This window comes from Mesocricetus auratus, unplaced genomic scaffold (genome assembly GCF_017639785.1).
Source record: "Mesocricetus auratus isolate SY011 unplaced genomic scaffold, BCM_Maur_2.0 Super-Scaffold_100691, whole genome shotgun sequence".
Classification (NCBI taxonomy): domain Eukaryota; kingdom Metazoa; phylum Chordata; class Mammalia; order Rodentia; family Cricetidae; genus Mesocricetus; species Mesocricetus auratus.
In genome coordinates, this window is record NW_024429267.1 from 37,837,707 (window position 1) to 38,126,064 (window position 288,358).

Below are 288,358 nucleotides of genomic sequence, written 5' to 3' on the forward strand. Positions count from 1 at the left end.
AGAAACAAAAAGTTAGCTCCCACTTCAAGAATCTGAACAGATTTTGAAGTTCCATTGGGACCGAGCAAGGGCAACTGGATCAGGAACCCCTCAAGGGCAGAACAAAAACTCCATTGAGGATAGCAAGACTCCCAAGGCTCTTAGTTAAAACAAGAACAAAAACCCAGCCCCAATCCAGTTTAATGCTACATTTATATGATCATTCCTCCCCCATCTGATTAACCTAGGGAAAGCAGTGCTTGATAAATTACATGAAATGTTTGCAAACAGTAAAACAATAAGTACATAATAAGGTAACTATAAAGAGTGCTGGTTCATATGCAGGTCAGTAACAAAACATGGTCTTCATGTATGTAAGATACAGTGTTGTGTAACGGTCTCCATCCTGCAGGGGAACTCCTTAATCAGTGAGGTAATTAACTAAAACCAGCTTCAAAAACTTCCTGAATCTGACCAGATTCACTAGGCCCCTTCCAACCAGAGAGGGCAGAGCCAGCTACAAAGAAGACTCTCAGACCAACGGAGCTGCAAATGAAGACTCTGAGGCCAGACCAGCTGCCTGGAAGAAGTAGAAAAATGCCAACTTGCCTGGAAGAGGTTTAGACATAAGGTTGGACAAGGCATTCCTCTTCTTGATTGTGATGTGTTCCCTGGGCAGGTTCCTGCCACGTGGGACAATCATAAACACACAGTACATCTCTGTGGGCAGCTTCCTCCAAGGTCAACTCACAGCGCATCATTCCTATGAAAAGTTCTGGAGAAATTTTTAAAGTATAGCACCTCTGCATCCTTTCCATTGAATTCTAACTTCATGGAAATTCAATGGACTTCATCATCTAATGGGTATGGCCATATCGTCTCCAACCAGGCATAGAGCCCAGCCTAGGGCTTACAAGCAGAAGGCCAACATCTTTGTTCTGTCTTGGCCATACTACCTCAGCCTTAAAGGTTGTCCCCTCTATGTCTATGGTTCACTTGCTTGGAATTCTCTTTCTCCTTGGATAAGAAATATCTTATTCTTAATTATTCTGTACATTAAGATACCTTTGTCCAAGTTGTTGTATGGTTTCTGTATCTTGAGTAAACCCAAATTCATCATGGATATACCAATTTCTACTTTTACCAGTTATGTAAGAGACCCTGATCCAGGATGGAATATCTCAGTGGTTAGTTTAATGTACTAGCCAACAAAGGAAACATCATTATAGCTGAGCAGACAATTAAAGGCGGGTTGAAATGGATAGGCACAACTGGCTTTAAAAATATATCTAATAGGATCTTACTCTAGGTAATAAGTACAAATACCTCCTGACTCAGTACAATAGGATTTACTCTAGGTAATAACTACAAATACCTCCTGACTCAGTACTTCCACTCACAGGTCTCGATCTAAGGAAGTACAGAAACATGTTCACCAGGAGACACACACAGGAATATTGAATCTGCCTTGTACCTGTTAGCCTCAACCTAGATATAACCCCAATGTTTCTGAAGGCAATAATGAATTCTTTAAAAATGTGGTTAATTCAGAGAGTGGGATACTATATCACATAAAGAACAAAGCATTGAGACACAAATAATATAAATGGAAGTTGCACAGATGGCCCTGAGATGCAAGGGTCATCACGCATGAAGCCCAATGAAAATTAAAAATAAGGAACTAGAGGGGTGGCTTGGAAGTCAAAGTGTGTGTAGCTCCTGCAGAGGACACAGGTTCAATTCCCAGCACTACATCCACCTCAAACCATCTAAAAATCAAGCTGCAGGGAATCTGATGCCCTCGTCTGGCTTCCATAGGCACCTGCACCCATAATACAAGAACTACTGTTCATCACAAGTATTGAGCATAACAAAAACCGCGATAGCAAGCACTGAGGATAACAAGTACTGTTCATCACAAGTACTGCAGATAACATTCCTGAGGATAACAAGTACTGTTCATCACAAGTACTGCAGATAACATTCCTGAGGATAACAGGTACTGCAGATAACAAGTACTGAAGATAACAAGCTCCATGGATAATAAGCTCTGCAGATAACTAGCATCGCTGATAACGAGTACTGTCCATAACAAGTACTGAGGATAACAAGTACTACAGATTACGAGTACTATGGATAACATAACTGCAGATAACAAGTACCGTGGATAACAAGCATGGCAGATAACAAAAACTGTGAATACTAAGTACTGCTCATCACGAGTACTGTGGATAACATTACTGAGTATAACAAGTACTGAAGATAACTCTTCGTCACAAGTGTAGCAAGTGTCATTCCTGAGGATAACAAGTACTGCAGATAACTAGTACTGCTCATAACAAATACCATGGATAACAAGCATCATGGATAACAAGTACCGTGGATACCCAGTACTTTCATAACAAGCACCATGGATAACAAGGACTGCGGCTAATAACTATTGTGGATAAAAAGTACTGTTCATAACAAGTATCGCAGATAACAAGCACGGTGGATAGCAAAACACTGCAAATAACAAGCACTGTGGGTGAAAAGTGATGCAGAGAGCAAGCATACTGATGGTAACTAATAGTGAGGATAACAAGCACTGCAGATAACAGGCACTCACTGCGGACAAGTACAGCGGATAGCATGCAATGAGGAGAACAAGCAATGCGGAGAACAAGTACGGCGGATAGCATGCAATGCGGATAACTGATGATGTGGATAGCGAGCAATGTGGGTAACAAGTGCTGCAGATAACAAGCAGTGTGGATAACATGCAGTATGGACAGCTAACAATGCAGATGACAACAATGGGGATAACATGCAACACGGATAACAAGCACCGCCCATAACAAGCACCGCCCATAATAAGCACCGTGGACAGCAAGCACTGCAGAAAACAAGTACTGCAGATAACATTCCTATGGATAACAAGGCTGCGGATAACTAGTACTGTTCATCACAAACACCGTGGATAGCAAGAGCCGTGAATGACAAGTGCTGCAGATAACATTTACTGTGGCTGTGGGTGTGGGTGTGTGTGTGTACCTGCTACCCAGTCACATGAAATAAAATAAAGTCATTTAAAAAATAATAAATAAAACTAACTGATATTGCTAACACTTGGGACAGCAGGTCCGGTTTGGACAGCAGAGTGATAGAGACCCAAGTGGGAATTCATGTCAGAAATGGAGTACATCTTGATCTGAGCAGTGATCACACCTGTGCATATAAATCTACAAGCACACTGTGCTGTGCGTTAATGATTAATGGACTTTACACACATCAGTGTGTGTTACACTTTTAAAACTCTAAACATCCCCACTAATGATTAGTACATGGAGAAAACTGTGCATAGATCTGATTAAGGAGACAGACTGAAATGTACAAATGGATCAAAAAATATAAAATGTAAAATGATAACTAAAATCAAGATTGGATTAGGTAGCATAATAGCAGATTGAATACAGTTGTGCAGGGATTTATGATCTAGACGACCAATCAGAGGATGACATTAGGCTAAAGCACACACCACACACAGAGAAAAAGAAGTCCAAATGACCACAGCACAGAAGTTACTCAGGGCATGCTAAAATATCTAACAGTCAAATCACTGGAATCCTGGAACGAGGGACAGGGAGGAAGGACAGAGAGTATCTGTTGGCATAGGGAGGGATACAGGGTGAGGATTTTTCTAAATTTTATGAAAGAGTCAATCCACAGATTCAAGGAGCTTGGCATCCTCAAACACTAAGTGCAAAGAAAATCACAAATACAACCTAAAAGTCTAGAGAGTCCATGTCGCGCTAGTCAGAGTGGCAGTCATCACGGACACCGAAGACAAAGTGCTGGTGAAGACAGGGAAATACCGGTGCCTGTAGCCACTGCTGACAGGAGTGTCAACCACTGTGGAAATCAGTGTGGGGGCTCCTCCAAAACTCATAGAACTCCCAATGGCACAGCCGTACCACTCCTGGCCATACTCCCAGAGGACTCTGCACAGGCCCAGAGAGTCTTGAACATCCATGTGCACTGCGATGCTTGCACATGAAATGGACCCAGCCCAGATGCCTATCCACACGCCGATGGGTAATGAAAAGCTGGCACATTTGCACAACGGAGGAGTTGTATCCGACTGTTGAGAAAATTGAAATTTGCAGGAAAATGGATGGATCTGGAAAATAATATGTGAGATGGCCCAGTCTCAAAGGGATAAAATTTGCATGGTCTCTTTCATATGCAGATCCTAACCCTTGATGTCCGCATGTGTGTAAATGAGGAGTCATCGAAGGGGACATGCGCTGAGGTACTAGAAAGGAAATCATGAGGGGGGGAGGTGTTGATAAAGCGGGGACGGGGGGGGGGGGGAGCATAAAGTCACACAGGACATGTAAGCAGATAGGTGCTCCTGGGGGTAGAAGAGCACAAAGGACAAGGGGGCGGGGCGGGGGTATGATGGGGAACAGCATGGGACAAGCTGAAAAAAGCCAAAATGAAAACCTAGTTTTCTGTAAGCTAATGGGAAAAATTTTAAACCTGTTTTCCAAAACTAAAGCAAAACCCCACATGCATGTATATTGTAGTTAAACCACCAAAATATAAAAGATGCAGATAAATGATGAAAGCAATGAACAAGAGAGAACAAACTGCAAAACCGACAGCCAGATTGCTCAGGGACTGTGGGGCCTCCACAGTGCATGTGCATACATGGTATGTGAGTGTGTGCGTGTGTGTGTGCGTGTGCGCGCGCGCACGCGTGTTTGTGTGTGTGCGCGCATGCAAAAGTTAAGTCAGAATTTTCAGCTGATGATCAAACAGGAGTAAGGAAAGCTAGAAAATGGAGTGATTTATTTAGGTGTGAAAAGGAAAAAGACTCAACTTTGAATTCTGTAGTTACTGATCATATCCTCCAATGATGAACTGAAATGAAGTTTCAAATGAGCTTAAACTGAGGATATTCATCACCCACAGGCAGTGAAAGAAACAGAGTTTTGCCGGGCATTGGTGGTGCACACCTTTAATCCCAGCACTCGGGAGGCAGAGGCAGGCGGATCTCTGTGAGGTCGAGGCCAGCCTGGTCTACAAGAGCTAGTTCCAGGTCAGCCTCTAAAGCAATACAGAGAAACCTTGTCTTGAAAAACAAAAACAAACAAACAAACAAAAAAGAAATAGAGGTTCTAGACACAAAGAAATGGTTCCAGGCAGAAATGTGGACATGGAGGAGAAAGTGAGAGGCACCTAAAAAGGTCAATTTAAAAGCAAAACCGACAGGCGCATAGGCATGTTAGGGGGACCCAAGAACAGAGGGACGTAGCAGAGTTTTCAAAGGCCTTGAATTTCTCAGAGACCTCAAACCATGAAGCATGAAGGCAATTGAAAAGAGAGTCTCCACAAATGGGTAGCAGCACCTCATGGCATGTACCCTTCCTCCAGTGAGAAAGGGAACAGGACAAGTCTGCAGCCTGGAGCATCATTAGACAGAGGTGCTTCAAATACCAGAGGCATGTTCCACATGGTACGCTGGCTGGGAAACACAGAAAGCAATGGCGGGACTCCATCATACATGCACCAGAAAAACCCAAAGCCACTACACTGACACAGCCACATGCCAGTGAAGGTGTGGACAACAGGAGCTGCCATTGATTCCAGCATGGGATGCAAAATGCAACATCCACTTTGGAAGACAATTTTTATAATCTATAATTAATTGTATAACAATTTATAATTACTTCTAAAGGTGAATTTATAAATACTTATAAAATCTTACCAGCAATTGAATTCCTGATATTTGCTTGGAGGAGATCAAAGTTATATCTACCCAAGACTTTTACACTTAGATGCTTTGGGCAGCTTTATTTCTAATTCAAAACTTGGAAGTGGCCAGCTATCCTTCCCTAGGTGAGTGAATAAATGTACTTTGCTGCATTCAGATGATGGTATGGCAATCAGTACTAAAAGATATGTTAATGAGCCTTTTACGTGATACAACTTAGGATGTTTGTTACTGAGTGAAACAAGAATACCTACCTCGGGGGTGGAGAGATGGCTTAGCAGTTAGGAACATGGGCTGCTCTTCCAGGACACCGGTTATATTCACAGCACTCACATGGAAGCTCATAACTGTCTGTAACTCCAGTTCCTAGAGATCTGACGCCCTCTTCTGGCTTCCATGGGCACCGGGTTTGCATGTGGTGCACATACGTACATGCTGGCAAAACGCTCATAAAGCAAAAATAAGTATTTTTTTTAAAGAATGCCTCCTGGATGAATCCATTTCTATGGCATTCTTGAAAGGTAAAGCCACAAAGATAATGAAGAGATCAACGGTTGTCAGGGGCTGGCTGGGAGGTGGTAAGTAGAACACAGAGGAGATTTCTAGGGTAGGGAAAGTATTCTGTGTGATGCAAGAATGGCTGATAAATTGTCATTATACATTTGCCAAAATGCAGGGAGTTTTCAACACCAAGAATGAGCTATGCTGCAGACATGTCCAATCTGTGGTCTGCAGGCCACATGTGGTCAAATGAGAGCTTTGAAATGCAGCCCAATACAAAAATCATAAACTTACTTAAAAGCACTGAGCTAGATTTTGGTAATTCCATTGCACAGTTCTTATGTATGAGCTTTGTAGATGATGACATGTCACAATGACAAACAGTTATACACACCTGATATGTCACTGTGATGCATCGATATAAGTCTTCAGTTATAACAAACATAAGACACTGTTGGAGAATGCTGATAATGGGGCAACTATGCATATGTGTGGACAAGGAGGAAGACAGACAAAGCCCCTGTAGCAGCCATGTGGGAGAGCTGACAACCTGACGCAGCTGCAGAAGCCAGAATAGGGACATGGTAAGTATCAGAAGTACCGAATGCCTCTCCACCATGCACTGGCATTCAGCAAGTTCAACATGGATGCAAGTTAACTCCAATAATGGGGTCCACATTAGGAGGAAGCCCAGAATAACTGAAACGCAACTGGCCAAAGCTTAATTCTGACACCAGATGGAATGAATGTTTCAAATAAAAATCAGCCGTGTGGCATTGTTTGAGGGATTTTGGTGCTCACTACTGCAGAGCATGGGAAAGGAAGGAAAGGCAAGTGCTTGCCATAGAGGGCCAGGAAGCTCCTGAAGAGATGGTCACACCAGCATGTTTAGATCTTTAAAGCTTAACTAGAGAAAGTTAGAAATGAACCCTGGCCCGGCAGTGGTGGCGCACGCCTTTAATCCCAGCACTTGGGAGGCAGAGGCAGGCAGATCTCTGTGAGTTTGAGGCTGGGCTGGACCGATAGCCTCCAAAACAACACAGAGAAACCCTGTCCTGATATAGGTTGGAGAGAGAGAGAGAGAGAGAGAGAGAGAGAGAGAGAGAGAGAGAGAGAGAGAGAGAGAGAGAGAGAGAGATGCCAGATATGATCTATGGGGTTTCCTGGCTATTAAAGTCAGGGGAGCGCGTAAATAGTGTGCACACTTCACTGGACCTGCTCCATGTTGTATGAGAAAGAGCTTTAAACCTGTTCCTTGTCCAGGGGATTCCATTTGACACAGCAGCATTGGCTCCACTTTAAGTGCAAACACAGAGGTAGGATGGGTGTAGACTCCATCCCCGCCAGACACCATCCATGAGCCCCATGGCTTATTCCTGTTGGCACATGGTCCCACTTATAAACTTAAAACCATTTCAAAAAAACAGGTCTGTGAACTTGCCAGACACACCAGCCATAGCCTGAGCATACATGTGAGCTGGGGACCTAGCCCTGAGAAGTGCTTCCCATGCCAGGTAGGGGGTGTGTGTGAGGCTCAGTCACAGGCTGGAATGTTGGTTTCACTGCATGAGTTGGAAGAACAAAGTTTTGCAATTTCATTATTTTTTGGTTTGTTTGATTTTTAAAAAATATTTCATTCATTTTATTTTATGTATATGAGTGTTTGCTTCTGTGTATGTGTGTGCACCATGTCAGTAGTGCCTTGTGCTCTCAGAGAACAGAACTCCATCTGGAACTGGGGCTCCAAGAGGTTGTGAGCCACCATGTGGGTGCTGGGAACGGAACCCAGTCCTCTCAAGAGCAACAAGTGCTCTTAACCACTGAGCCATCTACCCAACCCCAACATTCATTCATCTCTCTATCTGTCTGTCTGTCTGTCTGTCTGTCTGTCTGTCTATCTATCTATCTATCATCTATCTATCTATCTATCTATCTATCTATCTATCTATCAATCTATCTATCTATTTGTGACAGCATCTTATGTCTCCCAGGCTGGTCTTGAACTCAGCTATGTTGCTAAGAACCACCTTGAATTTTTTTTTTTTTTTGGTTTTTCGAGACAGGGTTTCTCTGTGGCTTTGGAGGCTGTCCTGGAACTCGCTTGGTAGTCCAGGCTGGTCTCGAACTCACAGAGATCCGCCTGCCTCTGCCTCCCGACCTTGAACTTTTGACCCTCCACCTCCTGAATGATGGCAGGATATTGGTACTGCTTCCTGTGCCTTTCTTGTTGATGGCTATGTTGTAGGCAGATGCAAACTGGATCCCGAATGCCTTGTTTCCTTTCTGTGACTCACAGAATTTCTCAGAAGGTAGCATACAGTGGATGCAGTGAAAGTCTGGAGCTCTGGTTCCCTGGGAATTTGCTGGAATAGATGCTGTGGACATGATCAGGAGAACGGGCATGGGCCCAGAGTAGGTGGCTCTAGGAGAATGGGCTACTGTCTGTAAACATCAGTGTTGTGCCTGGTGGAAGGGGTGAGGGGCAGCTAATTTTCTGGATGACAAATATGGTGTCTTTTGACATTAAACTGGTCATCATTTCCCAAACCTTGGGAGTTGGGTAAAGAGGAGCATGAATCATTTGAGAAACATACATTTACTCAGAATCTGACATTTTCAGTAATTTACATTTGATGAAAATGATAACATTGAAATTAAGCAATACTTTCAAAAGCATCTGATGGCTTTCTTCACTGAGAAATAAAATCCTTAATGAGCAGTTCCTGGTAGCTGATGAGAGACTAAGCTAGGGTGAAGGCTATTGCCTGCCACATGAGCAATGTCCGGACCTCTAGATACGAATCAGTCTAAATGATATTCTAAATGTGGCATGTAATATTCAAAAATGCACTCAAGTCTTTGAGATAAATATTAATCAAGTTTGGAGATCCCAGAGGGCCATTTAGCATAACACACTCAACTCGGGGTAACTTGTGGAAGCTTGTGGGGGAAGGGGAAGTCCGAGGCTGTGAATTGACAGCTCTGCCTCAGTGGTTTGTCAGGCCACCTAGTTGGGAAAGGAGCTGTAAGAAGAATCTAGAAGGTCATGCTATCTCTGGAGTGGCCAAGAATTATGAAGTCGGTGCCAAACACGATGGCTCCTGCCTGTGGCCCCAGATATTTGGGAAGATAAGCCAGGAGTTTGAAGTCAGCCTGGGTACATAGTTTGATCTCATCCCAAACAAAACATTGTGGTCTGTGATTTTTACCCTCTTTGCAAACTAATAGTTAACCCCCCATAATTTCATAGGTGCTGGCAGAAGATGTGAAGTTTCTACATCAGAGACAGGAGAATTTATTATTCAAAACAAAAACAGTACCAAGGTTGCTGAACCTTGGTTCCTCACAGCCCTGGGGTGTGTCTCAGGATAGGAACTCTGGTTTCAATAAACCATTGCTCCTCCATGGAGAGTAAATGTGCCTCTGCAGAGAACAGCATATCTCTACCTTCCAAGGTTACAAGCAAACCTTTGCTTTTACTCTGGAAGAACACCATCTTTCAAGGCTATGAGACATTCCTGAAATGACAGTCAGGAATGCAGGCATCCAGCACTTCTCTTTGTACAACATGTCAGACACGAGAAGTTGTTGGGAAAATGTCTGCCAGTGGGTTGGAAGGACAGATCTTTGCCACTTCTCAAGAAGCTAGGACAGTAGGCTACACAGGGCTCATTAGTTCTGGTCCCGATGGCAACCTGAAGCTCTGTGATAGAATACACACCAAGAAGTCCCACCAGGACTCAGCAGTTTGACGGTAATGCTAACTGACTTCTTAGCTCGAAAAAATACAGCACAATGGATATAGGTTGCCAGGCTCAGAAAGACATTTTAAAACTCTCTTGTTGACAGCCTTTAATCCCAGCACTGGGGAGGCAGAGGCAGACAGATCTCTGAGTTCAAGGTCAGCCTGGTCTACGGAGTGAAACACTGTGTGATAGTTTGAATGCAATTCCCACGCCCATAAATTCCTAGAGAGTGGCACTATTAGGAGGTGTGGCTTTGTTGGAGCAGGTATGGCCTTATTAGAGGAAGTGTGTCACTGTGGGGATGGGCTTTGAGGTCTTCTATGCTCAAGCTACACTCAGTATAGACACAGTTCACTTCCTGTTGCCTGCGGATCAAGATGTAGGACTCTCAGCTCCCTTTCCAGCACCATGTCTGCCTGCATGCCACCATGTTTCCATGCCATGGTGATAATGAACTAAACCTCTGAAACTGTAAGTCACCCAAATTAAATGTTTTTCCTTTATAAAAGTTGCTGTGGTCGTGGTGTCTCTTCACAGCAACTGAAACCCTAACTAAGATATCCTACCTCAAATAACAATGACAACAAAAGTCATCCCAGCAATCAACAATGAAATACTGTATATGGACACCACTAATTAAAATAAGGACCTTATTAATAGCAGTAAGGAGACATGAAATGGGAGCAAGATAGGATGGGGGGCATTAGGGAGAGCTGGAGGGAGGTAATGGTGGATATATATGATCAAAATATGTTGTAGAAAATGTATGAAATTGTCAAAGAATAAACAAAACTATTACCTAAAACAACTAGCAATAAAAGTGAGTTTAGCAAGCTCTCAGAATAGTATCAGTATGGGAAACAAGCAGGTGTATATCCATGTTCTGGTAGCAGATAACTGAAAGTGAAGTTAATAAATAAAATGTTTCATGGCTGGAAAGATGACTCATTGGCTGAGAGTGCTTGCTGCTCTTCTGAGGATTTGAATTCAGTACCCAGCTCCAGATCCAGGGATAATCTAACTCTTCTGGCCCCACAGACACTCTTGCAATGCCCTCCAATAATTAAATAATTAAAATCAAATCTTTTTTAAAGGAATAGAATGATTCAATAATAATGGGAGGAGCACAAAACACAAATGACTTTTGATTTTTCAACAACTGGAAAATATTGATGAAATAAAAGAACAACAGATGTCTGATGACTTAACTTGGTCTAGATGCCCAAGACCCTGGGTTCTATCCCCAACTCTGAGAAGAAGAAATAAAGAGATGACCCTGTTTGCAGATAGGGTAACTCAATATCAATAAAATGCCAGTTCTCCCCAAGATAATCTTTAGAGTCAGCACAATCCTACTCAAATTTAACAGAAATTTACAAAAAAAATATTGACAGGCTGACTGTGAAGTTTGTATAAAATTCAAAGTAGTTAAAAATAACCAAAGGGATGTTGCAAAGGAAAACAACATGTATGAAAATGCTATAATTAAACATACTGCTTTGTATACTAAGTTAAAAGATAAAATAAAGTTGAATGACTCTGATTGTGTGGTTTTAAGATAATCTTGTTATCTAATGACCAGTAATAGCAAAAAGAGAGAGAGAAAGAGAGCCCTAGTATAATCAGTTGACTTATTTTTTAAGACAGGGTCTCACTCTATAGCCGGCCTGAGACTTGCTATGTAGACCAGACTGATAGAGGTCTGATAGAGATCCACTGCCTCTGCCTCCTCCTGAGTGTTAGGGATTAAAGGTGTGTACCGCCATGCCTGGCCTGGCCAGCTGATTTTTTTTTACAAAAGAGAAAGCAATTCAGTTGAAATAAAAGTAACTCTTCTGGACATCTCCTGCTCACACAGCCAGAAATATATGTGGGAAGATGAGCCTTGACCCTTCCCTCACATCCCAGGCAAAAATGAGTTTGAAACAAAGTATAGTGCACCAAGACTGGAATAAATGCACAGTCATGCAGAAGAATTAAATTATGAGTACAAGCAACAACTGGGATATGGCCAGGGGAATTTCAAACTCCAAGGGCATAAGACCAGAGGAGCAAGCTGGTCCCCAAAGATTACATATATGTATGATATTGTTTACATAATTTTATATAACGTTTTCTAATGACAAAAGTTTAGATACAGAGGAGAGAATAGCAGTTGCTGGAGGTTGAGGGTAGGACTGAAGAGACCCAGAATGGAAGGTGGGCGTGGCTAAGGGTAGAGCTGGGGAGACACCCAAGACGAAGGTAGGTGTGGCTATAAACAGCAAGAAGACAGTGCTCATTTGTTCAGAATGCTGAATGCCAGTGAATACACCAACTTGTGCAAGTGATAAGATGCTTTATCAAACACACACACACACACAACCACACGAGGACAGCAACTAGCACTGGGGCCATCTGAGATGAGTGAATTGTGCCACCATCACTAACTTGTTTGTGATACTGTACTAAAATTTTTTTAAATATTAGCATTGAGAGAAACTGGACAGAGCACACAAAGGATTTCTCTGTGCTATTTGCTACAACTGTAGTAAGAAACAATTATCAGAGTAAAACCTTCAACTAAAGCCTGAAATGAAGTTGCGAAGAATCCTGTGCACTTAGAATGGCGGCTCCTTGGTAGGTTCAGCCAGCCTGAGCAACCGTGGAAGACTGGGAGGACAGGGAAACGTAAGCCTAAACGTAGAGGCAACTTGTCCCTCCAGCTATGTGTGTGTGTGTGTGTGTGTGTGTATGTGTGTGTGTGTGTGTGTGTGTGTCTGAGTGTATGGATATGCCCCACATGTGTACAGGAGCTATGACAAGAAGAGGCTATGGGATCCCCTAAAAGTAGAGTTACAGGCAATTGGGAACAACCATATGAGTGCCAGAACTGAACTCAGGTCCTCTGCGAGAACAGTAAGGGTTCTGAAACCCTGAGTCATCCCTCCAGTCTTTAGAGGCCGTTAGGAGTAACTTTGTAATACCTATTTTCATTACATTTTTCTTTCTTTCTTTTTTCTTTTTTTCTTTTTTGGTTTTACTAGACAGGGTTTCTCTGTATTGTTATGGAGGCTGTCGGTCCAGCCTGGCCTCGAACTCACAGAGATCCGCCTGTCTCTGCCTCCCGAGTGCTGGGATTAAAGGCATGCGCCACCACTGCCCGGCTTACATTTTTCTTATAATTCCAATAATTAGCGCTTTTTTTTAACTCCTAGAAAGCAATACTAGCAACAGCTTCATGACCTGTGGGTAGGCACAGGAACATTGTTGTGGGATGTTTGACTGCACTGTGAAACCTGAGACTGTGTTAAAACCAACCTTGGAGCAGTGGGCACAGCCAGCCACTCGTTACAGGAAGTAGCCATAGAGAGAGAGAGTACAGAGAAGCCAGGAAGCCAAATACAGAGATACACAAGGAGGAGTAGGGGGAGGGGGGACTTGGAAACTCAAGGTCTTTTTTGGTTTGGGATAGGTGGAGAGAAGCTCTCTTGCTGGGTCTCTGGCCAAAAAGGAAGGTCAGCTGGTTGCTTTTCAGTCTCTCTGGGCTAGCAGGTTTTCACGCCAACATCTGACTCCTGGGTCTTTATTTGTAAATAAAATGACAGAGACTTAGTTAAAAACCACATTTGGGGGTTCAGAGGTTAAGGGCACTTGCTGTTCTTCCAAAGGTCCTGAGTTCAATTCCTAGCAACCACGTGGTGGCTCACAACCATCTGTAATGAGATCTGGTGCCCTCTTCTGGCCTGCAGGCATTCATGAAGGCAGAGCACTATGCATAATTAATAAATAAATCTTTTTTTAAAAAACCCACACATTTGGTGGCAGCAGCTGAGTGCCAGCAGGACCAGAAATCCCATCAGGCCACAGCCTGAGTGGTAGAACTCTGACTGTAGGGCCGTGAGCCTGCAGAAGGTAGTTTAAATATCATCAGTAGATTCAGGTGCAGCTGCTAAGCAAAAGGGTAAACAGCAGAATACGGCATACAATTTTAGTAAATTGAAGTTCATCAAGCTATGGTGGTCCATACCTATAATCCAAGCACCATGGAGAATCACAAATTAAGGCCAGCCTAGGTGAAATAATGAAAGAAAAGAGTGCCACCCACCTCTTCCAATTTGGCTGAGGGGTGGTCACTGTGGTCTTTACCTGGAACTGATACCCATTACCGTTCCACACTGTGAAAGAGGACATGACTCCACAGCCACGCAACACTGGTGTTAGTGTCCAGAGACGCCAAAAGGCATCATCTTTCTCTACAACATTTCTGGATGGCAAGAATTATATTTCTCATTAGAAATGAGAAGCATAGGCTTGGGGTGGAGAGCAGATGTGGAATTCAGTTTTCAGTTCTGTTTTTGCGGTTCTATTTCCTTATCGTTTAAGATGGGAAACTGGAAGATGACACACGGCCCAATTTAGCAGATGATTCGTCCTTCGTTCCACACAGTTCCAGCAGCTCCAGGTCTGGCGGATGAAGATGCGCCTGCTCATTTGGGTCTCATAAGGGTTCCTTTGAGCAAGTCACCACCTTGTGGCGAAGAACGTCACTTGCAGGAGAGAGCTAATCTTTCAGACCAAAACATCCCACATTTTTGCATTAAAACAAAGCAAAATAATAAGCTCATTCCTTAGCGTAAGTCTAATTAAAAAGTATGTTTTCCAGGGTTTTGCTCACTCACTAATATTATCAAATATAAAAAGACCAAGTTCCAGGACTAGAGAGATAGTTTGGTGGTTAAGAGGGCCTGCTCTTCAGAGGACCCAGGGTTTGGATTCAACTCCAGCATCCACATGATGGGTTAAAACCATCTGTAACTCCAGTTCTAGAAGATCTGGTGATATGACACCCTCTTCTAACCTCCTGGGCACCAGACACAGACGCATTTGCAGGCAAAACACTTATACATATAAAAATAAATACCTCTCTCCCCAGTCCTTTAAATAACGGCATAAAAAATAGGGTAGCCCACGGTGATGTATTTAGGGGGGAAATGGTGGTTCAAGCAGTACACTTAAATTCTTATTTTTAGATTTATTTGTTTTATTTTATGCGTGTCTTTTCCCTGGAACATGCAAGTGCCCCCGCGTGTGGTGCCGGGAGAACGAGGAAGTCAGAAGCAGCTTAGGATCTCCTGAAACTAGAGCTACAGGCAGTTGTGAGCCACCTTGTGGGTGCTGGAAATCGAACCTGGGACCTTTGGGAGACCAATACCGGCTCTTAATGTCTGAGTCACCTCTTCAGGCACACTACGCCATCTTTTTTTGTAATGATATAAATCAGACTTTTGATATGCTTGGATTAATACCCACAATTTGAACCTGTTGGGGATATGTAAACTTGACTTCCATAGTTAACTTTGAATTCACAATTATTTGCAGACTTAAAGATGACTCTCATATTCCTGAAAAGCCATCTCCGGCGTGGCACTCCCTCAAGGATGTTATGGATGGATGCAAAACTGTACAACTCTTGGCAGGAGAGTAAGATGGAGGCGGGAGTCAGCCCGCACAGAGCACAGAAGGGTGGGATCTTTACCTTAGTGCCTCTAGAACCTGACATTCCCTCCAGCCAATGAGAGCTCGCCACTGGTAGCCGTGGGCTGGGTGCTGGGTTGCTAAGACAACCATTGCCAAGACGCTGAGAGTCAAGTTGGAGACTTCTTCGCCTTGTCCAGCCCCGGTATCTGGTATGTACACTGTTTGCAGTAGCTCATTGGGGACTTGTAGGGACAACGGGACCCTCTTCATCGACTCTAATTCTTCAGTGGACACTGTAATGTGACAAACCGCTGGTGCTGCCTGCGGATGCCCTTGGGCTCCTGAGTGAAGAGGCTTTGTAGACAACCCCCTCCCCACAGCCTGGCCATCCCCTGGGCCCCCCGGGAGGAGGAAGGGAAAAGCGAGGGAGGGCCAGAGTACGTCTGTCTGTGTCTCTGTGCATTTTGCATCAGTACATTGATTTATTGGCTCTTTAAAAGAGGCTCTAGGCTTGTTCGTTTGGCAGAGGTTGGAACAGAGTTTGTTTTCTTTGCAGAGCCATGGGTAGCAAGAAGAAGGAAATGGCCCTGCAGGTAAGCCTCTAGGGGTTCTGGCTCCCAGCACTTGGCGGGAGAGGGTGGTGTGGGTATGGGGTGCAGTATAAAGATGACTTTCTACTTGCTAGCAGTATGCTGCCGTGTTCTGGAGCCCGAGTGTCCTACCCTTCTTTTTTAAAGCAGAAATAAATATCTGGAGCACCTAGTACGCAACCTTACATATAAATATATACCCAACCAAGGCAGAAACTCTTAATGGGGCTTTGCAACCATAAGATGCAAATGGGCATTCACGTAAAACCACAAATCTGAGAGAAGATGAAACAGCCTAATCCCCAAGCTTATTTTCTGTTGAATAATAATTGCAGAAATGCACAGTGTACATATCTAGATAGACAGACAGACAGACAGATAAGATAGATATTCCTTGGATCTGGGCAAGCATCTGCGATGACCAGTTTCCCTGCACTGTTTTTGTTCAAACAGAAAGGCTTGAGATGTGTTGTGTGATGAGCATTTGCTTTGTAGACTTTCTTCATTTGCACACAGGACAAGTCAGCTCTCTGCTCCTCCTTTCCTTCTCTGCCCTGCCTCATTGTTTTTGAGACAGGGGTCCTTTATTTAGTTCACCTGTGAAGTGAGGCTGTGTAAATATTCCAAAGAGTCATGAGGCCTTGACATCCTAGGACTGGGGTCTTCTGAGAGTCTCAGTCCCTGTTATTGCTGTGTAAACCATTTCCTCAACCTCTTTGAGTCCTGTAGAGAAGCAGGGCAGGTAACACATAAACTGCCAAGTTATGGTGATGAGACTCCAGATGGTTCCAGGCCATCCTGCATGCACTCACAACAGCCCATGTGCTTCTTAGTTCACCTTTGAATGACCTTTATCCCCTGCGTGGGTGGGGGGAAATAACATTTTTTTTTGGTTTTTCGAGACAGGGTTTCTCTGTATTGTTTTGGAGGCTGTCCTGGAACTCACTCAGTAGACCAGGCTGGCCTTGAACTCACAGAGATCCACCTGCCTCTGCCTCCCGAGTGCTGGGATTAAAGGCGTGCGCCACCAACGCCCGGCTGGGAAATAACATTTGTTAGTGGTGTTTTATACTATTCCTCAGAGTTAAGCATGACCCAGTACTCAAAGTACTTCCATCTGCTGAGGGAGGGAGAAGAGGAGGAAGGGAGAGGAAAGGGAGGGAGGGAGGAGAGAGAGAGAGAGAGAGAGAGAGAGAGAGAGAGAGAGAGAGAGAGAGAGAGAGAGAGAGAGAGAGAGAGAGAGAGAGAGAGAGAAAGGGAGAGGGAGATCTTTCTCCACCTACTCGCTGAATGCATTGTCCAAGAGCCCTAAACAATCCAGGAACCCTGTCTTCTCTTGGTCTTCAAGGTTCTTATTGTGGCTGATACTGAAATCACATGATATCAAGGAATAATCTGGTCAAAAGATGCCAGCCAGTCTGTTCATTCTCTCCAAATGCAGGCCATGGGGAACTTCAAGTATTTTCCATGTTCATATATCCTACACCTAGCGATAAAACAGTTCATCTGGTCCTAGGGCTGGTATGGCTCACTCCATGAAGAGGACCAAGAGGTAGAGAGGTGCCCATGACATCAGTTAAATCTCTGGGTGGTGACAGGGCTCTTTTGTCCTTCCTGTCAACTTGCTTCAGGGCGGTAGCTATGGGGCCAACTCTCACTTAAGGACTCAAGAGATCAAAACACACACACACACACACACACACACACACACGGGGGGGGAGCTTCCTTGAAAATAGAGACCTGTTTTCTATATACATTATATAGTTTCCTGTCATAACTGGTGGATAATACATCCTAGCACAGATCTTTATTTTTTTTATCAGCAACAAGTTGTACAGGGCTGGAGAGATGGCTCAGTGGTTAAGAGCACTAGTTACTCTTCCAGAAGACCTGGGTTCAATTCTAAGCTCCCAAATAATGGCTCACAGCCTTATGAGGAGATCCTCAGCTTCTGGCCCCCTCAGGCACCAGGCATGCAAGAGATACACAGACATATATGCAAGCAAAACACCCATACACATAAAATAAATACATCTTCAAAAAACTTTTTAAAAGAACAAGTTGTAATTTCCATGTGTATAGTGTCAAAGTAGTGCCCTGCCGTTTCTCTTTGCTGTGACAAAGTACTGGACAGAAGCAGCTCAAGAGAGAAGTTTATTTGGGCTCACTGTACAGGGGATAGTCCACCATGGCAGAGAAGAATGGCGACTAGTGGCTCCATCCTCCGCACTGAGAGCTCGAAACATGGCTAGTTACATCTGGATGTGGGTGCTGAGCTACAGAACCCTTAATGCTTATTTAGACTGGCTTTGCCCCAGGTTGTAAAGGCTCCAGAACCTGCTACAATGCCACCACTGGCTTGAGACCAAGAGTTCAAACACAGAAGCCTATGGAGAGGCATCTCACTGTGAAACTGTAACACTCCCTGTAGAAACATGTTAACTAGAAGGAACAGGAGAATCATTGTCTAAGGAGGAGCCTGGCTGACCTCCATGAGTGACCAGTGAGTGTGTTCTCCAATGGGCAGGTAGAAACTACATATCACCTGAATGGCCATGAGGGCAAATCTCTACAGTTTCTCTAACACTCCAAACGAATCCAGGGATACCCCACAAGAGAATAACAGGCACAGGACACCAAGGGTCAGCCACAGAGTAACTGGCAAGTAGTCCCCAAAGAGTCAAGTGATGGGAATCAAACAGGTGCGTGTGTGTGTGTGTGTGTGTGTGTGTGTGTGTGTGTGTGTGTAGGGCAGTGCAGGTGTGCATGTGTGCATGCCATGCACACACCTATACCGGTGCCTGTGTCTGCCAGAGGTTGATGTCAGGTCTTTCTCAGTTGCTTCTCTACCTTATGAAATAGGGTCTGTCCCTGAACCTGGACCTCCCCATTTCAGCTACAAAACTGGCCAATGAGCACCCGGGATCTTCCTGTCTCTATTTGCAGAAGCACACCACCATTCCCCACTTTTTATATAGGTGCTAAGGACCCAAATTTATGTCTTCATATTTGTGCAGTGAGCATTTTACTGAACCATCTCCCCAACTCCCCCATCAGGGGTGATGATGGGATGTCAGATTGACAGTTTATTTTCAGGTAATCAAAAAGTACTCCCAAATATTCTTCATAACAAATGTACTTAAAAAAGATTTATTTATGGGTGCTCTGTCTGTATGTGGTTTGCTAGGAATTGAACACAGGACCTGTGGAAGAGCAGTGGTGCTTTTAAGTGCTGAGCCATCTCTCCAGTCCCTGTACTGGACTTTCAAGTACATGTTATTTTTATATGATTTTGAATATGTTTTAAAATAAAGATATTTTGTGTATATTAGAACAGAGTGGCGATGGATGATATTCATTCCATCTTGTGTTTCATATCTAACATATACCAGAACTCTTTATAAATATGGAAAATGTGGGTGGATGACAACAAACTAATAACTTGTGATACTGAGTGAACATAAACTACAAAGGGAAACTGGAATGTGGGACTTCTTGTGTGCAGATTAACAACATAAGGCAACCCTATGACGCCTGGATAAATAGCATGTAACATTTCTTAATGTCTGAAAATAGCACACACTGATTTTAGATCAATTTTTTTCCTGGAGTGTACGGGGAGAAGAAAGAAGGAAAGAAAGAAAGATTTCCAAGAGGAGACAGTTAGGACTGCATTTGAAAACAATGAAGAGAGAGAGCTGTAACAGGCTGTAGAGGAAAGTTTCTGTCCCACCTAGTCCTGCAGCCATTTAGTTCCAAATAAACAAAGAGAGGAATATATTAATTATAAACTGTTTGACCTATGGCTCAGGCTTCTTATTGGCTAGCTCTCTCTTAATCATTAACCCATTTCTATCAATCTCTGTACCTCCACATGGTCTTGCCTGGCTTCATGCTCCAGGAGCGTCCCTCCTTCTGGCTTTATGTCCCAGGTGTGACCCTCATTCTTTCCTCCTCCCATTCTTCCCCTTCTTCTTCCAAGCCTAGATTTCTCCTCCTATTTATTCTCTCTCCCTGCCTCTTCTTTCTCCTGACTAGCTGTTGGCCATTCAGCTCTTTATTAGACCAATCAGGTGCCTTAGGCAGGCAAGGTGAAACAGATGCAACACATCTCTACATAATTAAACACATATCCTAACATTGTTAAACAAATACAGCACAAACAAAAGTAAAACACCTTTACACAGTTAAAGTAATATTCTACATCGTAAGTGAACGTAAACATAACACATCTTTGCCTAGTAAAAATAATATTCTCCAGCAGAGAAGAATGGAGAGAAGGAAGTGACTTCCTACCTATGCCCTTACTGATGCTGCTTTTGATCCTTCTGGCTGCAGGTCAACATCAACACCCAAGAGCTTTGGGAGGAAATGCTCGGCTCCAAAGGACTGACTGGTGATTCAAAATAAACCCATGTCCCCTGATCCATTCTCTTCAAAATCATTCCAATAATGCATGTGAAGAAGGGATTACAATGAGTGTTACTTTCTTTTAAGCCTGTGACTCAATCCCCAGTACCATATAAACCAGGCACAGTGGCACACATCTGTAATCATAGCATTTGGGAGTTGGATGCAGAATGATCAGAGTTCAAAGTTCATGGCAAATCTGAGGCTAGCTTGGGCTACCTGTGACTCTTGTTTCAAAATGTACAAACAGAAAAAGAACCAGGCAATTTCTTTATGTCTGCATGCACAGTAGCCCTGCCTTATCTACGGTTTCACTCTCCTCTGGTTCAGTTACCTGCATCCTACCACGGTCCCATGGAACATTCCAAAACTATAAGTTCATAATTTTAAAATTGCAAACCATTCTGAGAAGTGCTGTAATTTCATGCCCTCCCACCTGGGACACCAGCCAATCTTTTGTCCAGTGTATCCACATTGTATATACCACCAGTTCATTGTTCTCTTAGAAGCTAGTTATCAAACTGTCTCCATCCTGAAGTGCTTGCATTAGCTTTGGTTCTATCCAGCTTCTGTTCTCCATGGTGTCTTGGAACGTACCTCCTGAGGATAAGGGCTACTGTTATATTTCATTTAGTTGGACACCAGTAAATTCAGTTCCGTGAATGAGTAAGTACTGTCAGGTAACAGGGCTCTATTGGTTTAGAGCCAATCACAGAAAATTTTAATGACTTGTGGCACAAAAGAAGAATGTTCTGGGAGGAAAAATGGGGGTTTTCTGGAACTCCCAGGGATGGAGAAAGAATGAAATATCACAGAGAACTGGAAACAGGCAGGTACTGTACAACCATTGTCAACACCTATGTTCTTTGAATCATCACCCATTGTTGGTTTACCTGTGCAATAGTAGGTTAAACACTTAACACCCTCCAGTGTCTGCAGGTCAGGGTTAAATGCAATCCCACTGGGTGTCTCTGGCCCCAGAGGCTTTCCCAGAGGTCAGTTTGTGTCACAAGTGGAGTTCAGCTTTGGAGTGGACTTGCTTCCAAGCTCTTTCTATGGCTGTTGGTGGACCAGGCTCACTCAGTGGGTATCAGCAGGGTTCACGTCCTCACTGGTTGCTGGTCAGTGGTGATTTCTTGCCACCAGTTTCTGCACAAGGCTACTCACATCATGGTAACTTGCTCCCTCCAGAGCTGGGGCAGTGATGGGACACAGTTGCAACTTGGCTTTTTGTCAATTTAATCTTGTGCTTATAAGAAACCTGCCATGAAGCCCAGCCCACTCCCAAGGTTTGGGGCTGACATAATGGTGTGTGTACCAGGCTAGAGTCTTTGAAGTGCCCACCCTCTGCTATCTCTTCTCTAGGTATTCATTCCTCTTCTCTAGGTATCTCTGCATTCTGTTATTCTCAGCTCTATACTCCTCTATCTGCTTATCTCCATGACCATTCAGCACTCAAGAACGTGCCCTCTGGGCTGGAGAGATGGCTCAGAGGTGAAGAGCACTGACTGCTCTTCCAGAGGTCCTGAGTTCAATTCTCAGCAACCACACAGTGGCCAGTGGCTTACAACCATCTACAATTCAATCTAGTGCCCTCTTCTGGTAAGTAGGCATGTAATAAATAAATAAATAAATCTTAAAAAAAAAAAAAGAACGTGCCCTCTCTCAAAAATCCCATGTCTTCCCAGCCCTTTCCTTTACTGTTTCCTGAGGTGTCCTGAACTGAGACATCTATCTGAGAATGTCATGGGATTTCACAATCATAGTTCTTGTTCCAAGGCCCAGCTGAAAAGTTCCTGCCTCTGTGAAATCTTTCCTGATCTCCACTTTCCTCCTCCTGGGACTCTCCCAGGGCTCTGTCAAGTTCCCCACCATATTTCCAGTTTGGCATAGCCTGTCTGTCACCCCAAACTCTAATGCAACACTATTAGCTTTTTCATTTGGCATCTGTGGCAGATTTGTCCAAGCCCAGAGCCAAATGGATATTATTAAATAATGTTAGTCCCATTGATCCAGTGTGTGTGGGTGTGAGTGTTGGCACACTCTCCAGTTGGGGAGATTATGAAGCCTTTTTGATGGTGCCAAGACTTAACTGTTGTACCCATGTGTCTGGTCTGAGCAGTTGAATATAATCTTTTATATTTCCTGAGCACTGACTATGCCAGGCCTACTCTTAGTAGTTTGATGGTGGAAAGCTCCTGTAAGACCTTCTCTTACTGGGCAGGTTAGAGAAACGAATGCACACACACACACACACACACACACACACACACACACACACACACACCGGTGGGGCAATGGGTGAGAGAGAATTGATCTTTCTGGCATCAGTAGAAACTTGTTTCCAAAGCTATCCATAAGTCTCATCTGCTTTGGCCCTTTCTCGTCCGCCTTCAAATTCACACAGAATTAGGAGCCTCCCAAGTGTCCTCTGCTTTGCTTCCTGTCTGTCAGAATGAAATAAATCGTTATGCTCTTCCTCTCCAGCATTCCCACCCTCTCCCCCCTGCACTCATGTGACCACCCAGTCAGTCTTTGTCCTCACCACCCCTCCCAGAGCCAAGGAAGAGAGAGGATGAGGAGCTGGTGGAAGGTATCAGAGAGACAGAAGCTGGCAGACGCTGGCCTCGGAGGCATCAGTACAGACACCATTCCTTTTCCTTTGGGGCTTGAACTTGCCTTCCTCAGCAGAACTGTTTACAGCATCCTCAGTCTTCAGAGACATTTTCTTTATTTCATCCAAGTGCAGTTTTGCCTGTGGTGTGTTGGAATCTAAACATCTGTCTTGTTCTCAAAGTTATGAAGGTCTTGTTCTCAAAAGAGCTCCGAACCTGACTCTTAGAATAGATGCCAAAGAGGCTCAAGTCCCCCTTCCTCAAGTCATCCTGATGTCTTTTTGATCTCTTGTCCCAAGTTTTCTAATAGGTAATGGGAAACCATGTTTCCTATCAGTGAATAAGAGTCAACAGGATGCTGCCTGGTTACTTGCTACTTTTGGAGTAGTTTGCAGTCCCTTCAGGTATTCACTGAGTAACATTCTGGTCCATGCCTGATTTCCTCTGCCCCAAGGTAAAGGGATAACCTTAAAACATGTTTCTTCTTCTATCTATACTCATTCCATCTCTTCCTCCCCACTCCTTTTTTTAAAGATAGGATTGCATGTAAAACAAACTCACTTGGAGTTAAGGATGGTCTTGAACATCTCATCTTCCTGCCTCCAACTCCCAACTGTTGCCACCGTACGAAGCTACTTCAGAAATATTTCAGATCCAGAATGGCATGTTGGAATGAGGGATGGTTCTGGTTTATGCTCAGTTCTAATCTCTAGGTTGCAGGGAGTGGAGGTGTGAGAGCAGACCGTCTGCAAGGACATGGCTGTCTGCTGAACATTGTCACTCCTTGGCTCCTACAGTTGTGGACGTCTACCAGGGCTGGTGTGGCCCCTGCAAACCTGTGCTTAGCCTCTTCCAGAAGATGAGAATCGAGGTTGGTTTGGACCGTCTCCATTTTGCTCTGGTAAGATTCCTTCTTAGCAAAAAGTCACACAACAGTGTAAACAAATTAAACATGGAAGAAACACAGGGCAAGATCTCCAAGCTGCCCTTTTCAAATAGAAAGGCACCAATTGTCACAGTATCGTGTGTCACCAATCTCACCGCCAAGCTGTACGCTGGGAAGGAACACATGTCACTCAGATGCATCTGCATATCCATCTTAGCTAGTGAGCACTGCTGGCCAAAATGTCACTTTCAGAGCCCAGTGTTTCAAGACTTCTATCCTCTCTGATAAAGGGGATCTTTTAGCAAATGTTTGCTCAAAGTACAAAATTGGGAATCTCATAGAGGTGTGAAAGAGACACTGCTGACATACTGCACACCAAGGTCCACAGACACTAAAGACAACAGGGCTTACCTACTAATCCATCAGGAGGCCAGACTCCAAGGACCACAGAAAGTGACAGGATGCCTATGACTTTTACTCCTGTCATTGCCAGTCATGACCATAGGAGGATGTCAGATGGTGGGGTACACTGAACCAGTCCAGTAGCTCAGTGGTGAGCCAGAGAAGCTCATCTCCTTCCCTCTTGGCTCTTCAAGATAATGCCACTGGCATAACTGTCACCAGTATGTTGACAAGACAGCAGCTGGGTTTCATTCAGGAGGTCAATCACGAGGACATGAGTTGCTGTGACCTTTCACTGGCTGCACCTAGGGTACCTGATGACAGCTTGCTTCCTTCAGGCAGAGGCTGACTGTCTTGATGTTCTGGAAAAATACCGAGGGAAGTGCGAGCCAACCTTTCTGTTCTACGCGGTAAGTATCTTTGCAGAAGTAGAATGGCTACAGGGCTTCTTTTATTGTTTTATTAATGATTAAAGCTTGGGAGTCAGATATTAGGGTATAAACATGATAGGTCCACAGAGTAATAGAGATCAGCTGCCCTCCTCTCCACCTTCCTAGATCAAAACGACCGGGGAATCTTTGCAAGCTCCCCCTTATTCCTCTTTGTGTCTCTTTATCTTCCTCTGGGTTGGCCAGAAAACTCTATGGTTTATTCTGGCCAGCTGATTGTGGACTCTGCCCACTGAATCAAGGTTTAACTTTATTGGCGGTCTCTGATAGACAACACAAGCAATCCCACAACCGTTTCTTGACTACAACTCTGGTGTTCAGTTTGATACATCAGTCCTCTGGAGACACCATGAAGCCTCAGCCATGCTAAGGGGTGATGCTGTCCCTGCCACACCCTCTAGATTGATTCACTAAGTCTACTAAAAAATGGGCATGCACAGGTGTGTTCATTCCTGCCCGGGGGCCCTGTGCTGCCAGAGATGAAAGACCAAGTTCCATGATGGCCACTGGTAGCTGGACAGCCTTCCTAAGTGAATGCGTATGACAAAAGACACACATCCTGGAACGCACATAGTCAGACTTGGACACACTAGATTTTGCAGAGCATAGTTTTGAGATTTCTCTTCTTGGCCTAGGGAAACTTTCAGGGGAAATGAACGTAGTATAGAGAAGCTGTGTGTTTGCCTTGATAACCACAGTGTGAGATGAAAGAGAGGGAGCCTCCTGGGAACCAATAGTTCTATGGTGACAAATGACTTGGATGGCTTCATATGTGCCATTCATGGCCAGCTCCATGCCCCTTAGAGTCTACTGTTGCATCCCTGACTTCCCAAGTTGTGGCCACCTGCCAGACTCAGGAGGCAGCTGGTGGATAGGTTGATACAGCATCAGCCCCGCCCTCTCATGGTAGTCAGGGAAACCAGGGTCTGCTCTCCCAGGTCTCCTGATAGCCAGCCCGGGTTACTCAGTTCAGCTCAGCTCTTAGCCTCAGCGCCTTGAGTGCCACATATTAGAAACTTAATTTAATTTTGTATTACATTGTGTGTGTGTGTGTGTGCACATGCTACAGCAGTCACGTGAAGGTCAGATGACAGCTGGTTCTCTCCTTCCACCACGTGGGTCCTGGACATTGAACTCTGATCATCATCTTTGACAGGAAACATCTTTACCTGCTGAGCCATCTTGCCAGCCCCACGTTAGAAACTTAGGCTAAAATGTCCCTTGATCTTGTCCTTTGGTAGTGAGACCCAGTTTATGTAGGGCTTGTGGGGAAAAAGAAACTTTTAGTGGGAAGGAGATGGTCACACCCACTCAGCCACTCTGGCTATCGGCGCTGTCACAGAACGCAGTCCTTACCAAAGTTATGTGATTGCTTGGACCAACGGTGGTTAAAGCATAAATCACAATCACCTGTGGGGGATTCAGGCCACAGTCTCCAACCCATGGTGGCCCATGAGGGGGATGGAGAGAAATAGAAGCAGGGCCATTCTCTAGGAGCTGCTCCTCGGACCCATTTCTCAGTTATATACATGGAGAAACTGAAAGGGAAAACTCAGGTCCACCCTCGGTGTGACCACTACAAAGTCCTCCCAGTACTGGGAACTGACTCTTCTGCTTCCACGCTGACAAGCTTCAAACACGAAGTCCTCTGTGGTTTTATCCTGGTTGTGTGTTTGGAGTGACCACTCCGCTGCACTTTCACTGAGGCAGACAGATCTTATGTCTCTCTCAAGTTAATGAGTGTAGTCTTTGCCTCAGTCTGAGTGCTCGGTATAGTAAGTACTCAATAAATATCTGTCAGTAAGCCACATATAAGTCACATTTAGTCTCACACCTCTCTGCGAATTGTTACTAACTGCCAGTTTCCCTGAAGGAAGCTTTAACAAGATGAGTGTCAGGGAGAAAAGGCCAGTGTCAGGGAGACGTGGTGATCAGAGAGAAATCTTTTAAGAACTAAGGGCCAAATTGAGGGCCTTATGGTGGGCTGGACTCCAGGAAGGGGCAACAGGAGTGAGGGAGGAGGACGTGGGCCTGGGGTTGGTGAACCTTGACCTTTGGCTTAGCCTTAGACGTCCCTGTCTCCTGCAATCCATGACCGGCTGTGAAGAGGATTTCATGTGGTCCGTCACACATTCCAGGGAGGAGAATTGGTGGCCACGGTGAAGGGAGCCAACGCCCCACTGCTTCGGAAGACCATCTTACACCAGCTGGAGGTGGAGAAGAAGGCTCTGGCTGAAGGCAGGGAACGGAGCGTGGTAAGTGGAAGTCACGTGTCCTCCTGGCAGGCTCACAGATATGCTCCCATAGAGCTCCTCCCCAGTGGGGAAGCCTCTGTGTCCTCCACTGGACCCGTTCTTCACCCAGGCGGTGAGAGAATGCACATTCTGAAGTCCCTTTCTTTCCAGAGCCCCTGGAACTTCTTTCATCCGTTTCCCTTTCACTCACAACTTAAACTCAGTCATGACTTCAAGGAGGGAGACAAGTTTGCAAAACTGAGTAGTGACTTAGCCCATAGCAATCGATTTTTAAATGGAAAAGTTCATTTTGACTCACAGCTTAGGCTTCAGTCCACAGACAGCTGGGTCTGTTGATTTTGAGTCAGTGCTGAGGCAGCATTTGGTGAAGGCTGTTCATCTCAGGGAGACTGGAGAGAATAACTTCCTCCCCAAATCTCCTTCAAGTACACTCCCCTAGTGACATTTATGACTCCACCTCTTCGAGTCCTACCATCTTGCCAAACTAAGGACCATGAGTTTAATGCATGGGTTTTTGGGGAACACCCAAACTACAACAGATAGATAGGAGGATCTTCTCCCACCCTCATGGTAAAGTCTCTCCTAGTGACCCACACACTCAAATCCCTAAAGGTTTTTAGCTGTGAGCACACACAGGTCATTTCCTGAATTTAGAAATGTAGCTGCCATTACTATGAGAGACAGGATCAGCCTAAACTATTTCCATAACAATACAGAATGTACCATCTTCACAGTCAATCGGCAATCTTTAAAACATCCGTACACCATAGGTATGTGGAGGTGCTTCCAGGCACTTCGTGCATCTGCCAAGAACATACTGTTGGGTGGTGTTCACTGTTCAAGCCTTCATACTAAGTTCCAAAGAGCACAGTCCCCTCTCTAGAATTCATAGACTCGGGTCATACTTCCACGTCTCTAAAGATCCCAGCCTTGTTTCCCTAAGAAGGAAGACCACACACTCACCTTTTTCACAAGCTGCCTCTGGGAAAATGGTCTGTGCCTTTATTTCTCTGCACTGGGTGGCACACCCCTTGTATTTGAACACCAACTGCCCATTCTTTACCTTAGTCTCTACTTGTGCTTGGTTAAGAGGCAGACTCAAGACCAGCAAGGATTTCCCCCACCATCCAGCTACTAGAAAGGCCCCCGTTGCCCATAATTTTCATTGGCTAACTCCTTTCTACTCATGACTGATTTGTCCTAGGTTACTGATGAGGTTCTTTCTGGTGCAGCCAAGTGCCCTCCCCACGAAAAGGATGATGGTGAAGAAGGGGACATAGGTGAGTGCAGAGACAATGAGCAAGGTGCATTCTGATTTGACGCACACCTTAAACAAGTGAGTCACCAGGCTGCTGGGACATCTCAGTTCTAGGAAACTGGCCATGAGTATTCTGTCTTCAGCACTTGGCTTCAACCAACCGGGATCTCCCTTCTGCCCTCTGGTAGCATCAGGAGTACATTTGGCAGCTGTCAGATGATACTCAAATATGACTTCGATGGCAGTCATTAGACTCAGGAAATGATCCTTCTAGAAACTTTAGTAATAACAGAAGAGAGCAATGAGTTCTGATTTGGAGAGTTCAAGTGTCACTTTCTGCCTCTTTGGGAAACACAGGAGCCCCCCCTCCATGGCCTTGCTTCCTCTGCTCACATCCCCGCCCTTTCTCTCCCTCATTCTCTAGCCATCACCACGGGTTTCATAGGCACTGTGCCTCTTCCGGAGCCTTCCTAGGAGAAGAATACCCTGGCTGTGTGTGAGGACCAGTGTCAGACAGGCTGCTGCTAGGAAGGTGCCTTGTGTTAGCAACTAAGATGCCAGGGAACCCGGACAGGATGCCAGTGAACTAGACTGGATGCCAAGAACCCGGGGCAGGGGGCAGCTGGCGGGAGGAAGCTTTAAAACTCTCATCACATAATACTCATGTTTTTTTCTCCTGGGTGCTCAGTAAGGACTGTTGGATTGGAGTCTGACAAGGCAGGAAGCATGCCTTAGGAAAGCCAGGAAACCACGGAGAAGACAGTCTGTGAATTGACTCCCATAGGAAATATTCTTTCTGTATTGTTGCCTCTTCCCTCCTCTGTCATATCCTCTGCAGCCTCTTTGACCCAGAAAACCACATGGAACTCTCTCTCTCCCTTAGGCTAGGATCTGTGAACCTTGTCCTCGTCTCGGAGCCACTCCTCACCTTCACTCCTGCCGACGTGGTGTGGTCTGCCTCTGAAACCACTGCTCCTGAAAGGGCACCCCTGAGAGGCACAGGGGCAGTCTGTTGCCACAGGCCACCACAGCCTCTTCCTGCAGAGAAGGAAGGATGATACTCATGGTGTTGGTGTTGGTGTGCCCTCCTTCTCAATGCCCCCACTCTGTGTGTGTGTTTATCTGGAGAGGGGACCTAGGCCTTCATGCATGCTAGACCAGTCTCTCTGAGCTACAGCTCACGTCCCCACCCTCTGGCTTCTGAGATAACATCTTTGTATTTCTCTGACCTCTTTTCCTGGGCTTCCCCTTTGGTCTGAAGCTGGGCCTCATCTCTTCTTTCTCTACACTTCAGTGATCTCATGAGCCCACCAATTCATCACAGAACCAATCGTAACAGTACTCTAATGTCAAGTGTTCATAGTCTATCAGAAATGGTAGCCATAGAAACATTAGCAGGTGGTTGCTTAGGGTGACACACACTGTGCAAGGCAGCCTTTCTGTCGCCATATGAAATACCTGGGAATAATCACCTTATATAGGCAAGATGTCTATGTTGGTTCAGAGTTTTGGAGTTTCAGCCTATAATCAGTTGGTCCTGATGCTTTGGGGCCCAGGGTAAGCAGCACAGGGTGGGAGCATTGGTAGAGCAGGTATCCCACCACGAGGAAGCAAACAAGAGGGCAAGCAGCTGGAGCACCACAACCTCTGCAAGAGCAGAAGCCTTGTGCCTGGTCCCAGCTTTCAAAGGTTCACCCACCTCCCAACAGGGCCACAGGCTGCGGACCATGTGACTGGTCCCAGCTTTCAAAGGTTCACCCACCTCCCAACAGGGGCACAGGCTGCAGACCAAACCTTTAGCATCCGGGCCCAAAGAAGACATTTGTCCAATGGATGGCATATACTTATTTAGTAAGGCTTTCCAGATATTCCCAGTAGAAACTCTCCTTAGATGCAGCTGATTTTGTTTTGTTGTGGCACAACAGATATAAAAGTTGAGAAACAGGAACTAGAGAGTGGGAAATGTTGATTTGGGAGAGAATGCTGATAACTTACCAAGGCCAAGTTCAATGTAACTAGGAACCCTATAGAGATGGGGTCCGGGGATGGACAAAGCTTTCCCTGAAGTTCCCCACAGCTTGGACCTAAGAGGCCTCTGATCATCAGGGTTGATCCCCAGCACAGCCAAATTAAAGCTACAACCAAAACAAAATTAAAAAGCTCAAGCTGCTCTATCTGACCTTCTCATGGGTAACTTGAAGTAAGGCAGGGAGGTTTGAAGCTACAGTTTACTAGTGTGTGCTCAAGTTGAGAAGTACAAAGTTCGTGCAGGGCTTGGGACAACCATTTCTGCCACTTGGCAAGAAAGGCAAAAAGCAGAGGGGGCTGGAGGAAGGCTGGGTGGTTAAGAGCATTGGCTTCTCTTCCAGAAGACTCAGCTGCGATTCCCAGCACTCACGTGGCAGTTAACAACTGTCTGGAAGTCCAGTCCCAGTGGACCCAATGCCGTCTTCTGGCCTCCATGGGTACGATGCCCACGGTGCACAGGCAGACATATAGGCAAAACATCCGTACACATAAAATAATTTATTTTGCAGAAGCAAAGGAGTCAGGAGAGTGAGAAGAGAGCAAGGCGGACAGCAGTTAAAGCTGAGACCCATAAGAGGGGGTGAGGAAGTCATAAGGGTGTCACCTTTAGTCTTCTGTGTTCCCTGCTCCGGGCAACTCATTCCGTCATCCCAAGTTTCTGTCCCTGAACAGTCTTTTGAAAATGGTCACCCCTATGTGCCCCCAGACCAGAGTTCAGAGAGTCAGTCTCTGTCCCTCTCAGGCTGGGGTTCCTGGCTGTGGTCTAGTGTCAGATTGGTGCCATTTGCCACAGTCTAGGTACAGCCTAGAGGCCAGAGGTTGGAAGCTGGTACTTGGTGTGATGGTGCCAGTACCGAAGCAACACTGTTCCTACAAATGACCTCCTGAGAGCCTCAAGCATCTGACAGTGCCACCCTTGGCTCATTTCAGTGTCATCGGAGAAGACCTGTACATTAGCCATCATTAAGCCAGATGCAGTGGCCCACGGAAAGGCCGATGAGATCATCATGAAGGTAGGAGATACAAGACTTACATGTTCTCAGGTCCCCCTGCAGTGGATACACAGAGATGGGGGTGGTGGCATCTGTGCTGTATTGGGGGAACAGGGGCTTCTGATGAGTTATAACTCAAACTTTATCCCAGGTTGGGACGATATTAGATTATTAGATCTGGGAGCAGGTGCTGGGGTGGGGCTAAGGACCTGCAAGGTTTCTAATATTGCCCAACTTTATATTTTAAATCTTTCCATTAGGATCACTGTAAATGTGGGCTTTAGTCACATTTGCAGAACACACACCTGTATGTACACACGTGTGTGTGTGTGTGTGTGTGTGTGTGTGTGTATGTGTGTGTGTATTCTGCAGATCCAGGAAGCAGGATTTGACATTTTGTCAAACGAAGAGAGAACCCTGACAGAAGCTGAAATGCAAGTGTTCTATCAACACAGAGCCGGGGAGGTCAGCTCATCTGCTCCTATTGGTCCATATAACTCTCATTTCCCCTCCTCCAAACCATGCTGATAGGTTGACAGGAGTTAGGAGGAGCAATATGAAGAGCAAGAATATGAACGGCAAGTAGGTGGGTAATGAATTATACTTGGAATTATTAGAGCCTATACAGCTCAAGTATTATGCCTGCAAGAAAAACAGTTCAACTGTAAGTAATGGAATAAAGACTTTTATTAGGAGGGTGCTCCATAACTCTCAGAATTCATGAAAGAACATGAAAAAGTTCAATAAGAGAACTTGGAGAGAAGAGAAGCCAAGAAAGTTCTAGGGCCCACAGGAACCAAGGCAGTAGGCAAATCACTCATGACATCACCAACTGCCACTTTAGTCTACATGCTTTTTCTGCTTGCTTCTGCTTATGAGTTGCCTACTTGGGGAGTGTGGCAGACCACTCTTAGGTCCAGCACCACTTCCTAAGTCAGAGATGTGATGGTTGCTAAGGATCATGGCTGTGAAATGAGGAACAAATGAAAGGACAGAGAGATCTTCCCCAAAGGAAACCCAGGATACTGTCAGAGAAGGAGAAACGGGAGGGGAATCCCGTGTACACTGTGCCCTTGGAGATCCAACACCCATATAGTACATATCTGTAGCATCAGTTCTAATAGGTCTTAATGAAAACCCAGAGTCAGACATTGGGGAAAATGCTGAGAGATCAGAGAGATGAGGGAAGAGCGATGAGGGAGCAAAACCACAGCCACCTTACCTACTCAACTTCCCAGCCGAAATGAGACTGAGCTCTGTCTCCTGCACTATCACTTCTTCTCTTGGCCCAGTCATATCACTTCCTGTCTGTCTGTACAGACCTCCAGACCTCTATGGTTAACTAGTGACTAGATCCACCCTCTGACCTTCAGACATGCTTTATTTGTTAAAAGTACAAACAAGATATCAACCACACATATCCATATATACATAATGTTTTTAGCATGCACCTACCCACCTGGTTCACCTTGCTGGGGTGAGGCTGGTGACCACCATCACAGTAGGCAGACATGGCTGTGTGTCCATGAGTATACAAGGCTGTTTATAACTCCCTTTCAGGCTGTGGGTAGTTTGGGTTCACTGGCTTCTTCAGCTATCAGTAACCCCTGCCCTAGGTCACTGTTTCTCTTCCCTGTGCCTAGGAGGCATTTGAGAAGCTAGTCCGTCATATGTGCAGTGGACCCAGCCACCTCCTGATCCTCACCAAGACCGAGGGCACCGAGGATGTAGTCACTGCTTGGCGAGCCTTCCTGGGGCCTTGTGACCCCAATGTGGCCAGGAAGGAGCACCCTGAAAGGTGACACCAGCTGTAGTTCCTTCATCCACCTCAAGTTGACACTTCATTTAGTGTTTGGTTTGGAATTGTGGGTGACACTGTCAGCTCTCTGGTGGCCAGGAAGTCCCCTTCTATACATATGGGAAGTCTTGGACATCTTCCTACCCTGATTGAGTTTCCCGGTCTTTGCTGATTATTCCCACCCCCTCACAGTCACTGACCTCAGGGACCCAGACAAGCCTGCCAAGTCAAAGGTTCGTTCAGCATGGCCTGTACTGTAGACTTGACTCCCACAGCCCACTGGAGTAAGCTTCCTGTTCAGCACACCTACCAGGACCTGTATAGCCTGCTCTCTGACTCAGTGAGCAACTTAGCCTGGAGTCATAGTGCCAAATCCATGGGTCCTGGCCTTTGAGGTGACAGACACATGGACAGACAACAGGAAAGAACTTAGCTAAAAGCTAAAGCCCTTGAGCTGTACCTTGCAGATATAAGGGACAAGAGCATCTAACTGAGGCTAAGTAAAGCAGCCAAGGGCTTGGACCTCAGGTCACCACTTAATGGGTCAAGTCCCTCCTTGGCTTCAGTTCCCTAGACTGCAAAGTGGGGATAACCAAGATCAGTGTTCAGAGGCGTTTAGAGCTGTGCTCAGCACATAGGTCCTACCTAGCTAGCACTACCAACGATAAAGTTCTTATCAAAATTAGTCATTGGGGACCTTGTGGTGAAATGGGAGCACGTCACATCTGACTCCTAAATTAGTTATGAAGAACTGTATGACACACCACATGGTGCTGGCCCTAGGCAGTGAGCCAACACAGTGGGAATTATCTCCCCCTGGGCAGAGGCGAAATGCAGCTAGATCCTGTGTGTAATGTCCCTGGCCAGCAGTTGCTGGCATGGCTGCTCTTCTTGGATTCTCTACAAAGAGCAAGCACCCTCAAGCTGACTGGTAGCTGGTGGTCCTGCTCCAGACAGCAAAGCATTTCTTTTCAAGTGAAGTAATTGTTTCTTTTCCATTGTACCAATGCTCCCAGTCTCCGGGCTCAGTATGGCACAGAAATGCCCTTTAATGCTGTTCATGGAAGCCGGGACAGAGAAGATGCCAACAGAGAGCTGGCCCTGCTCTTCCCCAGCTTCAAGCTTTCCAGAAAAGACATGGAAGCCCCACAGGGTAAGTTGTCAAGGCAGATTTCTTTATTAAATCTGAGGTGAAAGCCATTTACAATTATGCATGTGTGAGACTGACAGTTTGCCTCCTAATTAGCAAATAAAATTCTGTTCTGAAACCCAGGTCACGGTGTAAATGGTGTCAGCATTAAATCACTCAGTTTATTCATTGAGCATTAGGGCACTTTCTAAATACCACACTGGGCTTTCTGCTTATTGTGGTATTTAGTTCCATTGTAAAGACACTTTGTCTTTCTGCAAACCATGAGGAAAATCTCTTTAAACAAAATTTAAAATCTATTTTTATAATTTCACATATGCATGCTTTGCATACTTATCACTTTCATCTCCCACTGGCTTACTCCTCCCCTACCTGGGTTGTTACCAGGCACTGGTCCCGTCCTCTTGGAGAGGATCCTGAATCCATGCAGATGGCACTTGGCTATCCTACCAACACCGTGTATCTTCTGCCCATCCCACACTCTCATCTCCCTAGTCTCCAAGGCCACCTTCCCTGCCTAAACGTTTCCATCCACTGTCTTCTTAATTATGTTCTACTATATGCCTTTCCTTAATTCTTACCTCACATCACCTTGCTTCCTTGATTGCACAGTCCATGTGATACGAATCATACTGAGGAGTTGATACTATGATTCTTGTGTGAGTGAGCATGTGACATTTGTCCATTTGGGTCTGGGTTACCTTACTTAACATATTTTCCTCCATTTCTCTGCAAATTTCATTTTTCTTTATAGCTGAGTAATATCCTACTGTGATTGTACAAACCTTGATTATTTATCAATTACTTCTATATTTTAGCCCTGTGAATAGGGCAGCAGTGAACAAAGGCCATTATCCCTGTCATAGGGCATAGAGTCCTTTGGACATGTGCTTAGAGTGGTATATATATTTGAGAACCTTTAGGCATGTGCTCAAGAATAGTATATGTATTTGTAACCCCGGCCCCGTCCTAGAACTCGCTCTGTAGACTAGGCTGGCCTCAAACTCACAGAGATCTGCCTGCCTCTGCCTCCAGAGTGCTAGGATTAAAGGCATGTGCCACCAATGCCCGGCATTAAAAGTAGTTTTAATCTGCATTTTTTAATGGCTGAAGTTGCTCAACACCTTGAAAGTGTTTTAATCATAGGTAAAATTTTAATAACGTTCTCAAACTTACTTCAAAGCCCTACCCCCTTCCCTGGCAGGCTTGCTGAGAAGCCAATGCTGCAATAGAAGGGTTCCTTCTGGAGCTGCCTACGGCCTTGGACCCCTCAGCCAACATTACAGTGGGTGATGAAGGCTCAGTATCTTTCCCTCCATGGGATGCACTCACAAGGCCTGGGAAAGACAGGCCAGGCCAGGCCATCATCTTCTCCAGATCCGGGTGGGAAACCGGAATCTAGGTGTGCAGAATTGGGTTCGGGTAGCACTGAGGCTACAATGAGGGGTAGGAAATGAAGAGTCTAGGAAAAACCAAAGGATGTAAAGGTTAGTTTCTTAAGAGGAGGCAAGCCGGTGCTTTAATTACAGCACTCTGGAGACAGAGGCAGGTAGATCTGAGTTCGAGGCCAGCCTGGTCTACACAGTTCCAGAACAGCCTCCAAAGCAACAGAGAAATCCTGTCTTGAAAATCAACAATAAAACAAAACAAAAAAACCAAAACCACCACCATCTCCACCAAAACAACCAAACAACAAAAACAAAACACCAAACAGATAAAACAAATCATCAATCAGGAAAGAGCTTCACAGAGATCTAAAGTATGCATCACCTGTGTGTTTGGATTTTGTTTACCTCATGCTTACGATCTCAATGGCTAAAGCTCATCATGTCAGCATGGGTGAGGTGGGAGCTGAGGAATACACTCCATTTAGCGATTCAGGAGACCCTGGGGAGTGTGGCTCTGTGGGAATCAGAGACCCAAGTATACACAGCCAAGCACCAGTGGACGGTCCTGCCAGAGACAGCTTCCTTCAGACCCATGATGCGTTGTCATCCATTGGAGAGCATGGCTGGAGGCAAGAAAGTGTAACTCGGGCCAACGTGGGGTACGTGGAAGTGAACTGGCTGGAAACAACTGCGTAGGGGTCCTGGGTTGTCCTGGACCTGACATGGTGGCCTTGGCTCATACAGCAAGGGTGATAATTCTGGAAGGATCTAAGTCCAGATCACACTTGGCTCCTGTGAAGCAGCCTCACTGAGAGGTGCAGGCACTGTCACTGGCCCAGCACTTTCCCATTACAGGTTCTGGAGGCAAATCCCAGCCCCACTATTCATCAGCTAAGCAGCTCTGGAAAGTTACTTACCTGTCCTGGGTCCATGCCTTCATGTGTGAAATGGAGACAGTGACAGGCCCATTAAAACCCCAAACTAATAATTACAAATCAGCATCTTCCTCACAGATCTGTTGTGAAGATGAAAGGAGACAGGATGTAAAGGCCTAGCCTGTGACGGACCTACCTCAACTGTTCATTTAAAATTCTGTATTCATCTCTCCTAACACACTCATTAGGACCCCCTTGGCTATCTGTCCTGTTGACACATTCCAGATGTGTCCTTTTTGGGGGGGGGTGGGGGTGGGGGTGGCAGGAGTCCAGGGCTACGGCTGTTTCAGCAGTCTTACAGAACCATGTCACTGCCCTCCCCCCAGGTCCTGAGTCTCAAAGGGTGGTGAGCCCCATGGAGGCCCTTTGCATCTGAGTGTATCTGAGGACGGGGACACTACTGTCTGCTGCCAGGATCAAGGCCACAAGAGGAGTCATCAATATGCTCATGTCTGCACAGAAGGACCTCCAGAGGTTGATTTCAGAGAACCAGTGTTCTTGGTTCAGCCCTATGTTGTAGACAATGGAAATAACTATATAGACTTCCCTGCCTTACTAAACAGTCTACTGAACATACCCTGCCCTCCAGTCACCTCACAGGACACTGAATCTCCCCAACAGTAAATCTACTGCTTTGAGCCTAGCTTGGCACCTTAAAGAGATGTATTTTGTGTGGGGTTGTATGTGTTATGTGTGGGCGTGGGCACAGGTCAGATGACAACTTAAGAAAGTCGATTATCTCCTTCTACTATGTGGGTCCTGGGTATCTAAAGGCCATCAGGCATGGCAGCAGGTACTTTACTTGCTGGGCCATCCACCTCAGCAGCTCCAACTTTGTAACTTGATTAGAAATTAACTCGCTAGGTATGACACTGCCACATACTGCCACAGGACAGTTATGAACAGGCTTCGGTACAGCCCATGTTACCTACTCAAGTCACAGGGGCAGGCACTAACCCCACAGTTCATGGCACACCAAGACATGCTCCTAAAACAGTGCTGTTGCATGTGGGGCCGAGGCTAATTTAACACTTTCCTATTTCTTTGGCTTCTGACTGGGCTAAAGTTCAGTTTTAGGAGCCAATCACATGCTCCCGTGGGGCCAGTCAGCCTCGGTTTTCACTGAGTTGCTGCCTCAGCTGCCCTTTCTTTCTCTGAGGGATGCAAGATTTTAGGAAGAAGTATCTTAGGACCCTGTGATGTTACCACAAACATGGCCACCCGTGACCACCTTGTTCATGCATTATTTGTTCACTGGCAGAGCCCAGGCTCTCACTGCTCGGAGAGGCTTTGCTCTTCCACCATGAGGAAAATGCCAGCACTTTCTTTTGCTCGTCTTCTCTAGAGAAGTTCACTCCTGTCAAGGCGGGCTCTGAGCAGGCCGTTTGCTCTCAGAAGCCTGTTCTTCACCGGAGGTACCATCTTCTGTCTACCTAACCTAAGCACTCTGGTGAGCACTGTGCTGGCTTGGAGAAGGATGGGCCGAGCTGCCAGAAGGTAGGAAGGAAGATATGAGATGTGCTGTGGGGCCTACTATTTAGAGTTCATGACCTTAAGTCACCTTTGGTGTGTACCCCATAATACTCCTCAGGATCTGTCCTGGGCTTCCTCATAACGTGGTGCTCATCAGTTGTTAGAATTCACTATTCCAAACTCTGGCACACAGAGCACAGTGGGGCCACGCTCTCTTTGTGTATGGGCTCGAGAGGCCTGCCACGCCACAGCTTCCACACAACAGGCATCAGTTACAGCCCCAACGTACCTGCAGGAGGGTGTGCACTGACAGCTACCTCATCTCCCCAGAGTCAGGATGCCAGGCAGCTTATCTCTGGCAAGAGGTGAGTCGGAGCAATCAAGGCCTCCAAAAGCAGGGAGAGAGGGAAGAGTGGGTAAGGAACCAGGCCTGAGTGTGAGATGTTTGTGCGGAGGCCTTCCTCGGAGGCGGCTGGGAGGATGAAGCTGGACACTGGGAGCACCGTGCAGTACGGGGACACACTCCTTCACTGTTCTGACCTTGAGGATGCTGTGTACACTGCACTGCATGGCTTCTAAGAATCCACAAGATTCATGGCATAAAGGGTGGAGTTTGGGAAGCGGATCCCTTAAGTGGCTGTTAAGGTCAGTCCACTCTCAGGGGACACCACTCTTGGTAGGGACCCTTGGCCTAGCACCCAGACAGGAATCAGCCAAGGGCAGATTTTGGATGTGTGTTAGGGCTTTTGGATCTCTCAGTTCCTCCGTTCGAGTGCCTGAAATGAGGAGTCAAAGGGGTGGCTCCACTCTAAGGGCTGGCTGTGGCCTGGCAACACCAGGAGGAGGATCCTGGAGCCGCAGAGACAGAGTGGGTGGTTCTGCTATCCACGCCATGGCCCTTACAGTCCTCTCAGCTCTCCTCAAGGATAGGTCCTGAAGAAAAACTTGACTCATGGGGTAAACGAATGAGTCTCTGTTCAGTGATCAGAGAAGGAAAGGTAAGGTAAGATCTACCCCAGTCAGTAGGTGTTGGGACCCCTTCTACCAAGACCTAGAGAGACAATGTCCCCTTTCTTAGGCTTTGCTCGTTTTCCCTAGGGAAGTTACAAAAAAGGGGGCCACCTGGTCTTTCACCTACAGTCACTTTGGGTACCCCAGAGAGTCACAGCACCAAAATTCTCTTCCCTTGACGCCTACCTCATTGTCCTCATGCTCTGGGGCAGGTGACCCTGGATTTCTATTTCCAATGAGGCCTTGAACTGGGAATGGTGGTAAGACAGCACAGTATGGAAGTGAGGAACACCTGTGTGTCCCTGCAGAGGGACAGAAGCTGGTCATTTGTCAAACTCTCTCTGACTTCAGTCGGTAGTGGCAATGGCAACACGAGGGCTGGGTGAAGGGGAAGACACAACATAGCATGTTGGGGTGTGGGCCTTGGTGGCTGGAATGGGCCCCCATAAAGGGTCTGTAGGCTTTCTAGGGTCAGACAGAGAAGCCCTGAGACTACTGCAGATGAGCCATAACTGGCTTGAGGTAGTGACCTTCATTCTACAATGCACAACGACCTCACAGCCCCTCATTGACCACGAATCACAGCCTCTAACAGCCAGTCCACATTTTCTTCTGCCATTTCCTTATGCTCCAGTCATTTGGAAAACAGACTCCTTTTAAGAAGTTGCCATGATTTTTCTTGGCTTTTATTAGCATGTGTTAAAATCATATTATCCAAACACTACCAGAAGAACACATATTGTTCTGAATAAAGTGCTTAAGGGAAAAAATGCAACTTATTAAACTGGACATTCTTTTCTAGTTCATAAATTTTGGGTTACAATCAGGGCACAAAAGGAGAAACAGAATGCAGTATTAGAGCAAGAAGCTTCAGTAAGAACTTGGGTGCAGACATAAGACCATGTCCCATTCTCCCCACTTCCTTGCTGACCAAACACTGCACCTGCATAAAGCAGCAAACAGCTTTGTTTTAATAAATACATTTCCCTTCATTCAAATCAGAAAAGTTAATTATAGTAAAGCACTTTTTATGTGACCATTGCTTATACCCATAGCCAAGATTTATCCACAGGGTTCAAGGCATCTTCAGCCCTCTCATGCTATTTGGGTTCAAGATTGTCTCAGCAACATGTTATTGGTTTTTTAAAAATATTTACTGGTACTTTCCAAAACTGACGCTGTAGCATTCATTTTGTGTTACAAATGCTACCCAAGGGTACAGTCTCAGCACCAGAAGTGGCAATGAGCGGGCCCTCATAAGGCTTCATTCCCAGTAAACCCGGTTTCCTTTCAGTGAGTCTTCTCACATTAGCACTCTAGACACCTGCACAAAACCCAAGTTCTGTTGTGACAGCTTTCAAATCAGTGATGTTCCGAAAAACAACTTGGAAATCTCTGTATTTGCATCTTGGGTGGTCATATGGAGAACAGAAAACATTGCATTAAATACATTTAGAAACATTCATTTGCAATCAACCATATTTAAGTCTCCCAAGGAAGGTGCAGGCTGGTGACAGAGCAGCTCACAGGTGAGCAGCTCTATCAGGAGTGGCTGTGGGAGGGTGTGGACCCCTGGCAGCTGCACACACTCACTGCAAGCTTCTGGACCACAGACCTCACATCCTGCCTGCCATGTTGCTGATCTCCTTCTAGTAAAAGGAAAGGAAGGCTTGTTCTACTGCTGTTGAGTTCACCTTGAAGGGACCAGAAGTTAGAGCAGATGCCAAGAAATAAGAAATAATAAAAAAAGAAAAGAGAAAAAGAAATCTTCAGCCATCCTGGGGAGATCCCGTTCCCTTCTCTCAATATTTAATATTTTAGCTTTATTCAGGAAAAGAATTCCCATCTCATTCTAGGAAAGCACAACAACCAGGTATCCCAGCTGCCATGTGGCCTTCCCTGGGATGGTCAAGAAGAAGCTTTCTAGAAGATAGAAGGAGGCTGCTTCTATCTTGCTGCTTCTTTCTAGGATGCGTTTGCAGAACAAGCTGGTCTCACAGTGATATAACGCTGCTGCAGGAAGCACAAGGTGATCTGGCTGGTTTCTAGGAAGGGGCCACCTGACCTCCAGGTCTGTTTCTAAGCCCTGCCAGATATTGCTACACTAACGGCAGGATTGAGGGAAGTTGGGAGGCTCTTGGTCCCCAGTCCTGTCGAAGACAGCCCACCTGGTCCTCCCTAGGCTTCCACTATCAGTAGTTCTATCTCCCTTTGATGGCTCAAAAACCTAGGGACTCTGTTGCCTCACTTTGCTCCATTTCACCGTCCTTCTGACGTGGAAGCCTGTGAACTTACTGAGTTAGGCTGAAAAAGCAAAACAACAAACAAAGGCTTTGTACCTGCTAATATTGACGGCAGTAAGAGGCTAGCTTACTATCTGCACAGCACCATGTACAGCGCCTGTTATTCAGGCTGACTGTAGCCAACTTTTTCTTTGTCTTTTTTTTTCTTTTTTTTTTTATAAAGAAAATCTATGTAAGTTGAGGTTCAGAAATGCATATATTTTTTACTTACAAATATTCATCTGACCAAAATTCAACATAACTTTTATGGAACACTAAACAATTGTTTTGTTTTTAAAATAACATTTCATTCAAACTGTATATAATTCAGTAAAGTTTTTTATACAGCAAGCAATGCTTAAACCCTGGAAAATCTGTAGAAAAGAGATTTTCACACAAAATAAGAAAAGAAAAATCTGAGGTATCCCTCACCCACACAGCCATTCATTTTAACTCTCATGCATGTACACTCATGTTCACGTGTACACACACACACACACACACACACACACACACACACACATACACACACACACACACACCATTCTTGCTCACAAAGTGGCTGCAGCATAGGCAAAAAATTGTAGGTCTAAAAGAAAATGATTGATTGTTCTAATAAAGAGTCCAGGTAGCTCAGAAATAAAACAAAACAAAACACAATAATCCTCTGAGGAAATTACTACTTCAAAAAAAACGCTCTCAAGATGAATTTGAGATCTAAGCCTACTAAACTGCTTTGCAAAACAGCTCCCTGCAGTCCAAGGTGACGTGTGCAAATAGAAGGAGTCAAATGAGGCTAGCTCCTGTACTTCCTTAAACAAAGGTGTGGGGTGCTTGCAGGTGCCCGGGGTTCTCCCATCATGCCAGGTACTGCTGCAACGCCGTCTTTGCCCTGAAATCACAAAGTTCCCGTTAGCCACCATCTCACAACTGTAACCGAGGGGAAACCCTTTGTGGCTAGTGGTAGTTGGGAGGGAGCTGGGCTGGGTCCAGCTGAGCTCTACCTTACAGGACAGACATCTATCATCACCAGACATTTCCCCACTAGGGCTCTCTTGGGCAGTTCTATGGTGTTCCTACAGCTGTGATGGGTCTGGAATTCTGATTTGTTCTTACTGCCATGTAAGTTTTATGTAGCAGTGCCTAGGACTAGGGGAGGACACTGGTAAGCTAACACGGGCCAAAAGCCTGTCAGGTGAAGCTGCCTCCTGGCTCCAATGCCTCAGAACTATGAAGGTTAAGGTTTGGCAGACTATAAAGAAGATACAAGCGTGAGGTTAAGAAGTGTGTCTTTAGAAATGGTCTCCCTGCCTAGTTTAAGGAAAGAAAAGGTTAAAACTGGAAGTTGCTATTAGCTGATCAAAGTGGTACTAATAGACCAATGATAAACTCGACTTAATCACAGCTGCTACTGTAAAGTCAAAGGTATAGTCTTATGTGTTTTTATTTGCTTTTCTATGTGTGTGTGGCAGAGTCACTCTCTCTGGAGTCTGGTCTGGCCTAGAAATCACTATGTACCCTGTTTTGGCCTTGAACTGGCAATGATCCTCCTGTACATGTCCCCCGGTGCTGAGATTACACATAGTTTTTGAAGTAGAGCCCAAGAATCTCCTTGTTTAGTTGACAGACTTTACTATGCAGTGTCATCATGCACACACAAGGGTCTTAACTGAAATCCTGTACTAGTCTTCAAACCCTGAATTCTGACCATGTGATAGCATGCATCGATAGTAGCACTAGAGAGGTGGAGGCGGGAGAAGGATCATGAGTTCTAGGCCAGTCTGGGATACAGGGTGAGGCACTGACCGCTCCCTCAAATACCAAGGGAACCTGCTGGTTCAATTGTTAGATTCTTGGGGGCTCCAGAGGGTATACTCATTGTGTTTATACTATTTGTTATCTAAGGAGTCTTTGAGATGGGTGATTTTAGAATTTTAGAGGACAGACAGGCTGGGTAGATCATTCCTTGTTTTGTTTTGTTTTCCTTCCCCAAGGCAGGCTCTTGCCATGTAAACCAGCTCCCACACTGCAGCTGAGGCTGGCCTCAAACTCACCATCCTCTTCTCAGTTTCCAGGGTGCTGAGGTCACAGGTGAGCACCCCCAACCCCAGATAGCTATTTTTCTTTTAATAGGGGTTTGTGTATGCAAAGTGGAAACCCAAAACTTCTATGCCACACAAATTTGGAGAAACAGCACCTGATTGGCCTAAAGCAATAATACAGGCCAGAACCCAAACCTATTCCAGTTCATGTTGATGAGTCCTTTCTTTGAGTTCTAGATCTCTCAAAGACAATTTTAAGTAGGTTTTCTCTTCTAAACAAATCTGAACAAAACTTCCAATTTGCAGCCTGACTCTCAGCCAGAAGAGGTGGGCTGGCAAAGCCCACTAATTAAGACAGCAGCCCTAAAGGGAAGGCAGAGACTCCAGCCTGCAGCTGACCTCACTTGCCTTTGGTCCTATGCTCATCTGATCAGCACTTGGGGCTACAAATTACTTATTTATCTTCCCTACCTATGGGACAACAAGCTTCAGGGAGGCAGAAGTCCAGCCTGTATGCTTTGGGAGTTTAGAATCACTAGACAAACTGATAACTAAGACAGCATGAGAGCTCTACAGGTCCTATGGGAGCAGAGAAGGTGTTGGCATGGTCACTGAGAAGGCATGGCTTCTTAGACATGGGGAGTTTTGAAGGAAGAACAGCCGCCACTGAGCACTTCCCCTTGCTTTCCTACACGCCTGCATATCTGCCTATCCCACTAGCTGTCCCTTCTGCTGTCTTGCTGGAGTTTTCATATCTGGCATAAGTGTTGGCAAGTCCTGGATCTCTGTTCTTAGCACTTATCATCTTGTCTTACTCACTCCTTCAGTGACTCTTGCCAGCTCCATGTTTGAACACCATTTGAATATACACCAGTCACATTTTCCTGAGTCCTTGGATATCAAACAGACACCTTAAAGTCAGCACATCCAAACAAGAATTCAAGTCTGTCTATCCACCTAATTGCCCACATCCACATCATCTTGGTAAACATACCACCCTCTGCCCCACTGTTGAGAACAAAGCTGGGCACCTTCCTTTGCTCTTGTTCTAAGACTCCATAGCAAGTCCTGCAGACTTGCTCCTGTCTCCTTCCTTCAAAACTCTTGGGCTGAAGAGATGGCTCAGAGGTTAAGAGCACTGACTGCTCTTCCAGGGGGTCCTGAGTTCAATTCCCAGCAACCACATGATGGCTCACAACCATCTACAATTCAATCTGGTGCCCTCTTCTGGCATGTAGGTAGAACACTGTATATGTAATAAATAAATAAATCTTAAAAAAAAAAACTCTCCAGCAATTTCCTTTCAGAACCCTGCATAAAAAGACCCAAGTCCTTATTACTAAGGGTGGTTCCTATGAGCCTCACAAAGAGCCTAGTAAGCTCTTTGAGATCTGGCCCCTTCCCCTATGATTATGCCCCTTCATTATTTCCCCTACCTCTATTGTTCTTCTTGAATATCTATCCTCCAGCATATGAAATTCACCCCTGTATACACCTCAGGGCCTTGGAACTAGCTGGGCTCCCTACCTGGAATATTTTCCCTCTAAATTCTGTACAGCACTCTCATTTCAAACAGGCCTATGATGAGCCACCACACCCTCAGACAGACCTTTCCTGACTATACCATAAGAAAGGCATGTTCTTTATTCTTTATGGTACCTGCCTTCACCTGATATGTGTCTATTTAGTGTCTGGCTTTTATACTAGGATCTAAGTTGCACACAAGTTATGCGCCTTTTTTGATCAATACCTAAAACAATGAAGTCAGTAGAATACAGAGTGGTTAATTAAAAAAAAAAACACTGAACAATGGAGACATGAAGGAGAGACAACTAGGGTGGCAAATCACATGGCAAAGAATGTGTAACGCCTGAAGATATGACAGACACTGTAAGCAAGCAGGTATGGCTACATTATGGGGTGGGCATGAGATAGGTATGGATGTGAAAGGCAGAGCCAGACATGAAGACATGAGGGCTTCTGAGCTATCTCAACATGTAGAGGGTAAAAGAGCAGATGTTCCCAGCTGTTACTCTCAGAAGTGGGCAGGAACATAAAGGCTGTTGTACGAGTATAGGAAAAGTGCCTCTTGGTGGGTGGCAGGGACAGGAATAGGAAAAGCGTCTCTTGGTTAGCTGGATCTCTGTCTACACCTCTTGCCCCTCCCAGGAGTGGTGAGCTCCCTGAGACAGAGGCTCCTGTTGCAACGGCACAAGGCAGAGCTCAGTGAAGCTCTGAGCCAATGAGTGTTTTACCGTTGGTCTCTGTGCTTCCCTAAAAAGCCACATGCTTTTCTATTTTAATAGTCAAGGGACTATAAGAGAGTAACCTCTGGACTCTCTTCAGATAACCACCAAGATGGCTCCAAATCATTTTCATTCAGAATAAGATGACTGTTTACATCTCAAATATCACAGCTGGGTAAAGGTGCTGGCTGATAACCATGATGGCAGGAGTTTGACCTCCATCTCTACACCCACATGATAGAAGAAGAGACCCAAGCCAGTTGTCCTTTGAGCTCCACACATGCACCCACCCATACACACACACATATATAGAATAAATAAATGTAAAAAAATTAATGTCACTGCTGGCTTAGGTAAAAATGAAGTATGACAATCTAAAACATCTTAAAAGGCTGGCCGAGGATTACTAAAACAGCCCAACCCTTTCACAACAGAACAGCGGATGGCACAGAGCAAGAGCCCTTAATCAATACTCACTTGTCACAAAGGTTGGAGTCTGGCGACTGACTCAGTTTGTGTAGAATATCTACAATGCCCATGTCTCGTAACTTATCCTGGCGTTCCTGGGAACCTAAAAGATTGAAACTACTAGGTTACTGGGGACATGACGCAGGGCATTGCTCTCCTCTACAATGCCCATGTCTCGCAGCTTATCCTGGCGTTCCTGGGAACCTAAAAGATTGAAACTACTAGGTTACTGGGGACATGATGCAGGGCATTGCTCTCCTCTAGCTTTACCAGAGTCACTCACTCCAACTCTTCTGGCCCTACCATCCCCCATGTAGCTGGATTCCTTCATGCCAGAACTTCCTCACAGCCTCCTACCTGGATTCTCTGTCCCTTGGGGCCCTCCTCCCCCAACTTCCTTTAAGTCCACCCTGGGTTCTGCTGATAAGTTAATTCTTGCATGGACTTCAGAGTCAGACATTCTTCCCCTGGCACAAGACCCTGTGTCACTAGGAATCAGCTTTTAAGGACAAACCAACAGTCTCTGGCAGACCACACTTTTCCTCTTCTGTTTTTCACTCACTCCTTGCTGCCTCTGTGATAGTACACATGGCATTTCTAATCTCATACTGCTCTGCTCTGTCTTCCAATTGGACTACTAGCCTGAAGCCTGGCTTTGACATCCTGGGTCACAAACAACCGTTGGTATCAAGGCCTGTGTGTTAAATGCGGTTTTGCTTTCTTCCACTTTGTTCTGTAATGTTCTGAATGCAAAGTACTTGAAGCTCCCTGGAGTTTCTTCCCCACTAAACGGCCTAATGACTCATGCATGCACCACTCTCTCTACACCCAGTGGCCCAGCCTTTCTAAGGGACAGGCTCCAGAACTAGGTGTTCCCAGATGATTTTAATGTAGCCAACCTCGAGCTGAGACCCAGTGCTCTCTCTACAATCTGACTGCTGCCTTGGTTACATAAAGAGAAACCCAGGAAGCCTGAAGAACCATCCACTCCTAGAGCCTGCCTGGTGTAAAAACAGAATATTCAGCTTAGGTGAGACCCTTTCACCCAAGAAGACTCATTATCATCTGGTCCCCGCACCACCTCACATGTGGCCCCTTGCCATCATGTTATCTGGATAGTTTCTAAATGTGCATCCTCAGCTCAGAATGAAAGGCCCACCCTGTGACCACCTTCTCGAAAGACAACTCCATGTCCTCTTCATCAGTTCTCGTAAAGGTAGGGACTGGTGCTTCCTTCTTATCCTTACCCCTGTAATCTATACCAGGATGGTTTGAAGTATGGGGGTGGGGGAATCACAATGTAGCATCTGGCTGACTTAGGTTAATACTATTGATTCTTACAGCAAGATGTCTTTGTAATATTAGGAACCAGTTAGTTCAAGTGTGTGGGTTTCTGCTTTCCCTATGTAAATATTCCCTTCCAAAGTTTTCTTTGGGATAAACCTCACCAATACCTTACCTTCCTCTTCATTCCATATGAGGTTTGATATACAAAACATAGCAGCAAGCTGCAGTTTGACATGTGAATGACCCTAGTGATGTAGAAAAGGAATAAAAGTCAAAATGGGGTAATTTCACTGCACATCATTTTTCTTGTGACATACCACAGGTAATTCCAAGAGTCTAGACTTCTAAACCAGAAGTCACAAACCTGAAGAGCTATAAAGGTAACTTTAAAGAGGGTAAAGGCCATGCTAAAAGCAATAGGAAATGATGGGAAATCTGGCCAATTGAAGGGTGCAAGCTTGCCAAGAGACAAAATTTTAAAAATCATCCAGTGGCCAAACAAAACAGCTCTGAGGTCATGGATGAGAAGTTTGCACTTAGTTGCATGTACCCAGAAACAAAGGTACCTAACAGCTCTACACTGTTGAATAGCCTTTGCTCTCTTAGTCACTGACAGTGATGAAATGGGCACCTAGCCCGTCTATACTCTCAACTAGCCTGTGTTTTCAGTCCTTGGCAGCAACGAACTGGGCACCTAACAGGTGTATGCTCTCAGTCACTGGCAGTGATGAATTGGATGTAGACTTCATATTGGCTCTTCAGTTACTATCTTGCTCAAGCAACCCAATAGTTCCTCTGGGACAGGAAACAAAGCTATGGTCAGGAGGTTCATGAACAATCAGATTTATAAATCACATTTTATACATAGTTTAATCTCCTGATATAACTTGCTGAAAATAAGAGTGATAGAATACATTTGGCTTCTGGAATAATAAAATTACTCTTATTTTTATAAGAGTATCTCAAAGAACTAGATCAAATTCAATGATGACTGAGGAGCTTCATGTTCTAACACATGATTCTTACCCATTTTCCAATATTTGCTATAAGTGCAACCTCTTCTGTTAAGTCGGATTGTTTATCCCTATAGAATGGTTTCTTCTAAATGAAAGACGACTCAATAAATAGTAAAGAACCTTTAGATTATTTCCCTGCTTGTCTATTATTATTATTACTTATTTTTATTTTTTTTTATTTTTTGTGAGCCTAGCCTTTAACGGCTGAGCCATTTCTCCAGCCCACCTGCTTGTCTATTTTAAAGGTCTTAAATAAGGGCTGTAGAGATGGCTCAGCAGAGCAGTGACTGCTCTTCCAGAGGACCCAGGTTTGATTCCCAGCACTCACGTGGCAGCTCACAACTGACTATATCTCCAGCTCCATGGGATCCAATGCCCTCTTCTGACCTCAGAGGGCACTAGGTACACAGGTGGTGCACACGCACACACACACACGCCCCTGAGGGACACAGGACCGAGAACCAAGAGGTCAAGTCTTCAGTAAGGGGGAGGGGAGGGCAGACAACCAGGGTGGAAGCTGGGTGGTAGTGCTAACCGTACCCACAGCACATTTCTAGGAATTGTGCTTGCTTTTCCTACTTCAGGATACAAACTCTTTGAATCTGGTACATTGTAGTGAGCATGCTTCTGCAATTTGTTTCAAACAACAATGCTATAGCCCTTGTCTTCTAATTCTGTAGTAAGAGGGACTAAGGCTTACCATATAATATTTGATTTTCTGCAGGATATCATCATTGGTCATAATAAGTTCTTTTGCTGTTGTCCCATCTGCTATGTTGGCTAGGATGCACAGTGTCTGGAAAAGAACAAAGCCAAAATCAAGAAAGTTCCCTTAGGGGGCTACAGAGATAGAATACGTGCTGCTTTTGCAGAGGAACCAAGTCTGGTTCCCGACATCTACATGGTGGCTCACAACCACCCATAACTCCAGTTCCAGGGGGATCTGATGCCCTCTTCTGACCTCTGTGGGCACCAGAAACGTAAATATTATATAAGCATGCATACAGGCAAGACACTCATACATATAGAATAAAATACAATCTAAAAATAAAGTCCCCAGCAGATCATGGGAAATTTCTCATCTGAAGGCACACAGCTTCTCACGAGTTCTAGCTTCTGATTCTTATCTTCTGTCATTGCTGCCAGCCACGGTAATCATAACCAAGAAAACTCTATCTTACTCGAACAAGAACTGAAACACTTCAGTGGTTTCTTGCTGGACTTTAAGTCACAGTCATGTAAAGACTGCTGCATCTCCACATTAAAAGTTACCTTTCCTTAAAAATGTGGTTCCTATCTATGGCCCAGCAGCAGCCAGGGTCTTAGTTTATATCCATGGCTCCTGTTACTAGCAAGGGCTGTGCAATGCCAGGTGTCTAAACAGACATCTGAAACCATGTTGGTATCTGAGAGCCTTATTGCTGCCAGGGTCATATTGACCTAGGTGGTTTGTGCTGCCAGAGACCATGGTGACATCTTGGCCCAAGCTGCTGCCGAGGGCCATGCCTGAGCCCATGTTCTTGCTGCAGGGGTCTGTGATGATGCTCATGCCACAGGGGGTCATAGGAACCATGTGTGTTGAAATCCAACCATATGTGTGGCATGGGCCTAGGAGAGGTGGCTCTGCCCCTTAATCAAAGGTGGTCCCAGTGGCCCAGACCCACCAGCTCAGCTACCACCCAGACCCACAACCTGGGCCTTGGGTTGGTAGACCTAATATCTACCTCACCTATGACATGCTGGAGGAATGTGTAGAGGGACTGGTCCTACAGTATGATAACTGCAGGATCCCCATGACTAAGGATAACAGCAGGGTATCTTCGAGGAGTTTTGGTGATGGTCTAGTGATGATGGTGTGCCAGAGGCCTTGAACAAGATCAGTGATTCATTTCAGTGAACACTTTGTGGGTGGGGCCGATTTGACAAAAAGGTATACTGCATGATATCGCAGCACCCAGTGCTACTAGGATGAATGAAGAGGTGTTGAAAAGACGGAGGAGCGAGGTGAGTTATTTCATTTTGTTCTTAATTGATTTTTTTAGAGGAGTTTCTCTTGGAGGGGATGCTACAAGGGTGAAGTTCCCAAAGAAGCAATAAAGAATTATGATATATTTATTTTTTTTAAAAAGTTCCTGGGTGGGGGTAGGTGAATTAGATGTGAACTAGCATACAAAGAGCCTGGTTAAACCTGGCACCATCAAACTCCTACTTCTAAGATAATAAATTTCAAAAATCATTTCTTAGAGAAGTTTCTGTATCCATCCCCATCTTCGTCAAAGATGCAGCCTCTTTGGGGGACGCTTCCTGGGAGCTGCAACTTTCCTCCCTTTTTTTTTATTTTATGGCTTGTTTTTTTTTAATTTTTATTTATTATGTATATAGTATTGTGTCTACATGTACCCCTGCAGGTCAGAAGAGAGGACCAGATCTCTTTACGGATGGTTGTGAGCCATCATGTGGTTGCTGGGAATTGAACTCAGGACCTCTGGAAGAGCAGACAGTGCTTTTAACCTCTGAGCCATCTCTCCAGCCCCCTTTCCTTCCTTCTTGAGGCCTGCATTTGCAACTTGCTCCCAAGCTTCTGACTGAACCTGGCTAGAAGCTACACTGGCCATTGCAATTAGGACATGTTGATGTATTTTTGAGGGAGAGAAAAGGAAGCAATATGTGTAAAGGCGCTTGGTCTAAGCTGGCCCGATGAAGAGACTAGAGAGAGCCTAGGCTAGTTGATGGGGCAGTGCATCTTGTCAACTGGAGTTTCTGCTCAGTAGAAAAGACTGTTCTTAAAGATGCTCCATTCTGTGTCAGGATTAAGGTAAAAGGACCTTGGCAATGAAATCAAGACAACATCAGATGGAAGCCACCACGGGCCCATCTCGTAGAGCATCCAGGTGGGGTAGGAATAAGACACACACCCTGACTTTGACAATGTTATATAAACAATTGTATTTCACGGAAGCAAAAGGGAACCAAGAAAACAAAGGTTGTTGGGTAGAATATATGCCAAGAGCAGCCCAGAAATCAAAGCCAGGTGTGAGAACTGAGGGTGGGATACAGACTCAGCTTCTTTCAATCTACACCTTTTCTGCTGTAAGACTTAAGTAAACTAAGCCAAGGAAGAAACTATCTTCTTATTCAGGTCCAAGACCTCAAATGTCCTTAGGGATCTGTGGCTTTATTTCACTCTGCTTAACACATGGCTGTAACTAGATTACCAGTGAGTAAGACCTGAAGTGTAAAGCACTTTTTTTTACAATAGGTGCAAAAAAACTAACTGAAAACAATCCAGTGTCTATTCATTGATAAGTATTCAACAGACCATGTAAAACTTTTCTTAATAAGGAGGAACTGACAGAAACCTACACTTTTCATAGTCAATGGTGAAAGGCAATGCTTTCTTCAAATACTGGGAACAAGGCAAATATGTTCACTCTTACCAGTTCCTATATATCCATTATACTGGGCATTTTAGCTAAACAACAATGCATGCTAAACTGTTTTCATTTACTGACAAAATTCTGAGTAATTCACAAAAAGGCTTAAGAGTGGGCAATGAAAAATCAATGTTCAAAAATTGTCCATATAAATAACAATGAGCATTTTTATTTTACTGGAAACCACATTTTTAAAAAAAAAATGCCATTCAAAATTGCATCAAACATGTAACATGGGCTGAAGAACTGGCTTAGTGGTTAAGAATACTGCCAGTTTTTCCAGAGGACCCAGATTCAATTCTCAGCACCCACATGGCAGCTCACAACTGTCTGTAACTCCAGTTCTAGGTTATTCAAGGCATACATATACATGCAAATAAAAGATACATGCACATAAAATTTAGAGATCTAAAAGTCATATAGCATACACTAAGGTAAATGTAGACTAAACAGGTTCGAGGATGCATACCAAAACCTGTCAAATGTTGCTACGAAGGGACTGGCTGTCTTTTATAAACTGCTGTATGAACAGACTGCCCGGCATGCTGGTTTCTGAACCTAGCCTCTTTCACATGCACAATGCACCTACGATCCATTCATGCTGTGGAATGTAAGCCTGCCCATTGCATTACCCCCCTCCTCACTTGCTACTCAGCATTTCATAGTTTCCTCATTCCTCACTTGAGTGCCATTTAGTTTGTTTCCAGTTTTTGGTGACTATGGATAAAAATTACTATAGACATTGACAGGAGGTTTGTGAAAATAGGTTTTCACTTTATTATGAACTAATACCAGGGATCTGTGTGGTAATACAACCAGACATCTGTTCTGTGGGTTCCACATTTACAGACAGAAAAATTCTAGGGGAAAAGACTGTGTTTGTAGTGAGTATATATACATTTCCTTGTTATTATTCCTTAAACAGTACCCTACTATTCTAGGGGAAAAGACCGTATTTGTAGTGAGTATATATACATTTTCTTGTCATTATTTCTTAAACAATACACTACTATGATTATTTACACAGCACTTACATTTTTACAAAAGAAATAACTCAGATTATTTAAAGTATACAGAAGGATGTGTGTAGTTACATACAAGTGCCATGGTCCATTCATTTTATTCATGGGACAGGAGAATGAAGGCTTTGGTATCCACATGCAGAGGAGGGGACCAATCATCCGCAGACACAGAGGATGACTGTACACTTTAACCTTGTAAGGAAAATGCCATTTTTTTTAATTATTTATTTTTATTTTATGTGCATTGGTGTTTTTCCTGAATGTCTGTGTTGAGGGTGTCAGATCTTGGAATTACAGACAGTTACGAGCTGCCATGTGGGTGCTGAGAATTGAACCCAGGTCCTCTGGAAGAGCAGTTAGTTCTTTTAACCACTGAGCCATCTCTCCTGCCCCCTCTCACTGTATTCTTGCTAGCAATTGTATAAATGCTTCTTTAAAAATGTTTGCCCCTCTAGCTGGTGGAAAACCTGTCTGGAAAAACCAAAAAAAAAAAAAAAAAAAAAGGAAAAGGGGGTTGGTGGGACAAAAGATACCCCACAATAAATATCACTACAGATCCTGTAGAATGGCAGGCATTTAAAAAGCATTTATGCTACATTACTTGTGTGAGGGGTTCGTGCTTGTAAGGGCAGAGGGCAACTGGTAGGAATCAGCTCTCTCCTTCTGCCATGTGGTGTGCTGGCTTGAAGGCAAGTACTTCTTTTACCTGCTGAGTCACCTCACCAGCCCTAGAGTGGAAAACTTTTTTTTTCCTTTGGATCCTGTTCTGGAATTCACTTTGTAGACCAGGCTGGTCTAAGACTCACAGAGATCCGCCTGCCTCTGCCTCCCGAGTGCTGGGATTAAAGGCATGCCCCACCAATGCCCGGCTTCCTTTCTCTATGTAGCCTTGGGGACTGTCCTAGAACTCTCTCTGTAGACCAAGCTGGGCTTCCGCCTGCCTCTGCCCCGAGTGCTGGGATTAAAGGTGGGCGCCTCCACCACCCAGCCCTGGTTGGTTTCTTTTTATTCCAAAAGCTTCTTGTATCTTCTGGACACAAGTCAATATGTTCAATGTGCTCACAGTTACTTCCCTCAGGTGGGGTGTCTTACTGTTTCATGCTATTAACAGTACACTCTATAGAGTGGAAGTTTCACAGACAGATGAAGATCAATGTACCTTTCCTAGATGCTAATTTAATGGTCATATCTTAAAATTTTCAATTTTTTCTACTGTATTTTAAAAGTTTTATAATTTTACTTTTTACATTTGGTTTACGAATACATTTTTATTTGCCAGTGAATCACCTCAGTAGCTCTGCCAGTTATCATGCACATGTGGGTTTATTTCTAAACTCCCAACTGGGTCTATCTGTCACCTGATGGTATACTGTCTCAAGTACTGTATTTTATAATTTCTTAGTCAGTAACATAGATCTTCTACTTTTTTTTCCTTAGCTATTCTAGTTCCTTTTACTTTCCAGAGATTTTAAAAACTAAAAGACTTTGTTAATTTATAACTATATTAATAATTTATTTGGGGATCATGACTGGCATTATGTTGTCTGTAAACTAATTTAGGGAGAGCCAACATGTTTTCTTAACTCCTAGTTACTTAGTTCCACTGTTAACAGTCTTATAACTTTTAGTAAACAGACCCTTATGAGATTTAAATCTAAGTACTTATTTTTTCAAACTACTTCTAATGCTACTTTTTAGCATAATTACAAACTATTCATTGCTTATTTATGAAAATAATTCTCCTATACTGTTACCTTGCTTAATTTATAGACTTGTTTTTTAAATGAGCCCTTGTCATTTTCTATACAATCCTTCATGTCTGGAGGACAGTTCTGTTTCATCTTTCAAATCTGTGTACCTTACTTTTTTTGCTTGCCATATTCCAGTGCCCTGTGGATTAGGAGTGATATGACTGGACAAACTTGGTCCATTCTTCCCAACCAAAGGGCAACAAGAAGTATATTCACCACCTTGACTGCAGTGGTAGCATGGTGGTTTGAAAGAAAATGGTCCCTATAGGCATTGGCACTATTAGGAGGTGTGGCTTTGTTGGAACAGATATGGCCTTGTTGGAGGAAGTGTGTTACTGTGGGAATGGGCTTTGAGATGGTCTATGCTCAAGCTATACCAGTGACACAGTTTACTTCCTGTTGTCTGCAGAGTAAGATGTAAAACTCTCCGCTCTTTCTCCAGTACCATGTCTGCCTGAACGCCTCCATATCCCACCATGACGACACTGTTCTTCTGAAACTGTACGCCACCCCAATTGAATATTTTCCTTTATAAGAGTTTCCATGCTCATGGTATCTTTTCACAGCAATAGAAACCCTAAGACAAGTAGCTTCATGGATAAATGCACCTGTGAAAACTTACATATACTGCAAATGCATGCAGCTTAATGTATGGCCCAATTTAAAAAAAAAACTTATTAGACGCTTTTGAGAAGGACTGAACTTCCAGCTAACAACTAGGCAGTTTAAATCTCCTATTCACACCCACTTCTGGGTCACCTCCAAATCAGTGAAAAAGTCCATATCTACACCTGTGCCCTGTGAAAACACACTGTTGTTGGTCTTTTGCCCACATCTAAATCTTGCATGGCCTTTCTTGCCTTGCTTCTTTTCCGACAGAATTCTACCCAGATGAGCTGTCTCCACAGACAGAATACATCTGTATGCTTCCCAAGAACAAGTTTCTTTTGAATAGCATGTTTCTTCATTCTTGTATCCCAGTGATGGCTTTCATTTCAACTATTTCCAGTGATGCTTAGATTATACCTTTCAGTGCTAAATGACTGTTCATCTAAAGTTTACTTCTTTTAAATAACCTAAGATATTTGTCTTAAAATGACTTAGTCAACTCTTTTTTGTTGTTGTTATTAAATCCAGGCCCAGCTCTCAAGTCCTAAGTTCTCTGATGTCCAGGATTATTCTAAGTCAGGATCACAAAGGGTAAGTTAAATCTCCATAATGATCCAGGACAAATTTCTCTCTCTCTCTCTCTCTCTCTCTCTCTCTCTCTCTCTCTCTCTCTCTCTCTCTCTCTCTCTCTCTCTCTCTCTCTCTCTCTCTCTCTCTCTCTCTCTCTCTCTCTCTCTCTCTCTCTCTCTCTCTCTCTCTCTCTCTCTCTCTCTCTCTCTCTCTCTCTCTCTCTCTCTCTCTCTCTCTCTCTCTCTCTCTCTCTCTCTCTCTCTCTCTCTCTCTCTCTCTCTCTCTCTGTCTCTCTCTCTCATACATAATAGTGTGTGTGTGTGTTCATGTGTACACACACAAACGGCTCAATAAATTCTAAACACTAATGGAGCCATGAAGCCAAACAACTATGCCAGGAAAGTAATCACCAGCAGAGCTTCAGAGTCTGTGCTACCATCTTGGAAGGTCATTTTTATTTTTGTGTAAAATAAAATATACACAACTTCTATGATAATTCTAGAAAATACAGAAAGTGACTCCCAACTGATTCCATGATAATGTAGCTGCTGTACTTTTAGACCTTCCCAAAATATGTCTCATAGAAAATCAAGGTTTGAAATGGTAACCAAAAGTAGAAGATGCCAAAGAGTAAAGAAACCAAAACTGTCTTGAGGATAAAGAATTATCTAACTGGAGTTGCAGGAACTTGAGTTGGAGTATAGTGATAGAGAAGGGTTATCTCCAGTTAATCCTGGTGAAAGCATGAAGTCCAGCATGCTAAAAGAAGGCTGTTCCTACAGAGACAGGGTCAGTGCATATGGTATGTGACACAAAGGAGAAAACTACAGACTCTGTCATGTTTTTCTCTATTCCAGGGAAAGAAGTCACTGGAAGAGCTGAAGGAGTGCTAGAGGACCCTTTGGAAGGAGCTGAAGGGGTGACAGAGGACACTGCAGACATATTACATGAGACTACAGATCGGCCTTTGTACTTACAGTCATAAGGCTCTCCATAGCACATACCTGCTCTTTAACTTCAATGCTATGTTCCCCTTCCAGTATCAGAGTGACAGCTTGCATAATCTGCTTTCCGTGAGTACTCATTATTTTATCTATATGCTGGAAAGCAATGGGAAATCCACAATTACCATCTGGAAAACAAAGAAAGAGACCACAGGAGGCCTCTTTTTCTTTCATTTTAGTTTTAGCTTATTGAAAGAGGATCTCATGCAGCTGACCAAGACCATGAATTCTTGATACACCACCCAAGTGCTGGGATTACAGGCCATGGGCCATTATAGCTGACTTACAGAACGTTGCTCAAAGATACATGATACACAACTGCTTCAAGCAGGAGCAACACAGCTTCCAGACCAGACTTCAAAGACCAGTGTTTATTGTGTTTTGAAGCCACTCCGCTCCCTTTCCCTCTATGTGTGTATTATAAAGAGAACTAAAACCACTGAGGACAAGAAGCACAAAATGGACGGGGAGCCAGAGACATGGGAAATATGATGCAGGTCACTGACATGGGCTTAGGGTACAAATGTGGTGAGGATAACTGAAAAAACAAGTAAGGCAGAGAAGGGGCCATCATGTTCTTTATCTACCCAAGAACCACTGATGGTGGTGGTCAGGGAACGTAAGAGCTCAGCCTTGCTCTTTCACATACCCATTTCTCTCTGCAATGACCTCAATATGTAAGCAGGGGGATGGATAGTGTCTGTGTAATGATACTGAGAGGAATTTTCAAAAAAGAAAACACAGGCCTCAGAGACAATGATCTGGACAGATGAGAAGATCCACTCTGGTCAGCAAACCAGACAAGAATAGAGTGACAAGTCAAGGCAGGCATACACCCAGCACAAGGGAGGGAGACCCAACATGCAAGAGGTGGTGGCAGGTAGGGGACTATACAGCCCAGCAGTTGCCAGTGCATCCGCGCAAGTGATAGGCCCACATGTGAACTTGTTTCTCTGGGATGAAGAACATTTTACTCACTCGCAGATGCTGAGCAATGGAGAATCCTATGGACCGTTACTTACAGGCCGAGTGGAGAGGAGATTCCTAAGAAGTCCTAATGTCTTCATCAGCACATTCAAATCGGAATCTGATAACAACCGGAAGAGCTGTTCAGTACTCAAGCTTCGTAAAATATCTGCTTTTATTTTTTGTTCAGCCTGAAATGCCATATTCTGAAAGGATTAAAGACATTACAACAATCATGTCTATGGTCACTGTATTAAATTTTATTTTAATAGAACTTTGATCATTTCAAAATACAGACAGAAGTTGTATTAGTCATACTATTTTTCTGATTCCTTTTATTCACCTGTAGAAAGCACTAACAATAACTCTTAGATATACTTCTGTAAGAGGAATATAATCACTTACTGACAGGCATTTGGACAAAAACAAACCCCCTTATTACCTTTGAAAATATTTTTATGTATTGTATGCTAGGTGCTAGGATGACATGCCCTATCACACAGGAAACTCTCAGTAGGCCGGAAGTATGCCCTGACTCAAATGGCCAGGGGCTACTTTGTTTCTACTTATTTTCTATTTCATATAATAGATTAGCCCAGCTTATTTTAAGCTCTCTGTCTAAAGAAAAAATAATAGCAAATGACCAGTAATAATTTATAAGCAAACATTTGCTATAAAAATCTCTTATAAATTGGTGGATTTGTGTGTGTGTTTACCAGGGCAATTTTAGTCAGTAAAATTTTGTTATTGCCCTCTAGTCAATAACAATTTTAATCAAATAACTAAGACCTATCAGAGAACAAGGTTACCAATGATTCAGGGCAATACAAGAGTCAAAGTGCACTTGCTAGCCATCAGAGACCCAGGCCAAGGTAATCTCAGCATTGTTTCATGAACAGAGGTCATAGAAGCTGGTGATATGGAGACTGATTAGAATAAGACAGTTCTAGTTTATTTGGATTGTAGAATGAGATGATTAGTTTGGTGTCTAGCAACAAACTTGGGCATGTCAGGGAACTCACAACTCAAGCCTCACAGACTAAGTGAAAGATCCAAGGAATAGTCACATACATATAGACACTCAGGTTTCTGAGTGAGCTTTCCTACTGGAGTGTTCCTGAGAGTGAAAGGTAAACAGCTAGGAACTGGGAACTAACGCTGGGAGAGCAGTCCTAAAAAGGAGGTAAGGTAGAAAGATGGTAGTAGAAACTTAAAATAAAAAAAGACCTGAAGTGTTTTAAGAAGAGCTACAAATTGTACTAAGAAGAAAAATCACTAAGAAAAGATGGAGTTTAGTGTTTTATTAGACGATTGTTTATGTCAATAACTCAGCAGATATACAGTGGAGCAAGGAGCCAAGCTGAGGCTTGGGCACCATGGGAGCTTGTTTCCAACCTCTTCCCACCAGTAAGGTAGGTCCACGGCAAGAGAAGCTAAAGAGCGAGCACAGGGCAGCAGAAGGGCCCAGCAGGAGGTAAAGACACAGACTCACATGTGGAAGGAGAGAGCTGACCTCCCTACAGGCTGGACTCACATGTGGAAGGAGAGAGCTGACCTCCCTACAGGCTGGACTCACATGTGAAAGGAGAGAACTGACCTCCCTACAAGCTGGACTCTCACCTCTGGCATGTGGACACACTCCCCTACTAAACAAATGTAATAACGTATTGTTTTTAAAACAGCAATTACAAATATAAAGCATCTAGCTTTGGTCTTATACACAGCAATTAAATTGCAAATACCATAAGTATATATTTTTTAAAAATCCATGTAGGTTTGCTCCTTTTCAAAATTTAATAAACTTTAATAGTCTTGAGAAAAATGGCTCTGACCTCACAATTTTAGAAGCTATTATTATATTTACTAGAAAATGTCCAATTACTAAGTATTTATGTGCCAGTTATATTATTTTGGTAAGGTAACTATTCTACAAAATATGCTACCTGCATGGGTGATGCTTACATTAGCTCAATTCAGCTACTTCAGAATGTCTATCTGAGGATGAAATTTTGTGTGTCACTTGGAACAGCAATCATTCTATGCCTTGCTTTACTATCTGTAAAGAATGAGAAGAATTTCCCTATACATGTGAAATAAGCAGCTCCTATGACAAGTAGTGTATTCAGAAGAACACAGACTTCTTTTCCCAAATGATGGATTGATACATGACCAGACAACTCCTTTACAGCTGAACCTGAAAGATGAATACAGAATCTTTTAGGTCATAGGTCATTAGAAAACTGGACTATGTTAGCCAGTTTTTTTGTTTTGCTTTGGTTTTTTGAGACAGGGTTTTTAAAAGAAAAATTCCAGCTAAGCAGTGGAGTGGCACACACCTTTAATCCCAGCACTCAGGAGGCAGTGTCAGGCAGATCTCTGTGAGTTTGATGCCAGCCTGGGCTAGAGTGAGTCCTAGGACAGCCAGGACTACACAGAGAAGCCCTGTCTCAAAAAAAAAAAAACAAGAGGAAGGAAACAAAGAAAGAAAGAACGGAGGGAGGAAGGAAGGAAGGAAGGAAGGAAGGAAGGAAGGAAGAAAGGAAGGAAGGTTGGTTCCAGAATAAATGCCATAGTCAAAACTTTGGTAATAACTATTTTTCTTATAAATTGTGACATTAAAAGGGGGAAACATACCATTAAAGCCCAAATCCCATTCACTCTTAGAGCAGGGTTTTCACTCTGTGTCAATCCACAAAGCAGCTCTACAGCTCCTGATTCTAAAATTGGCTGATTGGAAAAGGAGCAAAGAGAATGATAAATAAATAACAATGAAAAACAGAGTCCATGTCAATACGCAAACTACAGCATCTGCCCCACCACTCACTATATAATCTCTTCTCCAAGTCGCCAATTCTAAGCAGGAATGAATGCACCCCTAAAAGTTAAAGTTATCTTGAGGAAGACAAGGTGTGTCTGTCTGTCTGTGTCTGTCCTCCTCCCCCCACCCCCCGCCCCCGCGCTCTCTCTCCCACGCGTGCACACACACATCCATTTCACAGACTCTTATAACCCTTCTGTCTACTTCCCTACTCTTGTTCTCTTCACTCCAAACACACTGCAGAACTCCTGTTTTGGGCCTATTCTCTACACTAATTGCCCATGACGTGTGCACAGCACAACTGTGCTTTTAAAGGCACACCACAGCTCATGCCCAGAATAACCTAACTACCGAATATGTTAGAATACCAAGATGAAAATGGGTTTCTAGAGAGTTCTTAAAAACCCAAACTTTACAGGATTAAGATTTACCATTAATGAATAACGAAAGGCCAGATGCCAAGTGGTTACTAAAAGGATCTTAAGGAATTTAGCTGTAGAGACCCAGGAAAGGGTGCTGCCTTTCAAAATGACATCTTTGAAGACTACATATTGAAGTTCTAGTATTTCAAACATTTGCCATGGGCACTCTATCATATTTTTCATTCTATGCACTCACTCTACATTAATTTTATTTTACCATTTGAAAAGAATACAGTCTTAATGCCTTTAACCCTCAATACTTCAATGTGTTTCCTGAGAACAAAGAGATTCTTAGACCATCACAATATACTACTAAATGTAGAAGAGTTAACACCAAATTAAAACAATACTTTTACCAACATATACTCTCTATCTAATTCTGCCAACTGGCCCAACAATATTTCAGTAGCTCCTTTGAGTTCATCCACCACATTTCCTCACTGGACCTAACACACGCTGCTCTACATAGGTGGAGTTACTCTGATGGTAACTCAAGTGGAATTTGGTCAGCACTCCACAGCAGGCAGAGGACAGGAAGTTCAGTCAGCCTGTCTTGATTTCTGTTCCTACAGTGTAAGAATATCAGTGACCAGCTCTGATTTCCACCTTGTCAATGTTGCCGTCCTAAGTCCAGTCAAGGCCTGCAGATGTTTCAATACAGAAAATAAATTTATAAACTACCAGAGGCCTAGCAAAAAATAAACCTCATTTCAGGACTGGAACAACCCCCCCCCCCCACACACACACACGATGGAGACTGAATCCATTTTCTGTACATATGGTTAACCATACTCTACAAGCTCCAGACCAGAGATACCGTAACAGCAAAACTGTGTAAGGTTCACCTATCCTTTACTAAGTTTACTTTTCTTTATTAAAAACAAAATGTCATGAGCTTAAAAAACTTTAAAAATTGTATAAGGGGACTCTCAAAACCTCAGAGAACACTGCATAACTAGGAGGTGCCTAAGAGACTGCACCCATTCTTGAAGGTCTACTGTCAGTTAATGGCTGCTGGGGAAGAAAGATGTCATGTTCTTTGTGAAGCAACCACAGTCAACCCACTTCCATGCATGCTCATGTAAGCAACCCTAATCAAACAAAGCGGTTCACACACAGAAGCATGGGAAGACATGAGAGATTCACTGGGAAAGAAGGGATTCACTAGAAGGAGGAGGTGATAGGAAGTACAGTGAAAACCACTAAATTCATCATACAAGTAGAAAACTGTCAAGAACAGAAATAAATAGAAAAAAGTCCCTACACTTGTTCTTCCCCAAACAATGACCACTGAATATTACTTTCTGATGCAAGGAGTTATTTTCTTGAAATGACTTACAATCCCCATTTTCAAAGGCAAAGTTGTTCTTCAATTTATTCTTTAGCAAATACTGTTTGAAAATAGTCTGTTATTTATATTTTTATAATTATTTTACTTGCAATTTCAATATAGACTAACTACATTCTGTGATATCTCTTAGTTATTTATTATAGACAAGTTGGCCTCAAATTCAGGGGCTTGTGGAATACTCTTGCCTCAGCCTCTTAAGTAGCTGAGATGACAGGTGAATGTTACTGGGGTGGCTTTGGACATTGTAACATCTATGAAGTAAGATGAACATGACAGGTAGGATGAACAAAGCAATGGGAAGTGATTCCAATACTGAAATAATAAGTGATTTGTCTCCTTTTCTTCCAAAACCAACAGTCAGAAGCAGTTCTTAAACCCAATCCACAATTTCAACACCAACTATTATTTTTTAAAAAGAAGAAAAGCTGGGTAGTGGTGGCACATACTTTTAATCCCAGTACCTAGGAGGCAGAGGCAGGTAGATCTCTGTGAGTTCAAGGCCAGTGTAGTCTACAAAGCGAGTTCCAGGACAGCCAGGGCTACACAGAGAAACCCTGTCTTGGAAAAGCCAAATAAATTTTTTAAAAAAAGCAAAAACAAAAAACAGCAATTGACTAAAGTTTACCAGATAAAAAAGATTAATACTAACCTCTTTACTTGGAGAAAATTCAAGAAGAAGGTTACATAACATGGAAGATGCTACTACTAGGATTTCATCGGGTGCATTTTGTAAAACCTATAAAATAAAAACAGCGATGTCATTAACTTTGAAAAGCTGAAAGTGAAGGTCACAGATGAATAAGTAAAACCCTAAACAATTATCTTCATTTTGACTTCTCATCCTGGACAGTGTATGTTGAAAAAAGTACTGCAATTCAGAAGCTGACTTTTACTGTTGAGTAAACAGAATTTTAGTAATAAAACAGGACTGGGGGGTATAGAGCAGTTGGCAGAGTGCTTGTCTAGCATGCATGAGGCCCTGGGTTTGACCCCAGAACAACAAAAATTATATCCATCCATACGAGTTTCATCCAAGAAGAAAAAATTCAAACACAAAATTTTTTATTAAAATCAAATGGCTATTCTCTTGTGCTTTGCTACCCAACAGATTACGATATATGGAAAAGCAAGTAAAAAATTACTATCTACATAAACAGCTTCTCAACTATAAGAAATGAAAGTGAGCCTGAGTACCTGCATCTAACATTATATCGTAAATGTGCTACTAAGGCATGATTTGAGAGTTGAAGCCACATATAGCCACAAGTACAAACTCCCGTAGGCTGCTCATCAAACATTTGGTAAAGTGAATAGAGATCACCTTACTCTATCCCTGATGTGTATGAGAGACAAATTTTGAGCTGAGAAACCAGGAAAAAGGGCTCCAGACACAAAACAAGCTATTTTGGGAAACAGAAAATAGTTAAAAGGTCTTGAGTGAATAGTAAATAAATTATGATCAAGCTATAATTAAAAACAAACTAACCCCCCCAAAAAAACTCTGAAAATAAAGAGTAGGAACTATAAAAGAAAACATTAACTGAGGAGAGCCTTCAAAAATCTAAGAATGTCAAATTTGGCCTCACTGGTTTTAGATTAAGAGATTACAAATCTGAAACAGACTTTTGTTGACCTGAACCGGTCCACCTCCCCCCCTTTTGCCCCCCCACCCCCCACCCTGAGGTAGCTGGTACCTTCCCAGTGTGGAAAGGCATTAAGGTTGTAGTTACAGTAGAAAAATAACCATTCTGAGACGAGGGCTCTCAATGAGTCTCAGAAAACAAAAATACAGCAGGAAATGAATAAGTCATGTTCAGAGGGGTGCCATTTGTACAGTAGGGGAAATGCAGAGAAAGAAACTCAGAGAATAGTGTCAGTGACTAGAAGAGAAACAAGTGCAATTTCGCCTGAGAAGGAAGGCCTACAGCAAAGGAGAAACTGAAGGAATATTTTGTTCTGATAAGCCTCACAAGGCCGTGTCATGACATCCTCCTAGAAACCTAAACACAAAACATGCCCAATGCTGTCATGCCTTCCAGTGAAGTAGATCTACAGTTCATACTGTTTCTCTTTTCTTTCTTTCTGTTTTGGTTTTCTGAGACAGGGTTTCACTGTGTAGCCCTGGCTATCCTGTAACTCACTCTGTAGACCAGACTGGCCTTGAACTCACACCACCTGCCTCTGCCTCCTGAATGCTGGAATTAAAAGTGTGAGCTACCACCACCTGGCTCATACTGTTTCTTAAACAACAACTGTCATCTTATTTCAAGATTCAAAGAATAAATCATATACTCTGCCATGAGATCAACTTTCCCATAAGAACCACTCAGCATGCTAATTCCCAAGGTCTACAACACTGGTCAAATCCATCTTTAAAAGTAGACAACAAAAACATCAAAAAAAAAAAAAACAAAAAAACAAGGTCTCACTATATAATCCAACTGCCTTCACCTCATGATTTTCCTCTGTCTCTACTTTCCAGTTACTAAAATATCAGACATTAACCACCTATCTCCACCTGGTTATCTGTAGACATCAATTTGTCTCATAGCACTCCATCCTTCTATGATAGTCATGAAGGTACCCTTGCTATTGCCTACACCTTTCATACATAGCAATTCTGCTCATAGAAAGAAATCCTTACGTTCTTTTTACCTTTAAAGTATAATTCACAATTATTCCTCTTGACATTACTCTTATTTCTGGCACACTAATGTGCCCACTGTAAACTGAAGTTTAAGCAAGAGTAATAGATGGCTATTGCAAGGCCGATGTGCCTGGAGGCTTCGTTTAATAAGTACTCAAAAACAAACAACAACAACAAAATCAAAATAAATTTTAAAGTTCTAATGAAATGAATACAGTCACTTAAGACATTAAAAAAATTATCAGAGACAAAGTTGACATGAAACACTGCCCTGAGAAATGCATTTTCTAATTTGTAGCTGCTCAGAACATCTGACTTAAGATAAACACCAACATGTTCTATTCAAGAATCAGATGTTATCCTAGACCAGAATACTGCTGGCCAGTTCAGCTCACAGGCTCTGTGCCAACTGCTGTGACTTTCTCACCTTCATTAAAGGTTTCCACACCGCATGATCCTGGAAACTGGTTCGAAGCTGCTGTACAGATCTGGATAAACTGTGCAAACATCTATAAAGAATGATCAAAATTAGCTTCCCAAGAAGCCAAAACTCACATTCCAAATCAATTGCTTGGCTTTTCACTAATATGAACGTACACTTCAAGCATGGCTATCGATACTATGTCAACTACAGCAAGACACCTTTCAGGCGTTGGAGGTTCTGTTAGGTAACAGTGCACTGCATGGCTTCACCTGAGCAGATGTTCCAGAACATCTGCATCCTGTGCTTAGTGAAGGACCGGAAAGGAAACGGGCTAAATACACAGCAAGGGATTTTTATTCAGACCATGTAAAGCTCATACCTGACAGCAGCTAACCGCACCTTGACACTAGACTCAGACAAGCCAGTCACAATCCGGTCCATCATATTTTCAGTCTCAATGATCTGGAGAAAAAGGTTAATGCTGCATAAATAACAACATGAAGGTGACAAACTTCACTGCTTGTAAATGCAAGTATGTTAATGTCCATTAAGAGTTTAATGTTTTCAGTAAAAAATTTTACCTCTCAACAATCACCTTGCAGTAGGACAGGCAGCTCACTAAGGACAAGCTGGGATGAATGACAGCCATAATTATGTTTCTTTATTTTTAAAGATATTTAAAACAAGATTTAAGTGGCATATGTACTACAGAGGTGTGCATAAACAATCTGGGGTGAGGCATCTCCCTGTATGAATGAAAAAGAATCATAGTCCACACGGTCCTCATCAAGTGAGTGTAATCTATAGGTTCTGACACAGTCATTCTGCGGCTCCTCCACCTTACAAGTGAAATTAAACTGAGTGAAATATTTACACATTACCCTTGCTATCCTTCACTACAGCATCAGACCCTGATATATGACACCACAACAACTATTAAGCTTTGCTTCTTATGGTTAAAAGATACCCTGAAACCCGTCCTCAGTAAGCCATGTACTGATAAAAGAATAGTGTGCAGAGGAAATGTTAAGCTTGCATGAGCCTACAGAAAAACAGACTTTTGTAGTACAATCACAAAAATATTAACATCGTCATCCTGCTAAACATTTTCTAATCTCTGGATATCTGACACTTTCATTATCTCTTCTGCAAGCGCTATTATGAACACTGTCACTGACATACTAGGAAGTTGTGGATCCTAAATAACACAAGAGCTACCTGACTACAGAGTCCATGTATTTAGCAACACCTGTAATACTGCACTGGCTAACAGTCCTGAACATGAATGATCCACCCTCGAATACCTGGAATACCTAGCACAGACCAAGGCACTGAGGGAGCTGTTGAAAGTCCTTATGTCCAGGACACATCAGTTAAGCGTGATTCTTCCATAGAGAGGAACCTGTGTTTTTTAAAAAGTGAGTTCACTGTGCAACCTAAGCTGAAGCCTAAGACCACCAACCTAGAGTAGCACAGGGTTCAGAAGACAGACTGCAGAACAGGAGAGAATTCTCAGCATGTTCAGGGTCGAGAAACAGAAGTCATTTCCAATTACCAGTAACCAGTAATGAGACCTCTGCTATCAAGAACAGAGAACCTGGAGAGATGACTCAGTGGTTAAAAGCACTGCTCTACCATGGGACTCGGGTTTGATTCCCAGTATTCACATAGCAGTTCATAACCTTCTGTAACTCCAGTCTAAGGAATTCAATGCTCTCTTCTGGCCTCCACAGGCACTACACAAAAGTGGTACAAACAGACATACAGGCAAAACATACACACATTAAGAGGAGGAGGGTTGGAGGGAAACCTTGGGCAGGTGAGAAGGCTCAGTGGCTAACATTATGTGCCACTGAGTCTAAGGATTTGAGATTAAGCACCTGGATTCACATGGTGGAAGAACTAGCTTCTGAAAGCTGTCCTCTCACTTACAAACATACACATTAACACATTTGCACACACACATACATACACATAACACACATGCACACATATATATACATTACAAACATAACACGTACATGCACATGAAGCAAGAGCCAGAATAAAGAACCACACTTTAGCCATAGTTGAGGAAAACAGATTTTCATATAGTGTTTTTAGTGTCTAAATAACCCAAGGATATATATAGTATAAGAGTATATATATGTTCCTTTTGCCAGACCAACCCTAATCATATCCTTACCTTTCATGAGCATCCATGTTCTGCCCCATTATCACTTCTAACCGCCCATATCATATACGTTCTTTCTCACACTAGCTTCTCTCTTTAACTCTCATATAATTTTTCCCCATGTGGATGCCTGCCTGCTTCTCAACAGGCACAATCCCACCTGTCAGACTTTCACCATAGGTTCCCACAGCCCTGTACTCACCTGCAAGAGATCCCCATGTTCCTTGTGGTACCCATCTCCCCCTTCAAATCTTCTAGCTCCATCATACCACCAGCTCACTGCACTCACCCTCACCTCTACTTTACAGGGACTTTGCTTTTTCTCTGGGACATCAGTTAACAGCCCACTCTTTTTTCTTTTTTTTTTTTTCTTTTTGAGATGGGGGTCTGTCTATGTTGCCCTAGTTGAGTCTCTAACTCAAACACAGGAACCCAAGTGATCCTGTCACCCCAGGCTCCTGAGTGATGGGGACCACAAGCCTATGCCAGGCTTGAACTCACACTTCTTATTGGAACCTCTCCATACTCTCCTTTTTTTTCTTTACCTTTGTTATGCTGAATACATCAAGTTGGGTACATGACCCCTAGAGCACTTCCCCATTTCCTTCTTGTATCTTTACAGTGACTTCATCAGAGGCTGTGTGTGTACAGGAGAATGAGACACAGGGTTACTTTCTAAAAACCAAAAAAACACTATCAGGACTCACCTCAGGTGCTTAGGAAGCCTAGTCATAGGCAAGACTTATGAACAATGTTTACTGGCCACATTTAGCCAAAGAAGTAAACCTACCAAGTGACGGGATAGTGTAGCAATCATACAAACATCTAGTAAAAACTATCTCCATATAGCAACAGGTCATAAATACCTGAGTGCAGCCAGCAAGATGGTTCAGCAGGTGAAGATGCTTTCCACCAAGCCTGGCAACCTGAGTTTGATTCCTGGAAGGCACATGCTGGAAAGAACTGACTCCCACAAATTTTCTTCTGAACCCCAAACATACACCATGGCACCCGTGCACACAGATAGCATTTGTGTACATACTCAAATACATGTAAAATAAACAAATGTCTGGAACTGCCTAGCCTTATGAAAGATCCTAACTCCATATAAGAGATGAGCAAGAGAATTCTACATGCTTAGTATGGCCCCACAGCAAGGCTATGACATCCATCACAAAGTTATTGAGGTCAACAATTACACAGCCCAGGGAGATGGAACAGAGTGTTGATCATATAAAATGACTGGAGAGTCAACCTAGTGAGGGAAGATGTAAAATACAATGTAATGCAGTGAATCTGTGATATAACCTTAGGCAGTCACTTTGCCTCTCTAGGTCTTCAGTAAAATGAGAAGACAGCAATCATCCCATGACATCAGCAGGCAAACAACAATCTGTTTCCCTGGACAAGACCATTAGATTGCTCATAAGCACTATGGAAAGCAAGATAAACAGGAAAAAAGGCAAGGACTAACTAGGCCTAGTGAAACACATATCAAAACCAGGAAGGGCAAATAATCCAGATCCTACATGCATTCCTGCACTCATTTATTCAGCAAACATGAATGTCTAGTCATGAGCATGGTTTACAACTCACGGGAATAATAGAGATGAAGAGATTCCTTCCACCAAACTTGGTGCTGAATAACAACTACATGTGTGCTATGGAGTTTGTGTCTACAGCCGCAAAGGCATCTAAAGAAATGACGGGATCATGGGCTTAAGTGAAGTAGAATGAAAGAAACATAAATAAAGGGAAGGTAGGAAAGACAACCATTCCAAAGAATGGAGTTCCTACTATTAACTGGAGAATGACCATTAATGACCTTTCTAGAAAACAACCGAGCTCAAGAGAGGATGGTGAAGAGGTGCTAGTGCCCACCACTCTAACAGTGGAATGTAACCTCACAGTTAACTTCCTAAGGGTTTTGTTTTTTTGTTTTTGTTTTTGGTTTTTTTTTTTTTGTGGTTAAGGCTATCTTGAGATACTTTCCATCTGGGTACAAACTGACCTTTCCTGGCCATCTGTAGGTATAGACTTATAAATGAAGTTGCTATAAAGCATATTTCAGTAAACTTGTCAGGATTCTAGGAAGCTCAAAACTTGAGGATTTGATTCATAAGAGCGTTAACAAAATACAAAATCAGAATAAGAACATATGATTACAGTTCAAAAGCACATCCAGGGAGTTTGTGTGAATGAGCAACATGATTTAATCAAAGTTTTACAGTCTAAGCACTGAAGCTATTGTTTACAGGGATGGGGGGGTTCTGTCACAGTGAGAATATCATTACCAAATCAGGATAAAAATGAGCTTATAAGGCTTTAAGGAACACTTTAGAAATACAGACAACAAATTTTCAGGTTAACAGGGAAGGATCAAGGTCCACTGACTCATGACAGTCTAATGGAGTACCACATTGCTTTATAAATCTGGGGTTGGAAAAGCAAGTGTAATAAACCATTTTCTCTATGATACCTCTTAATGACCCCAGTACCATGTCGCAAAACATTGAAAGGGACCAAGTCATAGCACCCAGAATAGAATCTTAGGTCCTTTGAGGATGTAAGAGTAATGCCAAGTAGTAGTTGTTCTAACTGACTCATGGATCTTGTTGGAGATTCTATAAATGAGACACTATCCTCTGTTACAGATCCCACACACAAATACCAGAAGGGGTACTAGTAATAGGCTGTCTTTCTAGTGGAGGAAGCTATTCCTTTTCTTCTAGGGACTGGAACTGTAAATGTAACTACACAATTAAATCCCTGCATCCGAAACTGATGAAGGTTTACGTCAATGAACTAAGTGTTGTGCTGGTATCTGCAGTCAATATCTGCATGCTGCTGCATTTGTATTATTGCAATTCTCCCAGGAATGGACATGGATCTAGTAGAATAGGATGAGAGATCCTGTCACCAGGTCAAAAGACCTCTGAGCATGGGGAAGAGATGGTGAAAGTACAGAGCCTATGTAATACAAGATGGCTCACTGTACATACGCCAATGTCAACAGCCCAAAGATACCCTTTAGATACAAGAGACACTCTCAGTCCTTCATCAATAAACTCCAGTAGACCCATATTGCAGTTAAGGCCCAGATATAAGCCATCTTTTCCTGAGAGTTTATCAAGAGCAGGAAGGACCAGAAATGTATTATTAAAAAAGCAAGCAAAGCAAAACACCTGGATTCAATTATTCTTTCTTGACAAGACAGGATGAAACATTCTTTAAGTACAAGAAAAAAACTTAATTTTGAACTTTAAACTACACTTAAAACAAGTCAAGCAACTGTACCAAAAGTAAACCTCCTATCTCTGAGGTTTTAGTGAACTTTGCAAGCAATTTAGGTTTGGGGCCAAAGGGGCAAATGGCAAAATGGTCATTATCTTAACATCAATCCAGTCACTTTACCATTTAATTCCAAATGAGCTTGTGAGAAAGGTTCCCAGAAGTTTTATTAAGTATAGTGACACAGTTCTAAAGAAGACAGAGCTGACCATAGCAGTAAAGAACTAGGGTTACACTTTGACAATCAGAAGAGGCAGTCTCCTAATCTACGAAGATAAATGACTGCATCCGGGAAGTCTAGTTAAGGCAAGAGAAAGCAGCGAGCCAGGCAAGTAAGTAACTCAAGTACATTAGGAAGGACCTGTCTATCGCAGAGGATAGGCCTGGTGGGTGTAGACTGCACTGTTTCAGCCTATTCAGTGTTGTAATAGACAGCAATGGACACTGACTTAAGCTCTAACCCCCACCTAGATGAGAACTGTGAATGTAAGATCTCATATTAGCCAATGAAAAGGCTGATTTTGATTTTCATAATGGTGCAGAAAATAGAGAAGTGTTAAGCAACAGAGAAAGATATCAACATTGACCTCTGGCTTCCACACGAGCAAGCACAGACTTGTGCACCTGCACACATACAAATATACTAACACACACACACACACACACACACACACACACACACACACACACACACACCTTTAATATATTCTATTCTTTGAAGAAATGTGGGATATCTCTTTCAGCTCAACTTTTCCTTACTCCCAAACAACAAAAAATAGTACAAACATTATTTCAGAAGTTACGGTGTATTAAAAAAAAGCCCACATCTATGAAAAGTATCACTACATAAATTCAAATTTTAAGTTCAATCATTACCTTACATCAGCATAGAATCAAAGCAGCCACCAAATTACACTTTAGTTTAACAATTAAATAGAAACACTATACATCACCATTTAGTTAGCAATAAACATTCCTCCACCTCCTTGTTTATTATCCCAGGGATGTGAACTGTGCACTGTCCCAGGAACTGTACAACATAAGACATTTACTCTATATATATGTGCAGTCACATACCTCACAGTCTTTATTAAGGCCCAGACATACACAATTTACTAAGCAAACACAAGCCTAATGTCTGTAATAGGCCAGGCACTGTCTTAATATAGCTTACATTATAGTGATGAACAATGCTATTCAAGATCAAAGGATCTAACATGTTACCTCAAGTTTAAATCTATTCCATAAGGAATCTGTCCACAAAGTAAAATTCTGAAATAGTACCTCTAGCTGGGGATGTAGTTCAGTGGTGGAGTGGCTTGCCTAGCATGTACATGCTGGGTTTGATCCCAGCACCTCAAAAGAATAAAAATAAACAAATTATTTAAAAGAAAAAAACACAGCCTGAAATAGTATCTGAATATTTCCTCTCTAGGATAGTTTACAACATAATCACATTTAGATGGTACCTCTAGAAATACATTTAAGTAAAAGCAAAAGAAACAGACATGAAGATTTCCCACTGTATAGGCCCCAAACTCCTGAAACAACAGATTTCTGTGTGCACAAATAAAAAAGTGGGAAAGCTTTCTTCATAAGAGGACCTTTGCAAACTCCTTTGTACAAGCTGATCCTAATTACAACATATTGTGGTCTGTGCTATGTGGCCTGCAATATATGATCCTCCTGCCCCTGCCTCCCAAGCACTGATTAGCTTGTACACTATGTCTTGCTACCGTTATTCTTATTCTGTGTGTATTAATTATTCACAGCAAAACTGGTTTCCAGTGTAAACAAGGCTTTCCATACACATACGAAACCCTGGGATAACTATATTATAGCAATTTATTCTTATCTGTTTTAAACTTACAAGGTATAAACCAATCTTTGCTTCATTTCTGGCTACATAGGTGGTATAACATGAATGACAAACACACAAATGAAGATGTATCTCATTATCTCCTGAGTACCAAACAGAGAAAATTGTGTATTCTCCACCTGGTGCCCTGCTGTCTGCTAGCATACACTCTGTAATTACATACCAAGCTCCCCATGTTAGATGAATCTCACATTCTTCTTACCCTTTACATCATCCTTTGGCTCTACTAGAGTTTTGCAACTTGACATAAACAATGAACTGCTGAGGAACAGAGATGTTGGCTTCAGAGAGAAGAGGGCAGTACTTAGATTCTGAATTGATTTACTAGCTGACACCTTGGTTAAACTGTTTACTTCCAGGCCTGGAACAGTTACCTCACAGGGTGGTATGAGGTTTAAGAGAGAAAGAGGGGCTGGAGAGATGGCTCAGAAATTAAGAGTACTGGTTGTGCTTCCAGAGGTCCTGAGTTCAATTCCCAGCAACCACACGGTAGCTCACAACTATCTATAATGAGATCTTGTGCCCTCTTCTGTCAAAAAGGCATATATGCAGGCAGAACACTGTATATATAATAAATAAAATCTTTAAAAAAAAGAAAGAGAGATAACATACTCAAGTTTACCAGTGTCCAGCACATACTGAGTTCTCAATCAATAGCTGTTCTAGTCACATGGAATTAAGCTTCAAAGTACAGTATATCTGGATTATTTGAATTGTATGATTTTCGAATCTCCAACATTCTTTGTTTGCTTACTTTTCTCTTAGACACATCTTATTCAATGTTCCCAAGCAATCCACAGACTCCAATAACCGTTTATATAGTAGTAAAAGCCACAGTTTGGATCCCTTTTGCCCAAGGTCCCCATATGCCATCACCATTCAAATAAGAGAATTGATTTCTAGGGAATCTCTAATGACAATGTCACACTGTTAGTGCTTAATAACAGTTTGTACAGGAAGGCAGACTACATCTCACTCTTCTGGTTTTGTGGGTACCATTTCCTTTTACAGAACAAAGACAAAAAGTAAGAATAGTTTCCACCAAATCTGTTTCTGGTGTTTTTTGTTTGTTTTGTTTTTAAAGCTATGCAGTGTTAGCACAGAGTGCTAAGTTCTTTGCACAAAGGCCAGACAGTAAGTAAATCTTTAACGGGAGGGGCTTGTGCTCCTGTCTCAGCTGTTCAACACGCCCTGGGAGTTCCAGACAAGTGAGCATGGCTGCATTGGGACAGGGCCTCAGGGTACAGGTCTGAACTGAATTTACTCTTCCGGTGTCAAAAAGTGTTTCTGCTCTGAGAACCTTGCCTCAACCACTTAAAACCACTAGTCATTCTTACTGGTAAGAACTGCACAGGTAACAGGTATGTGTCCTGCTGACTTTAATGCTGGCATTTGAATTATGAAGAAGGATACTAACAAAAGCTCTGATTTTTCACAACCTCAATTTTTTTTCAAGCTCTGCTATTCCAAGTACTTAGTTACTCCAAATATTTCATGTCCAGACAACACACTCCTGAAAAATCTAAGTTATCCATTTGCCTTACAAATATAATTAAAGACCATATTTTATCCCATCCTTTTCGTTTATAAACCACCTGTCTTTTATGTAAATTATAAAGAATTTATCAACTACATACCATGAACTGTATGAAAAGACTTAACTCCATGTCTCCATTTAATGAAGTTCTGAGGTAAAAGTCTTTTGCTGTCTTCTATAAGTACCTCCACTGTGCATATAGCAGGTTTGTGGTATTCAGTGTGCTGAAGGTCAAGGGTCTCACCACTGTGGACATGTGGCAAAACCCAGTTTTCTCTTTAAAAATACTTACCATGAATGAACGTCATTTACAACTCTTGGAAGGTCATCTCTAAGAAGGTAACTTACAATTAAGCCGCCAATTAAGTTAAAGAATTACAAACTCTGAAGCTTGTTTAGAACAAAGCCATGTCCTAAAGGACGACATGTCTGTGGTGCCATGGAAAACCCTGAGAATGTTCATGGCGTCTGTTCAATATATAGGTAAGGCTTAGAAAGAATTCCTTACATCTGTCTGAGTAAGGAAACAAGTATAGAATCCAACACTGTGCCTTTGAAATAACCATGTAAACTATCACACTTGAAAACACAAATTCATGGTCATTTATAATCTTAACCAGAAGACCAAATAATAACAAAATGAAACTATAACAAAGGATAAAACTTTTCAAGGAGATACTTAACAAAATCTGGAGAAAGCACAAAATATGAAAACGAACTTCAAATACAAACATACTATAAAAATCTTATACCATTAAAATAGAGAAATAAACGTGTATTTTTCTCTTTTGGAAATTTGTTTCCTAGGAATGGTGATTATGTGGAGCAACAGTGTTAGTGTGAATCATGGCTGGAGATACTTAAATAACATTTTTTTAATCAAAATTTTAAAATGTGTCTTAAGTCAAAATTATAAAACAAATCTGTCGTAAGAGATTCATTATAGAAAGAATATGTTTCTGAAATGTAAGAATTCTTTTTCTGAAATGAAATACTGACATTTAGGGCAATTTACATCATAAAGTCACTTTCTTCATTATAAATCTTTATTTATATTTTGAATGTTGCTCATCTTCTTCACACACATGGAAGACATATATGGTGTTTAATTTACATTTCTCCAATGAAGTAATTTAAAGCAATCAAACAAATGATGCCATTTATGGAATCATTACAAGGCTGATATCATGCTAAAAATATTATGTTAAATCTTCCTTGCTAGGAAAAGAGAAGGAAGGAGATTCTTGTTTCTTTGTATCCTCTTTTTTTTTTTCTTTTTTAATTTTCTCTGCCATTATACCTCTTAGATTTTTTTTAACTTCAACTTAAAAATAAAAAGCAAGCTAGCCAAATGGTGTCATCTATAGTCCCAGTCACTCATTCAGAAGGCTGAAGCAAGAGCATCACTTGAGATGAGGAGCATAAGCTAGCCTGGTCAACATAGCCTGATACTGTTGTTTTTAAAAAAAGAAAACAAATCCCAACCTTGACTGCTTTGCTTTAGACCATGCAAAACTACTGTAAATCTCCTGCCCAGGAGACAAACTGAGTTTTCAGTTCCTGAAATATGAAATAAAAAGCATTCAAAGTGGCATCCCCAAAGCAATTGGATTTCAGTCTCATTCAAAACAACAGGTACACTATAATTCCTTCCTCATACCCCTATCAAATAATGCCTGGCTGAGTTTTAAGCTAACACCTCCTGCTCTTCATTTCCCCTATATATGCCTGGGCAATGAACACAAATGCAACAGTAGTTCAGTTAGTTAATGTATAACTGAAGAAAGCACTGGAAAACTGACTTTAAAAAACCCAGACATTTATTAACTAGAAGATACTTCACATAGGTGAAATTCTTGGTAAGGTTAATTTCTACAAACTACACTATGTATATCCCGAGGAAATTTATTACAAATTCACAGTTGTACACTCTGGTTTTGTTTATAAATCACACATAGAGAAAGAAGAAAGTCTTTTCTACATTTTACAGTGTTGACGATGGAACACAGGGCCTTGGCAGGCTAATTGTGAACTCAGCCCCAGCACTTCTCCTGTATCTCTAATTAGGATACAACAGTAAAGATTACTTTGACATAAAATATGTTCTCTTTGACCCATACCCCATACATATGGGATTGCTGGTGAAGTTGGGAAAGTTTGAAAACTGTTACAGAACAATGTAATTCTACAACACAGCTCATTCATCCATCATTTTGATTACTTTGTTTACTGGTCATTCATCAAATGTTTATTGTCAACTGTGCCCAGTTGTAGATGCTAAGAACACAGTAGTAGTCAACAACAAATTAAAAACAAAACAAAACAACAAAAAAAAAACCTGCCCTCAAGGAGCTTACATTCTAGTTCAAATATCTAGTTCAAAAATTATCTCCAGCTAAAACGTAAGTACTCAGACTTCAAGAAAAGTGTTCAGAAAGGCTCTCCTAGTCAGAACCCTAGAAGGAACAATGACTACAATCAGTATTTCATTATTATTTCTAATGTGTTTGCTTTTTGTTTTTTCTTTTACCCAAAGCAAAAGCAACATCCTTAGTTTATTAATTTCCTTGCAGTTTAATTTATTCTGTGCCATTGTCATTTTTCATCAATATATACTTTCTAAATTTCTGAAACACTCCATTAGTTCCTTGAAGAGATTAAAAGGGACGTAACAGTTGTTCAATTTCTAAAGTCCCTGATGATCAGCAAGTATGAAATGAAGTGATAGCCTTCATGTCTTCACTAGAAAAGAAATAGCTTCAAGACTATAGGACTACTCGCTACTCCCAGTTCTACATGACTTAACCATGATTGGCAATGCCCTACTTCTTGTTGGCCTGCCCAATGATCTAAAATACAGCTTTCTAACCAGCACTATTATGTAGTATCATTAGAAATTGGATTTGCCCCTGACAGAGACCAAAGCTAATGCTTACTTGGTGTTACTGTCAATTTAGTTATAGCTAAAACATTCTGGATTCTTCTCATGAGTTCCCATTTCCTGTCCATGCCCTTATTCTCTCATATAATCAGGGTCAATTGCTACAGTTAAGCTGAATTCTTATAGGTTTAATGTAGGAAGTTATAACTCCCATTAAGCTCAGAGAGCACACTGTCTTGGGCTCCTCTCTCTTCCTGGCAGAGCCAATGGGAATGCCTTTCACTCTTACAATCAGAACCTTCTTCCTTTTACCTTTCTGACCAGACATTAGAAGCACTTAAGAAGTGCTTATTAGTAAGTATGCCAGAGTAATAAAAGACAAAGGTTAGGAATAAAAACACCAACTTTGCTATGCATAGGAGAAAGGAAGATCCAATCATACTAAGCAACATGTCACCCTGTATATCATTTCTGCATTTTGCTTCTATACTCGTTCAACATTTTATTTATTTATGTATGTATGCATTTATTTATTTTTCAGTGTTGTGGGGATGAATGACACAGGATCTCATATAACCCAGAGTGAACTCAAGATTGCTATGTAGTCGAGAATGACCTCGAAATCCTGATTCTCCAGCTTCCAACCTCCAAGTACTTGATTATAGGTGTGCAAGAGCACACCCAACTCCTGTTCAATGGGTATTTATTGAGTTCTTCTGAAGTCGTAGGAACAGCTGAGCTGTTGTTGTTTTTAATGGAAATACAATGACATGATTCCAAAGAAGGGATGGCAAATCGCTGGCATGGAGATCATGTTTAGTTTTACACTGAATTTTGTCTGACTCAAAGAAAAGGTATCAGGAAGTGATAACACAAGAGACCTTTTTAGCCATATTTAAAGCAGAGAGAAGGAAAGAGAGAGGAGAGGGGGAGAAAGGGGGGGAGAGGGGGGAGAGGCGGGGAGAGAGGGGGGAGAGAGAGAGAACTACTGTAGGAAGACAGATCATTGTTGCCCTCCTTTAATGGCTGTGTATACTTCTCACTGTCCCTGCTTCTTGCTCTAGTTTTCTTGTATTTATTCTTCCTCCTTTCCTTAACTGGCCATAATAGGGCACTGTGATGCATATTACTTACTGAATTATGACCCTGTTTCCAATATGAACCAGACCAACTGTTTGCATTTCATCTTTGCAGCTGAAACATGATAGATAGATAGATAGATAGATAGATAGATAGATAGATAGATAGATAGATAGATAGATAGATAGATTGTTTTGAGGGGGCCTGGAAGGGTAGGTCTACAGTCCTTGAAATTTCTTATCAAGATTATCCACACATACATCAGTATTGTGTATTGACAATAATAAATAGGACATTAAAAAATAGCAAGTGTACATTAAGAATCTACACAAAAAAGAATACCATCAAATTACAAAAGGCATAAGTATAAAGGAGAAGAAATACTTCGTGGAAAAAGTAAATTCAATCTATCCAAATAATCATTTCAACAAAAAGAAAGGGATAGTAATAAATGTATTCCAAGTAAGAGTTACCACTTTTTATATACGGAAAATAAGGGTTTTCCCACTTCTAAGTCCAGCCTTTAAGCTGAGTTTGTCACTTTTTCTTCAGTGAGTTCTATGAACTGTAAACTACTCACCAATTTCCCAGAATTAAAAAACTTCCTAAAAATTCTATATAATCCCATCACATAAGAATAGCACAGTAACTTTTCTTTACCACACACATAAAAACTATAGTTAAGAATTATAACTTGTTCTTTATTTATCTTTCTACAGAAGTGGTCAACAGCCTTACCAGGAAATTGTATACATTGTGAATACAAGTTTTAGTAGACTACTGATTAGATTGTTATGTTTCAAGTACTTCTAGAACATGATATCACGTATTAAGCCATTAATTGCAAAACAATCATTTATTGACAAAAAAGTACAAAGAAGTACAAGTGCGCATCCTATCCCCATTATGGCCCATCTACCTAACTCCCTTTTATTCCATGACATGGTCTTTTGGAGCTGTATGGATGGGTAAAATATTCTTTCTGTTTCCTAGTAACCCAATAGTAAATTAGCATGTACTTAAGTTACATAGTCCATGTTATCATTAATTTTATCTACATGAGTTACCACCATCAAAATGTCTTCTTTTGTGATACACCACAAGTCTAAAGTGAACAAAATATTTCAGTGTCAACATCCATAAACCATGGCTAGACACAGTAAAATCGCATCACTAATGTTTGCTTTGAAATAACAGTTCACAAGTGAAAGTCACAGTTATCAAAAATGACATTTGTAAGTCATATACTAAAACACTTTAAGAGGTAACTGGAGAAATCAGCCTGTTAGTTGTGCTTTTTTATACTGGGTTTAAAATGAAAGCCCTTCATACATCTAGCCTTATTACTATTACTTCGGTTTCTCTAAAGATGGTTCTTGTTCATTTATTTCACCCAACATACTTAAGGTTGGTTCCATTATGTCTCTTTCAAGCCTAAAATACTCCTCTAAATCATGGTAAGAGCCAACACTTTTAATTCCTCTCACAATTCTCCTTAAAATACCAATGCGGATGAAGAGAGTCAGTAAATCATGTTCAATAAATTGTGTCCAGTCGCTCTTCTCTTATGACTGCTCATGACAGGACATGTGGTTTTGTTGGTTGATGTCTGTAATACCCTTGTGTGGAATCTATCAGATTGTATGTTTTTGAGTGGTAAATTCTAGCCTCTTAATTTGTGCAAGGAGTCAGGTGAGAATTTAACACTGTACATCTTACCTAGAACTACTTCCATAAAGAACATGAGTTCAGTGTTAGACTAACATGGGGACAAGGTAGCAGTGACACATTTTAGGAGAGCTGGAAAATTGAGATGACCACTCACTAAACATAAAATCATCATTCCACAAAGATTTTATTCACATTAAACTTGCACAGTAGGCAAAAAATAAAATAAAATAAAAATTAAAAATCAAAACATAAAACTAAGCCACATTATTAAAGAACAATATACAATAGAGATTTGAACTTCTCAATGGCATTAGAAGGTATAACCATAAATAACATTTACAATTCTAGTGTTAGATCTTTCAAGGTGTCTAAAGCTTCACAGTGCTAGAAATGATTTTTATCAGAACACATGCAAAAGTGTGCAACATAATGATCCATATTAATGACACAAAACAGCAGGCCAGTTATTTATCATTCCAGCATGGCCATGCCACTCTATGTTCTAAAACAAACAACCCCCAGATCCAGGTCCCATTCATTCTTCAATTATGCCTTTTGTCACTCTGCTTTATTATAGTCAAACAGTCACTGTTAGTGCTCTTCACCACGACTTTCAGGTTGACGTCACTCCCTGCCTGCTGGCTGTCAGGACTGGGGGACGCCCCTCTCCCAGACTCACCTTCTTCCGGATGTCTTCATCATTTGCTCCAAGAGAGGCATAGAGCTTGAATGCAGCCTGGCGGAGTTCATGGGCATGTTTTAAGTCGTGATCAAGCTACAGGAAGTGGGGAGAAGGTAAATTCCAAATTAGTTGTATTTTAATAAACTATAGCATTATAATAAAAAATAAGGCAAAAATAACTGAGTTTCAGGGAAAGTGGCAACTACTAACATAAGATTTCTGGGCTCTGTTCACAACTGAGATGTTGCTGTGTCTATGTCAATTTGACTCAAAATGCAGTCTACTTCTGTCTAAAAGTGAATACCATAACTTTATACTAAGGTCAGGGTATAATTATTGGCTTAAGACAATTACTGCTATGTCTAAATATACATAAATGGCACTGTTATCAATTCTTCCACAAACCTGATTTCCTAACAAACCATCATAAAATTAAAATAGAAACATTTTCTTAGGAACCTTAACTATGAATTGTAACTATACAGGGTGTATCAATAATATGTTAAAACTAAAAGTCATAATGTAATGATCTAAATGAGCACCTCCTAAAGGCATCATCTTGGGAAAGTGAACTCTTAGTTTGCAGGTACTGTTGAGAACACTATGAAACCCTCTTCTGAAACCTGCTAACTAACTGAATCAGCTATAGCCCAGAGAGCGGGCCAGCTGTGTCACTAAGCGTTGTAAGTTGGCTGACACTGGTTACAGATTTAGGATAACCAAATGCTCCATAAAGACAAGGTGCACAGTTTCTACTTGAGATAGCTATGAAGACACTCATCAGAGTAGCTCCAGAAGCATCAACACTGACAGCTTGAGGAAGGGCTCAGCAATATAAGCACTCACTTAGCTAAGCTGAGTTTGGGATCACCAAACCCTTCAAGTCGTAAGCACGCTCCAGCTATAACTTATACCATACAACACAAATCTGGACAGAGATTATCCACAAATTAACATGAGAATTTCCTTCTATGGGTATAGTATCTATACTTTCGTAGTTAAAACATTTTTGGATAATCCAACACCAAAATCAAAGATTACAAATCAAATTTTTACTCAGTTTGTCGTTTAGAGATCATTTAAAAATTATTCCAGCTTCATGATGAAAGCAATGAAATGGAAAAACAATTCTCAAGAGCAGGAATAATATTCCATGCATGAGTTAACTACATGACTAGTGCTTACACACTTGGTGTCAGGACAGTTTCCAGGGACATGCTCATTTTTCTCCTTGCCATGCTGGGGAGGAAAGTTCAGGTTGTTAAGGAGACCAGGGTCAGGACTTGCTCTTGTATTTCTTATTGATGAGATACTTTATCAGTGTGAGCAAATGTCCCAGGGAAACAGATAAGGCACCATGCCCATAAGAAAAGAACACTACCAAGGACAAATAGACACATAACTATTTATCGTGTTTCCTATTTTGAGCTAGGATCTTTTATTGTATAGCACAATTTAGCATCAAATTCACTGTCCTCCTGCCTCAGCCTCCAGAGTGTCAAAATTACAGACATGTGTCATAACATCTGGCTTCTGACCCATAACGTCCATCCGTCTGTTTGTCTGTCTATTTTTTGTTTTTTTGAGACAGGGTTGCTCTGAGTAGTTTTGTAGCCTGTCCTGGAACTCCCTCCATAGACCAGGCTGGCCTTGAACTCAGATTACTGGAATTAAAGGCATGCACCACCACCACCACCACTGTCCAGTCTGACACAAAACTTTAAAACACAGGACAATGCATGTAACTAATGTAAGTATCCCTAACAGTTATCTCAGGCCTTGCTAAGACAGAGAAAAGACATACCCATAATTTATTTTCAACATGAACTGACAAATAGGCCACAGCCTGCTAGATGAGAGGCTTCAGAAGTCAGAGCATATAAAAATTGAAGAGAGCGGTCATTCTTGGGACCACATCACCTTCATAAACTGGTCCTGACCACAAGTAAAAGTCATTATCCTATCTGCCATGATCTCCTTAAATAAAGTTATATTAATAGATCATGTTAGAGAAATGGATATGGCAAACAGGCTGAGAACCAACAAGTCAAAGGAATACCAAACTCCAGGGAATGTTATTTTCAGAAAAATGAACATGGCTTGGTTCTTAGTGGTCCCAAACTGAGCTTGAACAGTATTGTAGCATTTCATCTCACGCCAAAAGTACAGTGTGAAATGGGGAAAAGACAGGAAAAGGTAGAAGAAAAAGTTTCAGTGAATAATAAACTGAGACCAACCAGGAGAAAGTAAGAAAAATACCACCCTTCACTTTAAAAAAAGAAGGAAGGGAGGAAGGAAGGGAGGGAGGAAACAAAGAAAAAAAATAAAGAAAACGAGTAGCACCAGAGATGATTCTGTGACCCTGAACTGAATTAGATACTGATAAAATGCCAACATTTTAGGGACCCCCCTATTTTGGAGATTTAGTTAAGGGAGCCAAGAATGTTCTTGCTTTTTTTTTTTTTTTACGAGACAGGGTTTCTCTGTATTGTTTTGGAGGCTGTCCTGGAACTCGCTCTGTAGACCAGGCTGGCCTCGAACTCACAGAGATCCGCCTGCCTCTGCCTCCCAAGTGCTGGGATTAAAGGCGTGCGCCACCAACGCCAGGCTTGAATGTTCTTGCTTTTGTGTTTAGTGAAAAATATCCTGACAATAAACATTAAACAAACTTGATTTTAAAACTTCATAAACTATTATCAATGTTAATAAAGAAAAAGATTCCTTTCTTTAAATGGGCCCTCAGATGGAATTATCAATTGTTTCACAGCTTGTGCAGTAAGAACACTTTAGAAACCCACAAGAACATACCCTTTTAATGTCAGTGATGGCACTCACTGAGCTGGGATACTTGAAATAGTCAGCAAGCATGGCAATGAGGTGGTCGGTTATGCTAGCGATTCTCTGTAGCTCAACATCTGGCTCAATCAGATAGGCGAGTGTCTCAGCTCCTTCAACTCTCTCCTCTAGTAATCTTTCCTTACTGCACATTCGAACCAGACAAGGCAAAGTCTGAAAGCAGGGAGATCAATTATTTGCTTTTTGGTAAAGGCAAAAGCTTGATGAACAGCATTTGATAACCAAAGCAAACCATAGTGGCATTGGTTGGAAGTTTAAAGGCAAAAACAAGTAAACTTCAGAAGATTGTTGTTCTAGCATGCTAAAGTCTTAATTATGTTAACAGAAACTCTAGCTTACTTTGAACCTTTATTGGAGAACCTTATAAAAGACATTTGAGAACTCCTGACAGATCAAACCATGCCAACAGTCTATCCATCTATGTGCTCACCTAAAAGAGAGCTAGCACTTTAGTCACAATGATATCTTTTTCTTAGTAATATGGCTGGGATCACTTTTATTTATCTTTTGGGATTAATATCTACCTACAGGTACAAAAGTAAAATATAGCTTTAAAAATTCTTACCTCTCTCAGATTCCACCAGTTCTAAACTATATTAATCATCATTGTTAAGTTTTTCCAATACCATGCTAGAATGAGTGTGGTATCCACTTGTCCAATTTTATTTCTGAGGCATTTCAAAACCTTGACACTGGACTTGGTGACTTCTCTATGTCAGACTCTCAAAATGACTGTGCGTCTATTATTTCTAAGGCTGATAGAAAAGTAGGTACTGCAGTGTTAACACTAATAGGAAGCCATCTGGACTACCACAGTCAACTATGCTTCACTGTTTTCTAGGTTCCTGTTTGTTTTTCCCCAAAACTTGGTAGACAAATGGATTTTATTGAGGTTACTTACAGGAGTTCCTTAAGTCTTTCACCAGAGACTAATGAAACCTAGTCACTAATTTATCTACTTATGATTATTTCTTGGTGCTTTGTTTTGTTTATACAGAATCTCACTATACAGTTCAGACTGGCCTCAAGGTTGTAACCCACCTGACTCAGTCTCATGAGTAAACTTAATATTCTTTCTTTCTTTGTTTTTTCCAGACAGGGTTTTTTTCTGTGTAGTCCTTGCTGCCCTGAAACTTGCTCTGTACACAAGGCTGGCCTCAGACTCACAGAGATCCTCCTGCCTCTGCCTTCTGAGTGCTGGGATTAAAGGCATGCACCACAGTGCACTCATACCATAATGCACGTGTGTAAAAAACAAACAAACAAACAAACAAAAAACACTCATACTCAACATTTTTAGAGAACTGGCTTACTTTTAATACAATGCAGCTGTCATCAGTCCGAATCGCTCCAGCTCTGCACATGTAAGTTAAACTGGAAGAAAATGACACAAATTATTCTTGAGGTTTAAAGTGTTAAAGAAATACTATTTGCTTTTAAGAGTTTATAAAACAAAACCAAACCTATATACTGTCATTTAAGTGACAAGATTCTGATATTTCTTGTCTGAAATTCAGTTAGCCAACAAGATGGTGGGATGGGAAGCAAGCAAATTATGTTACCACACTCATATTCTACAGGGTTGCAGTTCTCCTTCCCATGCTGTTTTGACTTTTACCATTTTGCTGATGTGAGCTGCATCTCAATAGGCTTATCCCTCTGTAACATCTTCACAAATATCTGTGGTAACAATTCCCCATCAACTAAAACTGGAAAGAAAACAAAATACAAGGAGTAAGAAAGTCCTGTAAATCTGTGAAGTTCATAAATTAAGTTACATAGGTGCCACCGAAAGTTCCAGCCTACCATTTACCAGGGTCATCGATACCTGGGGATTTTCAAAAGCTAAAACTGAGAAGCATTTCAGTGCTTGCATTCGAACCTGTAAAAACAAATGAAGAAACAAAAAATACATTTAAGTTTTGAAATATGATTGTAATGTTTCAGAATCTAAACTCCTCTTCTGAATGATTATTTAAATCTACTTAAATTATGAGTAGGCAGAGGCATAGCTCAGAGAGAGAACTCAAGGTCTTGAGTTCATTCATTAAGACCATGGGGAAAAATAGACAAAAAAAGGCACCATTGAAATAATAATAACACCCGCATATCCAAAGACTATAGCAGACGTCAAATCATTTTTGAAATAATAGGAAAGGAGAAAGCAGCCGTACAAATCAACAGAAAAACACCTAATCAAATCTAAAAAACATTATACAAAATGTAACTTTAGTAAGGTAGAAAGAGGGAGCTTAATAACAATTACCAAGAGCCTTCAGATGGGATATGTCTCTTTCTGTACAGAGGACTGAAACAAAGGGTTCTGGGGTTTCTTGTTTTGTTTTTTAGTATTCTTATGTGTGTAAGATGGAATAGGGGCTCAAAACAAGAAGAAGTGTTACAACAAAAGTTGGAGGAAGAGGAAGCTATTGTTTCTGTTTACACCTGTGGGATCCTCAGCAGAGTATTCACCAGATGATCTCATACATCCTCACTAATGAGCCTGACTAGTCACTACACGGATCCACCTTAGGAAGTTGGCAGGCTCCAGGAAGACAAGGAATGTGACATCCCTGCCCACACCTGGAAATGCTTTGCACTGGGGCCATGTGCCCTCAGGTGGAGTCTACAAGATGCTAATGACAGCACATTATTCACGTTCTTCCTCACAAACTCTAAGCTCTAAAATTTGTTACCGTCAATAAATCTACTACAGAAAAGATAGGAAATTTTAAAAATGGGGAATTAATGAAGCTGGAGTTGGCATAAATGAAGGTCAATGAATGACTGCCTGAAAAACTGTTTTTCTTTCTTTTGTTCTTTCAGAAAAAATCTATTTGGAATACCATGATGGGCAGGTGACTGACATTAACAAATGAACCACCAGCACCTCTAACTGTTTTGTTTGGTTTGGTTTTTTGAGACAGGGTTTCTTTGTGTATCCCTGGCTGTCCTAGAACTCGATCTGTACACTAGGCTGGCCTCGAACTCACCGAGATCCATCTGCCTCTGCCTCTCAAATGCTGGGATTAAAGGCATGCACCACCACCTGACTTCTACAACTGATATTTAAAAATACTATTTTTATTTATTCTTTGAAATTTCCACATATTCATATAATATATTTGATCTTATTTACCCCCTACTACATCTTCTCCGCAACTGACTGGAGGAAAACTCACTTTTCTTTATGGGCGTGGCCACTGGTTGGTTGCCTATGCACCAGTGCATGGCTCCACACCCATTTGCACATGGCAGGAACTGATTGAACTCAGGGAGCTATTGATGACAGTACCGATGACGATGATGATGATGATGATAGAGGACATGAGGTTGGGATGGAACCAGGATAGTGAGTCCCATGGGCAATTGGCAGTAAATTACAAGTGTTTCTTGATATGTAAGCCCTGACAGTCTGCATGGCACAGGCAGAGGAAATGGTTTCAGTACATAGCTCTTAGCCCTGCTTTTGGCTAGTTTTGAGCTGATGCCATATGCACTCCTGTCCTGTAACCACGTGGTGGATGTCTGAGGTAGAGCCTTACCAGAAAGGAAATGAAGGACAATAGGGCAGACCAGCGTCACCACAAGCAAACAGAGGGTGAAAATTAGTGCTTCTCTGTCCTGCCTTATTTAGTTCTAACAAGACACAGGACAATGCCCCACTATTTCAACAGCCTGATAGCTAGGCAACTGTGAATGGCTAAAGTTTTGACTTGATGTGCAACCGCAGGTTTAATGTTGCTTATCTATACACAAAAGACAGTAAAGAAAATTACTAACCCTGAACACTTTTGACATCTTAAGTCAAAACACAAACAGAGTACATTCTAAATGCTAATATGTATATAGGTATATACTGCAGGTCTGAGTCTCCCTGACCCAGGCAGCCACTGCTACTGCACACTTGAAGGAGTCACCTCAAGCACCAGGTTCAGCACTGCAAGCTGACCAGAGAGACCTAAAATGCTATTTCATAAATGAAAATCCACAACTCAGGACAAAATGTACTGAAAAGAAGGAGAAGAAAGGACAATGTTTTTCCAGCAGAAGAACATTCTATAGTAGCATAAGCCCTGTACTACTTTACTGATGGAACATAACATCCTGGATGGATGGATAGATGGAAATCTACTTCTTATCACAGCTACAAAGAAGCAATAAAATACACAGGTTTCTTTGAATTAATGAAAATGAAGATAAAATCTGACATAACTTTTTTTTAATCTTACTTTGTAAGAGGGAGAGGTTAGTAGGTGGGCAATGTTCTGTACTGCACCATGGTTAAACAAAATTGTTTGATGATCTGGTCCCTGCAAGAAAAGAACACAGTAACACATTAACAAAACTCACTATTATGACAAAACCACACTTACTCAAAATAAACTACATTTTCTTCATTATAGATTTCATAGTTGCCCTGCGTTTGAACAGACTTTAGTATATAATGTGCTGGCATAACTTTTCCATGGCATGCCTACATCTCCTTCCTTACCTCCCAAGACTAAAGAAGGAAAAAGAATCTAGCTCACTGGTTCTCAACTTTCCTAATGCTGTGACCCTCTAATATAGTTTCTCATGTGGTGGTAATCCCTAACCAAAAAATTAATTCATTGCCTCTTCATAACTATAATATTGCTACTGTTACAAATCATAATATAAATACAGGATATTTGAACACACACACACCCCTCCAAAAAAAAAAAAAACCACAAAAGGAGCTGGGTTCTGGACACACAGGTTGAGAATCACAGATCTAGGAGGATGAGTGAGGATAGTGGATGTGTGTTTATGTAGAGCCTTAGGTGACAATGATAAATTCCCAGAGTACAAGGACGCAATGTACTTATTATTAGCCATCTACCCAGAATGGTGCAAAACATCCTTTATACCTGCTTGATAGCAGTCTCAAGGCACAGGTTTTAAGTCCATTTCCCTTCCTCCCAGCTCATTTACAAACATGCAGATAAAATTATGGGCACTATTCACCAAGTGCTCACTGTGTGACAGGCAATGCTCTAAATGCTTTCGAACTGTCTCATTTGAAATAGCTTGTTCATGAGAAACGTGATGAAATGGAGACGATTATGGGGGAGCCAAGTAAACAACAGGTCTCCTATAAATCTATCTCATTTTAAATCTCATGAAACTAAAAAGCTTCTGTACAGCAAGGGAAACTGAACCATGTGAAGAGGCAGCCACAGAAGGGGAGAAAATCTTTAACAACTTAGTCACCAGACAGAGGATTAGTGTCAAGAATACACAAAGAACTCAAACACTAAACACTAAGAAAATGCTGTCTAAACACTGGCAGAGTTTATCTGAATGGCTATATAGGAAGAGGACTGCCTCAAAAGCTTGTACCTCTCTGCTCCTCCCCCTCTACAGCCAGCCTTTCTGTGATGTGAGGAGACCTAATTAGAATGTATTATTCTGTAGTCTTTAAGGTGTTTCATTCATATAAAAAAAAGGCTGGGCATGTGGCTTACAACTATATCCCAGTTGTCTAGATGCTGAGCAGAAGGATCACTATTAAAAACCAGCCTAGGCTATAAAACAAGACTATTCTGTCTTAAGGCAGAGTTTGAAGCCAGCCTGGTCTTCATAGTATTATAGTATTAGGTTTTTTGTTTTTTTGTTTTTTTTTTTTTGGTTTTACGAGACAGGGTTTCTCTGTATTGTTTTGGAGGCTGTCGGTCCAGCCTGGCCTCGAACTCACAGAGATCCGCCTGCCTCTGCCTCCCGAGTGCTGGGATTAAAGGCGTGCGCCACCACTGCCTGGCCTCTTCATAGTATTAGAAAACAGCCAAGGTTATACAGTAAGACAAACAACTAAACCCAGAACGGAACAAAACAAACTACATAACAACAAATGCATGTGTATGCTTTATTCCATTTTAATTCAAATAATGGAATACTAAATACACTGCTCTAACCCTTTAAATTCTCTTCACAATGCATCTTAGACATCATATTAATACATATGCGTTTTCTCATTTGTTCTATCCTACTTCTATTAGATGAATGCTCTATAATTACTAGATTTCCAATCTCTTGATTTCTAAGGTCCAAACCATCTCTGAATAATCATACTAACAAAGGCTGCATTTACAAACTCCAGGGAACAGATCCAGCATACTGTAATCCTCTGTAGAGAATTGTTTCCTATTTGTTGAGACACCCTACTTTTTAATCTCAAGAGATGGCAACAAAAAGGTGTTACCAAACAAGGTCTTCCTTCTCTCTAAGCCTCTGCACAGGGTTGTGGAAAGAACTACAAGGAAAGCCAAATGGAGAAGAGGGCTCACTTTGGGTTTTTGTCAAGTGTCTCTTTCATGTCTGCAAGAATCTAGTGGGTAGGCAGTGAGGCAACGCCCACCAGGCAGTGATTACATAAGCCCTTTCAGTCTTAAACACCAAAGAAATCTCAGCAATCTGAAATACTGCTTACAAAACAGCAACAATTTAGAAATTAGAATTCTAGCATCTACTGTCACTAGTCTGTACTTTAAAAACTCAGAAACACTCCAAAATGTAATTATGACTAGTTTGTAACACAGTGCTTGAGAAATCTGCTTTTTCTTGTTCCTCAAAGCATATGAATTGACTTACTGCTGACACTAATCTATTGGGGTAAAGTCCTTTCTATCCCACCTAATTTTAGCTAAGTGGGCCAATGATTGAGTCTTAAAATTCTATTATACATTTTATTTATTTGGGCCTATAGCAAGAAAGGAACATGGAAGCAAAAAGTTTTTGTGATTAAGAACAATATAAAGACCATATGGACTTGTTTCCAAAGATGCAACAAAGGCTACTCTGTGTTGGTAAAGCTGATGTTGCATTTTGAGTTAGTACTGTTGACTTGGGCTCATAATGTTCCTTGAGGTTTAGTTAGATCTCAGAATACTTAAATGTGATCATTTAATAAGAATATTAAACTATCAGGAAAAAAAAAGATTAGTAAAGGTGCTTTTCTCTGATGAGGTTGTGTTAGGCGTGTTTAGAGGGTGGATGGCACAGTCTCCCCGTAAAGGAGTAGTGATGGGATGGCTCCGACCTCTGGGGTAACAACTGGGATAGCACTGAGCAGTTTCAGGGGCTGAGAAACTTCTGGTGCATAAGCCCAAAATCTACTTACAGGGATGGCTCTAAAACCTCATTCTATTGCTATAAATACTTACATCTCGTGAGTTTCAACTCAATGTTAGTAAATGAATGTCAACAAAGCTTCATTTTCTATGAGTTGGCCTACACACTGTCAAAACAATCAGGAAGAGAAATCTCAAGGATTTTTTATCAAAAAAAAAAACCACTTTTAGGCTGTGATAATCAGTTAGGGACTGGATGGGATTTAAAATAATTAGATTATAATGTAGATGTCATTCCTGAAGCCAGGTGAACTCATTTTATTTGGGAAGATATGCTAAGAGCACAAGGAGTGATGTTCCTCCTGCGGGTGTATTCATTTACTCCTTCCTTTCTGAGGTTGGAAGTTCCTTACCTAGTATCTGTGTTACACATGATAAGAAGGTGGGTAATGCTGTCCTCAGCCACCGGCTGGATCACCAGAATATAAGCAACAAACTAGTTAGAAGTATTTAGAAATTATCGAAGACTTCACATAAATAATCACCTATGGTTACCTAAAAAACTACCCAATGTATGAAGCAAAATGAACAGCACTTTTCATTATAGGCTGGAGCTTTTTAAAAGCACAGAAGTTGGATTTTTTCAGACACTGAGCACATGGAGGACTCTGGAGGGCGGCATGAGGTACTGTTGGCTCTGCACTCTTCCCACACTGCCCTGAGACCTTTTCATGCTGCCCCACCAGCAACTGGGTTATGCTTTCAAGCACTTCCTTCAAGAGAAAAGGTTAAAGCTCTCAGTAAGGAAACAAACAGTATGCTGAAGTAAAAAAGACCTACACAATGCTGAGATGTTAAACAGCACACTCACCCCTAAGTATAACAATCACAGCCAGAAAGCAAACCAAGTGTGTGTCAGGCTTCAACAATTAGCTCTTTGTTACAAGAAGACTCACGTTTACAGTAGAACATTACTCTAGCTCTTACTTTGCAACAGTGTGAGAAGATCTGGCAGATATACTCCTGGGTGTAGCGGGACCTGCTCAGCAGCGCCATGAGGTGCGGTATCACTGTGGCATCCTGGATGGAATGGAAGGGGCAGACAGCAACGAGGAACTTAGGGGCTAAGCATATGTGACAAAGTCTTTCTACAAGAAAGTACGTAACAAAGCTTCTCATCTTAATGGTATTAAACCAAGTCTCTTTAAGGAACAGCAAAATAAAAGCATCACGGCCATCTGAACTGCTCAATCATGGGGTAAGGAAAGATATTTTCATATTCACCCTTGAAAATAAAATACAAGGAACTTAATTGCTCTCCTGTAAGTAACCAATACTCTCGCTATAAAACAGAATCATTGTAAAGAGTAGAAAGAAATCAGTTCTGAAACCAAAATGTGATGGGGTGACATAGAAACACAATGTTAAATGTCTTATACAGAAGAAGTGCTGTACAAAATAATCTCACATTTTGAGTTTTGGGATGTTATTATAAGCACCAGTAACAGTTATGATGACTAGTTAGCTATTTTCAACGTACCCAAGACAGGACACTTTGAATGATTAGTAACTTCTCACATAAGACCCACTACTGGGCTGGAGAAATGGCTCCCTGGGTAGAGTGACTGCTGTGCAAGCTGCCATGCAAGCATGAGAATCAGAGTTCAGATCCCCAGGACCCACAGAAGCCGGTGGGCACAGCAGCCCACCAGTAATCCCGCCTCAGGAAGCAGGCAGGGTGATCTCCACAACAGGCCAGGACACCAACACACACACACACACACACACACACACACACACACACACACACACACACACACACACACACCACAAACATATATACACATAAAAACAGTCTAAAGCCCATTAGTTTACTTATTGATGACACTTACATGGTGGCAAAGGAAAAGATAACCTTGTTACAAGGCTTTCCAAGACCTCCTTAATTTGTAATGAATGCAAAGGGAATCACAAACTAAAAGGTTATTTCTGCTCTAAACCAGACAGAAAAAGGAAACTTGGCTCCTAGTAAAAGTGGACCACGTTCCAGAACCATGCTCATGTACAAATGTGCACACAAATTTCCAAGGGATGTTCTCAGTGACCGATTCTGCTACTGTACGTCTGGGTAAGGACCTAAATGTCTTTAGTCTAACTAAATATATTGTGCTGGTCTACAGACAACAACAGAAGGTGAGGAAGAAAGAATGCCCAAGATATATAAGGGCTAAGCAGAGAAACAGAAGGCTGTAATTCCCTAAAAGTAGAATTGCATGTTAGTATGCTCCATTGTGTTGGCACGAGCAGTTAAAAACAAAACAAAAAACTTAAAACCTCAAAACAGCCAGAAAAGCCCAGAGGCTGAGAATGAGTAGAGGGAAGAGAGGCTGAGCAGGAGGCAGATTCCGAGACTCCGTTCCCTTCTACCCCACATCTCTCCTCTACTGTTCTCTGATTTACCAATCTCCTCCAACAACCCCAACCCATTCCTCACGTGTGTCCCTCTCTGTCAACTGAATTCTGTACCTGTAGTTCACAAATGATAAAGAAAACAAAGAAGTTATGTGACTGCCTCCATTACTGTCCAGTAAGTAGGATTCCAAAGCAGGAAGCCCACCTTTCCTCACTGAACTGTCTGCTTAGTGCCTGAGCCGTTCTCACAGCCGACTTCTACATGATGCAGCCAGCTAAGTACACCAAACAGCTCTGCTGCTGCCCACACCCATCCCACTGCTACCCTGACATCTAACAGTTTTGAATCTCTACTGTCTCTATGATAGAAAATCTCCAAGGCATAAAATCAAAATGCTTCATAATTTAGAAAAATGCCCTCCCTTAATTTACATATAATCAACACCAAAATGCCCTGCAAGAGGCAGGGCAGTGGTGGCACACCCCTTTAATCCCAGCACTCAGGAGGCAGAGGCAGGTGGATCTTTGTGAGTTCCAGGCCAGCCTAGTCCACAGAACGAGTTCTAGCATAGCCAGAACTGTAACACAAAGTAATCCTGTCTTGAAAAAAAACAATAACTAAACAAACAAATTAATTAAAGGGCAGCATGCAAGAGTTCTCAAAGTGTGTAACTGTCATTTGCGCATTTACAAAGCCAAGAACATTTAACATTCCCAATAAGCAGAAAGTCAAATACTTGTTGAGACTTCCGCATCTAACAGTTATGGTGAATTAGGAGACACTAGGAAAATTAGAAATAGATTGACAAAGAAATCAAACTATGACCTCAAAATACCGCAAACTCACTGTATATAGTAGCTCCTCTGGAGTGACAGGACTGGTGAAGATTGTTCGTAGGCACCGGAGGCAGGCTTCAATGAACTTCAGGTCTGGGGATAGTAGTCCTATTAAGAGAAATTACATGTGATGCACATTTTTGTTTGGTTGGTTTTGTTTTTTTGAGACAGGGTTTTTCTGTGTAGCCCTGGCTATGTCTGAACTCACTCTGTGGACCAGGCTGTCCTCGAACTTAGAGTTCCATCTGTCTCTATCTCCTGAGTGCTGGGATCAAAGGCATGGGCCACCACAGCCCAGTATGAGACACATCTTTATATTTAAAATGCTATAAACAGAATATAGAGAAACTGATTCCCTACATACCTTGTAGTAAGGCAGGGATAATATGGCAGTCTAGTAGAGACTTGACATTGTTTTCTGTGCCCATTGCAAGACTCCCTAACACCACTGCACATTCAGTTTTCAGCTCTGTGCTTGAGGTTTCTTGTTGAAGCAAATACAACAATCTAAAAAAATAAAATGGACTTGGTAAACAGACTGTAAAACAAAAAGTAATCAATGCGACAAAGCAATGTGGGAAATATATCCAACATAATAAAACAAATCAAAAGGAAGAGTTTTAGAACACACTCCCAACTGACACTTTTACAACACAACTCCTTCACCCAAGGCTCAGGAAACACTGCAGAAGAGTAGGCAGAAAGAGTGTAAGAGGCAGAGGAGCAGGGAGGTTGCTGTGAGACTGTTTCCTAGTGATGTCAGATCTACAACATAAAGTCTCACCACATTACTCACTAAACATGGATAATACCAATAGACATGCAAACATGGACAGCCTCAACCCAGATAAAGAAGTGCAAGTAAGGAACCCTGAGAACAGGGTAAACTTTCTCCAAAAAAAGCATGCCAACTGGTTAGTCAATGGTCATCCCTGAAAAAATGTATACAAGAAACATTATACAAACTAAGTAAGCTGTATTTATACACACACACACACACACACACACACACACACACACACACACACACACACACACCCCAAGAGAAAGAGAGCAAGACAGAGGTTTGGAGAGATGAAAGAGAAGGTGAAAATGGTATAATTATATTATGATCTCAAAAAAGTAATTACAAATAAAAAATATGATTGTCTGGACTTACTTGGATTTATTTTTAGTAATATCTATTTATATCATCTGCTAATTCAATGAAAAAAACACCGAGAGACAAAAATCTAAGAAACTGTCTTATTTAACAAACAATAAGCCTGAAAGTTGTAAACAAATGGGCTCTATAGAAACAGCACCATGTCCCATGTTATCTGCCACTTCCTGGTGGGTCCCATCAGAAGCTGAAGACGCCTAATGCCAAGTTCTACTGAATCTTAAATGCAAAGTAGAAATGGACCCTAAATTCAGCAGTGGTACTAAGAGAGCCTCTTACTAATTTTCAGTCCTTGTGAAGTTCTTTGTGAAAAGAAAGCTTTCTTTTCTTCCTAATTCCAGTTTTAGCCCACCTTGCCAAAGAACTACTCCCCAAATTTTCAAACTCTACCACATATGACCATTTCCCTTATTCTATGAACCTTGATGCTCCCTACACACACACACACACACACACACACACACACACACACACACACACACACGCATTTATGTATATATGATTCCCTAGAGATGATTCTGTATTTTAAAACATTTACTTAAAAAAAATACAAGAAAGAATATGATAAGCAAGGGGGAATCTTAAAATTGAAGAAGAACATTAGGAACTTGGCATGAATGGAAGAAAAATAAGTTATTGACAGTAAACATACCTTGGAACAGCTCCTAAAACAATGAGGTTTGCTTTTTGTTTATTGTTTCCAATTACAGCATTTTTCATGTCTCTGAATTCAGGGGAAGAAAAAAAACAAGTATGTTGAGACAGCATAGGAAAGTATCAAAGACCATTCCATTCACTTAATCATGCAACATCTTGGATAATGCAAGTCCAGAAGTGAGAGACAAATTCCAACCCCTCACCCTTGGCACCTAGAGTGCTGAAGAAGAGGAGGGGAGAGAGGTGCTAACCGCTGTGGGATTGAACAACAGGAAGCAGTGAGGAAGAGAAATCCTGAGTCCTGGTAAAAATGTCCACTAAAAACAAGCTGGCTTCTTCTAACATGGGCAATAACTTTTTGAATACAAAAGAGTATGTTAGGCCACTTTTAATACAGCTCTGGGGGTAGATGACAAACCACCAGCCGAAGCAAACTACCTGACTTTGTAGCAGGGACCACTATGTTCCACCTCCCCTCTGACCCTAGACCATTAATCCTCTATCAGCACTCAGAAGCCTTTCTGGAGATTCACATTCATCCTCATATATTCTATTTTCATCCATATGACCCATCCATGAGAGAGAGAGACAGAGAGAGAGAGAGAGAGAGAGAGAGAGAGAGAGAGAGAGAGAGAGAGAGAGAGAGAGAGACAGACAGACAGACAGAGAGAGAGAGACAGAGAGAGAGAGACACAGAGACACAGAGAGAGACAGAGACAGAGAGACAGAGACAGACAGAGAGAGAACAGGTGCCACAGATGTATCTGATCTCCTGGAGCGGGCCTTACAGGTAGCTGTGAACAAGCCAACAAGAGTGTTGGACAACATACTCAAGTCTTCTGGGAAAGCAGAAAGCATTCTTAATCACGCCCATGTCTCCAGCCCCTGAACATTTCTTCGGATTCCATTTTATCTGCTTGATTTTCCTGTTAACTGTACCCCTTTAGGGTTTACTTTTGTTTTTTAGTGGCTTCTTTAAAATTTCCAATGCAAGCCGGGCGTTGGTGGCGCAGGCCTTTAATCCCAACACTCGGGAGGCAGATGCAGGTGGATCTCTGTGAGTTCGGAGTCCAGCCTGGTCTACAGAGTGAGTTCCAGGACAGCCTCCAAAACAATACAGAGAAACCCTGTCTCAGAAAAAAAAATTCCAATGCAATATTTAATTTCCTACATTTAGTCTTCATATGATATCCCATTAAACATCAAAAGAGACTTGTGAATATATTTCCATTCCCATCTTTTCTGTGTACTGCTGAGATCATACATTTTGTAGTTTATTGGTTAGAAATAACACACTACATAGTACTAGTATTTTTGTTTATGTATCCAATTATCTTTTAGGAAATAAAAAATTAACTTTTGTATATTTTTTGTATATTTGCCAATTTTGTATATTAGTCACACAAAGCAGAGCTCTTTAAAGTAAAACTGTATTCCAAAATAAGAACATCTCTATACTGAGAAGTTCTCATCATTTTCACCAGGTGTGCTCAGGGGCCAGAAAGTCTATGGCTGTTTCATGATGTCCGTGACTACACTATAGCAAGGAAAGCAAACATTTTGCCCCTGGTATTCATTGGGCAGACAGAGGCATAACTCCCACCTCCCCCAGGAGAGTAAGCAAACTTCTATGGGAACAGAGTTCATACAGCAGGATAATGTAGGAAAGTCTATCCTATGTGGGGTATAGTCCTTCTGTTAATTAAATGAGTTAAATACAAAGAACAACAAAGTTAAGAATTTTGGAAAATCAGAACCAGTTCAGCAATATTCACTGTACTTGAGTCATGAACATCACACAGCTTTCTCAGGACACCCTAGCAGTTCCTGCAATCAACTACCTCAGAAGGTCTCTACAGTAGTTAGACCTAAGCATTTTCATATTAGAACACTCTAAATCATCTTATATCTATAAGCAGGAAAGGCATTACATTCTTCTGGGGATTAAGTGTATTAAGTAGGTGTTGTTATTATGAGTCTAAAACATTGCAAGATAGTAGAGCAGTGTCCCAAATAATAAGGGGGAATTAGATCAGGAAGTGGTTTTTTTCTTTTTTCTTTTTTTTTTTTTCTTTTTGGTTTTCCGAGACAGGGTTTCTCTGTATTGCTTTGGAGACTGTCCTGTAGACCAGGCTGGCCTCGAACTCAGAGATCCGCCTGCCTGCTGGGATTAAAGGCGTGCGCCACCACCGCCCAGCTAGATCAGGAAGTGTTAAGACCACTGTTAGGGGGCACTCAGGTTTTTAGTTCACCCATCTCTTTTGCATCACAAAATAAGCTCTCCCAAAAACTGTTTCTCCCTGGTTTAAACAGCAGAGGTCTAGTATATATAAGAATATCTTTCAATCTTAAAAAAATTTAAAAAAAGGATATTTTTCAATCTTGAAAGTTATAATCCTAAAAAAAAGTTGTAGAGTTAGCAAAACATGATCTGGTAGTAAAATGGGGATGGGGATGAGAGGGTGCAAGTAACCTTTAAAAATAATCAGCAAGTATGTATTTCTAACACCATCCACATTTATTGGCTGGGAGTATGGCTCCATGGCAGGGAGCTTGCCTAATATGCCAAGGCTCTGGGTTCAATCCTCAGCACCTAATTAAGACACACACAGTTAAATGTCAACTAACCCTCTTCTGCAATTCTTCAGTTACCACAGGGGAATCCTGGTATGTTTAGAGTGTTGAAAGCTGATGTCACCCCACATTTCTGATGGTATTTTTAGGTCTTGAGGCAAACACTGGACCTACTGTGATTTCACACATACTAAATTAAAGTTAAAATAATATCTGTGTATTAGGAGGTTATGATCAATATATGTTGTTTACATGCATTAAGCGGTCAAAAATAAATACAAAAGAAAAACAGAAGAAATTCCAGGTAGAAAAGTTTTTTTAAAAATGCATGTTTTGGAGATAGCCCATTTTGGGGGGATGGGAGGAGTCAGTATTAAAACACTACAAATGCACCTTAATGCACTTGCCAGGTAAAGGGTTTAGCTACAATCTCAGTTTTTCATACAACATATAGTTTTAGGAGACACAGAGTATTACATGGAGATTAAACTCTCTACTTCACTTCCTTTTCTTTTTTTTTGCTCTGAAAAAGATTAGAGACAAAGGACTCAAATATTTAATGCAATGTATAGTAGTGCCTACCAAGCAGATATTTAAAAATAGAGCACAGAAAGTAAACAGTATACCTTGCTGTTAAAATAGTGGCAAAAAAAGAAAGTAAAAAACTGGAGTCTAGAGCTACTGAAGAAACAAAGTTTCAAAGAGGGAAAAGTCTATATTTACTTCCAAATAGTCAAAAGATAGCATAAAGTTGAGCTTAAAACCTATTATTGCCAGCTGGGTGGTGGTGGTGGCCTTTAATCCCAGCACTCGGGAGGCAGAGGCAGGTGGATCTCTGTGAGTTCGAGGCCAGCCTGGTCTACAGAGTGAGTTCCAGGACAGCCTCCAAAACAATACAGAGAAACCCTGTCTCAGGAAAAAAAAAAAAAAATTTAAGGTTGGAGTTCCAGATCAGCTACACCAGTTTCATTCTGAACCAGTGTTATTTTTCAATTACTTGAGACAGCTCTCATTTAGAAGAAAATACTATTTCAGTCATTTTTGTTCTAAATGGTAATTAATAGCTGAATAGTATGTTGGGCCCTAAAACCTATAGTCTCAGTATGAGGCTTGGTCCACTTATAAACTCACACTATCAAAGACAATAAGCTGTAAATTAAGAAAGAAAAAAATCCCACACATTTGTGGGTAGCTAAGAATGAAGCAATATCTTCAAAAAAGAAGGTACTATATACATCTTATTAAATCATTTGAGTATGATGAGCTTTCATCCTTCTTTTGGTTTGTTTGTTTTAGGGTTTTGTTTTTGTTTTTTGAGACATGGTTTCTCTGTGTAGCCCTAAAGACCACTCTGTACACCTGGCAGCCCTCGAACTCAGAGATTCTCCTGTCTCTACCTCCTAAGCACTGAAACTAAAGGCATGTGCTACCATGCCTGGCTGTTCTTTCAATTTCTAAGCATGGCTAGAAAATATAGTCACAGCCCAATTAAACAATATTTCTATTTCCAATTAACAACTAGCCATTCATAAGTTGCTACATTAATTACAATTCAGAGACTAGGGCATGTGTTTAACAGTGATCAATCCTTAGCAAAGAGAATAAAAATGAACAGCAATGATTTATTAATCATAAGTTTGAATTACAACTCAACTTATTTTTCCAGTTCTGGGATCAAACCAGGCCTTTATATGCTAAACAAGTTCCCTCTACACCTAAACTGCATCCTCATAGGATTCTCAGCTCAAGTCAACTTAAACAAGAACCATATTCCTACCACATGTACAAACAGAATAGGCCTGAAAACTGGCAGTAATTTGTTCATTCTTATAAATTACTCTGTGGTGCAGATATGTAAAATGTAATTTCAGAAACTTAAAATACTTTACACAGAAAATACGTAATTTTCCTACTGCATCTTCAGGTTGCTTAGTAGCAAACAAATATTTTTAGAATATCTTTTTTTATAATTTCATACACTTATACAATTTATCTTGATCATATCTACCCCTAATGAATGAACGATTCTAAAATTACACACTGCTTCAGAAATTGGACTATTTACTGGATTTAATTCTGTTTTACCAACATAAATCACCTTACTTTCTCCAAAAATAACCAAACTATACAACTTGTAATTGTATATCAAATGTCCAACATTTTGAAGCATATTAATATTTTAAATTTAATCACTCCCAAAAATATCAGAGTGTATTAGAACACTACAGAATAATGTGGCAGCAAATAGGTGCTTTATACAGATGAAAAGATGCATTTTATATATATAAACAAATATATAGCAGGCCTTAAAAGTCAGCATCACACATATGCAGCAAAGACGATGTCAAGTTGAACTAATAACTACAGCAATCTGTCGTTATTGGCCATAACTCCTAAGCTAAGATCCACTTTAGAACACTTCTTTTAAGACTCAGGATTACTCCATCACACTGCTCCTCTAGTATACTATTGCCTTATACATATTTGTTGACAAAATTCTCAAGAAAAAAATACTTCATTTTTATGTGAACTACTAACTATGGTTCATTTAACAAAAGAAGCAGCAGCAGTGCCACCGCTGCCACTGCCTCCTAGATCAAAAGCAGAAAAGCAGAAGTATACTGTTTTCTGGAGCCAGGAAACAGTAATCGTTATCAAAACCATCTCATCTCATTAGCACATTAAAATACTGTAGAAAGTACTTTAGAACTGGTTCTTAGTGGGGACCTCACAATTCACATGATGGCACTGACAATCACCTGTGAATTACTGGAGGAATCTAGGCTAGCTTCAATTCTACTCAACTTTGAAACTACAGAGTCAGCCATGTTTGTTCATATCACCTCTGCCTTCCAACATAGGAATATAAATGCATGGACACATGGGAGTATCAACTGATCATCTTTTAAAGAACTACTAAAAACAGACCAGAAGTCTAGTTTAGATGTTTTACACACATGGAACATGGGGGAAAGAGGGGAGATATTGAAGTACTTTGATTCATGATCTACAAAATTTTGAACGTTTCTTCAACTATGAGATTTAAGATAGTTGAACCACTATCATAACAATCTTGCACAAAACTGCACTGTAATTGTCTTCTGTTTGCTGCTGTTGTTTTGAGGCAGGGAATCACATAGCCCAGGCTGGCCCTGAATATAGACAGAGCTGGCTTCCAACTCATGCTCTTCCTACCTCTGCTCTATGGGCTAGAATTCTGGGTACTCACAACCACCATGTTCCATTTCTAAACTGTTTAAAGTCACATACAGATCTCCATACTAAAGAAAGCTGAGCCTCTGCATGGTAGTCTAGTCTGTCTAGTATGCCTACTCTCTTTTGCAACTGCAAATTCTAGTACAATTAATGACTTCCAGTAGTACCACCCCAACCTGCACGTGTCTCATGCCACATAACTATTTTCTGTTCAGTTATACATTTGAAAGTTTGCTCTTTCATGGGAAAAAAAAAGGCTGGATTCTATATTCAAGCCTTTGATACAGCAGCATCATGCAAATTTATGCTGAATGTATACTACCAACAAAAAGTTACATTAGATAACTATTCATTCATCTCTGAGTTCGAGGTTAGCCTGGTCTACAGAGTGAGTTCCAGGATAGCACAGCTACACAGAGAAGCCCTGTCTCAAAAACAAAACAAACAAACAAACAAATACAAATTAGACTTTAAAATGTAGCCAGGTGGGGGTGGTGCACACTTTTAGTCCCAGCACTTGGGGGGCAGAGGTGGAAGATTTCTGTGAATTCAAAGTCAGTCTGGTTTACAGAGCAAGGTCCAGGACAGCCAGGGCAACACAGGGAAACCTTGTCTCGGAACTCTCCCTCCCAAAAAAGCATGATTGTTCATTCTTTAACAACTATCAAGTAGTACTGATTCTTTTTGTTTGTTTTGGGTTTTTTTGGCTTTTCAAGACAGGCTTTCTTTGTATTGCTTTGGAGGTTGTCCTGGAACTCGCTCTGTAGACCAGGCTGGCCTCGAATTCACAGAGATCCGCCTGCATCTGTGTCCCAAGTGCTGACATTAAAGGCATGCACCACCAACGCCCAGCTTTACTGATTCTTAATAGAACTTTTCCAACAAGGTTGTACTCAATGACTAGGTAACATGCTTCCATCATGTTCTGCATTAACCACAAAGTGGCTTTCTGTGTTTACAGTCATGTTAATAGGCTATGATGAAAATACATCATGAACATTTAATTTCTTTATTTTGTTTTTCCTATAATGCTATTTATATTTATAATATTTGTGAGAAAAAATAAATTTAATGGAGCTAAAAAAATAAAACTCAGTTGGCTTGTGGATTAAGCTACAGTTCTTATCAATCTTTTATGATTCCTACATTTGGATTTTGGATTTGCAACTGTTTACTTCAGTTTCCATCTATTCCTCCCCTAAAACTAAAAGGTGATCTTTGGTTGCCTCTATTCTAGATATTTCCCTCTAGATACCCATTGTATTCAACATCACTCCTATATAACGTTATAAAAACATGCACCTTTTCCTGTAATATTGTGGTTCCCTTTTTCCTCTATCAATACTGTCCTGAATAAATATATCTAAAAATAAATAAGTATAAAAAAGATAATTCACTTTTTTAATTTAAATTAGAAACAAGCTTGTTTTACATGTCAATCCCAGTTCCCTCTCCATCCCCTCCTCCCCTGCTCACCACTGACCCACTATCCCATCCCTTTTCTGCTCCCCAGGGAGGGTGAGGCCTTCCATGGGGCATCTTCAAAGTCTGTCATATCATTTGGAGAAGGGTCTAGGCCCTCCCCCATGTGTTGAGGCTAAGAGAGTATCCCTCTATGTGGAATGGGCACACAAAGTCCATTCGTGTACTAGAGATAAATACTGATCCTCTACCAGAAGCCCCATAGATTACCGAGTCCTAACTGACACCCACGTTCAGGGGGTCTGGATTGGTCCTATGCTGGTTGACCAGCTTATAATTTACTTTTTACTCTATAATTTATTATAATTTTCAGATAGTGACACTGTTCAGGGAAAATAAACACCTGTATGTAGAGAAAAACCTTTATCAAAATCTCAGTAAATATGCCTCTTGTAAGGCTAGCTCCACTTTGAAATAGAGTAGAAAACAACGGTTGGTAATACGTTCCTTTCAGAAAGATGCAGGCAGCTACCACTGCTATTGGAGCATATTATCACTTGCACTCTCATCTGAATCAAATATTCTAGCTCCTCTCCCTCTTCTCTTCATTTCAAATTGTATTATTCTGAGTTTTGTTTTGTTTTTCCTCTGTGTAGCTTTGTAGACCAGGCTGGCCTTGAACTCATCGAGAACCACCTACCTTTGCCTTTCAAGTGCTGGGATTAAAGAGTACACTACCACCACCCAGCTATTCTGATTTTTTTTTTCTAAAGAGACTCATCTTTTGTTTTTCCATCAGTTGAAGAAAGATTTTTATTAGGCGTGAGGAAACACACACACACACACACAGCAAACATACAGAGAGAAAGAACCTCCACGAAGCAGAGAGGAGACTCAGGAAGTCATTGCCCCTTCATATCATTTTTAAAGTTATTTCAAACTAGGTCAGTAAAAACTGACCACTTAAATGACAATGGGTGGTATCTACAACACACCAGACACTGAATTTTGTATTTTTGAGTTACGTGTCACAACTACTTGACAGGATCGGTGGTTATTTTCTCTTTAAGATGACAAGGAAATTGAGTAATTGGCCTAAACACACAGATAGGAAAGGACCTCACCAGGAAATGTCACAACCAGGGATTTGACCTACTATTGGCCAGCTCCAATGCCCATGCTCAATACACGCCCTCACTGCCTGCCTAACCTGACAGCTAATCATGTCTGAGGCTATCACATTACACCTAAGCTGCTTTGTTACAATGCAGTGTTCCTCCTGTTCTCTCTTCAACTCTCTCACTTGTCAACTTCCCAAAAGCTATAGTGCTCTTAGTAAATTAAAATGTCTCTAAAGTGACAGGTAGCACTGAATTTAGTTACATCAGATAGAACCCAGGATACAAGTTTATCAGGAAGATCTAGCAAATCTAGCTTTCTCTTACTGAGCAGTAACAATGATGAAAGTATCATCTTCTATATATTGAATGAGCATTTTCAACTAAACTGAAGAATCCTAAGTAAGTTAGTATTCTCTATCTTTTTATCTTGCTTTTGTAGATATTAAAAACAAAAACATTCCCCAAAGGAAACATTTAAAATAGAAAACAAGGGTTCTACAAAAAAAAAAAATGAAGCCAATCATGTGAGTTAATAACTATCAACAAATAAACCTTTATAATAAAGTATTGTCATGAATGTCAAGCAATCATCTCAAAAATGAAGCCAAATGGAAGAAAAAATTAAAACATGAAGACAAACAAGACTTTTTGATAGAGTCTTAAATGCATATTACTTACATGACACCTTGGAGAACTTTCTGGGGATCAGGGTCAAATAGCCTGTCAACATAGTGGCGACTGCTAGCTGTTACTTCCTAGAAAGTAGGGGGAAAATGATGACATCTGAAGCCATACAAATCACAAATTCATAGCATCACCCACAACACAAAATTGCTAAACAGTCTATCTTAAGGAAGAGAACAAGGCCTCTTCCAAAACACATTATTTGCTCCCTGATATGCTAATGTTAGCAGGGAATGTTTTTCTCTCTTAGTTATCAAAATAACTAGAAACTACAGTATTCAACTCAAGATTCAGGGACCAATTTTCTTTTAAGAGCACCAATTTAGAGGGGGGAAAAGGAGTGGGGGAATAAAAAGTCCATGGCACTCTTAAATTTGGTAATGAAACTGGTAGTTTGAGAAATGAACGAGGCACATATCTCAATTCACTTAAAAGTTAGAAATGGAGGGGGATACTATGTTTTACAATTAGTCTTTTAAATCACACTGAGAAAACCCTGTAGGTTACAGGAAACAGAGAACACTCGGCTCCACAAGAAACATAACTAGACCCTGAGCCCTTTGTGCTGAGTGCCACAAGCTCTGTCAGCAGGAAAGCTGAGCGCACATGCTCCCCACTGACGGCTGGATGCTGCATGTGTGTAGGCACACTGCCCGCCCATGCTTCTAGCACACACGAGGAGAGAACGGCTCCTGGCCCGAGGTACAGACAGACACAGGAGTGTTACTGCCAACAAGCTGACCGAGAAAAAGTGTAAGGTGGATGGTGGCGGTACCTCAAAAAGGAAAAGGAAACAACTCAAAGTCAGGGGAATTCATAACTCCAACAGTGCTATCTAGTCTGAACTGGATAGTGCATGGTACAGTTGGAAAGTTAGATTACACAGAATAAGAGGAGCCAGGAGCAAGTGCTTATAAACCCAGCTCAGAGGCTGAGACAGAAGGAAGCCAACCTGGGTTACACAAAAAAAATCATTAGGGAGACACTTACCTTTCATTTGTACTATGGGATGTGCTCTTTTTATTATGCAATTTCATATAATATTTATTTTCCTAGGTGTTCTCTTACATTTAATTTTAAGTATGTAATGTTATTTAAAACAACATATTGAAGAAGTAGAAAAAAAGCCCCTCAACCGAAGAGTGGATAGAGAAAATGTGGTACATTTACAAAATGGAGTACTATTCAGCAGAAAAAAACAATGGAATCCTGAGATTTGCAGGCAAATGGATGATACTAGAAGAAACCATCCTGAGTGAGGTAACGCAGTCACAAAAAGAGAAACATGGCATGTACTCTCTCATATATGGATTTTAAACATAGATCTGGGGAGTTCCAGCCTTCAATCCCATGGCCAGAGAGTCTGGGAAACAGAACCTTCATTCAGTGGCTGATGGAAGAAGAGGCAGACTCCCACGGCTAAGCACTGAGCTGAGCTCAAAAAAGCCAGTAACAGAGAGGGAGGACTGATGACCAAAGGAGTTAAGACTGGGCTGGTTTAACCCCCGGAAACAGCTGACCTGACAAGGGTTAACTCTTGAATCCCAGGCTGATGCCTGGGAATCCAGCATGGGACTGATCAAGACCCTCTGAATGGGGGTATCAATGAGGAGGCCTAAGTAATCTATTAAGCCTTGGGCAGTAGATCAGCATTCATCCCGAGTATACACATGGGGGACTTTGGACTCCCATCCAACAACGTGAGATGCACTCTCACCCTGAACTCTTGGGGGAGGGTCTAGGCCCCGCCCTGGGTGAAATGACAGACTATGGAAATCCCCATGGAGGGCCTCACCCTCCCTGGGGAAATGAGGGGATAATGGGGAGGTTGGGAGGAGGGCACAGGAGGAGGGGAGGGAAACGGAGAGGGACCTGGAACTGACTTATGAAGCAACCTTGTTTCTAATCTAAATTTAAACTTAAAAATAAATAATAAAATTTTTTTAAAAAGTACTTTTGTCCCCTGCTCATTTTGTCTTGTCTGCTGGAATGTGCTTATGTACTGCCATCAGTTACCAACAAGGTGTTGTTGGAAGAAAGAAACCTTTGCAGTTTCCTAAGAAGAGCTAACTGCCACAATACAGTTCCAGCTTACACTTCCACACCACCAAAATTACCTCTGGAGAAGTGCACACTCTTAATTTTGCAGATAAAAGAGTAATCAAAAATCACAGTGTATTTCCATACTCCATCTATTAAAAAAAAAAAAACAAACTGCAGAAAATGAAAATTACTATGCCCTCCACAAGCATCAAAGCACCTTCTAGGGTCTGCTTTCCTCAAAATAACAGGTAAGGTTAGGATTCTAAAGATCTGTCTGTCCCATGTTCCTGGGTCACTTCTTAGGGTCACCATTGGGACTTAAGATTATAAAAGATTAGTTACTAAGCCATATGCAAATACAAGAAAGACATGAAACACTGTACCAAGAGCCAACTCTGAACACAAGGCTGGAGAGATGGCTCAGTGGTTAAATCGCTTCCAGCTCTTGCTGGGGTTCACTTCCCAGCACCCACATGGTGGCTCATAATCAGCTGTAACTCTAGTTCCAAGAGCTTAGACACCCTCTTCTGATCTCTGGGGGTATCAGGCATGCATGTGATACATAAACATACATGCAGACAAAACATCCATACACATAAAACAAAAAATAAAAGATTCTAAGCTAGGGTAAACAGAGCAAATCTGTAAAACACAGAGAAAAGTTATGCCACATCATTTAATTTAGAATCTCTAACTGAACCTGGAGGCCACCAATTTGACAAGGTCAGTGAGCTTCAGGGATACTGCTGCCTCCACTCCCTAGTGCTACAGTTACAGTGTACACCATCATGCTCAGCTATTTACTTAGACAGGTCCTCACTGTTGCAGTGAGCACTTTACCAACTGAGACATCTTCTCATGCCCCACCCGTCTCCTGGCTTTCTTTTTTTTCAAATCTTGTTTTTATTTTTTAATTAAATTAGAAACAAGATTGTTTTACATGTCAATCCCAGTTCCCTCTCCTTCCTCTCCTTCCCTAACTCCCCCCCCCCAATTCCCTATCCCATCCCCTTTCTGCTTCCCAGGGAGGGTGAGGCCTTCCATGGGGGATCTTCAAAGTCTGTCATATCCTTTGGAGCAGGGCCTAAGCCTTCCCTCATGTGTCTAGGCTGAGAGTAACCCTCTATGTGGAGTTCATTTGTATGCTAGGGGTAAATACTGATCAACCACCAGAGGCCCCATAGATTACCGAGGCCTCCTCACTGACACCCACGTTCAGGGGGTCTAGATCAGTCCCATACTGCTTTTCCAGCTATTAGTATGGAGCCAATGAGCTCCCCCTTGTTCAGGTCCTCTGTTTCTGTGGGTTTCACCAGTCCAGTCTTAACCCCTTTGCTCCTCCGTCTCTGCAACTGGTTTCCAGGAGTTCAGCTCAGTGTTTAGCTGTGGTGTCTGCTTCTACTTCCATCATCTGCTGGATGAAGGCTCTAGGATGGCATATAAGGTAGTCATCAATCTCATTATAGGGGAAGGGCATTTAAAGTAGCCTCTCCACTACTGCTTAGATTATTAGCTGCTGTCATCCTTGTAGATCTCTGGACATTTCCCCAGTGCCAGATTTCTCTTTAAACCTATAATGGCTCCCACTATTATGGTATGTCTTATCTTGCTCTCTTCTATTCTTCCCCAGGCTCAATCTTCTTGCTCCCTCATGTCCTCCTCTCCCCTCCTCTTCGCCCCTTCTCTTTCTCCTAACTCCCTCTCTCCTCCCCCCAGGCTCCCAATTAGCTCAGGAAATCTTGTCCCTTTCCCCTTCTCAGGGGGCTCCTTGTTACTTAGCTTCTCTGGAGGTGTGGATTATAGGCAGGTAATCCTTTGCTCTATTGTCTAATATCCACATATGAGTGAGTACATACCATGTTTGTCTTTTTGTGACTGGGTTACCTCACTCAGGATGGTTTCTTCTAGTTCCTTCCAATTGCCTGTGAATTTCAAGATTCCACTGTTTTTTTGTTTTTGTTTTTTTCCGCAAAGTTGTACTGCATTGTGTAAATGTACCACATTTTCTCTACCTATTCTTCAGTTGAGGGGCATCTAGGTTGCTTCCAGGTTCTGGCTATTACAAATAATGCTGCTATGAACATAGTGGAACAGATGTCCTTGTTGTATAATGTGTATCTTTTGGGTATATGCCTAACAGTGGAATTGCTGGATATTGTGGTAGACTGATTACCATTTTCCTGAGAGATGGCCATACTTATATTTCCAAAGTGGCTGTATGAGCTAGCACTCCCTTTCTTCACATCCTCTCCAACATAAACTGTCATTGGTGTTTTTGATTTTAGCCATTCTGACAGGAGTAAGATGATATCTCAGAGTTGTTTTGATTTGCATTTTCCTGATGGCTAAGGATGTTGAACACTTTAAGTACTTTCTTATATTTTTGGTTGCAAGCCTAGCCTTTAACGGCTAAGACATCTCTCTAGCCCTCTTAAGCACTTTCATAAGCCATTTTAGATTCCTCTATTGAGAATTCTCTATTTAGTTCTGTACCCCACTTTTTAAATGGATTATTTGGGGTTCTGGAGAATGGCTTCTTGTGTTCTTTATAAATTTTGGAAACCAGTCCTCTGATGTGGGGTTAGTGAATATCTTTTCCCATTCTGTGGGCTGCCGTTTTGTCTTGTTGAATGTGTCCTTTGCCTTACACAAGCTTCTCACTTTTAGGAGGTTCCATTTATTAATTGGCATTGTCAGTGTCTGTGCTACTAGTGTTATGTTCAGGAAGTAGTCTCCTGTACCAATTCGTTCAAGGGTACTTCCCACACTAAGAGGTTTCAGTGTGGTTGGATTTATGTTGAGGTTTATGATCCTTTTGGACTTAAGTTTAGTGCGTGGTGATAGACAAGGATCTATCTGCAGTCTTCTACATGCCAGCACCATTTGTTGAAGATGCTTTCTTTTTTCCATTGTATAATTTTAGCTTTTGTCAAAAGTCAGGTGTTTGTAGGTGTGTGGATCCACATCAGGGTTTTCAATTCGATCCCATTGGTCAACTTGTCTATTTTTGTGCCAATACCAAGCTGTTTTCAGAACTATAGCTCTATAACAGAGCTTGAAGTCAGGGATGATGATGCCTCCTGAAGTTCCTTTATTGTACAGGGTTGTTTTGGCTATCTTGGATCTTTTGTTTTTCCATATAAAGCTGATTACATGGATAAAGTTCTTTCAAGGTCTGTGAAGAATTGTGCCCATATTCTGATGAGGGATTGCATTGAATCTGTAGATTGTTTTTCACAAGATTGTCATTTTTACTATGTTGATCCTACCTATCCAAGAGCATGGGAGATCTTTCCAATTTCTGGTATCATCTTTAATTTCTTTCTTTAAAGACTCAAAATTCTTGCTACTCAGGTCTTTCACTTGTTTGGTTAGCATTACCCCAAGACATTTTGTGTTGTTTGTGGCTATTGTAAAGGGTCATGTTTCTCTGATTTCTTTCTCAGTCCATTTATTGTATATAGTAGGGCTACTGATTTTTTTTTTTTTTTTTAGTTAATCTTGTATCTTACCACTTTGCTGAGGGTGTTTATCAGCTGTAGGAGTTCCCGTGTAGAGTTTTTTGGGTCACTTATGTAAACTATCATATCATCTGCCAAAGAGTAAAAGTTTGACTTCATCCTTTCCAATTTTAACCCCCTTGATCTCCTTTTCTTGTCTTATTGCTCTAGCTAGAACTTTAAGTACAACAGAGAGAGTGGACAGCCTTGTCTTTTTCCTGATTTTAGAGGAGTCCCATTGAGTTTCTCTCCATTTAGTTTGATGTTGGCTGTTGGTTTACTGTATTTTGCTTTTAATATGTTCAGGTATGTTCCTGTTATCCCTGACCTCTCCAGGACCTTTATCTTGAAGGGGTATTGGACTTTGTCAAAGGCTTTTTCAGCATATAGTGAGATGATCATGTGGTTTTGCTTTTGCAGTTTGTTTATATGTTGTTTAGATTTTCATATATTGAACCATCCCTCCATCCCTAGGATGAAGCCTACTTGATCATGGTTGATGATTTTTCTGATGTATTCTTGGAATTGATTTGCCAGTATTTATTGAGTATTTTTGCATCGATATTCATGATGGATACTGGTCTGTAGTTCTCTTTCTTAGTTGTGTCTTTTTGTGTCTTGGGTACCAAGGTAACTGTAGCCTTATAGAAAGAGTCTGGCAATGAACCTTCTGCTTCTATTGTGTAGAACAACTTGAGGAGTTGTACTAGCTCTTCTATGAATTTCTATTAGAATTCTGCACTGAAGCCATCTGGCCCTGGGCTTTTTTTTTGGGGGGGGGGGAGACTTTTGAAGACTGCTTCTATTTCATAAGGGTTATAGGTCTGTTTAAACTGCTTATCTGTTCTTGATTTAATTTTGGTAAGTGATATCTATCCAGAAAATTGTCCATCTCCTTTTAATTTTTTAATTGTGTGGAATACAGGTTTTCAAAGTATGACCTGATGATTCTCTGGATTTCCTCAGTGTCTATTGTTAAGTCCCTCCTTTTCATTTCTGATTTTCTTAATATGCATGTTCTCTCTCTCTCTGCCTTTTGGTTAGTTTGGATAGGGTTTGTTGATTTTCTCAAAGAACCAACTCTTTGTTTCATTGATTCTTTGTATTGTTTCCTTTGTTTGTACTTAATTGATTTCAGCCCTCGGTTAGATTATTTCCTGGCGTCTACTCCTCTGGGGTGAGTTTGCTTCTTTTTGTTCTAAATCTTTTAGTTGTGCTGCTAATTGTCTGGTGTGACTACTCTCCAGTTTCTTCATGAAAGCACTTCGTGCTATGAACTTTCCTCTTAGTACTGCCTTCAAAGTGTCCCATAAGTTTGGGTATGTTGTGTCTTCATTTTCATTGAATTCTAGGAAGTCTTTAATTTCTTTTTTTTTTTTTATTTCTTCCTTGACCCAGGAATGGTGCAATTGTGCATCGTTCAATTTCTATGAGTTTGTAGGGTTTCTGCAGTTTGTGTTGTCGAATTCTAACTTTAAAGTGTGGTGGTCTGATAAGTTACAGGGGACTATTCCAATTTTTTTTTTTGGTACCTGTTGAAGTTTGCTTTGTTACCAAATATGTGGTCTATTTAAGAGAAGGTCCCATGTGGCACTGAGAAGAAGGTATACTCTTTTGTGTTTGGATGGAATGTTCTATAGATGTCTGTTAAACTCAATTGGGTCATAACTTCTGTTAGTTCCTTTGTTTCTTTGTTAAGTTTCTGTCTAGTGATCCTGTCTACCGATGAAAGTGGGGTGTTGAAGTATCCCACTATAACTGTGTGAAGCCTTATGTGTGATTCGAGCTTTCGTAATGTTTCTTTTACGAACGTGGGTGCCTTTGTATTTGTGGCATAGATGTTCAGAACTGAGATTTCTTCCTGATGGATTTTTCCTGTGATGAATATGAAATGGCCTTCTTAATCTCTTTTGATTGATTTTAGTTTGAATTCTAATTTGTTAGTTACTAGGATAGCTACACCAGCTTGTTTCTTGGGTCCATTTGATTGGAAAATTTTCTCCCAACCCTTTCCTCTGAGGTAATGTTTGTCTTTGAAGTATAGGTGTGTTTCTTGTATGCAGCAGAAGGATGGATTCTGTCTTCGTATCCATTCTGTTAGCCTGTGTCTTTCTATAGGCAAGTTAAGAACATTAATATTGAGGGGAAATTAAGGACCACTGAGTGCTAATTCTTGCTTGTTTTGGATTTGGTGGTGGTGATGGTACTGTGTGTGGATTTATCCCGCTTTTTCTTTTGGCTTTTGGTTAAGAGGGATTATTTATTGCCTATGTTTTTGTGAGTGTAATTAACTTCCTTAGGTTAGAGTTTTCTTTCCAGTACTTTCTGTAGGACTGGATTAGTGAATATGTATTGTTTAAATCTGGTTTTGTCATGAAATATCTTGTTTTCTCCATCTATAGTGATTGGAAGCTTTGCTGGGTACAGCAGTCTGGGTTGACATCCATTGTCTCTTAGTGTTTGTAGAATATCTATCCAGGACATTCTGGATTTCAGAGTTTCCTTGGAGAAGTCAGGTATGATTCTGATAGGTTTGCCTTTATATGTTACTTGTCCTTTTTCCTTTGCTGCTCTTAATATTCTTTCTTTATTCTATGCATTTGATGATTTAATTATTATGTGACGAGGGGACTTTTTTGTGGTCCACTCTATTTGTTGTTCTATAGGCTTCTTGTACTTTCACTGGCATGTCTTTTTTTAGGTTGGGAAAGTTTTCTTCTACGCTTTTGTTGAATATGTTTTCTGCCCCTTTGAGTTGGGTTTCTTCACTTTCTTCTATACCTATTATTCTTAGGTTTGGCCTTTTCATAGTATCCCATATTTCCTGGATATTTTGTGTTAGGGATTTGTTGTACTTAAGATTTTCTTTGGTTGATGAATCTATTTCTCCTAGCGTATCTTCAACGCTTGAGATTCTCTCTGCCATCTCTAGTATTCTGTTGGTTATGGTTGCATCTGTAGTTCCTGATTGTTTACCCATCTTTTCTAATTCCAGCATTCCCTCAGACTGTGAGGTTTCTTTTATTGGCTCTATTTCAGCTTTCACACCTTACACTCTTTGAATTGTTTCTTGTAATTTTTTTGTCTTTTCTTCTATTTCTTTAAAGGATTTTTCTCATTTCCTCTTTTAGGGTCTCTATCATCTTCATGAAGTTGTTTTTAAGGTTGTTCTCTTATGCTTTATCTGTGTTGGGATGTTCAGGTCTTGTTGGCATAGAATCCCTAGACTCTGGTGGTGTCATATGGGTTTTCTGTTGTTGAATGTGTTCTTATATTGTTGTCTTCCCATCTCTTCTTCCAGTGGGTGCAGGTGGGGTCTCTCCCTCTCATGGTGGATACGGGTTCAAGGTTCTCTTCTGGTGGGTGCAAGTGGGTCCTATATTCTCATGGGTCTCATCATGGGTGTAGGCGTGTCTGAGGCACACCCTCTCACAGTAGGTGGGAGTTGGACTAGTCCAGTGATCTCAGCAGACTTGCGGTTGCTTGGTCCACCAGGGGTTATTTGACTTGCCTACAGTCCCCAGGCTAGGAGTTCCTAGAGTGGGCAAGTCCTGGCTTTCTAACAGTGAGCTCTTCTGGACTTCTCAAACTCTGAGCCTCTCCTACCCTGGGACTGACATTTGGTTTTACAGCTCACCCCTTTACTCCACAGCTGTGTGTCTTCTGTTGCCTCTCAATACGTTTAAAACCAACAGTAGAAAAAGGTATGGTACATAGACTATGTATCTTAAATGAATTCCTCACACTTTTTAAAGAGTGTGAATACCTGGTTGTCTCAGTACCATTTGTGGAAAGATATTGTTTACCCACTGAATGTCTTGGGGCCCTTTTCAAAAATCCTATTTGCAGGGGCTGAGGAGAGACCACAAGTTGATTTATTCCTATTCTTGGCTTTCAATAATCTATATAGTCTTTTGCCAGTACCAGTGTTGATTACCACAGCTTTCTAGTAAGTTTTTAAATGATAAAGTTGTGACTGTGTCCCCTCCCCCTTGCCAACTGTGTAATTCTTTTTCAAAATTGTTGGACTATTCAAAACTTCCTCCTACAATAGCAACTCTTTCACGTTCTGTGCCTGGTTCATTCAACACACTAAGCACAGCAGTGAGGCACACATTAAAGATGAAGAACTCATGTCCATGGTTGACATTTGTGTTTTCTACTAGAAATACGAAAACAGAAGTTATGTCTGGGTACTGTGCAACAGAATGGATGTGGGAAGACAATCAATGTTAGGCTCACAGCCACAGGACCTGTAAAGCCAAAACATTAACTGACAAGTATGCTTGTTAAGCTGCTGATCCTGAAAAAGAACAGGGATCATAGAGAGATGACTGCAAATGATGAAAGAATAACTGAGGTGTGACACACCATTCAGTATTTTACACTGCCTTTTGCTGAAAGCACTGTTACGTGTCAAAGAAGACACCAAAGACTCTGAAGGAAGAGCCTTCTAACAGGCTTCCAATCTGTAATAATTCAGTCATGTACATGTACACACAGACACACTCACATACAAAATAATCCCCTAAAGCAATCTCAGAGGATATGAACCTTTTCCTAACATTCATGAGCATGCCTACATTGAACAATTCTCGAATATCACTGCTTTTCTCTATAGACTGGTCCCCTCTCCCCATAGTTCTTGCTTTTTTAGGGAACAGTTTGGGAATGAAAAGCTAAGAAGGAAGTGATAAGAAGGTGGTAATTTAATACAGGCCTAAAAAGGGTAAGTCCTTAGAGACCAAAAGAGAACCGACTCAGGGCTCTGAAATACAACTGTGTCTGTCACAATGAAAGAGGAGGAGGTTACCATAGCTAGAGCAGAACGAGCAAAGGAGAAAGCAGTGGGAGATGGGATCCACCACAGGGATGTGAGGAAATAGCTGCTGTATCCAACATGGCGGCCACTAGCCTCCCTTGACTTTTTTTTAATCACTTGAAATATGAATTAGAATGAAATTTTACTAGTTTTAAAACCAATTAAAAGCAATAATGTATCCAATTATTAGGAAACTTTCAAGAATATTTAGAATTCCCTATAAGCAATTGAATTTACTTTTTCATTTGTAAATTTTGTAAAACTGAATAAAAATCAAGTATTTGTAATATTTTTCTGAACTATATAAAGTGAACACAACTGCCAATAGCTGATACAACAAAAGTCAAATAATTTCATTAACTACTTACAGAAATGAATTAAACAGTATTTTGATATTTTATCTTAATAACATTTAAATTGTTTTCTTTTTCCACATAATAGCATAGCTACTAGAAAAACTTTAATTTACACAGCATTATTTTTCTACTAGACAGCACTGTACATAGTCTGGTTAATTAGTGTTAGGATTCTTATTTTTATGGCATGGGTTGGAAAATTGTAAAACAGATACATGATTGACTTACGTTGTTTAAGATTTTCTCTGGTTGTAAATTTTATGAATGAATGAGAAAGGGGAATGGGTTACAAGACAGACATATAGAGGCCAGACAGGAGGCTAGCTCAATCACCAGGAATAGTTACTTCATGACAGAAGCCAGGAGCAGAGTGAACACTTTGGAGTCAATAAGATTCACTCAAACTCCAGATAAATGAAGAAATCTGAAATGACTGTCAAACTCTATAGGTTATCAGACTGGATACAGGAGGTGGAAGAAAAGAAAAGCCAAGGATAACACTAAAAGTTTTTCCTAACCACCTAGAAGACTGACTTGCCAGTTAATGAGATGAATAAGATTTAAGAGGTACAAACTTAGGTAGGAAGATAAAATTTTTTGGCTTCAGATATGCTAGGATTGAGAATCCCTATAAAACAGCCCAAGTGAGGATGCACATGTTGAATTTAGGATTTAGGGAAAAGTTGTTAACTGTAGACACAAATCAGAAAATTTATCATCTTATAAACAGATTAAATTCACTAAGGCAGTGATTATAGATAATCAAGTCCAGAAACCTGTGGTCCACATCAAGTGTTATGAGCAAAAATCCACATGTTAGAGAAAGTCAAGTTTATAGAAAGATATAAGAAATACAAATTAAAAACCAGGCTACCTGAACTCTGAAGATAATTCAATTTTAAATCTACTTCAGCTTGAAATTCATTTCTACCATTAATTTTCCAAGTATTATGCAAAATACTGAAAAGAGTGAAATAAAACAGGCTCTCCTATCCTCAGTGCAGTCGCAGCACAAGTAAAATACAGTGGGAAAGTTAATATATCCAGTTTTCCCCAATAAAAGATGACAAGGATAAACTACAGACTGCTTTTTTTCCAGGTAGACTATTCTCTATTACTCATACACAACAGAAGTTTTTCATAATAGAAAAGCCAGTGCACAGTCAGAGTAGAGAGGATATGAGGAGCACCTATAATTTCTTTCTGTAGTGAGTTTCTAATTTAATAATATATTTTATAACCCTGATATACACTATTAACAACTGCTTTGGCGCTCATAAGTACAAAAAACATGGGTTGTAGAGATGGCTTAATGGTTAAGAGCACTGTCTGCTCTTTCAGAGGCCCTGGGATTAATTCCCAGCCCCTACATGGAAGCTCCCACCTGTCTGTAGCTCCAGTTCCAGGGGGTCCAACACCATCATACAGACACACATTAGGGCAAAACACCAATGTATATAAAATAAAAATAAACCATTAAAATTTTTGAAAAAGAACCAAAAAACAATATAGCATTTGTACTTCTAAAACCAAACACTATATCCTTTTAAGTACAGGTCACAAAGAGCCATGTAAGTCTGTTTGATCTTGAATGCTCCTTCTCCCTTTTTTTAAAAAAAAAATATGCATTTACTCTTAAGTGTAGGTGTTATGAGATGCCCTTTGACAGAGTAAATAAGCTAAAGAGACCTATGGTACAAAACAGCATAATGTGACAATTCAAAGAATTGAGACTACCTCTGACAAGCACCGAAGAAAATAAGGACCATCAGTGTCACAAAGATAGAGATACTGCCTGGGTTGCCAACAATGATAAGATAGCCAACGAAATCTCCTAAGCAAATGCCTGTTTCTTGATCCTGGCATCAAAAAAAAGTGAGCTACTTGTACATAAGTAGATGTTGCCTTGCACCATAAAATAGTTATTCAAGATTGCAATAGTGTAATGACTTCAAGATCCTAGATATGGTCTTTCAAGGCACACCTCATAGGTACTACTGTGCACAAACTGCCTCCTGATTATAAGGACCTGCCTGGTTTGCTTCCCATTCTCAGAGGCAGTAACAGCCTTGCCGTGGAGCTATCCATGGTGCTTATTTACACTCAACCAACAGAGGACGTTAAGAACTTTTCCATTATATTTTCTCCCTGGATCTACCAGCCTGTTATCCACATTGTGACCTGTAACAATTATGCAGTATCATGAGCCACTTCTGATCTGTTTCCCATCTTTGCCTGTGCTGAGATCCTCAAGTATCTTACATTCTTCAAGCTTGACTCTCCAGTTAGCCTAGCTTTGCATCCCAAGCCCATTACCATCTACAACACAAAGCCCTCATAGTGCCAGAGCTTGCTTTGGGGAAAAGTTCACGGACAAACTCTAGACAAAAAAGTTGAAATTCCTCAGATTCAAGTCCCAAACATGAAACCATACATGAGTTTTAAACTCTGTTACTTCTATTACATTCCAAAATAATTAAAATGACTTTTAATAGCATGTTTGGTGTCTGACACTGAGACAAATAAAGGAATTAAGTCAGGACCAATATGCTGGCCTCAGAGAACCCAGGAACCCCTTGAAACCATGTGATTGTTTAGGCACATGCATGATCTCCTGTGAAGAGGGTGGGTAATACAAATCTTTAAGAAGCTAAAACCCACCACTGATATTCAGGGAATCAGTTTACAGAAGGGATCAGAAATTATGCTTTGCCAAATAATACTGTTTATCAAGAAATCAATCTGGCAGATAGTATTTACTTTAAAACACCATCAAATCAAAAAACAAAATGCAGAGGATGAAGTTCAGGGACATGCACTCAACCCTGAATTGGGGGCTGGAGAGTGAGGAGCCAAAATCCAAGAATCAATCCAGCTCTCTGAATAAAACTGAAGACTATACTAAGATGTTTCTGATTCGTCATAGGTTAGAAGATTTGCTGAACACCAAGTGTCTGAATTCCAGTGGCCGCAAAATGCCCTCAAACATGAAATAAGCAGCCCTCATATGCCACACATTGCTGCTAAAGATTAAGAAACTCATATCAGCAATCTCCTTTAGGACCACTCCTGACAAACCCTGCAAACCCTGTGGTATTGTGTAAGCTAACTCTGTAAACTTCTAAAACATGATGAACAGATTTCACTTTTGTATTTATTACTCAAACCAAAGAAAGGTAATTTTCTTTCTTTTTTTCCCCACCTGCCAGGAAGGCAAATTTATACTTAGAAACTAGCTGGGTTTAACTTCACAGGGTTTTGTAATTACTGCCAACTGCCCACACATGAGAACAGTTCAATAAGCAGCAATAGGCAACACCAACAGAATACAACTGTCAAGAACCGAACTGACAAAAATGGAGAGCTATCTAGACTTAGAAAACTCTATATAATGATAAAAGCTGCTCATCAAAGGGCACACTGGCCTCTAAGAACGACTGTAAAGGAGCCAATCAAATTCAACAACCGCCTCAGCTGTCTATACCAGATATGCAAAATTCAGACATTTTATTACCATGCCTCCCTCAAACCACTATAAAGTGACAACCAAACCAATTGAAATCATTTTTGTTTTGTTTTTTGAGACAGGGTTTCTTTATGTAACCTTGGCTGTCCTGGAACTAGCTCTGTCTGTAGACCAGGCTGGTCTCAAACTCACAGAGATCCACCCGCCTCTGCATGCTAGTATTAAACACATTCGCTACCTCTACCTGGTGCAATCATCTTAACAAGGTTTTTGCAAATTTTCGTTTTGTTAAACCTAATTTATCAACTGTTTCCACGGGTCTAAAATTCTTCACCAAATTCAAGATCCCATGAAATGCTTTTGTTTTGTTCTATTTTTGGTTGTTAGCCTAGCTATTAACTGCTCAGCCATTTCTCCAGCCCTCCTGTTTTATGCTAAAGCACTGATTTTTATATGTTGGTTTCATTTTGTATTTTGATTTTTTACAATGAAATCTTTGATCTTCTCTGGGTTACTTTTTTTTTTCCTTTTTACATTTTATTCAGTCTAGGGCCTCAGTCTACAGCATGGTGCCATCTACCTTCAGTGTAGATCTTACTTTGAGTTATTTTTTGTGTAGCATGAGGCTGAGGCCAAAGATCTTTTTTGGAGAGGGGCACCAGCCCCAAAGTTCATTTTCTACTTATAGCTAACAGAAGAAAAGACAAACTATAAAATACTTGTAAATACTCACCTGATAAACATATAAATTCAATAATCAAAAAACAAGCAGTCCAATTAGAGAGTTAGTTAAAAGACACAAACAATTCCCCATATTCCATGAAAAATTTCAACTAATGCTATTCATTAAGGAAATAAACACAAATTAAGAGCATAATATAGTATCAGTACACAGCTATTAGAGAATCTAAAATGAAAACTAACAATAATGTTGATAAGGACTGAGAAACTGAATCTCTCCTACATTACTAATAGGAATATAAAATGGTAATCTGGAAAGTCCATCAGTTTCTTGATTTCTTGACAAACTAAAACACATCATTCATATGTAAAATGATACTTTTAATACTTCACTTCTAAGCATTTTTTTCAATCATACCCACAGAAAGAACTGTCAGTGACTGTTCACAGTGGTTATAAAAGTCAAAAGCTAGAAACAAAAATGTTCAGCAGATGGCTGATTATAAACAAATGCTTAGACAACCACTCACAGGATACTATTTGACAAGAAGAAACAAACTAAAGATACATGCAATAATTTGGACCACTCTCAAAAGCATAATGCTGAGTGACAAAAGCCAATCCCAATAGGTCACATACTGTATGTTTCCATTCATTTAAGAATGCAGAAAACTTAGAAAATTATTGAGGGAAAAGAGATAAGTAGTTGCCACCAGAAATTAAGGGTGGGATCTGGAATGTGACTTTAAAGATATAGCACACAGGAAATGAAATCCTCACAGTGATGGATACTTTTGTATCTTAACAGCAGTGGTTATAAAATGATACAAAAACATCCACATTCCTATACCAATTTCCTGGTTCTGTAATTATATAAAATGTAATCAATGGGGTAACCAAAGTTAGTTATACACATGACTGCTCTGCAACTTGCAGTGAACCTACACTTATTTCAAAAACAAAAGTAAGTACAAAAAATACAAAATAATTTAGGGCGGGGAGGTGGTGGCCCACACCTTTAATCCCAGCATTGAGGAGGCAAAGGCAGGCTCTGAGTTCAAAGTCAGTCTGGTCTACAAAGTGAGTTCCAGGACAGCCAGGGCTACACCAAGAAACTCTGTCTCAAAATAACTTAAATGTCTGGAAAATATGTTGAAGGGGTAGAGCAAAATCTGTCCACCTCCTCCAACAGTTCACTTAAGCATTTATTAAGCAGCTTGTAGTCAAAAAAAAGAATGAAAAAGAAAAAGCTCTAATAATGGGATTAAGATAAAAAAGCCAAGCACTTATCTCTGAATTAATTTACTCTTTAAAAAACTTCTTCAAGCTGGGCGTTGGTGGCGCACGCCTTTAATCCCAGCACTCGGGAGGCAGAGGCAGGCGGATCTCTGTGAGTTCGAGGCCAGGCTGGACAGACAGCCTCCAAAACAGAGAAGCCCTGTCTTGTAAAACAAAAACAAAAAAAAAAAAAAACCAAAATCAAAAACAAAAAAATGTCAGAAGCTCAAAACACATTTCATGAAACAATCCATATAGTACTTTTGGAGGCTAAAGCAAAACAATGCTGTTGTTGTTGTAAGGTGTTTGTGTATGTGTGCTGCTTGCATGTATGTCTATGTACTGTGCATGCCTGGAAATTGGAGCTGCAAGCTGGCATGTGGTGCTGGGAATCAAACCTGTGACCTCTGCAAGGACAAGTGCTCCAGCCCCTACAAAAGGACCTTGAATTCAAGGCCTGTCTAAGTTTTACAATGAGACTGTGTCTCAAAATAAGTAAGAAAAAAGCAAACAACAACAAAAAATGTATATAAAGCTTCAATTTCATACATATGAGTAGACAGTGTTACTGGAATTTGGAAGAATTATAAACTTCAACCTAAGAAATCCACCTATATGAATTTAAATATATTCATATGGAAGATAAACAATGTTGAAGCTCAAAAGTATATGAGCGCCGGGCGTTGGTGGCGCACACCTTTAATCCCAGCACTCGGGGCTGGAGGGGCAGAGACAAGAGGATCTCTGTGAGTTCGAGGCCAGCCTGGTCTACAGAGTGAGTTCCAGGACAGCCTCCAAAACAATACAGAGAAACCCTGTCTTGAAAAACCAAAAAAAAAAAAAAAAAGTATATGAACATCAACCCTCCCAAAGCCCCCTGAAGAACTCAACTGAGGAGTGGTCCTCCAAAGTGTTCTTTATGAAACTCATTCAGAAATGGACTGAGGCAGGAAAAACAAGTAAAGCAGGATGCAGCAGGGCGCATCTGTAGTAGGTGCTCAGGAGGCTGAGCAGGAGGATCCACTGAGCCTATAAGTTCAAGACCAGCAAAATTGCAAGACAGCCCTCTCAAAAAATAACCAAAAACTGGCAGAATAACACCATGGAGCATGATATCCTAAAATTGACCCGCTGTGCCCACATGATGAAAGGAGAGAACCAACTCCCTCAAGCTGCCTCTGATTTCCATAAACACTCAGTGGCACACATGCACTCCACATACACACAGACACAAAATAGATAAATATAATTAAAGACACTGTGATAGTACATACACAAACAACACTGTACTGAATGAGGGCCATCATTCAGAAAGATGTGAGCAACACTAATAAGAAACAGAAGTATGAGGCAAAGAAGACACAGAGATGACTCAGGGAAGTTTAACAGAACAATTAGTAAAAGACAGTATCAAACTGACAAGTCATGACTAAGTCTTCTCAGAGAAAAGAACATGCTTTGTCAGATGCTATGGATGACATCCACACAAAGATCTGAGACTAGATATAGGCAGAAAGTCAAGATGATAATGTAGATGTGTGGATTGAGTAGTTCAGGTTAAGCAAGCAACTGTGGTCTCTCAGGAAGAAGGTATAATGGACTATAGATGGAAATAATTTAAAACACTTTGATTTCCCATTCATCAACTTACAGTTATCACACTCCAGAGTCACCAGGACTATGAGCTCCTTCGGAGCACTTCTGATACCCTTGCATTTGCTAAAGTACACAACACAGGGCTTTGTACATCACTGGTATATAGTAAGTAGCTTAGTGAAGAAATTCATCCAAGTGTAAGAGTGAGTGTGTGTGTGTGTGTGTGTGTGTGTGTGTGTGTGTGTGTGTGTGTGTGTACACCCACACACAGATCAGAGGTCAACATCCGTTATCATCTTCTATTTCTACCTTACTTTTTTTGAGCCTTGGTCTCTCACTAAACCTGAAGCTCCCTGTTCTGACTACACCAACTGGACAGAAAGCCTCCAGGATCTGTCTCCCTGTACTGAACTTACAGACATGTACTGGCATTGCAGACATGCACTGACATATGGGGCTTTTTATATAGGTACTGAGGATCCTAACTCAAGTTCTCATGCTCGTGAGGCAAGGAATTTACCCACTGAGCCATTTCCTTAACACAGTAACTTCTAATTAATAATTAATATTAAAGTGGTGCTTGAGCTAGCCATTTGAAAGGCAAAGTCTTTCCTTTAACCTGTAAGATCAGTAAGCTCAAGACATTCTAAAGTGTTTGTCCAAAGCTCTGCCCTAAGACCAAAGAATTGGAAAACTAGACTTTAGAGTTAGTTTATGATCCCAAATGAGAATAGGGCTAAAGCAAATTCTAACTCAAATGGAAAATATTCTTCAAGAAGTTTTTGAGTGAAAGAAACAGAACATAATCATTTACAGGGAAAGTGAGACAAAGGAGGTTTTTGATTATCTACACTATTCAAGTTGATAATGTACAGAAAGAAAAGAAACTACAGGTGGAGCTAGGACTGTATTCCGGAACAGCACCTTACCAAATGTGCTCAAAGGGTTGGGTTCAGTCGTTTGCATGGGGGGGGGGGCGCGCAACCAAAAGTTTTTCAGATGAACTAAAGGGTATGTGAAGTCTGGATGACATAATCAAAGGGGAATTGAACCATTATGTTACACCTTTTTTTTTTTTTGCCTTTTAATTCAATGAGAGAAGTCATTGGTCTGTTCTCCCATAAAACATTCATGGACATCACAAGTGGACTAACAGGCTAATGTGCTCAATAACTGGGTGAACACATTTCTCTAGTTGCAGTTTAAGTAAACAGTTGAGAAAAATGGATCCAGGGATAGACTTGTTGATAACCTCCCAAAATTACACTTTGTACTGTATTGTAACTTAATTCTTTTCTAGGTAAGCAGCCTATTGCAAGGCTCTAACTCTGAATGGAGTGATGTACTGGGTACCTTTCAACAGGTGAGTGTGTTTGTGTAAGAGGTCAGAGAGGAGAAAAGGAACTGGTTGGAGTTGCAAGACTATAGGAATCTTATCAAGTCATTTAGAACCCAACTAACATCTCAATAAGTCTCAGCAAGTCTCACAGATGGTCAGTCCCTCTTTGCCTGCATACTCCTTTGGAGTGCAACAGCTAAAACCTGTTGTAAAAACCCCCAAAGTTATCCCCCTGCAACTTTCATTCTTGTTCATTTCATCGCTGGTCCTGTTCTTTTAAGGACAACAGGGTGGAAGGTGAACGTCTTTTTTGTTGGCTTATTGTTTCTTTTTAACTTAAGAAGAAAAGAAATGGCATGAATTCTTGGCATATCAAGACGTCCCCTTCTTTCAACAATGGGGGAATTTAATCTTTTTTATTACCCTTTTTGGTTCCTCCTTCTAAAATGTTTTGCTCTCCCCCCCCCAAAAAAAAAAGAACACCAGGCAATAGAAACATAGTTTCTCTAGTGTCAGAACCTCGACCTCAGGAGCAGAACAGAGAGCAAAGGGGTTTAAATAACCACACACAAGAGCAAGAGTTGCAGCTGATATAAAACCCCCATTGCCAAGAAACAAGCGGCTCTGGCAGGTGCCTGGGTGTCGGGAAGTGACAGAAGATACACGGCCTAAGCCTGGCAGCTCTGTGCAGCGGCAGCTTAAGAGCTCCCACCTCTTCCAGCCACAGCCCGGGAGAGGGGAGTGGACGCTCGGTCCCAGGCCTGCCCTGAACCTCAGCAGGCAGCGAGCTCGGTCTGGAGAAGCAACCGCGCAGAGAGGGAGGCAGGGGAAACGCTCGGCCAAGCCCAAGCCGCGCCCATGGGCCGGCTGCCTAGAGCCCGACCTCCCCGCCTGCCCGACGCCGCCCTGGTGATCCGCACCGGTGGGAGCTCGCGAGTGGGAGCCGCCTCCGGCTCGGCCCGGGTCGCGTGTATCCCACCTAAGGCCACCGCCGGGGATGGTGCTCGGGAAGCTCGTTGCGCCGGGGTATTACTGTTGGCAGAGCTCGGTTTGCTCGGCGCCGAGCGGGTCACTCACCGAGAGGACACTCATGCGGATTGGGGTCTCCAACAGGCACGCCATCTTGAGCCTTCCCACCCGGCTGCAGCCGGCGCCGGCGCGCGGCCGGCACTTTCGACAGCTACCTATGGGGCCAGCAGCCGGATCCTCTGTAGAAAGCCAGACGAGCTACTCAGAACCGACCGAGCTCCGGGCGTCGCCCGAGCACCGAAGGACTGGCCAGAAAGGAGAAGAATGGGTAACCGCGCCGAATACCGGCTTACGAATCGTCCGCTCAGAAACAGCAGCTACTCTCGCTAGGGTCAGAGGTGGGCGCGGGCAGAGGCCTCCGCATGCGCAAAGGCCTGCCTGCCCCACCTTCCAACGCTGGGGGCGGAGCCTCACTCGGGCTGTCTGCGCTCGTAAATTTCAGTTTACAGGTTCTCTTTCCTAAACGCTGGTAGGTGGAGCTACTAACGTAGTTTGAACTTCACTTTCACATTCATTATCTCACTGTACACCAAACTCCTAGTTTCAGTACTGTTTCCATCTTAGGGCTGGAGAAACTGGTCTCAAAACCAGGTCTCAAGCCGCTAATAAGAACGGTGGTTTCACGCTTCAACGCTCAAGCATGACCTGCTTTAACGTCGTGTGCCCGACCCACTTATTCTGGTACAGTGTTAAGAGCACTCTAATGCCAAGACGCCTCGGTTTAACCCTTGCTACTTTAGTTAGCACCTTTATCTTGGACAGGTTGCTTAGCCTCCTTATATTTCAGTTCTCCCGGCTGTAAAATAAGGGCTAATGAGAATAAATGAGCCAATAAAACAACATGCCTGGAATGAGTCACATAGGGTGGGGGGAAATTGGTCAACTGAGTATTTGTACTAAAACACGCTGATAAGTGAAACCATCTCTAATTCAGGCTGTTACTGTTCCTCGGGATAAAGCAATAGGCTTCCGAGTGCTCTTAGAGCAAAAGCCTATCATTCTCATTGCTCCTCATCTCCTCCTGTACTTTCTAAATTCATTGTATCATTTATCACCCTTGCTTATAGGTCTGTTACAAAATGTTGCACTTCTGGAAGGCTGGAAATTTAATAGAACCTGCTGTAACAGTATATTCTATCCTAAATTCTGTAGCCTGCATCCTAACTACAGTCTTTGCCCAGGTGTTATTATTCATCCAATAATGTTGTTTAAAGCCAGTTTCAACATATTGAAAAATTTTTAGCCTTTTCCTAAATCATATTCTGTGAAATAAAGCTTTTTGTGTTCTTTTTTATTCTAGAATACATTACCATTCATAAATACAAAAATTATTTAGCTGGTTATTGGTGGCGCGCGCCTTTAATCCAAGCACTTGACAGGCAGAGGCAGGAGGATCTCTGTGAGTTCGAGGCCAGCCTGGTCTACAGAGGGGACTCCAGGACAGCCTCCAAAACAATACAGAGAAACCCTGTCTCGAAAAAATTTTTATTTAAATGTCCATTTACCTAGCACCTAAAATCATGCCCTAGTATGCCTGCTATAACCAGGCAGATTGTAACTCTGCACATAGTCTCTATAGCTATGTGATCTACACTTCACTCATTAACTCAGGCAATACATCTTCCAGGAACCCCTTCCCCAAGTGAGAGTTAGGTGACTTTCTCCACCCCCATTATCTTTTCTTAAAAATCATTTTACATATATATACATATATAAATTATATATATATATATATATAGTGTGTGTGTGTGTGTGTGTGTGTGTGTGTGCTAGCCAGAGAAGAGCTTGGGAAGCTGATTCTTTCCCCTTTCTTCCAGGGCTCCAGGGATCAAAGTTTAGTGGCACAAGGTTTTGCTTGAAGCATCTCCCCAGCCTGCATCAGCCTCCTTTAACATCAGGCATCAATTGTTTTTTCCTGTAACATAATAGCTCTAACAGTATATTCTCTCTATGTATTCAATATATATACTATCTCTAACAACATATATTCTACATTGTTGTTACATATGGTTATATATAATATATATTGTATATAATAGAATATATTGTTAGAGATATTGTTATATATACTTATTATAGAAGTTTGGGAGAAGTAACTTTTTATGTTTTGTCTTCTTGGATTTTTGTTTTTTTTGTTTTTGTTTTGTGTTTTGTGTTTGTTTTTTGTTTTTTACCAGACGCCACCACCGCCTGGCTTGGTTTGGTTAGTTGAGACAGGGTTTCTCTGTATTGTTTTGGAGGCTGTCCTGGAACTCGATCTGTATACCAGGCTGGCCTCGAACTCACGGAGATCCGCCTGCCTCTGCCTCCCAAGTGCTGGGATTAAAGGCGTGTGCCACCAACACCTGGCTTGTCTTCCTGGTTTTTTTATCTTAATGCCTACCATAGGCATATGTTAAATGTTTTTTGAATACACATTTTTTACTTTGCTTCATCCTGGGACAAGATAGGAGGACAGGCAGGTTATTTTGGAAGTACTTCCAGAGAACAGAATTAGTAACTCAAAAAGAGAAAAGAAAAAAAAAAAAAAACAAAGCCAATATGAGTCTGCTATTGAGATCATTGTTAGTTCCTCAAGCCTCTAAAAAAATACATTGAAAGCCTCTGGATCATCTGTTTTTAGGCTGGAACAAGTGTACATCACTGTATTAGTTGAGAACTTCCCTTAGCTATTAACTTTTTGCCTTTTGGACTGCTCTCTCTCTGTAACCACTACCACCACCACCACCCCTACCCCCGGTGTGGGTGGGTGTGGGTGTGTATGAATCCTCAGCAGCCCAGCTGGGATGATCTTACGCAACCTGGCATACCATAATACCTGAGATGTTGGTTGTTTGACTCAGAGGATAGTCACTCACAAACTCCCCTCAGCACTTGTTAACTGTTTATATTTACTCATGGACCAGACTTATGAGGTGCTGTCCCCAGTACCTCATGAGCCCTCCTTCCCCCTTCATAAGCAAATGTTAGTGGGCACACTTTTGTGGGGGTCTGCTCTCAGAAACTGAAGCTGTTGTAGTTTTAAGACAGCAAAGGTCATGTTAAGCCCAGAGAACATCATTACAGATTACAGAACTTCTACAAGCAAGAATGACACTTCTCCTTGTATCTAAAATAATAATAATAATAATAATAATAATAATAAAGCACAACTTTCCCTTTGTCAGCCTGACACAGAAACACATCACTATTAAGCCACACCTTTCCTTTTTATCATCTTCAAGATCTCACATTAAAAACACATATAACCTTTTAAAAAATTCCAGTCTTTACAAATTCAAACACATTAAAATTGTAGTCTCCTTAAAATATCCAATCTCTCTAAAAATCAAAAATCTCTTTTAAAAGTTCAAAGTCTTTCAGCTGTGTGCTCCTGTAAAAACTCAAAATTAAATTAAATAATCTCTTCAAGAGGGAAGAACCAGGACACAGTCACAATCTGAACAAAGCAAAGCCAAACTGACAGTGTAAATAACTCAAAGTCCAATTATCTGGGGTTCATTCTCAATCTTCCGGGCTCCTCCAAGTAGCTTGAGTCACTTTTCTAGCTCTGCCCTCTGCAGCACACTCGACTTGTCTTCCTAGTCTCCGGCTGGCTTCACTCCACTGCTGCTGCTGTTCTTGGTTGGCAGTCCATGGTACTGGCATCTCCAAAATGCTGAGGTCTTCCGTTGCAGCTGGCCTGCACTTTCGCCAGAAGTCTCTCATAGACTCAATTCAGGGTGCCAAACCCCACCTTCTTTGCATGACCCCTTCAGTCTTAGGCCTTCAACTGTCACTGAGGCTGAACCTTCACCAATGGCCTCTGCTTGGCAGTGTCAAGCCTTAGGCACTTTCCATGACCCCCTCATGCCTTCAAAACCAGTACTACCTGGGTGACACTTATGCTACCAAGTTCAGCTGCCAGCACAAGGCACAACCTCAGCTGCCCCTGGAATACAGATTCTGTGTGCTGACCCTAAGCAAACACTTCCCAGATTTCACCTCAACTCTGCGGGTCTCTTCTTTTTTTTTTTTTTTTTTTTTTTGGTTTTTCGAGACAGGGTTTCTATGTGGCTTTGGAGGCTGTCCTGGTACTAGCTCTTGTAGACCAGGCTGGTCTCGAACTCACAAAGATCCGCCTGCCTCTGCCTGCTGAGTGCTGGGATTAAAGGCGTGCGCCACCAATGCCCGGCTTGTGGGTCTCTTCTTAATGACCACTAATTCCTTCCTTAGCTCCAGCTTACCAGCACAATTGTTCCAGTAATGCAAAGGTTGCATTCAGTAGTGCTGATCTCTTGTTAATAACAACTGAATCTTCAGCCCCAGCTGACCAGAATGACAGAATATCAATTCAAAATAGCAAATGGCCCTGATAGTCTTTAAAACCCTCTGAAAGTTCACAAGCAAGACCTCCACATTCTGCACTGCTCTCCACATTCTTATCTTCCAAGCTCCAACACAGCAGCTGACTGAGCTCTCAGCATTCAATGACTTTCTAACCCGAAGTTCCAAACACCATGACCAAAAAGTAAGTTGGGGGAGGAAAGGGTTTATTTGACTTACACTTCCACATCAGAGTTGATCAAAGGAAATCAGGACAGGAACCCAAACAGGGTAGGAACCTGGAGGCAGGAGCTAATGCAGAAGCCATGGAGAGGTGAGGCTTATTGGCATGTTCCCCACGACTTGCTCAGCTTGCTGTCTTATAGAATCCAGGACAAACAGCCCAGGATGGTAGCACCCACAATGGCCTGGGCCCACCTCTATCAATCACTAATTAAGAAAATGCCCTACAGCTGCATCTTATGGAGACATTTTCTCAATTGAAGTTCCCTCCTTTAGGATAATTCTAGTTTGTATGACACAAGACTAGCCAGCACAATAATAGAGCTTAATGAAGAAAATTGAAAATATAGGGTAGGAAGTAAGTAGCCCTAAATAAATCTGAAAAGTCTTTGTCTACAAGAGCGAGTTCCAGGACAGCCTCCAAAACAATACAGAGAACCCTGTCTCGAAAAAAAAAACAAAAAAAAATTTTGTGGTTTTCCTGTACACCAGCAATAGATAAATAGAAAGAAGTCAATTGATGGGAGATGTCATTCTGAAATCTGTCTCTTATTGGTTGTTGAATAAAGCACTGTTGGCCAATAGGGAAGCAAGATAGGTGGGACTAGGAGTCGAAGAGGACTCTGGGAAGGAGAAACACAGGGAGTCATCATGTAGCTGCCATAGAAGTAAGATGTCCAGACCCTTTCTCCGGTAAGAGAAATACTTAGATTAATAATTATGAAGTAAATACTAAAGTCAGAGATAGCCAGTAAGAAACCAAGCAAACTGCCAAAAACTTCATAAGTAATGTAGCCTCCTATGTGTTTATTTGGGACTGATGAGGCTCTGGGACCAGGCTGAAGGGAAGGCTTCTCTCTACAGTCAATGAAATAATTTCATCTGCAACAGTCTTAAAAATGGGATGTCTAAGTAATCAAGTGAAAGACTTCTACGATGAAAAATTAAAATATCGAAGAAAGAAATTTGAGGAAGACACGGGAAAAGAAGACTTCCTAAGCTCAGTGATGGAAAAAATTAGTATTGTGAAAATGGATGTCCTATCAAAAGCCATCTACATAGTCATTGAAATACCTTTTAAATTTTGAACACTTTTGAACAAGAATAGAAAAAATTCTTGTAGTTTTGGTTGTGAGACTAGCCTTTAAGAGTTGATAGTTTCTGCTTACTCTGATTTTAGCTAAAAGGCAATCTTTCCTCATCCTTGGACTAGAGGAAGGCTTGACCATTTACATGGGTCTGGGGCATTGGGATCCTTGACATGGCTGTGCTCATGTCAATAATATACTTTCACTCAGAACTACAGCAGAGCTTCTGCTAAGAAGTCACCACAGAAGAGGAAGAAAGATCAAATGAGCCAGAGGAATTTTGCTGTGTGATTGTGTCTCTAATAAATGTCAGAGATGCTATATCCATGAAGCCTCATGGGCATGGCTGACAAACTAGGCATAAACAAGGATGACACCATTGGACATGCTGTCGGGTGGTGGCAGCACATACTTTTAATATCCCAGCACTCCGGAGGCAGAGGCAGACAGAGCTCTGTGTTAGAGGGCAGCCTGGTCTACAGATCCAGTTCTAGGACAGTTGAGGCTACACGAGAAAACCATGCCTTAGAAAACAAAAACAAACAAAACAATGGACATGATATCATGGGAGAGGAAAATCCCACAGGACCTCTAACGTAGGCAAATAATTTCAAGTAACTAAAAAATCTGGAATGGGAGAAATAGTCTTCCCCAGGGGAGACAAGTTTCACTATATATCCTAAGATGGCTCCCTCCAAAGTGTGTGTGTGTGTGTGTGTGTATTTATTTATTTATTATTTTTGGTTTTTTGAGACAGGGTTTCTCTGTATAGCTGTGGCTGTCCTGGAACTTGTTCTGTAGACCAGGCTTGACTGGAACTCAGAAATCCACCTGCCTCTGCCTCCCAAAGTGCTGAAATTAAAGGTATGTACCACCACTGGCTGGCTTGTGTATTTATTTTTCACATGAAGCCTGCTTCCCTGGGCTTGGGCAGTGAAGACATGATTAAATGCAGGCACAACTATGGTATCTCCTTCCAGAAAACCGGTGAAGATTGGAAAACTGTTCCTCTGGTGACAAAACCAAGAGGAAGAAACTAGGTGCTGTGCTTGGTCTGTTGACACTTAACCTGTAACTCAAGCACTTCAACGGGGGCCATCTTAGGCTACAGAGTGAGACTCTGTCTACAAACAAGCAAACAGAGAAAAGGAAGGTGAGATGGACTGAGGAGAAAGGGCATTGTGGTTCCTTCCTGGAAACTGTAGCTGATGGTACCTGGAGCTACAACGACACAATCCTCCTGACAATCATGCACACCACCAGAAGACAGAAGGAATTAAAAGACCAAAGAACCCCACCCTTTGAGACTTCACTAGCCTGTAGTAATAAAAGGAGTAATCCCAGTGTGGCGCTCCACACCTTTCATCCCAGCACTGACAAGAGGATTGGGCTACTCTGGGACTGTACAGCCAGACTCTTCTCAACAAAGGGGGGTGGGGCGGGTAGGGTATGTAGCAAAATTGCCCTCTTTTTCTTCTATTAATTAGATGTTCTGATGTATGCCACATTGTTATTACTTCCTCAAAAGAGATTTGGAAATTAAAGCTCATCTAATTTGTATTTGGATATCTTCATGAGATTCTGGCATTTTGTACCAGTAGTCAAACGATAGAAGAATGTAGACCTTATGGGAGGTTAGGTGTATGTCTTATCTTTTCATAAATTTGTTCCTTTAGTTCCACTTTTTTTTTTTTGGTTTTTTGAGACAGGGTTTCTCTGTATTGTTTTGGAGGCTGTCCTGGAACTAGCTCTGTAGACCAGGCTGGCCTCGAACTCACAGAGATCCGCCTGCCTCTGCCTCCCGAGTGCTGGGATTAAAGGCGTGCGCCACCAACGCCCAGAAACTTTTGTTTTAAAGTCATATTTAATATTAGGCATGGTTTTAAAGGTACATATACACAAAATGAGAACACGTTAAAAAAAATCTAGAAGGAAGTAATTCCTATAAAAACGAAAGCCAGTCAGTCACTGGGTGGCTTGCTATTTGCAATTTCAGCCACTTAGTAAATTGTGGAAGGAGAACTGTTTCAGCCTAGGAGTTCAAGACCAGTCACGGCAATATGGTCATATAAGTACATATACAATAGATTGGGAGTTACATTTAACAGTACTGTCAAATCTTTTTTTTTTTTTTTGATGTTTCAAAATTCTAATGCAGAAGGACAATGTTAAAAACTCACTGAAAGGATGTAGTGGTGCACACCTTTAATCCCAGCACTCGGGAGGCAGAAGCAGGTGGATCTCTGTGAGTTCTGAGGCCAGCCTGGTTTACAGAGCAAGTGCCAGGACAGGCTCCAAAGCTACAAAGAAACCCTGTCTTGAAAAAAAAAAAAAAAAAAAAAAAAGGAATTTAGCAGAGCCATAGCTTTGGTGCTAGGTGGGTACTTAGTATTGGCCTTGCCTAGAGAAGAATTTCCACAGCAGCATGTCACCACCCTTCTCCTTTAGACATTCCCTCCCCCTTCCCCTCAAAGTGGCATCCTAATTCATTTGGAGATCTACCCAATGGGGGGGGGGATAAAAACAACAGAAACAGCCCACTTCTAACCTTCTAACCAGCAGCCTGTCTGGCAGAATTTAGTCTTTGACATCATTCTAGAATCTTTCAATTATCCTAGGTCTACTTACATGTCTTGCTTTATTTAGAATTAATTTTGGTGTCTTTGTTCCTAGAACAGTGTCTATTTTTTAAAAGCGAGCAGACAGCCACTCGTGGTTGCATACACTTTTAACCCCCGAAGTGAGGGACTTGCAAAGGCCAGCAGAGTTCTGAGAGGTCCAGGCCAGTCTGATCTACATAGTTCCAGGGCAGCCAGGGATACATAGAAAGACCCTGTCTTAAACAAACAAACAAAGAGAGCAGGCACAGAAGAAAAAAGGAGTAGGGATGGATTTACAAATCTCTGTAGAAGCTTGATTAGATTACCTTTTCTTTTTTGAGACAGTTTCTCTGTGGGGTTTTTTGTTTTGTTTTGTTTTATGAGATTGGGTTTCTCGGTGTAACAAACAGCTCCGATGTCCTGCAATTCACTTTGTAGACCAGGCTGGCCAGGACTTTACAGAGGTCAACAGAGATCAGCCTTGCCTCTCCCTCCAAGGTGCTGGGATGAAAGGCGTGTGCCACCACAGGCCGATCGAGTTTTTTGTTTCTTGATCTAGTTTCTCGGTTGTTTAAATGTGTAATTCTCTGTATCACCTCGATAAGATTTTCTTCACTTGAAGACATTTTCAGTTGTTTATTGGTCTCCTCCTTTGCCACTCATTCTTCATTGTTTCGTCACCACCTCTCCGTAAGTTTGAGATACTCACTTGCTTTGAGATTCTCATCTGCTTTGAGATACTCACCTGCTTTCACACTTACTTTGCATTCTAGGTAGGACAAAAAACAATTTGATAGGAAAATACCCACTCCCCTGAGTAAAAAAAAAAAAAAAAAAACAATTTTAGAAATCCCCATGGGGGTATAGCTTTAAAATAATCAGTGATTTTTCAAAGTTGCGTTTACAAATTTTTAATGTCATCACTAAAAAATTTTTTTACTTTCTAATTCAGTTTTAAAGCGATTATCCTTGCTGGGCGAATTTCTTGGAGATTTTATTTCCTTTTCTAGTTTTAAACTATCAAACCGATCAGATTGCTAAGACTCGAGGATCCACGAAGACAGACATCGCCTGTGTTCGACAAGGATGAAAGTTTCTTCCCGGTGTTGACCGGGACTTTCTCGCTCCCTCTCTCGCGAGATTTGGAAACCGGAAGTTACACAAACGAATCCAAACTCGCCGCGCCTCTGTTAATGTTGGCGGGAGCCGGGAGGGGTACCTGTCTGGTGTCCTCTGCTGTCGGTTCCGGGCTGCTGGTGGTCGAGGGCGTTGCGGTGGAGTTCTGCGGCCCATCGGCAAGATGCGGGTGGCTGTGGCCGGCTGCTGCCATGGCGAGCTGGACAAGATCTACGAGACTCTGGCGCTGGCGGAGCGGCGCGGCCCGGGACCGGTGGATCTCCTCCTGTGCTGCGGCGACTTCCAGGCGGTGCGCAACGAGGCCGACCTGCGCTGCATGGCCGTGCCGCCCAAGTACCGCCAAATGCAGACCTTCTACAGGTGAGGGGCGCGCGGCGTGGCCCCGGAGCCCTCGGGGTGCGCCTTGGGCGGCCAGCAGGGCGGGCCTCGCGGGAGGTTCCTCCTGCCGCTGACCCCGTGCCTGTAGGACCTGGCACTTAGGAAATGTCCCTGTCCTTTCTATAGACATCTGCCACTTCCTCCCAGGAACCGGGGAGACGCCAGCAGTTTTAGATGCCTACTTTGTAATTGCTAGAACTCTAGGATTAGTTAACTTAGTGATCCAGCATTTTACTGGACCTGCTTGCTGTGTGCTAGTCTGGGATCTAGAAGCTCCGGACTATAGCCGTGCACTTCACAGAGTTCTTGACCTCAATGAATGTGTGACTGGCTTGAGCTCAAGATTTCATTCATTCGCAGGGACAGGGATGGATGGATACTGGGTGGCGTTTGATCGTTTTTGAGCTCGTCTTTTTCTTTCAGACCCTCCTTTGCTTTTTCTGCTGTGACTAGTTTGACTCCTGACAACTTTATTCCCTTATGCTGTAGATATTACTCAGGAGAGAAAAAGGCCCCGGTTCTCACAATCTTCATTGGAGGAAATCATGAAGCCTCAAATCATTTGCAAGAGTTACCCTATGGTGGCTGGGTAGCACCAAATATTTACTATTTAGGTATGTATTTATGTACACTTTGTCTTGTCAGAATTTGTACAGATTGGGCAGCATCTAGAAGATACAGGGTTTTGGGAGATGCCATTAACTTAATCATGAGAATTGAGTTAAATAGTTATTCAATGGCCAGTCATGAACATACATCCGTCCTTCTAGCGGTTTAAATAATAGTGCGATTACAAAAGTCTGGTTTTTTCATGCTGAATTTTATTTTATAATGGAAATGTTAAACATACAGAAAAATACCAAGTAGTATAGTAAATTTTGCTTACTTGTTAACTTTGACAACTATTACTGTTATACCCCATATTCAAATATTCGGTGTTGTTTAAACTTTTCCTTTGGGAGATGACTGGAATAACTTATAGCAAATCCTGCTCACTAGATTACTTCTTTTGTATATCTTTAAGCACATGATTTTTGAGTGATTTTTAAAAAAAAAACACATGTAGCACCATTTTATAACAAACTGAAGTAAGTTATTCATTATTATCTTTTGCCTTGTTCCTACTCTAATTTCTCTGCATGTCTTAAGTTACCAACTCTACAAATGACTTGGTTTGGGTAGAGTCCAAATATTTGGTCTTCAGGTCTCTGTCTCTTAGCCTTCAGTGAGTCTTTTTCTCTTTCTCTCCCTTTTTTCCCATGTGGTTTATTTGTTGTAGAAAATGATTATCTTGTAGCATTTCCTGAATTCTGGATTTAGCTGATTGGATTCCTTATGTTGTCATTTGAAATGTTTCTTTTATTCTCTACATTTTTCATCTTTTAAAGTTTGCAATCCTTTCATTTCTTTACTTAAATGTAGATTGTTCCTAGAGTAATTTTCAGGCTTTTCCAGTGATGAAATCATAACTTCAGGACTTTTGTTTCCCTATTTTATTATTGACTTATCATCTTCAAACAACCTCAGTATTATGAAAAGATGAAGTTGGGCCAGGCACGGTGCTACGTGCTTTTCACTCCAGCACTCTGATGGTAGAAGCAGGCAGACCTCTAGGAGTTTGATGCCAGCATCAAACGTAGTGAGTTCCAGGCCACCCACAGCGACATTGTGTGACTTGTCTCAAACAAAAAGAAAAGGTTAAATTGCTAGAGGAGTCAAAAATGAAATGTAGAAACTGCATGTTCTTTATTACCTTTGACTTGATTCCTACGGTGTAATTTCTCCACAGCACATTTTTCTTCCTCTCTCCAGTTCCTGCCATCTCCTGCATGTTCAACGAGGTACCACGGTGTTTCTGTTTGATTTGAATACCAGACCTCATTCATCCTTTTAGAATCCATTTGGTCTTCTTGGCTGATTGACTCCAGGCTTTCTCTGCCTCATGTGTCATCAGCATATTAGTGATATATGAAGAGTAACCTTATGACAAATGTTTTCTAATAGTTTGAGGACTGCATAGATCCCAGACTTATAAATGGTTTATTCTCTTAGTAGATTTCGTTTTGCCTATAACATTTTACTGAATTGCATAATTTTTCAGGTTTGGCTGGAGTAGTAAAATACCGAGGTATAAGGATTGGTGGGATCTCAGGCATCTTTAAATCTCATGACTATCGAAAAGGTATTGTTTTGAGTGAATGACTTTTATTTTTTAGAGCTTGCATGCTCTAGAGTAAAATTAGCAAAATTTATAGTTTGACTTATTCATCAGATTTCTTAGATAAATGATACTATTCTTTTTATTATAAGAATTTTATTCACATAAAATGTAGATACTATATAGCGTATCTGTGTGTTCGTGATCTAGTTTTATCAGTTCAGTATTTTCCAATTTTAATTTTGATTTTTTTAAGAAATACAACAGTATAGGTATAACTGAAGTTCATTGTTGACCGGCCTATCATATTCTTCTCTTTCCCCCTTCCCATAGCCAGGGAATTGCTGTTTCCAATTGGGTGTTACTATTTCATGTCACTACTGAGTATCCAGGAGTTTTAATGTGTTGAACAGTGTGTTTTACACTTCCATCTTTTTGCAGCTTGTTTCCTGGTTTAATTTTTTTCCTGTTTTTATTATTATTAATTACATTTTTGTTGTAGGAATTTAGTAGAGGCACTGTATCTGGGGTAGATTTTAGAGTGAACGGCTGTTTTTTAGAAGTACTTTGACCTTGAAGAATTCTTATGGAAAACAGGGCTTGTTTTGCTGAAGGGGCATTACAGCCATTCCATGACTTTGGTCACAAGATGCTTCAGGCCCACCTAAGACTCTTTATTGTGTATTACAAACAATACAAAATAAAGGACTAGAGTCATGGAGACAAGTGATGCCCTCCGTTAGTAAGACATGTAAATTAGATTAGGGACCGTGGTATGAGCAAATACTTTGTGTAACAATCAGTAAATACGCTCTTATACGGCTGTTCAGTTTGTGTGGTTCAGTTCATCAGAGAGGCTGGGCCTTCCTGCTGCCACATAAGCCCTAACATTTCATCTTGGAGTGCCTTCTTTCCCCCACTGACCCATGCCACAAGGTACACCCGACAAAATTTTTTCATTTATTTTACATTCCACCCAGTTTCCCCTCCTCTCCTCCTGTTCCCCCACCATCCACTCCTCTGTCTGTCAGAAAGGGCAGGCCTCCCATGGGTGTCAGCAATGCATGGCTTATGGACTTGAAGGAGGACTACACACCCTCCTCCCTTTGTATTAGGGCTGGGAGAGGCAACCCAGTATGAGGAATAGGTTCTCAAAAGCCAGCTCAAGCGTTAGGGTCAGGCCCTGATCCCACTGCTAGGAGTTCCACAGATAGACCAATTCACAACTGTCACCCACATATGCAGAGGGCCTAGGACCAGGGTTAACATGTTTTTGAAATCCATGTCTTTAATCTGTTCATTTGTGGATAGTTCATTTTTTAGACACATCACAATGTACATACCACTGTATCTAACTGATTTTTAGTTAGAGCAGTGGCTTAGAACCATACAGTTCCACAAATTTCATAAATTAAATTGGCAATTAAAAGGTACACATTTAATGTAACTGGTAATTGCAAGTCTATTTGCTTCGCCCCTCTGCTCTTTATGGTTCTAAACCATTGACATGGACTGCAAAGATGGGCTTTTTGTTACTAGTCCATATGAATATAAATTTGGAATCCCTTTTGGAAAGACAATGGTAATACAGTTTATTTCTCTTCAATTTAAGGTCATTTTGAATGTCCCCCTTATAATTCATCTACCATAAGGAGTATATATCACGTGAGAAATATAGAGGTCTACAAATTAAAACAGGTATGTACAAAGTACATAAGAGTAGACTAATTTTGTACCAAAATGTGTTTGATTGGGCTTGCAACATTTAAGAATAGCAATTCAGTATTTCTAAAATTCAGAGTTTGAATAGTTTTTAGGAGGCTCACAGGTGAACAAATTTTAATTTTTAATGGTTAAAAGTTTATTTAGCAAGCAGTTGTAAAATATTTATGGTTTCATATATTAAGAATAAAGTATATATGCTAAAATAAAATAATACTTTTAAATAAATATTTTAGCCCAGTGTGGTGGTACACACCTAGTCCCGTCCTCTAGCAGGCTGAGGCAAGAAGATTGTGAAGTTGAGGTTAGCTTGGGTTACAAAGTAGAATCTTATCTCGGAAGAGAAAACAAAATTTTATATTACTAAGTTTTAGTATTAGATAAAAACCACTAAATAATATTAAATAGAAAACAGCTAATGAGGAAGATGATAGAGTATATGACAAATTGTGAAGATGGTATCAGAATACTGACTTAAATGATGAATGGGTGAAACTGAGTTTTTGAGACCCACTACAGGGGTGATACTGGGCTGAGCAGTGTTCACACGTGGCATTTCATATAATCTTGATCAAGTTTGGTGAGATAGCTCCCCCTCTGCCTTACCTAATTAGGAATACCAAGTCAAGGTGTAGCTTGACAAGAACCCTACCCAGGACCTCGCTTGTATTTATAGTAGAGCCTGTCTCAGTGTTCATGTCCTGCTCTGTCCCTAGAGCTGCAGTACTCGCAGGCCTTTCCTGTGATCTGTTTTACTTCTCTTGGATGCTTTTCCTTTCATGAGTGTGATCTACTTACCCCTTAAAGCCAACTGGATGCTACTTTCTGACCACGTTTCTCTAGTTGAGAGCCATCACTCTTCTTCAGTTCTCCCTATCTGTTCAGTGGCTGGTATATCTGACCTACGTTATATTGTCTTAAATAGTTATTGTTTCAATTTCGTTTTCCAAGTACTTGTTTCTTATTACTTGATAGTGCTGAAGAGTAAGAAGAGTGTAGAACATTTTTGTCAAGGGGAGTGCTAACCTCTCCTTTCATACAACATTAGAACATATTTTTGTAAGCAACTCTAGATAATAAATGGCAGAGGGAGAACTTTTAGTTGGTGCTATGTGAATACATTAGAGAAAAAATTGATGGTAGTCTAGGGGTCTCTACTGAAGGCTGACCATGCAAACACTGTGCCACCCATCCATATTCCCATCTCCTAGTTTTTTCCTGTAAAGTTTTTGGGTTTACTGTATTAATTACATTAGAAGTCTTATTAAGTCTGTTTTCTATAGCTCTTCAAAATTATAATTTCTTTTTTCTTTTTGTTTTTGGTTTTTCAAGACGGTTTCTCTGTATTATTTTGGAGCCTTTCCTGGAACTTGGTTGGTAGACCAGGCTGGTCTCGAACTCACAGAGATCTGCCTGCCTCTGCTTCCTGAGTGCTGGGATTAAAGGCATGCGGCACCACTGCCTGGCCAAAATTATAATTTCTTAACCAGGGCAAAGGAACCATGGTTATTATATATTTTAGGAATCTGGCACGGCAGGACTGGGCCAATTGGCAGTAAAGTGTCTCTGCTGCCCTGCCTTTGCTACAGAAAGTAGGGTAATTTCTGAAGCACAGAAAAGGCTGATTCTCCTTGTCTAGGCAAATGAGGAGTTTAGTATTTTTATTATTTCCTTAAAGTGTCCTTCGGATGAATTACCACAGAAAGCTAGATTATCAGTCTACAAGAGCGGGTGCATGGTGTAGAGAGGGAGGGATTGTTTTTGGTTAGTCTATTTTTAAGGATTTTCTTTCTGTTCTTCAAGTTGAAGCAGCCTGTAGATATATTCTTATCTCATGACTGGCCAAGAAGTATATATCATTATGGAAATAAGAAGCAACTTCTTAAGACCAAATCTTTTTTCCGCCAAGAAGTGGAAAATAACACGCTAGGGAGTCCTGCCGCCTCGGAGCTGTTGGAGCACCTAAAGCCCGCCTACTGGTTTTCTGCACACCTTCATGTGAAATTTGCAGCGTTGATGCAGCATCAGGTAGGACAGAAAATATAGGCCCTTAGCTTTAATGAACACTTACTAAACATCCATGAACTGGACACTGTGGGCACAGTGGTACAGCCAGAGGCTGAAACACAGCTCGCCCCTGAGGAGTTGCTCACTGGGGAAGAAATGAGCAAGCAGGGGGATTGTGGTAGGAAAAGGTTGAGGTCATTGAGGGCACCCAAGGCAGACTGCTGGGGTCAGACTGGTCTACTGATGGGGAAGGAGTTTGCAAAGGACTGTATGTATGAGCTGGACCTGGAGATGTCAGGAGGAGATAGAGCCTATGAGTGTTTTAACAGAGGGACCAACATGTTCAAAGACTTAAAGGTCTGAGAGCACAGTGCACTTGGTACTGGCTCCCATCCCTGAGGCTTAGGGATAGATACATCCTGAACAGAATCAGAACTTCTTTCTGGGCAGAGCTAGGGCACTTAGTCCTTTAGAGTAAGTTCAAATTAAAAAGGGCCTTAGGGATATTTTCAAATAAAACTGTTTCAGAAACAGTAGTACTTTTAATGTAGAGAAAGGTTTGGTCTAGTGGCTTTGGGAAGCACCACATGTCACAGCCATTCCAGAAAGATGGTGCTCAGTGGGCCTTTAGACCTCTGAGAAGGGCTACAGGAGACCTTGCAGGATCTCCAGCTGTTAACCTGCATTTTCTAGGTCGTTTCCCTATGGAGCATTTGATGATAAAGTAAGAGTTTGGGTATTAGCTAGAAGGTGATGGGACAGTTGGAGACTGATGGAACCAGGTGGTTGTTCTAGAAAGACTAATTGGCAGGTATGTGTGTACAATGGAGTGATATCAACAGAGACAAAGTACTGCTTAGCAAAAAAGGAGGTTCTGACCTAAGGCGAAGAGCACAGAGAATGAAGCAGAGTCTAGAGAGATTTGGGGGGGCAGAGTAATAAGGATTTGGTGAGAAAGCAGGAGTACAGGATGACTACCAGAGGCGGTTTTTTTTTTTTTTTTTTTTTTTTTGGTGGGGGTTGGGGAACGTTGGAAATCACTTAGAAAAAGAAGCAAGGTTAGCAGTTGGAGATTTCTTGAAGTCTTATATAGAATGTTTCAGAGTCTTTAGTGCTTTAATGAGCACTTTCTAGAGAGGAATTGATATGTAGTGCTTCCCAAACTACTTTCCTACTTTTACAACATTGCTGAGATTGTATCTGAGAATACTCCCAAAACACTTTCTGCTGTGGTCTTATTCCAGAAGGGCAAAAGTTACATCTTCATTTTGTCTAGCCACTCAGGGACCATGTTTGCTTGACATCCAAGGAAACCTGCAGACACTGCTCACCTTTGCACATGTAGATCAAACTGACCTGACCTGTGTCACCAGACCCAGCTGACTCTTGAGCTTTTGGGGATTTTGTGTGTGTGTGTGTGTGTGTGTGTGTGTGTTGTTTTGTTGTTTGTTTGAGACAGGGTTTCACTGTGTGGCTCTGGCTGTCCTGAAACTCTCTGTAGACCAGGCTGGCCTCTGACTCACAGAGATCCGCCTGCCTCTGTCTCCCAAGTGCTGGGATTAAAGGTGTGCGTCACCACCTGGCTCACAGACCAGTCTGACAACATGTCCATCTTGCCCCAGAATCTTTATGTCTATTTGTGATGAACTTTGCATCCTTAGTTGTAGATGACTGATTTGCACTGTGTCTCTTCTGAATAATTCCTGTAAAAAGAATTATAAAGGACAAGTTTTTAACAACTAGTTTCTTTCATTTGTTTGTTTTTGTGAGTTACTCGTGTGACACACGTCAGTATCTGACATCATTTTCGTTATCAGTGTTTGTTTTGAGTTTTGGCAGAAATGGCAGTCAATAATGGTTTCCCTTCCTTTCCCTTCTCCTCCCCTCTCCTTCCCTCCCCTTCCTCTCTCTCTCCCTCCCTCCCTTGTTTACTTGTTAGTCATTCTTCTGACACAGAATTAGAAGCATGTAAGAAATGTTATTTTTGCTCTATTCAATGTGTGAATTACTTGTGATGTTTTAACATTCTTACATCATGGTTTGTGTTCTATAGGCCACAGATGAAGAACAAGCAGGCAAAGCAACCAAGTTTTTAGCTTTGGACAAATGCTTACCACACAGAGACTTTCTTCAGGTAATAAAAAAATTAGTAATTTTACAAAAGTTTTACTCTTCCAGTGATTTTTAAAGAGTAGTTTTTACTTCAGAATTTATTTGTTCTATTTATACTTTGTTTCCTGAGCATTTTTTGGTGTTGTTTATGTTAACATTTTAAAATTAACTAGATTTAATTATTAGACTGTTAAGCATAAATGAATTACTAAAATTTCTGATTTTGCCCTTTAGGTGTTAGAAATAGAACATGACCCCAGTGCTCCTGAGTACTTAGAGTATGATGTTGAGTGGCTTACTGTCCTCAGGGCCACTGATGACCTGATTAATGTGACTGGGAACCTTTGGAATATGCCTGAAAATAATGGTCTGCACACAAGGTAGTTCACTTTAGGGCTTGCCTTCTGCACTGTGTACAGTTTTGTCTCTTTACATGTTGTATTCTAATCCCTGGAGTCTGTAGAAAGGAGGGGGTGAAGGGACAATGGTTTTTTGGATTTGAGCATTTGGCAAGCCTCCTGGCATTGCTTGATGACTTAATGCATTTGTGTTGTCTCTAATTTGGTTCTGGCTGGGGGACTTACACCCCCTAGCCCCATTAGGCACTGGCCCTGAGACTCCAGTTTTATACATTGGAGATAGCTACAAATTCTTTTTCAAGGCTGACAAAAGAAAGTGTCTGTTAAGCATCAACCCAAGTAAGTTTTTGAGTCTGTAAACATGCTTCAGACTATAGTATAGTGAAGATTTAGTTCACACACATATATTTGTTTTGAAAGATGAGTAAAATTTTTTTCTTAGGAGCTTATTTTTAAAGATTCTTTGCTTAGTCAAGTTACAATTTTGCCATGTAGGTTTTTAAATTTTTATTTTATGTATATGGATAATTACCCTGCATGAATGTCTATGTACCATGTGTATGCTTGGCACCTATGGAGGGCCAGAAGAGGGAGTCAGATGAAAACTGGAGTTAGTCACCATGGGGGCTATAAGTCACCATGGGGGTGCTGGGAATAGAACATGGATCCTCTGGGAGAGTAACCAGTGTTCTTAACCACTGAGCCATCTCTGCAGCTTTTGTGTGGAATTTCTTAAGGTTTCTTTTTTAATTCTTATACCTGGAGTCCATACGTGGGTTTTATTACTTACTGTTTGAAGGTGATGGCTTGCACAAAAAAATTGCTCTGATTGTTACAGGTGGGATTATAGTGCAACCGAAGAAGCTATGGAAGAAGTGATGGAAAAACTGAACCATGACCCTAAAGTTCCCTGTAACTTCAGCATGACAGCTGCTTGTTATGATCCTAGTAAGCCACAGACACAAGTGCAACTGGTCCACAGGATCAACCCTCAGACCACTGAGTTTTGTGCCCAGCTTGGCATCACGGACATCAATGTCATGCTACAGAAGGTCAAGGAAGAGCGTCGTCTGTGTGGGGAGTATGAACGGCACGGTGACGTGGGGACTGATGACTCTGAAGAAGACCACAGTGAATACAACACAGACACGTCTGCCCTGTCCTCCATTAATCCCGACGAGATAATGCTGGACGAGGAGGAAGAGGAAGAGGAGGAAGCTGTAAGTGCTTGCAGTGACATGAATACACCTTCTGTGGAACCTTCTGATCAAGCTTCTGACCTTTCCACAAGCTTTTCTGACATCAGGAACTTGCCAGGCTCCATGTTTGTGTCCTCTGATGATACATCCCATTCTCCAGCTGGTGGGGAGGGGAAACCTGGTGAGCATGTGGAGTCTGGGGATGAGAAGGACTTAACTGAGTTTCCTCTGAAGAGGCTCAGTAATGAACATGAGCCTGAACAAAGAAAGAAGATTAAGAGGAGGAATCAAGCCATCTATGCTGCGGTAGATGATGACAATGATGAGTAAGACAGGGATTTGTCTTAGTGATGTATGTAGTATGTGATTACAAGACCCTGTTTTTAGGGTTGAACTTTTGATCTGTTGCTGGACTTTGTAATAATGGAATGATGGAATTTTGGTTCTCTATCAACGTTGTTTTTAGGTGTATGTATGTTTCAGATATAAACTTATTAAAATTTCACATGAAATTTGATTGATGACCATTTTTTGGAGACATTCAATTCCATTTTTGTCAGCACTTACTTCATGTGAACTTTGAGAAACACTGTTCTTAGAAGGAACTATAAAGATAAACTAAGGTGGGGATTTTATAAATGTTTTGATGCATAAAGTGCCATTTAATTGCTGAAATTAAATTAATATCCTATTGAATATTATATTTTAGCCTAAAGTTTTGTGTAGCTGGTAGCTATCTTGGCATGGTGCAGTTTACTCTTATTAGCAACAAGAGTGTCTAAATGCCTTCTCTTGCTGCATGATAGATGGATACATAGTGTTGTCAAAGGTCCATGTGGAACAACTACACCTCTCCTGTCTAGTTACAATACCTGGGCTGCCTGAGGAGATTGCCTCTGGGCTTGGGAACAGAGTCATGGATCCAGAGATCTCGGCTTTCATGCCACTGCAGTGCGAATCCAGGCATTAGTTCAGGGAAACCCTGAAGAGGTTGGCTTCCATCAGCATTTGACATCATAGAGCTGTGGGACTTCGAGGCATTTTTATTTTTTCTTCCTCAAGACAGTTTCTTTGTGTAGCCCTGGCTGGCCTGGAACTCACTCTGTGGACCAGGCTGGCCTGGAACTCACAGAGATCCACCTACCTCCTGAGCACTGGGATTAAAAGAATGTGCCACCACTGCCTGGCACACTGAGACTTTTGTGTTTGTTTCCTTCTGTTTTTTTCATTTGAATAAAAATTATTTTCTTATTTACATAAGGTATTTGAAACTGCATTTTCCCCACTAGTTTGAATTTCACAAATTCAGATCATGGTTCTCTCCAGAAAGTTTTGTTAACAAGAAAAAGAACATGTGCATGCCTGAGGCAATTTGGAGTTTTAACTACACCCTGAAATTTTGTTTTTCTTTTTCTTTTTTTTTTTTAATTTTTTGGTTCTTAGAGACAGGGTTTCACTGTATAACAGCCTTGGCTCTCCTGGAACTTGCTTTGTAGTTCCAGGCTGGCTTTGAACTCAGAGATCCACCTGCCTCTACCTCCTGAGTGCTGGGATTAAAGGTGTGCACCATGGTCCAGCTTCTGAAAATTCTTAGAGCGGAAAATAGTTACATATAAAACAAAATGCTAGAATTAATATATATTAATTCTAAAAACCAAACCAAAAAATGTTCTAGTTTTGCCCAGTCAAGAAAGTATGTAAATACAGGCTCTGCCTGGTGGCATAAGCTTCTAATCCCAGCAGTCAAGAGACAGGCTGGCGGATCTCAAAGGCAAACCTGACCTATGAAGTGAGTTCCAGGTCAGGGCTATGTTAAGAGACATTGTTTCAAAAAAATTTTTAAAAGTGTTTGAATTTTTATTTTTTTATATATTTTTTATTTAACTTTTTACGCATGTCACTTTCAGTTCCCTCTCCCTCTCCTCCTCCCCCACCCCCAGTCCTCCCAGTCCCTCACCCCCACTCCATCCCCTTTCTACTCCCCAGGGAGGGCAAGGGCCTCCATGAGGGATTTTCAGAGTCTGTCACATCATCCTGGGAAGGGCCTAGGTTCTTCCTCCTATGTCCAGGCTGAGAGAGCGTCCCTCCACGTGGTATGGGCTCCCAGAGTCCTGTATGCCAGGAATAAACACTGCTCCACTCTCCCAGGTCCCACAGATTGCCAAGGCCTCCTCTCTGTCACCCAGGTTCGGTGGGAGGGTTTCTGGATCAGTCCCATGCTGGCCCCCCAATCATCAATCTGGGGTCCATGTGATGCCCCTTGTTTAGGTCAGCTGCCTCTGTGGGTTTGCCAGCCCGATCTTGATTCCTTTGGTCATCACTCTTTGCAACTGGGTTCCAGGAGTCCAATTCGGTTCACAGCTGTGGTGTCTGCCTCTGCCTCCATCAGCCACTGGATGAGAGTTCTAGGATGGCATATAAGGTAGTCATTCTCATTATCATGGGAGGGCATTTAAGGTAGTCTTAATGCCAGTTGGTGTCATTCTTGTAGATCTGTGAAGATCTCACTAGTGCCAGATCTCTCCTCCAACTTATACTGGCTCCCTCTTTTATGGTATCTCACATCCTTTTCTCCTCTATTCTTACCCTAGCTCAACCTTCCTGCTCTCCCATGTCCTCCTCTCTTTTCTCTCTGTCTTTCTCCCATCTCCTTCTACCCTCCCCATCTCCCCCCCAATTCAATTAGGAGATCACATCCCCTAACCCTTCTCCGGGTTACCATGCATATCTCCCTTAGGGTCCTCCCTGCACCCCGGACTCTCTGGCGGTGGGTTGTGGGCTGGCAATGCCCTGCTCCATCTCTAAAATCCACTTATGAGTGAGTGCATACCATGCTTGTCTTTTTGTGACAGTTACCTCACTCAGGATGACTTCTTCCGGTGCCATCCATTTGCCTGTAATTCCAAGATTCCATTTGTTTTTTTCTGCTGAGTAGTACTCCACTGTGTAAATGTACCACATTTTCTCTATCCACTCTTCAGTTAAGGGGCATCTAGGTTCTTTCCAGGTTCTGGCTATTACAAATAATGCTCCTATGAACATAGTTGAGCAGATGTCCTTATTGTATGAGTGTACATCTTTTGGGTATATGCCCAAGAGTGGAATTGCTGGATCTTGTGGTAGACCGATTTCCATTTTTCTGAGGAATCTCCATACTGATCTCCAAAGTGGCTGCCCAAGTTGGCACTCCCACCAGCAGTGGAGGAGTGTTCCCCTTTCTCTACAACCTCTCCAGCATAAACTGTCATTGGAGTTTTTTATTTTAGCTATTCTGACAGGATGCAAATAAATGAAAAAAAATGCTATTCTTGTAACTTTAAGCTGGGTAGAATGTATGGTTAGAATTTCCTAAGAAATTTAGAATTTCTTGATGTCGAAATGGAGCTAAAACATTTCCATAAAAGGTTATCAGAAAATGATTCCCATAAAGCACCTAGCGACTTTGTAACCCAAATGACTGCTTGTGCTGTCTGTCATCACAAAGGCCAACGGGCAGAGACAAGCTGAGTCTTAGTTATGTTCTTTTCAGATGGTGGTCAATTTGAAGACTGCTGGGTTCACACTCTAGGAGGAGTGAACCACTTTGTATCACACCTCCAGTCAGCATGCTATGTAAGGAGGGAAAGGGTCCAGAGCTTAGCCTCTCTCCTGTGGTCAGGTGGTCAGTCCCATGCCTGACATTCGTGGTGCTGATGTCTGATTGTCTGTACTCCCTCCTTTGTTATTGTCTCTTGGAACACTTATGTTTGGACACTCCCAAGGATACTGAATAGTTAGTTTCCGAAGGTGATATCCTGTGTTCCTCCGGGTGCCACCTGGCCTTGGGATTTAACTCAATGAGCAAACCAGCATTATGCACCCAGTGAGTTGTTTATGATGTGTACATGCAGATTTTCTTGAGTACAGGCCCTGTAGCAGAATGGTCCAATTTCCTCCAGAAAACTTTTAAAGCCAGATAATCACTCCGTTATATCCAGATAATCTCTCCTGTTACATAAACTATTCCACAACATATAAAAAAGAATAGTTTCTTTTTATGAAGCAAGTGTAACACTGATACCAAATCTAAAATAGATGATATAAAAAAGAAACAACCAACCTCACAAAATATTAACAAGTCTTAGGTCTGGAGAGATGGCTCAGTAGTTAAGAGCACTGGCTGCTCCTCCAGAGGATCTGGGTTCAATTCCTAGCATCAATATGGCAGCTTAAAAGTGTAATTCCAGTTCCAGGGGATTTGACACCCACTTCTGCCCCGCTTGGGTATCATTCACACATGGCACAGACATTCAAGTAAATACATGTATGCATATACACATAAAACAAAAAACTTACAGTGTATTTAAAGATGAGTTGGCATAAGCCATACATATAATAGAGGTGGTTCAATACTATGAAGCCTATTCCTACAATGGAGGTAATAGGTCTAAGAACAAACCATAATGATTTCCATAGATTAGGAAAAGGTCTTTGATAAAATTGAACCCCAATATCTGATCGTGTAAAAATTAAAAGCCTATCATCTAGCTTAATTCAGAAATAGTAAGCATATATCGAAGTCAAGGACACCTACTGCCTTGCCTCCACAGCAGTCTACATTGTCTTGGGAAGAACCAAACAAATCAGACAAAAGAAATGGTGGCACATGCCTTTAATCCCACTTTAATCCCAGCACTTGGGAGGCAGAGGCAGGCGGATCTTTGTGAGTTCGAGGCCAGCCTGGTCTACAGAGTGAGTTCCAGGACAGCCTCCAATGCCACAGAGAAACCCTGTCTTGAAAAGCAATAAATAAATAAATAAATAAATAAATAAATAAATAATAAAAATAAAATAAATAAATAAAAGGAAGAAAATGCTGAGGGCAATGAATTGCAATGAAGAGCTCTGCGTATGGATGGCTTGGCAGTTAGGTAGAAAACACAAACTCCAGACTGAAGTCAGTATAAGTGTTATTGTACTCCAGCACAATAAGATAATAGTAAAGTTCCAGAGTATTTAACTCCCTCTTCTGCCTCCAAGGGCGTCAGGTTCACATACATACATACATACATACATACATACATACATACATACATACATGTGTGCCATACAGACAAAACTCATACACATAAAGTAAAAAATAAGACTTAAAAACAACTTTAAAATTTTCTGCATGAATATTTCACATACAACTGAGGACTCTAGATAAATAGACCAAGGTCCACTCTGCCTAAACCTTTTCTTTTTTCCACTAAGCATCCCAGGCTGGCCTTGAATTTGAAATCTTACTGCCTTAGCCTCACAAGCACTGGGATTACAGTGTGTGTGCCACAAGACCCTGTTGTTTTTGCAAACCCAGGATGTGTGCCAGGTAAATTCTCTATCACTGAGTAAAAATCCCTGGGGTTGTGGGGACCTGGGTGGGGATAGGGTAGAGGAGTTGGAGGGGTGGGGGTTCACAGGACTTTATCCTCCCTACCTGGGATCAGACGGACCACAGGACACAATGCCTAGAGGGAACACTGTCAAAGTCAAAACCCATGTCAAGAAGTAGCAGCCAGAGCTGCCCTAAGAGATCAAGAAGGGGGTTTTTGTGCCCTTCCACTAGGGGAGCTATTACGTCTGCTTGTGTTCTGCTCTGAAATCTGTGATGGTATTTCTGCTCTCAGGGGCAAGCCTCTGACTCCTGCCCCTGCCCTCTTTATTTCTTTTCGAACTTCTATGCCTCAGCTGCTCTTGAGGAATGCAGTGATATAGAATCCCTTAAACCTGAGAAGCAGTAATCCACACATTCTTGTCATCTTAATACTTTTCCCTGCTTGGCAATATATCACAGAAATGACTCTATGGACCATATATTAAAATCTTTGTTTTATTTGTTCTTAAATTTAAAGATATATTTTTATGGACTGGAGAAATGGTTCAATAATTAAGAATGCTTGCTATTCTTGTAGAGCACTGATAAATCTTAAAGAAATTTTTAAAAATTTCCTAAAGTGTGTGTGTGTGTGTGTGTGTGTGTGTGTGTGTGTGTGTGTGTGTGTTAGAATGTGCATGTAGCACAGGTGCCCGAGGAGCCAGGAGTGTTAGATGCCCCCTGGAACTATAGTTACAGTCGATTGTAAGCTGTCTGATAAGGGTTCTGGAAGCTAAACTTGGGTCTTCTTCAAGAGCAATACACGCTTAACCACTGAGCCATCTCTCCAGAACCTTACTTTTAATATAAATAAACTGTGGAAAATGCTGTATATATTCATTATGTGTAACATGATATTTTGAAACACATGTGCTCTCTGAATAGTTATATCTAGCTAATTAAAAAATGTGTAACTGGGATTGGGGACTTAGCTCAGTGGCAGAGTGCCTGCCTAGCCAGTGCAAAGCCCTGGGTTCTGTCTCAGCTCCTAAGGCAGGGGTGGGGGGTAGGGGGTGGGGGTGAGGGGGTGGAGACCATGAGAACCATAGATAACCAAGGTATTTCTTCCAAGTGGTCAGTTTAAAACCAAAAAACACACAAACAACAAGCAATAGACTTACTCAAACTCAAGGAGAAAATACCATGTGAGAGCTAAGCTATGAGCTTTCCTGGCCCAGGGCCCACAGCTTCCTCAGTCTATCTGGTTACAGGAGACAAGGAGACACAAAGACTTCAGGTCGCGCTCGGCATGCCTGGGGAATACTCATCACCAGTGGGCGTGGACAAAGGGCAGAGATGGAGGAGGCTACATCTCTACAGCCTGTCAGGCTTAAGCTTCACCTCACCGAAGGACCAGAGCTACTAATGCCAAACCTGCTCACACTCTCTCCTCCTGGCCCAACAGAAGCTAGACTCTTGGAAACACAATTTAGAAAATGTAAAAACTTACATGACTGTTCCATGCTGGGGTTAAGAGGTAGGAGAGAGGGAGAGAGAATGTTATCTCTGTCTTCTAACCACCAGAAATCCTCCTATAGGCCAGGTTGAGCTCATTTTTGGATATTTGGACTGCTTTTCGGAGTTTGGACAATTGGGGTTTCCTCTGAACCTAGCAGGGGAGAACTGAAGAATTCCTTGCCTAGAGAATTCTTGCCTCCCCACTGATAAGGCTCTTGCATCCAGCTAACATTATTATTAATAATTATTTATTATTATTAATTATTATTATTTTAAGGGTACAGTATAATTTTCTACAACTGAGGCAGGTGGAAGCCAGCCAGGGTCTACTGAGAAGGGCCTCTTCTATGATGCTCAGGCGTGTGTGTGCCTTCTACCTGGGACTTGGCAGATCAACAAATCATTTCCCAACCTGTCCATTGGCTCTCACCCTCCCGCTGGATTAGACAAACGACACTGAGACCACGTGACAATCTACAGCGTCATGAGGGTTTCCCTTTTCACCCAGGGCCAATATAAACTGTCTCTCCAGACTGAGACACAGCGAAGTTCTCTTACACTCCACTATGCCACCGACAACCGTCTTAGAGCCCAGTCTCATTCCCAGCCCTTGGGGGCTTGTAAGACACACATATCTCGGATGAGCAGGTAGGTGAAAAGAGGGCCGGGTGAGAGGGTGCAGAATGAGTTCCAGAACCAGCCTTTCGGGTTAGAGGAGGCATCCACTCCCACCCAAATTGTACCTGGAGATCTGGGGAAAGTGGGACAGGGGGGGAAAACGAAGGCCCAAAGTGGCCTTACGACTTCTCAAAGTCACTTACTGCTTCTCTCACAGGTGTCCCTATCCTCGTTGTTGTCGAGTTCTCCGGTGTAGGCACGGAATGTTCTAACTGCGAATTCGGTGAGTCTGGTCATTGATGGTGTTCAGCTGCAGCTCACTGATGTGGCGGGGGCGGCGCTGCCCAGGCCCTTGAGAGGCCAGGCAGAGAGATCTCCTCCTCTCCAGAGACTCTACTCCAGGGTCATTCGTAGTGGCACTTCAGAGGGCTTTGTCCGCACTAGGGACTGCAGGGCTATGCTACCCTGAAGAGGCAGCAAACTCTGCTGTTGTAGCTGGAAGGCGCTGTACCACGGGGGCGGCGGGGTTAGGGGGGGTGGGGGTGGGAGGAGGAGTTGGAGGTCATTCACCACTTGCTTAAAATGAGGTAGAGAATAGTTTAGTAAACCTCTGAAGTAAAAGGGCAGTGAAGAGCAATTGTGGGCTTCCCTGTAGGCAATCGATTTCATGTTGTCTCTGAGGTGATGATGGTGATGGTGGGTAGTATAAACCAGCCAATGCCACTAGAGTTTATAGTGGTTGCAGTACTGACACTGTCCACAATTGCATCTGTGTCACAGATGTAGCTTTGATTGTTGGTATCAGATTAGCAGCAAACACCAAGATCTTCCAGGGATGTCGAGCTAAGAGGCCAGTGTCTGCCTGCTGCAGGCAGAAGTTCAGCCCAGACAGGGACAGAGACCTGGACACCGCCTGGAGGAGCAGGAGTGCCATGCCAGCCAGGAGATTTCTCTTCTCCAGCCCAGTCCTGCTCCTCTTCCTTCTCCTCTTCCTCCTGCCTCCTTCTTCTGCTACTTCTCTTTTTAACATCTTGACGAATAACTGTGTGTTTTCCACAATGAGTGTACTAATTTTCATCCCAACCAACAGAGATAGAGTCTGTTTCCTCTACTTCTACCAAAGCAATATCTTTGTTTATTTGTTTTTAAAAACAGGATCTCATTCTATTTCCCAGGCTGGCCTTGAACTCATGGCCACCCTCCTGTTTCAGTCTCTGGAGACTTGGATGTATGTATAGTCATAAACCATTATATCTGGCACTTTATGTATTTTTCTGTAATAGCTACGGTAACAGCAGTGCTCTGATTATGATTCAGACCAGGATTTATATTTTAGTCATTTGTTTGCCCTCTCAGAAATGCATGTTAACATCCACTAAAAAGCAACACGAGCTTCACACAGAAGAGGCATCTCCCCAGTTCCTGGGGCACTTTTAATGAGCCCTTCCATGAGACTGATTACCTTCATATATTCAAAACTATTTGGAGTTATCTTTCCTTTTAGAATGCCTATTGATAGCTTTTACCTGACTTCCTACTAATTTGTAGGAGTTTTCATATAATAATAAATTTATATTTTTGATTTTTGATAATTTCTTTTGTAATTGGTAGAATGTTGGGATATTTCAGTAAAATTAAATCTATTAGAAAAAACAATATGAAGACACCCTTTGGGGCTGGAGAGATGGCTCAGTAGCTAAGAGCACTGGCTGCTCTTCCAGAGGACTTGGTTCAATTCCCAGCACCCACATGGCAGCTCACAACTGTCTGTAACTCCAGTTTCAGGAGATCTGATACCTTCACACAGACACACATGCAGGCAAAACATCAATACATATTAAAAAAATCTATGCAACACAGGAAGCCAAAAAGGTAAAATAATTGTTACTGACATTTGGCAGATTTCCTTTTGTGTGTGTATTATCTCTCACTTGTAATTACTGGGACTTTGGTCTGTCTTATAAAAGAAAATTGTATAATGAAATAATAATGCACAATCAAATAATTCCCCTGACTGAATATGTGGTTTAATGTACTATTGTAATAGGAACACCCTTGCAATTTCTACTCAGGCCACCCCAAATGTCTGGAACTCTACCATTCATTCCAGTGGCCTCTCCTCATCTCAACACCGTCCCTTCCTCCCAAAGGAGCCCCCACCTCACCCTGAAAACAGTCACTTCCTTGTTTTTCTTTGTAGTTTCTCACCCTTGTGCAATCCTGGATACAACAGACTCATTCAGGAAAATATTGTCATGTCTTTAAAACATCTTTCAATCTTCAGGATCCCCTCTCTTGTTACCATTGATTTATTTTTGTTTGTATAAAAAACACTCTTTTTTCAGATAAAGATTCTAGGACATTTTCCTCTGTGTTTCCTACAAACTAAGATGAAGGTAGATTCCCTTTCCAAAGACCAATAGTTGCCAGGTATAGTGGAGCATGCCTTTAATTCCAGAACTTGAGCACTTGGGAGGCAGAGGCAGTCAGATTTCAGTGAGTTCGAGGCCAGCCTGGTCTACCAAGTGAGTTCCAGGACAGCCAAGGCTATTATTATACACACACACACACACACACACACACACACACACACACACACACACACACACACAGATTAAAAAAGATCAGTAGTGGTACCATGTTTCTCCACCAGGAGGCACCAAATATCTGATTTCTGTTTTGAGTATGTGTGATAACAATTGTTGATAATCCCAGTGCTCAGATTCATTGATTTGTTGGGAGTTGCAAAGTAGTAATATTCTAATCAAACCATTAGTTTTTCATTTGTTATTTGGAATATGATGGAATATTTTATATCAATATTGCTTTTCTATTCAGTAATCAATGTTATAACTTTATATTGGAGATTAATATTTATTTTTCCTAGTTTTTAAGGTAGTTATTTGTTTTCCTATATAAGTCAAAACAAGTCAGTTAACTTAAAAGATCCTTATGCTGGGTGTGGTAGTGCATACCTTTAATCCAAGCACTCAGGAGGAAAAGGCAGGAAGATTTCTGTGAATTTGAGGTCAGCCTGATTGGTCTTCATAGTGAGTTCCAGGTCAGCCAAAACTACATAGTGAGACCCTGTCTCAAAACAAAACAAAAAAATTCTTGTTTATGATTTCAAGATTTTTGAAGAGCTTCAATAAGAACTTCAATCAATTGTGATTCTTGTTTTGCTTATATGATTCCTGTGTTATTAGATAAGCTGTTACTGACTTTTTTTGTTTTTACATGTGAAATTATATTTCATCACCTGCCTTATGTTTTTTTCTATAACAGACTGGAATAAACTGTTTCCCTCCAACAGCCTTTGTTTCTATTAGATAAGATAGTTCAAGATCAATCAAAGTATAAAGATGACCAATTGCTACTGGATTGACATTATTTCTATGTTCATTCAATGGATAGAGCTAAGGAATGTGCTGTGGAGATATATTACTTACGATTTAGTAAATCTTGCCTGAGGATCCAGAAAGCAAAGTCAGCCACAAGCCATAGAAGCCAGGCACACACCTTTAATCCAAGCAGCCAGAGCTAGGAGGTGGTGGTATACATCTTTAATCTTAGGACTCAGGATTAAGAGGTAAATGGATCTCTATGAGTTTAAGGCCACCCAAGTATACATGAGATTGAATCAGTCTAAAGGAGTAACAGAGCTCACACTAGCGGGGTATAAAAGATAGAAGCAGGGCATTCAATATTGAGTAGGAGGCATTTGTTCTCCAGCCACATGGAGAATAGGAACGCCCCAGCCCTATTAGAGGTAAGAACTCCCTGGTAGCTTGGCTGCTTTGCTTCTCTGATCTTCAGATTGAACCCCAATATCTGACTCTGTTTTTTTTCTGCTACAATGTGCACATATCAAAGTTCATACTAATCCTTTGGAAGGGGTAGGTTATTTTGAGCCAGGGTTTTGCTAAGCAGTCCTGACTGGCCTGGAGCTCAGTATGTAGACCAGGTTGCCTTTGAACTCACACTTATCTTCCTGCTTTGGCCTGTTGAGTGCTAGGGTTACAGAGGTGCATCATCATGTGTGGCCTGCTACTTCCCATTTGAATCCAAGACCACAGAGGATTTCATATAACCTCTCCCAAATGGCCTGAAAATTTCTGTCTTCCAAACCACCCATCTCAATTTCCAAGGGCCTAGAGAATTCCAGAAGAACATCTCATGAACACTTATATACTTTAACCTATGTTATTCACAGAGAGATTTCAGAATATATAACTACTAACAGCAAACTTTCCTTTTCTCTCTATTTTGATATTTTGCTTATTGATAGAATTGATTTTTTTGACATTCATATGTGTGTTTGGTATGTGTAGTGGGTATTAGTATGAAATGTACCACCTATGGTGGTTTGAAAGAAAATGGTCCCTATAGGCCCATAGAGAGAGGCACTATTAGGAGATGTGGACTTGTTGGAGTTGGTATGGCTTGTTGGAGGAGGTGTGTCACTAGGGGGTGGGCTTTGAGGTCTCCAAAGCTCAAGCTAGTTCACTTCCTGCTGCCTGAGGCTATAGATGTAGAACTCTCAGCTCCTTCTCCAGCACCATGTCTGCCTGCACACCGCTATGTTTCCCGCCATGAGAATAATATGCTGGACCTCTGAAACTGTAAGGCAGCCCCAGTGAAAATGTTTTCCTTTATAAGAGTTGCCATGGTCAGCCGGCATTGGTGGCTCACGCCTATAATCCCAGCACTTGGGAGGTGGAGGCAGGGGGATTTCTGTGAGTTTGAGGCCAGCCTGGTCTACAAGAGCTAGTTCCAGGACAGGCTCCAAAGCTACACAGAGAAACCCTGTCTCCAAAAAATAAAAAAAACAAAGAGTTGCAATAGAAACCCTAACTAATATAACCCCCCTAATTTCTTTCATGTTTATTGCCATTTTCCACTTCTTATTATTCATCTTTCATGTCTTTTTATGATATGAGCTCTGTTGTATGGTCTTAGAGGATTCTGTCAGGACTGCAGTATATCTTAAACTATAACTGTATGTTTCTTTCCAGGTAATAATACTTCACACATAGTACAAGGATGTTACAGTAGTATATCTCCATTGTTACCCTGTGGGACCTTATTTAGCTTAATCGTACATTATTATTTTTTCTTTCTTTGACACAGAGTCTTGCTGTGTGACCCAGGTTGGCTTTGAACTCCCAATATGCCTGTTTCAGGCTCCTCAGTGCTGCAATTACAGGCATGCACTACCTCACCTCACCTTGCTTTTACATGTGATATAGACACTACATTATATTGGTTTTTATTGTATTTAAGTAGTAGATTATATTGTAGTGTTTTTAGAGGCTTTAAAAAATAAACACAGGCTGAAAATGGCAGTGCCTGCCTTTAATTCCAGTACTTGAGAGGCAGATCTCTGTAAGGTTGAGGCCATCCTGGTCTATACAGCAAGTTCCAGGTCAGCCAGGACTATTTCACAGAGAAATACTGTTTTGAAAACCAAAACAAACAAACAAAAAAACCCCAAAACAACAACCATACAAACACAGGTCATCTTAGAAGAACAGTAAGCACTCTGGACCACTAAGTCAGATCTCCAGCCCCAGATGTCTCTCTCTCTCTCTCTCTCTCTCTCTCTCTCTCTCTCTCTCTCTCTCTCTCTCTCTCTCTCTCTCTCAACGAGACAGGGTATCTCCATGTAACACTAGCTGTTCTGGGACTCCATATGTAGATTAGCCTAGTTAAGTTGGTACATAAAATAAAACATCATACATTGGGAAAGCTAATGGCTCATCCTCAGGAGAATGAAATCTCCAAGTCTGTGTTTGCTCTCCTGCAAAGCCTCAAAGGCATCCATGTGTGGCGCTTATGGAGCGCTTGATTCATAAGCATGAAACCTCACAGGGCATAGCATTTGCCCATTAACTTGCCATGATGGAATCACAGAGTGGACCTGCAACTGTGGGATCCACTGCTTTTTATAGAATTACACCAAACTGAGGCAAATTTCTGGATTGGTCTGATAGGTTGCCATGATAGCTTGCTCAAAACACCAAAAGAATGGGATGCCATCATTCAGGACACAGTCCATTAATGTCAATTCAGACATCTGTATATGGTGTTCTGTTATTAATAGGAAGGATCTGGCAAGCAAGGAACTATAAATAAACTGTCCTACTGACTGTTACTCCTAATGACCTAGTTGGAACTTTGTGCTTATTGTCTCTGAAGTTCTGAGTTTCTAGTCCCAAACAGTGAGGAATCTCTCTGGTTGACACTTCAAGAGTCTCACCAATGCACAGACATCTGCAGGACATGTTGGATGGATTGTGTTCAGCGACCATAGTGGGAAAAGAGATGTTACACTGTCAGAATTTATTAATCTCCATCTGCTGGTGGGAGTGAGGCTGTTTTACATGGCAGCTGCAAGTAGGAATGTGTATATAATCTAGGAGATCAACTTTGGTGCCTCCTGGTGTAGACAGATGTGTGACAAACCTAAACAGAGAAAGGTAAGGCTGTCAAGCATTCAGGCGTGCCAGGAAGGCAAGCTACACATCAGCTAAGCTGCTAATGAATGGTGAGGTAGCCTCTGAACAGGAAGGGAATTTAGCGAGTGTAGTGGGAAGGAGATGATGAATTGAAGGTTTGCAATGCCTGCCTGATGAGGGTGGACTACAGTTCATCTGGCTAGACTCCATATTGGTTGTTTCCCCCCATGAAGAAATGGAATCACAGAAACACTGTCTCCTGAGCCCACGGAGGGAAGCACATAGGTACAGCTCTAGGGGTGTCATGAGGCAGTGGTGAGAATGCCTTCTCACAGACCCCCTAAACTGCAGAGCATAACTGAGGTGTGGGGGGTGTGGGAGGGGGTACACATCTGGAGCTGAGAAGATTCTGCTGTGGGTTTGCTGTGAGGTTCCTCCTGTAGGCTACTCCTAGGCAATGACTGTGTATAATGAGATCCCTGAAGTTTGCCTATTCCTGAGACACACAAGCTTCTTTTAATGCCATCTGGTGTTTGGAGACTTGGCTGAATCTGTCTTAGCCAAGGAGAGTCTCAGGTCAGGCAGCCTGCCATATTTCCTGCCAGGGTTCTCTTCATTGTAAGCTGATGCCTGTCTCAGCCATACAAAGCAATGCGCCCACTTTGAAAACCCACATCACTAGTGTGTCGTTAACGTCATCTTAGTATCTGTTTCTCCAAGAACTTGGGTTTGCACACAGCTTTTACTGTAGGAGGAAGGAGAGTTGAGAATGGCTCTGTGGCTTCCAACTTGGCCACTAGGGTATATAATGTCAGTGGGGAAAACGGAGATGAATCTTCATCTGGGGAAAATAATTAATTAACTAATTAATTAATTAATTAATTAAATGACCAGAGGGCCCCCATGCTATGGTGATCTGTTGTGTGTACAGACCTTTCCCTCCCCACTGAGGCCTGGTCCTAATTCTTCCAGGAGTCCATTTTCTGCTTCCTCCGTGTGGATTCCCAGGATTGAAGAAGCCAGTGCCTTTACCCACTGATCTACCTTTCTGGTCCCTGGTCCTCATTCTTAAGAGCAGTGTTAGCATCCTCTAGAGCTTAAAAAGCAGATTGTCACAAAAACGTGAATGCTGATTATCATGGTGTTTCTGCCATGTCTCAATCTGCTACAACAAAATTCCACACACTGGGTGGCTTAAACAGAAGACATGTGTTTCTTTCCATTTTGGAAGCTGAGAGAGAAGGGAGAGAGAGAGAGAGACAGAGAGAGAGACAGAGACAGAGAGACAGACAGAGACAGAGAGAGAGACAGACAGAGACAGACAGAGAGACAGAGACAGAGAGATGAGATTGGTCTCTTTTACAAAGGTGTTAATCTGGCCTATATCCTGGACTCATGTCCCTGCTACTAGTATACACAATTCATCTCTCCTTTAATCTGTGTAATTATTTCACTCTAAATAAAGTTTTTTTTGCTACTTTTGCAAAAAAAAAAAAAGAGGGAGATTTAATCTGAGTCTAATTACCCCTCTCAAGTTTGATCTCCAAACCCATCACATTGAGATTAGTTAAATTTGGGTTGGGGGTGTGACATAACAGTGACCTGTAACAGTTTCTGTCAGCTGTATTGAGATACACTCAGTTCCTCGGACAGTCCCATGCCATGTGAGGGGTCTGGGTATCTCTAAGATGTTCCCACTTCTCTTGTGGAAGGATGGAATTCAATTCTGGTTCAGAAGGTTTGGCCACACAGCCTTAGAAAGTGGTGTTGGTGGGTACGAGTAGCTCACCAAGAATATTTATTTTATACCTTATCTCCCAGCAGCTGTTTTTATCTGCAAATAAATGGTAAAGGCAGGGGGTAATTGTGTATATTATCACAATAAAACAAATCAAGAACCATGCTTGATAGCTGTGCAAAGTTTTATCCACAGGGGCATGTTTGATTTAGGTATGCCCAATAAAAAAGAAAGAAAGATTAGGACCATTTTACTAGGAGTCTAAGGTAGCTTAAAATACATTGCAAGGTATGGTGGCATTAAGTCACTGACTTCTAGTTTAAAATTTGTATTTTTCAGGATTTAATGATATAACTTTTAAGCATGCATTACTTTTTAAATTATTATTATTATTTCTTCATGAGTTCCCAAGCACGATGCTACCTGTTTTTTTGCCACTCTGTGGTGAGATGAAGTCCGTGTCTAGCCACTTCCCATCTATTCACATCCAGTCAAACAAAGCCCTTTTTGGGTATTGTTTGCTCAAGGAAAGGAACTGGCCACGTGGACAAGCTATCACCTTGGATAATTTGTCTTGGGCTGCTGGTAGCTGAATGCTTTAACAAGTTTATCAGTCCCGCTTGCTTGACAAATGTGTTAAAACCCGGAACAGTGGCACTAAAGGCCAAAGCAAATAGGACGAGTGCTGCTAGCTTAAGCATTTCCTTCTCACAATAAACCTGAGTTCAAAGAGGCTACAGAAGGGCACAGTGTACTTTTTAGCTGCAATTCAAGTCAATAAACATTTACTGTTACAGATCCTTCTAGCTTTCCTGGCCTGGCACAGTGGGCCCTTTATGCAAGAAGGTGTTTCGCTCCAAACCCTGACTTTTTCTAATTGAGATTATCAAAGGATATGCATAAGTACCAAGGACTGAAAAAAGCTCCCTTCTGCCTCCATGGTTTTTCTCTCTGCTTTGCTGCGCCCTCCCTAAAAAAACTCCCAAAACCCCAACATCCAAGAAACAGTTTCATGAATAAAAATAGAAATAACCCTAGATTCAGGGATTCTCTCCTCCACATCTTGTTTATTTGGTAATTTGTAAATCTACCTGTCCAAACACCTCACCAACCAAGGCAGTTACCCAGGCTCTATAGTGTATTGGATCTGGTTTGCACTGGCTAGGTATAGCAGAGAGGAGAGCAGAAGGAAGGGAAGGAGTCTCATTGGTCCCTCCGGAAAGGGCCTTTCAGATGTCTACACCCTTGGAAGTTCCATGTGGAGTGGTTCAAATGATTCAGGAAGGCCAGGGAAGGGCATCAAGCTGTGATCCTAAACTTCCCTAGGAACCTGTGATTTGCTTTTTGGATATATCACACCAACTCACACAAGGGTAAGGGTTTTCTCCTTAAAGGTTCACTGGGATATAAATTTCATTCATAAATTAAAAAAATTACCCAGTAAGCAAGCAGCTTTATGCTTTTATGAAGGAGTCCAAATGCCATCTACATTAATTTTTTGTTTTATTTTTGAAGCAGGATCCCATGTATCTCAGGCTGGCCTAGAACTTGATATGCAGCTGAGGATGAGTTTGAACTCCCGATCCTCCTGCCTCTACCCTCCAGTGCTGGAATCCCAGGTGTACGTCACTCTGCCAGACTCCATCTTCATTAACGTTGTCTTTCCTCTTCTCCCTGGTGGGAAGTCAGGGTTGCTTCTTTAGCCACTTCATCCCCATGGTGAGCCTGCGTTAGTTATTTTCTGCACTTCTCGGGGTCCTAGTGCTCTCAGCCTGTGACAAAAGGAGGCATCACTCTACCTAGTGCTTGATGAGAAGATCTACTCACTGTGTCACTCAAGCTCACACCATGCCCCACTGAAAAGACCTCTAACTACATCACTTTTTATGCCTTGAACACTGGCTCATTTGTTTATGCCAATGTACAAGCAGCTAGTCCCAACTAGGAACAAGGAATGTATCACTCATACAAACCCAGCTCTCTAGTTAGCCTCAAGCAGGCAGCAGGACCACTAATATTCCCTCCTGTTTGTAGGAAAGAACACCCACATCTATTCAACTTTAAGGTCTCTCAAAAGATGCCAGGTTACCTTGAGCCCAGAGTTGATCAGGTGCACAGAAGAAATCCAGTTTCCAAACAGGAGCAAGTGGGGAATGAAGAGCTCATTCTGGGGATGCTCAGACAAAGAAACCCAGAAATATCAAGAAATGGGACAGCTTTAGCTCCCTTAATGTAGGACTGGATCCACAGTCTGTCCAGGAGGGTATCTCTCTGATCATACTACAGCATCCAGGGAAACCTGTTTTTGCCTAAGAAGAAACTCTGGGCTGAGGACAGGTGATTCTCTGAGCAGAGAACAGTTTCTTTCCCTCCCCTCCCTCCCTCCCTCCCTCCCTCCCTCCCTCCCTCCCTCCCTCCCTCCCTCCCTCCCTCCCTCCCTCCCTCCGTCCCTCCCTCCCTCCCTCCGTCCGTCTCTCCCTCCCTCCCTTCCTTCTTTCCTTCCTTCCTTTTGGTTTGTCTGAGACAGGGTTTCTCTGTGTATTGTGTATCACTGGCTGTCCTGGAACTCCCTCTGTTTGTAGACTAGGCAGGCCTCAAACTCAGAGATCCCTCTTGCTCTGCTCCTAAGTGCTAGGATTAAAGGTTACCACCATCTGGCCAAAGAACAGTTTTGAAGAGGCTTGTTAAATGCTCACATCAGGGGCTATGTAGTCAGACCATGGAGGGTGAAGATACCTTGGGGAAACCCACATTAGTTGAGGGTGATCGAGCTGACTTTGTGAGAGTAAGAGGAGGCTCCTACCCTACAATGGTACATCAAGGCAAACAAAACAAAACAAAACAAAAACACCCAAAAAACCCCTCCTGCAGTCATCGTAGCTGACACTGGGGACATCCATTTTCATTGTAGATCCCTGGACCTTTGGGCTTCTGGGGTTTGTCCACTGATTTGATGGTGCTTTCCTTCCTTTTCATCAAACCTCTTAATCATGATTGCAAAGGAGAAATCTGGGTCAGTTTACAGATTGTCTGGTAAATAACCTTTCACAAGACTCTGCCCATGCCTTTGATTCAAGCTAAACTGAACAGGTGTGTGATGGCACCAGCATCATGCTTTCATATGGATCCCTCCCCCATTCCCAAACAGGCTTGCCAAGCTTGTGGGTCATCCGAAACATCTGTGAACTCCTGTTTTCCCCATATACCTACATTCAGGGGGAAGGGGGAGGAGCTTAGTGAAGGAAGGGAGGAGCTTTCTGGGGAGTTCTTAGATTTATTCTTAATCTTCTGCCAATGATTTACTTTCCTCTGTGTGGTTGAATTGGAAGACTGGTCAGTGAATTATCAGAATGTACACAGGGAAAATGTGTTCTCACTTCTAAGGCCTCAGATACTGGTGAGCTGCAAGTCTCTGGCTGGAAAGTAAGTTCTGGGCTCCTGGATTTGAATTTTCTGAAAGAGTCATGTAGAAAGCAAAACATGGGCCTTTCAGGAATTGAGATCCCTACTCTCCTGGAGTCAGCTTGAGTTCAAGCTACCTTTTGCAGGGAGGGAACCCCTGAGGCGATAACGTGGACTTTGGTGGTAACTGATTCAGGTTAGAATTATAGCTCCAATGCCACAATCTATGTTCAGTTGTAACTCTCTTTTAGTTTAGACCTTTGGTTAATTTTCTTCTGAATTCTGTTAATTTTTGAACACTTTATAATCAATTTTCTCCATCTGTGGTCATAGTTGGGAAACTGGTGACACTTCAACCTCTTCTAATATTTGTATTAGTGATTTTTTTCTTTTGTTTCATTGACTTGGTTAGAATTGCTAGAATAATATTGACTAGCAAAAATGATGATGAGCATTTTATCGCAGTCAAGCTTTATTGGAATGTTTTGTGTGGAGAATGCTAATTGCTATATATTATTATCTATGTATTATCATTAATATTATCTTTCTATTATCATCTATCTATTTACATCTATATACTACCTATGTGTTATCGTTTATGTGTTATTCTGGCAGGTATTGTGTATCAGACTGATGTTTTCTTGTAATTTTTAAAAAAAAAACATGAACGTGAGTAAAAATTTCCCTCATTCTTGACATCTATTGAGTTGGAATAATGAGATGACTGCTTTCATTTTCTTCTATTAAGATGATTTGTGCATTAATAGTGTATACATGCATATATATTAAATTGTCTTCCTATATAAACCCAAATCTAAGATGAATTTTTTTAATACTGTCAGTCTTGACTTGATTATATCTCACTTGAGACTTCTTTCATCTTAGTCAATAAGCAATGTCTTACTCATTTTCTTGCCTGTTGTTTCTATTAGGATCACCAGGGTGAATTCTGATGAACTTTGTCGCTTGAAGGACAGGCTGGAGAGCTGGAGGACATGCTGAAGGAAATCCATCTCTCCCTGTCTCTGGTCCTGGTGTTTGCCTGCGGCCTGTTGTACCAGCTCACCCTGAGGTCTCACTGCTTCTTTGCCTGCCTGCCTCTCTTCACATCTCCACAGGGGCCGGAAGGCCTCTTGAGAAGTGGACGAAGCATCGTGTTCATAGAGACTTCTGAAAGAGTGGAGCCGTCTCCACTGGTCACCTGTGCTGTGGAGTCTGCTGCCAACATCTACCCGGAGCAGCCAATCATCTTCTTTATGAAATGGCTCAGCAATGCCACACGGCTGACCCCAAACACCAGCTCCCCAGCCTTCTCCCTGCTCTCAGCCATGGACAATGTTTTCTTTGTCCCTTTGGACATGAGAAAGCTGTTTGCAGACACACCCTTGTTTTCATGGTACACCAAAGTAAGTGTTCAAAGCCTCGAGAAAATCTGTGTTGGGAGGGAGAAACGGAACCTGCAAGGAAATGGGCCAATATACTTACTGTAGACAGGCAAACTGAGGACAGGGGCTCAGGAAAGAGTCTAGTCTGGCACTCAGACTAATGGGTTGGACTACTGATTCAGGTAAGTGGCAGACATGTCAATTAAGTGATTGTGCTGGTTTCCTTTTTGTTGAGGCTTGTTTCTTTGAGTCTTCTTGGTGTTTTGGAGGCTCTTCCTCTTTATAAAAATAATTTTATTTAAATTAAAAACAATCTTATTTTATGTACTAAATCCCAGTTCCCTTTCCCTCCCGCCCTCCCATTTCCCCCCACCATACCCCCATCTTACTCCCCCATCCACTTCTCAGGGAGGGTAAGGCCTCCCATGGGGGATCATCAAAGTCTGTGATATCATTTGGGGCAGGACCCAGGCCCTCTTCCCATGTATCTAGGCTGAGAGAGTATCCCTCTATGGGGAATGGGCTCCCAAAGCCCATTCACACACTAGGGATACATACTGGTTTGGAGGCTCTTCTTAACTGAACGAATTTCTTTATCTTTTCTAGGTACATGGAGCACTTATTTTTCCTTATAATTTAAACCTTTTCAACACCAGAGGTGGAAACCAAGTGATATTTAAATGAAAGTGATGTAGGTCAGGAATTCAGCAAAAATCAGTAGCATACTGCTCCATGAGAAAGATACGATCAAGAAGCACCAGAACTCCTAGGAATCCAATAATCCTCCTCTTAGCAGTATATTGTAATAGGGAAACAATGTTTCAATTGGTCTCATCGAGGATGCACAGCTGGGTAGTGCTTAGAGTGCAGTTACTCAAGGATTCCATTAGGTAGTGCTTAACTGAGCTTTTTTTTTTTTAATTTTAACTGACATCTTATGGGAAGGTGAAATGAAATCCTTCTTGCCATTATAATGCAATTATAATGGTTTCAGTTATGCAACTATCTCCAGAGCTAAGAAGTGAGGAAGCCTTCATGGGGCACACACCAGAAATCCTACTACTTGGGAGGTAGAGGTAGGGAGATCAGAAATTTAAAATCATCGTTGGTTTCATAGCAACTTGTAGGCCAGCCTGGGCTACTTGAGACTTTTGTCTCAAAAAATGAAAATTTCTTAAAACCAAAGACAAATCAAGCCCTTCCAACAAACAAACAAACAAACAAACAAAGGAAAACTAAAGAAACCAAACAACTATTACAGCAGATGTTTGAATATGATTGAAATAGAAGTGACTTTCAAAAATGTTGATTTTTATAAAGAAAATTATTCTTTTTTATTTTTTGGGACAGTGTTTCTCTGTTTAAGATCTCTGGCTGTCCTGGAACTCACTTTATAGGCCAAACTGGCCTTGAACTCACAGAAATCCGTCTACCTCTTCCCTCTGAATGCTGGGACTAAAGGCATGTGCCACCACATCCTGGTTAAGAAAATTATTATTATTATTTTGTTTGATTTTTTTCAAGACAGGGTTTCTCTGTGTAACAGCCCTAGCTGTCCTGGAGCTAGCTCTGTAGACCAGGCTGGCCTCTAACTCACAGAGATCTGCTTACTGAGTGCTGGGATTAAAGGCATGTGTCATTACTACCCATCTTAAAAAATTATTATTTTTTCTTTTTTTTTGATTTTTCGAGACAGGGTTTCTATGTGGCTTTGGAGGCTGTCCTGGAACTCACACTTGTAGAGCAGGCTGGTCTCAAACTGACAGAGATCCGCCTGCCTCTGCCTCCCAAGTGCTGGGATTAAAGGCATGTACCACCAACGCCCAGCTTAAAAAACTATTTTTAAAAGCAGAAATAATTTGGGCTGGGCGGTGGTGGCACACACCTTTAACCCCAGCACTCGGGAGGCAGAGGCAGGTGGATCTCTGTGAGTTCGAGGCTGGGCTGGTTCGACAGCCTCCAAAACAATACAGAGAAACCCTGTCTCGTAAAACCAAAAAAAAAAAAAAAAAAACCAGAAATAATTTAAAAGTTAGTGTTATAGCATACGAAGTTCAGCCTAAATTCTTATTTACCCTGGACCAAATGTCAGTGAATATTTAAGCTTTGTAGGCCAAGTAGCAAAAGAGAAGTGTTAGTTTACCAGGGCTCCTTTAACAAATGACCTCAGACTTGGTGACTGACAGCAACAGAAATTTATGCTGTCAGCTCTGAAAGCCAGTCACAGCAGGGGCTGTAGGTAAGACTGTGCTTTGTTTCTTTTTCTTTCTTTCTTTCTTTCTTTCTTTCTTTCTTTCTTTCTTTCTTTCTTTCTTTCTTTCTTTCTTTTTTTGGGGGGGGGTTCGAGACAGGGTTTCTCTGTATTGTTTTGGAGGCTGTCCTGGAACTCGCTCTGTAGACCAGGCTGACCTCGAACTCACAAAGATCCGTCTACCTCTGCCTCCCGAGTGCTGGAATTAAAGGCGTGCACCACCAATGCCTGCTTGTTCTTTGTTTCTTAACAGCTTCTGGTGGCCAAGTGGTTCCTTGGCCTGTTGCCCATCAGTCTACTTGCTGCCTCCTTTAAATCCCCTTTACCTCTGTGTGTATTCAGTCCCTGTCAACCTCACTCTTTAAATTACATCTGTGATATTTTTAAGGACTCATCAGTGTAATCTAGGATCATCATCCCATTTCATTATCCTTGACTTAATCACAACTGCAAACGTCCTCTCCCCATATTTACAGGTTCCCAAGAATTAGGACCTGACATCTTTGGGAGGTCATTATTTAGTCTACTATAGCATGTTCATAAAAAGAGAAGAAGTCCCTCCCCTCTCCTCCCCTCTCCTTCCCTCCCCTCCCCTCCCTGCCTTGCCCTGCCTCATTTGTGGGATTCTGGTGTGTTGGTGTGTGGTTGACAGGTTTGACTCTGGTTGCTATCATTTGGAAACATTTGTCAGACTAAGTTGCAACCCTGAGGGGACTCTTCGAGTAGGCTGGCAGGGACTGGGATTGAGGGCAGCTTCTTGGGTCAGCATCACTTTGCATTCCAGTGACTTTTAGATGCCAAAGTACCTTCTGTTATAAGAGCCTAGAAGTATCAAATTGCCACTGGCCAGGAGGAAGTGGATCAATTCAAATATATTAAGTGTCCATATGTTAGTCTTGGCAGTTGCCAGCAGCTGGGTTCCTGGAAAGTGGGTGTCACTGTAACAGGCCAGGAAGGCAGGTACAAGGAGATGAGGGGACAGACAGCTTTGTCCATGCCTCTAAGGATGACCCAGGACTGCACAACTTTTCCCATACCTGAGCTAGACTGTTCTTATCTAAATTGTGCTTTGCTCCTTGGAAAAAGAAATATCAAAGCAAGTTATTTTGGGAGATGCTGCACACTACATCTTTTTCTCACAGATGAATCACTCATCTGTAAGAAGATTAAAACCTCATTATAGTTCTGAGCTCAGTAAACTTTAGTCCTATTTGGAACTCTCTTTCAGTGATTGACAAATAATCTCTTGGAACTAAAATAATTTGGAACAAAGCTTGGGTTGTGCTAGGATGGACCTAGATTTTTACATGTTAGATTTTAGGAGCAAGGTGGGCCCTGAGATACAGAGTCCTTAAGTGCCTGCTCCCTCTGGGTCTGTAGGGTTCTGTGCTGGGGTGTGTAACTACAGCATTCATACTGTGAGAGAACTGGCCCATGATATGTTCTGTCCCAGCTGGACCTGCACAGGGGGTAGATGGGGGCACCTGTTGGAGAGGATCCATTGTACTATCATTTCCTAAGGACCACTGGGTTTGCGGTATGAACCCTACACGTAGTTGTAGCTCTTGATGTCCAGAACCAGCACGGGCATGGTTCTCAGTCCTCCTCTTCCCACTCTCCCCATCTCAGGAGGATGGCAGGCTAATGCTCACATCCAGGCTGGGTTCCTCGTCTGCTTTTCTAAGGCTTTTGGTGTTCTGTGTCTCTTAGTTCAGTCACAACCTGTAAGTTCCCAGGTTACACTGATTTTTATCAAAATGTAGTTTCCTTTGAGTGAGTGAATGTCTGAAGACGGACAAGGATGGAGCATCTTGACTCTTCCGTTTCTCATGTGAAAGGCAGAATGAGCATGCGCCTCATTTTTGAGGACTTGTGCGGGTTAGAAAGTGCTCAGAATGGCTGTCCATATGTGCTAGCTATTAACTGTCCCTGAGGTTTCAGGACTTGTAAATGATGGATGATTTTCAGCACCTGTGACTTTTTTTTTAAACAAAGCTTTTGTTAACTTGCTTGTGTTCTTCATAGTAGAATTTTAACAACTCATTTTTTTGGTCAAAACCAAAGATCTTTGATTAATCTTTTACTCAATATATTTAAATTCAGAAAAACTAATTTGTTTTTTTTATTTAAAATCTTAACCATTCCAAAAGGGAACACTATGATTTATACTGATTTATTTCATTCTGCTGGGTTCCTCTTCTGTTTTGCTTGCATTTTTGCATTTAGCCATTCTTTCCTACCCACCTACCCATGAGTGAAGGCTGACCTGTTTTTATCTGGAATATGGACCCTGATCTCTTCTCTCACCCCATCAGAGTATCATCCAAGTCTGGGTTATCTCAACAAGCTCCTAGACTGCTTCTTTATCTCTGTCCCCATCAGTACCCGCCATTGCCCTAGATTCTTGTCCACACAGCAGCCAGTGAGCCTTGGAAACCCCATTCAGATTACATCACTCCCTTCTGCTCAACCTTCCAAATCGTTTCAAATCTTGATGCCGTTCTACATGATCTTTCCCTTTCCTGTTCTTTGTTCTCATTGCCCCTCTCCCTCCTCCACTCTGCTTCTGCCTCATAGCCAATATGCTTCTGCCTTGGGGTCCTTTGCACTTGCTGACTGCTCCAATGTAGCGTTTGCTCCCAGATGTTTTCGCGGTGCACCCATCTACTGCATTCAAGTTTCTGCTTGATGTAACATAGTGCCCTCTCTCACCCCTTTACAGTCCCCTCACATGATATTTTATCCCTTCATAGTCCTTATCAACACCCAAGTGGGGATTTTTCTTGCTTGTTCATTGCTATGCTTTTAGCAACTTCACAGTGCTTGGTGCAGAGTAAGTAGGTCCTCAGTGAACTCCATTTGAGGAGCTTCCAAGCAAACGAAGGTATGCATTCATGCAGTCTCAGGCTTTTTCTTTCCCCCAATTTCTCAACTGGTGTATTGTTTCGTTTTGTTTTGTTTTGAGTTTCCTAGCTTTTTAACATTTTTTTAAATTACCAATCTTCAACCTTTAAAAGTGATCTACAAAGCTACATGGAGAAGCCCCATCTCGACCCACCCCCCAAATCCATCCTTCACAGTTTCCTATTTGTGGTTATCGTCATCCACATGGAAGATTGACTTACACTGCCCATTGCGAAATTGCTGCTGAATTTTGCCTCCATCTTTTCATTGCTTTGACGAAAGAAAGCCCATTAAAAAATCTTCAATAACTGCGAAAGGTCTTCTTTTATTTTAAGTTTTAAAAATACTAATTGCAGCAAACTCTTTACTTCATGGAAAATTAGAGAGGTTGGGGAAATCTACCTTGTTGTGGTCCTTCCTGGCCACTCTAACTCCTTGCGGGCTCATTTGTACCTGTTCCCATAGGTCAACAGCAGTGCTGAGAAACACTGGCTCCACGTCAGCTCAGACGCTTCACGCCTGGCTATCATCTGGAAATACGGTGGCATCTACATGGATACCGATGTCATCTCCATCAGGCCCATCCCCGAGGAGAACTTCTTGGCAGCCGAGGGTTCCCGGCACTCCAGCAATGGGGTATTTGGGTTCCTCCCCCACCATCCCTTTCTGTGGGCCTGCATGGAGAACTTTGTTGAGCATTACAACTCAGGCATCTGGGGCAACCAAGGTCCTCGTTTGATGACCAGGATGTTAAGGGTGTGGTGCAGACTTCAAGACTTCCAAGAGCGGGGTGACCTGAAGTGTCTGAATATTTCCTTCCTTCATCCCCAGAGATTCTACCCTATCCCCTATCTACATTGGAGGCGCTATTACGAAGTGTGGGACTCGGAGCCGAACTTCAATGACTCCTACGCGCTGCACTTGTGGAACTTCATGAATAAAGAGGGCAGGACTGTGGTTAGAGGAAGCAACACCCTGGTGGAAAATCTCTATAGAAAGCACTGTCCTAAAACTTACAAGGCTCTGATTCAAGATGTAAACGGGACAGTGTCCAGGGAGCCAGGTACAGGCAGCAGATAGAGGAAGGGCTACTGCTCACGTAGGGGAACTGGACCCTTCTGGGCTGCAGCATTCTCACTTGGTCTCAATAGTTTCTAGGGGCTAGGAGCTAATCCACACCTCCAGGATTAACTTTCTCTGGTAATGGCAGCATACTTCCAAAGAAAAGTGGCTATAAACATAGACGTTTATTTATCCTTCGTGCAACAGCAAGTCCGAAGGCAGACAATTTAGGACAGGTATACTAACAGTGAGGATCGGAGGCTCAGGCTTGAATCTTTCTGTTTGTTGTCCTAGTGTTTGTAGTCCACGCTCAAGTGGCTGCTGGACCTCCAGTCCATCATCTAGTTATTCCAGACACTAGCATGGCAGAAGGAGGAAAGAAAATGCATTTCATTCCATAAAAACTTTATGCAAGTACTGTGTAAGTGCAAATACCATGTGTCTATGCAACTCCCTGGCTAGACTGTAGCTGCAAGAGAGGCCGATAGGTAGCTAATAGGTCTGCTAGCACCCATCAGAATGAAAGGGACATGGCTGTTGTTGTTTTGATTTTTGAGACAGAGTCTCTCTATGCAGTCCTGGCTGTCCTGGAACTCACTATATAGATTAGGACACTATCCAACTCACAGAGATCTACTTGCCTCTGCCTTCTAGGTGCTGGGATTAAAGACATGTGGCATCATACCCAGTCCTTGATTTTTAACATCTGTATTAATCCACTTTCTGCCACTATAACAAAATACTGGAACTGTGAAATTTATTAAGAGCAGTGATTTATTTATCTCATAGATTTGGAGGCTGAAATCTTGACTCAGATGACTCTGTCTGTTTGGCCTCTAGTGAAACCCTGATGGAGGGTGGCGTCATAGTGACAGGACACATGTAGAAGAGATCACATGGTGAGTCAGGAAGACAGAAGAGTGTAGGATCCAGGTCCTTTGCAACCCACCCCTGTGGGAGGGGTCAGAGGAAGGTTTTTCTGTGCGTCCCAGACTCACCTCAAACTCTCAGTCCTTTCTCCTAAGCCTCAGAGGGCTGGGATCACCCTGACCGGCTCAGGCTTCCTCTTTTTGTAAGAACTAGCTGGAACTCCATAAAAAGTACATTGATTCCTTCTGATAATGGAACCCTCCCATGACCTCATTGCATGCACCCTACTTCTCAAATGTTCAAGTACCTCTCAACATTGTCACGCTGGAGACTGAGGTTAAAACACATGAGCCCACATGTAAACGACAGAAGTGTTCACTAATCTATTAAGTCAGTAGATATTAATTGATCTTCCTGGGAACTAAACACTAATTTAGGGGCTACAGATGCTGGGGAACCACTCAGTGTTGGTCCCAGCACATGTATCCTAATTACTGGCCACTTATCCTCAGGATAGTCTCCTCCCATCCCCAGCCCATTCCCCATACTGTCCCTTTCCAATGCACACATTTACCCTACCCCAGCTGTTGCTTAAGAGCAAATGATAAACTCAAGCTATTTAAAGCTGCTTCCTCCATAGATTCAGATGAAAACTGACTCCTTCCAAGCATCATGTTGTACACCATAAACACATGTAATTTTCACTTTTCAATTAAAATACAAATAAATTCACATCTACTTCTCAGGAGGCATGAAAATTAATATATTTTTTTCTGTTTGCAGTTATCAGTCAAGGGTTTCTAGAACTTTTCATGGTTGTTTGCCTTATAGAAAAATTTACATTTTTCCACACACAAAATTATGATGTCTTACAAAACTCTACATTCATCTGTTGTCTTTCATTCTTAACTTTCCCTCTTCAAGAATCATGGCTCTGGTAGTCTTATGAAAAAAATTTGGTGAGATAGCTCACTGGGCAAAGGTACTTGCTGCTAAACCTGATGACCTGAATATGAGCCTTGGAACCCATGTGGAAGACAGAGAGAAACAACTCCTGCAAGTTGACCTCTGACCTCCACATGTGCTATGGTGCACATGTGCATACACACCACACACACACACACACACACAATGTAAAGAAACCAAACAGTCCAAAACATTTACAAGTCCTGAGTCCTGCCTTGGGTTTATGTACTCCACTACTTGCTGGATTCTTTGATATGTTACTCCCCAGTCAGACTGTGTGTCCATCCCCTCCATGATGTTGCCCTCTTTGTGTCCCTGAGACAGTGAGCACTGGTGTTCAGTGTTTCACAGATAAAAATTCCTCTGTTAGCCCTGTTGGGAAGGAGCAGGTTGGTTCTTATTGCTGTAGCTGAAGAATGCTCTCCATCCCTGAACACAAAAGTTTGAAGGACTCAAGTGAAAACACTTTAAACTTCTCAAAAATTATGTTTCCATTGGGAACAAATACGTCAACAGCAATGTCTTATATATTTCCTTATGGGTTGTACTTGGTATGGGTTTTTTGAGGCAATAATGATAATTTCATGTTTCAAGTTTTGTTTTGTTTTGTAGTAAAATGAGTTTGTGATTATAAGTGTGGAAAATCAATTAACTTATGTAAGGAGTACTATCTGTATGGTGGAAAGAGTGAATTTAAAACACTTATAGTGGGTCTGAGGAAAATAGATCAATGCAATTTCCTTCTTCCTTTTGGAAAGGTTGATTGTTACCCATGTTTAACTGGATTTATACTTTATTATTCTATGCAGTATGTAATAGCATGTAATAGGATTTTTTAATGTTGGAATATTTTTCTATTTTTATTGATTTGTATCCTCTCCTCTGTATGTGAAAAACACCAACTTTTTGTATTTTTTACAAAATTTTCAATCTGTAATTTTTGAGTTTTACTATCTAAATTAAAAATATTTCACATATGAATATGATGCATTTATATTATTATCTACCCTCTGGTGTATACTCATGTCTTCTTCCTCCTCCTCCTCTTCCTTTTCTACTCAGGGAGTCAGACTGGTGCTTCCTGGATGTACATGACTGTAGAGCACCATCCACTGAACCATGGGCAACCCACCACAGGCCATACTGCTGAAGAAAGTTGGCTCTCCCTATCCCAGCATTCACCAACCGACAGTAGCTCCTCAGATAAAGCTGGGACCTCATGAGTCCCTTCCTCCTTCCACTGGAGTGTTGACTAGGTGGATCTTATGCAATCTTGGACCAGCAACTGTAGATCCTGTGGACTCATGAGTTCTTTGGTCTCTTATGTCCAGGGGACATCAGTTCATAGCAATGTTTCCTGGCCTCTGGCTCTTAACATCTTTCCATCCCCTCTTCTGTGATGTTCCCTGGGCCGTGGGGGTAAGATATATGCCACATTTAGGAATGGGCATCTAACAATCTCTTATTTTCTGTATTTGACTATCTTTGAGTCTTTGTATTAACTGCCATCTGCATAAGAAATTTATCTGATGAAAAGTCTATGGATATACATGCCTTTAATACTAGCACTCAGGAGGCAGAGGTAGGTAGATCTCTATGAGGTTGTAGGGCAGCTTTCCTGGTCTACATAGAGATTTTCAGGTCATCTAGGGCTACATAGTAAGACCCTATCTTAAAAAAAAGAACTAAAAAGGAATTTATTTAAAAGACAGTTTGATACTATGATCCTTTATCAAAGTAACAATACTTGTAGGGCATGACTTCTTTTTAACCAAGTTTGCAGTGCTAGACATAAGTTCCCTCCTCTGGAGTGTACATTTAGGTACACTAAGCAGCCTAAGTTTAGTTGAAAAGTTGTTGGCTACCTCCCTAACACAAATGCACACACAGGTACCTTTGGCTACTTTCTGTAATCTTTGAGGGTTACAGTGAGAAGACATCTGAGAAGCCAATATCCAGGAATGCTCAGTGCGAGCCCAGAAAGACGTACTCTGAGCAAAGCCTAGAGATATTTTAGCTAACTTGGTACTAATTTACAATCCTGCTAGTTAGGATTTATTTTTCCTACTTTACAGCTAAGAAAAGTGAAGGTCAGAGAGGTTACAGTGACTTTCTTGGAGCTGCAGAGTTTGGGAATGAGTAGTATGGATTTGTCCTTGTTTTTAAAACCTAGACACTTTGCTCTCAGCTAGAAGGAAGAGCAAGATTTCCTATCAGAGCATGTAACTTATAGATATTATTTGTTCCTTGTCTCTGATCGCCATTTCCCCCCTAACACTTAAAAATTTGTGGTGAGATCCCTCTCTCTGTATCTATAATATTATAAAGTTTGCTATTTTAGGCATTTTTATTGGAAAATTCAGGACATTAAGTGTTCATTTTGTCATGCAAGTATCACTGCTGGCATGCATGGAAGTTGCTCACCATTCCCCAGCTGGAATCTGTACTCATCAACAGCAACTCCTTAGTCCCCATCTTTATAGACCTGGGCAACCACTCTCCTACTTTCTGTCTCTAAGAATTTGACTGTTTTTGATCATGCCTTGTGGGTTTGAATGAAAATGACCCCCACAGGTCTATAGGGAATGACGCTATTAGGAAGTGTGTGTGTATGTGTGTCTTGTTGAAGTAGGTGTGGCCTTGTTGGAGGAAGTATGCCACTGAGGGTGGGCTTTGAGGTTTCAGAAGCTCAAGCCAGACCCAGTGTCACTTTCTGTTCCTGCTGCTTGACAATCTGGATATAGAACTCTCATCTACCTTTCCAGCCCCATGTCTGCCTGCAATGCTGCCACACTTCCCAACATGATGACAATGAACTAAACTTCTGTCTGAACTGTAAGTCAGCCCCAATTAAATATCTTCCTTTATAAGAGTTGCTGTGGTCATGGTGCGTTGAGATAACTATCACAGTAATAGAAACCCTAAGACACCCTGTAAATAGAATCACACAACTCTTTCCTTTTATGACTAGCTTGTTTACTTTGCATATCTGTTAGTTTTTGGTCAATGTAAGATCAGTATGTAAAAAGAATAAGGTTTATTTTGGCTCCCAGTTCTGGAGATTTCAATAGGGGCAGAACAGTTTGTCCCATTGCTTAGGCTTGTGGCCATACATTACAGCAGAGTGAAATCTCTCACCCCACGACAGGAAAGCAGAAACTGGGGTCTCACTATCACGTTCAAGGCCTCTACCTAATACCTTGAAGTCTGCCATCTAGGTTCCATCATTTAAATATTCCGCCAACTATCAATAGGACCATTCTAGGGACCTTGGGGGAAACCTAACCAAACAACAGCAGTGATGTTATTGTGAATGGAGACTCCAGGAAGTGCTTGGACCATGAGAGCAGAGTCCTCACAGATGGGTTCAGTGCCCTAATAGAGGACTCTCCAGCACATGACTAGACCCTTCCATGGGTGCTCAGCAAAGAGGGAATCTGCTCTTGCCTTGATCTTAGACTTCCAAGCTTCCAGAAGCCATAGGAATGAGTTCCTGTCCCATCTGTAGTCATCCAAATGGACAAAGATGAAGCTGATTCAGGTTATAGCATGTTATAACACATGCTGGTACTTCCTTTCTCTCTAAGGATGAATGATATTCCATTATATGTATAAACCATGTGTTACCCAACTAGCTGTCAATGGGCACTTGGATTGTTTCCATATTTTGGCTGTTGTGAATAATGCTATTATTTTATTTTACGTGTGTGTGTGTGTGTGTGTGTGTGTGTGTGCTCAAATGTCAGAAAACAACTTTCAGGAGTTGTTTCTTTCCTTCCACTATGTGGGTTACAGGAATTCAACTCAGGATATCAGACTTGGTGACAAAGTCCATTACCTGACGAGCCATCTTGCCAGTCAAATAGTGCTATTTTAAACACTAGTGTGCCATGACCACGGCAACTATTACAAAAGATTGCATTTAATTGGGGGATTAATAATTTCAGAGGCTTAGTCCACTATCACAGAGGGTATGGCAGAAAGCATCTTGATGGTGAAGCAGCTGAGAGATCCATCCTGATCTGCAAGCAGAGAGAGAGACTGGGTCTGTCAAGGGCTTTTTGAAACTTCAGAGCCCACCCCCGAGTGACATACTTCCTCCAACCAGGCCACACCTCCCAATCCTTCCAAACAGCGTCACACCCTGGTGACACTCAAATATATGAGCCTATGGCAACCATTCTAATTCAAGACACCACAACATGACAATTGCTGAATGATACGGCGACCCAAAGCAACTTCTCAGCGACCCAAAGCAACTTCCCAGCGGAGTCACCATTTTGTTTTCCACAGCAGCAATACCATTTTCATCACAGAGAAATCTGAGTTTTTCCCCCACCCTTGCCAACACTTATTTCCAGTACTTTCGTCCTTGCGGTCCCAAGATGCGGAGCTTGGCATATTAAAGCTGTGGTGAGAGGAAGGCCCTAAGATACAACAAAACCACCCAGAACTGAAAAGTAATGAGACCCAACGAGAAGGTAGCAGGACCCAAATCAGGAGAGAGAAAGTGATTCCCTCCAGCTCCTGCCCCAGCTTTCCGGGATCCGGGTGATTGCCATCTGATCAGACTGAACACTCTGAAGTGTCTCCTAATGTGGGCCTTGGCCAAATCTCTTTAGTTTGTCAGGCTTGCAGAGCTACCCGCGGAGGGTGAGAGGCCGCAGCAGCTGGCCCATTTACCTTGGGACAGTGGCTGCATCCTGCCATTGGTGAGACATGGAAGCGAAAGGAGGGCAACAAGGGAGACCGGCCTGCAGTTCATCAAGGCCTGGGAACTTGGATGCTGGATTTTCTTAACTGAGTCAAAGAGGCATTCCCTCCTTTCCCCACATCCCCTACAGCTCTAAAAATAGCTGTTCCGGGGAGCTGGGGATAGGCTCCGCCTCTGCTGTGGGTGGGAGGCACCGCAGACCCCGGGCCCCGAGCTGTTGGCGGGGAGAGGCTTGCAGGATCCCTGCACTCAGCTGGTAGTGTCCGCGTGGCTGGCAGCATCCTCCGGCTGCATTGCAGGAGATGGGGTGAGTCTGGATCCGCTGGTGGGGTGAGTGAGGACGTGGCACCTTCCCCATACCTCCTGCTCCCCTCTGCTTCGGTGACCCCCCAGGGTGAACCAGGCCTCCCCGGAAAAATATGCCTGGAATCCAGCCGGGAGCCGCCGGACAGAGCGAGGTTCCAGGCAGAGCTACTCGGCTGCTGCGCGCGCAGGTTAAACATTAGTGGCTGGGTCACCCAGCCAGAACCCGAGCTGCGTGGCCGAGGGCACCTCACGATGTCCCGCTCCCTGTGCTTCCATCCCAGCGGCCTCGGATTGTTCTGGACTGAGGTGCCCTGACGGCGAAGGACTCGCATGCTCGGGGGAGGCGCGGAACAGGATGACTGACACCCAACTCATCCCCATCCCCCACCCCGTCTGCTTTGGGAGGGTGGTCTTGGGAATGGAGTTTTTGAAAACAATAAAGTGATCTGAGGGGCTGACATCTGAGTCCTTAGAGAAGGCGCTGGGGGTCGGTTTCTAACAAGATGAATTTTGAGCAAACATTGGCATCTCTAGTTCCTCCGCTTCCGGTCCCGGGCTGAAGTTTAGCAGGAGCACAGCATTAGAGATCAGAAGTGAATGTGGTTGGAAGTCCACGGGAAGACTGGGTGGGTACAGGGAAGAGTGTACGAGCCAGGAGCAGAGGACGGGGCCTGGGTAGGACTGCCTTTACAAAGGATCCTGAAGGGCCCAGGGCCTGTGCTGTCCTGGCCCTGTCTCCAGGAATTAGGCCAGGCCTAGTGAGTGTGAGATGGTCTAACCCTGCCTCCTCCATCTGCCTGTGAGCAAGTGCTGTGTCTCTTGAGAGAAAGATGGTTACAACCTCCCCCTTCCTTGCCCAAGGTGTGGACAGGCAGGTGAAAACTAGCACCAAACCCCGGCGATCATCTCCCTGGCCATCCCCCTGCTGTGTCTCAGGTTGGGAGCAGAAGAACCTCTTGCGCAGCCCCCGGAGAGCCGAACTTTTGTCAGAAGGTTCACCGTGCTACCTGGAACCCCAAGCGGAGAAGGGGAGCACTTGGTAGGCAGTTGGTAATGTCCCATGGCCACTTTGCAGAAAGGGGCAGTTGTGGCCAACCAAGGCTGACCAACCACTTGCCTCTCACCAGGCCTGGGAAGTCTAGTGAGGGGTCTGGCCCAGACTAAAGATGGGGAGTTCTGCTAGGAGGCAACAACACTTTAATAGACATGAAACACTGGAACAGTCTGCCTGTCTGTTTTCTTAACGATGGGAAGCAGCTTTTGTTTGTTCTTGACACTTCTGTCATGCCAGTCCTATTCCTCTTCTCTGAGATATTCCCAAGAGGCACTGGTTAAGGCTCTGCCTCCATTTTTAGAAAAAAAATCTTTTGTGTGTGTGACAAAAATTCACCATAAGCTTTTATAAATATTTTTATTTCTTTGAGAATTTCCTGCTCGTATTCTGATCATACTCCTCCACCCTCTCCACCCTCACTTCCCCCCACTCAATGTTGAGAACCCCCCTCCCCAAGTCCAGTTGTCTCACTACTCTTGGGAGTAGGGCCTGCCCTGGAGTTTGGTTGACCTGACAGGGGTCACGTAAGTGCTCTTCTGGTACTGTCTTTAAAAAGTGTCTCCACGGAGCTGGAGACATAGCTTGGTGGGAGAGCTCATGGTTAGCATGTTCAAGGCCCTGCATTGGGTCCCTACCAGCACACCCACAGCAACAAGCAGATAAGAGGAAATCACTGTAAAGTTGCTGGGCAGAGCGGGGATCTTGGTGCCTCTGGGAGTGAATCTCTCTTTTGCTGCTTGGAAGTTCTAAGAGTGGATGCAGCCCCTAGGCTACTTCTTAATTTTTAAGAAAATGTTTATGTAATAAAACAAGACACTCTTAAGATCTAGATTAGGGTCTGTGATAGTGTTCAGCAGTCCCAGATCCTCCCCCCCCCCCCATTTCCATCAGGGGCTCCAGCACTCCCTTGCCTCTGGTGTGTGGAGAGCCTGTTTGCAAACTGTGGGAAGGTTTCCTTGGCAGCCATGACAATTAGCGCTAATGACAAGCCTGGAGCTCCCCAGGGCAGGCACTGTGAAGTTAGCTTGGAAGCCAGGGCAAGTTTGTAAATGATTGCCTGCAGGCCCTTAGAAGCCTGGCACTTCCCGAACTTTCCTCTTGGTTTCATTTTTGAGGAAGAAAAAGAGACAGTGAGATGTGTAGATGCAATTTAAATGAAAAAAGAATTAGATGTTTGGGCAATTTTGTGAATATTATCTTTGGCAGAGCCAAACAGCCTCCAGGATTTGTTTTCTCCTCACGGGACCACTGACTTGGGAGGTAGTAAACACTGCCACAAATTTTCTCTTTTTCTTTTTCTTTTTCTCTTTTCTCCTTTCTCTCTCTCTCTCTCTCTCTCTCTCTCTCTCTCTCTCTCTCTCTCTCTCTCTCTTCCTCCTTCCTTCCTTCCCTCCCTCCCTCCCTCTCCCCCCCTCCATTGAGTGTGGAATTGCTGCAGGGGGAAATGAACATTCTCACGGTGGAGCAAGCTTGAAATACTAGCATAAGCCTCCACTTGGATTATTGGCTCATGAGAGTGAAGTAGGATTGGGGAGTTTCCCTGAACCCCATCAAAACGTGTAGATACAGGTAACACAGCCTCAGATTTCCTAATGGTGGTGAATCACCTCTCCCTTGTGTTTCTGTTCCCAGATGTGGGAAAACAGTCTGCTGATAACTCAGTCTGGAGCAGGCCCGAGTCCCAGCCCCTGGGGTGTGTGGTTTCTTGGTAACCAGCAACATGCTCATGTAGCTTTGTCTTCTACCTGTCCTTACCAGGAAGCAGGCTTTGGAGCTGAGGTACACTGAGGATTTAAGGTCTCCAGCAGTGCTCCTGTCATGATTTGTTGCAAACCCTGGCAGCCCTTCCATTCTGCTCAAGGAATCTCAGGTACTGTATTTCCACAGTGAAAAGCAACCTGTTGAATCATCTGTATGCCATCACTGCCATCCTTACTGGGGGTCGGTTGGTGTAATTCAGACTTAGGTGCTTGGTAACTAACGGTTGCAGCCATCGGTTCACCATCTGTACCAACTCCCACATTTCTAGCCTACTGTTTGAAGCCAGGACCCCCAGACTTGCTCCTAGAGTCGTAGGAGATAGGAGTGATACTTCGGGGGTGCAGTAAAAACCTCATGAATTGAGAGTGCTGTGTAAGCAAGTGGGGTCCCCCCTCACAGCGTTTATGGAGTTTCCTTAGGGTGTGAAAAGAAAGGCTTGAGACACCAGGAGAACAAGCTGAGAAGCCCTGTCTTGACAGCCTAGCTGGGCCCCTCTCATTCCTTCAAAATGGCAGGATCCAGTGTCTGGGGTCCCGTCTATTCTGACTTTAGGTGCTGGCCCTTTGCAAGGGCTTAGGAGTCATTTGCTGACAAGGACCAGAATGAATGCTTAGTGCTCTGGGGTCCTAGAGAAGAGCCAGGAAATTTGGACTCTGGGCCTGGGAGGGATTTCTGGTGACAGTCAAGATGGGCAGAGCCTTGAAGGATGTGTTCATCTTGAGCAGGGACAGAAGGCAGTGACACAGGGTAATGTATCCTGAGGAGCTGCAGAAACAGTGGCTGAGAGCCCGGGAGGGAGTTGAGCTGCTTGAATCCAGGCGTCTGGACCTTGGGCAAACATCTTTAGTCTCCATGACTCAGAGTGTGATGGCAGCTCTTCCGGAATTGTTTTGTTTTGTGTTTATATATTTATTTTATGTGTATGAGTGTTTGCCTGAATGTATGTATGTGCACCACATGCTTGCCTGATGCCTGCAGAGGCCAGAAGATGATGTCAGATCCCCTAGAACTGGAGTTACAGACAGTTGTGAGCTGCTATGTGGGTGCTGTGAATCGAACCTGGGTCCTCGGGAAGGGCAGCCAGTCCTCTTAACCGCTGAGCCATTGCCCTAGTCCCTAAGAATTGTTTTGAGAAACACTCTCCCCATAATCCTTCACACTCCACTGCAGAGGATGTCTTCCTCTACTGCTCTCTGCCCTGGTACTTGCTGGTGTGTGTGTGTGTGTGTGTGTGTGTGTGTGTGTGTGTGTGTGTGTGTGTGTGTGTGTGATGTAGAGGAGGGGATAGGGCATGCCCATGGAGGTCAGAGGAAAACTTGGTGGAATCAGTTTTCTCCTCCCACATTTATGTGGTCCCAGGGATCTGACTCAGGTCATCAGAATTATGAGGCATGTCCTTTACTTGATCAACCAACCATCTTGTGGGCCTTCAACCTTGGCGATTTGAGACTGGGTCTCTTGCTGAACCCAGAGCTCACTGATTGGCTAGATTGGCTGGTCACCGAATTCCAGGGATCTGCCTGTGTTTGTCCCCCATCTAATGCTGGGGTTACATGCACTTGCCATCCTGCTTGGCTTTTATGTGGGCTCTGGGGAACGCAAATGCAGGTCTTTATACTTCTGGGGGCAGACATCTTACCAAGTAGGCTGACTCCCAGCCCTGGTTCTGGGTTCTAACATGTTCTCATGTGATGAACTAGGAACTGGCTCAGGGAGCAGAGGGCTCTGAGAACCACAGCTTTACTGAGTCCCAGACACAGAGGCAGAGATCAGTTTATCATCAAGCATGTGCTGAGGTGTCTGTCTTACCTAGTGTTTCACGTAGTTAATGCCACTTTCATGGCACAGTTGGAACTTGGGTTTGAAATCTAAGCAGTTGGATCCAGGAATCACAAGAGGCAGAAGGGACCTGAGCAAAGAAACTTGGAGGTAGCCTAAGGCTCAGTTAAGAGCAGAGTAGCCGAATCAGTAGGCATATGAACTCATCCTTAGGAGAATGCAATGAGACATGGGTCTTACGTAGAACAGCAGATGAATGTTAGGGGCACCTGCACTCTGCCTATCATTTGCTGAACAGGGAGGCTGACGGGAGTGTTCAGAGAGAGTGGAGAGAGCTGGTGATGGAGAGCTGTGGCCTTATCATTAGAGAGAGGACTGTTGGCAAACACCGGAGGCCAAAGCTTAAATAGTTAAAGAGTGAGGTTCTCAGGCCTGGGAGGACCGGAAGCAGGTGTCCTGTTACCCTTGTGCATGCACAGCATGCCTGGTAACCTGCTGTTGCTCAGAAGCACGGCTTGTTGTGAGCAGTCGTCTCCGAGGCTCTGGTGGTGAGGCTGCAGCTTGGAGCTAAGCATGGTGAGTATCATGTCACACAACTCCTGTTTTGCTTGCAACCTGACACATCGAATGGGATAGAAATATACTGGACTTCTGGTGATGGGATGCTTATGCCGGATGGTGTTGTTTTTGGAAGAGTATCTGAGAAATGAAACTGAAAAGCTAGGCTCAGGGCATCCTGTGTCCAGTCTGAGGATCAACCGAAGAGGCCTGCAGTCAGCACAGTGGCAGCAAGGAGCTACACTGAACCCCAAGGTAGGGAGCAGGGGTGTGGTTAATGCAGGACACTGTACTCACAATGCTAGCTGCTGTGCTAAGCCCAAGCAGGTATACAGTAAACAAAGGGAGACTTGTGAATGAATGAATTAGAGGCTTAAAGGTAAAGTCAAAGTAACACTTCAAGAGGAGAGCCTACCACAGCTGAATAGTTCAGGCCCACAAACTTTGGAGGGATGTGAACATGTATCTGCAGTTCAGCTCTGTTTTTTTTTTTTTTTTTTGTTGAGGCAGACCACACATCCTATCCAGACTCCAGTTTGATTTTTTGTGGAGTTGGCATAATGGTACTGTATCTGAAGGGAGCAGCCAAAAGCACCTTGGCCTAAGCACTGCCATTTTGGCTTCTGACTTCATTTTACCTGGAGGGTGAAACAAAGGTCAGGATCCCAAGCCCCAAGGGAATCGAGAACTTTCCAATGGATGACAAACCTTCTCCCTAAACCATAGAAATAGTGGATATGCATCTTTAACTCTCAAAAACATTACCGCTGGTCCTAGCAACAGAAGGAACAAATGAATCTGATTGATTGGGCTAAGAGGCCTGCACATATGTTGGTTGACAATGATGGGACACACAAGGATGCCTCTCATCTTTGATTTCTGATTGGTGAAAATTGTAACTGTAACTTGGCAACAAATGTTTGTGATTATAAACCCTACCTCTGCCCCTACTTGGGACTGTCAGGAGAAACAAGGCTCTGGAGTCCTGGTCCTGTAGCCCTGATGGATCAGTGCTTGCTTATGTGGTGGTTTATTAAAATCTCTGGAACCTATAAGTGTTGTCTCTCTCCTTCCTCGTGTGGTGCATAATTTGCTAGGTGTAAAATATCTATTTGTAGATTCATGCGTAGAGATTGCATGAAGCATGCTGGTATTACCCCTGAGCCTCCCCCCCCCCCCCCCCATTCTCATAGTCCCTGGGTCCCTTGGAAACTGGTGAAGCTGGCCTGGTCATTGCCACTGTCTCTTCCAGAGGAAGGCAGTTCAGAAAGGGACAGAGACTTTCCTAGAGCCTGTTCTCTGCTAATCTAGTCCCACTTCCTTTCTTTCGAGAGTTTTGGGACCTTTTTTGTTGTTAATTTTGTCATTGTCTTAGCAAATGTCTGACAAAAGCAATAGAAGAAAACGTCTCTTTTGGCTTTCATTATAGTGGGGGGGTGGGCGTGGCAGTAGGGGTATGAGGTAGCTAACTACCACTTCCACAGACAGGAAGCAGAGAATGTTGCCTTATCCAGGCCAGGGGATTGACCCATATCCAGGGTGGAGTTTCCCTCCCAGGTTAATACTCTCTGGAAACACCTGATAGACAAGATGAGAAGTGTGTCTCCTAGGTGACTCCAAACCCAGTCAAGAAAGATAAACTAAGACACTTTTCTTGGATTGCATTTCAATAACTGGATCACACAGGCTGGAAAGAATTTGATAATTGTGGAAGTGTGTACCTTTTCTCATCTTAGACTCTCAGTCTGCAAGGGCGAAACTATATTTTTTTAGTTCAAAAAATAATAAAATTAATAGGTGATAATGGGAGGAATTTTGAATGACATAGAAACCAAAAAAATAAAAATCTTGCAGCCACTTGCATTTCCTACAGGTAGTCAATGCCAGTAGCTTTTGGTTGTTTTAGAAAATGTGTGCTTATGAAATCAGGCATGTAAATGAATCACGTGACCAACATGTGTGCACATTTTCCATAATCAGAACAGGTACAAATCACTCCAGTGAACACTGTGTGAGGCTCATCTATCTGTCTGTCTGTCTGTCTGTCTATCTATCTATCTATCTATCTATCTAACCACTGCTATCTGTCATTCATCTATCCATTTATTTATCCCATGGTCTCATTGCTGTCTTTCATAGACAACTATCCCAAATGAGATCCATATCTATGTATTTTTAAGTTATTTTTTAAATGTGATTGTATTAATGTTAGACCAGAAATAAAGGTGTGTGTGTGTGTGTTGTGTTGTGTGTGTGTGTGTGTGTGTGTGTGCGTGCTGGTAATCCAACTCAAGGCTTTGTGCATGCAAGGCAGGTGCTCTACCACTAAACTACAGCCCCAGGCTTCTGCCCCTCTTGATTATTTTTTTTTGACAGTTACTCAGACTTTAACTTACTGTGTAGTATAGGCAGGTCTTGAATTCATGATCCTCCTGGGATTATAAATCCTCATGTACCAGGGTTTTATGAATGCTAGGTAGAAACTCTACTACTGAACTGCAATCCTCAATGTAGGGGGAAAAAGCAGCAAGTAAACAGGCCCATCATAGACTGAGCACAATCTGTGCAGAGACATAGTGGCTTTCCTAAGGCCCACTGACTGGGCTGGACATTATGTCACTTAGAATCCACCAGAAATAACCTGGTCACATGATCACACTTTACTGCAGGAGAAACTGGGAAATATAGTCCAGACATGTTCTACTAGAATGCGGTATGGCACTGTTGTGATCATTAGGCGGCTCTGCCATTCTGGAAGAGTTGTTGGACTTTATCCCAAGTAACTGTCGTGTTGCAGAAAAACCCACTTGAACACTTGACAAAATTCGTTGCCAGGCAGGCAGTCCTGCAGTGGGTCTGTAGAAGGTTCCTGAGGACCCCACCGTGTGCCAGGCTCTGGGCTGGGTGTATCACAGGCTTCCTTCCTCACCACAGTCCTTCCAAGTGGGTTTCCAGCTCCCGCACAGACCTTGGAGGGTTAAGAGGAAGAGACTTGGCCAAGGCAGAGGACTCAGATACATACTTCTGAGAAGTGGAAGGCCCACCTAGCCTTCCCACACTGTTGCCATGTCAACAGTCAGGGCATCGTACTGAGTAGCTCTTATACAGACAACTCACTGTGTGTCCTTAAAGTTTGGCTGAGCAGGTATATGGAAGACACAGCCATTTGAACTTGTCTAACTTGGATACTTCCATTTTCCAGGTCCTCTTTCAGCTCCTTGGCCAGTGGCCTTGTTGGCACTCTACCCCCGTGGTCAGCCCAGAGCCTCTCCTGCCCATGCAGTACCCAGCACCCACTGTTGAGGGCCTTAGTGGCCCACTGTCGGGGGCTTACACGCTCCCCACCTTCAAGTTCCAGCCTCGTCGTGAGAGCATAGACTGGAGGCGCATCAGCGCTGTAGACGTGGACCGTGTGGCCCGGGAGCTGGACGTAGCCACTCTGCAGGAGAACATTGCTGGTGTCACCTTCTGTAACTTGGATCGAGAAGTGTGCAACCACTGTAGGCAGCCTGTGGACCCCGTGCTGCTCAAGGTGTTGCGGCTGGCACAGCTCATCATCGAGTACCTGCTTCACTGCCAGGACTGCCTGAGTGCCAGTGTGGCCCAGCTGGAAGCACGGCTGCAGGCCAGCCTGGGCCAGCAGCAGCGTGGGCAGCAGGAGCTGGGGCGCCAGGCTGATGAGCTCAAGGGTGTTCGGGAGGAGAGCCGGCGCCGGCGAAAGATGATCAGTACCCTGCAGCAGCTGCTTCTGCAGACGGGTGCCCACAGCTACCACACGGTGAGGATTCTTTGCTGAGGGGAACCTGAGCTGTGTACCTTAGGCACCAGGACAGGTGATTGGCACTGCCTTGGACTAAGGAGACAGCTGGAGGCCATTGTCAACAGTTATGAGCAGGTTTTAGAGATAGCGTTCTGAGAGTCTGAGGATTCTTGTTGGGTTCTATGTTATTCAAGTGTAGAAAGGGTGTGGAGAGATGAGTGGGAAGGGTTATGTATACAGAGTACTCTTGTGCATGGAGAAGATGTATGTGTAGTGTGTGAAGGTGTGACTGGGAGGTTTGTATCTGTGCATGTGAGTGTGTTAAATGTGCATATGCAAATGATGGAAGTATGGCTATGATATCTGTGTCTGTAGAATACATGTTGTATAATGTGTGCTCCTACTGACTTACCACAGTGGACACAGCCAAGAAGTCTAATACAAAGATGTATTTATGATGTATGTCTGTGTGTCTTTGAGGGGGGGAAGGATGTAAATGTCTGTATACGTAGAGACTGCATGTAAAGATGTATATGTGAATGAACGAGGCATATGTAATATATGTGTCTAAGGATGTTAGTATGTATGGAAAGTAGATCTGTTTTTTTTTATGTGTACAAGGATGGAGAGTTTGAATGTATGCAGAGTGTGCCATGTAAAGGCATGCATGAGTGCATGGATGCCTTTGGATGTTGACTAAGTGTGTGGCAAGGCATAGTAGAGGCAGTCTCATTTTAGAAAAATTATTTCATAGTTTAGACAGGTAATAATTCATAACCAGCTCAGCACTTGAGCGCTTGAATCCACTGCACCAGAAACACAGGTTGAGACATTAACCCTGCCCACAGGCAGGCTCTAGAATGTAGTTACAGGTCTTGCTAGTTGAGGTTTTCAGGAGATTCATAGTTTGGAGGCAAGGCTGTTAGTGTAGGGTGGAGAGATAAGATGCCCCACCCAACTTACATTCCCCTTGCAACTAGGGGTTAAGTCTCTAGTGGGCAGAATGTGTCAGTGCGTGTACTGCAAGTGACAGATCTGCCTGGCTCTGCCTCCTGAGCACTCTAAATAAAGGTGTGTGTCACCAGGACTTAAAACAAAGTCACCTTTTAGAAATCGCATATACTATTTCTGCTTATATATAATGACTAGAATTTAGTGACATGGTTGCATTTGGTTGTAAGAGGGGCTGGGACATATGGTGGACATATTTTCACTGGCCTTGTATTCTACTAGAAATCAGGGTTCCTATTTTCCTTCCCTTCCCAATGTTTTTTATTTATTTATGCAGTGATGGGAATTGAACCCAGGGTCTCCCACACTCCCAACCCTTCAAGCTATTTCTATTTCTGAGGCAGCCCTTGGGCCTTGCGGAGGCAGATTTTCAATACAGGGAAGTCCCATGCTGTCTGGGTGATCTAATCCAGCTTTTCCAATTGTTTCCCCTCTTTGTAGTGCCATTTGTGTGACAAGACATTCATGAATGCCACCTTTCTCCGGGGCCACATCCAGCGCAGGCATGCAGGCACGACAGAAGTCGGTGAGTCAGGGCAGCATCTGGGAGCTGCTGGGATAGGTTTTGGTGAGTGGCACAGACGCATGAACCTGATCTTAGAGCCTCTTAGAGATTCCATGTGGAGCCCAGTACAGTCTTGTCTGTGTAGGGAACAAGAGGAACCCGACACACAGGCTTAGTTTTAGCTTTTCCCTTTCCATGACAGTGGTCAGCCTCTGAATTTTTGTACCCTTCACTGTGACTGGAGTAGGCAGTGGCTCTGAACGGCCTTTAGTCTCCCTGCCCCATTGGAAGCTCTCTCAGGCTGGCTGTGAGCATAAATGGGGCAAATGAGCAGTCAGACCAGTTCTTTGGCTGCTCTGTGTACTGGTGCTTATCATGACTTAAGCACTTTATTTAATTTTGCCATGTCAAATTCCAAAAGGAGCAGCAAGGCTTTGTGCTGTTTTCATAAAGTGAGTGCAACAGAAATATCTGTTCAATAAAATAAACATAATAGAATATAAAAACTCCATTAAGGAAAGCATCACTATTTCCCATTATTGCGATTCCCTTAAAAATAAAAGATTTTTAGAATTGAGAATATAGCTCAGTAATAGAGGACTTGCTTATATGATTGTATAAGTGAAGTTCTAGGTTCAGTCCTTAGACATACACACACACACACACACACACACACACACACACACACACACAGAGAACTTAAAGCAGTATCATACAACTGTGCACTTATATATCTCTTCATAGGTAGATATTGGGGAGTATTTAAGGAAAAAGTCTATGTCTTAAAATACCAGTCTCTTGTAAAAATATGTTTTTGATATGGAAATTTATCTACATGATGATACATAGGAAAAGAAAAAAAACAATGGGCGTTATCACTGACAGTTATTATTTTGACGTATTTTTATGCATATATTTGCAAGCATATAAAAATCCCTTTTGACTATTGCTTGAGAATATGCTACAGCCTTGGCTTTCCTGGAACTTGCTCTGTAGACCAAACTGGCTTCAAACTCACAGAGATCCACCTGCTTCTGCCTTACAAGTGCTGGGATTAAAGGCGTGCGCCACCACTGCATGACTTTTGTTGTTGTTGTTTAAATAGTTGGTCTTGAACTTGCTTAGTGCAGCTAATGCTAGCCTTGAACTCCTGATCTCCCTGCCTCCACTTCTTGGATACTGGGATTGCATATGTATGCTACCATGTCTGGCTTATGCAAAGTAATGGGGATCAAAAGGAGGGCACTGTGCACACTAGGCAGGGCTCTGTCAGCCCAAACCATCTTTGAAGACACAAATTTTAATGACAGAACAGAAATTCATGATGTGACCATCAGTTTCTTCCACATTGTCCTGCAGAATATCTGGGTAACTTGAAAATCTTACTGTGTGGCACAGGGGTGTCAGCATTCTCATGTGTAAATCTTTGTGTGTATCTTTTAGAAGGACAAGGAACTGTTCTTTCTCTATTTTAAGATTTATTTTTATTTGCTTATGTGTATGTTTCTCTGTGTGTATGCTGTGTGTGTATGTGCGTTTGCCTAAGGGGCCAGAAGAGGGCGTTAGATCCCTTATAGCTGGAGTTACAGACAGTTGTGTGCCACACAACATAGATCTTGGGAACAGAACTCATGTTGTCTGGAAGAGCAGCAAGTGCTCTTAATCACTTTTCCATCTCTCTTCTCAGTAATGGGAAATGTGTTCTTTTTTTTTTTTGGTTTTTTCGAGACAGGATTTCTCTATGGCTTTGGAGGCTGTCCTGGAACTAGCTCTTGTAGACCAGGTTGGTCTCAAACTCACAGAGATCCACGTGCCTCTGCCTCCCGAGTGCTGGGATTAAAGGCGTGCGCCACCGCTGCCCGGCTAGGGAAATGTGTTCTTAAGGAAATTTTTGCTGCCAGCTCTTCTAGTCTATAATTACCCTTGATTACTTTATTAAACTCAAATAATTCTGCATTCTAAAATTGCTTGTTCCACCTGTCTGGTAGCATAGGCCTTTAATTCCAGCCACTTAGGAGGCTAAATCAAGAGAATTGAAAGGTCTGCCTGGGCAGCTTAGTGAGAGCCTGTCTTAAAATGAAATGTTGAACTGAGGGTGGTGGTGGGTAAGCTATAGCTCTTACAGCGTGCTTGCCTAGAGTGCAGTACCTATTTCAAAGAAAAGGTGGCTTTTTTGCTTCCTTTAGTTTATTTGAAAATATTTTAAAAAAGACACATTTTATGTATATGAATGTTTTGTCTGCATGTATGTATGTACATCACATGCGTGCCTGGTTCCCACAGAGACCAGAAGAGGGCATCAGATCTCCTGGAACTGGAGTTACAGACAGTTGTGAGGCACCATGTGGGTGCTGGGAGTTGAACCTGGGTCCTCTGGAAGAAAAGCCAATGCTTTTAACCTCTGAACCCTCTCTCAAGCCCCAAGGTTGACTTTCAATAAGAGTACTTGGTAATTTCTGTTTTTTTTTTTTTTTAACGAGACAGGGTTTCTCTGTATTGTTTTGGAGGCTGTCGGACCAGCCCGGCCCCAAACTCACAGAGATCCGCCTGCCTCTGCCTCCTGAGTGCTGGGATTAAAGGCGTGCACCACCACCGCCCAGCGGTGATTTTTGTTTTAAAGCCACTAAATGTACTTTTGTATTTCATTCTCTATCTGATATTCTAATATAGTGATTCTCAGCCTGTGGATAGCAACCACTTTTGGGCATTGAATGACCTTTTCACAGGGATTGCCCAAGGCCAATGGAAAACACAGATATATACATTACATTTCATACAGTAGTAAAATTACAGTTATGAAGTAGTAACGAAATAATTTATGGTTGGGGTCAGTACAACATGATGAATTGTATTAAAGGGTCACATGCAGTATTAGGAAGGCTGAGAAGCACTCTTGAATAGTTGCATGTCCATCTGTCAAAATAAAGAACAGTTCCTAGGGCTCGCATTTGTGGGACTGTCATGTCAGGCACTGTGCTAAGAACTTGGTGTTGTCACATCTCACTCTGACACTACACTACACTCCCCACTCGAGTGATGTTCTAGTTCTGCTTTTGCAGTTTGGGGAACCCAGGGACAGGTAGGGGATATGCTCTTCGTCTGGTGAACTATGTGACAAAGCAGCTCTCAGACTGAGGTGTGATTGCGGAGGGAGGAATACCCCATTGTTGTCTTTGCTCCTGTCTCTGTGTGGACCCCAGGAAAGCAGAAGCAGGAGCAGCCACTGGGGGAGGTGCTGGAAGAGCTTAAGGCCAAGCTCCAGTGGACCCAGGGGGAGCTGGAGGCCCAGAGAGAAGCTGAGCGGCAGCGGCAGGTCCAGGTAGGTGTGCAGGGGAGAGGTGGGGAGGCTCTGGGTGTTGTACCCTGCCCTGCACAAGATTCCTGGGGCCCAACTTCCCACTGATTTCCCTGAGCTGGAAGTCAGAAAGAGAGGGCCACCTTCTCTGATGTGGGGCGTGATTATAGTTCGTCTGGAAAGGACCTGTGTGACTGAAAGTGGAGCAGAGAGAGTCATGGTCTTCTGCATAGCGATGCTGAAGGCATCTGAACTGGAATATAATGTTTTGTGTGAGTTGGCTCTCAGTTTTTGGCTAATTAGTTTTGAAAGGCCCAGAATCTAGGCTGGGGGGTCTAGGGAGTGTGCTCTAAATATTTACAGAGAGCCTTCATTTCTCCATGTATTTGCTCATCAGTTATTGTGTTAGCAGGTGTTTATTGAGTGCCAACCAGGTGTTGTGAGGATGTAAAGAAAGAGAAAATGAGTCTTATCCTCATTAAATTTATAGTTTACATAGGACATGCTAGCAGTGGACCAGTCTGGGTCTAAACCACAGGGACTGAGGGTGGAGAGTTCTTTGGATCCCCATAGTGTTATACATGTAGGAGGTCTTAGTGGGTCCTTGGAAAATGTTTGCTACAGTGTGGAAGTAATGATTAAATTGTTCTCTCTCTCTCTCTCTCTCTCTCTCTCTGTCTCTGTCTCTCTCTGGTAGGAAATAGAGATGAGTCGTCAGAGGGAAATAGAAGCTAAAAAGAAGTTTGATGAATGGAAAGAAAAAGAACGAAGCAAGCTGTACGGAGAAATAGACAAGTTGAAACAATTATTTTGGGATGAATTTAAAACTGTTGCCAACCAGAACTCTACCCTAGAAGAGGTACCCAACACAAAAAGCTTTTCAAAATTATTTTGTTGTAAACCTGTTTATTTGTTCTTAAAATTGTGTGTGTGTGTGTGTGTGATCTGTAATTATTAAAGCCTTCCCATCACAGGGATGGGAATGAGAGTGCTCTCTCTCTCTCTCTCTTTCTCTCTCTCTCTCTCTCTCTCTCTCTGTGTGTGTGTGTGATCTGTAATTATTAAAGCCTTCCCATCACAGGGATAAGAATGAGAGCTCTCTTTCTCTGTCTCTCTGTCTCTGTCTCTGTCTGTCTCTGTCTCTGTCTCTCTCTCTCTCTCTCTCTGTGTGTGTGTGATCTGTAACTATTCAAGCCTTCCCCGCTGGATTAGTGATGTTCCATGGAAGGCAAGCTGCTGCTTCCCGTGTGGCCCTCTGCTCACTAGCTCTGTACCCATTGTTTCGGATTTTCAATGTTCCCAACTCTGTACTTCCCACCATGTTGCCTGCTCAGTAGGGATTTATAAATAACTGTTGATTTGGAATAGAGGCTACTATTGAGAAACCACTTCATAAAGGGCCAACGGATTACTTTTGGCTAGGAAACCTGAGTTTCAGAAAATGAGGACACGATCCTTTTCCTCTCCCTTTCTGATTCAGAACATTTTTTAAATATTGGAACACCCTAGGATTGCATTTATTTTTTGTGTGTCTGTAAGATTATTCATGTTATGTTTTTATATCCCCTACCTCCTTTATACATTTTACTATTTCATTTTATTAAAGTATAGGGACCAAATTGGATATAAAATTATCAGTATTGTTTGATAATTATTTTGTCAATTCATTCCTTTTTAAGTTTTGGGGGAAATAGGGTAAGATTCTATTTAAAAGCATTGGAAAAGTATTGTGAGATGGTTTTCAAAACTACTGGCAACATCTTGATGTGAGGAGGGCCAAGAGCTAAGTATCTTTTGAAAGTGTTGCTCCTGGTACAGAGACGTGAGCGCTTTGGCTGTGTTGCCTGACTGCAGAGAGAACATTAGGATACATGGAGTAGATGCAGCTGCTAGGGGATCTGCTAACAGGAAATACGGGGCATGGAGGTCTCTAGTGCAGAGTCAGCTATGTGGTGTGCTGTAGCAGTGGCAGAGAAGGCAGAGGTGGCATACCCCCCCTCCAGTTGTTCATGCCTCTGCTAAAGCGTTTGCCAATGAAAATACTCACACTGGGAAATGATTAACATTTTGTACTGGTATTGCTTAAGCAGTGACTGGGAAAAGTTATCAACACTGAGTAAACTCAGGCTCAAAGATTCTTAAAACTGTATTAAGGCTTATCATGGGTTATGTGCAGGAATAGACATGGCTTTGTTAGAGTAACATGGGCAGGTAGAAAGCAGTTCTGTCTTTGATCCAGTTGTGCCTGCTTTCTTCTCTGGGCACAGTGCTATCCCAAGAATCATGAAGTCAGTAGAGCTGACCCTGTGGTGTAGGAGTGGGTGAGCAGGTCCTAAGGGCGTGAGAGCAGGAGAACTGGCCTTGTTCCTTGCTGCCTGCTGCAGAGGGTGAGTTAGCTGGGGCAATGCTGGAGAGCTTGTCCTGGTGCTGTCGATAAGGAAAGTTGGCAGGCTGACCAACCCAGCTACCACCCCGGGCCAGAACTGGGCTATGAGTTAACCCACACCAACATCCATTTCATCTATGAACTGCCGGAACATGTAAAGGGGCGGGAGCTGCAGATCCAAAGCTGCAGGATCTCCAGGACACAGGGAAACAACAGATAGCCAAGAGGATCCCCAGTGAGGGCCCAGTATTGAGAGTGTAGCAGAAGCCAGAGGCCTTGAACCAGGCTAATGACTCATTGCAATGAACACTTGCAAGTGAAGATGTAAGGACTACAGGTTGTGCTGTGTGACTCACTGTCACACTGCAGCTGCCACACTGAGATCGTTTCTTTGTATGCTAGTTTTGTTTTTATTTTAAATTTTATTTTATCTGGGGGTGGGAGGTTTCAAGAGAAGAGGGCGGATATAAAGGGATGGGGAAATAAATGGGACCAGGATGCATGATGTGAAATCCACAAGAATCAGACATTGTGCAAAACCAGCTGTTTCTGGTGACACCAGGGTGTGTGTGTGTGTGTGTGTGTGTAAGAAGCAGGGACCTTCAGGGCATGACTTGCAGGGCCAGAGATTCTCATATGCCCCTAAAGTGTGACTCTCTTCAGCTTAATCTAACCTAGGAAGAAATTGGCCAGCAGCTGGGCAGGCTTGGAGCTTGGGGACAGCAGAGTCTCATTGGGACTGAAATGACACTTGGATTTGTTTGTGCCACGGGTACTTACTTCTACTGTTGATTTGTGTGGATGTTTGCAGTGTTTGCACATGTTGGTCGTGATGGCAGACTGGACAGGCTCTTGATGGCGGTCACCCTTCTGGTTCTGTACTGGGGTAAGGTAGATAGCCAGTGTCATGTCTAGGGCTCCCTTTGATGAAACGAGTCTTGGCTTTTGCAGAAGCTGAAGGTGCTGCAGTCCTACAGTGTAACTGAGTCCCACCTTGGGTCTCTGAGGGATGAGGAGTCAGAGGAGCGACTCATGCAGGCCCAGGAGCTCCAGGCCCTTCGAGAGAAGATGGAAGCTCAGGTAGGCTGATGCTCCTCCATGCGTTTCTCTCCAGAGCTAGCCAAGAATCTGGCTGTCCTCGCCGAGGCTCCGGTTTTGCCTTGTGGATTTGGTGAAGTCGAGAGACATCAAAGCTCTTTATTTTCAGACCTTGTTCAGTATGAAAGTTCTGAATATGGTTCCTGGGCAAGGCTGGTGATGTGTTTAATCATCGTATTTACCTGATATGTACAAATACATGCAAACACAGGTGGTCCTTTTTGACATCTTTGTCCCAACTTTTGTTTTGTTTTGTTTTGTTTTTGGTTTTTACGAGACAGGGTTTCTCTGTATTGTTTCAGAGGCTATCGGTCCAGCCCAGCCTCGAACTCACAGAGATCCGCCTGCCTCTGCCTCCCGAGTGCTGGGATTAAAGGCGTGCGCCACCACCGCCTAGCCTTTGTCCCAACTTTTATTCGGACACAATTTAAGACAATTCAGAAGGTGTAACAGTGTCCTGGGATGTGAAGATATTTGTGACAAGTCTATGGTGTGGTAGTAAATGCTTAGGTATCATCTTGGAGCCAAAAACAAAACAAAACAAAAAACCAAAAACAAACAAGCAAACAACAAACCAAAAACCAAACAAACAAACAAAAAAACACTTAACCAGTGTCTGTGGTGTGCAGATTCCTATTTGGCCATCACTATGAGGTCACTGAACAGAGCTGGGAAAATTTGAACCCAGTCTACTCTGGCCACCACTGGGAGAACCTTACTCAAGTCGAGACAGAGGATGTCAGTGTCATCTCTAAGCCACAGCGGGTACAGTAAGCCACAGCCTAACATGAGCTCCTGTGTCCGCTCTCCAAGGTGGTTGAGAAAGAACCAGAGTCTGTCTGCAGAAAGTGATGAAGCTGGCCGTCTGGTGTCTTTTAGGGTTCCTGTTGCTGTGAAGAGACATCATGACCATAACGGCTCTTATAAAGAAAACATCCAATTGAGGCCGCTTATAGTTTCAGATGTTTAGTCCGTTATGAGACCTCAAAAGCCCACCCTCCAATGATATACTACCTTCAACAAGCCACACTTCCTAATAGTGCTACTCCCTGTGGGCCTGTGGGGGCCATTTTTACTCACAGCACCACAGATGTTGTCCTAGTTTGCTCTCTGCTGCTGTGCCAAGCACCACGACCAAAAGCGTCTTGGGGAGAAAAGAGGTTCTTTGGTTCACACTTCCGTGTGACAGGAGATCATCAAGGGAAACCAAGGCAGGGCCCTGGAAGAGGGACACTGCTTACTGGCTTGCTCTCCTTGAGCCTTGCTCCAGGACCACCCCAGGAATGACACTGCCCATAGTAGGCTGGGCCCTTCCACATCAATCGTCAGTTAAAAAAATGCCCCACACGCTTGCCTACAGACCAGTCTGGTGGGAACATTTTTCTCATTGAGATTCCCAGATGACTCTAGCTTGTGTTAAGTAGACAAACAAACAGACAACAAAACACAAACTGATCCGGCATAGATGGTTCATAGATTTTTTACATCATAAAAAAATCATTGTTCCTGGGAGATGGCTTGGTCAGTAAAGTGCTCTCAATACAAGCATGAGGGCCTTACTTTAGATCCCCAATGGCCACATAAACACATCAGGGAAAGCATGTGTCTAGAACCTCAGAGCTAGGCAGATTCTGGGACTCATGACTCACTGCTCAGTCTAGCAAGAGACCCTGTCTCAAAAGTAAGATGGAGAGTGACCCCAGGCCTCCACACACATGCAAGCTCTCCTGTACACACATACACTCTCTCTCTCTCTCTCTCTCTCTCTCTCTCTCTCTCTCTCTCTCTCTCTCTCTCTCTCTCTCTCTCTCTCTCACACACACACACACACACACACACTCTTTCTCTCTCTCTCTCTCACACACACACACAAACAGACAGCCTTTCTTTTCCTGTGAACTTGAACTCTGTTCATATTTTTCCCTTTCTTTTTTTGCCCCCTCTCCTTTCTTTCACTTTTTGAGACAGGGTTTCATGTAGCCTGGGCTGACCTCTGCTTGCTGTGTGCCTGAGAAGGACCCTAACCTCGGACTCGTGACCTTCCTGCTTCCAGCTTTCAATTGATGGAGTCATAGCCTTGCACCACTGCGCTGGCCTTTTGCTTCTACTTGTGGAAATTAATCCAGCCTTTTGTTGACCTAGTTGAGACTATTTTCCCCCAGTTTTCTACTGATCTTTCATCTTCGCTTTATTGTCTGGTCATAAAAGAGTAAAGCTTCCTTGGTAAAAGTTATCAAATGATCAGCTTTTTTTTTTTTTTTTGGTTTTTACAAGACAGGGTTTCTCTGTATTGTTTCGGAGGCTATCGGTCCAGCCTGGCTTCGAACTCACAGAGATCCGCCTGCCTCTGCCTCCCGAGTGCTGGGATTAAAGGCGTGAGCCACCACCGCCCGGCATGATCAGCTTTTTAAAGAGTCATTTTCACTTTAATGTGCATGCATGTGTTCCTGTGTATGTACATGCATGTGTCCCTGTGTATGTGCATGTATGTGTCCCTGTGTATGTGCATGCATGTGTCCCTGTGTATGTGCATGCATGTGTCCCTGTGTATATGCATGCATGTGTGAAGGTGTCTGTAGGCTCTAGAAGGGGGCATTGGGTCCCGTGGAGCTGGAGTTACAGGCACTTGCGAGCCCTCTGATACAGGTGCTGGGAGCAAGAACTGTGAGCTCTCTTGATTGCTGGATATCCCTTCAGCCTCTCTATCCTTTATTGTTGTACCCATTCTGAGATTGAAAAAATCCTGTGTTTTCTTTGAGTGATTCTGTGGCCTTAATTATTACTATTATAATTTTGCTGTCTTGATTTTTATGTGTAATTATCTGATCTGCCTGCAGTTTATATTGGCTTCAAACAGTTATCCAAATTTTTTTTCTGGTTAATTAGCCAGTTGTTCAAACACCAGTAGTCAATAATCCATGCCCCCATTTTCTCCGCCACTAAGTTTCCATTGTCCTCCATATTGGCTCAGTTTCTCTATTCTGTTCCACTGGTCTTTCTGTCTGGCCAGGAGCTAATACCCTTTATTCCTCACACTTCACAGTTTATACTTATTGCTGCCTAGAGGGTTCCAATTAACATGCTTCTACTCTTTTTCCAGAAAACAGAATGGAAGAGAAAAATGAAGGCACTGCATGAAGAGCGGGCAGCCGAGAGGAGAGAGGTAGCTGTTGTCTGGTGTCAGGAGAGCTTGGTTTCCCATGACCGCTCCCTGTGCAGTGTCCCCCTCCCTCCCCTCTCTCTGCCCAGACCTGGTTGTCAGGTGTATTGTTGCAGATATTGTTCCTGGCTGCCAGTCCCCTTTAATATACAAAGGGGGGCATCTGCCTATCCAGCAGATTCCTTAGCCAGGAGTGGGGACCCCCAGCCATGTTTTGAGCCCCACACATCCTGTACTAAGTGGTACCTGTTTCAGAACCTCTTCTGCTATGAGACCGCTGAGTCATATCGTTCATGTGTGGACTCTTTGAAAACCTCACCTCCAGGGAGAACCACAGACCCCAGTGGTATTTCAGAGGGAGCCTAGGGAAGCGCCCAGACACTGAAGCCCCAGCACAGACAGCAGCAGACCTCAGGACACAGCATATGCTTCTTTGTAGATGCCCATGAGGAGAAGGCAGGTTAAGGAGGAAGTTGGTTAACTTTCCTAGGTTCTGCTGGACCATGGCCCAGAAGATGCCATGAGCTTGGCCCATGGGGGACACTTGCTGTCACTATACTGTGGGGTTACTCAGTCCCCACATGCTGGTTTTACTTCATTTGTATTCTCTACAGTTTCCTTATGCAAATATTAATAAACAGCCTCATTTTACCTCTGCTTTTACACCAGAGGTGGCATGACAACACATTTTCCGCACTTCTTGTTTTTATCTGAAAAGACATTTGATGATTTTTGTGTGGTCTTTTTTCTTGCCTGCATGTCCTCAGTGGGTGACTACATCTGACAGAGAACCTTCTTCCATGATCCTAGAGGCCTGCCTTCCATTTTCTTCTCATTCCTTCTCTGCCACAGCTCAAAAATGTACCCAAACCAGAAAGCAGCTAGAATTGTTTGAAAGTCACTTGCACAGTCTAGAAATCAAGTCTGACCTCAGGCCAGACCCTCCACCGGCATTTGGCGATAGGGACTGCCCTTCCCATGGGGGTACTTGGGTCCTTGCAGACATCTGACTGACCAACCTTGCTGTGCCCACCAGATGCGGGAGGAGAATGAGAGGCTCCATGCCACCCTGTCTCAGGACCAGAAGAAGGCAGCTGCCCAGTCGCAACGCCATATCAATGCCCTCCGTGCCCAACTTCAAGAACAAGCCAAGCTTATCGCGTCTCAGGAGGAGACGGTAGGTTGGTCATTGTCTGCAGCTGTCAGGCCTCTTCTCTGTGAGGATGACTCTGGATCCTTCTGAGTTCATGCTGTTGGTCATTAGGTCCCTGAAGGGTGGAAAGAGGAGTGCAAGGGTGAAGAGGGGTATGAGAGTATAAGAATGTAGCCACCTCCTTCTAGGCAAAACTCTCACTATCACCAGAGGCCACACAAGACGCCTGGTCTCAGGCTGGCACTTTGTTCCCTCATTGAAACCCCAGACTTCAAGGTAGACACCACTTTCTCCCCACCTGTTTTTAATGGACGATGAAACAGGCTGACTTGCGTCTGCACAGGGTTTTCGATAAGTGGCGGGTGACATCTGACTCTAGCTACGCTGGTGGAACACAGAGCTGTGTCCCTTAGAGCATATTCACAGGTGTAACTTATTAGCCAGCCCCCTTCCCATAAAGAACAGCTTCCGATGAGGTTTTCTAATAAGCCAGCGAGGGAAAAGTTGCTGTGTCTCTGAGTACGTCCTAAAGCTTGGTCCTGTGGCTCTCCACCTGTTCTTGGTAACTCTCCCCCACCCCCAGCCTGTATTCAGCTCCCTTTTGGAAGTTCAGGTCTGTGGGAAAGCTGCCCCTATCTCCGCCACGCCCCGCCTGGGGTCTCAGGTTCCTGTTTTCCGCATAGGCCTGGAGTTATTGCCACTGTCCAGGCCCTTCCTCCTGTCCTCGTACCTCTTGTTGGTCACACTTTTCTGCTTTCTAGCCACATTATGCCAGCCACTGTATCCACCTGTCATGTGACAAACTGTTTCTGGGAGATATAACATACACATCTATCCACTCACCCCAGATAGGGGACCCATGACAGACCAAAGTACAGATACCATTGATGTCCAACTTGGTGAGCCAATGATTTTTATCTGGGTTACTTACAGAGCAGAAATTACTCACCAAAGCCCACCCCAGCATGGGTGACAGCTCATAAAAGCTGGGAACCTGGAGCACCCTACCCAGCCTTCAGCAGATCAACAGGCTGAAGTGTCTTTTCTAAGAGACTCTGTTGGTCTAACCCTGTTCCAGGCAGCTTGGTTGGTTTCTGCTTCTTCAGGCCATGGTCTGGTCTCAGCCTTCATTGAAGCGTTTCTCCTCTTAGTCACTGCAGGTCAGCCTGTGGGTGTTTCCTTTGTGGTTCAGCTTCCTGAGAGGGTGACTCCCAGCTTTTATTCCTTACTCCACCATCAGGGAGGGGCCTAGTGAGTCTGGTCAGTTTCAGGGACTTCCTGAAGCTCTTGTGAGATGTTTACCTTCCTACTGTGGAGTTTACTACACAGGATGGAATGTTTCAATCTCAGAGGAAGCTGTTACAGGACGCCACCTTGTCCCTTGCAAACATTGGCCTCTTCACTGCTTGTCTTAGGGTTTTTACTGCTGTGAAGAGACACCATGACCATGGCAACTCTTATAAAGGAAAACATTTAATTGGACTGGCTTACAGTTTCAGAGATTCTGTCCATTGTCATCATGGTGGGAAGCATGGCAGTGTGCAGGCAGATAATGGTGCTGGAGAAGGAGCTGAGAGTCCTACATTTTGATCCACAGGAAGCAGAAGGAGACTGTCACACTAGGCCTAGCTTGAGCATATGAGATCTCAAAGCCTGCCTCCACAGTGACACACTTCCTCTAACAAGACCACACCTTCTAATAGTGCCACTCCCTATGGCCCAAACATTCACACACATAGAATGAGGTCTATGGGGGCCATACCTGTTCAAACCTGCACACTGCAGTACGCCACCTCTAGTCCTCTCTGGAAATGTACCTTCCTATCTGTTGTTCGCAAGTGTTTCATTGAGGAACCTGTTGGCTCAAGGTGACAGATAAATAGAAGCACTTTATGCTGACCATATACCCAAAGAGGCAACACTCGCTGGCTGTGGTTAGCACCAAATTTACACCACTGAGAACCCAGACTTTGATTTAACTTTCACATTCAGCTGTCATGGTTATGAGATAGCATCACAGCCCCAGTCATCACAGTCATATTTGATGGAAGAAGTTGATGTAAAAAGAATTATTTATTCTGTGCGTGCGTGTGTGTGTGTGTGTGTGTGTGTGTGTGTGATGGCGTGTGCTCTTCAGCACACATGTGGAGCTCAGAGGGCAATCCTGTGATGTTCATTCTTTCTTATACCTTCATGTAGATTCATGAATCTAGTACAGGCCACCAGACTTGGGCAGCAAGTGCCTTTATCCATTAAGCCATCTTGCCAGCCCAAGACTTTGGAAACCCACTGGTCAAAACAGTGTCAGTGAGCAAATATAACTTTAAAGAAACTGGGAAAGAGCATAATTAAGAAGGGTTTTTCATTAAAAAATTTTATTTTATGTGAATGGTGTTTTATCTTCACGTATGTGTTGTCTCCTGTGTGTCTGGTGTCCTTAGAGGTCACAAGAGGTGGGTGGTCCCCGGAATTGGACCTATAGGAGGCTGTGAGCCCGATGCTGCTGGGAACTGAACCCAGGGCCTCTGTAAGGGCAGCAGGTGCTCTTCACGGCTCCTTCGTCTCTCTAGCCCCACATAATTGGCTTTCCGGCCACTGGAGTAGAGATAGGCAAGGAGAAAGTTGAGAATCTGTGTTGGGTGAGAACTACAGTATACGTGATGCAGCAGGTGACAGAAACCCCAGATGAAGCAGAGAGATGATATGCCACATACATAGATGGCGTTTCACAGTCCACAGCAGAGGAGCGGCTGGGTTTGTGAATGAAATGGTGCTGGGACTCAAGTGTGGGCAATAGTTTCCCTCTTCAGCGTTTCTCCCTCCTAAAAGTGTTTCTTTTATTCAGAAACCAACTGATTCTTACTGGTTCCATGTGGCAAAACACACAAACCAAGAAAACCCAAAACAGTTGGCTACTGGCATTCTTGACCCTTTGCTAGTTCAGAACTCTCCATCCAAATACAGGCAGGCAGCTGTGACTGTGGTCTGAGGTCACGTTGACGATATTTAACTGCTCAGTCTGCAACCTGTGAAAGAGGAAGGAAAAGGCCCTGCTGGGTAGGGGGTGCTGGGCAGATTTGCCGGTGCCTGGGTCAAGCCTCCAGACAGGGATGCTGTCAGGCTTCTGTGTTCCCATGAGCTCAGCTGTCTGCATCACTGGTGAGAATTTCTATCATTTCATGGCTGTCTTAGCATCAGTTTTATCTCCATGCCAACTGCACCCCGTCCCACTCTGCTTCTGTGGGCTCCTGCCCTGAAGGAGTAGTCCTCTGAAGACAGCCATTCTGGTCGCCCATCCCTGAGAAAGCTGAGCAGGCTGTCATCCAGGACTGCTAGCCACTACTCTTCCTTGGTGTGCTGTTTTCCCATTTATGCATGGTGGGAGATGAGATGTGCTTGGGGCTGGGTAGTAAGTCATTCTAGTTCCTGGTGGGTGGCGTGACTGCAGTGGCTGCCCTTTCCTCTCTGTTCCGGGCAGGTCTGCCGCTGGGAGCAGAGTCCCTACAGTGTCCCCTGCTGGCTGTAACCTGCTCTATTCCATCTTTTGCAGATCCAGACGTTGTCCCTCAGGAAGGTGGAGGGTAAGCCTGCAATGGGTGGTTAGGATCAGTCTTTGGGGTTGTCCTTGCCTCTTTGCCTTCCCATCCCCCGGGTGATTTATGGGAAGAAGACAGGCGATTGATAGCAGTCTGTGGGACATACACTGTGGTGTCAGGCTGTCCAGCTGGATAAGGAGGAAGGCTTATGGGAGAGAGGGCATTTGTGCTGAAGGCTTTCCACCAGCTGCCGGGGATTCATGCCCGGTTTGAATTTTCTCTAGTGGGAGGGAAGGGGTGAGGGTCTTGGGTACTGTGTTGATGGAATTGGGTCTTGAGTAGTCTTTCTAATTCACCATGTCTGTGGCATGCCATTACTAACGACTGTGCCGTGCCGAGTACTTACAGTTCAATATGGGGTGGGTATTGTTATTTTTCCACATATGGAAACAGTGAGGCTCAGTGAGGTTCAGAGACTTGTCAGCTCATGCACAGCCCTTGGAGGCAGAGCTGGGATGTGAGTGTGATGTTCCTGTCTCCAGTGTCTGTCTGGGACTGGTTTTTCCATCCTGCCCCTCTGGAGGGCTTGCCCTCCCCTGGGGTACTGCTCCTTTCTTTGAGTCGGGGTGGGGGAGGGCTGCAGCGTTCTAGTACCACTAATTGTTTTAATTGTTCTTGTCTTCTCAGAAGTCCAAGAGGTGCCAAAAGCCGTGGACACGGAGGAGGACTCTTCTGAGGAAGGTGGGTCTCTCTCAATCTCTCTCTCTCTCTCTCTCTCTCTCTCTCTCTCTCTCTCTCTCTCTCTCTCTCTCTCTCTCTCTCTCTCTCTATCTCCTTCACTGCAGAAAGCAGATTGGTTGCTCTCCTCACTTTTTATTTTCTCTTAAGAAACTAAGGGCACAGGTAAGTATTTCTTAAGCACCGTGCATGTACCAGGTGTCTTGTCTAAAGGTACTGATGTGCAGTCTGCAGGTCACTGAGTCATAAGGCTACAGGAAGCAGAGCCCCTGGGCTTCCGACTGTGGCTCAGGGGGGGCACTGACCTTGCTTACTGTCTCCTGTTGCAGAGCTGCAGAGCTCCCATGAGGAGCAGCGGAAGGTGTTGGCAGCTCTGAGGCAAAACCCCGCTTGGCTGAAGCAGTTCCGGCCCATCCTGGAGGATACGCTGGAAGAGAAGTTGGAAGGCATGGGGATAAAGAGGGTCGGTTCCTGGGCCACTGCTGAGCTAGTCATGTGATTATGTGTTTAAAGACAGGGTCTTACTGTGCAGCTCAGGCTGACTTTGAACTCACACCAATCCTCCTGCCTCAGCCGCCAGGGAACTGGACTTAATCTAGAGTGCACCACTACACCAGGGTAAGGGGTGCTGTTCTAAAGGCTGAGACCTATAGTGAAGACAAAAAGTGTTCTCACCCAGGGAGGGGATTGTTTGTTCTTTGCTTTGTAGACTCATTTGTGCTCATTGCTATCTGGGGACAGCTTCTGTCACCTCTTGGCAGAAGAGAGGTCTCTGCTTTCCTTCAAGTCCCCATCCTGGCCCTGTCAATATTCTCCATTCACTAGTTACTTTTTCCCCTGTGTCTCTACCCAAATCTCTGATAGAGGTCATTTAGCTGGCTGAGTTTGGTCTATAGGCCAGTCCTGTGTGCATAAATGTCTCTCTCTGAGTCCACCGTCTACGTATGGACCATGTGGCTGTTCCCAGATAGAGTCTGAATGCATCTATTAGTAAATAAAGGTGCATCGTGTCATCACGGTACACAAGTATCATAGCATTGAACATACCATTTGCATTTCAGTGAGTAAGATTAGAAAAACAAAACAAACTCAGACAGCTAGGTTGACTTTTGTAATGATGCTCATTGAGACTGGCCTGCCTTCAGCTGCTGCTTAATCCCATGTCGGTCCTGTGTTCAGTTTTGCTTTAAAAACGCCTAGTTTTGATAAATCTTCATCTTGGATTCAGATGCCTCCCAGACCATCTCCTGGGCTCTGGGTGCTTGGTATGCAGAAGCCCAGGGGATTTCTAGTAGTACACACTGGTTTGTGAAGTTCAGTTTTCCAAGCACTGTAGACCAGAGAGAGCACAGGAATGCCAGGAGGTGTAAAACCAAGCAGGCCGTGCTCTCAGCCTGGGAATCTGGCTGGTGATGGGAAAGCACACCCCATCCAAGTCCCTCATGGTGTGAAGTGGACTGAACTGTGACGTAGCCCAATGTGATGGAGCGCCTAAGTCCCGAACTTGCACGCTTTCTGCAATGTGTGAAGCCCACCCTCTCTGTCCCCCACGTCACCCCCTCCAACACAACAGGCTCCAGTCACAGTACCTCAGAGTCAGCAGCTATAGGGAAAGGAGCAGGGAGCCTGTGTATGCAAAGGTGAACTTCTGTCTCCTCTAGAACACAAAGGGAATTTCAGCTCAGACTCTCCAACATCTGGAGTCCCTGCTGAAAACCCAGCGGGAGCGGACGGCCCGAAGCTTTCGTGAATTTCTGAGTCTGAGGGAGAAACTCAATAAGGAAGTGACTAGCAGAGTGAAGAAGAGATGGGAGAGCACAGGTGTGGTGTCCCAGTCAGACGGCCAGCCTCCAGGTAAGCAGGGCAGGCGGGCTTCCAGACCACAGGGGGGGGGTCCATTCTGGCTCTATCTTATTTGCATAGGAGGAGGGTAAAAGTGCAGTTGTTTAATGTAAAATGTTAAAGAGATAACAGGACAGGCAGTGTAAGAATGTAGTGAAAATTAGGTGACTATCTGAGAAACTCCATCCTAAGTCAACTTGACGTTCCTAAAGATGGGGCAGTTCCTGATCTTGCAGACATCTCGTACAGACTGGTGCCTTCCCTGCCTGGGTCTGAACTTGTATTCCTTCGCTCATTTGTCCAGATGTCTCTTAGTATCTGCTTTGCCTTACTTTGTACCAGGACCTGCCCTGTCACATGAGAAAGGAGCGAGGATTGGGGGAGGTGAGTCAGACACAGGGGTGCTCGACACTCAGAGGGGAGGAGAACACAGGGAGCACTGGCAGATGTGAGCCACACAGAACGGGAGTGCTGGACACTCAGGACGGGGAGGAGAACACAGGGAGCACTGGCAGATGTGAGTCAGACAGACACAGGAGTGCTGGACACTCAGAGGGGAGGAGAATACAGGGAGCACTGGCAGATGTGAGCCAGACAGAACGGGAGTGCTGGACACTCAGGACGGGGAGGAGAGCACAGGGAGGACTGGGAGATGTGAGCCAGACAGACACGGGAGTGCTGGACACTCAGAGGAGGAGGAGAACACAGGGAGCATGGAGAGGAGAACACAGGGAACATGGAGAGGAGAACACAGGGAACATGGAGAGGAGAACACAGGGAGCATGGAGAGGAGAACATAGGGAGCACGGAGAGGAGAACACAGGGAACATGGAGAGGAGAACACAGGGAACATGGAGAGGAGAACACAGGGAACATGGAGAGGAGAACACAGGGAGCATGGAGAGGAGAACACAGGGAACATGGAGAGGAGAACACAGGGAACATGGAGAGGAGAACACAGGGAGCATGGAGAGGAGAACACAGGGAGCATGGAGAGGAGAACACAGGGAGCATGGAGAGGAGAACACAGGGAGCATGGAGAGGAGAATACAGGGAGCATGGAGAGGAGAATACAGGGAGCACTGGCAGATGTGAGCCAGACAGACACAGGAGTGCTGGACACTCAGAGGGGAGGAGAACACAGGGAGCACTGGCAGATGTGAGCCAGACAGACGGAGAGGAGAACACAGGGAGCACTGGGAGTGCTGGACACTCAGGACGGGGAGGAGAGGGATTTGGAGAGGAAGAAAGGAAATGTCCTCAGACTTCGGGCTTTCAGCGGAAGAAAGGGCATCTTGCTTCTAGGTACCACTCTCCCGCCATTGCTGTCACCAGAAAGCCAGGAGAGCGCCCGCCATTCCCTATCGCCCCTTCCCTAGCTGGCCCAAGTCATAACTGAGATGAAAGATCCATTTCCATGACACTTTGTAGAGCTTACCTTCCTCATCTTCACGTTCCCCTCCCTCTGTCAGTGCTCACCTTGTCAGCTTACAGTCTAAGCAGTTCTCAGCCTGTACCTTTTCACAGGGAGCGCGTATATGAGATCCTGCATATGAGGTACTTATATTACGATTCACAGCAGTGGCACAAATACAGTTATGAAGTAGCAATGAGATAATTTATGGGCGTATATGAGATCCTGCATATGAGGTACTTATATTACGATTCACAGCAGTGGCACAAATACAGTTATGAAGTAGCAATGAGATAATTTATGGGCGTATATGAGATCCTGCATATGGGGTACTTATGTTACGATTCACAGCAGTGGCACAATTACAGTTATGAAGTAGCAATGAGATAATTTATGGTTGGGGGTCATCACAACATGCGGAACTGTATTAAAGGGTTGTGGCATTTGGAAGGCCTCTGGCTCCAGAGCTTGCTGTGAGATGCAGTAGAGGCAGTGGCCAATGGATGGCCAGGTTTGCAACTGTTTGTACTGTGGAGTTGAGGGCAAGGACAATGACACTGCCTGAAGACCAGGACGGCTCTGGGGAGGCTGTGGGCAACAGATGTGTGGAGCGAAGAGCTTCGCATAGTGTCTGGTACACAGTAGCTGTGAGCTGTTGCTGTTTCCTCTCTGCAGTAAGAAACACTTCCTCAGTGAACTTGGTACATACATGTTAAGTTTCATGGAAAGCTCTTACTCTAGCTTCCCGTGATGCACTTTCTCTTCAATTTGCTTTCCATGAATAAATATCACTGGTCCCTTGCTTTCTAATGGGAAACAGGAGTGGTATCTTGCCTATGAACTGAAATGTCCGCCTGTAAGTGCTTGATAGTTATGTAGTCCTGCAGCGACCTCTGGTGGCAAGAGTTTTCCTGCAGGGCCTCTCGCATTCAAGGTTAAGGTTGTTGTGAGTGTTAAGGTTGTGAGCAAAGTCAGCCTGGGTTCACAGACTGGTCTTCTGTAACGATGGCATGACCAGGAGACATTGAATATTCTCCCAGTCTCTGATGAAACTGGAGTTTTGTCCTAGCAGAGGGACTCACGATATAGGGCAACTGTCAAATGTACTGTGACTTGATTATCTCTGGTGTTAGACTTCCTTCCACATTATTTAAGACTACAGGTCCAGCATTGGCGTGTTCTGCAGGTCATTCTTTTCTCTGTTTCTAGTCAAAAGCCAGCGGATCACACTGGCCACAAGGGAGGCCCGGCCAAAGAGCAGAACCCTGAATGTGGCGCTGCCATCCAAGCCAGCACAGCCTTCTACGAACGCTCTTCAGAGCCACAGCAGCCATGGCCCTGGCCTCACCCAGGTGTCCACCCCCATTCCACGCCCCAGAGTGCATGGACCCTCCAGTACCCCTGTTTCCCCTGGGCATGGGCTGAGGTGAGCGCTAGACTTTGCCCTCTTGTAGGGTCTGAGGTGATGGCCTCAGGAAGCCTGTCCTAGACCCTTGCAGAGTTCTGCATTCCAAGGGAGGGTCGGGACAGTCATGATATAGAAGGTACCTCAGGTAGTGTTCAACCTGAGCCTCTGAGAAGAGACTGGGGATCCCTCACTCGCAGTCCAGGCAGACCCACCCTCCCCTTCCCATCCCCCCCATGGCTACAGTGGGAGGGTGGGGCCTCAGGTCCCCTTGGTTTTATACGTCGCCTGAGAGAGAAGGGCTGGCGTGGGGGCAAGCCCCAAAACCAAAGTCTGGCTTTAACATTTTCCTTTCACTTCATCTTGCAGCAGCACCCCCCCTTTTAGTTCTGAAGAGGAACCAGAAGAGGACATGGTGCAACGTGTGTCTCTCCAGCCCCCTAAAGTTCTTCCCAGGTCTGCACCCCAGCCGGAGAGCAGCTGGGGCTGGTCTGATTCCGAGACCTCAGAGGAGAGTGTCCCGCCCCCTGACAAGGGCTCAGGTGGGCTGCCTTCCTCAGGTGAGTCCTTCTGTGGCCCCAGTTTCTCTGTGCCCTGGAAAACCCTTCAGCTTCTTCCCGGGAGTTCCGGGTTGGCGTTTCTTCTTTGTCTCAGAAACACCAGGAGGAAGTCAGACCCAGGTGAGTGTTATTTTGCCCTGTTTCTGTCATTGAGTTATCTAAATGTTGGCGGTTTGGGGACCCCTCGCCCATTTTGTCTAGTAGAGTAGAGCATCTAAGGAATAGATCCCTTTGGGGGCTATTTGGGAGAAACAGAAGGTAGCTGGAGTCCTGAGTGTGTCTCCACCAACAGCCTTTGGGCAGCACCAGCGTTTTATCCGTGTAGCAAAGTTCTTTGCCATTTTCTTCAGTGACAGGCAGGGGTACAACTTGTTGATGAACAGGGCTCTGTAGAGACTTAAGATAAGGGTTCTGGCAATTGGAGTGAATTATTTCTTTAAACTTACTATGCTCTATCTAGTAGGCCATTAAAATGATGAGCTGAACATTGCTCAAAGTAGTGGCATGTGCTCCCGGGCCATTCAAGGTTCCCTTATAAAACGACCGGCAGAAGCGAGGCCTCTGCCATAGGTTGTGCCTCTTAGCTGGGGCTGAGCTGCAGAATACAGTTTTGACTTAGCAAAGCCAGAAGAAGTTGTGGGGTTTGCAGTCTGTCAGCTCTTGTCTTAATGGACTCTGCGGTACTTCATGTCTGCAGCATAGTCAAGCCTGTCAACCCATCAGAAGCCAGGACTAGCTGTCTGGAGGCTTGATACTTCAGGTGGGATAGACTGGAAGGGTGGTGGAACTGGGAGCCATTCAAGACAGGGTTTCTCTGAGTAGCCCTGGCTGTCCTGGAACTCACTCTGTAGACCAGGCTGGCCTGGAACTCACAGAGATCCACCTGCCCCTGCCTCCCCAGTGCTGGGATTAAAGGTGTGCGCCACCACTGCCCAGAGAGTCATGAGGCTTTGTTACAGCTTTGGCTCTGATACTCCCTGCTTGTCCTTGTGCAAAGGCTCTGGTTTCTTTGTTGTAAAATGACGTAGTTTAACAGGACGATTAGTAAGAGGTGAAAGAACACAGTGCTTGGCACGTAGGAATTTAATAAACATTTCTGTCTTTTAAAGCTTCATTTTATTTTTTTATGTATTTATTTATTTATTTTTGGTTTTACGAGACAGGGTTTCTCTGTATTGTTTTGGAGGCTGTCGGTCCAGCCCGGCCTCGAATTCACAGAGATCCGCCTGCCTCTGCCTCCCGAGTGCTGGGATTAAAGGCGTGCACCACCACCGCCCGGCTTGCTTCATTTTATTTTTAACTATGTGTAAGTCTGTGGTGGGGTATGTGCAGATGCCTGTGGAGGTCAGAAGAAGGTATTAGATCTCTTGAAACTTGGAGTTACAGGTGGCTGTGAGCTGACTGATAATAGTAACCGGGTCATCTGCAAATGAGGTAGATACTCTTAACCACTGAGCCATCTTTCCAGTCCCGGTAAACACAATGCTCAGTCATCCAAGGGCTGTTATAGCTCTAAAAGTCTGCTGAGTTCTTAGCATTTGAATCCAGAGGGCCATGTGATGTTCATGCTATGCTTCTCTGTCATCTTGGTTTACCATGAGTCGGGGGCCCATTGATGATCTGAGTTACTGATTAACTCCAGCTTCCTGCATGGAATTCATAGGAAATCATGCCTGCAATACTAATATTTGATCTCTGTGTTTGTCTATGGGTGGAGCTGTGGAAGGAAGACATAGGAGTCACTTTTACATTACTGTGACTAAAATATCCAAGAACAGCTCAAAGGGAGCAATTGTTTATTTTGGTGCATGGTTTCCCACATCTCAGCCCATCATTGTAGTGGGTCTGTGGAGCAGATCACATCCTGGCAGACAGGAACCCAGAGAAAGGGATACAGGAAAAAGGCCAGGACATGCCCACGGTACCTGTGCCTTCCAACTAAGTCCCATATTCTGTCTTCTACCCACACCTCCCAAATGTCACCCCCGTATGTATCTATCAAGGGACCAATCCAACCCACCAATTAGATCAGAGCCCTCATGACCTTCAGTAATGTCTCTAATTCCCTCGACCACTCTCAATCCAATCAAGTTGACACGATTAGCTATCACACATTGCCTGACTGCACACCCGTCTTTGTAGCTCATGAATTAAATAGAAGGCCCCTCAGATTCATTAGCAGGACAGTCTTCCTAAGGCTCCATCAGCAGCCTTGTCATAAGCCAGCAGTTACATTATCAAGACATTCTTATTTTTATATATTTTCATCTATTTCTTTTTTAATTGTCAAAGCATTCTAAGCCTCTTATAACCAGGCTAACATCAGCCTGGACCTTCTCTGTCTCCCTTTCCCTCTTTGGGGGAGGGGAGGTGACAATTCTGTCTTCTTCCTCTCGACTCTCTCTCTATTCCATCTGTCCACTTTGGAGTCTAGATATGGCCCAGAGGGATGAAGCATTTATTTCCCAGGTGTGACCCATTGACATGGCTTTTTGTCCCCCTTTCAGAAACGCTGGTGCAGTCGATGGTCAAAAACCTGGAGAAGCAGCTTGAAACTCCAACAAAGAAGCCATCCGGAGGGGTCAGTATGTTCTTAAGGCCCAACACTGCCCTTCAGAAGTCTTCCACACCTGTGAAGAAGTCTCAGGTAGGACACTTGAAGATGGCCCTACATCCCATAGAGAGCCAGCTCCATATCTGGAGGCTTTAAGGTGAAGACTGAGTGAGTATCAGCTTTGACATGTCCAGAGAAGAACACTGCATGTGACATTGTCTCCTTTGTCCCTACATATGTGGGAAGATGATCACTTTGAATTTTTTTCTTTCTGTGCCTGTGTTAATGTTAAAAAGCCCTTTGGTTCATTATGTAAGTACTTTCTGAGGAGGTTTGTTTCCTAGTCTCCTGCCTATGGGAGCCTCCTGTTGTGGTGCTATTTTTCCGTGCTGTCTCTTCCATACTGGGCCCCTCCCCAGCAATTACTTCACAGAAGACCTCAGCCGAGGGCAGGATATGAAGCCCTGGGCACCATCAGAGTGGTGCCACACAGCACATCAGATGGGGAAACGCAGATGCCTTTGTTCCAGCTATTCGAGGTGGGGGTGCCTCACCGCTGCACATCTTGGTGGCCTGGCCTCCCCGAGGCCATAGCTGCCATGGATTTGCAGACTTGGTACTCACATGAGTGCCAGACTCTTTTTGCCATCGTCTCCCTCCATTAGGGACCAACTGCCACTTTCTGATATTTTCTAGGGTAAGCAAGTATAGAACTCTTTTCACTTCACACCTTTCAACCAAAGAGGTCCATTTGGAGATGGTGAGGGTGTTGCCCTTAGTAACAGAAGTAGCATTGAGCAGTTATCTTTTAATGCTGCTGATGGAACCTCGGGCCTCACACCTGCCAAGCAGGCACTGAGCAGTCCCCTTACTCCCTCCCTTGTGTTTTATATTAGCACCCCTACATACCATTTCTTATCACATGAAATGCTTGGCTTAACTTGGAGTGTATGTAAAGAGCCCCAAGTTCTGTTCTCCTTTGAGAAAGAGCACCAATAGTCTAAATTAGACAAAGGTGCTGTCTAGGCCCTGGATGGTATCTTCTTTCATGCCAGGATGAAATACATGGGATGTTATATGCCAAAGCCCAGGCATCGAGCAGAGGAGCTGAAAACCCTAGATGGGAACTCCTGGCCTGGGCTATTACTGTGGTCTAGATGGGAACTCCTGGCCTGGGCTATTACTGTGGTCTAGATGGGAACTCCTGGCCTGGGCTGTTACTATGGTCTGGATGGAGCCTGATCTACCAGCAGACTTTAGTATGACCACTGGCCGCAGCTCAGACCTATTCCAGGACATCCAGTTGCCCCCATCTCCTCTCAAGTTCAGTGTTTCCCAGGCGGCTCTGAGCACCAGTCTGTGAGGAAGGATCCTTTTGCCTAAGGTGATTCATCTCAAGAGTTTCAGAAGTTAAAGGCTCTGGGCTTCCAGCCTGTGAATGTGAGGAGTGAAAAATCTGCTCATAGCATTACCCCCACTACCTTTTATTGCATACTGCGTCGGTCTCATCACAGAGCGCACGTAAATATCTCGAAGCTCTCCGTCTTCCCTGTCGTGAGTGGGCACTAATAGTCTAATGCAGATACATGATGCTGTGAACCAGCATACTGCCCAGGTTTAAATGCAAACATGAGTAGCCAGATCTGCCTGTAAACCTCCCCAAGCTTCTTGCCTTGGCCTCATTAGTAGGGTTCCAGACCTGTTTCCATCACTGTGGCCCTGAATCTCTGGAGTAGGGTTTCAGAGGTGGGGAGCTCGGAAGGCAGGACCATTTCTGTGTTGGATGCTGCTGAATTCTCTGTCACCCTCATGCATTTATCAAAATCTATTTTCTTCTCCTCTTTTACCTCTGCAGCTTTCTGAGGATGAGAGTGACTTGGAGATCTCATCCTTGGAAGATCTCTCCCAGGACCTAGACCAGAGAGGAAAGCCAAAACTCCCAGAAAAGCTGGATGCCACCCCTTGGAGCTCTGGGCGACCCAGGGTTCCTGGCTGGTGATTCTGCCTATGGTTGCCAGAGGGCTTAGCCTCATTGGCTGGCTGGGCTCACCCCAACGGGAGAGGCTGTTAGGCCTCTTGCTCCCACCAGCAACCAAGAAGCCTTTCCCATGAGAAGAAGCAGAGCTGGAGACAGACAGGACCTCTACCCATTCTCCCTGTAAGGACTGCTACCTCAGAGGGCTGGGTCCTGCTGCTATCCCAAGAGGCTGAATCCTGGAACGGTGTCTTGTATAAATGGGAGAAGGGTTGTTGTAGGGAGAGATCTTACCTACTGTACCATAGCACTGAACACACCCACTTGGGCGTGGTCACAGGTATGTGGGTGAAGGCAGGGATAAAGGACGAGGAGGAAGGGGAGAGCCCTCTCTTGGGGTTCAGATTGCTGACCTCCATTTCTCGGCTTCTCTTGTAAGTGACTTCTCCCTAATAAAGTATCATATGACTTCCCTTCCCTGTATACTTCGTGTAGCTTAATATTCCTCATCAGGTTGTACCAGGTCCTCCATGTGTTTCTTCCATGATTCCCATGTCCAGCCCAGACTTAAAGGAGTTGCTGTTTATAAGCCTTTTGTAATCAGCAGGCCACCAAGGAGATGGGGCCTGAGTCAGTTTCTCTACTCTGTGTTTGACTTTCACTACTGAGTTGGGGTACAGTCAGAGGTAGGCGATGCGAAGCGTCTGCTGCCTGGGCCAGGCATTGTATTCTAGTGCTGGACATTCGAGTGTTGGGGGGCATGGGAGTGGCTGCCCGTTCTAATTTCCTTCCTGTTGCTGTAGTAAAACACCGGCCAAGAGGAACTTAAAGAAGGAAAGACTGGCGGGCTTACAGTTCCAGGCCACAGCCCATCACTGAGGGAGGCAAAGGCTGGAACCTGAAGGCAGGCCTGCTTGCTGTCCCACACAGCATTACCTCTGACCACGGAATCCACGTCACAGCCGAAGTAGCCTAGCAGGAGCCATGGAGGGTACAGCTTGCTAACCGCTCATGGCTGTATATACTCAACCAGCCTTTCTGTACAGTTCAGGACTGCCTGCCTAGAGATATGCTCACTCTGGACTGGGTTCTCCTACATCCGGGAACAATCGGGACAGTTCCTCACAGACATTGTTCTCAAAGCATTTCCTCCACCGAGGCTCTCCTCTTGGAAAGTTCTCAGTTGTGACACGCTGATATTTAGAACTAACAGGGCACCATTCAACCCAGACCAGGATGACCTTGGAGAAGTTCCCAGAGTTGTGACACCTGCTGGAGCTTATTCGTGAGCAAGAACAATTTGGATACAACCTCTTGTCCCCGTAGAATCACAAATTTCATTTTTGAGACCAGTTCTGACGTTGAGTTTATGTGTAGTTTTTTTATATGACTGAATTTTTTCTTTGGTGGAGGAGTTGAGTTTTTTTTTTCCAGACAGGGTTTCTCTGTGTAGTCCTGGCTGTCCTGGAATTCACTCTATAGAGTAGGCTGCTTCCAACTCAGTGATCTGATTGCCTCTGTCTCCTGTGTGCTGAGATTAAAGGTGTGCATGGTGGCACATGGCGTAGGTTATTTTTTTTAGTGTGAAAACATTTATTACAGTGAGCATTTAAATACAGAGTGATGTATGTACCTCTCTGTTGGTCTTTATTGTTTTCTCCAAGCTTCGTGGACTGAGGGTGGTGAAGAGGAAAGGAAGCAGCTTTCATCTCAACAGTGCCGCCGGTTTAGGGCCTTTGGGATACAGTGATTACTTTGTAATAAGACAGTCAGCTTTACTGAGGTACTTTACCTGGGCAAGGAAAGGTGGCAGAAATGGGATCTGGCAGAGGAAGGCTGTAGAGTGCAATGCAAAGGGGAAGGAAGGAGGGAAGGAAGGAAGGAAGGAGGGAAAGAAGGAGGGAAGGAAGGAAGGAAGGAGGGAAAGAAGGAGGGAAGGAAGGAGGGAAGGAAGGAGGGAAGGGAGGAGGGAAGGAAGGAAGGAAGGAGGGAAGGGAGGAAGGAAGGAGGGAAGGGAGGAAGGAAGGAAGGAGGGAAGGGAGGAAGGAGGGAAGGAGGGAAGGAATGCATGTCTTAGTCAGCAATCTATTGCTGTGAAAAGACACCATGACCACAGCAACTCTTATAAAGTTCCAGAGGTTCAGTCCATTGTCGTCATGGTAGGAAGCATGGGCGTGCAGGCAGACATGGTATAGATAGCAGGAAGAGAGAGGGACTGCTGGCTTGGACTTCTGAAACTTCAAAGCCCACCCACAGTCACACACATTCCCAACTAGGCCACACTTCCTAATCCTTTCATATAGTATCACTCCCTGGTGACAAAGCATTCAAATCTATGAGCCTGGGGACCATTCCTATTCAAACTACCATACGACAGAAGCTAGAAGAGCCCAGACAGCAATGGGGGTCTCTCACAGAGAGCTTCAGAGCTAGGACTGCTAATTGTGAAATCTCCATATGGTTGAGCTTGTCTGGCCTTTGTAACTAATATGCTTTGTCATTGGTTGGCGGAGCCTGGGGTCATGGGGAAACCTCAGCTGAGTGCAGTTGAATTCTGTCAATTTCATCCCTCATAGTTGAATAGCAATTTTATCATCCTATAAAGGAAAAGCAGTCATATGAACACCTTCATGTTTGCCACAACCCTTCATTAATGAAAAATTCAAACGTGTACAAATGGAAGGAACAGTATGGTGAGTCCATGTCCTGGTCACTGGGCTCCAGCCATTATCAACTCAAGCCATTACCAGTTTTGCACTACCTGTTACCAGCCATCGCTCTATGCAGACTGCTTTTGACCTCTGAGTGGTCCTGAAACTTGGGCTAGGTGCTGACGCTCTTGTAGGAGGACACAGGAAAAGTGGTGGAAGAAAAGCTCTGTGGAAAACGTAGTGCATGGGGAGGGGAGGGCCAGGGTCATATTGGTGTAAAGGGACCAGTTTGGTGAGGTTGGAGCAAAGGACTCTTCATGGACACTGGACACAGTTGGACAGTAGGTAATTGTCAGGGACCCTTCAAGCCTCATGGCTTGCAGGGAGATCCATGTGAAGTGAAGAATGAAACTCGGCCAGCACCAGTTTTACACATGTTGGGTCAAAAAGTCCAGAGTCTGACCTCCCAGTTTATTTTTCTTGCACATTTAAGCACAGTAAAACTTTGGAAAAAGGGTTCCACATGACAGTTACCATAACAAAGCTTTAGGCATAGCTACGTAGAAATTCTCTAGCAAAGTGGCAAAGCACCCATGACCATTGCAATAAGGATGAGTTCTATAGCGGCCTAAGGAAGAAGGATTTGCAATAAGCATTAAGGATGGGTTATGTTGATGGAGAATGCAAAGTACATGGGGCTGTCTTAGGGTTTCTGTTGCTGTGAAGAGACACTATGACCATGGCAACTTTTATAAAGGAGAACATTTAATTGAGGTGGCTCACTTAGAGTTCAGAGGCTCAGTCCATTATCATCATGGTGGGGAACATGGTGACATGCAGGTAGGTAGACATGGTGCTGGAGGGATAACGGAGAATCCTACATCTTGCAGGCAACAGGAAGTCGACTGAGACACTAGGTGGTATCCTGAGCATAGAAAACCTCAAAGCTGGTCCCCACAGTGACATACTTCCTACAACAATGTCATACCCACTCCAACAAAGCCACATCTAATAATGCCACTCCCCACGAGATTATGGGGGCCAATTACATTCAAACTACCACAGGGGCCTCTTTCATAAGAATGAGTTATAGTCACTGAGAGACAAAGGCCAGGCTTAGGGCCTAAACATTTCTCAGGATTTGGGAGAAATTTGGGGGAAGGTGGGCTCCATAGAATAGCAAAGGATCATTAGGTTGTTTGACTACTTTCACTCCAGCATTCCAGGTGACCAGGGGCCATTCATTTCCTTCTGTTGAAGAAAATAGGATCACATGTTTGGCAAACCCGGTTCCTCCATTGTTTTCTTTAAGCTGAACCTCCAACAGGTAATTCCCTTTGAGTATCTCATGCCATTGACAGTTGACATGCATGATGGCTATCCATGTGATGAGGAAAAAGGATCGAATGTCTGGAATGTTAGGAGCTCTCTTAGACATGCCAACGTCTTACTCAGTTTGAGTAAAGTGATGCTTGTGGTATCTCATCTTCGTTTGTCTGTCACACTCTGGCCACCCAGAACTCTGAGCAGTGTACGTCTAGTGACAGCCTCCCCAGCACTTGGGATCTGCTTTTTTGCCTCTGGGTTGCGTCTGCTCCTGTGCACCGTTGCATAGCCTGCTTGTAGGAGTGCAAGAGAGCCAATGCTGGCAGGGCAAAGGCCGGTTAGATGTAGAAAGGGATCTAGAGAGGGGATTTACTAGGGGAGTTGACTCCTACGTGGTGGAGGCTGAGAAATCCTGTGATAGGACATCTGAAAGCTGCAGACTCCTGGAAGACAAGGGTGTGGTTCAGTGCTAGAGCTCAGGCATGAGAATCAGGAGAGCCCAGAGTGCAGGTGCCAGCCAAGGCCAAGGGCCTGAGGACCGGAAGGTACTTTTCTCAGAGAGGATGGTGAGCGAATCTGGAGGTTTGATTTTCTCTCCTTCCTTCCTTCCTTCCTTCCTTCCTTCCTTCCTTCCTTCCTTCCTTCCTTCCTTCCTTCCTTCCTTCCCTCTCTCCTTCCTCCCTCCCTCCCTCCTTCCCTCTTTCCTTGCCCCCTCCCTCCCTCCTGCTCTTTTCTTTCCTTTCCTTCCCTTTTTCTTTTTGTTTTTTTTTTTGTAACTTGTTTTTATTGAGCTATATATTTTTCCTCACTCTCCTTCTCTCTCCCCCCCTTTTTTTTGAGACAGATTTTCTCTGTGCAGCTTTGGATGTCCCAGAGCTATTCTTGAACTCACAGAGATCTGCCTGTTTCTGCCTCCTAAGTGCTGGGATTAAAGGTGTGTGTCACCACTGGCCAGCTGAGTTTGGATTTTCAAGAAAAGGAAAAGAAGACAAAGCCATTGAAAGAGGAGACTGCTGGGGTAACAACACCGAATGCCAGCACTCGGCCCAAATTCCCTAGGAATATTAGCTGACTTAGCCTCACAGCAGCCTGTCAGTCCTAGGGCACTGCTTGAACTTTGTCACCAGTAGGCGGTGCACCTGGACTGTGACCTGGGCAGCCTGGTCCTGCAAGTCTTCTCACCCCCATCCTTTTCTTACAGATGGCCAAATGTTCCCTGGAAACTTGAACCAGTTTATAGATTCAGTGCTCTAGAGAGTCCTGTTTGCTTCCCCCTTGCCACCACGGAAAATGCAATTGTTTCCTAAAGTTAGATTCCTATTTTTTATATTGTCCGTTTCGAAAACTTTCATCAGTTGCCTAATGATATTCAGAAGCATCTTGAAGGTATGGTTAATTTTTTGTTGCTATTTTCATCTTTATTGTGGAAAATGTCAAGCATATACAAACATAATAGGACAATAGATTAATAATCATTTAAGAATTGTCAGTACACCAAGAGGAAGAGTCTGTCTTCCTGTGTTCCTCTCATCACCTTCCCAAGTAATCGTAATGAGCACATCTACAAACATTTCTCTATTTCTGAAAGGCACCCTGCCACACAAAAAAAGACCCAGAGACTGATATTGGGGTTCAAACTTCAAACTGAAGATCAGAGGAACAAAGCAACCAAGCCAGCAGATCTTACCTCTACCCAGCTGAAACAGCAATCCTGTCTCCACAAATCTGCAGAGGCAAAGGCTCTCAGATCCTGTCTCCTCCTCCTTCTATTTTTTTTCTCTGTCCAGCCATATCACTCCTGTCTCCACCTCCCTAGTGCTAGGATTAAAGGCGTGTGATCCCAGGTGCTGAGATCATCTTTGTGTGGGCTGTTTTTCTTTAGGACTGGATCAATTCTGTGTAGCATAGTGTGACCTTGAACTAACAGAGATCCATCTACCTCTTAATCCTGAGTCCTGGCATTAAAGATGTGTACCTCCACTGCCTAGTTTCTACAGCTAACTAGTGTGGTTGGCTTTGCATCTTGAACCCTCAGGCAAGCTTTATTAAGTCATAAATCATATATCACCACATCACCTCCTGTCCAAAAACAACCACTATACCACCACCACAACCCAGCAAAAGTCGATACGATTTCTCTAAATATCATAGAATATCTAATATCCCAATTTCTCTATTTTTATGCAAGTCTTTTAACTTACAGATGCCTTTTTAATTTCTCTTTCCTGGGACTAGCATGACACTAGTTTTTTTCTCTCTCTCTCTAGTTTTTATTGTCACAAAACACAATACAACACAAAATGACCACTTTACAATTTTTAAATGAGCAGTTGTATCCATTATTTTTCAATACTGAGGTGACCAAAATATCTGACAGGAACTGTTAATGGGGGGTAAGATTTTTTGGCTCCCAATTTCAGAGGGATTGCAATCCTTCAGGTGAGGTGGTAGTGGTTTTTCACACGGTGACTGCACAGGAAACAGCTCAGGAAGCAGGGGTAGGTAAGATCTTGGAAAACTGGTTCTTAGTGACCCACTTCTGCCAGCCAGACTCCACCTCCCAAAGGTTTCACAGCCTTCATAACCAGGGATTGGCACTAAATATGAACCAGTAGGGGGCGTCACAGGTTGAAGAGATGCAAATGGTTCTCGGACACTAAATACACGCACACTTTTCTCCCATCATCGTCCTCATTCTCACCACTTGCAACAAGGAAGGTTTGCATCATCCTATAGTAACACCACCCCATTCCCTACTTTCTTCAACCCTTGGCAACCAACCACTTCGTTTCTGTCTCCATGGATTTGTCTAATCTGGGGAGCATCATACAAATGCAATCATGGTAACTGGCCTCTTGTGACTAGCATTTTTCACTTAGCATAATGTCTTCAAGGTCTGTCCATATTGGAGCCCATAACAGAATCTCCTCCTTTTTAGGCTGATTAATCCTCCATTCTATGGAACCTGAAGAGGTGGCTCAGTGTTGAGAGCACTTGCTGGGGTTCCGAAGATCTAGGTTTAATTACCCCGGGATCCAACACCTTCTGGCCTCTGAAGGTATCAGGCATACATGTAGTCAAAACACTCATACACATTAAAAGGTACATATCCACACAGTAAGCCAAATCCAGCTGAATTAAAAAGTAAAGGATCAGGTTTAATCTGATCAAAGCACTCCTGGATGACTTTTGGGAAAGAGAACAGAAGAAAACTCACATGGCTGTTCTAAAGGGAGTTGTTTGAATACCCTGTAGGGGGGCAAGGTGATGACATGCCACAAGGTGTGTTCATGTGATGGCAAGCCTTTCGGTGGGGTCCTGGGCTGCTGCTGCAGAACTGGGCTTTCTGCAGTTTCTCTGAAAGGGCAGAGTTTGGGTAGGCAGGAATGGGGCTTTCTCAGCTGGGTGAGAGGTTCCAGGTGAATACACATAAAATAAAATTAGAAAAAAGACAAGGAGATTTATAAAGGCTGCATTTTGTGAATATGCCCCACTTCATTCATTGGTGACACTACACAAAGAAATGGTAAATGTTTGTCATGATGGAAATGCTAACCACACTCTTTATCATTACTTACTATATGCATGTATTAGAGTATGCTATAGTTCATAAGTATGCAAAATAATTATGTTTAATGAAAAGTAGAAAAAACACTACAAAATTAAAAATTAAATTACCATTCTATTTGTTAATTCCTCTAGTTCTATGTGTCAAAAGCAGGCAGACGCCTGTGGGCTCATGCTCTCAGCAGCACACACAGTGAAGGGCAAGAGCAACTCAAATCACCTCTGCTTTAAAAACATTTGTTTCTAAGCTGGGTGGTTCTGGCACGCACCTTTATTCCCAGCACTTGGGAGGCAGAGGCAGGCAGATCTCTGTGAGTTTTAGCATAGCCTGGTCTACAGAGTGAGTTCTAGGATAATCAGGCTGTTACACAGAGAAATCCTGTCTTGAAAAATCAACCAACCAACCAACCAATCAAACAAACAAACAAAATAAAACACCCTCAAACTAAACAATTTGTTTCTAGTTGTGACAAAGCACACACAAAACCGTCAGTACTAACCATTTCTGACTGGTGGTTCTGCTTGATAGTATTAAGCATGTTTACACATTTGGGCAGCTGATTGTCAGAACTTTTTCATCTTCCCCAAATAAAACTATTCCAGGCTTTAGAGTCATCCCACCTTGGCTGCGTCAGATTGCAAAGGCAAGGACGTGAGGCAGGCAAGTGTAGGAATAGCTTAACCTACAGGGACCTCACTTGACTTGAGCTATGCACTATACCTCTTTCCCAACAATGCACTTAGCAGCCTGTGACTCCTACCTGCAGCATGAATTTTAAGGCCTATGGCTTTGTCTGATTCTGCCTCTAGCAAGGTGGTGGCAGAACAAAGGCTTATGGTCACTCATACCCATAACTCCCTAGTAACCTCTAGTAAGTCTCCCTTTGTGTTCAAACATGTCCTGGAACATAGAAGTAGGAACAGTGGGACAATCCAGCTTGGACTAGTTTTAGGCATATGCACACTCAACAAGGCAAATTGTCTACAAAGTAAACTTTTAGGGAACAACCTCTATTTACCACCTTAGGACTATGTCTGGTTGAACAGGCATGTGATTAAAATCCAAAGCATCATTGGAAAGGACATGTGAAGGGAATAAAAGGCTTATGTAATGCAAGTCTTTAAATAAAAACAGGAACCCACCCATGCTTTTCTCTTAGCAATGCCTCCTCCTCTTGGACCCACAAAAGGGTCTCTAACCGTAATGGGTGCTCTTGAGCACCCTACCTCAGGTACCCACTGTTCTCTCAACGCATATCTAGGCTGTACATCTGCTTTGCAATAAAATTCTTTGCCCTTTTGCTTTTTGTGTTCACTTACTTCTTTAGTTCTTTGACTGAGATTCCAAGACCCTGGAAACTCTTGGCCCAGACAGAGACGGAGGTATGCAGGAGTAAGGGTCCCACTGACAGACAAGAAGTCAGAGGAAGTCATGGTCTTGCCATCTTTCTTGAGAGCAGGTTTTCAATCTGCCTAAGGACCTCTGACCAGGTCCCACCTCTTCAAGGTCCACCACCTCAACACTGCCACACTGCCACCCAAGCTTCTAACACATGGATCTTTGGGGAACAAACAAATTCCAACCAGCCACCATCAGCATCACCTTCACAAACCACACCGCTGCAGAGTTACTCAAGTTCTCTGGAGACCACTGTCCACTCATGAAAGCAGCTCCCATTGTAGAATGAGTGGGGAGGACAGGAGACTGGGTCCAAATTGGAATCCTGGCAGCCTCAGACTTATGACCTTTGGGAAGTTATGCAACCTCTGATTTGCAAGCTTCTGAGGTGAAGAGGCTGGCCCAGACAGTCCTCCTAGACTGTGAGTGTTCTGCTATTTCAGGAATGCCTCTGGTTTCAGAAGTTCTTTTGTGCCTTTAAAAAGGCTAGTCAATTTACTAATTGTAACCTGAAAGTCTTTTTGATATTAAAAAATTCTCTTGCTTTTTCTTTGTTCTTTGAAAAATTAGGGCTGCAGCAGCTCACAAAGCCTCAAGCCTATATTTATAATCAGCATTTATTTCATGGTTCTGAGCCATTTGTCACAATTTCCCCTTTCTTCTTTACAATTAGTTCTATAGTGGTTAATGGTATGCAGCAGAAACAAAGTCCTTCTTGAAAAGGAATTATGGGATTAGGGCCCACGTGGCTCTTGGACAGAACTGGATCTCAGAAGGGGAAGGCAGCCCTGTTGTGGAATATTGGTTTAAGATGTGTTATAGTCATTTATGCTTGTGGAATATTTGTTTAATGATGCAGATATGTGTTGCATGCTTTCATGTTGTATTTGTTTGACTCTGTAAAGCTATGTTACTTTGCCTGTCTAAAATACCTGATTGGTCTAGTAAGGAGCAGAACGGCTAATAGCCAGACAGGAGAGAGAAATAGGTGGGGTTTCCAGGCAGAGAGAATAAATAGGAGAGAAAAGAGAAGAGGGAGGAGAGGGAGAAGGAAAGAAGGATACCAAGGTTCAGCCACCAAGCCACACAGCCAGCCATGGAGTAAGAAGGAAAGAAAGGCATATAGAATAGAGAAAGGTAAAAGGGAGACAGGATAATTTAAGAGAAGCTGGCTAGAAACAAGCTAAGCTAAGGCCAGGCATTCATAAGTAAGAATAAATTTCCATGTGTTTATTTGAGAGCTGGGTGGCGGGTACCCAAAGAGAAAAAAACAAAAAACAAACAGCTCTCCAACCAACTACAGAGTCCTGTCCTGGGTAGACAGAGAAGATACTGACGATAAAAGTGGGTGACACATAGTATATTTGTTTCAATGTGGTTGCTAGTTTGATGGTTGCAAGGAAGAAGCCAGAAAACGTCAGCCAGGGCTCTAAAAGAGATGGTTGAGATGTGTTTAGGGAGGCTAATGCGGACAGTGAGTCTTACAGCACAGGGCCATATGCAGTCAGTGGGCCTTATAACCTGTAGGTTATAGGACCAATGGGGTGGATCTGGCTTAGGGTGCCTTTCACAGGTACTGCTGGTTATATCCTTAGCCCATTGAATCCTTTGTTATGCCCCCTGCAAATACTGACTTTCAATGACTTGAAAATACTAATGTGCTCATATACCTATTTTATCCAGTGTGTACAGGAAAATATAAAGGGCAATTTTCTGGTCTTGTGAATGAACATTCCTCAAAAGAAGCTGTGTCTGGCTGTGAATGAAAAACTCATTGGAAGGAGTCTGTGTCTGAAGAGATGGATGGACTGGTCAGAATTTCAGTGCTGTGCAGAGATTGGAATTTTGTAGGTTTAGAGGCCAATTACTTTATCTTGGGCTAGTTTTGGCCTTCTGGAATAGTCATTCCAGGCCCTGCTCTGTATCAGAATGAACATCTCTTGATAATAAATAAAAAACACTTAGAAGTTATTAGCAGAACACTGGCTTCCACCAATCCAAGAGCCAAGAATGTCATCAGATGGCATCTTAGGCCTAGAGGGTAGCTCCCTGATTCTCGTTGAATCCACCTCTCTAGTAACCATCAATGTATTTTAAACTTGCCCCTACTTATGACTTTCTTTGTTCTATAAAACTATAAAAACCTCACGAAACGGCTTTCACATTGGAACATGGAATTTGGTGCAACCTAAATCTGTGTTTCCAGGCCATGGTCTCCAGGATAAACTATGTCTTATTGCTGTAAGATGAGAGGTGGGGCTTTTATGTTGACACTATATTGACTTCTTAGGACTGAAGAGTACAAATCTAGACTGACATGTCTACCAACTCTGTAAAACTTTTAAGGCTGTGATTGTTGCATTTCCAAAACTAACCTCTCTCACTGTTCACAACCCTTTCCTTCCATACACAACTGCCCCAAAGAAGTGGAAATGAGGAGTGCAAGGTGTTCCCATTGACCAGAGAATGTTCAAACACTCTCCACCAAGCAGTATCATCATGTCTGGAGACAAGAGATGGCATTAGAGACAAGAGATGGCATTGGTTGGAAGGGACCATTTATGTAGTTTACTGAGTCTCAAAGGCCTGCCTTCAGAGAAAGTAGAGGTGAGACCACAGTCAGAAGGCTGCAGAGTAGTGTATGGAGTCTGTGAGGGGTCAGGAGTCTGTTCTGGGATACTTAGGGTACCTATGCCCACTGCTACTGGATGTTGCAGACCTGGGGAATGCTGTGAACAGAACATGAGCATGGATGCTTGGGCTCACACATGGTGATGGACAGATCCTTGAGTTTACTATGCAAAAAGAGCTGGGTGAAAGCTACTTATCCCAAATCAGCACCATTTGTCCACACCCTGGGCTCAGTCTGGTAAATCTACTGTTGTGAGATATTTGATTACACTGTGAAAGATTTGTCACTCTGATTGGTTTGATAAATAACTGAATGGTCAATAAGTAGGCAGGATTTCCAGGCATAGAGGTTGCTGGGAAGGAGAGCAGAGTCATGAGGAGACATAGTGAGCCATAAGGCCAGCCAGGATAATGGGATTTGCATAGATGAGATAAATGAGCCTCAGAACAGCACATAAGATGAATAGAAATTGTTTAATTTAAGTTATAAGTGCTAGTTAAAAACATGCCAAGCTATTTGCAGAGCTTTCATAGTTCATAGTCTCCATGTGGTTATTTGGGAGCTGGCAGACAGGACAGAAAAAGTCCAACTACAATCTACCCCCTGTATATTTCTTAAGCCCATCAAAGGAGATGTGGGTGGAGCTATGCAGCTATGGTCTTTTCATGTTCATCGGAAAATGAAGATCCATCTTCACAGGCTTCTCCATCTTTCAGGACACTAAGATGTATCTTCCTGGGTATTAATTTTAATTATCTGGACACAATTTAAGCATTTTAATTTGCAAATGCCTGTAACCGCAAGAAATCACATCTAGCTACATTATAGGGTAGAATGCAACCTGCAGGAGTTCCTACTTAGAGCTGTTCTCTTAGCCTGGGCCTGCAAGGCCTGAGAACTCATCTGAGGTTCCCTCTGATTTAAAACACTTTTATTTTCGCTGTGAAACTATAATTTATACAACATAACCTCATCACTTTAAAGTATAGAATTCAGTTATCTGCACAATGTTGTATAATTCTTTTCACTATTCTTCTAGTTAAAGTTTTTTTTGTCGTTTTTTACTTAAAAAGTCCTTGAAGTGTTCCCTGGCTCTGCCACTTTGCCCCAAGAGCAAGATTTGCTGCATATGAAGAAGTCAGGGACAAACTTTTATTTGAAGGGTCACTCATGTAACTCTGAATGACAGTAGCCATGACATAGGTCCCTGTGTCTTCAGTTCCCATTAAATCTTTTTCTTTAGTCTCTGTCCCCATTTTGGAAGCTGCTCTTGATAATTTGAAAATCCATTATGCTGTGTGGATTATTACTAGGAGAAACAAGCATGGAGCCATCCATCGGGTCATCAAAATCACTGATCACTAAGTGTAATGTGTAATCTTCCCACCAGCCGCTTGGGTCCTGCCGCTGTCTCAGTCCCCAAATAACACACGGGACACTATATTAATTATGAAGCTGTTGGCCATTTGCTTTGATTTCTTATAGGCTAGCTCTTACTTAATTATTAACCCATAACTGCTAATCTACGTATTTCCATGTGATCTTCTCTTATCAGAGAAAGGGTCCGGATCTCTTATTCCTCCGATGTCCCACATCATGGCTAACTGTGCCTGTTTCCCAGAATCCTCCTTGACTCCTAGTCCTACCTATCTTGCTTCCCTATTGGCCGACAGTGTTTTGTTAACATATACACAGAAGGACTTCCCCCATCAACTCAGGACCACCCAGATTAGAAACTGACACTAGAAGGGGCTGGCTTTGCTTTTACTCAGGCCTCAATGTGGAGGCCGGTGTCCTGTCAGTCCCTCGTTCAGGTACACTTTTCTTGTGACTTTAGCAAATCTTAAAGTCAACATTTCTCCAGAGACCAACAAAAGCTGGATCCAATGCGAGTTTGTATTTTCCTGCAGAGATGTGAGGTGGGATTCTAGGCAGCACAGATAGTAGCCTTCCACCCAGTGCAGCTGTCGGGGCGGAGCCAGGTGGGCCATATCCAGGTGATGATGTTCACAGAACATCACAAGCAGGCTTAAACAAAGATGGGTCCGATCTTCATCCCCGGCCACCAGCACCACCGAATAAAGATTTTGAAGGGGGAAAACAAGCCTTTGGACTTGCGTCTATTGTGAGATTTTTCTTTTATTGAAGACTCTCCCGAGAATTTGAGGACAACTATACCTTCTCAAAGCTTTCTAGCAAAAATCGTGCTGCCTTAGATCCCAGATCTCCAAATCTCATACGCATGGCAAGTTCCAGGAATTCCATGTGTAGGGGAACAGTGTCTATCTCTTTGAGACATGGTAGTTAGTGTTGCTCTGAGTAACAGTGGCCATTCTTCAAAACGAGTGCCACATGGGAGGATCGTTATATGGATCTCCAATCTTTGAGGCAAACTTGGAGGGTTGCCATTAGCTCCTGGTGACAGGTTGATGAGGTTCAGAGGTAAGTAACTGGATCACATCCATACAGTTTTCTAGGAAGGCTCTGAGTATTCAGTCTCCCAAGGCCCCTTCCATGCCCTTTCTTTTGAATCATAAAATTATGCTGAATAAAAGTCATAGTGAATGGAAATATCATGGACCTTGAATTAGATAGTTGTGATTTGAATTGTACTTCCATTAATCATTAGATGAGAAACCAGGCAAGTCAGCTACCTGAGCCTCAGTTTCCCCTGCTGTAATTGTGATAATGATATTTGGAGAGGCTCCTGTGGGAGTGTAATGGGTTGAACACTTCAATGTTCCAGCGCGGTATTGGTACATTGTGTTGCACATCAGAACATCAGCAAATGATACTTCCCCCTTTCTTCCATACTCATTTTTGCACCTGTTGTAGCACCTGGCATGAAGAAGATACTCAAGAAATATTTGTGGAAATATTCAAACAATTCTCCATGGCCTTGTTCCATAAGGATGTCATGAATTTGGACCGTCTCCAGAAGCTTCCTGGGAGAACAAAAGGAGTGTGGAAGCATGTCAAAGCTCCTCGCCGTTACAATCTTTGGGATGAAGCAGTGACAAGCATGATGCTAAAAATAACAACAGCACTAAAATTCTGAAGTCAGATCCACTAGGTGGAGAGTTGTTGTTCTCTGAGAAGCAGCAGCAGTTGAGGACTGTCAAGTATCCTGAAGCACAAGGGACAATAACGTGACAAGAATAAGCTCCTGGGCTTGGGGGATTGTTTGACAATGACTACGCCGGTTAGAGAGAGTGTACTTTTGTAATTGTATCCTTGCTTGAGAGTAGAGAAGAAAAGAAAAGAGTCTTAAATGTGCACTGGACTGTAGGGGGAGAGGGCACCCTCCCTATGATGGAGGGGTGGTTGGTTGAGGTCCAGCTGCGGATAGATTCAGGAGTGAGTTTGTGTAATACAGTCTGATATTGGTTCACAGCCATGTCCCTGATAGACATTGCTAATTGGTCAGGACAGGTTTTCAGGTACCATCAGTTGGAGTACATCTGACCCAACTACTTATTGCCCCTGTCTCCAAAAATGGGTGCTTTTGTGCCTATTTAATACCGAACATTTCAAAGTCCCCTTTCTTCCCTGTAAAGCTTCATTTGGGTTTCTGACAAGGCTAGGTCTTAGCCTGAACAATTTGAGAATGCCATGGGAATTTTAGTGAAGCAACCATTAATATTTTTAAAGCACCTGTCCTAGAACTCATACATAAGCCTGTTCCCTAGAGGATAATTATAATGGCAACTATACCACTACATCTAGGATGGGCCCTCCACATCCTTCATGCAAATTTGTTTTTGCTTTTTTCCAATTTTTCTAGATGTTCATTCCTTATGCTATCGAGGATACCAAATCCACTCATTACCTTTCAATGCTGGTAGCCCTCAGCTGGTCAGATCCCACAGTCTGAAAAATACCCACCAAGTTATGCTCCTTTTTAGTTTTTCCCACTGGGACTGACTTGAGAGGCAAGCCATACTGTGCTGCGACTTCACAGCCTCTAATCTATGGTCCTACCTAGTACTGGCTTCTTGTCACACAGACTGAACCATGTAGGGTGGAGCTTCCTGCTATGCCCCAAAAGGATGCACAAGCCAGTCTTTTGTCCAGGGTATTTCTCTGCCACCCACCATCATCCTGTCCATGATGGCTTTCTCTCTTTCACTTTAAGTCCCTCCCTGGGATTTACTTGAAGTCCTCATTCATGCTGTGTTGATATGGTATCCTGTCCCTTTTAATGGTTTTCCACACCAAGGCCCAATCGTCCTTCACTGTCCCAGCAGCTCTGGAAAGCTCAGCTCTCTCAGACTGCTTCCCATGCAGAAATGCATACCGTTTGTCCACATGTGGAAATGTAGACAGATGCTTCTCTGTGCCCATGGGCTCCAAGTCTGCTCATCAAAATTTCAAGGACAATTTGCGTATATACTGAACACCAGCAGATGTTTAGATAGCTGTCTTAGGAGCGTGAGTAGAGTTCATGCTTCAAGTTTGCCGGAGTCTGAGTCTTTGAGGAACTTAGTGAGCTGTGCTAGGAGCTAGGCAGCCTAGTTCTACTGTTGGCGGGAACGGTTTACATTCCCACAAGCAAGTGCGTGAGCGTTCTCTTTCGTCTGCATCGTCATCCTGATTTGTTGTTATGCCATGGAATTAGTACTCTGAGAGGTGTTTTCCCTTGGATTTATAAACATGTGCATTTGTATTTATTAAACAGTAAACATGTTTATTGTTCATGTATATGCACACGTGAGTGCAGATGCCCGGGGAGGCCAGAGGCCTCAGATCTTCTGGAGCTGGAAGTGCAGGCATGAGTATTAGGAACCGAACTCAGTCCTCCATAACAGGAGTATGTGTTCTTTTCACACTTTTGAAAAGGTTTCCTCATCCTCCTCTTCCTTCTTTTTAAAAATGTATATGCATTCTTTTTGTTTGTTTGTTTTTGAGACAGGAGTGCCAGGCTGGCCTTGAACTCAGAGATTCATCTGCCTCTGCCTCCTAAGTGCCAGGATCAGTAGTGTGTGCCACCACACCTAGTTAATGTGTATGCATTTTACCACAGCATAGTTCAGTTCCTTCCCTGCTGTGAAAATCACCCCACCCTGCCTGGTTTTACACAATAAAAACAACCCTGCACTGAAATCCACTGCCAGGGCCTTTTTGGAGTGCGGGTGACCTACTTTGAATAGATTCCTAAGCAAGTCTAAAGGGAATGGGGTCAAAGAGAATGCAGGCAGAGTCTTGCTGTGTGTGATCACAGAGGCCAGCAAGGGTATTTGTTGTCAGGGGACTCCAAATAACTCTCTGTGGGCTTCTACCTCCTGGCTGTGCCTCTCCCTGGATGAGTGGCACTGGTGTGCTTGAACTGGTGTGGTGGTGGTGGTGGGGAAGGGGATGGCGTTCCTACAGTCCTCATAAAAAAACTGGTCACATCTGCTCCTGGAGGACCTCCACTCATTCTGACCACACCCCTGCCTTTTGACATGCTGGTTTGCAAGTTGGACATTTTTGTTTTTCTCACTCTCTGTTAACGATGACTTAGCTCCTAAGACTCGGGCTAACACTCTTCGTATCGCAGAGACTTGCGGGCTGGATCAGTGGCCTGTGCTCCATTGTGGTATTTTATTCGACCTTCAGCTAAGCTCTCTCTTCTTCAGCATTGCCATGGTAACCTCCCTTCTTTGGGCAGTAAATATGGGTGGCAAGCCCTACATGCTTAATATATTTGATATTTTACTTTCAAAATATTCTTGAGGGAAGTTCAAATTGGCTGTTGAACAAAATAAATAAGTTTTTTTTTTTTTTGTGGTCAACAAGGGCAGAAGGCGGCAGCTTTGATAATTTGATAACTGAAAAGGCTGGGACTGGTCAAAAACCCGAACCTGGAGTGAGCGGTCACTTCTAGCTGCACTTGAGACAAGAAAGGAATGGAAAAGCACTCAGTGCAAAGGGACACTGACTCAGACCCAGATGCTGTTAGAGAAATCTGCAAGTCCAGAGCTTGCCGGGCTGAAGCGGGCCTGTTCCAAAGTCAGTCTCAGGGACGTCTGAGCTTTCGGCTGCCTACCCTGGAGGACACTTCTACACACAGTGCATTTTCGGGGTAGGGGGTTAGTTCTGGGGCTTTCCCCGCCCTTCTGAGTGACATCACACCACAGTTCTCCTTAGACGGGAAGCCCTTAGGTGTGCGCATACGCACCACAGAGCACGCTATGAACTTTATAGAGGCTATGCTATGTTGGCTTAGGAGAGACAAGCTGGCCCAATGCCTTTGTCTTTCTCCACTGCATGGTGTAACTGTGTGCCATTACAATAGGCACACCCCTATTTAGCAGTTCTTCAAATCAGAGAATTAAAATTGAAGTTTCGCAGTGAATTGCCTTAAGATCTAAAGCTTAAGTATTATGCTTCTTGACTTCACATTTCTTCCATCCTCCTTGTTTATTTATTTCCCCCTCTGCTCTTTTCTCCATTCATTTCTTTTTATGTGTATTTTTTCATGTATGTTTCCCATTCGATGGTATCGCTCTTGTGTAGTTGGGAGACAGTGTGGGGTGGTACAGCAGGGGGTAAGGTAAGGGTTAGGGTTAGGACTAGGGTTAGGGTGAGGTTAGGTTAGCGTTAGGGCTAGATTCAGATTTAGGTTTAGGTTTAGAGTGAGGGTTAGGGCTAGCAGTAGTGTTAGGGCTAGCGCCCAGGTTATAGTTATGAATAGGTTTAGGATTAGGGATATAGTTAAGGCTAGGACTAAGGCTAGGGTTAGGATTAGGGTTAAGTTTAATGTTAGCATTAGAAGTAGGGGTGGGATTATTGTAAGGTTTAGGGATTGTTAGGCTTAGGGTTAAAGTCAGACATAGGTTTAGCTCTAGGTTTTATCTGCAACTAAGTAGACCAGACTGTCTTGAACTCTCAAAGATCTGCCTTTCTTTGCCTTCAGAGTGCTAGGATTAAAGGCATTTCCCACCACACCTGGTTAAAACTTCAATCTTTTTGAAGAAAGAAGAAAACTGCATCTCTCACTAGATGTAACCAATTAGTATATTTCCAGGGCATTTTTCAATGTACTCTTTTTTAAATCCACTTTGAAAAAAAACCTTAAATATATTTAAAATTGTATTTTTTGCTAGTATGTATGTGTGACATGGGTATGTGTACATATATGTGTTTGCCTGTGGGGGGGTACATGTGTGTGTGCAGGTAATACGGAGGTCCAAAATTACCTCAGACATCTTGATTGCTTCCCATTGCATTTACTGTGGCAGAGCCTCTTGCAGAACCTGGAGCTTGCTGATCCCAGATTGTCCAGGTAGCCTGCTTGTCTGGGAGGTAGCGTACTTCTGCCTTCTGGGTGCTGGGATTACAGGTCAGCCATCACATTACCTGGTTCTTGTTGTGGTTCTGGGTTTCCAAACTCAGGTCTACACAGTACCCACTCTGGTACGGCAGTGCTTTATCTGCTGAGCCTCCTTACTCATTTTTATAGTTGTATCATAACTTATGTATGTATAAAAACTATTTTAATCCTTAGACTTTTAGGTGGACCCAGTTATATCATCTTAAACAATTATTTGGTAATGAGTTCACCATTTTTTCCCTTAGGAGATTTTTTTTAATGAATTGGGTTTTGCTGTCTTGTGATGATATCCAGGCTGGTATCAAATTTACAAGCTTCCCATTCCTGCCTCCTGAATGTTAGGATTATAAGCGTATACCACACACCTGGCTGAAATGTTATCTTCAATTCTTGATTCCCTACATGCTCATTTCACATTTGCTTGGGACATTATGGCTAGAATACCCCATTCCTTTTAAACTTTGGGTTGAGAGGTATTGAAAATCAGCTTGACTGAAAACTGGGATGAATATAGTGGTTCAAAACCATTCCTGAGGCATGCATGCATGCAAATGCTTAAGAATAGAAAAATCAAAGGAACAGTGGTCCCTGGAAGACCCTGAAATCCTGCTGTGTGCATGTATGAGTGCATAAGCTTGAGCGGGTGATTCCTGATGACTTTCTAGAGGCTTTGGGGCTCTCAGACTGGTCACAGTTTGGTGATTATCCAAGAGACCCAGAAGTTAGAACTCTGAAAAATTCAGGTCCAATCTAAGGAGAAAGAAATGAAGCAACAGCACTCATGCCCGGCCATTGGGCCTGGTGAGAATTAGTGAGTCAAAAAGCAAAAAGAATAAAAACGGTGTGAACGTGGAGTATTTGGTGGAAAGGGGGTCAGGGAAACTGGGAGGAGAGAGGTGGGGTAGAGGATGAGTGTATTATATATGTGTATGCAATTGTTGAAGAATATGTTACTTATAAAAATAAATTTAAAGAAATGACTGAAACAGCATCCTCAGGACACAGTCTTAATGGCACATAACAAGCCTGCATCTTGACTGGGCATCTTGGACTTGGTGAAACTAGGTACTGATGTTCCAGCTAAGGAAGTGGTTTTGGGATGGGAAATGATTCATAGTCCAATGGATTTTGTCAGGATTTCTTCTCCTGTGCCTGTGGGCAAAGACTTTCTGCCTGCACTACGATCAGTGCTCCCTCCCACCACCTTGGGCGATCATCTCAGGAAACAAAGCTACAAAGAAGAGAAGAGGATTGAGATGTGGGACAGAGCAAGATAGACTCTTGCTTGTGTCCCTCAATGAGTCAGCCTTGGCTTCAACTAGCCCGGTTATAAAAGCTAATACTCTGTGTGTCTTGGAGCTGTATGAGTGTGCACCAGTCCCTCACAGGCCCTGTCCTCCGTTATTACTGTGTCTTAAGTACCGCATTTTATAGATAAGGGAACTGAGACTTGGGAAGGTGAGATGCTTTGCTAAGTCTAATAGTTGGGAAGAGGCATGACCCAAGGCAGAGAGTGAACTGTTCTGACTTTGCAAGTCATTCCATTTCTATGTCCAGATACAGATTCAGTGACTACAGCTTATCACTCTTCCATACCAGTCTTAGGTCAAGAGGGCAGGCACTGGCTTTCTTGTTTCACAGGGCTATGGACGAGACAACAATGCTAGACATTTTAGTTTGGTGCATTCGTGGGCAGACAGGCTAAACTGGTTGCTTAGACCCCGTGCTTCACTCCTGATTGTTCCGAGAACCTCGATTCATTAAGGCTTCTGAACTCTCAGAAGCCATTAGCCAGGCTGGACCCAGACTTCACGGGCTTCCAGGCATCTGGCTTCTGCTCTTGTAGACACAGATTCTGCAAGCAGAAGCAATTCTGGAAAGAGGCATTCATTTAGCTTTGAAATACTGAAACTTCTTATATCCACATCTCAAAGCTTGAAAAAACGAGTAGAATTATCCAAGCTGAAGTTAACAGTGTTTTTAATATTTAAGTAACAAAATATAGAGGTTAGCACTCAATGCATACAATAAGGTAGAGCCATAATGAAAAGGTGACAAAGCACAGTCTATGGGAAGGCTTTTAAACAATCACGGGTTAAGCTGAGTGGTGGTGGCGCACGCCTTTAATCCTAGCACTGTGGAGGCAGAGGCAGGCAGATCTGTGAGTTTGATGCCAGCCTGGTCTACAAAGTGAGTTCCAGGACAGCCTGGTCTACACAGAGAAACCCTGTCTGGAAAAACCAAAAAAAAAAAAAAAAAGACCACCCCAAAACAACCAATGACATGTTAGAGAAATGCTAACTGAAAACACAGCTGTGCTCACGGCCTCCAATCTGACCAGGGACTTTCTGGTGGGTGGGTAGGTGGGGGTCCAGGGAAGCTCACTGTGTCCACGGTCTCAAAGGGATGACCTTCCATTCGGACCCCAAGAACCTTAACCTTCACACTCTCAATTGCTCACATCTGCCTCCTTCTTTCCCTCTTCTCTTGAATTGTTTGATCTGTTCATTTTTCATTATGCCACCTCAGACAATGAGTTTCAGGATGGCCCTCTTCAATATAGCCTAAAACCACTGGTGTCCCAGTGGGAAGGACTCTGTGTGCTACCCTGGAGCCAGCCCTGAGTATTCACTGACCTCCTGGAGGCTATTTTCATATGCACTATTAATGTGAGGACTGCCCTTTCCTCCACAACAAAGCCACGGCCAGGCTCTTACTACTGCTGTCCTGGGCCTGGGTGGGTTTTAATGAGCATCCTTATCTCCATTTTGTGGGAGCCTATTCCAGCTGCATGCTGGGATAGAGTTCATGCTTCTCCTCAAAAAGGCAGTCCTACAAGCACAGAGAAGGGTGTGGCCCACATATTAATTTCTGAGGCAGCTGTCAGAACCACAAAACAGGGCCCAGGCAGTGGCACGGTAAACTGGCTGTGACTGTAACTATGCACAGGCTCACTATTCTTCTTGAAAAAAAGGAATAGTTTAGGATTTGGGATTTGATTTTTTTTTTTAATGCAAAGGCTGCACCTATGAGTACTCAGGTTGTGGAGATCTCAAAAGAAAACAGGTCAGTAAGCTTTTCATGAAGTTTGGATTTATGTAGAACCTTATAGAGTACAATAGAGACAAAGTCAAGTAATAATTCCCTGCCCCCCAGATGTTTCCATATGTAAGGGTGAGGCTAATTCACGGAGATATTATATAGCATTTTGCTAATGTACTATTTATTATAACTGTACATTGGACTTAGGTTACGAAAATCCACTTCTTTCTTGTCTAAGGAAAATTTCTGACAGAAGGAGGGCCTCAGGTAGAAAGCTCTGGAATGGTCTTGTTGAAATCAGCAGATGGCAAGAGAAGCAGAGAGGCTGCCTTGCCTCCCCTGAAAACCAGTGGGGTAATAATGTTTTAGATAGACACGTGGCCAACTCAGATGGAAGGCTGGTTAGATCACAGCTATCTCTCCTCTACTTTTTTTCTTTAGTCAGCGTTCATTAGTTTTATTTAGTCAAGTTGGGGGTGGGTAAAGCAAAATTAGTAGGAAATAATGCCTTTTAGTCTATTTTTTCCCTTTTAAAGTTTTCTTGGGGGTCAAGCTGGGAAATAGATCATCAACAGGTTTATTAAATATGAGGAAAGAAAGTTTGTCTAAGTCATTAAAATATTGGTTAGTGAGTTAAGTTACATTCTATCACCAGATTTAAAAGTTCATAGGAAAAGGCAGAGGATTGGGATACATGGCTGTTATGGCCTCTAACTCATAAATGATAACTCATATGTTTTGTGATGGAATATTTAGAGACAGAGACAACACAGCCTAGACTGTCTAGCCTCCCCATGGATGAAATTAAGTCTTTACCAGCTTCCAGCTGTCAGTCAAAAGCAATAATGGAACAAGGTAGAATGTTCTTGTTTTGGGGTGAGCTCTTCTTGGGGAAGGGTTTCTTCTGCATGAGTCGGGAGGTGTCTTAGAGCATTACACATAGTCAAACTTGGTAGGATGAGACTGTTCATCATCTTCTGTTCGGGCGCCCCCATCATATATCTTCTTGTTTCTGACATTGGACCCAAAGCCAGTGCTGGCCTTGAAGCCTCCATGCTTGTAGGCAACATTTTGGCCAGAGGCATGGTAAGACACGGCTTTGAAGCTGAAAGCAAAAGAAAACAATTCATGAACACCGGTGTCGTTAGTAGGAAGACCAACTTCTTCATTTACTCTTGGTTGTCTCAGCTTCAGCACCAAAGAGTTCAGTGTTCATAGAGATATGTGAGTCTTGACCAGACCATGCTACTTAGTCATCATGTTCTTAGAGGTATAAGCCATCTGTGGTGGAGCAGAATTTATTCCTTTTACACCAGGCCTTCAAAGAAGAAAGGAAACTTGGAAGGGAGGAAAACATTTAAAGGAAGAAAAGAAAGATGATAGAGAGGGTGATGGAATACCTGTGACATTAGAAAATTGGATACACATGGAAATGTCATGCTGAAGCTTGTTGTTTCATGCAAACTTAAATATTTCTTCTTTCTTTCTTTCTTTCTTTCTTTCTTTCTTTCTTTCTTTCTTCTTTCTTCCTTCCTCCCCACCTCTCTCTCTGTCTGTCTGTCTCTCTCTCTCTCTTTGTCTCTCTCTCTCTCTCTCTCTCTCTCTCTCTCTTCTTTCCTTTCTTCCTTTTTTTGAGGCAGTATCTCATGTAGCTTAGTTTGGGCCTTTAACTTGCTGTGGAGCTGAGGATGACCTTGAACTCCTGATTCTCACTGTCTCCACCTCCTCAGTGCTGGCATTGTAAGTATTTACCTCCTGGGCTTTTGTTTGGTTTTGATTCTAACCTAAAAAGTTAATTAAAAATTCTGTCTGTCTAATACATGTGCATTTAGAGCTGTAATGAGACAGTTGCTGTTGACTACTGAGTTATTTCCTTTAATTAAAATGAAGGTGACAATGTCCAGTGGGACTTTGTTTTGATGAAGAATCACAGAATTTGTTGGCTGGAAAGTACCTATGTGTAACTTCTAATTTTCTTGTTTTATGGGCAAAGTATCTGAGGCCACTGGTGTGAATGTGTGCCTCCAAAATTCATGGGAAAATTTAATCCCCAGTGTGATGGTGTTAAGAGATAGGCCTTTGGAGCAGTGGTGGCATGCAGTCTTTAGTCCCAGCACTCAGGAGGCAGAAGCAGGCAGATCTCTGAGTCTTAGGCCTGTTAGGTCTACAAAGCAAGTTCTAGGACAGCCAGGGCTACACAGAGAAACCCTGTCTCGAAAAACCAAAAACCAACCAACCAACCAAACAAACAAACAAAAAGGGATAGGCCTTTGGAGACATGATCAAGCCATGAGGCTGGTCAAAAGGATTGTTTCTTTGCCCTCCTATTCCTTCTCCCATGTGAGCAACCTTCCTCTCCTGTAGAGAATGCAGGAAGGTGCCATCTTGGCAGTAGAGATTGGGCTCTCACCAGGCACTGATCCCAATGTCTTCATCTTGGACTTCTAGCTCTAGAGCTGTGACAAATACATTTTTGTTGTTCATAAATTAGCTATTGTAGGGTGTTGTGTTGTAACAGTCCTAATATTCTGTCAGAGGCCGGGAGAGCAAAAATGACTTGCCCTACTTGTAGGGCACGTGAGTGGTAGAACCACCACACAGTTTGGCTTTACAGATCCCAGATCCTTTACAAAAGGTTATTCTTGATAGAGGGGCTGTTGGTACTTTGGAGCAAATCCTGAGGGATACTCTTGTGCATTGCTGGATGTCCACCCTGGGCATATACCCACTAGAAACCAGATTTGCTTCCCCCTACCATCTTCAAAGCAATCAAATATTTTCAGGTGTTGCCAAATGTCTCTGCAGTTGGTAGAGATGCAAAAATCTCTTCCAGGGAAGGGTTGCAGAATTAGGAAACACTGGAGCTAGAAGGAACTTAGAAGTATTGCCCTCACCCCACCCCCATTATCAAAGAGTACCTATCTTAGACACTCCCAGCGGAATCTTGCTCTGTTCTTCTGATTCCCCATAAAAGAGGAAGTTCGATGGAACACGTATGTGGATCAGTTATTCTGGCTATAAAGTACACATCAAATGGAATTCTAGCTACAGTGTGTGGGGGTTACTCACTTGCTTTCATCTGGTGTCAGGCCACGGCAGGCGATGCACATCATCACACCCCCAATTAGGGTGAGGCCTCCAGCCACCCACCCCACGAATAGAGCTGCACCGAAGGTGTACCTGCAGAGGGAGATGCGGTGAATACAGCTGACTAAACCCTCCAGGTTCTTCTCATTGCTTCCAGCCATCCTGTCCCCCTTGTTCTCCTTTGGCCCCTCCTTCCTCTCTCCTGATCTATGAGTGAGCCTCCAAGGCTTGGCAAGAGAAGTTTGAGAGTGATGGAGCCCGCCTCAAGTTGTTTCTGAGGGAGTTTTGGTATTTTGAGTTTTCATAGTGAACCTTATCTCGGGTGGCATTGCACAGTGACTCTTTTCTAAGGGCCCAGGCATTAAAGGCTTGATAGCCAAGGTAGTCCTATTGGGAGATGGTGGACTTTTAGGAGTTGTGACCTATAGAGGGGCTTTAGACGCCTGATATTAAAATTGAGAAACTCCCAGGCAATTAGGAATTACTTGATCAGCTACTTCTAGGTTGTTCTTATAACCAAGAGACTATGGGCGAGACCTGGAGTAGAATAATGGCAGCTTATGCCATCTCATTCCTCCTCAGTCTTGAAACAAAGCAGAGACATGAATGGCCCCTGGAGTTCCAGAGTCAGACCATGACAGGTTCTTCTATGTAGAGGGATTTATAGCACTCTCTGGAAACGAGAACCTTCTCCTTTGGGGCTTGGCTAATGTTTATTACTGAGCTACATCAATCTGATATTTGGTTTAAACAAATATAGGTGTTGATATTGCTTTTCCATTAAACATCTTTTTTTCTCCTGTGGCTGGAGAGATGGCTCAGTGGCTAAGAGCACTGGCTGCTTTTCCAGAGGACCCAGGTTCAATTCCCAACACCCACATGGCAGCTCAGAACAGTCCATGGGATATGACACCCTCTTTTGGCCTCCTCAGGCATATGTGGTATATTGACATATAAGCAGGCAGACACTCGTACACATAGAATAAAAAGAAATAAAATCTCAAAAATAAAAAGTTATCTTTTTCCCTTAAGGTATCAAATCATAGTGAGGTTTCATCTACATCTCCTAGACCTTCCTTGGAATGGGGAACTTGGCTGTATCTCTTGTACTCTGGCCTCTGCATGGGCCACAGCAGGTGTTCAATACATTCGCTGGGTGAATGAATGAGAGAAAAGGCAACGGTACCAGGAGGAAATAGCCCTTCCTCTACCCACACTGGACTTTACTCCTTTCCGTTAGAGTTTTTCCCTGCTCCTGTCAAGCTTCCATTATGGACTTTAGGTCTAAGTTGATGTTCATTTACATCTTGGGTTAAGCAGGCCTATCATTTGCCACCACAATGGAGCCTGTGTAAGAATGTTAGATAAATGCTGCGAGCTGTCACTGTATTTCAGTGCAAATGCCGGATCAGCCTCAAGTCATATCAGCAAGGGTATTTCATGAAAATGAAGTTTATGAATTTACAGATCATGGTTGAGTTATGATACAGCATGGCTGCCTCTGATAAATGCTTACTATTTCAGGCCCTGACAGTCACATTAGGCATGGTTTAATCATCCTCTTACAATATTCTCTGTGGATCACCAAGAAGCCAACTAGGAGGTTACCTCGTCTGAACAGTCTGCACCATTCCACCCATGCCACTGTACATGTTAGCTGTGGACATCCAGAAGTTGGTAACCAGCATGTTGGCAAACACCGACACACCAATAATTGCACAGATTCCTGTGGAAAAGGATAAGGACCAGGTTAACAGACCACAATGTCTCCGAGGCAGTTTATGTTGAAACGAGTTCAAATGAAAAGACTGTAGGAAATCCAGCCACTGACTGTTGAATTCCCTCCATGTGTTGGACAGTAGGCAAGGTGCTCATCTTATATTTAATTCTGAAAAGATTCATTGGGACCAAGGGTAAATAAACCAGCTCTAGGGGCTGCTCTTTAGTTACTGGCAAGAGCTTTCACCTTTAAACCACTGCCTAGCATTTCACAAAGAAGATGCGATTTGAGGGCTCAGTTGCATGCTTGCGTTAGGGGTGACCCTCTACTATTGCAGTGTCAGGAGCAGCTGAGAGGGACCTTAGAACTGGTTACAGGTCTGTGGGATGTAATTTGGCTTCCACATGCTCAGACCTTGAATCCTAGTGTCAAGCACTCTGAGCTATGTTTAACAGTGGGGAGGGGACACTTTTCTCCTATTAGAATAATTTGTTCTAACATTTGCAGGTTCATGCTTGAGAGTGGGAGTCTGTGTTTACCTGAGATGATGAACAGGATCCCAGAGGTCAGCGTCATCTTGGCCTTGGCAGAATCATCCATGCTGCCAATCCGAATGCACTTCAAGGCGAAGACGGACACTAGAATCCCAAAGACACCCAGAACAATGCCCACGATCATGAGGGCTCGCACTGCTTGCAACATGGCTGCAGAAGAAAGGGCACGGCACAAGCGGATAAGCAACTTCACTGATTAGGTTTCATACTGGTAAAACACAGCAACCCCAATTAACCAGTGCTGAATCTCTGAGGACCAGCAAGACCACAAACTTTGACACTGTGTAAAACGTGGAATTGTGGGAAATGCAAAAAGGCATCACTTGTACTCCTCTGAGTGATGAAGGATGTGCACATAGATGTCCATAGAATGAGTGACTTATGGATGGATGAGGTTGAAAGAACTCTGGGTATTTATTCTGATTTCAAAACTTGACAATCTGGGCCCAGAAAGGGAATGTATTTGTCTAAAATTATTTATTGAGCTGACATGAAACTCAACCCACACATTATTCTGCTTGTCTTTGCATAAGAATTGAAACCTTCATGCAGCAGATACAAATTTAGGGAAAGCCAGGTGGTAGTGGCAACGCCTTTAATCCTAACACTTGGGAGGCAGAGGCGGGTGGATCTTTGTGAGTTCCAGGACAGCCAGGGCTATACAGAGAAACCCTGTCTCAAAACAAACAAACAAACAAACAAACAACAACAACAAAACAAACAAAACAAAAATAAAACAAACTAAAAAATCCCCACAAAGAACCAAACTTCAAGGAAACTCAGCACTGTCTGGCATGAAGATATGACAGTACTGAGACTATACCAGAAATGCTCTTATTTTTGTCCTTTTTCATGAGCAACTACTAAGGTCATGGGTGAACTGTAGGTTTCTAATTACATAATGATCAGAATGTTAACATTAAGCCTTTCAACAGTGTCCCCTTTCTAGGAACTGATTGTTTCTGTAGGTCCAATCAGATCCTGTTATGGACCTAATCTCCAGTTATGTCCAACATAGCTTGCATCTTATCATTAAAATACAGCGACTCATCTTAATAGTCACTTACCGAGACCCCTACAATGGTGATAGGATGTCAGTAGTGAACACTATGAAATGTTGAGAGACGTTCATCAAGCTTTCTAATTGCAAGCATAAAGAACTTTATAAGGAAGACTTATAGTCCTTGGTGTCTTCCAGTGGGCAAGTCTCCTATTGGGGTCAGTCTGGTGGAGTTCAGCTGCTCAGCTGTATACCATATGTGCATATGTTCCATATATTTGGTACATAAAAAACATCAGACACCAATTTGTTTTATCCTTCTAGTATAGACCCTTCTCTCCATCGCACAAATTCTGATGGAGTAACCATGTCTTATATCAGGACTTTAAAAAAATCTTTTACTTCTAAATGCCATAGGTTGATGTACTGGTAAAATGCAGAATCACTTGTTTGAGTGTCACAGAAATGTCAAATTGCTATAAAAGTTTAGAATTGTTCTTTCTCAATTTAGGAAGCAGAACTGTTAGATGGAAAGCAAACAGCTTGTGGGACAGACTGACCCATGGGCCCACTTTGAGTTATCTACCAAACCTGACCTTTCAGTCTAATAGCTTGTCTCTTGACCACAATGACTTAATCTAGCATGGGCATGCGACTGGAACCTGGAAAATGAGACCCTCATGTGAGATGTTTGTACTTTGGATACAAATCACTTTCTCTCTTAAGGGGTGTGATGCATGGTCTAGGGGCTCCAGGGCTTCCATCAGGTGGAGAAGCTGCCACATAATGATGAGAAAGTGAAGGTCAAGAGGAGGTACAGAGTTCCGAGAAAATCTGAGCTGTGGATTCCAGCTACTCAGGAGGGCTAAATACCTTCTTTGCTTGGGACCTACGAGTTATCCTGACACCATTAAAAGATACTTTGAACTAATTCATGTTGAGACTGTTAATTGAAATCAGGTGATTCTAAATTATGCAAGACAGTTTCACCAGTGTTTTTCTTTAAAGTCTAATTGTTGATGGACAGTTTCCAAAGCATGACCAAAGAATTGCTAAGGGTCCTTGCTGATGGGAGGACCCTCTCATGTGAAGTCACAGCCACAGACACCACATCCCACACTGCAGTGTCAGAGGATGGATAGAAAAATCGTTTTTCTCTTGTTTGAAACCACTGAAATGATGACTTAGTTATATAAGCAGTAAATGATCATTATGAATATTTCCGAACTTGCATGAACCTCCCAAAGACTCTTTAGTTCACTTCTTGGGGACAACTAACAGCAGCATCTTGATGAGTATTTTTTCTGGGAAGCATTTCCTTTTAGAGAAGACAAACAAAGCCCCACTGAGGGCTACACTACTGTTTAGACCCAAGGCACCAAATCAGGAACCAGCTAGAGATGTAGACTTATAGGCCCTGTAACGTTCTAATGATGAGGGGGTCACCTGAAAGAGATGTCATTCTTAGCTTCAGTGACACCAGTTAATATTGTCTAGGTGAAATTCAAATTTGGGAATAGAAAAGAAAACAGCAGAAATACTTCCTTGAACCTTCTTGCCACACCCCTTGGCTGAGACGAGATATCACAGACTCTAGCTCAACATTACAGACCTCCATCTACTTTGTTCTGATTCGCATCTTCCTCAGGACCTTGAGATTCTTTTGGAAATTGGAACTGCGATGGAGACAGGTGCTAGAAAGTGGGTGGACAAGTGTACCATCCATAACGATCTTGGAGAGTCAAGGTGCTCTGAGCTTCCCTTTCAGCCTGAAGAGTCTACTATTTGGAATCCAAACTCTTCTCCATAGACAGGAAAATTACCTGGAACCATAGGCTTTATCAAGTGATAGCATGTGAGTCAGCAGGCTCTGTGGTCTGATTCCCTACACCAAAGGTGTGACTGCAGCATTCTTTCCAGTGAATAATTAGCCATATCAGCCAGAAACAAGGGCAAGACTCAGGGCTGATAAAAACAAACAGCAAGGTTGGAACTCAGCCTTCCTTCCCTGTTGCAAAATATCCCGTTCAGTAAAGTAGCCATGGAATAATGGGTGAGGGGTGCCAAGGTGTGGGTCTCAACCCTGGTTGCTCCTGAGCATGCTTGGGTACCTTTAGAGAAACAACAATGGTATGACATCATTCCGAGCCTTTCATTAGTAAGATTTTTAGTGTGAAGATTGTCCTGAAGGGTGGCTCAACGAGAGAGTTCCTAGAACAGCCAGCACTGAGCTGGCATCAGAGTAGTGCTGGGAAGACAATAGTTCACTGGAAACCAAAGGCCTATGGGTGGAGGATTCGGGAAGTAGGATGAGAAGCCACGATTTCAGGTAGTTGGGGCTCAGACTGGAGGCAGGAATTGCTGGAGGGGGGAGTCCACATAGGGAAGTCTGTGACTGACCTCAGAGGGGATGCTACAGAACAAAGCAGACCTGGTTTCTCCAAAGAGCTCAAGGACCCAATAGGGAGGCCCTTATGTCTCTGAAATTCTGCCACACTGTGGTGTCAGCTGAGTGTCCCTGGGCAAGTCATTTGACCTCAGTCGACGTTCCCTCCACTCTGGAGTGAAATATAGATTTCTCTTGCGGAGAGACGCTATGAGGATCAGGCACCACTTGGTATCCAAATAAAATCAAGCTAGAGTTGATACATATCGATTTCCTCTGTTTCCCTAACAGAACCACTTCCCTGGAAGCTCCACATGGCTTTGGCTTGTACAAACTATACATGAGCATGTGATAAAACTGCCGAGTGTGTGATCGTGATGAGCAAAAGAAGATGGCTGAGAAAAGGGAGGCTCGACCTAGTGGCACCAGGGGGGTTAAAAGCACAGACAAAGGGCGACACACAGGATGGTGCCCGCAATGAACAGAGGAGCCAAATGAACTTAATCCCTATTACAACAGTATAAATAGTATAAGAGGTGGAGTCTTGAGAGGAGGGTTCGGTCCTTAGGAATGACAGAAGGTCTTATCAAAGGGGTCATGGAAGTCTGGCTGTAACTTTTGGCCCTTTCTTTCCTTTCACGATGTGAGAACACAGCACAAGCTAACAACATCTCAAGAGAAGCAGAACTGCCATCACTGTGACCCTGGACTTTCCAGCTTCCAGAACTGTGAGAAATAAGCAGTGGAACTGTGGTTCATCAACTTCCCAGTCTAAGGTCCTTTTGTTATAATATTTTGTCAGTCTTTGAGATGAGACCCGGCTGTGTAACTCTAGCAATGTGCCCCCCCTCCAAGAAACGATGCTGTACCCTGACAGGGCCAGTCCCTGGCATGCCACACTGTGGTAGTTGGCTCTGCCATTGAGACCAGGACCACCACAGCTGCAAGCTGAGCAAGCATTCTGGTTCTTTGGGGGGCATTTTAATTTATTGTTATTATTATTATTATTAGACAGGGTTTCATTGTGTATATCTGACTGTCCTGGAACTCACCCTGTAGACCAGGCTGGCCTCGAACTCAGAGATCTGCCTGCTTCTGCCTCCCAGGTGCTAGGATTAATGGTGTGTGCTACTTACTACTGCTGGGTGTTCTTAAGCCTCAGCTTTGCTCCTTGAGAAACCAGGGCAAGTGGCCTCATTTTAGCCCAAGTTACAGGACCTCACAGGCTTTATAGATGTGGGCTCACCTCCCTGTGTTATCTCCTTCACATGTATGATGATGTATAAACACTGGAATGTTTGTCCTTATAGTCGAAGGTATGCTGTGCTCCCCAAGGGCCCCTCCAGCCTCTACCCGTTTGAAGGGAGCAAAAACAGCTTGTTTAAAAACTAGCTGGGCACTGCCAGTGCCCAGCCCAACTTTATGACTGATGGACTCATTCACCTCTTAGGGCCAGGTTTCTCAGTTACTGGGAGTAGACCGGCTGGTTTCACATGACCAGAACATTAGACATCATGAGAAAACATTCAGCCAAGGGCAAAAAGAAATGAGCAGGACAACTTAGAAAACATGCTTCAGAATAGTCATTTTTTTCCTTGCAGTGGTTGGTGGGAAAGTCTCCAGGTCTCCAGCGGTGGTTGACTTTACACATGATGCAGAAGGGAGGAACTGAAACTTCTCAGATGGAAACCCCCGATTCTGAGTGCCTGCTGTGAGGCTGAGAATACTGAAGGACCCGGACACAGATGTGACAGGGGTGGGGAAAAGATGGACAGCACCCTCAGTTACCTTTCCTTTGGATACTTTGGGTGGCGGAGCACAGTGGTAATTCAACAATGAATCTAGATCTCGTGACTAGGCTGCCCAGCTCTTCACATACGTGCCACACAGTGTGGTGTTTTAGAGGTTGGGAAAATTAAGTCAGGAGATCTGAGGGGCAAGATATCCCAAACACCCCTGCCTCTAACCCTAGGGCTCGCCACTGCCCCAAAGGTGGTCCAAATGTTTGCAAATACATTAAGCAAACAGTATCTAACTGTAATGTCTTCATGGTGGCAGTGCCAATAGGTTGGTAGAAGTTTGTTTTCCCTCTGCTCTGCTGGCTGGCTGACCCATGCTTTGCTGTTCCACTGTCTCCAGGAAGGTGCGGAAGCCGTACTCAGATCACCCTCTGGATAAATGGGACACTCTATTGTGCACAGGTAATTTTGATATAAAAGGGACATGGATGATGTATCCTTTATGCTTCTTGTACTCAAGTCCAGACTCCTCTCTCTTGAGGTCTCAAAAGCCCATTCCCAGTTAGAAGTAGAAATGGGTCAGGCAGGTAGAAAGGGCAGTTTAGAAAAACCATTCGGACTTGTGGCCATCTTCTCTCCATGTGATTTTTGCCATACTCTGTTTCTTTCCTCTCAGAGACTCAGATTCTGCCTTGTAAGAATAAATCTGTACATATTTCCCTGTAGGAGAGACTAGGTGCAGTTCAACATGTGGTCACCCCCTTTACTTCTGGGCACTACATGCTGTTTGTACAGGAACACAGCAAGAGGCAATCAGCTATTAGGTGCTCAGAGCTGGTGACAAGCAGTGTTGTCACCATCACCTCTTCTCTCCCTGTCCTGTCTGTAGGAGACTCCATACAGCTTGAATTGAATTGTTCTATGACTGTCAGTACCAAATGGCATGAAAAAACTTCTTTAGAGATTAAGTGAAGATTTTGCAAGAAAGGAGCTTGCACTAAGGGAGAATTTAGTAATTGGTAGTGATTTACTAACTAAAAGTGTGATTGGTGTCTGTCGTGATTCTCTGTGAACACTTCCAGGCTTTTTTCTCATGCTCTGTGTCAGAATTAAGCCACCCACACTGTCTCTCTGCTGCTTCCACATTGTCTCTGCTTTACCCGCTACCGAGGAGTCTTCTCTCCTCTTCCCTGGGCTCTTGACCACACAGCAGTTTCAGATGACAAGTCTCTGTGCTTTGCATCCTGGTTGGTAAATGTTGCTCCCTCAGAGCCTTCACAAGTGTCCACAGACCCCTTTCACTTCCTGTATGGAAACCCCATCTCCTTATGCTGTTGCCTTTAGATGGTCTTCATGCCCATTCCCCAGTCAGCCAAATATAAGTCACGTGAGTTTGGCAATTGCAATTTACAGTCACCCCTGCTGATGAGACTGGTGGCTCCTAACTCCACACTGTATTCCATGGCCACTGCCAAGACGTTTCTCCTGGTTTTCAGGGAAATCCTGTTGCTATTACCCAGACCGTTGGGAGAATCTGTATAACTACTGGGGATTCCTCTGCCCTAACACTCAGTCCCATGATGGTTCAGCCTAGTCTGAGAGTCAGTATAGAATAATAACTCTGCTCCATCCCCCTACACTGTTGCCTGTGTGGGCAATGCAGTGTAGTGTGAGAGATGCAGGCAGGCAGCTTAGGGTCTTCTGGCCACAAACAGAGAGAAGATCAGCTGCACCCATCGGCACTAAGCTCATTGCTATGGGATCTTACATTTATCTTTCCAGTCCTTGGTGTTAGTATTTAGGCATTTGTACTGGCCTTCCTTTGGAGTTCTGACAAGATACACCCTTAGCCGCTGCCACTAAGAGCAACACCTGTGCCTATTCAATATGTTCCCTTTTTAAAGGGCCCTATCCAGTTGTCATCCCCCTGTCTCTCTTTCTCTCCCTCTCTCTGTCTGCTCCCCCCAACTCTGCCTCTCTTTCCTCTTTCCCACTGCTCCTGCCCCCAGAGGCTTGTCTCTCCCAGTCCCCTTTCCCCCTTTTTTGTTTTTATGAGACAGGGTTTTTCTGTATTGTTTCGGAGGCTGTCGGACCAGCCCGGCCTTGAACTCACAGAGATCCGCCTGCCTCTGCCTCCTGAGTGCTGGGATTAAAGGCATGCGCTACCACCACCTGGCTTTCCCCCTTTTAAATGATCCTTTTCCTTTAATAAAAATCCCCTCTGCTTGAACTCTGTTGCATGGCATCTTTCTCTCTTGAGCCTCTTCTAACACTTGGGATGTGGTTTCTGCCAGTACACTGCATCCTAAAACTCTGCCAGCACAGCCCAGGACCTCCTCTCCCTTTGAGCACTTTTTTATGGTGGTCCCTAGGCTTCCTACCTAAAAGCTGCCTGTGTGGCCCGGCTTGTTTTCCCTCCTTCCATCTACATTTTTGGGGAAGAAGCTCGTGCCTTTGCTCCATGGCCATGTTTACTCTCATCTGATATTAAGTCCTGAGGAATTGTTTTTTCTTCACAGAAACTCTTCAAAACCTTCCCCCTTCCAGATTCCTGGCCACTCCCATCAAATGCCTGCCCTCTGAAACCATACCCTTGTATGAGATCAGACAACATATTGCACCCAGAGGAATTTAGCATTATTTACTGCGCTTCTATTGGTTTTGACCATGGTACAGTTGAGGAATAGCCTGCTTTGCGGAACTGAAATCTGCATGGTAGTGAGGCTAGGCCCGTAGCTCAGTGGAGAGCATTTGCTCAGCAAGCACCAAGCCCTGACTGTAGGTTCCATGTCCAATAAAGCAAGTAACTAACAAACAAAACGATGGCAAAGAAAACAAAGGGAGTGAGTGGGGGGGGCAGCGAGAGGACAGACTGCAGCTTGGACAGTTCCTACCCAAAGACCGTTTGCCGCTGAGCTGATTGGTGCTGACCAAAGAGCTGTAAGCCCCCACGCCCCTCACCCTCCAGGGCCCTGTGTCTAGTGCTAGCCAATGCTTTCTGAGTGGAGGTGACACACGTCCCTTTCAGGCTGCTGATGTGTTTAAGAGCCCCTGTGCTCCCTTTAGGACTTTCTCTTGCCTCAGCTTCTATGGATAGCCTATGTATAATCTTCTTTTCCTATGGATTTCATGTGGGCAGGTAGTAAACTTACACTGTGTGAAGCCACTGAATTGTGTTGATGCTAACTGCTCTAACAGTTCCTGAAGTTCTAGTTCAGGCTATACAGTAAGTATGTAGAAGTTTATCAATAACATGACCGGGTGATCAAGTGACTATTTCAGAAGCAGGGCCCGGTTATTTTCTATACATGAAACGCAACAGCAAAAACATAGTGCAAAAGCAAAATCAACCTTCTGTCTTTTGGGAGAGGAAACTTCTTTCTTATCTGTCATTTTTGTGTGTGTGTGTGTGTGTGAAAATGGCTTGCATAAGGATCAAAATAAATTTTTATTATTCAGTTCAACCTACTTCATCAACGAGGTGCTGAATAGCCTCCCTACCAAGCCCAATGTTCAGAACTAGGAGGAGACTCTCACTCTGTATTAGCAGAGAGCCTGAATGAGACAAATGTGTAAGTAATGATGTTAGTGATCTAAAGTTCAGACTCAGACCCCTCCCACCCTGGAATAATCATTTCCTTCCTGGTGCTGCTAACACCCAGGTAAAAGGGCCATCAAATCCACTGCCTTTTCATTGACATTTGACACAACACACTTACGTTCCCTGAGCAGGGATTTACATTTACAGGTGCCCATAAGGCTAGTTTTGTGTTGTGTCCTCTGAGATCTGCAGAAAATGGTTCTCAGATTCATGAACAGCGTCCAAAGGGACTGAGGAGTTCAGTGCTGTGAGCGTGTACTTGGGCTGTTCTGGTTTGTGGGATCCTATTAAATGTGAAGATGTGGGGAAAGTTCAGATAAGATTTGTGGAAAGGGCAGTTGTGGTGGTGAGAGGGAATGTTCTGGGTGACTGGGCCAGAGAACACTAAGAGGAGAGGGGGTGGGGCAGAGGCCTTAGGAAGAGAGAGGGAGCAGGGAAGGAAGGAGGGCGTGTGGAAAGGCTCCTGGGTTGGACCGTTGTGTCTCCTCACTAATCAACCAGGGAATAGAGAATCATGGGAATTGCCTGGGTTGTGACACATGTAGGAAACTGGGGAGTGGGAACTTGTGGTGGGCAGGATCACCCCAACCTCATGCTGTGCTCACAGGAGCAGGTCATCCAGGGCAAAGGACCGAAACTAGGCCGAGGAAGGCGAAGTGTTTGTCTACAAGTGGTGGGAAAATGCCCACTGGTTGTCAGTGACTAGGAAGGAGGCAGAACTTGACAATGGTTAGAAATGAGAAGACATTTTCCAGGGGAGAAGGGCAGGAGTCCAAGGCAGCAGGAGAGGCGAAGGATATGAGGCCAGGGGCAGATCCACAGGGCAGGGTCCTAGAGAGGAGGGCAAAAGGCCTCCAGAGCTTGGGAGGTGAGTTTTATGGAGCTCCAGGAGACAGCGGAGAGACAGATGCTCAGGGCGGAAGGAAAGGGTCCCACTGTGGGACAAGAGTGGAGGTGCTGCAATTGGGTTGAGCCACGAGAGAGTGGATGGAGATGTTTGGAAGAGTCAAAGCAGAGATTGTGATAGCATATGCGGTCAGCGGTGTTTGATGGGTGCCAGGAAGCGAGCATGGGACAGACGCCATGGGAGATGGGGATACCACCTCAGTTCTCAGTCTTTTTCTCTCCATCTCATAGTTAACATGGGCGTGGCGAGCCATGAAGCAATCCAGGTTTTGCATGGCCTCCCCATGACCGGTCCCTTCAACACAGCACAATCTCTCAGCCTGTTTCTCTCCCCTCTGGCTGTTTCTTCCTCCTTCCCTCCCCACTCAGGTCTCTCATTGAGTCAGTGGCCATGACAGCCCTGCGATGGTTGGCTTTGCTAAGCAGAATACACCCTGACGCTTGGCTCTACTCCTTTCTCAAAATGAAGACGAATTCTTTGAATTGCTTCTTTACAGCTCTACCCTAAGGACTCCACAACCTCTTCACAGCTTGTAAATTTGTTTCAGCTCTCTCTTTACAGGGGGCTTGTTTCAGAGAACCAAAGCCACCTCCATACCCTTGCTGGCTCTTTTTCTTAAGTACTAATTGAGTTCGTATACTATCAAGGATGCAAAGTCCCTATGATGCCTGAAATAGTTATCTGTATTAGAAGCAAAATTCAACTTAGTCTTCAAAGGTGAAATGGTGTCATATGTTTATAGTCTACATTGTTACAATATTATATCCTGACAACTCCGATTTTTAGAGCAAGTATATCAGATATTTTCATCACAAATGCAGACAAAGAAAATCATAATTTAATGATAATGATAATGTTTTTACTCCTCACAGAGGCCCCGATTTAAAAAAAAGCTAATGGAATTGAAAACACAATTGAAGTCACTCTCAATAAATTTCTCTGTCTAAAGCAAAATGCCACCCCCTTCCCTACTCATGTATATGCAGGCAGAAGTGAATTTCCTGCTTACCAAAGCAAGCCATGTATGTTCTCCTTAAGTAATAAGGTTCAAATTAGCGGTCACCAGCATGTCCTTACATGAGAGCCATTCTCTTTGGCTGGCGTGTGGGTTCTCGCATCTCCCGTGTGGCTCCTGCCTCCTTCGATGCAGGGCCAACTTTTCTTATTCATACCTTTTATTGGGAGCCAGGGCTGCCACGGTTCAGTCGTGGGAGTCCTTGAGGGCGCACAGCCCCTCAGCCTCTCCTGTTCCTCTATCGCCTCGCCTACCTGGAAGGCCCAGGATGGTGAAGTATGGCCGGCACTCGGTGAACCCCGAGCTCTGCTGCACGCAGCTCCTCCAGAGCCCTTCATACTGGAACACCGAGGTGACTGGGTTGTCGTACAGGTCCTGGGTACTCCACATGTCCATCCCAGTGGCAGCTATGCAGCCAGCCAGACCCAGGAGGGACAGGAGGAGCCCCACCACCTGGCACGTGGTGGTGGCCATGGCTTCAGCTGCTGGTCCCAGGCCTCCGAGAGCAAGCCACCACCCTTCTGCTGGGAAGGTGTGTAGCCCGGCTGGCCGGAGGGAGGTCTCCTAATCAGAAGCTCCCCTCAGCGCAATATTTGCTCTCACTGTTTTCCTTAGATAGTTCAGTTTCACTCCTGCTTCAAGGGCATATTTTTTCATTTGTTGGGGAAGCAGTCCCAAGAGGCACTTGTCTGGTTGAGCTTCACAGCCAGGGTGGTTGGAACGCCAAGCAGGCTGAGTGGACAGAAGGACTCTCCTCTTGTCCAGGCCCTACCTACTCTGCCTCTACCCAGAATGCATCATCCTGTCCCATGAGAGCGTGAGGCGAGATCACTAAATCTGACCTGAATTATAATAAAACATCCCTGGGATGCACCCATTTGGCAATGTCATAAGTCAGACGCTCATACATTCTCCTTGCACTTCGTGTTCTGACCTCAGATGGAGAGGATGGCCTATGTAAAGAGGAGAGTTCCAGTCTATCACTCCCTCTCTATCAATGAGAAGCCAGGTTCTATGGATGCACCCTTGATCCACAGGTATTGGAACTGCCCAAGGAGCCGAGTTCCAGCTGAATCTTGCTGTTTCTCATAAAACAGAATCTATACAAATACCACACACACACACACACACACACACACACACACACACACACACACACACACACACACACAGACCTGGCCACCGAAAGGTTGAGGAATTGCTCCACACACTGCCTCCAGTTCTGTGTGTTTGGTGATTTGGCCTTTGTAGGTCAGTTTCTTCATTTGTAGCATGATAGGGAACTATAGAGAACATTCCAGAGCCCTTTCTGATCTCACCAACTTCTGCGTGTTATAGAAAAGTTTTCACTACGGTCAGTGAATTTCTCAGAGGCTGTACGATTAAGTAGAGAAAACCCTGACTGAAGAGGTCAAAGCTGGGCTTTTGCTCTACAGAGACATTTTGTTGGAGAATTTATCAGCCTGTTGCCTATGTGGGTTCTGAATGCTTGGCCTCTGAATTCAGATACCTTTTAATTAGAACTTTTCAGGGTCCTGAAACACACAGATACACAGATACACAGATACACAGGCACACACACACACACACACACACACACACACAATCACATCCCTGCTCCCAGTCTCTAATCATGGCAAGTTCTCCAGAAAACCAGCCCACATTTACCTTGGATACACTCAGCCCCAGCTCCCAAGGCTTTATCCCCATAGACACAAAAATGGTTAATGTGGATGGTCTTCCCCTAACGTGAATGGAGGCAACCCTGCTTGACTGTACACCACTTCCTGTGGTTGCAATTCACAGAGAATGAAGTGTGAACCAGGAAAAAACCCAATCAGGGAATAAGCCAGATTTATATGACAAATGAGATGTACTGATGGCTGAGTGTCCCTGAGCTACTAGGCTAAGTCAAATAAATGTTACTGGTTTCTGCTGATGAATCAAGATCGACCAATTGGACTGAATAATGCCGGTTGTATGATTCCAGAATTATTCTGGCATTGTCAGCCTTGGTTCCACCAGAGGGCATATTTGTCATTCCCACAAAGATCCTTGAGTTTTGTTTTCAGCTGTCTGGTTTATCACTCACTCCTCCTAAACATTGGATATAATGCCTCCAAAATAACAAGTTGAAAACAAAAGATAGATTATTCTCACTTGTGTCAGTTTCTCACCTGGTTTCTCTATAATGTTTTACAGTGAGTTTCAAAGTGTGTGTGTGGGGGAATTGTAATATGCTTTCTTTCTAAGTTGAAATGTGGCAATGAAATTGTGTTTTTGGAAAAGAAAATAATAAATTTAAATGGTAAACTAAAGCTAACTCTACCTACACAGAATTCTGAATGAAAAGAGAGAAATTATGTATCTACACACTTCAGGGGAGATGTTAAAAACACACAGAAGGTGGATTTTCACTTTCTATGGTGGTTTCTATGCTCTAAACAAGTGAGCACTGCTTTAGCTATCTCTGTCAGAGAGCAAATGGTGGCCAGTGTAGGAAAATCCAATTCCTTGTTTGTGGCAACAGGTGTTGTTAAATGAGTCGTGTATCCCTGTGTTAACACACAGCCCGATTCTGTTTGCAGTAATAGCTTTGGTACAAGTTTGTTTCATAACCTCTAGAATGGAGCACGGTGTTTCTCTGATGTCCTCGGGGAAATCAGCCTGTGTTCAGCTTAAACACTGCTCCGTGCCACTTTAGCCTGTAGGTTTCCAGGAGCTGCTGTCATTTTTTCCAACACCATAGAAATTACCCTTCCTGTTTCTTTTTGGCTACAACAGCAACTGAGTAATATGGCAAGAATGGTGATCCAAAGAACAGTGAAAATATTATAGGTAGATACTAGTTAAACTTGCTAGAAGAATAACTGATACATTTATTAATTTAAAAAAGCGTCCACAATGAATATTCCTAATGATCCTGAAAGTGTTTGTTTGGTGTTTGTAAAAGAAGATTGGGAGGCATTTTAACAAGTCACTCATTTTTAAACTCTAGACAAACTGTTTTTAACTGATATAGATAAACTCTAGACTTTTTTCTTATTAGTTCTTTGTATGAATAACTTCACATGGTCAAGAAATTATGTTTGATAATTTGCACTTGCCACTTAGTTTTGTTTTTGTCATCAAGCTCTTGCAAGAATAGCTTATACAAATTACTAGTGCTTTATATAGAAATACTATTATTCACATAAAGACTTTCTGTTCTTGTATAGTTAGATTTATCTTCCTCTAATTTTCTTTTATGTAAAAACAATGTAATGATAAAATTTAATGTGTAAGTTCCTGCCGGCATTTCTCCTCACTCTTTTTTTTTTTTTTTTTTTTTTTTTGGTTTTTCGAGACAGGGTTTTTCTGTATTGTTTTGGAGGCTATCGGTCCAGCCCAGCCTCGAACTCACAGAGATCCGCCTGCCTCTGCCTCCCGAATGCTGGGATTAAAGGCGTGCACCACCACCGCCTGGCTCTCCTCACTCTTTTAAGATAGATTCATAGGAGAACTTAATTGCCAAAGAGTGTGAAGTATTGAAATAATATTTCCTTTATGTGGAATGACATTTTACCATAGAGTTTATTCTCAGCATCAGTATTTAAAAAGATTGTTCTAGGGGCTGGAGAGATGGTTCTGTGGGTAAGAGCACTGGCTACTTCCAGAGGACTTGGGTTTGATTCCCAGCACCTACATGGTTTGTAACTCCAATTTCAGGGCATCTGATACACTCTTCTGGCCTCAGAGGCCACTGCAAGCACACAGTGCACAGAAATGCATGCAGACAAAACATCCACACATATAACATAGCACAAAATGGAAAATAAAGTTTCACATCCTCGCCTACATTGTGAAATTAATGTTATACATGATCATTTGTTTTAATGTATATCTCTTTGCCCACTGAGTTTTAGTTTATTTATTTCTTTCTTATTGTGCCGTGTGTGTGTGTGTGTGTGTGTGTGTGTGTGTGTGTGTGTGTGCAAACATGGTGTCCTTCTGGTTGTCAGAAGACAACTTACAGGAATCAATTCGCTCCTTCTAGCTTGAGACCCAGGGCTTGAACTCAGGTCAGCAATACTTGCATAGTAAGCACTTTTACCCCCTGAGTCTGCTTCTGGCCCCGAGGCCCTGAATGTTTAGGTTTGGCTTTTTCTTAAAAAACAAACAAACAAAACAACTAAACAATTCATGGGTCGGGTGTGATGGAGCACACCTGTAAGTGGGGGTAGGGGTGGAGGCATGTGCACTGTGAGTTCAAGACCAGTATGGTTTACAAAACAAGCTCTAAGGCTGTCAGAGCCATACAGTAAGACCATGTCTCAAAAACCTCACAGCAAGACCATCAGGAAGCACTGTTTTTTCTTTTTTAAACTGGCAGTCTGTACTGTTCATTAATCTATTTGCTAGCACTTTAACATGTTTTACTATCAATTTGTGTTAATTGTAGTAATACATTGCAGTAAGTACAGCATACATGCTTTTGATTGGTTATTGGGTTTTTAGCTTCATTTGTAGTTTTGATAAAAATACAATGTATTTCATTTTATAGGTTTTCCAGTATCTGGCGCATAAAATGCACTCAATAAGTATTTGTTGAATGATGTAGTCAAATGAATTTATTTTGCCTTTATACTTTCCAACATTGTTTTCATTCTTAGAGAAATACTTTCCATGTAGGAGGTAAAACCATTATAAATTATTTTGTGATTAAAAAATATTTACCAAGTAGTTAATGTACTTTTAATCCCATAAAACCCACTCAGTAATTTCTGCAGTACTTTTGGAGTAACCTTCCTTTTCCCCAGTGTTATGTAAAACCTCCTGAACCTCATATTAAAACCATATTTGTGACTTTCTAATTTAGTTTTTCTTCCACTAATCTGTTCATTCTTGTGGCAAAACACAACTTATTTTATCAAGGTATTAAAATTAGGTTGAATATCTGATAGATTTAGGCCATCATTCATTACTCTTAAATAAAAACAGTCAAGAATTTCTCATTTGCATCTTCTCTTATTGATAAGTACATTATTGAAAATATTAAACTATAAGCCATTCAATGAATATATAGTGATGTAAAATGTATACTAATATATATTGATTTCTTAAAATAGTGTCCAGCACACAACAAGGACTGAAACATCCACTATTGCTCTATACTGTTAGTTGGAGGCAAAAAAAATTCTTTGTAACATTCTCACCAGGAATCTGAAGAACTTAAGAAATGTCTCTTGGCAAGACCTTTTCTACGTTTTCCACGTGACTCTTGTCAACTGTTCACGGGTGTTACTTGCTAAGTATTGTTGCCTGTCACTGCTCTGTGTGGTGACCTCCTTCCCTAACCCCAACACACCGAGCCTGGTTCAGTCCATTTTCCCACACCACACTGTTTTTTCTCAGATAGGGGTCTCTCTGTCTGGAAAACCCTTTTCCTCTGTGTCTTCTTTTGTTTCTTTCTTTCAGAAATGAATGGTCTTTAATGTATCCCCATGAAATTGGCCACCAAAAGTATGATGATACAAATTTAATATATATGACCCAAACTTTTAAAAATGATAACATACAGAGGATAAAAAGGACTATTAAAGTAGTTGCAGGTTAAGCATTTTAGATAGTCATTTTTCATTAATTAAATTTATTCTTTGACATTTTCAAAGATCTCTATGACTTTAAGCCTAGTCTGGCCTACACTGGAGTTTCCAGATCAGCCAAGGCTGCATAGTGAGATCCTGTTTCAAAAAACCAAACCAACAACAAGAACAATAAAAATTAGTTGTATTCTGCTTACCCTCACTGTCTCTATCCCTGTCACCACTTCCTACAAACTCCTTTGCCGCGTCAATGTCTTTTTTCTGCTTTGTGCCCTTTTAACTTGAGTAGCGCATCCATGTATCTGTGGTCTCTGATGCTTCACACAAGTCACTTACTATACACTGTGGTTTCTTACCCTAGACAACCCCTCACCCCAAGGGTATTTGGAAATGTCAGGGAATATTTTTGGTAGCGACAAGTAGACTCAGGAGACAATGCTATTTCCACCTAATGAGTGAAATACCCTAAAACTCACAGGATGACCCTCAAGAGAAGTGCATACCCATAGGTGTTGAGAAATCCAATATGATAATGCTCTGTTTACTGACTGTCACTCGATTTTCAAGTACCTTAATAATTATGTTACCCATACCTGAAAGCTCAGCAAATGTTCATCGAATAAATAAATAAATATTTCTACTAATGCCACAATTTCTATGTCATTGTTTAGTCTCCTATGATTTAAATTTGTGAGAGGGAACCAAGGGGCTGTGTTTTTCCTTATCCCAAGAAGGAACCTTGTCTACACCCAGTCATTTTGGAACAGGTTGACCTCTGGCTGTGAGCCTAGTGAAATGCCTCTTTTTCTAGGAAGGCAATTGGCGGTCTTATGCCTAGAGTTATCTGGAGAAGTTCTCAAACTGTGGGTCCCAACCCCTTGGGTTGAATGACTCTTTCACAGGGAACACCTAAGGCCATCAGAAGATATTTGCATTATGATTCATAACAGTTGCAAAATTACAGTTATGAAGTAACAATGAAAATAACTTTATGATTGGGGAGGTCACCACAACATGAGGACCATATTAAAGGTCTCAGCATTGGGAAGGTTGAGGATCACTGCTCTGGAGGGTTGTGTTGTGAACAACTATTTCTTGTTGAACCCGGGGATCTATATTTGCATTCCCAGCAGAAAGCTGTTGCTTTCATTTCAAGGACAATGAAAAAGAAACTCAAACAGTCATGCCCTGGGTTATCTGGCTCACTACACATAGTTTCTGCTGCTCCCAATACTCCTACCAGGGGTCAGCCAACTGATATCTTTGATTGCTAGTGAGCAAAATGGCTGGAGGCACCTTTCCTCATTCAGTGGTACCAGGGCTCCAAGCTTGAAGGCTTGTGCCTGGCAGTCTATCTGTTGGTGCTGCCTGCATGCAGTGCACACCCCACTTTTGCACATGCCCAATTGCAACAATTACCAACAGAAAAACAGAGTAAAGAACTTTCTCTGTCTAATTCCAGAATTAACTGTGTTGATGAAGCCATTGGAGCTAGATTTCAGGGATGCCATGGTAGCTATTTCTCAGATGAGCAAGCCAACTACAAGGAAGCACCAGGTCTCAGACATTTTATGGCCACATTTTGTAAAACAAACCCATTCAAATAGGTTGGGATCACTCCATATATAGACAGTGAACCTATGAAGGGACAAATCTCCGTCCGTATAATTGCCATCTTCTCTTGCTTCTTTTTTTGGGTATCTAAGTCTTCACCCTGTAGTCAAATGGCAAGTACCCCCTGGGGAAATCCCCATGCTGTTTCTGATTCTTACAATATCCAACTTAGACCAATTCCCCTAGTAAGACTTTTATGTGTATCTATGGAAGGAACGAATAAGCAAAACTAAAATGACATGTTTACTCATTTTCTTACTTGATTGTATGAGTGAAAGACACTTTCAATATTCTCCTGAGACTTGAAGTTCTCTTCAAGTTGAAATAACCAATCGACCAAACACAACACAACAAAACAAAAACAAACATAACAAACAAACAACCCTCCACCACAAAATAAAAAAAAAAACCCAAAACCAAAAAACCCCTACAATCTTGGGAAAGGGGCTTAGCCACCCACAACAACTTTCCCTCACACAGAATTCATTTGTTAGGTACATTCCTGTGCTGGGAGGTTCTGGAGTCTTGCTCCTTGAAACCAGTACTTGATGTCAGGCACTTGGAGGTCAGAGCCTCCCCCAACCCCAAGCACAGGCCCATCAGATGCACCGCTGAGACCCCTGTCTCTTCCTTCAGGTCTTTCCCATTGATCCGTATCTATTCTTGCTATTAGCTTCAAAATTCATGGAAGTGGGGGCCAGGCACAAGAGGCCTGGGTATAGAGTCTGTCCAGGACCTATTCGGTCTCTGACTCAGCAAGTAGATTCTTGGCTCATAAAGAGAAAGTGGCGAGGGTATGGTCTCCTGAGTCCTGTTCTTAGGGGTAATTGAGACTCTGCCATTGCTCACATAAGAACAATTAGAAAAATGTGTCTTTGAGGGAACTGGACACCAATGGACTAAAAGAACACAAGCGCCAACAGCTCCTGAAAGTTCCTCTCCTTATACTTCTATTTCAACCAGTGATAGGGGTTATTGTTCTTGTCAAAATTGAGTATTAGTTTCTCTGACTTCTTGGTCCCTTTCCTGGGGTCTCGGGTACAGGCTGCTGTCTCTTCTCTACCCCCATCCACCCTACAAGCCAGGCACCTGGTCCTTACCTGGCAACCCCAGCAGGGTGAAGTAGCCTCGGCACTCCGTGAAACCAGAGCTCTCTCGAACACAAGAACGCCATAGCCCTTGGTAGTTGAATACAGCCGTCACTGGGTTGTTGTATAAATCCTGGGTGCTCCATTGGTCCATACAAGTGGCTGCAATGATGCCTGCGAACCCAATCAGTGAAACCACAAACCCCAGGCCCTGACAGGCAGTAACAGACATGATGGAGAAGAGTGTCCACACCAACTTGTAGGACAAAAGACAGATAGGTTCTGAGGGCACCTAGTGTAGGGATGGCGTTTTCTCAGAGAGGCTGGTGCACACGTCACAAACGGACTGTGCAATGGAGGGGGGACTCACCAGTGCCACCTGGGCTTGCCTTGCTTCTTTATCTCCCTAGGCGAGATAATTTCCACAACATGGTACCAAGAGCCATTTGTTTCCACCATGTGTACACTCTACTCACTGTTTGCCTTTGAAGGGAGTTTCTTTTCTGATTAGCCAGGTTCTCCTCTGTAGAGGGTGAGCAACTGCAGGGATGGCTGCTTAAGAGGCGTGGCATGTTGGTCAGGAGGGCCTTTCAGGGGCTGAGACACAAAACATTGACCATCCAGTGTCTCATCGATCCTTCGAGGGAGGATGCAGGGAGAGGTCTCACTGTTACTTCCTAGGGCACTGTCACCTTAGCTTAAAACAATTTGGTTAGATATGTTGAAGTAGAATTGATTCTCATTCATCATGGTCATTATGTTAAAAAATCACAATATTGAATTAGTAAATTCTGATACATTGCTTTAGGGAAAATACATTGTAAGGTTATTGTGAACTTCTGGTCACATTTTTTATCATCAGTATATACCCTTATTTTATGTGTACCTCTATTTAATGATGTCCAATTTAATATACATTTTTATTCATTAGCATTGAAATTATAGTCAGTAGTACAATTCATACCCACAATCTCTCATATGTATTTTCTTCATGGGAATGTGCTAACTTTCTCACACTTATAAACAGCAGAAAGAACTTTAGCACTGATATGGTGATCAAAATCAACAGGAAGTGAAAAAAATGAAAATGGAGTCACTAAATACACTTCAGAAAGGACACTTATTTACAGTATGGGAGCAAAACCATAGAAGGCAGGAATTACTCTGCTCTCCCTCAGATGGCAACATGCAACTTGGGCTACCAAAAGTCCACCTTCTGTACATGCTTAGATATGGCTGTGGAAGTGCCATGAGTATTGACTAATATAAGTTTTAGCAAAGTTTGCACACATGGAATGTGCATGTAATGAAAATCAACTTTAGCAGATGTTTGATGGAAGGGCCTAATTAATGTGACTAGGTCGTTTGCAGCTTCTGTGGCATCAGAGTGAATTCTGCATGACTCAACAGACAGATCACAGTGGAAAGATGAGGACAGAAGAAAGCTGCAAGAAGGTCTTTGTGCTCTGGAGCTGGCATCATGGACTCAATGCCCATTTCATTGCTCACCAGCCAAATGAAGACAGACAACTGCTGATCACTCAACCCCTGTGAGCCTCATTGCCTCCATCTACAAAATGTAGTATTAGTGAATGTAAATAATAGTAACAGTGTTGAATTATCTGGATTGTTTTGTAGATTACACACAAGAATACATGTGCAATGTTGAGCATCATACAGAACACTTCTCAGAAAGCACTGGCAAATATCAAGAGATAATGATGTTACCAGTCAGTGCTTTAGCCATTGGTAATAACTGTCATGTTGTATTTCTTCATGTGAGTCACAAATTAAGCTTCCACCTTCTCTCCCAAAATATCTCTAGTTACAGAAATGACCTTAGTTTTGGTCCATATATTAGTTCTACTTCTTTGTTGGTGTGTGTGTATGTGTGTGTGTGTGTGTGTGTGTGTGTGTGTTGGTAAGTAAATGTGGTGTATGTGAACACTGTGCATGGTAAACTCTTGTTGACAGGGTTTCTCCTCTCTCTTTCATAGAGCTAGAGTTACATGTGTGCACATGGCCACATGCAGCCTTTTATGTGAGTCCTGGGGATCTGAACTCAAGTCATCATGTTTGTACATTGTACAGCAGGAGTGCTTACGTGCAGGGCCATGTCCTCCGCCCCATTGCTATTTTGGATCTGGGTTCAAGAAACAACTCTCTTCTGTAACTCAGAGAGTTACGCTATACATTGTTAGTTAACATTTCTGTGTTCCTGTTTCTCTATTTCTGCTTCTATTTATTTAGTTTTTTTTAAAAGAGGCTTTCATGTAGTTTAGGTTGGTTTTGGGGTCACTATGTAGTAGAGGATGACCTTGAACCCTTGTTCCCAACATCTTCACTTAGCAAGTATTGAGATTACAGTTGTGTGCTACCACATCTGGCAGACTTCAGGAGCGGGTGGGGCATTGTATTTAGGGGTGGCTACTAAAATGTAAGATTCTTAGATATTCTGACAAGTCTTGGAAATGGCAGAAGAATTTTCTAGGGTATGAAATGAGGGCTCAAACCAGTCTGATTTAGGTCTTCAAGGATGGGAGAACTGCCAAGGAAAATCTAGTTGCATAACATGTCAAAGGGTCTTCAGGTCTCAAATAGGGACTGTATCCTGGTGACATACTCTGCCATGGAGATGATGGGAGTCAGTTCATCCATTCAAAATGCCAGTAACAGCTCTTCTGAGGACCGAAGTCAAAAGAGAGAATGCTGACCAACAGGGCTTTTGGTGCTGGAAGGAAAGTTCACCACAGCTCCGCCCTTCCCCGGTTGCTACTGTCCTAAGGTGTCCCTCTAAAAGCAGGACTTGGTTCTGTGTAAGGAGAACACTCTTCACATCTACCCTTTGATCAGACTGTCGTCAATCAAAAATGCTTTGGAAACTGAGGCTAGTTCCTGTGGGTCTTTTGTTTGTTTTCATTTTGCTTTTTATCCAGTTTGGGAGTTAAAACTCAGCAATCAGATAATGAGAATAAATTATTGTTCTGGCTTTGAGAATATTGTGAGTTTTTTTACATCATCTTAACATTCTAGGTTGGTACATATTTTTCCTCCCTCTTCCTCCCCTCCCACTTTTCTCTGCCCCTCCCTCCTTCTTCTGACAGTCTTCAATGTTGTTGCTATGTTGCCCAGTTTAACTGCTAAATCATAATTTTCTCTATGCCTGGTTGAGACTGTATCTTGTCCATAGCACAAAACACCTTTAAAATAACAAGCCAAGCATCACTATATTTAGAGGTCTTTAGCATTAAACATGGGCTCTGATAAGCAAATTAAAATTTCCTGGAGTGGGAAATCCTACTTGCCTTCTCCAGGTGAAGCAACCATCCAAGATTCTTATAAGAAATTGAACATGTTCTTGTTATAAGTTCATACTGCCAACTCAGATACGACTCAGAAATGACCACCAAACCTGAGTTTCAGTCTAATGTGGGTGTTCCAAGAGCATGATTTAGCCAAGTAGTGACTCATTTCCACTTGGTTTAGCTTGTGGGAGTAATGAGATAATACTCCTGTGCTTATACAGTAGGGATATAAATACCCATTTACACTATTCCATTCAATTCAAGATTCTAAATCCAGAAAGCATAAATAACCAGAACTCTGCTTAGCATCCATTAGGTTTCTGGTACTAGTTTTTGTCTGGTGCACAGATCAAGAGATTAACCGCATATAGATTTTCAACAAAGCTTAAGGTCAAAGTCAACTCATAATGAGCTGGCGAGATGCTCAGTAGGTAAAGGTACCTTCTACCAAAACTCACTATCTGAGTTGGATCCCTGGGGTCCACATAGTCGAGAGAACTGACTCTTGCAAGTTGTCTTCTGATGTCCACGTGCATGTCATGCCATTCATGCACCCAGATACACATGCAAATAAGATAAAATACAACAAAACATTTAAAAATCAGCTCAAAAATTCAAGCAAAATTTAGGAAAGAATTTGAACAAAACAACATATATGCTCTTGGTCTCAGCAAGAACTACATCTGTATATTTTCAACTGTACTTATAGTTGAAACCCAAACAGATGAAACAAATGAAAATGGACACTACCCAGGACTCTGCTCTGCTGTCAGCATATGCTTGTGTGCTGAGATATAGGGCCTTAGAGGGCAGAACTCTTATATTGAACCAGCCTGTGGCAAGGATTGCAGTATCAACACAGAGAATCCTGGCTTCTCTGGTTCTCCCCTGTTTGTCTTTCTCTAACATCATCCTTCTAGCTGATATTTCTTGCTCTACGTACCTAACTCACCTTCTAAGCATGATGAATAGAGCCTCATTTGTAACCCTTCTACAATTTCCCTCTCCACTGTAAAAACAAACCAAATAAAGAATTTTGTGTTTACAGATGATTTGGTGGTCACTAGCCTTCAAGATTTTATGAATGAATACATTTTTATGGAAATGATTTAGGAATCTAAAGAAGATTGCCAACTCACTTTTCCAAGCAAGGATAAGAGAATGTCTTAATACAAAAGATGGAAAACTACGATCTCATAATAAAAGAATGTTACTGACAGCTAGATACATATTCATATTTCACAGCATATTTTTTCTCAGAGAGGACAGAATGATTATGGGCCAGGGTAGTCCATGGGCCAGTGTGGAGCTGCTGGGCTGCTGGCTAAAACCAGTGAAATATTTACTGCTAAGGTTTGTTGAGTAGCCGTGCCAGAGTCTGAGGGCCAAAATTACAACTCTTGAGCTGAGGGTGATGCTGGGAGTTTTGGTGACACTGAAGGCAGGTGTTAAGTTTGAGGGGAGGCAACTTAAGGGCAAAGGTAGGCAAACCCAAGGACTCTGGATGATCCAGCTGAAGGGCAGGGACTGAGGTTGGGAGAAGTGCTCTCTGGGGAGACTGATTCATGTCAGGGACAGGCAAGAAAGGAAGGAACAGAACACCCATGGATGGTTTCTGTGAGCTTAGAGGGACTCAGAGTGTTCTGTGGACAGGGATGAGGAATGCCATGGAGTGACTGATGGATTTTAGGCACTAGATTTGACCCATTTACAGATGCGTTAGTCTAAGAAGCAGTTGTTAAGCTACACAGTACACATCTCCATTGGTGATGTAGAAACAATATAGTGTAGTATTTTTCTAAGATATGCATAGCTATACATATTTTTAAATTATAAATATGTATGCACTGGTTAGTTTTATATCAACTTGACACAAGCTAGAATCATTTTGGAAGAGGGACTCTCAAGAAAATACTTCCACCAGATTGGCCTTTAGGCTAGCTTTTGGGGAATTTTCTTGATTGGTAATTAGTGGGGGGGGTTCATCTCACAGTAAGCAGTACCACCCCTGGGCTGGTGGTCATGGGTCTTATAAAAAAGCAGTCTGAACAAGCCTTGGGGGGGAAAGCTAGTAAATAGCATGTCTCCTTGGCCTCTCTTGCAGTTTTGGCCTTCAGTTTCCTGCCTTGCTTGAGTTTCTGCCCTGACTTGCTTTGATGATGGACTATGCTGTGAATTGTAAGCTGAAATAAATCCTTTCCTCCTTAAACTGTTTTGTCATGGTCTTTATCACAGCATTAGAAACATTAACTAAGAAAATGTGATGATATATTTATGTGTTATGCATTCTAGAACACTTGTCTAGCATGTGTGAGGCCCCAGGTTCAGTTCTTAGCCACATATATACACACATACATACATACATACATGGTATTTATCACATGAAAACTGAAAAAGGATAGTTCAACACTGATTTTAAACACAACTTCTTGATTTGTTTCTCTGCACCCAGGGGATTATTTTGTGGATTCTCGGCCTTTGTACAGTCTGGACTTGGGATCATGGTCAAATCAACACTGAGAAAGAAAAAAGGCAGGTAGGTGTGCAAATGGCTTTAGGAAGACTGAGAAATTGAAAGAGTTCAAAGGCAGAAGGGTGTAAATTTCTTTGGGATAAAAGAGAAAAGTGTGTAATATAGACAGATGAAGTGGAAAGAAGAGAGGAAAAAGGCGTGGTTTGGAGCCGGAGGAAGGAGAATGTTTAAGAAACCAGAGAGTACTGCTCCAGACCCCTGAACGAGAATGCCAGTTTGGAGATGTGGACAATCTATGGGGCTTCTAGTAGTGGATCAGTATTTACCCCTAGTACACGAATGGACTTTGGGACCCCAATCCATATAGAGGGTTACTCAGCTTAGACACCCGGGGGAGGGTCTAGGTCCTGCTCCAAATGATATGACAGACTTTGAAGATCCCCCATGGAAGGCCTCACCCTCCCTGGGGAGCAGAAAGGGGATGGGAGGGGGTCAATGAGGGGCAGGGAGGAGGGGAGGGAGAGGGAACTGGGATTGACATGTAAAAAAACTTGTTTTTAATTTAAATTTAAAAAGGAGAATTGAAAAAAAGAGAAGGAAACCAGGGAGTACTTGATGAGGCAGTGAAACAGAGCTTAACCCACAGAAAAGCAACTCTGTTTGCAATTCAAGCTTATTTAGACTCACTACAGTTTGAAGCTGGGTGTATAGTTCACCTTATTTCTGAATGAGATACGTACAACACTGTCTCATGATGGTGGCAGTTGGTTTCTGTAATGGCAGAGGACAGAGTGGGAAGGGCTTACATGAAACCTGGGAGAGGGAAAAATCCTAAGCCTCAAGTGACTTTGGTTCCCAGGTCAGAGGACACGATGGCTCAGTGTTAGCCTTTTGAGTCATTTGATAACAGTAGGGAACAAGTCATCGATTTGCTTAGGAAGGACTTTTCTCCTATCACAGAAAGTCATTGACTCTGGAAACCCCTTAGTTTCAGACAAACTGGACAATTGACTAACTTCAGTCACGGCACTTTGAGTGCTACTGTGAGAAACAGTGTCTTATCCCTGGTCACTTCACTAGCTCCAGGGGACTGGCTTCTTCTGCAGACATGGGATTGGCAGAGGCCTTGCTGCTTGGTGCCTTTTCCTTCCCAACCACAGTGATTGGGTTGTGGGTGGACATATGACACCGATGCCAGAGAGGCTTAATTTTAGACACCTTTTAAAATCTAATTTCACACAGCCCAGGCTGGCTTCAAACACTCTGCATGCTCAAGGGATGACTTTGAACTGCTGACCCTCCATCTTCCTTGTCCTGAGTGCTAGAGTTACAGGCATGGGCCTCCCGCCCAGTTCCTGCAGTGCTGGTGCTCAAGCCTAGCTCCTCATGCACTCTAGGTAAACATTTTATTAACTAAGTCACATCCCTAGAAATTCTGGAGTTTGGTTGGGTCCATTGGGAAGGAAAAGGGGGGATGTTTTCAGTGGGATCACAGGTGGTAGTGAGCCTAGCAAACATTTAAAGATAGACTTCTTGATGGAAACAGGAATCAATCATGACAGAGTGTAGCAGAGAGATGGAGAGAACCCGCAGTTCCTGGTATTTGAGCCTCTCTACCTGACTATTCCTGAAGAGAGTGTCACATGAGTGGTTTTCATTATGGGAATCAACATGTCTCCCTCTACCCTACCACCCAACAAGATTTCAAAGTGTTATGGGAGCTAAGGCTTAGGAGACAAGAGACTCTTCTATAATAAACTCAAAGATTCAACCTGTGGGAAAAGAATACAGAAGTTTAGAAATGTAGCTCAGAATCTCTGAGAGTTACAGTTCTAAACTTCTGTATTCCCCTTTGAGTGCATCCCTCAGATTATTCATTCAAATAATTCTTATGTGTAGTCAAAGATAACCAGATATGTATACATAAAACTCAAGGAGGAAGAGCCAACAAACAAAACTTAACTTCACATAAGACAGCTAAAAAGCAAATTAACAATTTGATAGGCCCATTAAAGGAATTATTCAGAGAACATAATGTGGGTATTAAAAAGAAGAATTAAAAAAAGAGAAGAGTGGCTGGAGGAATGGTTTAGTAGTTAAGAACACTTAACTACTCAAAGAGGACTTGGACTTGGTTCTCAGAACCTACATAACAGCTCACAACTGTCTGTAACTCTATTTCTAGGGGGATCTAATGCCTTCTTTTGGCCTCTGTATTCACCAGGTACACATGTGATGCATATATATATACCTGCAGTCAAATATACATATACATAAAAATAAATATTCAGAAAAAGTGAGTAGGGAGGGAAGTCTTGGAGGGAAGGAGGAAGAAGACAGGAAGGGGACAGGGAGGAGCCTGGAAGATAAAGTGATAAAGTATAAGCATATGTTTATTTGCAATTCAGATAGGAGAAGACACAACAAAGCAGATGTTGATATGAGCGGATAATCACTGAGAACTTTCTAGGATTATAGAAAGGCACCAATATTTTGCATCTTCTATAATCCCTAGAACCATAATAAGATAAATCAAAAGAATACTCCTAGCTACATCATGATGTTTCAGAAAATCAAAAATAAAGGGAAGTTTTAATAATAAAAATTGATTTACTTTAAGGGAGTGGCAGTTATGAATAATTAGACTTAACAACAGTGGAAGAGAGAAGGCACTATGGAGCAATACTCTCTCAGAGCGGAAGAAAGGTAGCAGCAATGTAGATAGATTTCATGTTTGAGAAGCAAAACCTTGTAGAAACAGAGATAAATTTAAAATTGTTTTCAAACCAATAAAATGTGTGAGTTCTCCAAGAGCAGACTTGTATGTAACAAAGCTAATTCTGAAGAAATGTTTTAAGTTAAAAAAAAAGCTTAAAAACTTTCTAAGTTAAAAAAGGCGGGGGACGAGGGGAATTAAAAAACCCATTACAGAAATCAGAAGTAAAAATAAAAGACAGAACACTTGCTCCATAAAGTTATGACTGAGGCAAATATGTCTGATTTCATCATTTTCCTGGAGGTTCTAGCCAGTTCAATTAGGCAAGAAAAAGAAATGAAGGGTGTCCAAATTGGAAAGAGAAGCAAAAACATCTCTGTTTGCTAAGGAAGCATCTTTTGTGTAGGATCCTTACTCCTTTTTGCTTGTTTGTTTGTTTTTTGAGACAGGGTTTCCCTGTATTGTTTTGGAGTCTGTCTCTGGAACTTGCTCTATAGACCAGGCTGGCCTGAAACTCACAGAGATCTGCCTGCCTCTGCCTCTTGAGTGCTGGGGTTAAAGGTGTGCACCACCAACGCCCAGCAGGATCCTTACTCTTATACCCTTACATATAAGAAAAACTTGGGGAATCCATTAAAAAAGTCAAATAATGGGTAAGTCAAGTTGCAGGGTTCAAGGTTGATCTAAAAATATCTAGACACTTTGCAAGTAAAACCTGCAAATAACATTTGGAAAACAATCCAGTGTCAAATCAGTATTAAAAGGAGCAAAATATTGGGCTGGGGAGGTGGCATGTTGGGTAAAGCCCATGCTGTGTAAGTATGAGGGTCTCAGTCTAAATTCCCAGACCCCATAGAAAAGTTTGGTATGGTGTAGACACCGGCAACCCCAGTGCTTCCACAGTGAGATCCAGTATCTCTGGAACTTCATGGGCCTGGCTACACAGTGGTGGGTAAAAGGAGAGACACTGCTCTCAAATAAGATATAAACTGAGGACTCACACCTGAGGTTATTCTCTGAATTCCACATCCTCACGCACACACACACACACACACACACACACACACACACACACACACACAGAGAGAGAGAGAGAGAGAGAGAGAGAGAGAGAGAGAGAGAGAGAGAGAGAGAGAGAGAGAGAGAGAGAGAGAGAGAGATTTGGAATCAATTTTGAAAGAAGAACAAAACTTTTACTTTTAAAAGGTTTATCTTTATTTTTTTCATTTTGCGCATGTGTGGCTTGGGTCATTTGGAAGAACATCTCTCCAGGTTCTCTTTTACTCTTTAGACCTTAAAGTACAAAGCATCATTGAAATACAATTTAAAGGATAGAAATAACCTATCTATCGGAAGATTTAATATTAGTAAGAAGACAACATCTCCCAAATGGGTTCAGTGCGATCTCATTAAAAGTTCAGTCTCACCCTTCCTTCTCCTCCTCCTTCTCCTCCTTTCTTCCCTCCCCTCCCCTCTCTCTTTCTCACTATGTAGACCTGGCTTGCTTGGAACTGTCCATGCAAACCAGGCTGGCCTCAAATTTGCTACAAATCTGCCTTCCTCTGCCTTTCCAGTGACTTCTTTGTAGAATCTGACAAGTTTATTTCCCCAAAGGATCCAAGAAGTCAATGAAAAGAAGAACAAAATTAGAGGACTTAATCTTTCTGATTTTAAAACCTTTTCCAGATCTACAGTCATCAAGACAATGTGACACAGATACAAGAGTAAATTCATGATTCGATAAATGGAACTCAGAGTCCAAATATAAACCCTCATAGTCTGGCCATTTGCATTTCGAATGAATTTTTAAGACAATTCAGTGGAGAAGGAGAATAATTATTTCAAAAAATGGTGGGTTAGCTGAATAAAGAACAAGTTAAAAGAATAAAGTCATATCCCTATCTCATACCACACACGAAAGTCATTTAAAATGGACCAAAAAAAAAACTACACACGAGAACTAAAAGCACAAACATCTTAGAAGGAAACATTGACATTTATCTTCATCTCAGAGCAGGGATGACACCCAAAGTATTACCAACAAATGAAAACGAAGAAATTGGATTTTAACCAAATCAAACTTCTTTGTGTGTCAACACCACCAAGAAAGTTAAGAAAATTGACTGACCATGATGCTGTGAGAAACCTTAAGAATTTAGAATAACATTTCGTCCTGAAGCGTGAAGATATGCTAAGAAAATGTACAGCTTGTCCTCTTGGGAGGACTTTCTTATGTTAAACACTCCTGGGGAAGAAGGTCTTGTGTAGTGATCACATTCCTGAAACTGAGATGTTTGTGGATATGAACCGAGAAAGAGTTTCCTCTGATTTATGACTGATTGAAATGAAGCAAACTTGTAAGTATGAGTTACATACGTAACAAATTAACTTGGTAATGACAGTAAGATGAGAGGAAAATGCTTGTGTGAGAAGTGGTTGGGACGATGATGTCCCAGTTTACCTACCAGCATCCAGCACCCGCCTTATCAGAGCAACGTTTAGTATCAGGAAGCACAGGACTGTTTCCTGCTCTCGGGGATCAGGAGCCTAGTCAGGCAAGAGCAAACAAGGCGGGAAGGCTGGTTTCTGTTTGACTAGCTGTAGGCCTGCTTGGCTTCCCGCCATCTCCTAATATTCCATACACGAACTGCATACTCTCTTTGGGGTGCTTCTATTCAGGGAGCTACACATTTACACAAGGGGTTCCTGAGTCATGGGGGAAACCAAGAGTGCAATCTGATTTTTCCCTCACAAAGACTTCCTTTAAATAGCACATTTATTTTTCCTTATCAGAGAAGTCGTATGAAACACAGAAAAAAGAGAGAAAAGATGAAAACGTTTCTCAGTATCCAAACAAGGATGGCTGGGTGGAGCCCCGAGGACCTTCAGGGTATGGAACTGGTTCATCTGATATGTTGTAGTGTAGATACCCGCTGCTAAATATTTGTCTAAACTCCAGAAAGCACAACTCGCAACCTGAATCCTGTGGGCTTTGGGTGACGACTCGTCAGTGCAGGCTTGTGAGTTGTGAGAAAAGGCACCACTTGGCGGGGGACCTGGACAACAGGGAAGGCTCTGCATTGGATGGGTATGGGGATAAGGAAGGTGTGGGAAATCTCCTTCATTCCACTCAGTTTCAATGCGACCCAAAACCATTGTAAAAATAGAATGAAAAATAAATAAAATCCTACCCCTCCGATCCCCAAACCACAAAAACACAGAAAATAAACTACAATTCTCCCTTTAAGAGTTTGCCTTTATTTACCTCCAATCTTCTTTTCCTAATACTATACACATTTTCATATACCTGGAATCAGACTACAAATACAGTTTTTAACCATGCTTTTTAAAATTTCACTTTACATTCAGTAAAAGTATTGCCTTCGTTAAGAACTCACTGCCAGCATATGTTTCAACTTTTTGTGCTGTGGCACCGTCAAGTTTGTTTACTGCCTTTTCCACTCTTGGATATTTAGTTTGTTTCCAGAGTTTGCTTTTTACTATAGTACTAGTCTCTTGAAGGACTAGAACCTCTGAAATATTGAAGGGTAAAAGCTGAAAGCTAGTATTCGAGATGTGAGTCAGTCCTGCTTACTAGTGCACAGGATATTGTCTCTGACTGAGGGACTCAGCCAAGGAAGTCCATCAGAAACCATGGGGAATGCTACTTGCTGACTCACTCCTTCAGGTTCAAGTTTGCTACCTTTCTTACCCAGTTAAGGATCACCTGCCCAGTCAATGGTGCTGCCCACTCTAGGATTGGCTCTTTTATATCAATTAACAATCAAGGCAACCTCTTATAGACATGCCCATGGGACAACCTGATAAAAATAATCGCTCAATTAGACTCCCTTTCCAGGTGAGTTGGCTGTGTCAGTTGACAGTTAATGCCAGCTAGGACAGAAAGGCGAGAGGGAAAACATTAGGATAGATCCCTAAGATCTAACATTGGTATTGGAGGAGACAGTGGCGGATTGTGTGTGTGTGTGTGTGTGTGTGTGTGTGTGTGTGTGTGTGTGTGTGTGTAGGAGTTCCCTAGTTGGTTGCAGGACTTTGGAGGCAGAGACTTCTGAGTTCTCAGCACATGGATGACACCTGATGACAGAGGCAAGACAATCATTCGAGTAGTGAAATGACACAGGAAGAGACTGCAAAACTGCTTCAACAGAGGGCCCAGATCTGGTCTTTGGAATAGTCTCAACGCTTAGAGGGCAGGTAGAGTAAATGGCATCAGCAAAAAGACTGGGAAGGGTTGAGAAGAGAGGGAGAAAGAAGTTGTGGATGTAGGGTCATATAAGGCAAAGGAAAAAGGTGCTTTGAGAAGGAGAAGGGGTGAAACACCATCTTGTGTTGCTAGAGGTCAAGCGGGTGGGGGGGATGAGGGGTGCCTTATGGGATGACTGATGAGGAGGTTCCCTAGTGCCTTTCTCAAGGGTGTTTTTAGTAAAAGTGTTAAGGAAGGGTGTTGGAACATAGAGACAAGGGATGTGTAGGCCATGAGAAGAGGGAATGCTACAGTGAAGACTTTTTAAATCAAATTTATCCAAGAAAGGGCAGGCGAGAAATGGAACCACAACAATAAAGAGCGTGGAGTTAGAGGAGAATAGGGAGAGGGAGCAGGGAGAAATGGCCAGTGTGTGCAATTGTAGATGGGAGACTAGAAGAGGAGACACAGGAGAGAGGGTCACTGAGGGACTCAAGTCTCTGTGATGACAGGATGAAGGATGTTCACACTTTCCATTCGTCTTAAGTGACCCATTTATGGGGTTTTCCTTCTAAGCATTCTGCCTCTTTTGCTGGTGCTTACGTTCAGAATGTACTCCACTTAAAAGTGCATTCTTGGGCTGGTGAGCTGGTGTAGTGGCTCAAAGCCCTTGCTGAAGACAGAAGTTTCTCCCACTCTCCAAAGATGTCCTCTGACCTCCAATGTGCCCTGGCATGTGTGTATTTGCACACATGTACACAATAACAGCAACTAAAATTAGAAAGCTCATTTTTCCTCTCAGCCACCCCCAGTTTGTTCTTGAATTTACTTATCTATCTGCTCACTCATTAGTACATACATAACTCAGTTTCTCAAGCAACCTTTATGTTTGGGGATGATTGGAGATGTGAAGGGGTCCAGGGCCTGGGATTTAGGGTTGTCTGCCTTGCCCAGGAGCACTGGAAGGGCCCCATCTTTCTTCTCTTTCGTGCCTCTACATAGCTGGTGGCTGTCAAGCTCAGTGCCTGTAACCATGGAGGTTTGTTAACCTGCAAAACCTGGTTCAGCAGCTTGGAAAGGCCAGAGAGACTTCATTTCATCAAGCTCCCAGGTGGAAGCCATGTTCTCAGTAGCAAGGGTCTAATTGGTGCTGTCTGAAACATAGGAAGGTGGCCAGACATCCAAAATATAGAATGTCTAATTAAATTTCAATTCCAGATAATGAGTTTTTATTATAAGGATAATCCAAACTTTAGAATGGAACATATTTATACTTAAACATTTACTAGATATACTAAGAAATTTTGTGTATACTGGAAATTCATATTTAGTAGGTGATCCAGTATTCTTATTTGTTAAGCATAGCAGCCTTATATGTGATTTAAGCAGCAGATATGAACTACATAGGTAATGCTAAATTTTCTAATAGCAGTATTTTAAAAAGTAAAACAGGAAGAAGTAAATTAAGTAATGCCGTTTCTTGAATCTACCATAAAAAAACTTTCAACGTAACAGAAGTTCTTTTCTAGCCCCATGGTTCTGAAATATAGTGGGTATTCTGCATTTCTATTGCAATTAGAATCTTCACTTTTTTCTTAATTTATTGTTTAAAAAACCCTTGAAAATAAATAAAAAACATCACATACCAAAATTAAGCAGCCTCAAAGACTATACAATTTAATGAACTTATATATAGTTAGGATTGACAATGAAAATGGAAGCTGTGAATCTTCACATCAAATTTATGCACTTGACAGCCACCCAAACAAACAAAAATCCATGACAGAATTAGAATTAGAAGACCATTAGGTTTATAGATATAAGCTCATATTCATTACATGAGTCAGTTCTTTCTAATTCCCTTATATTTAGCTTTTCTTGGTCTCATTTCCTCATATTATACTGTAACCACATGCACATTTGTTCACACACACATATTACATATACATGCAAACACACAACAAACACACACTTGGTTCCATTTCACATATGCCAGAGAACACGTAACTTCTTTCTGAGATTGTGTGATGTTTAGTGTATTCTAAACTCATTCTCTTTCTGTGATTTTTGACTTCATTTTTTTCCCATAGAAAATTTATTTGCTTTCATGCTGTGTTATAGAGAAATGTAAATAACCTAGAAATGTTACTAGCAAATGTAGAAAACTTTCCAATAAAGTGGATTTTCTTTTTGTAATAAATATAATAAAAACTAGTTATAAAGTTATTCAAATTAACATCATAGAAGGAAGTGAAATGATGTGAAAGTGTACAGCATTCATGGTTTTACAAAAACAGCTCACATCTTAAACATCTGCACAGATCTGTCTCTTCAAGAACTAACGGAATTCATATTTTTGTTCAGTTAACAAGTTGTTCAATGACATTCTATCCCTTCACATTTTTGGCAAGAAATCTACTATCTTTCCATGTCTTCTAATGTCTGTATCCCAGTGTCTTACAATGAGACATCTGGCTTCTTGTTTCCAAAGCCAAGGAAGGCATATCTGAGAAATAGCAACAAGGAAGACTGCCTTTGATATAAGACTTGGATGTCATTTGACTCTATTTACATGTTTGCATTTGATTTTGTATTTTATAAAGCTAAGGAAAGTCTTGGCAGGTGAAATGAGGTGGATATTGCACGATAAATACTGTGTATATTTCTGTGCACACAGTTACATCCCAGCACGGTTGCGGTCTCATTGATCTCCAATGTTTGCTTTACTTTTATTCCCTTTCCCCCATTCATGCTAAGTGGCCTGGATTCATAATTATGTTCAGACTTCATTTTTCTTTAGAGATGAGTAGTCGTCGATAGCTGTTCCTAGCTGCTGGTGGCAGCATTGGACAGCACAGATCCAGTTCTCTCCAGGTTATTTGGAGTGCAGTGGCCTGTGGCTCAGAGCTTGTTTTAAAAGCCCTTAGGCCCTTAGGGGATTCCAAGTCACTGTCTCCAACCTCGCAATGCTCCTGGAGGAGCGCATTCCTGCGGTGCCAGCCACCACGAGAGGGAGCCAGCACCTTTGAGTAAAGCCTCTCACCACGAGAGGGAGCCAGCACACCTCAAGTCCCTGACCAGCCCGCTCCCCCCCCCGGGCTCAGGAAGCTCATAGTCTTTGCTGGTTCTTTGACATCTGTCACATTCGCTTTCTCTGCTAGGGTTTCATTCTATGGGCCACCTCTTCACTCAGTTACTAGTTTCTGTTGCTGTACAGAAACATTTTAGTTCTTTTTTTTTAATTTAAATTTAAATTAGAAACAAGGTTGCTTCACAGGTCCCTCTCCGTTTTCCTCGCCTCCTCCTGTGCCCTCCCACCAACCCCCCCCCAATATCCTCTCACTTCCCCAGGGAGGGTGAGGCCCTTCATGGGGGTGTCCATAGTCTGTCATTTCATCCAGGGCAGGGCCTAGACCCTCCCCCAAGAGTCCAGGGTGAGAGTACATCTCACATTGTTGGATGGGAGTCCAAAGTCCGTGTGTATACTCGGGATAAATACTGATCTACTGCCCAAGGCTCAATAGATTACCTAGGCCTCCTCACTGACACCCACATTCAGGGGGTCTTGATCAGTCCCATGCTGGATTCCCAGGCATCAGCCTGGGATTCAAGAGTTAACCCTTGTCAGGTCAGCTGTTTCTGGGGGTTAAACCAGCCCAGTCTTAATCCCTTTGGTCATCAGTCCTCCCTCTCTGTTACTGACTTTCTTGAGTTCAGCTCAGTGCTTAGCCATGGGAGTCTGCCTCTTCTTCCATCAACCACTGAATGAAGTTTATGTTTCCCAGACTCTCTGGCCATGGGATTGTAGGCTGGCACTCCCCAGATCTATGTCTAAAATCCATATATGAGAGAGTACTTGCCATGTTTCTCTTTTTGTGACTGGGTTACCTTGCTCAGGATGGTTTCTTCTAGTGTCATCCATTTGCCTGCAAATCTCAGGATTCCATTTTTTTTTCTGCTGAATAGTACTCCATTGTGTAAATGTACCACATTTTCTCTATCCACTCTTCGGGTGAGGGGGATCTAGGTTGCTTCCAAGTTCTGGCTATTACAAATAACGCTGCTATGAACATAGTGGAACAGACATCCTTGTTGTATGAATGGGCATCTTTTGGATATATGCCTAAGAGTGGAGTTGCTGGGTCTTGTGGTAGGTTTATTCCCATTTTTCTGAGGAATCTTCATACTGATTTCCAAAGTGGCTGAACAATTTGGCACTCCTACCAGCAATGGAGGAGTGTTCCCCTTTTACCACATCCTCTCCAGCATAAATTGTCATTGTTGTTTTTTATTTTAGCCATTCTGACAGGAGTGAGATGGTATCTCAGAGTTGTTTTGATTTGCATTTCCCGGATGGCTGAGGATGTTGAATACTTTCTCAAGTGCCTCTCAGCCATTTTAGACTCCTCTATTGAAAATTCTCTATTTAGTTCTGCAGCCCACTTTTAATTAGATCTTTTGGTGTTTTGGAGACCTGCTTCTTGAATTCTCTGTAAATTTTGGAGATCAACCTTCTGTCAGATGTGGGGTTAGTGAATATTTTTTCCCATTCAGTGGGCTGCCTTTTTGTCTTGCTGACTGCGTCCTTTGACTTACAGAAGCTTCTCAGTTTCAAGAGGTCCCATTTATTAATTGTTGATCTCACTGTCTGTGCTACTGGCGTTATGTTCAGGAAGCTGTCTCCTGTACCAATTTGTTCAAGGGTACCACCCACTTTCTCTTCTAAGAGGTTCAGTGTGGCTGGATTTATGTTGAGGTCTTTGATCCATTTGGACTTAAGTTTTGTTCATGCCAATAGACATGAATCGATCCACATTCTTCTACATGCCAGCCTCCAGTTATGCCAGCACCATTTGTTGAAGATTCTTTCTTTATTCCATTGTATATTTTTAGCGTCTTTGTCAAAGATCAGATGTTCATACATGTGTGGGTTAATATCAGGGTTTTCAATTCGATTCCATTGGTCTACCTGTCTATTTTTGTGCCAATACCAAGCTGTTTTCAGGACTATAGCTATAAAATAGAGCTTGAAGTCAGGGATGGTGATGCCTCTGGACATTGCCTTGTTGAACAGGGTTGTTTTGGCTATCCTGGGTCTTTTGTTTTTCCATACAAAATTGATTATTGTTCTCTCAAGGTCTGTGAAGAATTGTGCTGGGATTTTAATGGGGATTGCATTGAATCTGTAGATTGCTTTTGGCAGGATTGCCATTTTTACAACATTGATCCTACCTATCCAAGAGCATGGGAGATCTTTCCATTTTCTGAGGGCTTCTTGAACTTCTTTCTTTAAAGATTCAAAGTTCTTGCGATACAGGTCTTTCACTTGCTTGGTTAGTGTTACCCCAAGGTATTTTATGTTGTTTGTGGCAATTGTAAAGGGTGATGTTTCTCTGATTTCTTTCTCAGCCCTTTTATCATCTGTATATAGTAGGGCTACTGATTTTCTTGAGTTGATCTTGTAGCCTGCCACTTTGCTGAAGGTGTTAATCAGCTGTAAGAGTTCCCAGGTAGAGTTCTTTGGGTCATTTATGTAAACTATCATATCATCTGCAAATAGTGAAAGTTTGACCTCTTCCTTTCCAATTTGTATCCCCTTGATCTCCTTTTGTTGTTGTATGGCTCTGGCTACAACTTAAAGTACAATATTGAAAAGGTATGGAGAGAGCGGACAGCCTTGTCTTGTTCCTGATTTTAGAGGAATTGTGTTTGAGTTTCTGTCCATTTAGTTTGATATTGGCTGTTGGTTTGCTGTATATAGCTTTTATTATGTTTAGGTATGTTCCTGTTATCCCAGATCTCTCCAAGACCTTTATTATGAAGGGGTGTTGGATTTTGTCAAAGGCTTTTTCAGCATCTAGTGAGATGATCATGTTATTTTTGTTTTTCAGCTTGTTTATATGGTGGATTATATTGATGGATTTTCATGTGTTGAACCATCCCTGCATCCCTGGGATGAGACCTACTTGATCGTGGTGAATGATTGTTTTGATGTGTTCTTGGATCCGATTTGCCAGTATTTTCTTGAGTATTTTTGCATCAATGTTCATGAGGGATATTGGTCTGAAGTTCTCTTTCTTAGATGTGTCTTTGTGTGGCTTGGGGATCAAGGTTATTGAAGTCTTGTAGAAAGAGTTTGGCAAAGACCCTTCTGCTTCTATTGTGTGGAATACTTTGAGAAGAATTGGTATAAGCTGTTCTTCGAATTTCTGGTAGAATTCTGCACTGAGGCCATCTGGATCTGGGCTTTTTTTGGTTGGGAGACTTTTGATGACTTCTTCTGTTTCCATAGGGGTTATGGGTCTATTTAAATTGCTTATCTATTCTTGATTTAATTTTGGCAAGTTATAGCTATCCAGGAAGTCGTCCATTTCCTTTAAATTTTCGAATTTTGTGGAGTACAGGTTTTCAAAGTATGACCTGATGATTCTCTGAATTTCCTCAGAGTCTGTTGTTATGTTCCCCTTTTCCTTTCTGATTTTGTTAATTTGCATGTTCACTCTCTGCTGTTTGGTAAGTTTGGACAAAGGTTTGTCTATCTTGTTGATTTTCTCAAAGAACCAACTCTTCGTTGCATTGATTCTTTGTATTGTTTTCCTGGTTTCTACTTTATTGATTTCAGCCCTCAATTTGATTATTTCCTGGCATCTACTCCTCCTGGGGGAGTTTGCTTCTTTGTGTTCTAGAGCTTTCAGCTGTGATGTTAATTCTCTAGTGTAACTATTCTCCAGTTTCTTCATGTGGGCACTTAGTGCTATGAACTTCCCCCATAGCACTGCTTTCAAAGTGTCCCATAGGTTTGGGTATGTTGTGTCTTCATTCTTATTGAATTCTAGGAAGTCTTTAATTTCTTTTCTTATTTCTTCTTTGACCCAGGAATGGTGCAGTCTTGTATTATTCAATTTCCATGAATTTTTAGGTTTTCTGCAATTTGTGTTGTTGTTGATTCTAATTTTAACACATGGTGGTCTGATAAGATGCATGGAGTTATTCCAAGTTTTTTGTAGCTGCTGAGGTTTGATATGTTGCCAAGTATGTGGTTGATTTTTGAGAAGGTTCCATGTGGTAGTGAGAAGATGTATATTCTTTTTTATGTGGATGAAATGTTCTATAGATGTCTGTTAATCCCAGTTGGGTCATTACTTCTCTTAGACCCTTTGCTTCTTTGATGAGTTTCTGTCTGGTATTCCTGTCTAGGGGTGAGAGTGGGATGTTGAAATCTCCCACTATAAATGTGTGGGGCATTATATGTGATTTAAGTCTTAGTAATGTTTCTTTTACTAACGTAGATGCCTTTGTATTTGGGGCATAGATGTTCAGGATAGACACTTCATCTTGGTGGATTTTGCCTGCGATAAGTATGTAACGACCTCCTTAATCTCTTTTGATTGATTTTATTTTAAAGTCTAATTTGTTACATATAAGGATTGCTACCCCTGCTTGTTTCTTGGGTCCATTTGATTGGAAAATCTTTTCCCAACCTTTAACTCTCAGGTAATGTCTGTCTTTGAGGGTGAGGTGTGTTTCTTGTATGCAGCAGAAGGATGGGTTCTGTCTTCGAATCCATTCTGCTAGCCTGTGTCTTTTTATGGGTGAGTTAAGGCCATTAATGTTGAGGGATATTAATGACCATTGATTGCTCATTCTTCTTTGATTTGGAATGGTTGTTGTTGTTGGAATTATGTGTGGAATTCCACCCCTTTGTTCTTTTGGCTGTTGTTAGAGTGGGATTCTCTAATGCCTATATTTGTCTGGTTGTAGTTAACTTCCTTGGGTTGGAGTTTTCCTTCCAAAACTTTCTGTAGGGCTTGGTTAGTGGACACATGTTGCTTGAATCTAGTTTTGTCATGGAATATCTTGTTTTCTCCATCTATAGTGATTGAGAGCTTTGCCAGGTATAGTAGTCTGGGCTGGCATCCATGGTCTCTTAGTGTTGGTAGGATATATATCCAGGATCTTCTGGCTTTCAGAGTTTCCATGGAGAATTCAGGTGTAATTCTGATAGGTTTGCCTTTATATGTTACTTGGCCTTTTTCCTTAGCTGCTCTTAATATTTTTTCTTTATTCTGTATATTTGGGGACTTGATTATTATGTGGTGAGGGGACTTTTTTGTGGTCCACTCTATTTGGTGTTCTGTAAGCTTCTTGTACCTTCACTTGCATGTCTTTCTTAAGGTTGTGAAAGTTTTCTTCTGTGATTTTGTTGAATATGTTTTCTGCCCCTTTGAGATGGCTTTCTTCACCTTCTTCTATACCTATTATTCTTAGGTTTGGTCTTTTTATGGTGTCCCATATTTCCTGGATGTTTTGTGTTAAGGATTTGTTGGACTTAAGATTTTCTTTGGTTGATGAATTCATTTCTCCTAGTGTATCTTCAACACCTGAGATTCTTTCTTCCATCTCTTGTATTCTGTTGGTAATGCTTGTATCGGTAGTACCTGACCATTTGCCCAGCTTTTCTCTTTCCAGCTTTTCTTCAGATTGTTTTTTTTATTGTCTCTATTTCAGTTTTCAACCCTTGCACTCTTTGAATTGTTTCTTGCAATTTTTGGTTTATCTTTTTGTCCATTTGTTGCATTTTATGAGTTTTTTTTGGCTTGTTCTTTCTTCCATTTCTTGCAGGTTTTGGTTTGCTTTTTCTTCCATTTCTTGAATTTTTTGCTGTGTTTTTTCTTCCATTTCTTGAATTTTTTGCTGTGTTTTTTTCTTCCATTTCTTGCATTTTTTGGGTTGTTTTTCTTTTGTTTCCTGCCTTTTTTGGTTTGTTTTTACTTCCATTTCTTGAATTTTTTGCTGTGTTTTTTCTTCCATTTCTTGTATTTTTTGGTTTGTTTTTGTCCATTTCTTGCATTTTTTGTTTTATTTTTTTTGTCCATTTCTTTGAGGGATTTTCCTGTATCCTCTTTTAGGGCCTCTATAATTTTCATGAAGGTGTTTTTAAGGTTATTCTCTTCTGCTTCATTTGCATTGGAATGTTGGAGTCTTGTTGGTGTGGTGTCTCTAGAATCTGGTGGTGTCGTATTTGTTTTTCTGTTGCTGAGTGTGTTTTTGTATTGTCTCTTTCCCATCTCTTCTTAGTGGGTGCAGAAAGAGCCCCTTACTGGTCTGGTGGTTAGGGGGCCAGAGTTCCCTTTCTGTGGGTGCTAGCAAGTTCAATAATCTGGTAGTTCTTCTATTCCTGGTCCTCATTCTGGTCCCGTGGGTGGAGAAGAAGACCAGGAATCTGAGGTGCTTAGCCTCCCACCTGATCCCCTGGTCCCTTTGTTGGAAGAGAAGACTTGGGATCTGGGGTGCTCCTGCTAGTATGGGAAGCTCTGTGGCTGTCCCCAGTCACTGGAAGGCATGCCCAGGATGGGGGGCCTTGCTTACCTGGATCTGCTGGTTTCCTGGAATCTGGGGTGGTTGGCTTCCACTGGGATTGGAAGCTCTGTGCAGTTTCCACGTAATCCCCAGGTACTGCAACACAGGCCCGGATGCAGGGCCTGTTTTACCTGGTCCCACCGGAACAGCTGGTCCCCTGGTCTCCTTGTTGGAAGAGAAGACCTGGGATCTGGAGTGTTTGGCTCCCGCCAGGATGAGAAGCTCTGTGGCCTTCTCCAGTCACTGGAAGTCAAGCCGGAATGCGGGGGCCTTCTTTACCTAGATCTCAACATTTTAGTGAACCTTTTGTTGATTGTTGGTCTTATTTCCTCTGTCCCCATCAGAAAATAAGTAAAAAAAAAAGTTCAATTCCTACTTTTTCTCCTGGCAGTTTCTAGGTATCGGGTCTTATATTGAGATTTTTGATGCATTTGAAGTTGCTTTTTTTTTTTTTTTTGGTTCAAGTTGAGATATAGGCATCTGATTTCATTCTTCTACATGTTGTTGTTATCCAGGTTTCCTAGCACTGTCTATTGAAGGTGGTGTCTTTTCTCCAGTGAGTATCTTCAGATTTTTGTCAAGTCAGATATCAATAATTTCTCACTATTGTATGTGTCTGTGCATATGTGTGTGTGCCTGTGCATATGTGTGTGTGTGTATGTGTGTGCCTGTGCATATGTGTGTGTGTATGTATGTGTCTGTGCATATGTGTGTGTGCCTGTGCATATGTGTGTGTGTGTATGTGTGTGTCTGTGCATATGTGTGTGTGCTGTGCATATGTGTGTGTTCCTATGCATGTGTGTGTATATGTGTATATGTGTGTGTGTCTGTGCATATGAGGCTCTAGATTTTCCAGAGTTACATTTACAGACAGCTGTGAGCTACCTAACATGAGTGCTGGGGACTCAGCTTGAGTCCACTGAAAGAACAGCACACTCTGAACCACCAAGACATGTCTCAAGCCTCAGTGCCATTGATCTTTGATAGTGAGATATATTTCTTGTAGACAGCAAAGTGGTGAATCTTGTGTTCTAATCCAAGGTGCCAGTCTGTGTCTTTTTATTGGTGAAACTGAGACCATTAATATTCAGAGTTATTACTGAAAGGTGTGTACTAGTTTCTGACATTTTGAATTTTGAGGTGTTTTCTTCGACATTATTTGACTGACTGCCTTGGTATTATTTTATCCTGTGTCTTCTTGGGTGTCTTTATCCTTCTCTTCAGTCTGGAGTAATAAACTCTATCTTCTGTAGAGTTAATTAATGTTCATAAATTCCTTTAGTTAGTTTTTATCAAAGAAAAATTTAATGTCTCCTTCATTTATAAAAGATTGATTTTCTGGGTATAATGTCTTTAGGTTAGCACTTGTGATCTTTCTGAGCTAAATAGATTTTTCTAAGGCTAGCTGTTTTCCAGTTGGTCTGCCTTTAACTTTTCCTTTTTGTAACTTTCAGTATCCTTTATTCTGTGTTTTTAGTGTTTTAACTGTGGTACGTCATGGTGGGCTTATCTTCTGGTCCTGTCTGTTTGGTGTTCTGCGAACCTTTTTGTAAACCCTGACTTGGGATTCTTCTCCTTCTTTTGTGCCCCCAAACTATAGATTTGCTCTTTTCATGTTGTTGAAAATATCCTGCATGTTCCATTGATGATTTAAAAAACAATCATTTCCTTTGTGTGAATAATCCTATTCCTCTACCTTGTCTTCAAACCCTGATAATTGTCTTCCACATGATCCATTCTGTTAGTGAGGGTTTTATTTGATTAATTAATTTTTTCACTTCCAGCTTCATTTCAGTTTGAATTTCTCCTTATTAAATTCAATTTTCTTATCTTGACTTGTCTTCCTTACTGTTTGTATTTTCATGGGCTTCCACCAATTTATCCCTATCCCCTTTCAATTCATCCAGTATTTTTTTTCATGACCCCTCCAAGTTCTTTGAACTCTTAGAACATGCTTATAATTGCTTATTATTTTGAATTCCTGGAAGTGGAATTGGGGTGGGTACTTTGAGAAAGATTAGAGGGGACATAGGTGAATCAGGGTAAGGGGACTGCCTTACTGGGCCCATGGTATCCTGGGCTACTTGTGGAAGGTCAGCTGGAGAAGGCTCTTGGACTGGGGAAGGGGTTGGAGTAATTGAAGCAGGGGAGCTGTCTCTCTGTACAAGCCAAGCTGGGCTTGGCCATATGTGGTCATTCTGCTAAAGAGGCTCCTGGATTTGCGGTGGGTGGGGTAGGTGGAGACCATAGATGTTATGGTTGAATCCTATGCTGCAAAGGACCTTGTGTGGTGGTTCTTTAGTAGATGGCTTTGGGGCAGGAGAGAAGTTGCAGGTGATCTGTCTACGGTCCTCACTGGACTATGATAGTTTAGCAACCTCCTATTGCTAGTTTTCAAGACAGGGTCTTGTTATGTGGCCTATGTTATCCTCGAACTTTTGATCTTCCTGATTTTTACCCTTTGAATGCTGGAATTACAGGCATGTACTATTATCACTGGCTACAATATATCTATATTTATCTATATATTTTAAATTTAATTTTATGTATGTGCTTTGTTTGCATGTATTATGTCTGTGTACCACATATAAGCTTTGTGCTTGTAGAAGACAGAAGAGGGCACTGGACTTCCTGGAGTTGGAGTTACAGATTGTGAGTTGTGAGTCACAGCTTGTGAGCTGCCATGTAGGTACTGGAAATAGAACCCAGGTCCTCTGCCAAGCAGCCAGTCTCTTACCCTTGAGCCACCTCTCTGGCCCCAATATTTTGAAATGCAAGTGGCTACAGTGAAGTTTGCATTCTTTTAATTTTAAAGACAAGACAATCTTCATTTAACAGTAATAATGCCATTACTGTTCTTCCCATCTCCTGCTGACGTAGTACTCTAGTCAACCAATCATGTTTAACTGTGCCCAAAGCAAACACACGTGCTCCCTGACCCTTCAGCATGTACCCCTGAAACAAATGTGTCTAGGTCTCTCTATGTGCCTTTGGCCAACGGGGAATACTCTTTAATTAACTTCTCAATAGAAATGTTTATTCAAAGATAAATAGTAAAAATGTGTCAGTTTGAAACTTATATATATAGTATTGAAACTTGAGTACAATAGCAAAAATTATTTAGATGTTAAAACCACAAAAGGCACGTTAGGGAGGAATATTTATCATTGGCAGCAATGGAAAGACAATATAACAATAACAACAACCAGAGCTTGAGTGAATATGATTATTGCCTTTTGATTCTCCACAGACAATGCATCTCTGATGCTTGTCTATTTTCTTCATCCTCCGAGAGAACCAGGGACTCTCCAGGTTCTGCATGGAGTGAACAGTCTCTCAGTAAATGTCATCTTTATTTACTAAACACAGAGTTGTTTTCTCTGGCATCGGAGCTCATGGCTGGAGACCTGTGCCCAGTAACTTGTTTCCGTGGAAACTATTTCTTCGTGCTGTAGTTTTCCTTCTTACTCTCATCTGTGTGGTGGAGCTGGTGTAATCTTTCTTGTTAGGATAGAAGAGGTTCTTAAGCTCTTGTTTTGAAGGGGGAAAATCATTTTTTTTGAGTGTGAACTAAACTGAATACAGACTCCCACCACATGTGCAGAGACCCAAATGTGTAACCCCAATACACAGTCTGAAAAACATGTTCGGTGGCGACAGGGCTCAGAGGCCCTTTGCGTTCTCACCACCCTCCCTGGGTTTGGAGCATAAAACACCATATCCTCTTTGGCTTTTCGGTTTAAAGCTGTTCCCGGGGCCAATGTGGCGGGCAAGCAGTTGGCTCTTAGTATATAAGCTCAGGAACGTTTCAACCTGAATGCCCGTGGCAGTGTAAGGGGTCTGCGGTTGTAGAGGAGGGGCTTTACAGCACCTTCCCTGAGTAGTGAAACCCAGCAAATGATGGCTGATGACTGTGGTCTTCAATCAGGACTTGTCTTTGATGGTGTTTCAGTACACACTTATCTCCCAAGTCCTTGAGGGGAATGCAATCCATATGGTTTCCCATTGGGCCTGATAAGTCTCCAAAGCCTCCCTGGGTATGATGCCCATGCCAGGAAGTCACTGTAGCAATTGAAGGAGGGTTTTTTCACCCTGAGCTCTGGGGTATATTTATCTTCCAGCCAATGTTACAGTTGGTGCTTTCTTTTGCCAAGTTTCTTAATAGCTGGACCCCGTCTTCCTACATAGCCTCATAATAGATAGAGTGAGAGGAGGGTTAAAAAAAAAGCCCTTCCTCTGGTGAGCAGGAAAGGACGCTAGTTGAATATCCATTAGATCTAATAAGTCAGACTCATTTCAAAGGCATCGTGTTGACCTACCACAGGCCCTTCTGAAGCTGTGATCTAGAAGAAGCCCTGGGCCTATTGTCTTCAAAGGCTGGTGGGAGGGAGGCTGGGCAGCCAGGATGATGCCCTGCTGGACAATGGGGTGCATTGACGAAGTGCTCCCATTTATTGGCTGAGCGACTGCATCAGTCATTCATTCACAGGCACAAGGTCTAAATTGCAGAACCAATTAACAGCACTAATAGCCCTTGCCTGAATTAATCTTTGAGACAAAAGGGAGGAGAAGTGCAAGTGCTATTAGCAAATCAAGCTGTACCATCCCTGCTTTATTGCGGGCATCTCACTGTCTGTATGTGGCTATTGTGCACTGACTGCAATTACAGCCCTCATTTAAAAATGATTAAGTGGTTATAATTATTTTTCAATTAAAACTTATATCTTCCATTTATGCAACATTTCAGACTTCAATTAAACTTCTTTTTAAAATTGCCACTGAGCCCAAAGATTCGTCTTCTGCCAGGAAGCCTTCAACTTAACCCACAGAGGGTTCTGATTTCCAGACTTCAGAGGTCCATTAAATTTAGACATTGAGATGAAAGTTAACAAGCAATAAAAGTTGCAGGACCTGTGCAAATCGACCCCTTTGTCTCATGAGGACTGAGATACCCGTGATACCTGAGAACAGGGTTCTTGCCACTGGACTGAAATGTCACTGACGGGCTGCTACCCGAGGCTTGGTCCTATGCGCAGAGCTCTCAGCTATCCTCCGAGACAGAGACGGGTGAATGCATGAAAGCTGTAAACAGTTTTGAAACTTATTTTTGTGTCCTTGTGGGCAGAAGTGAGAGAGCAACTTGCAGGAGTCGGTTTTCTGCTTCCACTCAAGGGAGCTCAGTGATCGAACTCAGGTCACCAGGCTTCGTGCCTTGATCACACCTTACTAATCCAAATTGTGAAGTTTTGAGCAATTCAGAGAAGTTGCAGGTACTGCGTCGTGATGGTTAACCTTGGCTGTCAACTGGACTGGGTTGAGAGACACCTGGGAAATTGGGAAGACAAAGCTTCTGTGTGTGTCTGTGAGGGTGTTTCCAGGGATGGTTGGCATGTGGAGCCTAGAACTTATGGATGAAGACCCATTCCAAGTGTGGGGAACACCAGTAAATAATTGGAGTCCTGGATGGAGCAGAAAGTGGGGAAAGTGGAAAGCTTGCTACAGGCAAAACTCGTTCTCAAATGGGTGCATTTTTGTGCCACGGCCAGTGGATATCAGATTCCAGATTCTTCAGTTTTTTTGTTTGTTTGTATTTAAACTTTATGTTTGTTTTACTATTTTATGTGTACAAATATTTTTTTCTGCATGTATGCCTACATGCCAAATGTGTGCCTTGTGTCCACAGAGGCTAGAAGAGGGAGTCAGATCCACTGGAACTGGAGTTCCAGGTGCTCGTGACCTGCCATGTGGGTGCTGGGAATTGAACCCAGGTCCTCTGGAAGAGCAGCCAGTGTTCTTTTTTTTTCCTATCTCTTCTATTTTTTTAATTATTTTTTTTATTTTTCATGTCAATCCCAGTTCCCTCTCCCTCCCCTCCTCCCGCACTCCCCTTCCCCCCCAGCCTCCCACCCTATTGCCAATTCCTTCCACATAGGGGATATCTAGAGTCTGTAATTTCACTCCGGGTAGGGTCCAGGCATTCCCCTAACAGTCCAGGCTGAGAGAGCATCCCTCTTTGTGCTATGGGCACACGATGTCTGTTTGTATTCCAGGGATAGACACTGATCCACTGCTCAAGGCCCCATAGGTTGCCCAGGCCTTCTCACTGACACTCACATTTGGGGGGGTCCAGATCAGTCCCATGTTAGCCTCCCCGCTGTCAGTCTGGGGTCCAAGAGCTCTCCCCTGTTCAGATCAGCTGTCTCTGCTGGTTTTGCCAGCCCGATCTTTGCCAATTTGCTCATCACTCCTCTCTCTCTGCCACTGGGTTCCTTGGGTTCAGTTCAGTGTTTAACTGTGTGTTTGCCTCTGCTTCCATCAGTCACTGGATAAAGGCTCCCAGATGGTTATAGACATCAAGTTCATTATCAGGAATGGGCATTCGAGGTGGTCTCTCCACTATTACTTAGCTTGCCAATTGGTGTTATCCCTTCAGATCACTAGAGGTCACTCTGGTGCCTGATCCGTCTTCTAACCTATGATTCATCCTCCCTTCTCTGAGTTACCATGCATATTTTTCTTAGGTTCCTTCCTGTTTCCCAGACTGTCTGGCAGTGGGATTGTAGGCTGGCACTCCCCTGAACCATGTCTAAAATCCATATATGAGTGAGTACATACCGTGTTTGTCTTTTTGTGACTGGGTTACCTCACTCAGGATGGTTTCTTCTAGTGCCATCCATTTGCCTGCAAATTTCAAGATTTCATTTTTTTCCCCGCTGAGTAGTATTCCATTGTGTAAATGTACCACATTTTCTCTATCCACTCTTCAGTTGAGGGCCATCTAGGTTGCTTCCAGGTTCTACAGCCAGTGTTTTTAACCTCTGAGACATCTTTCCAGCCCTGATTCATCAGCCTTTGAATGTGAACTTGTGGTAGCAACTCTCCAGGTAGCTTACAGGCCTTCAGGCTTGGATCCA

General features: G+C 42.9%; 6 protein-coding genes, 2 long non-coding RNA genes and 1 other non-coding gene across 25 annotated transcripts; 4 read left to right on the forward strand and 5 right to left on the reverse strand.

Annotated features, from left to right (window-relative positions):
• The first annotated feature begins 15,553 nt into the window (after positions 1-15,553).
• Positions 15,554-37,243, forward strand: Nme9 (NME/NM23 family member 9). 6 transcript variants are annotated; one of them, XM_040740291.1, is made up of 12 exons: positions 15,572-15,653; positions 16,001-16,037; positions 20,373-20,430; positions 23,773-23,960; positions 24,686-24,757; positions 26,935-27,051; positions 28,256-28,331; positions 31,268-31,350; positions 31,702-31,794; positions 32,973-33,127; positions 34,144-34,280; positions 36,927-37,243. In XM_040740291.1, the coding sequence occupies exons 2-12, from the start codon at positions 16,005-16,007 to the stop codon at positions 36,974-36,976; spliced, it is 1,062 nt and encodes a 353-aa protein (XP_040596225.1). In that variant the 5' UTR covers positions 15,572-15,653; positions 16,001-16,004; the 3' UTR covers positions 36,977-37,243. The 6 variants fall into 6 exon arrangements, 5 of the variants coding, with proteins under 5 accessions (XP_040596225.1, XP_040596226.1, XP_040596227.1 ...); XM_040740292.1 differs by having other exon boundaries at positions 15,574-15,653; positions 23,857-23,960; XR_005874931.1 differs by lacking the exons at positions 34,144-34,280; positions 36,927-37,243 and having other exon boundaries at positions 15,554-15,653; positions 31,702-31,915; positions 32,973-33,106.
• A 2,511-nt stretch (positions 37,244-39,754) lies between these two features.
• On the reverse strand, positions 39,755-125,130 carry Armc8 (armadillo repeat containing 8). 4 transcript variants are annotated; one of them, XM_040740287.1, is made up of 22 exons: positions 124,828-125,128; positions 104,664-104,740; positions 95,648-95,719; positions 94,198-94,340; positions 93,844-93,941; positions 91,572-91,664; positions 87,726-87,806; positions 85,300-85,375; positions 85,112-85,202; positions 84,807-84,867; positions 83,446-83,646; positions 80,635-80,730; positions 65,823-65,905; positions 65,447-65,528; positions 63,022-63,108; positions 60,416-60,508; positions 57,838-57,987; positions 56,816-56,911; positions 49,126-49,221; positions 47,582-47,654; positions 46,132-46,225; positions 39,755-42,258 (listed from the first exon to the last, which is right to left on the reverse strand). In XM_040740287.1, exons 1-22 carry the CDS (start codon positions 124,870-124,872, stop codon positions 42,225-42,227), a joined length of 2,022 nt encoding a protein of 673 aa, XP_040596221.1. In that variant the 5' UTR covers positions 124,873-125,128; the 3' UTR covers positions 39,755-42,224. The 4 variants fall into 4 exon arrangements, with proteins under 4 accessions (XP_040596221.1, XP_040596224.1, XP_040596222.1 ...); XM_040740290.1 differs by lacking the exon at positions 124,828-125,128 and adding an exon at positions 124,671-124,806; XM_040740288.1 differs by lacking the exon at positions 91,572-91,664 and having other exon boundaries at positions 124,828-125,130.
• An 8,973-nt stretch (positions 125,131-134,103) lies between these two features.
• Dbr1 (debranching RNA lariats 1) lies at positions 134,104-144,604 on the forward strand. Its single transcript, XM_005072005.4, has 8 exons — positions 134,104-134,512; positions 135,020-135,144; positions 136,632-136,712; positions 138,301-138,386; positions 140,214-140,438; positions 142,471-142,551; positions 142,764-142,909; positions 143,727-144,604. The coding sequence occupies exons 1-8, from the start codon at positions 134,316-134,318 to the stop codon at positions 144,415-144,417; spliced, it is 1,632 nt and encodes a 543-aa protein (XP_005072062.1). The 5' UTR covers positions 134,104-134,315; the 3' UTR covers positions 144,418-144,604.
• LOC121137699 lies at positions 139,330-139,455 on the reverse strand. Its single transcript, XR_005875010.1, has one exon. It is a non-coding gene; the product is annotated as a U6atac minor spliceosomal RNA (small nuclear RNA).
• Positions 144,605-151,461: 6,857 nt separating the features above from the next.
• On the forward strand, positions 151,462-174,068 carry A4gnt (alpha-1,4-N-acetylglucosaminyltransferase). Of its 4 annotated transcripts, XM_040740182.1 has the most exons (6): positions 151,462-151,588; positions 151,776-151,841; positions 164,089-164,562; positions 170,162-170,332; positions 170,528-170,759; positions 173,657-174,068. In XM_040740182.1, exons 3-6 carry the CDS (start codon positions 164,152-164,154, stop codon positions 173,815-173,817), a joined length of 975 nt encoding a protein of 324 aa, XP_040596116.1. In that variant the 5' UTR covers positions 151,462-151,588; positions 151,776-151,841; positions 164,089-164,151; the 3' UTR covers positions 173,818-174,068. The 4 variants fall into 4 exon arrangements, with proteins under 4 accessions (XP_040596116.1, XP_040596114.1, XP_040596115.1 ...); XM_040740180.1 differs by having other exon boundaries at positions 170,162-170,759; XM_040740181.1 differs by lacking the exon at positions 173,657-174,068 and adding an exon at positions 171,599-173,574 and having other exon boundaries at positions 170,162-170,759.
• On the reverse strand, positions 161,244-162,052 carry LOC121137587. Its single transcript, XR_005874883.1, has 2 exons — positions 161,844-162,052; positions 161,244-161,526 (listed from the first exon to the last, which is right to left on the reverse strand). It is a non-coding gene; the product is annotated as an uncharacterized LOC121137587 (long non-coding RNA).
• A 2,430-nt stretch (positions 174,069-176,498) lies between the features above and the next one.
• On the reverse strand, positions 176,499-177,405 carry LOC121137513. The gene is made up of 2 exons (XR_005874777.1): positions 177,278-177,405; positions 176,499-176,616 (listed from the first exon to the last, which is right to left on the reverse strand). It is a non-coding gene; the product is annotated as an uncharacterized LOC121137513 (long non-coding RNA).
• Positions 177,406-177,487: 82 nt separating this feature from the next.
• Dzip1l (DAZ interacting zinc finger protein 1 like) lies at positions 177,488-213,641 on the forward strand. Of its 4 annotated transcripts, none has more exons than XM_040739868.1 (17): positions 177,488-177,615; positions 180,427-180,538; positions 185,969-186,544; positions 187,979-188,063; positions 191,243-191,361; positions 192,035-192,196; positions 194,675-194,803; positions 197,922-197,984; positions 199,018-199,158; positions 202,685-202,715; positions 203,358-203,411; positions 203,738-203,871; positions 205,070-205,262; positions 207,874-208,090; positions 208,439-208,629; positions 211,137-211,276; positions 213,039-213,641. In XM_040739868.1, exons 3-17 carry the CDS (start codon positions 186,044-186,046, stop codon positions 213,180-213,182), a joined length of 2,304 nt encoding a protein of 767 aa, XP_040595802.1. In that variant the 5' UTR covers positions 177,488-177,615; positions 180,427-180,538; positions 185,969-186,043; the 3' UTR covers positions 213,183-213,641. The 4 variants fall into 4 exon arrangements, with proteins under 4 accessions (XP_040595802.1, XP_040595803.1, XP_040595801.1 ...); XM_040739869.1 differs by having other exon boundaries at positions 177,519-177,638; XM_040739867.1 differs by lacking the exons at positions 177,488-177,615; positions 180,427-180,538 and adding an exon at positions 182,711-182,784.
• A 20,370-nt stretch (positions 213,642-234,011) lies between these two features.
• Cldn18 (claudin 18) lies at positions 234,012-259,633 on the reverse strand. 3 transcript variants are annotated; one of them, XM_005072010.4, is made up of 5 exons: positions 259,399-259,633; positions 240,437-240,601; positions 239,786-239,903; positions 238,160-238,270; positions 234,012-236,195 (listed from the first exon to the last, which is right to left on the reverse strand). In XM_005072010.4, exons 1-5 carry the CDS (start codon positions 259,616-259,618, stop codon positions 236,024-236,026), a joined length of 786 nt encoding a protein of 261 aa, XP_005072067.1. In that variant the 5' UTR covers positions 259,619-259,633; the 3' UTR covers positions 234,012-236,023. The 3 variants fall into 3 exon arrangements, with proteins under 3 accessions (XP_005072067.1, XP_005072066.1, XP_040595701.1); XM_005072009.4 differs by lacking the exon at positions 259,399-259,633 and adding an exon at positions 251,354-251,725; XM_040739767.1 differs by lacking the exon at positions 259,399-259,633 and adding an exon at positions 251,257-251,581.
• Positions 259,634-288,358: the final 28,725 nt, after the last annotated feature.

Excerpts from the sequence above, each read along its gene's own strand:
- Cldn18 (XM_005072010.4), bottom strand. The coding sequence starts at position 259,618 with ATGTCTGTTACTGCCTGTCAGGGCCTGGGGTTTGTGGTTTCACTGATT. Across the intron at positions 240,602-259,398 it reads CACCCTGCTGGGGTTGCCAG|CCATGTTGCAAGCAGTGCGA; the intron begins GTAAGGACCAGG and ends TTTCTTCTGCAG. Across the intron at positions 239,904-240,436 it reads GATCCTGTTCATCATCTCAG|GAATCTGTGCAATTATTGGT; the intron begins GTAAACACAGAC and ends CCTTTTCCACAG.
- Armc8 (XM_040740287.1), bottom strand. The coding sequence starts at position 124,872 with ATGGCGTGCCTGTTGGAGACCCCAATCCGCATGAGTGTCCTCTCG. Across the intron at positions 91,665-93,843 it reads CAGAGGAGCTACTATATACA|GATGCCACAGTGATACCGCA; the intron begins GTGAGTTTGCGG and ends CATTCCATCCAG. Across the intron at positions 42,259-46,131 it reads GACTCCAACCTTTGTGACAA|GGCAAAGACGGCGTTGCAGC; the intron begins GTGAGTATTGAT and ends TTGTGATTTCAG.
- A4gnt (XM_040740180.1), top strand. The coding sequence starts at position 164,152 with ATGCTGAAGGAAATCCATCTCTCCCTGTCTCTGGTCCTGGTGTTTGCC. Across the intron at positions 164,563-170,161 it reads TGTTTTCATGGTACACCAAA|GTCAACAGCAGTGCTGAGAA; the intron begins GTAAGTGTTCAA and ends CTGTTCCCATAG. Across the intron at positions 170,760-173,656 it reads GACAGTGTCCAGGGAGCCAG|GGAGTCAGACTGGTGCTTCC; the intron begins GTACAGGCAGCA and ends TTTTCTACTCAG.
- Nme9 (XM_040740291.1), top strand. The coding sequence starts at position 16,005 with ATGGGTAGCAAGAAGAAGGAAATGGCCCTGCAG. Across the intron at positions 16,038-20,372 it reads AGAAGGAAATGGCCCTGCAG|GTCAACATCAACACCCAAGA; the intron begins GTAAGCCTCTAG and ends TTCTGGCTGCAG. Across the intron at positions 33,128-34,143 it reads AGGAAGGAGCACCCTGAAAG|TCTCCGGGCTCAGTATGGCA; the intron begins GTGACACCAGCT and ends CAATGCTCCCAG.
- Dbr1 (XM_005072005.4), top strand. The coding sequence starts at position 134,316 with ATGCGGGTGGCTGTGGCCGGCTGCTGCCATGGCGAGCTGGACAAGATC. Across the intron at positions 134,513-135,019 it reads CAAATGCAGACCTTCTACAG|ATATTACTCAGGAGAGAAAA; the intron begins GTGAGGGGCGCG and ends CTTATGCTGTAG. Across the intron at positions 135,145-136,631 it reads ACCAAATATTTACTATTTAG|GTTTGGCTGGAGTAGTAAAA; the intron begins GTATGTATTTAT and ends ATAATTTTTCAG.
- Dzip1l (XM_040739866.1), top strand. The coding sequence starts at position 182,866 with ATGGGATGCTTATGCCGGATGGTGTTGTTTTTGGAAGAGTATCTGAGA. Across the intron at positions 183,022-185,968 it reads GAGCTACACTGAACCCCAAG|GTCCTCTTTCAGCTCCTTGG; the intron begins GTAGGGAGCAGG and ends TCCATTTTCCAG. Across the intron at positions 197,985-199,017 it reads GGGCAGCCGAGAGGAGAGAG|ATGCGGGAGGAGAATGAGAG; the intron begins GTAGCTGTTGTC and ends TGTGCCCACCAG.